At 45.2% G+C, this 226,811-nt stretch overlaps 1 protein-coding gene across 15 annotated transcripts; it reads left to right on the forward strand.

Annotated features, from left to right (window-relative positions):
* Positions 1 to 2,206: 2,206 nt before the first annotated feature.
* NRF1 (nuclear respiratory factor 1) lies at positions 2,207 to 154,392 on the forward strand. Of its 15 annotated transcripts, none has more exons than XM_063641621.1 (14): positions 2,484 to 2,947; positions 15,196 to 18,082; positions 20,756 to 20,846; positions 48,868 to 49,099; positions 61,546 to 61,660; positions 67,786 to 67,912; positions 86,628 to 86,768; positions 106,029 to 106,187; positions 107,315 to 107,512; positions 108,428 to 108,529; positions 114,493 to 114,650; positions 124,519 to 124,643; positions 141,420 to 141,476; positions 152,695 to 154,392. In XM_063641621.1, exons 4-14 carry the CDS (start codon positions 48,877 to 48,879, stop codon positions 152,856 to 152,858), a joined length of 1,569 nt encoding a protein of 522 aa, XP_063497691.1. In that variant the 5' UTR covers positions 2,484 to 2,947; positions 15,196 to 18,082; positions 20,756 to 20,846; positions 48,868 to 48,876; the 3' UTR covers positions 152,859 to 154,392. The 15 variants fall into 15 exon arrangements, with proteins under 15 accessions (XP_055139964.1, XP_055139966.1, XP_055139969.1 ...); XM_063641622.1 differs by lacking the exon at positions 2,484 to 2,947 and having other exon boundaries at positions 10,868 to 15,318; positions 17,965 to 18,082; XM_063641623.1 differs by lacking the exons at positions 2,484 to 2,947; positions 15,196 to 18,082; positions 20,756 to 20,846 and adding exons at positions 2,250 to 2,348; positions 42,436 to 42,552.
* Positions 154,393 to 226,811: the final 72,419 nt, after the last annotated feature.

Consider the following 226,811-nt stretch of genomic DNA (forward strand, 5'->3'; position numbering starts at 1 on the left):
GTGGGCTCTACTTGATAATTAAATGAGAAAGAAGATAATGTGCATAAAGGCTTACACTAGGGCCTGACACATCGTGAACGCTCAATAAACGTGGGGAATAAGTACTGAGTGTGATGACAAAGAGTCTAATGCACCCAATCTTGGGAGATGAAAAAATGCTGCCTGGAGGCGATGGTATTAATGTTGGGATCTGAAAGAATAGTAGGAATTATTCAGGTGAGGATTCAAGTTAAGTGCATAGATGGAGTAGAGAGAAATGAAGTTATGGGCAAAGGGAACAGCCCTTGCAACAGTTGTGAGGTGGCACAACTTCCAGGCTTAAATGACCTGAGAGCTTCCCAGTTTTGAATGTAGCCTGAGAAATATCTGTGGCAGATGAGGTCAGAGATGGCAACATGGATGAGATCACCAATGGCCCTGTAGCCACCTCAAAGAATTTTAGACTTTAACCTACGTGTTAATCGGATCTTTTTAAGAGTCTTAAACAGGGAAACGACATGATTTTCTTTCTTGAAAGACCATTCAAGCTGTAGTGGATTTGGAGAGGGCAATTTCCGTTGCAGGAAGACCAAGAGGAGTCTACTGCAGTGTCTCTAGGAGAGATGACAGTAGCCTGAACCAGACTAAGAATTTACAGGGAACAATAGTTTTAAAAATCTAATTGGGGCTGGGTGCAGTGGCTCACGGCTGTAATCCCAGCACTTTGGGAGGTTAAGGCAGGCAGATCACTTGAGCCTAGGAGTTCGAGACCAGCCCAGGCCAACAAGACGAAACCGCATCTCTACTAAAAATACAAAAATTAGCCGGGCGTGGTCGTGGGCACCTGTAGTCCCAGCTACTGACTGGGGAGGCTGAGGTGGGAGGATCCTTGAGCCCAGAGAGGTCGAGGCTGCAGTGAACAATGATTGCACCACTGCCCTCCAGCCTAGGTAACAGAGTGAGAATCTGTCTCACAAACAAACACATCTAATTTAACATGGAGACTCCAGAGAGAGAGGAAGGAGCAATGGATCATTTCCAGGTTTCTGGCTTGAGCACCTGGGTGGCTGGTGTTGGCACTCTCCTAGAAAACACTGGAGAAAAAGACATCCAATTTTTGGATATGTTGAATTTTGAGGTTAATAGAATCTCGAAAATTAAAGCTTCCTGATTTTGTTAATCCGTTTTCTGACACCCTTTAGCAATTCTCTAATGCAATGCTTTTCACATTATTATGTGCATAAGAATCACCAGGGGTGTGGAGATGGGGATGTGAAAATGCAGGTTCCTAGGCTAACAAGCCAAGATTCTGGATACCAACTGGGTCCCAGGACTCAAAACAATCAGCCTGAGTAATTCTGATGGAGGGAGTCTCCTGACGACACTAAAAAAACCAACAAAAACGACCCCACTGCCGGGCATGGTGGCCTGTAATACCAGTACTTTGGGAGGCTGAGTCGGGAGGATCGCTTGGGCCCAGGAGTTCGAGACCAGCCTGGGCAACGTAGGGAGACCACCCACCCCCGTTTCTAAAAGTAAAACAAGACCTCTCGTGTGTCTCCACTGTTAGGTCGTTTTCCCACTGTCCACCCCTCCCTACTTCTCAGGCACCTGGTTGGGGGTCCCTATTGCTTCGAATAAGCTCCGTGGGAGCCAGGACTTTGTCTTGCTAACAGGTGCATCTTCAGCGCACTCAGAACAATATCTGGCACAGCACGAGACCCCTAGAAAGGTTCGCCGAACGATCGAATGGCTGAATACATTCATATGTTGCTTTGTACAAAAACTTTTGCTTTCAAATATCTGGGAAGAGTTAGAGATAGGAAAGCAGAGGTCACTTCAAAGAGAGAGAGTGAGGATACCACTGGGAAGGCAGCGCCGAAAAAACCAGAGGGGAACCACTTGCCGATCCCCCGGGCACAGTCTGGAGGTCCCAATTCCAGCGGTAGGGGGGCGAGAGATGCCACTCGTCTGATCAGCAACCATTTTGGGCCCGCTTGCGCCGCTTCTCCGGGGCGTCCGCGTTGTGCTAATCCAGTTGCTTTTGAGGTTCCGGCCCCCTCCAAACCTCTGAAGCGCTCCGTGCACGCGAGGCGGCGGCGGGAGAGGCCAGAGCCCTAGCCGCGAGCCCTCTCCGCGGCCTGCCGGCAGAACAGCCGAGCCGACCTCCTCATCATGGCGGCGGCCGGGCGGGGAAGCCGGGCCGTGCGTCGCGTGCGTGCCCTCTCCCTCCCCTCCCCCTCCTCGGCGGCGGCGGCGGCGGCAGAAGCGGCAGCGCTCGCCATTGCCGCTGGTGGCAGGAGGCTGCGAGGAGCCGGCGCGGTCGCAGTCTCCACGGCGCAGGCCCACGGTAGCGCAGCCGCTCTGAGGTGAGTGCCCTACCGCGCAATCTCCAGCTATTTCAGCCCCGGCGCAGCCGCAACACGCCGCCCGCCCGCCGGCCGGCCGGCCCGCCCCGCAGCCGGCACCCTGCCGCCCCCGGCTCCGGGCCTGGGCCCCCGCCGGATTCGGCCCGCCTCGGGCGGGGGGCCCCGGCCCGGCCCAGCCAAACCGCCACCCCGAGGATGAGCAGGCCGCACTAGGCCCCAGGCGTCCTGGCGGGCTCGGGAGGGAGGCGCTGCCCTCCCGGGAGCCCCAGGGTTCCGGCCTCCCCCGCCGCCTGGGGCTCTCGGGGCCGCGGCCTTCTCCCCGCTGTGGAACCCGGGCCCGGCCTTCCCGCAGCTCGGGAGCAGGAGGCGCGGGAGAGTGCGCCGGGCCCGGGTGCGGGAGGTGGGCGGGCTGCGCGGGACCGGAGCCGCGGCTCTCGGCTCGCCCCCTCGGCCTTTCCCGGCTCTCGTCCGCGGGCGGGCGGCGCAGTGGGGCCGGGCTGGGGCGCGGGAGCCGCTGTCTCCTGCGGGAGAGGAGGCTGGCTCTTTGGGCGACCTCCGAAGCTTCCCTCCTGCCGGGGTGGCGTGGGCTTCTTACCCAGGTAGACTGGGGGACGCTGGAATATGGCGCGTTGCCCACCTTCTTGCAAGTTAGGAGGTGGCCGGGGCGGCAGTTCGAGGAGGAGGGCGCAAATTCCTTTTGTACGCAGAAATAAGGAGCGACATTGTGTTTTCTTCCCCAGCTGAGATGTGCCCGCGGAGGGGCCGCAGTTCTTCCTGTGCCTGGGGTGGTGGTCCCCTGGGTGAGGGAGAGGGGGAGTGGCACGCCCCTCCGAAGGAACCGAACCTTTTGCCACTGGAAAGACAGGGGCTCTGAGATGGCCGTGTGCATGGTATTTTCCCATATCCTCAGACCTTTTCGGGTTTGTCATTGAATGTTGTGCACTCCATCGTGCAATGATGTCTGCTGCCTCTCTCACCTGTTGTGTCGTGGCTGCTGGTCCCAAAGTTTCTGCAGTGTATTTGGCTGTGCCCACCAGAACTTGAAGTTGTTTAAAAATCTTAATGCTTGGGGGGCTTCCAGTGATATCTGCTCCAACCGGTTGGAGGAGCTGTTGCCTGCTCTCCATTCTTAAGCATTAGATTAGAATATATTAATTGCCTATTTTAGAGCTGGTGTCAATCGTGCTGAATTCTTTATGTGGTCAGAGCAAAATTCACATTTTCTTAAATGTTCAGAGACCGCGTGTTGAGAGACGCATAAGGAGAAAGGTAGTGTGAGTGAGCCTGTCAGCTTGGGCAGTGTTGGGCAGAGCTTTGTCCCGGGACATTATCTGTGCTCACAGTGATCCTTTTTCCCATTCCATCTCAGCCCAGCCTTTTAAAAAATTATTTTTCCTTTGGGCTTGACCAGTAAGTAGTTGGGAAAGGGGGGTGCTGGAGTCTTGGAGATGCTGTTTGTGTGTGTGTGTGTGTTTGATTCATTAGTATCCCGAATCCCTAAAATTGTGTTTGACAGTACTTGACAGGTTACCCCGTAAGACAGTGAAAATATGGCTAGTTCTCTCCGTGCATCTGAGTGTAATTTCCTTATTTTATGAGTCCGAAAGCAGACATAATTATCACATGCAATGTAGAATATTTACTCTTAACTTGGATCCTTAATTGTGGGCAGAATTTTTTTGTGTCAAGAGGCTTTTTTTTCTTTTGATAGGACTTAGTGGCTTTCAACAGGGCCTATGACCAAAAAAACAACAATCAGATTAAGAAAACTCTTTACGGCCGGGCGCAGTGGCTCACACCTGTAATCCCAGCACTTTGGGAGGCCGAGGCGGGTGGATCACCTGAGGTCAGGAGTTCGAGACCAGCCTGGCTAACATGGTGAAAGCCCATCTCCATTAAAAATACAAAAATTAGCCGGGCGTGGTTGCAGGCGCCTGTAATCCCAGCTACTGGGAGGGGCGGGGGCTGCCGAGGCAAGAGAATCGCTTGAACCTGGGAGGCAGAAGTTGCAGTTAGCCGAGCTCGAGATTGCGCCATTGCACGGCAGCCTGGGGGACAAGAGTGAGACTTCGTCTAAAAAAAAAAAAAAAAAAAAACAAAGACTCTTTACCTAATCTTTTGGCCAATCCTTATTTGAAGTCCTTTAATTTCCTCACACAGTCTCAAACTCAACATGTGGGAGGGAAAATGACTTTTTGCTTAGTAGTCAGTGGTCATAGTCTCCTGTAACAAAGAAAATTTCTTATCCCCAAGTCGGGAATTTTTGTGGAAATAGTTCTCTTTTTCTTTTTCTTTTCTTAGACGGAATCTCACTCTGTCACCCAGGCTGGAGTGCAGTGGTGCGATCTCAGCTCACCGCAACATCCGCCTCCTGGGTTCACGCGATTTTCCTGCTTCAGCCTCCCGAGTAGCTGGGATTACAGGCGTGGGCCACCATGCCCGGCTAATTTTTGTATTTTTAGTAGAGACGGGGTTTTGCCATGTTGGCCAGGCAGGTCTGGAACTTCTGACCTAAGGTGATCTGCTAGCCTTGGCCTCCCAAAGTGCTGGGATTACAGGCGTGAGCCAATGCCCCCGGCCCAATAATTTTCTTATAAAAATATGTATTTATGTATATGTGTGTGTGTACATACATATATATAATTTTTTTTTTTTTTTTTTAAGTTAGAGATGGGGATCTTGCTATGTTGCCTAAGCTGGCCTTGAACTCCTGGGCTCGAGGAATGCACCCACCTCAGCCTCCCCAGTAGCTGAGACTATAGGCAAGTGCCACCATGCTGGCAGTGGCTTCATAACATGTTTCAAGGAAATTTAGCTCCTGTGTTAAGAGAAGGAACTATAGAAGTAGAAGATAATGAGGGCCCTTGTCCAGGTATAGAAGGGTTTAAAGGAGAAAGGATTTCAGGTTTCCTTCTGAATTCCTGTGTATGTCATTAGAACCCCAAATTGTAAGTTTTTTGTTTTATTAAACCATAATTAGGCACTTGTCTAATTTTGTTAGGGAACCGAAGGCCAACTTCCCATGATTTAAATACCTGAATTTGCATTGCCTGCACACCGTAGGTTCAACCACATCTCTGGGTTGTCTTTAGAAGCATTTTATGTGAAATAACAACGAATGAGTGACTTGTTTTAAGGGAAATTTAAGCTCCTGTGGTCTGGGATTAAATTTTTATGCCTTTTCTTGTATGGAATAAGGCATTCAGTAAAGTTGAGGAATAATAACGATGAACAGTAATTACTGAAATTGAAATTTTTCCATGAGTATTTGAAAAGGCGTGCTGAGTTTTTGGTTTCTGGAGGGACTATGAACTGTCAGTCTTTAGAAACAGTCTACAGTCCTACCTCAACAGGAAGTTAATGTATACATTCAGCTTCTGTCAGATGTCTTTAGACAAGCCCGTTGCTTCATGCCAAAGCAGGCTTATTCATTCACACAGTGCCACTGTGAAAAATTGGAGGGTGAGGGGGAAACTCCCTGGGCTGTTGAATTTCACAAATGTCTGCTTTAACCTCAAGAGTTTAGATGTGCCCTTTCTGGGCCGGTAATCATCCAGGAAATGGGATATCTGAATTTAGATGTTTGTGTGTGACTATGTGTGATACTCACTAATATGTATATAGAGAGTATTTGGAAAATCAATCTTAAAATGCCAATCTTTGATTTTGTAAAAAACATTTCAGAAAATGTTCTATACTAAAATGCATTTTCTTTATGTTTCATGTTTTCCTTGATAGCTAAAGCTAGTGTTTTCAGCCTGAGCTTACCCAAATATAATTTTCCATGAATGCTTAGTAAAACAGCAATGAAAAAGGAACCCACTTGTTAAGTTATTTTAGAAACATTTTATTTAGACCAAGTCCAATGTTTTTTGAGTCTCAAGATACATGTTAATTTTTGTGCCTTGTGTATCATATATTTCCTTCCTTATTAACTAGAGGGTGGATTACCCACTTTCTTGGGTTTTCAGTTAGTACTTTTATCCATCAGTTTTCTACTAAGGTAAACAGACTGGAAGATAAATAGTAAAAGGAGGTGAAACAAATCAATTTCAGGTGTTTCCAGAAGATTAAAACCATATTGAGCTATTGGAAACATTTAATCCTCGAGCAACAACAATGCTTTGTTTGAAGTTATTTTAATGCAATATGGACAAAACTTGGGAAATGAATTTTTGACTGCTCAAGAAAAATAAGTGGATTGCTTATACCTTAGAATATATATATATACACACATATATATATATATATATATTTTTTTTTTTTTTTCAAAAGTGCACTTCAGAATTAGGCTAATGTATTTTCAGCCCGACTTAATGCAGTGTAGTTAGCAAAACATCTAAGGCTTCATCATGTTGTGGTCTTTAGGCCTAAAATGTTTTAAAATGTGAACATTTATGTGATACCAAGTAAATTTTCTATGACCCAAAGAAGCGCTAGAAATAAAACTTTACAGAGATGTTCTAGTATATTAGAAAACAATGGCTGGTCATGGTGGTTCATGCCTATAATCCTAGCACTTTGGGAGGCCAAGGCAGGAGGATTGCTTGAGGCTAGGAATTCTAGACCAGCCTGGGCAATGTAGCGAGATCCTGTCTTTACAGAATATTAAAAAGAAACAAAAAAACGAAAAACTAGCTGGGTATGGTGGCATATGCCTATAGTTTGAGCTACTCAGGAGGCTGAGGCAGGAGGATCACTTGAACTTAGGAGTTTGAGGTTGCAGTGAGCATAATCATGCCATTGTGTTCCTGCCTGGGCGACAGTGCGACCCTGTTTCTTAACAAAAAAAAAACTAGTTGCTGTTAAGGTAGGCCTACCACATTTGTAATCTCTTGAGGCAAATCTGTGTTGTTTCTCTAAGAGTAGTCACTTAGAAGATAATCTGACAGTAAGGAATGGTCTGCTGAATCCCAGATCTGGTAGTCTGCCTTGCCCAATCACAACATAGTTTGTGTAAAACTCCAACTGCTACTGAACCATCAGATAATTTCTTGAGGAAGCCGTTTCTCTTAAGGAGAAGTGTGTGTGTGTGTGTGTGTGTGTGTTGGAGGGAGTGTTGGTGGGGAGAAGAGGGGGAAAGAGAAGATGATACTAGTAAAATAATCTAGTTTTATAGGTTAGAATGATCACTGGAATTTTTTAGAGGAAATATTCTCAAAAAAATTTGTAAGAGCTACTTTTGTATGGGTTATCAGTTTGGTGATTTAGACTATAGTAATCGCATTGTTTAGTATGCATAGTATTTCGATTAATTCATGCATGCTGATTTCTGTGGTTACAAATGTGAAAAGTTTGGCTGATAGCTTAAGTGGACATTTTCTTAAGAACTCTTTAAGTGGTGCCTGTTGGGATAAACTATGCCAAGCCATTTTCTGAATCTTCATGAAGAATGAGCTTTGTATGCATATATATTAAGACAGTTTTTTAAAAAAGAGCATGTATTTTACTGTTGGTAATTGTAAAGTTTTTGCTTTTTAGAACTTTAAGAGTCCGTTTTGTTGCTGCTACTGAATGCTAATGTGGTTAGGCTGGCAGCTAAACCTAAAAAGAACAAGGGGAAATGAGGAAATGTCCCCATGAAACATTGCTTAAAACTATTTGAGCAGTGGACTAGAAATGGGGAGTTGGGGACTAAGGGACCTGATTCTTGTTTTATGTTCAAAGGAGAGTGAAGCATTCTCTCCATTGAGAAATAACCTCCTTAAGTGTATTCTCACTTTGGAGTTTTGCCACTCATTCACCCGACGATGATTAAAGATATACCACATTCTGGGCATGTGCTAGGTGCTGGAGTAACAAATCTTGGGCCTTGTCTTGTAGAGCAGAAAGGTATGGGCTCAACCAGCTATGTTACAACTTCTAGAGAACCAAAATAGAGCAAACAAAGAGTGGTATGGGATTATAGGAGGAGGAAGAAATTCCTTCTAGGGAGAGGAGAATGATACACAGAGAAAAGTGAGGTTAGGGAAGACTTTTCATGTAGGGGAAGTTTGAGTAGGACTTGGAAGGGGGAGTAGCTGCATTACTGATGGAGAAGAGGGGCTGAGAGGAAGGGCATCAGTAGTCTGATTTGAGAACTAGCAAGTGGATTTTGCTCTACTTGGAGAATAGTGGAAAGTGAAACTGATAAGGTTGTGGTCGTATTGGGAAGAGTTTGTAATTCCATGCTCGTGAGTGTGAACTTTATTCTGTAGGCATTTAGGGACCATAAGAAGTTTGAGTAGGACATCCACTCTGGTTTTTAGAAAGATGACATGTAAAGATTGGACTAGAGACTGGTGAGAGTATTGAATTGTGGTGTAAAAGGACATAGATTCTGGGGATAACTTTTACTTCACAGTTGTCAGATTTGGGTGACAATTGAGTACAGGGGAGTTAAAGATTATAGTGTGGTTATTGGGTGATGATGATGCCTTTAAGATAGGGAATGTATAGGAAGAACAGAATCTGAGGAGGAAGGTAATAGAGTATGATTCCAGATGTGTTTAGATATCTGGGAATCAAGAAAGGTCAAGTAAATACCTGGGTATTTGGGCTGGAGCTCAAGGGGGCATTGGGATCAATTAGGGGATTTGCATTCATCAGTATAATGCCATATAGAAACTGCAGAAAGCCAGGCATGGTGCCTCACATCTGTAATCCTAACACTTTAGGAGGCCAAGGCAGAGGATCGCTTGAGGCCAGGAGTTCAAAACCAGTCTGGGCAATGTAGTGAGACCCTGTCTCTACAAAAATTTTAAAAATTTGTCAGGTATAGTGGTAGCCACCTGTGGTCTCAGCTACTCGGGAGGCTGAGGCTGGAGGATGACTTGAGCCCAGGAGTTTGAGGCTGTAGCAAGCTATGATAGGGCCACTGCACTCCAGCTTGGGTGTCAGAGTAAGACCCTGTCTATAAAAAAGAAAGAGAAAATAGTACAGATTGAGTATCCTTTATCCAAAATGCTTAGGACCAGAAGTGTTTTGGAGTTTTTTTTTTTTGACTTTGTAATGTTGGTATACACATAATGAGAGACCCTGGAGATAGGGCCCAAATCTAAACTTGAAATTCATTTGTGTTTCATACACATCTTACAACCTGGATGCAGTTTTGTACAATATTTTAAATAATTTTGTGCAGGAAACAAAGTTTTGATTCCGTTCTGACTGCAACATGTCACCTGAGGTCAGGTGTGGAATTTTCCACTTGTGGCATCATGTCAACACTCAGAAAGTTTCAGATTTTGGAGCATTTCAGATTTTAAATTTTGGGATTAGGAATGCTTAACCGTATCAGGAGTGAAGAAAAAAACTAAGGGCAAACTTGGAGAGCATCTACATCTGAGGGTCAAGTAGAAGAATAGAAATCTATGAAGTAAGTTGAGAAAGAATGGCTAAACAGATAAGATTATAGGGTTGAAGAAGCTGAAGAGAGGGATTAAGTGAATACTGACAGGGAAGTTAGCCATGTGAAATACCACAGAGTTCATTGGTTTAGAGGACAATGCCATAGGATTGCTTGAACCTGGCACTTCAAGACCAGCCTGAGCAACATAGCAAGACTTTGTATCTATTAAAAAAAAAAAAAGTTCATTGAGATAAAAACTGGACTTGGCATACGTATATATATATATATATATATATATATGTATTGTTTTGCTAGGAACCCTGATAGTTTAGACAGAATAGATTTCTAGAGCATTATTAAATTCAGGGGTAGGGCCTACAGAATCTAACTTAGTAGAAGACCCATGCTTAGAAATAGGTCCTGTTCCTGCATGTCTCTCTGCAACGGGAGTTGCAGCTTAAATGCTTTGGGAGATGAACCCCAATGGCAAGGCTGCCTAAAAATCTCCATATTGTTTGGGGTTTTTTTTTTGCCTTTTTTACATTGTCTTAAATTCTGAGAATTGGAGATTTCATTTGAGTTGGCAGTGACTTAAAATACAAATACCTCTTGCAGAGTTTTGAGGTTTTATGATATTAATATTTTAAGTATGGAGGTTTTTAACCTGGGGTTTTCTGGTTCTGGGGTTATATATTTTGGCTGCGTGACCCTGAATCCCTTAAAATTGTATGAAAAGGTATATGTGAGTGCATATGTGATTTTTCTGGGGAGAGGGTCCACAGCATCTATGAGATTTTCAAGGGGGCTGTTGACACACACTAAAGTCAAGGGCCTTTACTAAATGTTAATGATTAAATCAAGTGTTGGTTGTGTTAGTTGGCTGAAATCGGTTATCTCAACAAGTGAGATAGATCAAGGGAAAGAAATCTTGAGTAGGTATCTCAGGTGAAGAGCTTTGGAAAGATACGAGGAACTTCTTAGAAATGGGAGTAGGAGCACCAGAAGGAAGGTAGGAGGAATGCCAAAGCAAAGCTTAACCAATTTCAGAATTTTGTGAAGTCTCTGGATTGCTTGGTTTTTTTATACTCTAGGACTGACACTTCATATATGTTTATTCATGCACTGTAGATACAGTAGGCTTTGTGGGGTAGGGGAATCAAATCACTTTTTTTTTTTTTTTTTTTTTTGCTCTGTTGCCCAGACTGGAGTGCAGTGGCATGATCTTGGCTCACTGCAACCTCCACCTCCTGGGTTCAAGTGATTCTTCTGCCTCAGCCTCCCAAGTAGCTGGGATTACAGGTGCCTGCCACCATGTCCAGCTAATTTTTTATTTTTAGTAGAGATGGGATTTCACCATATTGGACAGGCTGGTCTTGAACTCCTGACCTTGTGATCTGCCCGCCTCGGCCTCCCAAAGTGCTGGGATTACAGGTGTGAGCCACCGCACTGGGCCCAAATTTCTGTTGTTTTAAAGGGAAAGTGTTTTGAAAGAAAACAAATTGATAGATTGTGCTTGTTAGAAATAAATTTTTCTACCAAGCTGGCTCATCTGTCAGAAAAAATTCATTTTTAAGTTAGGTGTTGCTTATACTTTGGAAAAAATTTTAAATGCACAAATATTTCAGTCTAGTGATATGGGGCAAGACATTTATTTTCTCCTTGCAAATTTTTTCTGACCATGATACCGTTGATGGTTTTTGTAGCATCTTTCTGAAATATGACGATTATGGAATACTTTGAGATCCAGGATGGTTTAATGCTAAGAAATTGCTGGCATTCACATTTCTTTTTTTTTTTTTTTTTTTTGAGACGGAGTCTCGCTCTGTCACCCAGGCTGGAGTGCAGTGGCGCAATCTCGGCTCACTGCAAGCTCTGCCTCCCGGGTTCACGCCATTCTCCTGCCTCAGCCTCTCCGAGTAGCTGGGACTACAGGCGCCCGCCACCACGCCCGTCTAATTTTTTGTATTTTTAGTAGAGACGGGGTTTCACCGTGGTCTCGATCTCCTGACCTCGTGATCTGCCCGCCTCAGCCTCCCAAAGTGCTGGGATTACAAGCGTGAGCCACTGCGCCCGGCCGGCATTCACATTTCTGAAGTCGTGAATAAAATTAAGAAATTCAAGCACATTATGTGTTCACTAGATCTTACTTGATTTCCAAAATATTTCTTTCTGAAATTTTAGATAATTGGTAATTTTTCCTTCCTTCTGCTAATCTTTGCATCTTTGAAATTAGATTAGGAGGCAGTTTTGTCAGCTAGGCCTTAGTTTCTGGGGCAGTGATATCCAAACTTTTGCTTGCCACCCTCAAAGTAAATTAATGCCACTTGGGATTAATTTGTGATTTTTCTGGGGAGAGGGTCTACAACTTTTATTTATTTTACCAGTAGTCTTGGTAAATACAAGAATGATATGAATAAATATGTTGGGTAATCTTAAACTTGTGTTATGTGATTTGTAATTAGCTTGTGTTTCTGGATGATCTTTACATTCAGTAAATCTCCAGAGGGCCCAGATAGAATGGAGTATTTTGTCTTTTCCTTTGGGAACTTTTTTTTGGTTCTTTCTTTCATTAAACAATTATGAAATAAAATTTTTGGTAACAGATTTTCCATGTAAAAATAGCCCACAAATCAAAGAACTATCCAAGATTTGCTAAGTAAGAACACATCATGGAATACCATCATAGAACTAGTCTCTTACCCCAAAACTAGCTGTAGGTGCTAAGTCTAAAGAAGAAGTAATTCTGATATGTTACCAGAATTATGTGGTAATGTGACTGTTAAAATTGTTGTCTTCTTTAATTTTTGGCTGTATTATTTTAAAAGTTTTTCTCCATAGAAAAAAAAATTTTTTTTTTTTTTGAGATACTGTCTCGCTCTGTCGCCCAGGCTGGAGTGCAGTGGCATGATCTTGGCTCACTGTAACTTCCGCCTCTCGGGTTCAAGTGATTATCCTGCCTCAGCCTCCTGAGTAGCTGGGATTACAGGCACCCGCCACCACACTGGGCTAATTTTTGTATTTTTAGTAGAGACAGGGTTTCACCATGTTGGTCAGGCTGGTCTCGAACTCATGACCTCGTGATCTGCCCGCCTCAGCCTCCCAAAGTGCTGGGATTACAGGTGTGAGCCACCGCGACCGGCCGAAATACATTTGTAGTGAAAAATTTAGAAGAAAAATACCCCCCATTAGTGGTTATCTTTGGTCTATAAGCTTATAGGTGATTTTCATTTTCTTTCTTGTACCTTCCATTGTTTTTCAAGTTATCCTTAATGAAAATGCATTAGCTTTTACGAGCAGAAAAAATAAACATAAATACAGATAACACAATTATGGCCCTAATGACTTCACTGTCAGATTTTGGATAGGCAAGTTACTTATCTTTACTGGGCTTTTTCCCCATTTGAAAAATGGGGACAGAAATAATATTTCAATTTTCTTCTAAATTAAAATTTCTTCCAAAATCGATTCTGAGTCCGTGTTACATGTTAAACAATAAATATATTTTTCTCTTAATGGAAAAAGCTATGTCGTATTCATTGTAGAAAAACAGAAGAAAATTAAAAATAATTCTACAATACAAAGATATTTTAATATGCATAGTTTAGATGTTTTTCTTTTTTTTTTGGAGACAGCATCTTGCTCTGTTGCCCAGACTGGAGTGCAGTGGCACAATCTTGGCTCACTGCAACCTCTGGCTCCCAGGTTCAAGCGATTCTCCCACCGCAGCCTCCTGAGTAGCTGGGATTACAGGTGCCCGCCACTCTGCCCAGCTGATTTTTGCATTTTTAGTTGAGACAGGATTTCACCATGTTAGCTAGGCTAGTTTCGAACTCCTGACCTCAGGTGATCTGCCCACCTTGGCCTCCCAAAGTGCTGGGATTACCAGCTTGAGCCACTGCGACCAGCTGGTTTAGATATTTGTCTAAGCACACATGGATATACACAATACATATTCACACTATCAATTTATTTTTACCTTGAAACATTCTTAATGAGACAGTTACAGATCCATTTGTTTTAATGAAACGTAAAAGATATTTTTAAATTTTCTCTCCTAATACATATTTGTTGAGGAAATGCTTACCATTTCATACTCTTTATGGTTTTGCTGAAGTAAGGGTAACTTGGAGTAAGGGTGTAAGGGCTTGCCCATGAAAGCTTACTTAGTGCAGAATGAAAGCTAAATCCTGGGTTAACCTCGATTTCGTTCACATATTAACTTGCTTTTTCTTGACTGCCATGATACTTCCTGAGCTAAGATTTCTATTTGCAGATTGGTTTCTGAAGTGTCTCAAGATAGCATTGGTCTTTTATTTTACCCTGGGACCTTCTGAGTTACTCCAGTTGTCAGCACATGAAGTATTAGTAGTAGCAATAGTATAATACAGTAGTGTTAAAAATACCTGGTTTTTTTTTTTTTTTTTTTTTTTTTGCATTATCTCTAGGGAATTCAGAAGATTTTATATACATAAAATATAAATACTCAAAATGCTATGTAATCCAACTCATACACTCGGTGAAATATGTGATATATATAATTCTAATTCTGTGTAAAGAATAACTGCAACTTTCTCAAAGGTATCTTTCTTAAAAATTTTATATGGTGGAATCCTATTTAGAGCTAGTAGTGTAACCCAATTTTCCTGCCTACTCATTTAATTCTGTTTTTAATCCGTCTGGTAACTGATTTGTTTTTGTTTTTATTTTTTATACAAAATGGAAAGCAAATCTAGAGTAAATAGTTTCTTAGTGACTGCATTTAGTATCTAAAGTAATGTCATTTTTTCTCTTAGTAAAGCCTGTAGAGGTGACGATGACAAAGTCCGACTTGTTTATTCTCTTCCTTTCTACTTTGAAAGATTAGGATCTTTTCCAAAAGAAGAACTTTTAGAATGTATGCTTCACAAGATTCTTCAATCACTATCTTCCAGACATAGCGGGAGGTAGAGAATCTGAGAATAAAAAGTACAAACTTTTTCTTTCTTAAACTTCTGTATCTGAAAGGTATGAAAGCAAGAGCTAATTCTCACTTGAGAATCCACCACAGTGATTGCTTTCATTCTGAAGAAATCCATTTTGTAGCCAAATGGTATGGTATTTTCCATCCGAGAATACAGAACCTGTGGATGTGGAGGCCCAGCTGAAACGGACATGAGCATCTGTGGGTTTTGATTCACCCCCAGATACCAAAGGATGACTAAATCCATCAGATCTCTGCTCAAACATCATTTCTTTAGGGAAGATTTACCTGATGTCCCTCTTTTTTGCGTTTTTCCTTCATCATAGGTGGTCATATATATAATTTTACATTTGTTTGCATATTGCTTGATATATGTCTGTTCCACCAGATTGTAAGCTTCGTGAGAGTAGATACTGTCTTGGTGTTCATTACCAAGCACAGTGCCTGACACATAACGAGCAGTATTTATTTGAATGATTGTAGAAACCTGGCAAAACTCATTTGTAATATTTTACTTTACTTAGGCTTTTGTGGTACTATCTAACATTTTATAATTTTAGGAACTCAGGATGGGAAGAGATTCTAAATCATCTAAGACAGCTCTGCTCTCCAAAGTTAAAAGTCTTCAGTCTCTCCTTGAACACATCCAGTGATAGGAAACATAACCACCTACCAAAAGTCTGGTTAGTCTTTAAGATATTTGGATGGTAGGAAAGTTTTTCCAACTGAAATTTCTCCCTGGACCTTTTTTTCTTTTCTTTTCTTTTCTTTTTTCTTTTTTTTTTTTTTTGGAGACAAGGTCTCTGTGTTGCCCAGGCTGCTGTCAGACTCCTGTGCTGAAGGGATCCTCCTGCCTCAGCCTCCCAAGTGGTATCCCTAAAATTTTTACCTACTGATTTTACTCTGTTCTCTAGGGCTTGCAAAAGCAAGTATAGTTTTCATTTTATTGTCCGAGTCATCCCTATTTTAGTTTACATATCCCTAGATCCTTCAACCTTGGGAAGGCAATAGGGAATGCTGGAGAGAGAGAGTTTGTGGACTGCATTCGTTTCCTGGGGCTGCCGTAAAACCACAAACTTAGTGGTTTCAAGAAACAGAAATGTATTCTCTCACAGTTCTGGCGGCCAGGAGTCTGGAATCAAAGTGTTCACAGGGCGGCGCTCCCTCAGGAGACTCTGGGGGAGAATCTGTTCTTTGCCTCTTCCAGCCTTTGGTGGCGTTCCTTGACTTGTGGCTACGTCACTCTAGTTTCTGCCTCCATGGTCTCATTGTCTCCTCTCCGTGTAATCTCTATCTGCTTCCCTCTTAAAAGGACACTTGTCACTGAATTTAGGACCCACCTAGATATTTCAGGATGATCTCAAGATCCTTAGTTACATCTCTAAGGATGCTTTCTTCAAATGAGGTAGTATTCACAGGTGCCAATGGTAAGCATGTGAACATATCTTTTTGAGAGCGAGCCACTGTTCAACCCACTATAGGAGCTCTGGGCTTAAATTCTGTTAGTGTCACTTACTAAATTTGCAACCTTGAGCATGTTACTTAACCTTTCTGAGTCTGAATCATCTTAATTTTATTTATTTTTAAATTTATTAGTTTTTTAGAAACAGTCTCTCTCTGTCTCCCCAACTGGAGTGCAGTGACTCAGTCATGGCTCACTGTTGCCTTAAACTCCTGGGCTCGGGCAATCTTCCTGTCTTAGCCTCCTGAGTAGCTGGGACTACAGGCATGTGCCACCATACCTACCTAATGTTTTAATTTTTTTTTTTTTTTTTTTTTTTTTTTTTTGAGACGGAGTCTCGCTCTTTTGCCCAGGCTGGAGTGCGGTGGTGCGATCTCGGCTCACTGCAAGCTCCGCCTCCCGGGTTCACGCCATTCTCCTGCCTCAGCCTCCCGAGTAGCTGGGACCTCGGGTGCTTGCCCACGCCTTGCTAATTTTTTGGTATTTTTAGTAGAGTTGGGGTTTCACCGTGTTAGCCAGGATGGTCTTGATCTTCTGACCTCGTGATCCGCCCGCCTCAGCCTCCCGGAGTGCTGGGATTACAGGCATGAGCCACCATGCCTGGCCCCAAGTTTTAATTTTTGTTTTAGAGACAGAGTCTTCCTGTGTTGGCCAGGCTGGTCTCAAACACCTGGCTTCAAGTGATCCTGCCACCTTGGCTTCCCACAGTGCTGGGATTACAGGCATGAGCCACCATCCCTGGCTGAATTGCCTTAATTTTAAGACAGGGACAATAATGCCTTTATTATTGATTTGTGAAGATATAAGGAAAATTCATATTAAATACTTGGCACATGGTAGCTAACTCATTCAATGTTGCCTTCAACATACACTACTACAGCACTACTGTCAGAGTACCTGAGTATCCTGTGTGGCCTAGAACCCAGCACGAGTTGTAGGGCTGGTCTGATAAGTACAGACTACAGTGGTTTCGATTTTTTTTGCATTCTGGACACGATTTAGCCAACTGTGAGGTAGTCTAAGTTTCAATTAGGTTTAGCTGTAGCCACATCATACGATTGGCTTATTAAACTTAGAATTGGTTAAAACCTCCAAATCTTTGTCATTGGTGATTGAACTTATATTGGATAAAGTGTTTGGATGCAAGGGCACCCTCTAACATATTACATTGTGTGTTACAAGTGTTACATTAAGTCATACTGCGTAGTGCATAGTAGGAGCTGAATGAATGCTGAATTTAATGTTACTGGGTGACTTAAAGGAGCATTTAAACTTACCTACTTTGGTGCTACCAGATTTCTTAAATGCTCTAATGAATACAAAAAGGGGAAGAAGTAGCAACTACACCAATTATGTTGGGCAGATGGATGCATCTTGATTCTCCTTCTGTAATCAGGAAATCAGGTACTCCTTCAGGTAATCAATGGCTGATCACCTTCAGGTTGATGGACAGCTTGCCTTTGATGCTTCTGTCAAGTGTGAGATGTGTATCCGTTGCTAAAGTAACAAATGTACATCTAATGATTTTCATATCTACTAGTATTTTGGAATTTGTATTTGATATAAAAGACTAGAGAAATAGGTGAAGTGGTATTTTTAAAATATTCAAACTAACTAGGTTAGTGTGGTTTCTAATAAGTATTACATGCACATGGTTAAAAGGAATACAGTGAAAAGTGGGTTTCCCAGTTTCCCTTTCTGGAAAGCACCACTGCTACCAGTTTCTTGCATATTCTTCCAGGTAGGCTAAGCAGAAATTGTGTGTTTGTGTCCTTCCCTTTTTAAAACACAAATGATAGCATATATGCATATGGTTCTCCAGAAAGTGCTTTTGTTAATTAATTAATTAATTAATTTTTTGAGACAGGATCTCCCTCTGTTGCTCAGGCTGGAGTGCAGTAGCACAGTCTCGGCTCACTGCAGCCTCAGCCTCCCCTGCTGAAGCAGTCCTCCCACCTTAGTTTCCCCAGCACCTGGGACTACAGGTACCTGTCATCATGCTTGGCCAATTGTTTTTTTTTTTTCTTTTTTTTTTTTTCGTAGATATAAGGTCTCACCATCTTGCCCAGGCTGGTCTCAAACTCCTGGACTCAAGCAGTCCTCCAAAGTGTTGGGATTACAGGCATGAACCACCTTGCCCAGCAAACGTGCTTTTTTAAAAAAGAATAACATTTTGTATCCTGATCCTCAAGACCATTGTAGGACTCCAAGTTTTTTGTCCTGTTGTTGATAGGGCACCAAATTCTATAGCTTTCCATTACAATTTGATTGTGTGGGGTGCATTTCCAAGAGAATTGACTATTATATAGTCTTTTGTGAAAGAATTGTCCTTATAGGCTGACTCAGTTTCTACCAGGGAAATAAAACTAATTTTAATTCAGGTCACTTATTTAGAAAGCAAGTAAAGAAAAACCCATCAATTGAAATTAGTTTAACACATTATCTTGGTATTGCTTGTACCCTTTTCATGGTTGCTAAATGAATGACTCATTTTGATTATATTGACAGCAGAGCTAAATAAATTATTTCAAGAGCCTGGTAAGTAGCATAGGTTTAGTTTAGGAAGAGCAGGAATGCCCAGGAATAGATGGACTCTGGCAATCATCACATTCTGCCTTGGATTATTATTTGTGTTTTTTTCTCTCTTATTATACTATAAGCCAATGGTTCTTTTTTTTTTTTTTTTGAGACGGAGTCTTGCTCTGTCGCCCAGGCAGGAGTGCAGTGTGCGATCTTGGCTCACTGCAAGCTCTGCCTCCCGGGTAGGAACCTCAGCCTCCCAAGTAGCTGGGACTACAGGTGCCCGCCACCACGTCCGGCTAATTTTTTTGTTTTTTTTTAGTAGAGACAGGGTTTCACTGTGTTAGCCAGGATGGTCTCGATCTCCTGACCTCGTGATCTGCCCGCCTCAGTGGTTCTTAATCTTTGCTCTTATGACCCTTTTACTCTCATAAAAATTATTGAGGACTCCAAATATAATAGCTTTTATTTATGTATGTTATAACTTTTGATACTATATTAGAAATTAAAACTGAGAAAATTTAAAAATGCTTAATTTAAAAAATAACCCTGTACATGTTAAAAAGTTAATATTTTAATTGTGTTACTATTTTATGAAAAATAACTTTTTCGAAACAAAGAACACTTTAGTGAAACATATTTTACAGTTTTTGCAAATCTCTTTAATGTCTGGCTTAAGAGAAGACAGCTGAAGTCTCATGTGCTTTTGCACTCAGTCTGCTGTAGTATGTTGCTTTGGTTAAAGTATAAAAAGAAGATCTGGTCTCATACCAAGTATGTGGTTGGAAGAGTATTTTAAGAGCCTTTTCAGATAATTGTGGATATTCTTTGATATATTAAAACTCAGCAGTGGTAGTTTCTTAAAGATGAGTTGCAATGTGAAATCTGAAATGGTAACTACTCTTACATTAAAACCTATTGGTTTATCATGCTCTATGAATGGATATTTTAACCGATGTGTGATTTCATAACATCATCTATTGGTAATTTGGAAAATATTCATCAAGTTTATGGAGATCTTTCAAATATTGACACAAAAATCACATTCTTTAACATCACCACCAATCTCATCAGAAAAGGCTTTTAAGTAATGGAAAACTATCAGACTCACTGTAGCAGATACAAGTTTTCCAAAATTCTAATTATCACTTCAAATATCAAATTTCCATCATTGGCAAAAAATATTGTCAGTTGTTTTCCTTGAAGTGACAGAAACACTTTTAATTTTTGAGAAAACGTCTGTCAAATACCGAGGTCTGAAGAACAGTATAGTTTGTCTGTCAGCCACTCTTTGGAGTAAAAATGGTATTCCTTGTGAAAAAAAGCAGCTAATTCAGCTTGCAACATAAAACATGGCACACACGCTTTTTTTTTTTTTTTTTTTTCCTGAGATGCAGTCTTGCTCTTGTCACCCAGGCTGGAGTACAGTGGCGCAATCTCAGCTCACTGCAACCTCTGCCTCCCGGGTTCAAGCGATTCTCTGCCTCAGCCTCCTGAGTAGCTGAGATTACAGATGCCTGCCACCACGCCTGGCTGAATTTTGTACTTTTAGTGAGACAGGGTTTCGCCATGTTGGCCAGGCTGGTCTCAAACTCCTGACCTCAGGTGATCTGCCCGCCTCAGCCTCCCAAAGTTCTGGGATTACAGGTGTGAGCCACTGCACCCGGCCTGCACACACGCTTTTTGAGACAGCCATTTCTGAATGCAACAGAAGCGCTTTATGCATACTTTCCATTTGTTACACAGAATAGTAAAAAGACATAACTGGGGAGAAGAGTTAATAAAATTAATAATATTTACTCTAATTAAGCACATTCTTAAATAAAATGGACTTTTTTCTCCTTTTTACCGTGAGCACATGAAGGTGAAGTATATAATGACTACTAGTATAGTTTTGTGCTGTTACTTTAAATTGTGCTAAGTGTCAGTAGTTTTACCCCACTATTGCTTTTGCATCGTAAGTGTAAATATAAATGCATTGAGAAAAGGCAAATAGCATCTTAGTTATTATGAAAATAATTTTGACCTCGTTGATCACTTGAGGAATCTCAAGGACCCCCAGGGTCCCATGGTTTACTTTGAGAACTGCTGTTAAGCTATTTGAGGGTCAAACTAATCATCCTAATATCCCCTTTCAGTTCCTGGTCCAGAACTTTACACAGAAAAGGTGCTCAAAGGATATTTGTTTAATGAATGTGGTATGCTGACATTTAAACAGGACAAAACTTGGTGAGTAAAATTAATATAGGCAGTCTCCCATCCATTCAGGCAGCTTTTCCGTAGACGTTTGTGAGAATAGAGTGAACAAATGGAATGTGGATGATGTACACTTGGTAAATGCAAATGATGAAATAAAAGAACAAAATATAAGGTGATAGTACTTACAGAGCTAACAGTCTGAACCTTGCCTGGCTCCTATTAATGAATCCTCTACTTTTTGTGTCTTTAAATTTGTAATGGTCTCTTAGAGAGAGGATCCTCAACTAGGATGGTTCTGATCTGAAAAGCAAACATTCAATTTAAATTTCAATAGGTCTCTGCTTGTGCTTGATCTAGTAATGTCTTTTCAAAAGGGATTATAGAAGGTGAATGTTAAAACAAATCATTTTGATTTTCCATAGTGAGTTAATAAATACATTTTGTTGTTCTCTTCTGCTTTGTAATATGTTGGGCTTCTTTCTTGTTTTGTTGTTGTGAGACATAGTCCGAGGAAACCTTTGTTTTCTATAAATCCTGATATTCTTTGGATTGGAAGAGGCGGTTTCCTGAATAAGAAAGAGTCTGACTACACTGGGTAAATTGTCAGTTTATTTTGTCCTCACGGAAGTTAGTGTAAAATTGGGTGAGGGCATTGCTTTGAAATAGAGTATTTTTATTTATTCTTTTAAAGAAAGTAGCTTAATAGAAAGATTGATCAGTTCAAATACCTGGAATATTTAAACCAGCTTTATGTTAATCTAAAAAAATTATTTTGTAGGCATTTTGAACTTTGACCTCCTTTTTGTCCTAAATTGATTTTAAATCAGTATCAAATGCTGAGGACCAGTAAATGAAACACTCATATGTTGTTTTGAGCAAAATTTTTTATATTATGAAAATATTATAACTTTGAAGTTGATACTTAAAATACTTGAGCCAAAGTTTCTGCCTTTATGTGGGACATTTTCATGAGCTTTCTTAAATCAGTTTGCTTACTTGCTTTTCATAAAGTTGAGCGAGACTATAGCAAGAGACCCAGGGACATCTTAACATCCTTGAATATTTCTGAATCTTTCTAAAGAACTTGATTTAATTTTTTTTTTTTTTTTTTTTTTGAGACAGGGTCTCGATTTGTTACCCTGATGTGATCACTGCTCACTGTAGCCTTGATCTCCCTGGCTCAAGCAGTCCTTCCACCTGAGCCTCCTGAATAGCTGGGATCACAAGCGTGCACCACCATGCCTGCCTTCTTTTTAATTTTTTTGTAGAGATGGGGTCTCCCTATGTTGCCCAGGCTGGTTTTAAGTGTTTTCTAGAAAGAAGGTCTCGCTATGTTGCCCAGGCTGGTCTTAAATTCCTAGCTCAATCAGTACTCCCACCTTGGCCTCCTAAAGTGTTGGGATTATAGGTGTGAGCCATGGAGGCTGGCCAGGAACTTGATTTTCAGGGAGAAGCCTATTCAGTGTTTCCTTGGACTTCCTCAGCCTGGTTTTACCATAGCATATCATAAGATGATAAACTGAAACCATCTGATTTGAAATCACCAACCTGGGAAATACCAGTCAGAAATTAATCCTATTTTTATGACATTCTTAAAAGACTGTTTAAAACTGACCAAAGTAAAAAATCTTCTTTTAGAGTTATAAGTGTGTAAAAAAAAGGCATATTCAAAATAATGTATATATTTAAGTTTACTGGACAGATTTAAATTTGAGTTCTTTGTGTAAGGCATAGATTGGAATGTTTGCTACAGATACTTTTTGGAACACAGATTTCAGATTGCTGTTTGCTTATAAATATACATGACTGCTGACCTTCAGAACTGCTTTAAATTTCTCAAAAAATTTTCTCATTATATGCCAGGCTCAGTGGCTTGTGTCTGTAATCCCAGCTACTTGGGAGGCTAAGGCAAGAGGACTGCTTGAGGCCAGTAGTTCGAGACCAGCCTGGGCAACATAGCAAGACTGCATCTATAAAAAAATTTAAAAAACTAGCTGAGTGTGGGTAATGTGCACGTAGTCCCAGCTACTTGGGAGGTTGAGGCTGAAGGATTGCTTGAGCCCAGGAGTTTGAGGCTACAGTGAGGTGTGATCATGTCACTGCACTCTAGCCTGGGTGAAAAAGCGAGATCCTGTCTCTTAAAAGAATTTTCTTATTTATAATAGATACATTTATCTCTGATTTACTCAGTACTATAACCCCATTTAAGTAGTTTGAAGAGATTAGGGTTAAGTCCTGCTGTTTTTAGTATGACTACAGTAGTTGACACTTTAAACAATTTTTTGAAATACTTTAGGCATAAAAAAGGATATAGAACAATATAAGAAATTCCATATACCTACTACCTAAAGTAATAAAAATCACAGTTATTGTTGAAGCTTATTGGGCACCCCTTCCCCATCCTAGTCCCCTCCCTTCCCAGCTGTGACCATTATTCTCAATTTGATATTTATTCTCTCCCTGCATTTTTACAAACTTTTTCTGTATGTGTATGTATCCACTAAAAAAAAAAAAACTGTTTGGATTGCAGGGAAAACTAAAAAGTGTAATATTGTTTTATATGTTTTTAAGCTTTGTATAAGAGGTTAAACTTTATTGGTACATGTAGTTATAGTTTACTCATTTTAAGTGCTGTAGATATTTGATATAATGGAGTGTGAAAGTAATACTTTTTTTGGGGGGAATTTTAAAAATAAAGGGAAGTATGAAGATGATAAAAATTTGTAGCCCTGCTATCCAGAGATACTAAAGTCAATATTTTGTTTTTTTCGTTTGCTTCTTCTCTTCCTACTTATGTATGTATTTTTTGGTACCCTTTAATATAAAAGGGACCCAGTTTTAAGGATTACATAAAATTGCAAAACAGCTACATAAAGCCTGTTATCCCATTTTAATTGATTCTTAGTTGAAAAGGGGGAAAGAAAATGAATGAGCATTATATATCAGACATACTTGGTAAATTTACTACCTGTAACAGATATTGATAGTCTATTTCTTAGTATGCAAACACCGTAGAAGTGGCATCTGGAAAGAGGCTGTATTACTGAACATGCTTTTAAATTTATATGAGATTTTTCTAGTAAACAGATTTGCCAGATAGGTGATGCTTATCTTTTTAAACGTTAAGTACTGTTTTGGTTTTAACCATTTTTTATGGGAAAAAGGAAAATAAAAAGAAGCCTACAAGTATTTCTGTGCTCATTAAGCCAGAATACTGTGGTGTGCTTATAATTTTATCTTTTCTTGGCAACTCGATGTCACTGTGGAAAGCACTGATTACTGAACTGTATTGTGACTCCTTTTGTTCTAGGTGCCTTTGAACTCTTGTGCACTTTTTAGTTAGATCTTTGTTAACATGCTACACCACTGCAGGGAGGGAGCAGGAAAAGCATGATACACAATTTAAGACAAGTGCCACCATAGGCTACTGTTGGCAAACAAGAGCTCCACCAAACTTTTTAAAGTGAAGAAGCAGCAGTCTGAGCCATTTTTCTCACCAGTGGGAGTAGGGGGAGACTTCCGCCAGCAACATGGAATCTTCAATGGATGCAGCTAACCAACCCTCCTGACTTCTCAGTCTTTTCCCACCACTGCTCACCCTTTATGTTCAGATGTATTCAGCACTAGATAACTATACTTATTAACTATAAGTGATGTGTGTGTGTGTATATGCATATAAAACTGTACTTTAAGAATAAATACATATAAACTATAATATATGTAACAAATCTATAATATATAAACTATAAATCTGTGAAAGCATTCAGCATTATATAATGGCAGGCTGTGGTGATTTACATTGGTGGAGCTCCTGACCATGCCTGAAAATCCCTGTACCCTCTTTGGCCGTGATTTTTTTTTTTTTTTTTTTTTTTTTTTTTGAGACGGAGTCTCGCTCTGTCGCCCAGGCTGGAGTGCAGTGGCGCGATCTCGGCTCACTGCAAGCTCCGCCTCCCGGGTTCTCGCCATTCTCCTGCCTCAGCCTCTCCGAGTAGCTGGGACTACAGGCGCCCGCCATCACGCCCGGCTAATTTTTTGTATTTTTAGTAGAGACGGGGTTTCACTTGGCCGTGATTTTTTAAGGGAATATTTTTTTTTTACATCGGTATTTAAATATATATATATATACACACACACTATTTTTTAGAGCAGTTTTAGCTTTATAGAAAAATTGTAGAGTATGGAGAGTTACCAGGTTCTCTCCTACCCATTTCCTTTATTAATATCTTGCTGTTGCATGGTAGATTTGTTACAGTTGATGAACCAGTATTAACCGAAGTCCATAGTTTACATTCAAGTTCATTCTGTGTGTTTGTGCAATCTGTGGATTTTGACAAATATGTAATCATACAGAATGGTTTCACTAATCCAAAAGTCTCCTGGTGCTCCTGTCTTCCCTCCTTTCTCTAACCCCTGACAACTATTTTTTTTACTGTCTCCATAGTTTTGCCTTTTCCAAAAATGTCATATGGTTGGAATCATACAAATGTAGCCTTTTCAGATTGGCTTCTGTCACTAAGCAATATGTATTTAATGGCTGGATAACTTTTCATGGCTTGATAACTCATTTCTTTTTAATGCTGAATAATATTTCACTGTATGGATGTACCACGAGTTGTTTATCATTCACATACTGAGTAACATCTTGGTTGTGTTCAAGTTTTAGCGATTGTGAATAAAACTGCTGTGAATATTTATTTGTGTGCTGGTTTTTGTGTGGACATAAGTTTCAGCATATTTGGGTAAATACCAAGGAGTTCAATTGTTGGATCCTATGGTAAGACTATGTTTAGTTTTGTAAGAAATCGCCCAATAGGCTTCCAAAGTGGCTGATGTATTAATTTTTAGGTTGCTCATGTGTTTTTCAAAAACACCTTACTCAGGTATATTGATAGAATGCTTGCCCTGTGATAGGATTACAAGTAATTGAGGTCTGTGGGGCTGGTTGTCCCTACATAAATAATACCAGCTGGTTGTACTTTGCTTGTTCTTGTTTGCTTTCTCTTTTCTTTATCTATTTTTTTCCTTTTCTTTGTGTTTTTACTCTCTTTGTCTTGCTTTACCACTTCGGCTTTGTCCTCAGAAATCAGAAGACTACATTTGTTGGAATAGTGTACAAATTTAAAAGGCAAAATAAAACAAGTCCAAGTCCTTTCTCAGGTTCTCTAGGCTGTTGGGGATGGTTGAGATTGTAGCATTAAGTAAGGTATTGTTGGAGCATTAATTTGACTATATAGAATATAATCTTCAGAGATGGGAAAAGGGGAACAATATGTTAATAAAACTTGCTTTCCTTTGTAATTTGTTAATTATAGGGCAACTGTATAAAATGTTTTAAGACTATGATAGCAGAAGAGTTTTGTTTTTTTCCTACCTTTCTCTGGGAGAGCTTTTCAGCTTCTACTGTTACAGTTTTTGTTTGTTTGTTTGTTTGTTTGTTTTTTAAACACACCACCTTTGGAAGTGTTACATTTCTTTAAAGAGGACTGAGCCTTTGCTTAAGGCTAGCTTCATACTATTTGTGTAATTCTGTTTGTATGTGCATTTGTACATACCCCCAACTGCAGCAGAATATCAACAGATTCTATTCTCCCAGGAGAAGGGCAAGGACTGTATCCAATATTATCTGGGGTATGTATCCAAATGACCTGAGACAGTCTTCCTAATAAACACTTTTGGACGGCAGGGTTCAGACTCTCCTGGGGTGGAATCTTTTTTTGTTACATTTCTTTCTGCCTGCTAGTTTGAGTCAGGATGCATGCAAGGCCCACGTCTCCAGTGCCCCCAAGTGGTTGTCTAGATTTTGCAAGAGGACATCTAGTGATGGGAGAACTCACTGCTTCCAGCCACTCTGACTATACACCCCTGTTAGAAAAATGATCTGTTGACCAGAATTTTGCCATAATTTCTTACCTTTTTTTTAAATTAGGGTCACAGACTTAATCTAATTCCTCTTCCTCATAATGGTCTTTTAATATAAAATATTAAAAGAAAGAGATTCCTAAAGTCCTTCTTTATATTTAAACACCCCTTATTTTCTAACTATTCATTAAGCATTTTCATAGTCCCAGTGAAATATAACGGGATTTTTCTCGTATCTTTAAAAGTGGAGTGCCCAGGGCTAAGTACAGGAGTGGTCATTGTTCACATTGTGCATATGTTGCTTGTCATGTGATACTTTTTTTCCAGACAAAATTTACTGTGAGCCAGTGTTTCTGAATCTTTTTACTTTCTCTGTGATGATGACACAAGTCTCCATCATCCTGTTTTTCTTCAATGTGTTTTTTTTTTTCTTTCTTTTTTTTTTTTGAAACAGAGTCTCACTGTGTTGCCCAGGCTGGAGTACAGTGGTGTGATCTCGGCTCACTGCAACTTCCATCTCCTGGGTTCAAGGGATTCTTGTGTCTCAGCCTCTCAAATAGCTGGGATTACAGGTGTGTGCCCCCACGCCTGACTAATTTTTGTATTTTTAGTAGAGATGGGGTCTCACCATGTTGGCCAGGCTGGTCTCAAACTCCTGACCTCAGGTAATCTGCCTACCTTGGCCTCCCAAAGTGCTGGGATTACAGGCATCAGCCACTGCACCTGGCCTTTCAATGGGTTTTTTTTAGAACAAAGTTTAGAATGATATGTTTATGCCTGTGAACATTTATCTTGTTAGATTATGCTCATTAAGCCATTGGGGTGTTTGGGGAATTTGATCAATGTATCTTTTCTGTCTCTTTTCAGTTTCGAAAACTATCCCTCTGCTGCTGCTTTTCTTCCACTTGTCTTTTCTCAATAGCTGATTCTAGTTTTTGTTGCTTCGATGGATACATATGGCTAAACATAAACCTCAGACAATAGAAAAACGTATTCATTTGCAAAGCTGCCAGGGTGTTTGGAGTGCTTGAATCATATTGAACTTCAAGAACCATTATGTTTCTTTGTCTTTTTGACAGTTATTGGAGCCAATTTGTGTGTTTTCAGTTTCTCTTAAACTTTCAGTATGTATCTGAAAAGCTTGCAGGCCCCAGTTACTGTGTCTATAATGCCTAGTAAGTAAAATGACCCACAGACCAGTCAATAAGACAGGGCTTAACAGGAGAGTAATCCTTGGGCCTCAGTTTCCCAACTGTACAATGAAATACTTAGATTAATCACAGTGTTTCCACTTGTGCTCTGGAGTTCTGAGTGGTGAGGAGGATGAATGGCTTTAACTCTCTGCATCCCCATCCCCTTCAATAGAAGAAATTCCACTGTTACCTTACATTTTGAGGTTCTGTACAGGATTCTGCTTAAAGAAAAGGCTCTGCTAAAAAAAAAAAAAAAAAAAAAAAAAAGAAGAAGATTCATTGGAAACCCCTGCAAAAAAGCAAGGAAGAAAATGGCTCCCAGAGGACGTTGGGCAGCTTGGAAAGTCTGTATGTGTCCCTGATTTCATGAGTTTGGAGGCCTCTGGTATTTCATTTGGTAAAAAGAAGAAGAGCTTATGCTGTTTGTCTTTTCTTTCTCAAACGTGGACATAACAATGGTTATAAAAGTAATCACATTCTTATTATTTTGAAGGGAGAAATCTGTAAAGCAGAAATAAAGTTTTTATAATCCATAATTCTATTTTGCATAGATAAAAAGTATTCTTAATAGTTTTAGTATGTCTTCCAAAATTATTTTGTTTGTCCACAACCATATTTATTTACACTTAAAAAAATGAGACTACACTCATTCTAGCAGATTTTATAACCTGTTGTTTTCAATTTCCATCATTTTATGGATTTTTTTGTGTGTCAATACGCATAAATCTATTTCATCCTTTAAGACAAGCTTGTCCAACCTGCAGCTCACAAGCTGCATGCGGCCCAGGATGGCTTTGAATGTGGCCCAACACAAATTCATAAACTTTCTTAAAACATTATGAGTTTTTTTGTGATTTTATTTTTTGTTTTTTTTTAAGCTCATCAGCTATCGTTACTGTTATTGTATTTTATGTGTGGCCCAAGACAATTCTTCCAACATGGCCCAGGGAAGCCAGAAGATTGGACACCTCTGCTTTAAGGCTTCTGTGATATTTCTCTGTACCAAGAGTTAATATTCCTTGTTGCACAGCACATGGAATCTGTTCTAAAGTATGACTCTAGTTTTATTTGTACATTGCTACTGGCACAGTTTTTTTTTTTTTTTTTTTTCAATAGTTCACTCTTTTTGGGGGTTGTGATATGTGTTGTTTTTTTCTGGTTGCTTCCTTTTCCTCTGGTTTGACTACAGATCAAGACCTGTGTTATCCCAGTCAAGCTATAGATACAGATTGCCCTTTTCTTTCAGACGATAGCTCTAATTTAATGTCCCCTTTCATAGTTACAAGTCTGTTGTTCAGAACAAAATCTTGGCAGCCAGAATTATACTTGACACTTTATTCCAGCATATTACTGCTGGTGAGAAAGGCGGTTGACTTGTTTTGACCCAAGTGAGCTTAGTTCTAAGAGACTAGGAAGGTGGATGATGAGCAGCTTTTGGTGGTTTGACAGCCAGCTGCAGGACATCCATTGTGGCCAGGACCAAGTAGCTGCCGATAAATGTGGGTATGGTAAATTACATTTGATGGTCTCTTTTCCCTTTCTGTTTTTGAGAATTTTATCAAAGATTACACTGAGAAAGTGGTATTGAGAAAAATATTTTTTATTCTTATAGGATACATATTCTTTTCTCTAGCCTATACTTGTTGTAAATGGCAACATTGGTAGTCATGGAAAAATTTTGGTGATTGGTTTTTTTAAACAGGAAATATAGTGTAAATGTTATTTAGGTAGTTTTGATTTCTTTAGGAATTTAGGTAGTATTTCTCCCCTCCTGTGAGTTTAGTGATATCTTTTATAGACTTAAACAAATTCTAAAATGGAGATGTTATACCTAGTTTTAGGTAAAGGCATTTTAATTTTATGTTCAATTACTTTCTAAATTTTGTTTGTTTTAGTCTTGAAATATAATATGCTTTTTTACTTTAACATCCTTGTGTAGGATTCTAATGTGATTTTTTTTCCTTCTTACTACTGTGCCTCTAATTTTGATTATATGGCGTTTTTAATTTTGTAAGTAATTCAAGATACAGTTTATCTCAATGAATTAACTCACAAAGTAAAGTGGGAATTTTTTTTGAGACAGGGTTTCACTCTGTCCTCCAGGCTGCAGTGCAGTGACATAATCTCTGCTCACTGCAGCCTTGACCTCCATGGCTTCAGCGATCCTCCCTTCTCAGCCTCCCGAGTAGCTGGGATTATAGGCATGCGCCACCATGCCTGGCTAATTATTGTGTTTTTAGTAGAGATGGGGTTTCGCCATTTTGGCCAAGCTGCTCTCAAAACTCCTGACAATTTATGGGGATTTTGGTTATTTGATCTTGACTCTTCCATATATACTTGATTTCCAGTAATTGGCGTGGTTCCAGTTTTACATTTTGTTATTTGCTTGTTCCTAAATTTATATAAATAATAATCTGTACAGATTTTCATACCTTTTAAAATTCAACTTAAAATAATTTTTATAAATTGGTTTAATACAAACATAAAAATGGTGTTCCCAACTCTCCATTTTCCTTAAAAAGTCAGCCCCGTATCCCCCCAACCCTTTTTTTTTTTTCTTTTGCGAGATGGAGTCTCGCTCTGTCACCCAGGCTGCAGTGCAGTGGCGTGATCTCGGGGCTCACTGCAACCTCCACCTCCTGGGTTCAAGCCATTCTCCTGCCTCAGCCTCCCGAGTAGCTGGAATTATAGGTGCACGCCACCACACCCGGCTAACTTTTGTGTTTTTAGTAGAAACGGGGTTTCACCATGCTGGCCAGGTGGTCTCGAACTCCTGGCCTCAGGTGATCTGCCTGCCTCAGCCTCCCAAAGTGCTGGGATTACAGGCATGAGCCACTGCGCTCTCCTGCCCCCCTTTTTTTAAAAAGGTAATTTTTTTCTCTTTCCATCTACTGAAAGTGGGAATGAATAGTTAGCTAAACAGTTTAATGTAGGTGAAGAAGAACATAAAGTCAGTTGAACACTCTGGTGCTCACAGAAGACTGTAGCTTCACAAGACTGCTTTGGCAACTTTATGAACTGCATTTATTCCTGTGGCTGAGAATCATGCTGTCAGGCCTCTCAGTTTGTGGGAATCAGCTCTCAAAGTAGCTATTGTATATTATCTAAGGCAATGATGGTGGGGTTGAGGGTTGAGGGAACAGGAGATGTATTAGAGGGACCAGGATGGGTGGCTGCAGGTACAGTTTGAAAAATCAATTCAACGTGCATACCGTTTTATAATACAAATTCAAGGCTGGGTGCTGTGTTTCACGCCTGTAATCCAAGTACTTTAGGAGGCCAAGGTAGGAGGATCGCATGAGCCCAGGAGTTTAAGACCAGCCTGGCAACATAGTGAGACCTGATCCCTACAAAAAAATTTTTTAATTAGCTAGGCATGGTGGCTCACGTCTGTAGTCCCAGCTACTCTGGAGGCTGAGGCAGGAGGGTCCCAGGAGGTGAAAGGTGCAGTCAGCCATGATTGCACCACTGCACTCCAGCCTAGGTGATTGAGTGAGACCCTGTCTCTTAAAAGACAAAACCCAAATTTACTGTACCCCCAGTAAAACCCAAATTTTGGCTTGCAGATTAATTAATTAAGAGCTTAATTATTAAGCTATTAATACATAATAGCTTGCATTAGCAGTTAAGGAGCCCAAGCAAGTAATGAGTGGAGACTGTGCTCGGGTACAAAGGGTGGGTCTCTGATGGAGCAGCTGGAACACCTGATTGAGAAGCAGGTGATAGGGGTTCAAGTTTCAGATTTGCCACCAATTAGAGATGTGACTTTGGGTAACTCACTGGGTCTTTCTTGGTCACAATTTGGAAAATGAGAAAATCAAACTAGATAGTCTCCAAAGTCTTAAGCATTTTAGGTTTGCCTCTGGTTAAAGGAATGTTCTGTGGACAGTTGGATTTGACCAGTTATCAAGGTAAGATTATATATTTGGAAAACCAAAGTAAACAGTTCCAGATTTTCCAGCCAGTCTTCATCAGGGTATTATTTGTACATCCTAACAAATCACAGAGCCATGGAGACCTTAAGATGAATAACCATAAGCCTCCTGGCTCTTCCCTTTTCTTGCCATCCCAGTCCTACTATCCAGAGACAGCCTTTAAAAACTATTTCACTATTTCTGTTTTTAGCTTCCCTTGTGGTTACTTCCATAAGGCTAAATAATATGTTTAGACTTCTGTTCCTTGATTTATCAACTTTAGACGATACCTGTGAAGTTTTTGATGTGAAAAATGAGAATTTAACCCACTTTTTTACCCCCGTCATTATTTGATATTTATATTACTTTGAAAGTAATTTATTAATTATCTTTATAATTTTAAATGATAAACTTTAATTTTTTGATCCATCAACTTCCTGTAGGGCCTCTTAACTTGCCATTTTGGAAAATGGGATTTTAAATACCCCCTTCATGTCCCTCTTTTTATATTCTACCTTCTGACACCTGTACTCAACTTACATATTGTCTAGGTTATAAAAGGTTAATATTTTTATTCTGTCTTCCATTCACCACCAAGTATCATGTGCTTTCCTTTATATTTAGATTGCTGTTTTTACTGCATTCCCTTTCTCTGCCTGCTGTGAACATATGCAGAATCATAAGTGTACGATTACTCAAAATGTTTATGTCTTTTTTTTTTTTTTTTTTTTTTTTTTTTTTTTTTTTTTTTGAGATGGAGTCTCGCTCTGTCGCCCAGGCTGGAGTGCAGTGGCGCTATCTCGGCTCACCGCAAGCTCCGCCTCCCGGGTTCACGCCATTCTCCTGCCTCAGCCTCTCCGAGTAGCTGGGACTACAGGTGCCTGCCACCACGCCCGGCTAATTTTTTGTATTTTTAGTAGAGATGGGGTTTCACCGTGGTCTCGATCTCCCGACCTCGTGATCCGCCCGCCTCGGCCTCCCAAAGTGCTGGGATTACAAGCGTGAGCCACCGCGCCAGGCCTGTCTTATGTCTTTTAAAAGCTAAAGAAGTAATTTGGTATGTGCTTAAAGACTCAGCTTATTTTATTTTATTTTTATTTATTTATTTTTTTGAAATGGAGTCTTGCTTTGTCACCCAGGCTGGAGTGCAGTGGCGTGATCTCGGCTCACTGCAACTTCCACCTCCCGGGTTCAAGCAATTCTACTGCCTGAGCCTCCCGAGTAGTTGGGACTACAGGTGCGTGCCACCACGCCCAGCTAATTTTTTGTATTTTTAGTAGAGATGGGGTTTCACCATATTAGCCAGGATAGTCTCGATCTCCTGACCTTGTGATCCACCCGCCTCGGCCTGCCAAAGTGCTGGGATTACAGGCATGAGCCACTGCGCCCAGCCTAGCTTATTTTATTTTTTGAGACAGAGCCTCATTCTGTTGCCTAGGCTGGAGTGCAGTGGCACAACCTCGGCTCACTGTAACCTCCGCCTCCCAGGTTCAAGCAATTCTCCTGCCTCACCCTCCCTAGTAGCTGAGATTGCAGGCACTCGCCACCATGCCCGGCTAATTTTTTGTATATATATTTTTTTTTTTAGTAGAGATGGGGTTTCACCCAGTTGGCCAGGCTGGTCTCGAACTCCTGACCTCAAGTGATATGCCCGCCTCAGCCTCCCAAAGTGCTGTGATTACAGACGTGAGCCACCGCGCCCAGCCAAGACTCAGCTTATTAAACCATTTGTTTACTCATTTATTCAAGAGATATTTATTGAATACTACAGTTATCATAACAGTGCTATTTATAATAGTGAGAAATTGGAAAGAACCTAAATGACTTCAGAGGATTGGTAAACTAAACTACTGTATGTTCTTATAGGGAATGCTCTGTAGACATTTAAAAAAGATACAAAAATGTTAATAACATGGAATATTTTAATCTATATTAAGTGAAAAAACATTTGTAATACAGTATATACAATATAGGCTCATTTTTGTTTAAAAACAATGAAACAAAGCCAACCATATAAGAAACTAGCAGGGGAAATGCTGGAAGCATATACATAAAATTGCTAACTTGGTAATGTAGCTGTCTCAGGTTACAGTGATTTGTGTTTATTTTTAATGCCCCTATATTTTCTCAGTTACCCCCAAAGGACACAAGTCACTTCTAAAAGAATACATTCTTTAAAAACTTTTTTTTTTTTTTTTAAATGAGATAGGGTCCCATTGTTTTCCAGGCTGGAGTACAGTGGTGCAATCTCAAGTCACTGCAACTTCTGCCTCCTGGGCTCACTCCATCCTCCCACCTCAGCCTCCCAAGTAGCTGGGACTACAGGCATGCACTACCACACGCAGCTGTTTTTTGTATTTTTAGTAGAGATGGGGTTTCACCATTTCACCCAGGCTGAGAATACACTTTTTAAACTTAGAGATACAAAATTAGAATTGCCAGTCATAGGTTTTCTTGGAATACACATGCTACAATAAGAGTACCTGATAAGAATTCAGTAATTATTTGTTGAAGGAGAGAGTGATTGAATGGCAGAGATTCCTAGGTCTGTGGTATTAGCACTTAAATACTTTCATAATTTTATCCAGAAACAAATCCTTAGTTCAGTTATTTCAGAAGAGAAATCATGAATTGAGCTGCCCTGCAGAAGCTAGGAAATAGCTTTAACTGGATGTTGGTTGTATAGTGACAGATCCAGCAGAATTGAGTCCGCCACTGAAGCAGCCAGACAACAATGCTGTTTCACAGTATGCAGGATCTGAATAAAAGTGTCCTTTGTGTTTATTTGAGACTGGGGGGGGCGGGACTTGTGGCAATTTACGTTATTTTTCCATAATGGAAATTGAGGCAGCCTCTAATCCTGCTATCACACATGGCAACTACTTATTTGATTTTTGGTAATTTGGGAGCAGCTGTGGACAAACAATTATTCTGCAAAAAGAGCCATGCCAGCTGCATTCTGACCCAGTTGCAAATGCTTGGGTAGACCAAACTTCCTATTCACCATCTTTCCAAACCAGGGATAGCTTCAACAACTCACCTGCTTTTTATTGATATTCGTAGCTGCTGGTAAGCGTCTACATATTTGAGAATGCACTCTCTAATGCTTTTTTATTGTTGTCACCAACCTTCACTAGGCACCTACTTCATTCAGGCACTGTGCCAGACACGGGGTTGTAAGCTGTAAGTTGTTATACAGTGTGGATAGACTGCTTTCATTTTGACAGGTGGGTCAGCATTAGCTTTATTTTTAGTAGACTAAATGGCAGTGTAAAGAAAGAATCTGGTGTGGAGGCAGTTGAGAGCTGTGTTCCTTTGGTCCCCAGACTCCCCCTGAATCTGCTGTCTGGGCGTTCATTGATGTCCCCTTGTTATGCCATGTGCTTTCACAAGCTGTTGCTGCTGCCTGCAGTGCCCTTTTTTTCATTCTGGAGCCTGACGAGCTTCTGACTGTAGACTCTGTCTTTTCCTTCAGGATGCCTGCCCCATGTCCTTGCAGTTTTGTCTTCTCTGCGCTCCCTTAACCCTTAGCAAATATCACCAGAATAGGATTTGTTTTTTAAATGGCGAAAGCCTACTTACTTAACTATATTAATTCAGTCTTTCAGTATACACTTATTTATTTTTTAAACTCTTATAACCGAGGGGCTTAGAAAGATGTTTCAGTAAAGAAACAGGAAATTAGGTAGGTAGGGTCATCTGTAAGGAGCAAAAAGATGGCTTACTTTTGACTGTGAACGTCTGTAGGGTAAGGACAAAACACTGACAAATCTTTATTTCTGTCTCTATAGTGCTGAATTATCACAAGGGACAAATTGGCCTGAATAATTGTATGAACCCACTCTATTAGAAATTACCTTCACACTGATAGATAATGGCCTGTGATAAGAAGCAAGTCAAAACTTTTTAGAATGTAGAACTGCACTGTTCAGTATAGTAGCCACAAGCCACATATGGCCATTTAATATTAATTAAAATTAAACATTTAATTCCTTATGATCTCATGAGGTCAGTAGTCCACATGTCCAGCTACAGTTTTGGACAGCACACATTTAGAATATTTCCATCATTGCAGAAAGTTCTACCGGACAGTGCTAATCCAGAACCTATAAGAGAGTTGACATATTTTAAAGCATTTGATGAAGTACATTCACTTAACTCTTCTCTATGGAAAGATGTTCCAGCAAGCCGAAATTCCCCATGCTTTCTTTACATTTTTTCCTTTGCCTGTGGCACCCTCTAGTGTTCTGGCAATACACAGTCTATTTGTGATTTGAATAGAAGAACATTGGAATATTTTGGGAAATTCTGTGTGTGTAACATTTTTCTAGGGAGGAGCTCTGTAGCTTTCACCCATCCCCAAGAAAGTTTATGATTTAAAAACGATTAAGAACTCTATGATAGAGGTATTTGTATGGCCAAAATTCCTAATATGATCTGTAAACATTATTTCACCCAGTGTAAAAAAAAATCATGTAACTGTCCCTTCGACATTTCTTTGCTGTCCTCGTCTTTGTACATGGAATAATAATAAGTTACACTTATATTAAGTGTAACTTATAGTGAGTTACATTATATACCATGTCCCTTTAAGCCCTTTTTCAAATAGTAATTCATTTTGTCCCCAGTAATTCTATGAAGTAGATTCTGTTATTTTCCTTCATTTGACAGATGTTACAACTAAGACATAGAAAAAGTCAAATGAAACTCCTCCAAGTTGCTAGTAAGTGGCAGAGCAAGAAATGGAACGCAGTATTCTGGTTCCAGAGTTTGCACCACCCCGCTGGAGAAGTGAGGATGTGTTTAAGTAGGCATGAGGTAGAATGGAGAGGAGACTCTCCAGACACTTGTACATGCTGAGTCCAGTTGTATAATAAAAAAAAGAATGGTAACTCTAAATCGCTCTTTCCCATGCTGGAAATGATAGCCATTACCCACCATTGATTTTCAGTAGGTCTATGCAGTCTGGTAGGGAATTAGAATGGTAGATAAAGGTCAAAGGTACCACTGCTACCACATTTTCTTTGGTTTCCAAAAACCTGATCTATTCATCAAGTAATATGACAAATCATTTTCTGTTTGTCAGTGTTGTTTCTATAAAGAGACAATATAGTACTATGATGTTGATTTTGAGGTTCGCAGGAATGTTAGACTTAAAGAGTAGGTCAGATAGACTCACAAACATAAGTTTGTGTTGATATCACCTACTTTCCTGTCTATGCTCCCTTCTCACTTCTAAGTGTCCCATTTCTGTCTGTGTGAAGCATTTTAATGTATTTATTTATTCTGAGATACAGTTTCACTTTGTCGCCCAGGCTGGAGTGCAGTGGCATCATCTCAACTCACTGCAGCCTCCGCCTCCCGGGTTCAAGCGATTCTTGTGCCTCAGCCTCCCGAGTAGCTGGGACTATAGGCGTGCACCACCACACCCGGCTGATTTTTGTATTTTTAGTAGAGACAGGGTTTCATCATGTTGGTCAGGCTGGTCTTGAACTTCTGACCTCAGCTGATCCACCTGCCTCCCAAGGTGTTAGGATTACAGGTGTGAGCCACTGTGCCAGGCCTGTGAGACATTTTATACTCTATAACTCAGCATCTTTTTAATGGTTCGTTAAATTTGAGATTCATCAGTGTCTGAAAACAGAAACTCTAATTGTAGTCTTGTAAAAATGGGCTTCATTTTTTACATCACTTCTTTATTGAGGGTATGAGAATCCCAGATTGCTGCTTACCAGCACTGTATGAGTAATTTTGGATGCAGATATGTATTTTCTTCTTTAAGTATTAATCGGGGCCTAGAAAACCATGTGTGACATTTCAGAGAATTTAATTCTGGGAATTGGGTACACAGGTGTTACAAGATGAAAGAGCACAAAAGACACTGAGGTAATCCAGATAGGAAGCACTACCACCCCCAGGTTTGGGGGAACAGAAGAGAAGAACCTGGAAGTTCAGAGAGGTCCTCCCGCAGCTGGTAATCTGATCTCCCAGTGGAATGCCATTCAGCTGGTACTCAACCACCAGGAGAGAAGGGGCACAGCTGGAGTTGGGAGGTGCAACACTCCTCTTGCTGGAGCAATGCTGATGTTACAGCAATGAAAACAGCAAAGAAATCCCTTCTCTCCCCTTCCAGTCTCCCTAGGCAAAACCTAACAGGATACTGGCAGTAAAGTCTGGAAAACATGGTTGGCAGGCTCAGCCCCAGAGCGAGGAATAGTGCAACTCGGGCAAGAATAGAAGACAGGGCTTGGAAGTGAGAGGAAGAGAGAGATAAACAGCCAGCACATCCTTATAGGAGAGTTACAGAAACTGTAACTGCCTGGGTGTAGCTTTAGTAATTAAAATGTGCAGCTGATTGCCCACAATCATTTATTAAAGAGCACATTATGATAGATCTATTCATAGAGACTTTATGGACCCAAGCCCTGACTTCAGTGAGCTTACAGTATTTCCTTTTTTTTTTTTTTTTTTGAGATGGAGTCGCACCCTGTCGCCCAGGCTGGAGAGTGCAATGGCGCGATCTTGGCTCACTGCAACCTCCGCCTCCCGGGTTCAAGCAATTCTCCTGCCTCAGTCTCCAGAGTAGCTGGGATTACAGTCATGTGCCACCATGTCCGGCTAATTTTTGTATCTTTAGTAGAGACGGGGTTTTACCATGTTGGCCCAGCTGACTCCAGACCTCGTGATCCGTCCGCCTCCGGCCTCTCGGGATTACGGGCATGAGCCACCACGCCCGGCGCTTACAGTATTTTCATAAAATCATCCACTCATCCCTAAGTCATTATGAAGTTGTGTGGTAAAGCTTTTTTTTTCTTTTCTTGCTTTTTTTTTTTTTTTTTTTGAGACGGAGTCTTTCTGTGTTGCCCAGGCTGGAGGGCAGTGGTGCGATCTTGGCTCACTGCAACCTCCGACTCCCAGGTTTAAGCGATTCTCCTGTCTCAGCCTCCCGACTAGCTGGAATTAAAGGCACACGCCACCACCCCTGGCTAATTTTTGTATTTTTAGTAGAGATAGGGTTTCACCATGTTGGTCAGGCTGGTCTCAAACTTCTGACCTCGTGATCCCCCAGCCTTGGCCTCCCAAAGTGCTGGGATTACAGGCGTGAGCCACCACGCCCAGCCTAAAGCTTGTTTTTCTTAAGCGTTATATAAAAGCATCATTGTTAACTGGATTATCGTGTTATTAGTATTAAGGAATATTTACAAAGTTAACCTATTGGTATTAAAAATATTTGATTAGTCATATAATTTTGTTAGTTTTAGATGCCGCAAATTAGGAAGTTAGTCTTACTCAAGGCAAGGCCACTTCTAAACTTGAACTGTGCTGTTCTCAGTTCTTAACGTAAGAAGGGAGCTTTATTTATCTAGTGACAGTTGGCTCTAGCATGTCATTTAATTTTAATTTTCAAAAGGATCAATTTGGAAGACTATATCATAGCTATTTGTTTTTAAAGCTCATTTTGTTAAAAGTCAAAGTAATACATTCATATAATAAAAGATCAAATAGAAGGACTTACAATAAAAATCAAGTCTTTTGCCACTCTTTCCCTATCCCGAGTCCCACTTTTCAGAGAAAATGAACTTTTTTGTTTATAGTTTGTTTTGTTTATAGTATCATCAAACAGTAATGCCTCCATAACTCTAAATAATATGTCTATACCACTATTTCTTGATTTATCAAATGGGCATTATTGACTTTTTTTGTTTGTTTGTTTTTTGTTTTGAGAAGGATTCTTGCTCTGTCGCCCAGGCTGGAGTGCAGTGACGCAATCTTGGCTCACTGCAAGCTCCACCTCCCGGGTTCACGCCATTCTCCTGCCTCCGCCTCCCACGTAGCTGGGACTACAGGCGCCCGCCACCACGCCCAGCTAATTTTTTGTATTTTTAGTAGAGACGGGGTTTCACCGTGTTAGCCAGGATGGTCTCTACCTCCTGACCTCGTGATCCGCCCGTCTCGGCCTCCCAAAATGCTGGGATTACAGGCGTGAGCCACCGCTCCCGGCTTGACTTTCTTTTATGGAATATAAGGTACTTATTTTTTTAGTACTTTTCCTTTCCCTTCTACTTTTGATAGTTACATTGTAATACTATTTCCATCTCCTGCTAATAATGTCTCCTGACTCCCTCACCATGTAAGGATAGGATATTAATACTCCTATACTCCTAGCCATTCTTCCACCTTTCTGCCCCTCTCCCGCCTCCAAATTTCTGTCAGCCTTATCTTTGCTTTTTCATTGTCGTGATTCATAACTTTTACCTTCTGTTTTGTATTATATTTCATTTTCTGTATTTTGGTCTGTAGTCGGAGTCTGGAGATGGAACTACATATACAACTATAGCTTCATTTTTTTTTTTCAACCGTAGAGTCCAGTGGTGTGGGAGGATATTTTTTTTCTCTCCATGTCTGATATCATCACTCATACACTCTTTGAAAGAGAATTATCCTAGGTCAAATGGATTCTTCTTTTCTTATGTTCCATTTTTACTCAGAATTAAGCCACATTTTACTTTGATTCTATTTTCACTCTGACTTGAGCTGTGGAATTGTTTTTAATTTTTACTGCTGTGGTGAGAGTTCCATCCATTACCCTAGTGTCCCCCTGAGAAGCAAACCCTATAGTTGACTTTAGGCTTCTTTAGGCTTTTTGAGAAAGGGTAAAATTTCTATCCTAGTTATGCAGTTTATATTCTGGATGTGTCCAAGAATGTAAGTTGAGCCTGCCTAGGTTCCCTCCCCCCCCAGTTTGGACTGTAGACTGAGGCTAGATGTCAGATTTTCCCTTAGGCAGTTCTTGCTGTTTTTCTTTTGATATGATAATGCTATTGATTAGACTAATGCTTTCTTTTACATTTAGTTACACTTTGATTAGATTTCCTGGCCTGCTTTTCTTTCTGCTTTGATTTTTAAAATACTCTATACTTAATCTCATCCATTATGTGTGGATTAGACTAAATTTAACTCCCTTGGACATTTCCTTCAAATTCCAGTAGCTCCTTAGGTATTATTGACTACAAGTACCAGGGTGCTCTGGGCCAAGACAATCTTTTTCTGTGTTTTCTTCCACTAACCCACCCATTACTGGCCTAGAGGAACAAAAGTAGGAGCTCTTCTGTACCAGATTACCCCTACCCCAACCTCTTGTAGTTTATATAATAAAGAAGGACTTTTTAATTTAATTTTTTTTTTTAAGAGAGAGGGTCTCACTCTGTCACACAGGAGTGCAGTGGCGCGATCTTGGCTCACTGAAGCCTTGTCCTCCCAGGCTCAAGCAATCCTCTTGCCTTAGCCTCCTGAGTAGCTGGGACTATAGGCATGTGCCATCGTGCCCAGCTAATTTTTCATTTTTTGTAGAGACGGGGTCTCCCTACGTTGCCCAGGCTTGTCTTGAACTCCTAGACGTAAGCGATCCTCCCACCTTGGCCTCCCAAAGTGCTGGGATTACGAGTGTGAGCCACTGTGTCCGGCCAAGAAGGACCTTTAGATGAAGAATATATTGCACCCCAGGTGATGATCCAGGGTAAGAAAGATTTTAGTGAAATTGTTACCATGTTAAGTTACTGTTGGGGGAATTGTTTTTTCTTTTTTCTTTTTTTTTTTTAAATGAAGTATTGACTAATCTGCTGAACACCACTGGCTCTGGGTGATAGGTATGCTGTTTTATTTGAATGTGGTGTTGAGTCACAGGTCATTATGTGTTGCCGGCGCTTTCATCTTACCTTTTGTATCAGTTCAGAGGAATCACTGTCAAGTCCATCTGCTGCCTCTTCATTTTGTGCACTGTTGTGAAATTATGCTAGGGGACTTGGTTTCCTATAGTTTCCTTATTTTATGTCTAGGAGAACAATATTTCAGTTGCTGGAGTTAATATAGGGCTTTTTAGATGCCTGATTCAGTCTCTTACACACAGTTAAGAAAACTATCCTCAGAGATGACTGTCTGATTTAGAAATGAAGAAATTGAGGCCCAGTGCTTGTGAGACTAGTCAAGTAATGAGTCAAGAAGGATAGAATCGGGAAGACATAGAGATTCTGGCATCATCATCATAATTAATGTCAGGCACTTATTGCTGGGCACTGTGTTCCTCACTTTATCTGGGTTATCTCATTTAATCCTCATATCATCCTTTTGAGAATAGGTAGTCATTTTTTTTTTCATTTAAAAAAAAATGATAGAATTGTAGCTTAGAGGTTAAGTAACTTGTCCAGGGGTTCTGTATATCTTGGTGATAGACTGTGCTGTTTTATAAAATAGAGAATATTTAATATGTTTTTACCTATTGACAGTTCGCATCACTTTAGCTATCCAGGGAATCTAACTCCTCATGGAGGAAAGCTAAAATGCTTCACTAAATTGACTTGGGAGAGTGAGGTCTGATGATGTCCAGCAATATGTCATATGTCATATGACATATCAGTCATATCTGGCATTAACCAGCCTGCTTCCTTTACGATTTTATGGAAACTTTTTTTTTTTTTTTTTTTTTGAGACGGAGTCTTGCTCTTTCGCCCAGGCTGGAGTGCAGTGGCACAATCTCGGCTCACTGCAAGCTCCGCGTCCCGGGTTCACGCCATTCTCCTGCCTCAGCCTCTCCGAGTAGCTGGGACTACAGGCGCCCGCCACCACGCCCGGCTAATTTTTTGTATTTTTTAGTAGAGACGGGGTTTCACCGTGGTCTCGATCTCCTGACCTTGTGATCCGCCCGCCTCGGCCTCCCAAAGTGCTGGGATTACAAGCGTGAGCCACCGCGCCCGGCCTTATGGAAACATTGTAAGTATCATTCATAAGTATCCCACTCTAGTTAAAAGAAGTCAGAAATACCTTTGCCTTTGCTTTTCACAGAGTGTGCTGAATAAAAATGGTTAGAGAGGCCAGGCGCGGTGGCTCAAGCCTGTAATCCCAGCACTTTGAGAAACCGAGGCAGGTGGATCACCTGAGGTCAGGAGTTTGAGACCAGCCTGGCCAATATGGTAAAACCCCGTCTCTGCTAAAAATACAAAAATCAGCTGGGCTTGGTGGTGCACTTGTAATCCTAGCTACTTGGGAGGCTGAGGCACGAGAATTGCCTGAACCCAGGAGGCAGAGGTTGCAGTGAGCCAAGATCACACCACTGCCCTCCAGCCTGGGCAACAGAGTGAGACTCTGTCTCAAAAAAAAAAAAAAAAATGGTCAGAGAGGCCAAAGAATGGGATAGGGAGAGAGGTGGAAAGAGATGAGGCTCTGGGCAGAAATGGCAAGCCTGTGAAGCAGACAGCCCTATTGATTCATGCTGTGAACTACATTCTGGAGCAAAGAATTGAAATCCATTATGCCAAGTGCATAGCCTACAAATCCCTTTGAAAAGCAGTTAGGTGCCATCTAATCCCAAATCATTTAAAAATAATTCTGAAGTACCCAGAATTCTAAAATGCCCTAAGCAGTTTGTCTCGAAGAACAGTGAAATGGATGGAAAAAATAGCATTTTAATGGCATCTTTCTCTCATATATTATATTCAATTGTGTGACTTAGTATGTTAAATTGTTTTAGATTAGTACAAATCTAGGGGCTAGGATATATTCCCTTGGATATTCTGAAACTCACTTAAAACAGGATATGGAAGGGTAGCTTATCAGGTAGCTTAAAAATTCTTTTCTAATTTTGCCATAATTTCAGACTTTGGGAAAAGTTGCAAGAATAGTACAAAGAATTCTCATGTACCCTTTACCCAGATTTTCCAAATGTTCACATTTTGCTGTGTTTTCAAAGACCTCAGAAAATTGAAAATTTGATTATCTACATAGAAACAAATCACCTAAAGAATAAAGACATTGCAGGATTAGTTTAAGAGAGCAGTTACTCAGGGAACAAAGGATTTTAGAATCAAAAGATCTCAAGATGGAGAAAGACTTCTATAGTAGAGTAGGACAAAATAAGAGAAAAATTTTACATAAATAAATAATTATGTTCTTTTTACATGCAGCCATAGAGGTCATATTTCTATATCTATATGGTTGACATTTTTTGGTAAACTCCAGATGTGTAGTGCTGTATACTGTTACATGATAGTCAGATTTTAAATGTGTGTATATGTTCGTGTGGGTTTGTATTAATAACAAGTAGAGATAGTGTTAGTGTACAACTGAAGTACTCAGCTTTTCAATATACATCAAAATTTAAAATATATATGCCTTTTGACCCAGCAATTTACCTTCAAGAGTTTATTATTTTAAAAGAATTTATTTTTTAAAATAAATAATATACAAGATTTTTAATAAAGATAATACAGGCTGGTTTTATTATTCTCCTGTAAGATTAGTCACTTCTTCCTTTTTTAAAATTTATTTTTATTTATTTATTTTTTTTGAGATGGAGTCTCGCTCTGTCACCCAGGCTGGAGTGCAGTGGCGCATCTCAGCTCACTGCAAGCTCCACCTTCCGGGTTCACGCCATTCTCCTCCCTCAGCCTCCCGAGTAGCTGGGACTGCAGGCGCCCGCCACCACTCCCGGCTAATTTTTTGTATTTTTTTAGTAGAGACAGGGTTTCACCATGTTAGCCAGGATGATCTCGATCTCCTGACCTTGTGATCTGCCTGCCTCGGCCTCCCAAAGTGCTGGGATTACAGGCGTGAGCCGCCGCGCCTGGCCAGATTAGTCACTTCTTTGCACAAAAATTATGCTGGTATATAGGGTAATTTAAAAAAGTTAGTTGTAAAATATACATAACAATAAATTTACCATCATAATCATTTTTAGGCATATAGTTCAGTAGTGTTAAGTACATTCACACTGTTGTGCAGCCAGTCTCCAGAACTCTTCATCTTGCAGAACTGAAACTCTATAGTCTACTTTCTGTCTCTATGAATTTGACTACTCTAGGTGCCTCACATAAGTAGAATCATACAGTATTTGTTCTTTTTTGTGGCTGGCTTATTTCACTGAGCAGAATATCCTCAAGGTTGATCCATGTTGTAGCATGAGTCAGAATTTCCTTTTTTAAAAAACTGGTTTTAAATAAAACTATTTTTTTATAGCAGTTTTAAGTTCACAGCAAAATTGAGTGGAAGATACAGATAATTCCCATATACTTCTCTCCCTTACACTTGCACAGCCTCCCCCACTATCAACATCCTGCACCAGAGTGGTACATTTTGTTCCAATTGATGAGCCCACATTGACACATCATTATTACCCAAAGTCCATAGTTTACATTAGGGTTCCCTCATGGTATTGTACATTCTATGGATTTGAACAAATGTGTAACCCATATCCACCATTATTGTATCATACAGAGTAGTTTCACCGCCCTGAAAATGCTCTGCCTGTTCATCCCTGCTTTCCCCCAATCCTTGGCAACCTCTAATCTTTTTACCATCCCCATAGTTTTGCTTTTCCGGAAGGCCATGTAATTGGAATCATAAGTGTGTAGCCTTTTCAGATTGGCTTTTTTCACTTAGCAATATGCATTTAAGCTTCTTCTACATTTTCTCATAGCTTGAAAGCTCATTTCTTTTTAGTGCTGAATGATATTCTGTTGTCTGGATGTACCACAGTTTATTTATCCATTCATCTATGGAAGGACATTTTGGTGCTTCCAAGTTTGGGCAATTATGAATAAAATTATAAACATCCATGTGCAGGTTTTTATGTGGATGTAAGTTTTCAGCTCCTTTGGGTAAATACAAAGGCATGTAATTGCTGGATTGTATGGTAAGAGTATGTTTAATTTTATAACAGACTGCCACACTGTCTTCCAAAGTGGCTGTACTATGTTGCATTCCCACCAGCAATGAATGAGAGTTACTGTTGCTCCACATCCTCAACAGCGTTTGGTGTTGGCAGTGTTGAGTTTTAGATATTTAAATAGATGCGTAGTGATATCTCACTGTTTTAATTTGTAATTATCCCATGACATATGATGTTCAGCATCTTTTCATATGCTTATTTACCATCTATATATCTTCTTTGGTGAGATTGCTTCAGGTGTTTTGCCCTTTTTTTAATTGGGTTCATTTTCTTACGATTGAGTTTTTAAGAATTCCTTATTTTGGGTAACAGTCCTTCTGATTCATCTTTTACAAATATTTCCTCCCTGTCTATGTCCTGTCTTCTCATTCTTTTGGCAGTGTCTTTCACAGGGCAGAAGTTTCTTGTTTTAATGAAGTCCAGCTTATCGATTTTTTGCTTTTATGGATTGTGCCTTTGGCATTGTATCTTAAAAGTCATTGCCATACCCAAGGTCAACTAGATTTTCTCCTGTTATCTTATAGGAGTTTTATGGTTTTGCATTTTACATTTAGGTTTATGATCCATTTTGTATCAGTTTTTGTGAAGGGCGTAAGGTCTGTGTCTAGATTTCATTTTTTTGATGTGTGACTGTTCACTTGTTCCAGCACCATTCATTGAAAAGACTGACTTTGCCAAACTAATTTTTGCCTTTGCTCCTTTCTCAGAGATGAGCTGGCTGTATTTATGTGGGTCTATTTCTGGACCTTCTCTTCCATTACATTGGTCTATTTCTCTGGTGTTTCACCAATACCATACTATCTTGATTACTGTGGGTTTATGGTAAGTCTTAAAGTTGTGTGGTATCAGTCTTCTGATTTTGTTCTTTCAGTATTTTTTTTGGCTGTTCTGGGTCTTTTGCCTCTCCATGTAAACTTTAGTGTGAGTTTGTTGATATCCACAAAATAACTTGCTGGGATTTTGATTGGGACAATGTTGAATCTAGAGATCAGGTTGAAAGAACCGACATCTTGACAGTATTGTGTCTTCCTATGCATGAACATGGAATATCTCTCTTTATTTAGTTTTTATTTGATTACTTTCATCAGAGTTTTGTTTTGTTTTTGTTTTTTCATATAGATCTTGTACATATTTTGTTAGATTTATACCTTACTCAGTATTTCACTTTTTGGTTGTGCAAATGTAAATGGTATTGTGTTTTTGATTTCAGATTCCACTTACTCATTTCTAGTATTTAGGAAAACAACCTTGTCCCTGCAACCTTGCTGTATTTACTTACTAGTTCCAGGAGTTTTTTTTATTGATTATTTTGGATTTTCTACATCAACAATCATGTCATCGATGAAGAAAGACAGTTCTATTTCTTCCTTCCCAATCAGGGTACCCTTTATTTCTTTTTAAAAATCTTATTGCATTAGTTAGGACTTCCAGTACAATGTTAAAAAGAAGTGGTGAGAGGAGATTTCCTTGTCTTCCTCCTGATCTTTTTTTTTTTTTTTTTTTTTTTGAGACAGAGTCCCGCCGTTGCTGGGTCACCTAGGCTGGGGTGTAGTGGCATTATCTCAGCTCACTGCAACCTCCACCTTCTGGGTTCAAGCGATTCTTCTGCCTCAGCCTCCTGAGTAGCTGGGATTACAGATGTGTACCACCACACCGGGCTAATTTTTATATTTTTAGTAGAGACAGCGTTTTTCCATGTTGGCCAGGCTGGTCCTGAACTCCTTACCTCAGGTGATACACCTGCCTCGGCCTCCCAAAGTGCTGGGATTATAGGCATGAGCCACCTCGCCCAGCCTTCTTCCTAATCTTAATGGGAAAGCTTCTAGTTTTTCACAATTAAGTATGATGTTAATAGTAGGTTTTTTGTAGCTGTTCTTTATCAGGTTGAGGAAATTCGCCTCTTTCTAATTAGCATTTTCTTCCTTTTTAAGACTGAATAATAGGTGGTATGTGTATACCACATTTTTTTACCCATGCATTCATCGATGGTCACTTGGGTTGCTTCCACATTTTGGCTGTTGCAAATAAAGCTGCTATGAACATGGGTGTACAGATGTCTATTCAAGATCCTACTTTCAGTTTCTTCTGGGCATATATATCCACAAGTGGAATAGCTGGATCATGTGGTACTTCTATTTTTGATTTTTTTTGAGGAACTAATATGTAAAATTTTATATTCAAGGACACATTTTATACTGCATTGATGTTTATTTTATAATAGCAAAAACTTGGCAGCATATTTGATCAGCAAGTGACTGGTTATATAAATTATGACACATGCATATAATGAAGTATTATGCAGCTGTTTGAAAAAGATATGGTAGATCTGTATGTTTTGACATGTAACAATGTCCAGATATATTGTAATATGAAAAAGACAAACAATATGTACAATATGAACGTGTTTTTATTTTACATCTATATATGTGTGCTCCAAATTTATTTTTCAAATATAATGAACTTCTGAGGTGGGGAGGAGTGGAGATTGTAAGTGTGATAGAAGAGCCAACTTTTAACCTTACTGCTTTATAAATTACTGTATCATTTTGGGGTTTACAAGAAGCACAGTTTTTTTTTTTTTTTTTTTTTGGCTGGGGGGAGTTTGTTTTTGAGACAGAGTCTTGCTCTGTCGCCCAGGCTGGAGTACAATGGCACAACCTTGGCTCACTGCAACCTCTGCCTCCCGGGTTCAAGCACTTCTCCTGCCTCAGCCTCCCAAGTAGCTGGGATTACAGGCACCCGCCACCATGCCCGGCTAATTTTTTTGTATTTTTAATAGAGACAGGGTTTTGCCATGTTGGCCAGGCTGGTCTCGAACTCCTGACCTCAGATGATCCACCTGCCTGGGCCTCCCAAAGTGCTGGGACTACAGGCACATGCCGCCATGCCCTCAAGAAGCAGTTTTATAAGCAGAAAGACCAATTTGAATTTTTGGGAAAAAAGTTATTTGACTCTCACTTGTCTTTGACATACAAAGAAAATGTTAAGTATTTCACTTATTTACTAAGTGTTTTTATGTCCACAAGGCCAAATGCTAGTCACTGAGGTGTCTTAAGTATCTTTTTATTGTTATATTTGAATGTCTTTTTATTATTAAGGGTATCTGTTGTTTTGTGATCTGAGGTATAAAATTAGTACAGTGAATTTCCATCAAAATGGTTTCATGTAAGGAACACCACTCTGTCATTTTTATGTCACATTTGAGTGGTGCTTCCCATTTCCTATGACTTGGTGTGGCACGGTAAGTAGTGAAATTGGAAGTTTGTCAAGGTTCCTCTGCTCTTGAAGAAAATATCTCTTAGTTTAAACATTGTGTTACATTTACACACTGAATCCTGTTCTTTTTCTTTTTTGTCTGACAGTAGAACTTCATGGAGGAACACGGAGTGACCCAAACTGAACATATGGCTACCATAGAAGCACATGCAGTGGCCCAGCAAGTGCAGCAGGTCCATGTGGCTACTTACACCGAGCACAGTATGCTGAGTGCTGATGAAGACTCACCTTCTTCTCCCGAAGACACCTCTTACGATGACTCAGATATACTCAACTCCACAGCAGCTGATGAGGTGACAGCTCATCTAGCAGCTGCAGGTAATGTTTGGATTAGAAACTCTTCTTTAATTTTTTTTTTTTTTTTTTTGGAGACAGTGTCTCACTCTGTTGCCCAGGCTGGGGTGCAGTGGCACAATCACGATTCACTGCAGCCTCGATCTTCCGGGTTCAAGTGATTCTCCCATCTCAGCCTCTGGAGTAGCTGGGACTGCTGATATGTACCACCACATCTGGCTAATTTTTGTATATTTTGTAGAGACAGAAATGTCACTGTGTTACCCAGGCTGGCCCCAAACTCCTGGGCTCAAGCAATCCTTCTGCCTTGGCCTCCTAAATTACTGGCATTACAGGTGTGAGTTACCATTCCTGGCCTTTATCACAATTTTTTAAGCCTTGCAGTTATAACTTGAGCCTGTATTATACTGAGACTTGAGGTCTGGAATCACTTACTATCAGTGTTATGGCTTTGGTTTTATTTTTTCGTCTATTCTGCCTGTATTTTGGCTTTAAACTGAAGCATTTATTCCAATTACATTAAACAGAATCACTGACACATATTTAGATTTAAATTTACCTTCTTTTCTATATGCTTTCTCTTTGCCCTACCTGTTCTGTTTACTTCTCTCTTTCTTGGCGTTTTCTTTTGTAGTGATTGAAAATTTTGTATTTTTTCATTTTTTTCTTGTTAGTTTGAAAGTTATAAGCTTCTACTATTATCAATACCTGTAGAAATTGTAACATACATCCTTTATTTATCAATGTCTTATGTTGACTAGGCTCAGTGGCTCACACCTGTAATCCCAGCACTTTGGGAGGCCAAGGTGGGAGGATCACTTAAGCCCAGGAGTTTGAGACCAGCCTGGGCAATGTAATGCGATCCCATCTCTACCAAAAAAAATTAGCTGGGTGTGGTGACATGCTCCCTAATCCCAACTACTTGGGAGGCTGTGGTGGGATGACTGATCGCTTGAGCCCAGGTGTTTGAGGGTGCAGTGAGCTATGATTACACTACTGCACTACAGCATGAGTGACAGAGTGAGAGCCTGTGTCCAGTTGAAAAAAAAAAAAAAAAAAAAGGAAAAGCAAAAGTTGTATGTACTTGGAACTTTTAACCTGTACAGGGTAATACAAATTTCATAGAACACTTGCATTTCATGTGCCCATCCTATATGCTATTGTTGTCCTTTGTATTCATTTTTGGTATACAGTTGGCTCTCTTTATCTGTGGGCTCCGCATCTGCACGTTCAACCAATTTGATCAAAAGTATTAGGAAAAAAAAAGTAACAATATAACAATTAAAAATAATACAAATAAAAGGCCAATACAATATAACAACTATTTATATAGTATTTACACTGTATTAGGTATTATAATACTAGTATTAGTAACCTACAGATGATACAGAAGGACGTGAATAGGTCGTGCAAATACTACACCATTTTTTATCAGGGACTTAAGCATCTGCACATCAAGATGCTAGAAACAATCTCACGAGGATTTGAAGAGACAACTGTATTTTAAACACCACAGGACTTTTTTTGTTTTTTGTTTTTTTTTTTTTTGAGATGGAGTCTCACTCCGTCGCCCAGGCTGGAGTGCAGTGGTACAATCTTGGCTCACTGCAGCTTCTGCCTCCTGCGTTGGAGCAACTCTTCTGTCTCAGCCTCCCGAGTAGCTGGGATTACAGGTGTGCCACCATGCCCAGCTAATTTTTGTGTTTTTAGTAGAGATGGGGTTTCACCCTGTTGGCCAGGCTGGTCTTGAACTCCTGACCTCAGGTGATCCACCCACCTCAGCCTCCCAGAGTGCTGGGATTATAGGCGTGAGCCACCGCATCCAGCGAACAATATTTTTATTTAAAAAATAATGCTCATTTATTTTCCTGCATCTCCAACTGGTCTCCTGAGATGGTTTTTCTTCCACCTAAAGACACCATTTAGTATTTGCTTTAGCATGAATCTGCTAGTAGCAAGTTCTATTTTTGCTTGTCCATGAATGTTTTTACTTAAACTTCAACCTTGAAGGATGTTTTCACAGAGTATGGAATTCTAGCTTGGTGGTTATTCTTTCCTCATGTTGAAGGTACTGTTCCACTGTCTTCTGGATTCCATTATTGCTATTGAGAATTCAGCTATTTCATTCTAACCACTACTCTTTCAAAGATTATCTCCCACATGGCCTGCCCCCTCTCCCCACCCAACTGATTTTTCTCTTTAGTTTTTGTGATATATTTGGCTCTGATTTTTATTTATTTATTCTGTTTAGGATTTTTTGTACATCTTGACTGTGTGGACTAATGTCATCAATTCTGGGAAATTTTAGCCACTAGATTTTGCTTCTGCTGCATTCCATCTCTTTTCATTCCATGGCTCCAGTTACCTTGTTAGTCTTCCTCACTTGTATGTCTCTTACCATCTGTTCTGTATGTATCATCTTTCTGTGTAGTTTCTTCTGTCTTTCAGCTTGTGATTTTCTTCTTCAGCTGTTGTATTAGTCTGTTTTCATGCTGCTGATAGGAGATACCCAAGACTGGGAAGAAAGAGGTTTTAATGGACTTACATTCCACCTGGCTGGGGAGGCCTCAAAATCATGGTGGAAGGCAAGGAAGAGCAAGTCACATCTTAAATGGATGACAGCAGGCAAAAAGAGAGAGAGCCTGTGCATTGAAACTCCTCCTTTTAAAACCATCAGATCTTGTGAGACTTATTCACTATCACAAGAACAGCATGGGAAAGATCTGCCCCCATGATTCAATTACCTCCCGCTGGGTCCTTCCCACAACCTGTGGGAATTATGAGAGTACAATTCAAGATGAGATTTGAGTGGGGACATAGAGCCAAACCATATCATTCTGCCCCTGGCCCCCCCAAATTTCATGTCCTCACATTTCAAAACCAATCATGCCTTTCTAACAGTCCCCCAAAGTCTTAACTCATTTCAGCATTAACTTAAAAGTCCACAGTCCAAAGTCTCATCTGAGACAAGGCAAGTCCCTTCTGCCTATGAGCCTGTAAAATCAAAAGGAAGTTAGTTACTTCCTAGATACAGTGGAGGTACAGGGATTGGGTAAATTCAGGCATTCCAAATGGGAGAAATTGGCCAAATAAAAGGGCTACAGGTCCCATGCAAGTCCAAAATCCAGCAGGGCAGTCAAATCCTAAAGCTCCAAAATGATCTCCTTTGACTCCATGTCTCACATCCAGGTCATTCTGATACAAGAGGTGGGGTCCCATGGTCTTGGACAGCTCTGCTCCCTGTGGCTTTGCAGGGTACAGCCTCCCAGTTGCTTCCATGGGCTGGTGTTGAGTGTCTGTGGCTTTTCCAGGCAAAAGATGCAAGCTGTCAGTGGATCTACCATTCTGGGGGCTGGAGGACAGTGGCCCTCTTCTCACAGCTCCACTAGGCAGTGCCCCTGAAGGGACTCTGTGTGGGGTCTCCGACCCAACCCCATGTTTCCCTTCCACACTGCCCTAGCAGAGGTTCTCCATGAGGGCCCCGCCCCTGCGGCAAACTTCTGCCTGGATATCCAGGCGTTTTCATACATCCTCTGAAATCCAGGCATAGGTTCCCAAACTTCAATCCTTGACTTCTGTACACTTGCAGGTTCAAAACCTTTGTGGAAGCTGCTAAGGCTTGGGGCTTGCAGCCCCTGAAGCCATGGCCCGAGCTCTGGGTTGGCCCCTTTCAGCCACAGCTGGAGCAGCTGGGATGCAGGGCACCAAGCCCCTAGGCTGCATACAGCACAGGGACCCTGGGCCCAGCCCTTGAAACCTCCTAGGTCTCCAGGCCTATGATGGGAGGGGCTACTGTGAAGACCTCTGACATGCCCTGGAGACATTTTTTCCATTGTCTTGGGGATTAACATTTGTCTCCTTTTTGCTTATGCAAATTTCTGCAACCAGCTTGAATTTTTCCTCAGAAAATGGGATTTTCTTTTCTATTGCATTATCAAGCTGCAAATTTTCCAAACTTTCATGTTTTCCTTCCCTTATAAAACAACGCCTTTAACAGCACCCAAGTCACCTCTTGAATGCTTTGCTGCTTAGAAATTTCTTCTGCCAGATACCCTAAATCATTTCTCTCAAGTTCAAAGTTCCACAAATCTCTAGGGCAGGGGCAAAATGCCACCAGTCTCTTTGCTGAAACATAACAAGAGTCACCTTTGCTCCAGTTCCCAACAAGTTTCTCATTTCCACTGAGACCACATCAACCTGGACTTTATTGTCCATATCACTATCAGCATTTTGGGCAAAGCCATTCGTCAAGTCTCTTGGAAGTTCCAAACTTTCCTACATTTTCCCGTCTTCTTTTGAGCCCTCCAAACTGTTCTATCCCCTGCCTATTACCCAGTTCCAATTTCACTTCCACATTTTAAGTATCTTTTCAGCAGCACCCCACTCCTGGTACCAATTTACTATATTAGTCCATTTTCACGCTGCTGATAAGGACATACTCAAGACTGGGAAGCAAAGAGGTTTCAGTGGACTTACAGATCTATGTGGCTAGGGAGGCCTCACAATCATGGCAGAAGGCAAGGAGGAGCAAGTCATGTCTTACATGGATAACAGCAGGCAAAGAGTGAGAGAGCTTGTGCAGGAGAATTCCTCTTTTTTAAACCCCCAGACCTAATGAGACTTATTCACTGTCACAAGAACAGCACCGGAAAGACCTGCCCCCATGATTCAGTTACCTCCCACTAGGTTCCTCCCACAACATGTGGGAGTTATGAGAGTGCAATTCAAGATAAGATTTGGGTGGGGACACAGCCAAACCATATCAGCCGTGTTTAAGGTGCCTTTTTTATGTTCTCTTTTCTTTGTTTTTTCTTCATTTATTAAGGTGCTTCTAACTCTGTTCATTGACTTATTAATTTTGGTAATTGTTAATAGTTTAACCAAAACTACTAACCAAGTGTTTTTTTTCCTCCAGTTTTAGAATTTCTAGTGTGTGTGTGTGTGTGTGTGTGTGTGTGTGTTTCCTCCCAGATTTGCACTGAACAGTTTCCAATAGTGGAAAAAAATTTCTTTTAAACAAATAATTTTATAATTTACCTGGTAATTCTCTCTCAAGTTTCTGTTACATGTTGTTAATGTCATTTCTTGTTCACGTTGGCCGTTTTCTTAGTGTACTATTATATTTCAATGAATACTGGATGCTGTGTTTGGAAAATTATTTCTAGAAATAATTTGGGGTCTAGTGTAATGTTATCATCCTCTAGAAAGGATTTTTGTTTGCTTCTGCCAGATGCCTGAGGGCACTAGCAATCCTGGATCATCTTAATCCAATTTAAGGTTTTAAAATTTTCTGGGCTACTAAATGACTTAAAGCTGGGCTACATTTTATATCATTCACTTTCCTATTTATATTGAACATTTAGCACCATGGTGAGAAGACTTCATATAAACCATGCCTGAATGGGTATGGTATTAGATACTGATCTTAGAAGGTATTTAGAAAAGCTAGACAAGAAATTAATGATGAGGAGTGGCCAAAATACTACGTTTTAAATATATGGTGTATTTAAGAAGAGGAAGACAGATGCAATGAAGAACAACTTTATTACTGTCAGTTATTGTCCACTGTGTACTTCCGGAGTGGTGAATTTAAAAATAAGTCTTAGTGGTAAAACACATGAAATGTTTGTAAAATATATTTTGTGAAATGCTTATGTGTCCCAGCAGAGGGCATCTTAACATAATGAATCCAGGCCCACTGCTTTTCTATGAAGGAAGATGGTTTTAAGACATGGCTTTGCTGTATTATTGTACTGTTTTATCATAGTGTTAAGACCAGGAAAAGACTTTAATTTGACTCCTTTGTGTGGCACATGTGGAAAGTGAGACACAGCTGGTAGAAATGACTTACCATTTGATCATTTAATATTCAATTATTGAGGAATTATAATATATAGTACATATATGTAACCTATGTAGATACTATGTACGAGGCAGGCAAGAGTTTGCTTCTTAGGAGTGCAAAAGGCTTATTGGGGGGAAAAAAGAGTTTGTTTCTGAAGGAGCTTTCATCCAGTGGTGGGGGAGAGCTACCAATAATAAAGTAAAATAATTTGAGAAAGCATTGGATGCTCTGAATAAAATAATGAGGGAAGGTAATGGAGAGAGGACAGCAGATTGCTGCTAGTTTGGGTGGTCTGAGAAGGCTTCTCTTAGGAGGCAGGTTGTGACTGACAGGCAGTTAGGTGTCAGCAAAGGGAAGTGCATTTCAGACTGAGAAACATTGAAAGCAAGGACTTGCAGATGGGAAATGGGAAGGAGGCCAGTGTGGTTGAAGCCTTGTGAGGCAGGCATGAGTCAGACCACCCAGGGCCTAGGGGCTGTGTGTGGTAAAGAATTTCGAGAGGCAGCAGAGCACAGTGCTTACCTGCCCAGGCTCTGGAATCAGGCTTCCTGGGTTGGAATCCCAACTCCACTTAACCAGCGTGGGGATTTTTCTGAGGAGCTGGTCTGTAGCATTCATCATATCTGAAAGGTGACCCAGAAAAGGTAACTGACCATTCACTATATTGTGTTGCCCGTCAGAAACACTTCTAATTCTCTGCAGCACAGACAGCCCCTGATTATTGTTGATTTTCAAGAAAAAAAAAAGTTTATAAGTAGTGCAACTAAATGAAATCTTCAAGTAATAAAAACAACAGTATCTCAAGTTGGTTGACCTCTTTTAGTATCAGTCACCAGTATGTTGTTTGTTGTTGTCATCGTTTTTGAGACAGGGTTTCACTCTGTTGCCCAGACTGGAGTACAGTGGTACAATCACAGCTTACTGCAGCCTCACCCTCCTTGGGCTCAGGTGATCCTCCCACCTCATCCTCCTGGACAGGTGCACGCCACCATGCCCAGCTAATTTTTTAAATTTTTGCAGACATTCCATTTTGCCATGTTGCCCAGGGCTGGTCTTGAACTCCAGGGCTCAAGCGATCCTCCTGCCTTGGCCTCCCAAAGTGTTGGGATTACAAGCGTGAGCCACTGGGCCTAGCCCTAGAGGACTTCTTTTTAAACAAAATTGGATTTATTATTTCATTTTCTTTGAAATGATAAAGGATAGGTTAATAAAGAAGTGGAGAAAGATTCACATGGTATATAGACATAATTAGTATCTTGAGAGTGATAGTTTTGGTAAATTGTCCAGCAAGTAGAAAATACTTGAATATTTGAATCATACAGAGAAGTATCAAGATTGACATAAGAAATGCACGTGCACCCACTGCCCAGCTTTGTCAGTTATTACTGCTTTCACATGTTTGCATCAAATGTTTTTTAAGAATAAAAAGTACAGATATGGTTGAAATTCTCAGTGGAACTCTTTCTAATCCTGCTCCCTTCCCTCCCTCCCTCCACTGGGGTAACCAGTATTCTAGATTTGGTCTTTGTCATTCTCTTTTATTTGTCTATATTTGCTATTATGTGTCTGTATGATTAAACAATATTTAGCATTGTTTTGCATGTGTTAAATTTTATATTAATGGTATCACTCTGACACTATGTTTCTGTAATATGTTTATCTCATTCAACATTTTTCTGAGATTCACCCATGTTGATAATGTGGCTGTTTTTATTTTAACTGTTATTTGGTATTCCATTCATTATCTGAGTATTTCTTTTTCTGTTGTTGTTGTTGTTGTTGTTGTTTGAGATGGAGTTTCACTTTGTTGCCCCGGCTGGAGTGAAGTGGCACAATCTCGGCTCACTGCAACCTCTGCCTCCTGTGTTCAAGCAATTCTCCTGCCTCAGCCTCCTGAGTAGCTGGGACTAGAAGCACACACCACCATGCCTGGCTAATTTTTGTATTTTTAGTAGAGGTGGGGTTTACCATGTTGGCCAGGCTGGTCTCGAACTCCTGACCTCAAGTGATCTGCCCACCCCAGCCTCCCAAAGTGTTGGGATTACAGGCGTGAGCCACCGCATCCAGCCTGAATATTTCACATATTGGTAGATACTCAGATTGTTTGTAATTTTTTCTGTTTTGACAATGTAGCACAGTAATACATTTTACATTGTGACCCAGAATAAATGAGTACACATATAGCCAAAACTACAATTTTAAATAAATAATACTTAACCCCTACTGCAAATTATATACTCTGTGATATGTTCTAGTCTGTTCTATTTTATTAGAAAACAATACACTCATGAGTCACTGAAAGGTCACACTAGCTGTAGCTTGAAAAGTACTACTGGAGGATATACCCAGGAGGGGAATTGGAGGGCCGAAGATGTCCATTTTCAACTTTACTAGATATTGCTAAATGTCTTTCCAAATCCTGTTCATTTATATCCCCACAAGCAGTGTGCTGTAGTGCCTGTTGCTTCTCATTCTCACCATCGGTGTTACCAGTCATTTTCATTTTTGCCGATCTGGTAGGTATAAAATGACATCTCAGTGTTGGTTTAATTTGTATTTTTGAGCTAGAGATTCCAGCCAGTGCAGTAAGACAAAATAGAGCACCATTTTGGATCTTTATTGATGTCTCAATTTTCTTTCTTTGCCTATTTCCTGTTTATACCTTTGCCCATTTCCCAACTCAGTTTTTTGGTCTTTTTTCATGTCAATTTGTAAAAATTATTGATATATATTTTGTATTCCTTTCCCAATAATATGTATTGTAATTATTTTCTCCCAGTTTGTTGCCCACCACATTTATTTTTTTCTTCATGAAGGTTTTTCTTTATATTATTGTGAAATTTATTAATCTTTTACCTTATAGTTTATCCTTTTGGGATCTTGTTTAAGGAATTCTTCTTAACTCTGACTTTATAAAATATTCTATAGTAGTTTATTGTAGAAATTATAATTTTTTTTAATTTTCAATTTTAAAGGTATTTATTTATTTTTTTTTTTTTTTAGAGATAGGATCTCACTCTGTCACCCAGGCTGGAGTGCAGTGATGCAATCATAGTTCTCTGCAGCCTCAAACTCTTAGTCTCAAGTGATCCTCCTGCCTCAGCCTCCCGAGTAGCTAGGACCTCAGGTGTGCAGCACCATGCCTGGTTTTAAATTTTTTTGTAGATATGGAGTTTTGCTATGGTGCCCAGGCTAGTCTTGAACTCCTGGCCTCAAGCAATACTCCTGCCTTGTCCTTTCAAAGTGCTAGATTACAGGCTTTCTTTTGTTTTTCATTGTTTTATTGAGGTTATTGTTTTATATTTAGGCCTTTAATCCACCTGTAATTTATTTTTGTATATAAAGATCTAATTTCATTATTTTTCCATATGGATAACCAGCATCATATATTTAATAGCCCATCCTTTTTTTGTCTTTCTGACACAGGAGGATGTTTATGAAATCTGCAATTCAGTTGCATTGATTTATCTATCCCTGAGTCAGTTCCACACTAGTTTAATGACTATAGTTATGCTCTTATTTATTTATTTCATCTCATCCTTCTAATCAGTGGAGATATAACCTTAATGAGTATAGCCTTATAATTATTAATATGTGGTAGGATGAATGCCTTCAAATTCTTAAAATCTTATGAATTGTTTTGGCTATTTTTGGCCATTTGTACTTCTATTTAAATACTGGGATCAGTTTATCAAATTCCACAAAATCCCATGTTGAGAGTTTTATTTGAACTGTATTAAATTTATAAATCAGTCAAATCAAGCAGCTTTATGCACAATAGCCTAAAACTGGAAATAGTCCAAGTATCCATCAGATAGAAGAATAGATAAACAAACTGGTTTATCCAAACAATGGAATATTACTTGGCAACAAAAAGGAACAAACAACTGATTCATGTGGCAGCACGGATGAATCTAGAAACATTATTCTAAGTGAAAGAAGTTTTAAGTGAAAGAGTATTTACTATATAATTCCATTTATTTAAAGCTCTAGAATAGGCAAAACTCTATAGTGAAAAAAAAAGAAGAATACTAGGTATTGCTGAGAAGTAAGGATGGGAATTGACTGAGAAGGGACATGAAAGGACTTTCTGGAGTGATATTATAGGTCTTGAGTTTCCTTTCCTTTCCCCTCCCCTCCCCTCCCCTCCCCTCTCCTTTTTTGAGATGGAGTCTTGCTCTTTCACCCAGGCTGGAGTGCAGTGGAGTGATCTTGGCTCACTGCAGCCTCCTCCTCCCAGATTCAAGCGATTTGCCTGCCTCAGCCTCCTGAGTAGCTGGGACTACAGACGTGCGCCACCATGCCCAGCTAATTTTGTATTTTTAGTAGAGATGGGGTTTCACCATGTTGGCCAGGCTGGTCTCAAACTCCTGACCTCAGGTGATCCTCCCACCTCAGCCTCCCAAAGTGCTGAGATTATAGGTGTGAGCCACTGTGCCTGGCCAGATCTTGAGTTTCATGAGTATATACATTTTTAAAATTTATTGAATGTATACTTGGATTTGTATATTTCATTATATGCAAATTTTAACCTCAAAAGAAAAAAATTATAAAATATTGAACTCTAGCTAATGCTATGCCTGCTGAAGTATTTAGGGGGATCATATTGATATTCGCAGTTTGCTTTGAAACACATTTTAAAAACCCCAATGTGAGTTGATGAATGGATAGAAAGATGGATAGATATGTATAATAAGATGTTAAAATTCAACCTTGCACATAAGTTTTTAAGTTTTCATAATAAAATATTGGACTCCTACAACTCAGCTGCAAGAAACCAAATAACTCAATATAAAAAATGGGCAAGGGACTCGAATAGATGTCTCTGTAAGGAAGACATGCAAATCACCAACAGGTTAGATGCTCAACTATTATCAAAAATATAAACTAGTGGCATTGAGGTCGAAGAGCAACTGGAACCCTTATATACTGTTGGTGGGAATGTACAGTGGTCCAGCCGCTATGGAAAACAGCATGGAGATTCCTTCAAAAAATTAAAAATAGAGCTACCATATATGATCCTGGTGTCTCACTTCTGGGCATTTATCCAACAGAATTGGAATCAGGACCCCAAAGAGATATCTGCACTCCCTTGTTCATTGTTGTATTATTCACAATAGCAAGATGTGAAAATAGCCTAAATGCCCATTAGTGAATGAATGGCTAAAGCAAATGTGATCTGTGTGTACAATGGAACATTATTCACCCTTAAAAACACAAGGAAATGCTGTCATATGTGACAACATGGTTCAACCTTGGGGGCATTATGATAAGTGAAACAAACCAGTCATAGAAAGACAAATACTGCATGATTCTACTTATAGAAGGTATCTAAAATAGTCATAGAAACAGAGGAGAATGGTGGTTGCCAGGGCCTGGGGTGAGGGACAGATGGGGAGTTGCTCTTCAGTGATGCAAGGGGAATAAGTTCTAGATAGCCGTACAACATTGGGTTTATAGTTGGCAATGATGTGTTGTACACTTTGCATTTTAAGAGAGTAGATAACAAACGTGTTAAGTGTTCTTACCACAATTTTGAAAAATAAGTAAAATGTTGGGAAATGCAGCAATAAAATTTTTTCTGTAACAGCTATTTATGATGGAAAGAAAGGTAAAAAGCAGTTGCTTATTTTTTATTTGCTTTGAGGTTCTTTAGGGGGGTTTATTTAAGTCAGGCTGATTATATTACTAACAACATGTAGAAAAGTTCATTTAGGTTTACAGGGAGGTTTATTTGAGCCACTTAGAATATATATGCCAATATACAGATGAGCAATTAAATTTAATTTTTATTTAAGCCTTTTACAAGATTCACGAGGATAAAGGTAAAATGTCGTTTAAAAAAGATTGTCTTTGATATGTTGAGGTCCCAGGAATCAGAGACTTCAGTAGTTCCTTTGAGTCTACCCTCCATCTACCGTTCAAAAGACAAAACAAGACATTATACATTAGTTTTAGGGCAAGCCAGACTAACTTTTATTAACATTTTCTCAGAGTGGCAAAGTTATCTCGTTTCTGCTAGAATGCCTTCATCAGCTTGACCTTGTGTTGAACATCTCCATTTTTGGCACAATTCCCAGATGTAGAAGAAAGTTTTTTCAATTAAGATGGTATTCATTCAGATACTCCTTTAGGTGTTGTTGGAGTTCCAAATGTGAGTGATTATCTCCAACTTCCTTAACTTGGCATTGTCTTGGAGTAATGGAAACAGGGGCACAGGGATAGAAGTAAATATTGAAATATGTACATTTTTTCAATTTTGGCAAGCTTCTCCTCTTAGTGCTGCAATTTTTCCTAGTCCCTCTAAGAATATTGCCTTAACAGTATGGACATGCTGGCAAAACAAAGCCAAACAAAAACAACATTATACAAAATTCAAACTAGTGTGTGGTGGGGAGGTGTAAGTCATTTGCTTTTTTAAAAGATTCATTGTATGTTTTGTTGGTAAATCACAATATGAATCATGATAAACAATAGTGAAGTATATTGATAATAACAGGATCATTCTACATTTACCGACAACATATTAGGAAAGCAGTGCTACCTTTTTTGTACCTTTAATTGTTTCTGTCTTGAACAGTTTACAGGCAGCTGCCTAATCTCAGTACATACGTTATTATTTCAGGTCCTGTGGGAATGGCTGCCGCTGCTGCTGTGGCAACAGGAAAGAAACGGAAACGGCCTCATGTATTTGAGTCTAATCCATCTATCCGGAAGAGGCAACAAACACGTTTGCTTCGGTGAGGGCTCCCTTATCCATATTGTTACTATTCCTCAAATACTTCCTGTGGATGACAGACTTAGAACATATGTGATAAGGTTTGTCAAGGATGCTTGGTTCGATTCCTTGATGACAGATGTAGACTTAAAAGTATTCTTACAAAATTAAATACATGAAAACAAAGAAATATGATTTAACTGATATGTAATATCACATTAATTCATTCAGAAAAGTTGTATGCCTGCTATGTGCAAGCCATTGTTGTAGACATTGGGCATGGAAGAGTGAACAAAATGAATTGCCTTAAAGGGCTTGTATCCTGCTAGAGGGGGAAAGAAGAAAAGCAATATGCAATATGTCAGGTGATGATAAGTGCAATGGGAAAAAAATACAGTGGAGTAAGGAAAATAGAAAAGTCAGGAGGTAGGGGGATATAGTCAGTTTTCTCTTTTACGGGGATAGTCTGGGAAATCCTTTTTGATAAGGCAGCCTTTGAACAGAGACTGGAAGACGCTGAAAGAGCACACATGTTGATGCTGGGGGGAAGAACATCTCAGGCAGGGTGAGTAGCAAGAGCAAAGGCCCCAAGGTGTGAACGTGGTAGTTGTGTTTGAGGAACAGGCAGGGAGATATGAGAGGATGTTCAGAGTAGTAGAGAAGAGCCACGCCAGGAGATCTTTTTTTTTTTTTGGATAGATGTGGTCTTGCTATGTTGTACAGGCTGGTGTGGGACTCCTGGCCTCAAGCGATCCTCGTGCCTCAGCCCCAAAATGCTGGGATTACAGGTGTGGGTCACTTCACCCGGCCTAGGAGATCTTATAGTCTAATATCAGGGGCTTGACTCTTACTCTGAGTGAGATGAGATGTCAGTGTAGGCTTTTGACCAGAGCAATAGTATCATCTGACTTGTATTTTTAAAGAATCATTCAGGCTACTATGTTGAGAATAGACTCTGGGGATACAAGAATGGAATCAGGGAGACCAATTAGGTGGTGATTATAGTAATCTAGGCCAGAAATCATAGTGTCTTAAAACCAACATGGCAGCAGCATGGGTAGTAAGAAGTGATCAGGTTCTAGATGTATTTCGAAAGTCAACTCATCATGATTCATTGATGTGGAGTGTGAGAGAAAAAAAGGAGTGATGGGTGATTTTTGGTCTGATTACTAGGATTGCGATGACATTTACTGGAGGAGGAATGAGCATGACAGTGAGGGTGAGGCAGAATCAGGAATTTGGTTTTGGGCATGGTAAGTTTGTGATGCCTCTAACCATTAAGCGGACATACAAAATAAGCAGTTGGATATATGAGTCTGGAATTCAAATGAGAGGCCTTAGCTGAAGATATTATAAGCATATAGGTAGTATTTAGAACTAGGAGACTGGATGAGGTCACTTAGGGAGTGAGTATGGACTGAGGCCTGAAGTGCTCCACCTTTTAGAGGTTAGAGAGATGAAAGGAAGCAGCAAGAGAGTCTAAGAAGCAACCAGTGAGTCAGGAAACAAACCAAGAGAGTGGTATCCTGGAAACCAGGTACAAAAAGTGTGTCAGGAAGGAGAGCGTGTGATCAGCTATCAAATGCTGCTGACGGGTTGAAAAAGATGCCAACTGACCATTAGATTTAGTAACATGGAGTTCACGATTGAACTTGACAAGAGTGTATTCAAAGGAGTGGTTAGGGTGAAAAGATTGGAATAGCTTTAAGAGAGAATTGGGAGAGAGGAATTGGAGACAGTGAGTATAAACCATTGTTTCAAGGAATTCCATCAGATTTCTTGTTTGATAAGTGGTCCTTTGCTCACCACTTTTCAGAATTCTGAAACGTAGAACTTTGAAATCATCTCCCATGATTTCAGAGGGAAGAGGCAGTGTTTCTGTTTCATCCATTGTTACTATATTTTAAAAAGCTGTTTTTGGATTGATGGGTGCAGCAGACCACCATGTCACATGTATACCTTTGTAACAAACCTGCACATTCTGCACATGTATCCCAGAACTTAAAGTAAAATTTTTAAAAAAAATTTTTTTAAAGCTGTTTTTGGCTGGGCATGGTGGCTCATGCCTATAATCCCAGCACTTTGGGAGGCCGAGGTGGGCAGATCACCTGAGGTCGGGAGTTCGAGACCAGCTCGGCCAACGTGGTGAAACCCCATCTCTACTAAAATTACAAAATATAAGCCAGGCATGGTGGCAGGTGCCTACAATCCCAGCTAGTCGGGAAGCTGAGGCAGGAGAATAGCTTTAACCCAGGAGGTGGAGGCTGCAGTGAGCCAAGATCGCACCACTGCACTCTAGCCTAGGCAACAGAGTGAAACTCCATCTAAAAAAAAAAAAAAAAAAGCTGTTTTCATTTCATCCTCACTTGTGAAATACTGTAGGACTAAGAATAATTGTTTATATCTCAATGAAAATATGAAGCTACAACATTTTAAAAGCATAGGTATACCTCGGAGATATTGCAGGTTTGGTTCCAGACCACTGTAATAAAGCAAGTATCACAATAAGTCACGGAAATTTTTTGGTTTCTCAGTGCATAAAAAAGTTGTGTTAACACTATACTCTGTTAAATGTTGCAGTGGTATTATATCTAAAAAAAAAAAAAAAAAAAAAAAAAGCAATGTACATACCGTAATTTTAAAATACCTTTTTTTTTGGACACAGAGTCTAGCTCTGTTGTCCAGGCTAGAGTGCAGTGGTGTGATCATGGTTCACTGCAGCCTCAATCTCCTGGGCTCAAGTGATCCTCTCACTTAGCCTCCCAAGTAGTTGGGACAATAGGTGCATGTTACCATACCTGGCAAATTTTTTCTTCTTTTTGTAAAGACGGGGTCTCACTATGTTGCCCAGGCTGGGCTTGAACTCCTGGGCTCAAGCAATCCTCCCGCCTCAACCTCCCAAAGTGCTGAGATTACAGGTGTGAGCCACTGGGCCTGACCACTAAAACACTGAATTGCTAAAAGATGCTAGTGCTCATCTGATCCTGCAGTGACTCGTAATCTTATTGCTGGTTGAAGGTCTTGCCTCGATGTTGATGACTGCTGACTGATCAGGGTGGTTGTTGCTGAAGGTTGGGGTAGCTGTGGCAATTTCATAAAAATAAGACAACAAATTTTGCCGTATTGATTGACTTCCTTTCGTGAACGATTTCTCTGTAACATGTGATGCTGTTTGATAGCTTTTACCCACAGTAAAACTTTCAAAATTAGAGTTAATCCCCTCCAACTCTGCTGCTGCTTCATCAGTTCAGTTTGTGTAATATTCTAAATCTTTTATTGTCATTTCAACAATATTCATAACATCTTCATCAGGAGTAGATTTCATCTCAGGAAACCACTTTCTTTGCTCATCAATAAGAAGCACCTCTCATCCATTCGAATTTTATCACGATATTTTAGCAATTCAGTCCCGTTTTCAGGGTCCACTTTTAATTCTGGTTCTTTTACTGTTTCTACTACATCCGCAGTTACTTCCTCCACTGAAGTGTTGAACTACTTAAAGTCATCCATGAAGCTTGGAATCAAGTTCTTCCAAATTTCCATTAATGTTGATAGTTAGACCTCCTCCCATGTACTTGTACATGAATTACAAGTACTCTTAATGGCATCTTGAATGGTGAATCCATTCTAGAAGGTTTTCAATGTATTTTACCCAGATCCATCAGAGGAATCACTATAGCAGCTATATCCTTTCAACATGTATTTCTTACATAATAAGACCTGAATGTTGAAATGACTCCTTGATCCATGGGCTGCAGAATGGATGTTATCTTAGCAGGCATGAAAACAGCATTAATCTCCTTGTACGTCTCCATTAGAGCTCTCGGGTGACTAGGTGCGTTGTCAGTATGCAACAATAGTTTGAAAGGAATTTTTTTTTCTGAGCAGTGGGTCTCAACAATGGGCTTAAAATATTCCATAAACCATGCTGTAAACAGATGTACTGCCATCCAGGTTTTATTGTTCTATTTATAGAGGACAGGCAGAGTAGATTTAGCATGAGTTTTAAAGGACCCTAAAGTCACTAGCTGCATTAGCCCCTAACAAGAGAGTCAGCCTGTCCTTTGAAGCTTCGAAACCTGGCATTGACTTCTCCTCTCTAGCTAGGGAAGTCCTAGATGGTATCTTCTTCCAGTAGAAGGCTGTTTTGTCTACACTGAAAATCTGTTGTTTAGTGTAGCCACTTAGCTAGATCTTCTGGATAACTTGCTCCAGCTTCTACATCAGCACTTGCAGCTTCACTTTGTACTTTTATGTAATAGAGATGGCTTCTTTTCCTTGAACCTCATGAACCAACCTCTGAAAGAGTCAGGGCTTTGCTCTGCATTAGGCTTTGGCCTATGGGAATGTTGTGGCTGGTTTGATCTTTTATCCAGACCACTAAAACTTTCTCCATATCAGCAATAAAACTGTTCTGCTTTCTTTTTTTTTTTTTTTTTTTTTTTGAGACGGAGTCTCGCTCTGTCGCCCAGGCTGGAGTGCAGTGGCACAGTCTCGGCTAACTGCAAGCTCCGCCTCCCGGGTTCACGCCATTCTCCTGCCTCAGCCTCTCCGAGTAGCTGGGACTACAGGCGCCCGCCACCACGCCCAACTAATTTTTTGTATTTTTTGGTAGAGACGGGGTTTCACCGTGGTCTTGATCTCCTGACCTCGTGATCCGCCCGCCTCAGCCTCCCAAAGTGCTGGGATTACAAGCGTGAGCCACCGCGCCCGGCTCTGCTTTCTTATCATTTGTGTGTTCATTGGAGTAGCACTTGTAATTTCCCTCAAGGACTTTTCTTCGCATTAACAACATGGCCAACTGTTTGGCACAAGCGGCCTTGCTGTCAGCCTGTCTTGGCTTTCGACATGCCTTCCTCACTAAGCTTAGTCATGACTAGCTTTTGACTAAAAGTGAGAGATGTGCGACTCTTCCTTAAACTTGAACACTTAGAGGCCATTGTAGGGTTATCAGTTGGCCTAATTTCAATACTGTGTCTCAGGGAACAGGAAGGCCTGAGGAGAGGGAGAGAGGCAGGAAACAGTTGGTCAGTGGGGCATTCAGAACACACACATTTATCAGTTAAGTTTGCCATCTTTTGTGGGCACCGTTTGTGGTGCCCCAAAACAATTAAAATAGTAACATCAAAGATCACTGATCACAGATCACTGTAACAGATTATAATAATGAAGAAGTTTGAAATATTACTAGAGTTACCAAAATGTGACACAGAGACACGAAGTGAGCACATGCTGTTGGAAAAAAATGGCACTGATCCACTTGCTTGACATAGGGTTGCCACAAACCTTTAATTTGTTTTAAAGAAAGATCCCGGACGGTGTCTGTGAAACACAAAATAACAAAGCACAATAAAACTAGGTATGCTTGTAGTATTTTTGGACAAAATTATCTCAATGAAATATAAACAATGAGATACAGACAATAATCAATAAAAGATGGTAAAAGCAAATCATTTGAGCCCCTTTTATTAAGCATGGAGATGATATAATAAATTCTGTAAGAGCACATCTTGGTTGTAATTTTTTTTTTTTTTTTTTTTGAGACAGGGTCTTGCTCTGTTGCCCAGGCTGGAGTGCAGTGGCACCATCTTGGTTCACTGCAACCTCCACCTCCTGAATTCAAGCAATTCTCATGCCTCAGCCTCCCAATAATCTAGGATTACAGGCGTGTGCCACCATGTCTGGCTAATGTTTTTGTATTTTTAGTAGAGACGGGCTTTGCACCATGTTGGCCAGGCTGGTCTCAATCTCCTGGCCTCAAGTGATCCGCCCGCCTTGGCCTCCCAAAGTGCTGGGATTACAACAGGCATGAGCCACCATGCCTGGCCAGTTGTAATCTTTATAGTTGTAATCTTTATAATTGTTAGTAGCAGTAAGTGATGTTGCTCAGATCAAGAAGAATGATACCATGTTCAAAATTGTGTCATGGCTATGTCCCAAGGCAAAACCTTCAGTTGAGCCTTCTATCAGTATTTAAGAAAAAGGTATGTACATATTTCTGCTGAATAGGATAGCAAACCTCACATTCCCACATTTTACGTGAAAGAGCATATCCGATCAGAATAAACTGTCTTAAGTCATTTGTGTCTATGTCACTATAATTTCTGTCTTTAAAACTTTTTATTCTTGTTTCCTTTTCTGATTCAGGAAACTTCGAGCCACATTAGATGAATATACTACTCGCGTGGGACAGCAAGCTATTGTCCTCTGTATCTCACCCTCCAAACCTAACCCTGTCTTTAAAGTGTTTGGTGCAGCACCTTTGGAGAATGTGGTAAGTCAGAACCAAGCTGTTCTCGTTTGCCCTTTGCTTTCTGTCGGCTGCTTCCATTCTTCTGATCCTCTGTCAAGTATAACAGTTGGCATTTCTGTTACCCCCTAATCCAGGCATGGGAGTGGGGACTAGTTTTCAGACTGCTTTATGCATATCAAAACAAAACGATCATTATTGTTTTTACTTCTATATCAAGATATTTTACCTCCCCAGATGCAATGGGTGGCTGGGGGAAGGGGGAAGGGGCGGGGAAACAAGGTGTTTTGTTTGTTAGGAAACCAGTGCAGGATTTTGTAAGAAAATTATTGATTTATATCAGAAACAAAATAGTAGATAATTCCAAGGTGTCAACTTCCTGAGGGAAACCTCGGGGCATTTTATTGATCAGTTATTTGAGTTACATATTTGAAATCTCTTACATTTATCAAAGAATTTATTTAATACTCTGCTCCAAATATAGGACTATATTTGAACATTTTGATTGTATAACTATCCAGAGCTAATTTTATAAAAATAGTCTTTTGCCCCTGCATACTTACACAATAGGAACTATTCTTTCTCAGGCCAAATTAACTGTGAATCATTAGTAAAGTAATGATATGTAAAGATTTAAATTGCATTTTATTTTTATTAGGATAAAATTTATTAGCTTAAAATGACATTTAGTAGATGTCTCCCGTATTGAATATAGGCATTTTTTGAGTTCAGAATTAGTAATCAATTGATCGAAATTCTGTTTGTTGTATTTTTTTCACACCATCTTCCTGTCCCTGAAATGTTGTGGGTGTTTCTTAACTTTTTTTTTTTTTTTTTTGAGTTTTTCCAAAAATTCCTGAAGCCCTACAATTAGGATGTGTTAGGACCTTTCCTTAGAAGAATACAGTAGAAGGCTCCTAGTTCAAAATGGTGCCTGAGAAATAGCCTTTACTGTCACACTGTTGACAAACATGAAATCTGGGCATTTCTTCTCTTCTTTAGTACTGAAAATCTAAAACAATACTGCTACTGATAGTAGTAAAGATGATGCAATCTATGAAAAAGATTCATCTAGAAGACTCAGAAAAATACTTCAGAAAATTACTCAGGGCAAAAAAATCTTTTTAAGTTTTGGGAAACTGTTGAAGTCCTCCATAGAATACAAGAAGATATAGACTCTGTTAAACAGCATACACTAGACTAAGATAAAAAGCATTTTACCTTTGACTGACATTGATAAATACAGGTTAGGGACTGCAAGTACCAGTAAAATTAGAAGCAGAATATATCTTCCAGAGCACTGAAGAAAAAAAAACAAAACCAAGTGTCTGTATAAAAGATAGAAAACAAGGAAGAAATGTTTAAAAACTAATTAAAACACATAGTCTAGAACATAATAATACAAGTGAGGCCAGTTAATTCTGTTATAAACCATACATATAAATGGATTAAACTGCCTTGTTAAAGGCATAGATGTTCTTTCAGGTTGGAACAGCAATCCAAATCAAGCCTGCCTCTATTCAATGTATGTGTCATACTCATAGCCACTCACAAATGTTAAAAGCAGCTGCAAGTAATAGAATCAAGAAAGTGAAAAGGCAACATGCAGAGTGGGAGAAATATTTACAAATCATATGTCTGATAAAAAAACTTATATATAGAGAATATATAAAGAATTCTGGTATGTCTGATAAAAAATATATATTGAGAATATATAAAGAATTCTTACAACTCAACAATAAAAAGCAGACAGATCATGAGGTTAGGAGTTCAAGACCAGCCTGGCCAATATGGTGAAACCCCATCTCTACTAAAAATACGAAAAACTTAGCCGGGCGTGGTGGCGCATGCCTGTAGTCCCAGCTACTCGGGAGGCTGAGGCAGAAGAATCTCTTGAACCCAGGAGGCAGAGGTTGCAGTGAGCCAAGATCATGCCACTGCACTCCAGCCCGGGCAACACAGCAAGACTCCATCTCAAAAAAAAAAAAAAAAAGAAAGAAAACCCAATTTAAAAATAGGCAAAAGGGCCATGCACAGTGGCTCACGCCTGTAATCCTAGCACTTTGGGAGGCCAATACGGGTGGATCACTTGAAGTCAGGAGTTCAAGACCAGCCTGGCCAATATGGTGAAACCCCATCTCTACTGAAAATACAAAAATTAGCCAGACGTGATGGCAGGCGCCTGTAATCCCAGCTACCTGGGAGGCTGAGGCAGGAAAATCTCTTGAACCCAGGAGGCAGGGGTTGCAGTGAGCCGAGATCACATGCCACTGCACTCCAGCCTGGGCAACAAAGCGAGACTCTGTCTCAAAAAAATAATAATAATAAAAATAAAAATAGGCAAAAGATCTGAATAGATATTTCTTCAAAGAAGATATAGAAATGGCCAAGAAGCACATGAGAACTAATGATAATTATTTATCATTAATCATTATTATAATCATTTATCATTAATAATCACATTTTGATTTTCATTTCTGTTATTAATCATTAGCATTAGGGAAATGAAAATAAAAACTACAGTGAGATACCTCTTCATACCCACAGGGATGACTATAATCAAAAAGACAACAATAAGTGTTGGTGAAGATTTGGAGAAAGAAAAAGCAAAATGATACAGATGCTTTGGAAAACAATTTGTCAATCTCTCAAAATGTTAAAAGTAGAGTTGCCATGTGTCCTAGCAGTTCCATTCCTAAGTTATACCCAAGAGAACTGAAAACATATGTTCACACACAAACTTATATACAGTGTTTATAGCAGCATTATTTATAATTTCCAAAAAGTGGAAACAACTCAAATGTTCATCGCTGATGAATGGATAAATAAAATGTGGTATATCCATAGGATGGAATATTATTCAGCAGGAAAAAGGGAAGAAGTACTGATATTATACTACAGCATGGATGAGCCTTTAAAACATTGTGCTAAGCAAAAGAACCCAGTCACAAAAAATCACATATTGTATGATTCCATTTATATGCAATGTCCAGGATAGATAAATCTTATTTATAGAGAGAGAGTGGATTAGTGATTGCCAGAAACTGGGGAAGGGGAAGAGAGTGACGGCCAGTGGGCAGGGGTTTCTTTTAGGGGGAATGAAATGGCCTAAAATTAGATTTTGGTGATAACTTTAGGACCCTATGAGTATAAAGTCTTACCCTTTAAATGGGTGAATTGTATGGTATGGCAAACTGAACAATGACCCCCAGAGATGTGCCCGTCCCCATCCCTGGAACCTGTGACTGTTACCTTATACAGCAAAAGTGCAGTTGTAATTAAGTTAAGGGTCTTGAGATGGGGAGATTATTCTCGATTATCCAGGTGGGCCCTAAATGTAATCACAAGTATCTTTATAAGAGGGAAACAAAGGGAGATTGGCATAGAAGTAGATGTGTTGGTGGAAGCAAGAGGTTGGATGCAAGGAGGGGGTCCAGAGACAGTGATACAGGCTAGACAGAAGCTAGACAAGGCAAAGAAACAATTCTCTCTTAGAGATGCTCCCTTAGAGCCTGCAGAAGGACCCGGCCCTGCCAACACCTTGACTTCAGCCAAGTGAAACCAAGAAAATAAATTTGTATGGGTTTAAACCACCCAGTTTGTGGTGATTTGTGGGGATTTGTGGGAGCCATAGGAAACAAATACATATGGTGTGTGAACTATGTATCAGTAAAGCTGTTACAAATGTTAAATGTGAAATAACAGGCAAAAGTTTGTCAGAAAAATGCCTACAAAAATAAATCATGGATCACAGCATTAATATCAGACAAAGCCTAATTGTCAAGGCAGAAAAGTATTAACTGACAACCAGGGGTCATTTAGTATTGATAATAAGTATTTATTTATTTATTTAGAGACAGGGTCTCACTCTGTTGCCCAGGTTATAGTGGCGCAATCTCAGCTCACTGCAATCTCCTCCTCTTGGGTTCAAGCGATCCTCCCGCCTCAGCCTCCTGAATAGCTGGGACTACAGGCAGGTGCCACCATGCCCAGCTAAGATAAGAAGTACATATTTATCATGAACCTTTATATTCTTCAAATAACTTTAAAGCAAAACATGGGGCCAGGTGCAGTGGCTCATGCCTGTAATCCCAGCACTTTGGAAGGCTGAGGTGGGAGGATTGCTTGAGGCCAAGAGTTCAAGACAAGCCTGGGCAGCATAGTAGGACCTCATCTCTACAAAAAAAAAAAAAAAAGCCAGGCATACTGGCCCACATCTGTACTCCCAGCTGCTTGGGAGGCTGAGGCAGGAGGATTGCTTGAGCCCAGGAGATCAAGGCTGCAGTGAGCCATAATGATGCCACTGCACTCCAGCCTGGGTGACAGAGTGAGACCCTGTCTCAATCAGTTAGTCAATCAGTCAATCAGACATGTATACATACCAAAGCATGTAGATCAAAAAGTTAGAAATGTAGGGAAAAAAGATAGTTAAAACCCACAATGGGGCTGGGCACGGTGGCACATATGTATAATCCCAGCACTTTGGGAGCTGAGGCAGGAGGATTGGTTGAGGCCAGGAGTTTGAGACTAGCCCAGGCAACATAATGAGACTTCATCTCTACAAAAAATTTAAAAATTAGCTAGATGTGGTAGCACATGCTTATAATCTTAGCTTCTTGGGAGGCTGAGATGGGAAGATTGCTTGAGCCCAGAGGTCAAGTCTGCAGTGAGCTGTGATTGCACCACTGCACTCTAGCCTGGATGACAGAGCAAGACCCTGTCCCAAAGGAAAAAAAAAAAAAAAACCGGCAATGATAGTAAGAGGATTTACTATCCTTGCTAGATCAACAAAGCAAAATATAAACAAGAATATAGAGATCTGAATAACAGATTTAATAAGGTTGACAGTCTAGGCAACATAGCAAGACCCCCCTCTACAAAAAAATGTTAAAAAAAAAGGATCTGGGTGTGGTGGTGTGCACTTGTAATCCCAGCTATTTGGGATGCTGAGGCAGGAGGATTACTTGAGCCTAGGAGTTCAAGGATGCAGTGAACTATGATTATTCCACTGGGCTCCAGCCTGGGTGACAGAGTGAGACAATGGCTCAAAAAACAAACAAAAGAAGCTGATACAATAGCTACAGGAGCATTGACACCTTACAAGGGGATAATATATCATATTTGAGAAATTACATAAATGGATTATAAGAATTGACCATTTATTATTACCAGGCCCCAAAGAATTTTCTTTTTTTGAAACAAGATCTTGTTCTGTTGCCCAGGCTGGTGTGCAGTGGTGCAGTCTCAGCTCACTGCAACCTCCGCCTCACCAGTTCAAACAGTTCTCCTGCCTCAGCCTCCTGAGTAGCTGGCTAATTTTTATATTTTTAGTAGAGACAGAGTTTCACCATGTTGGCCGGGCTGGTCTTGAACTCCTGACCTCAAGTGATTCACCTGCCTTGGCCTCCCAAAGTGTTGGGATTATAGGTGTGAGCCACCAGCCCTGGCCCCAGAGAATATTTTCTGATCATAGTGCAGAAAATTCAGAATTTTAGAATTTCAAAAGACAAGAAAAAAATTTCAATCATGTGGAGTGTGTGTGTGTGTGTGTGTGTGACTTGCTCTGTTACCCAGGCTAGAGTGCAATGGTGCGATCTTGGCTAACTGCAACCTCTGCTTCCCGGGTTCAAGTGATTCTCCCTGCTTCAGTCTCCTGAGTAGATGGGATTACAGGTGTGTGCCACCATGCCCGGCTATTTTCTATGTTTTTACTAGAGACGGGGTTTCACCATGTTGGCCAGGCTGGTCTCAAACTCCTGACCTCAGGTGATCCACCTGCCTCGGCTTCCCAAAGTGCTGGGATTACAGGCATGAGCCACCACAACTGGCCGGATTCTTTTTTTTTTTTTTTTTTTTTTGAAATGGAGTCTCCTCACTCTGTCACCCAGCCTAGAGTGCAGTGGTGCGATCTCGGCTCACTGCAGCCTTTGCCTCCCAGGTTCAAGCAATTCTCTGCCTCAGCCTCCTGAGTAGTTGGGATTACAGGCTCCCGCCACCAGGCCCGGCTAATTTTTGTATTTTTACTAGAGAGGGTGCTTCACCATGTTGGCCAGGCTGGTCTCGAACTCCTAACCTCAGGTGATCCTCCTGCCTCAGCCTCCCAAAGTGCTAGGATTACAGGCGTGAGCCACCCCTCCTGGCCCGAAATTTTTAAAAGAAAATCTTAATTTACAGGTTATTTAGAAACAAAAATGATAACCAAAAATAAAAACTTAGAACTTATTATCTAAACTGATACTCAAAGGAATATTCATTGTCTTATTTTCAAAAAAAGGTATATGAGAAAGTTGGAAAAGAAACTTCATCTAGCTAAAGAAGGTGGAAAGAGAATAATAAAATAAGTCTAAGAAAAAATAGAATAAATAAACATGTGGAAGAAATGAATGAGCAAACAGGAAAAGTAGACTTGTTAAATTCAAGAACTGGTTCTATAAAAAGTCTAATAAAACAGAAAAATTGCTACATGCTAATGAGGAAAAGGGAGAAGAAAACAAATATGTAGCTTTAGAAACAAGATAGCTATAATTGCAGGCAAGAAGAGATTGAAAATTGTTAGAAAAGTCTATGTATTAATTCTGTTCTTGCAAGTTAAAAACTCAGCCATGTGGATTAACTTAGTAAGAAAATAAAATAACCAGAACACATCCAAACCTCAGTAGAATAAACATTAACCGAAAACCTCAATAGAGTAATAAACATATACAAAATTGGAAAAGTGATTAAAGAACTACATCCCTCAAAGAGACTCTAGGCCCCAATTATTTTGGTTGACTTCTGTTAAACATTTAAGGTACAAATAATTCCCTAATCTTATACCCTAGTCTTATTATAGTCATTTATCATTAATAATCAAATTTTGATTTTCATTTCTCTAATGATTAATGATAAATAATCATAGTCTTTAGGGCAATGAAGAACCGTGGGAGTTGCATGCAATGTGGAAGATACATGGAAAGTAGTATAGTGAAAGCCCCGTTGCTCATGTATTTACTTAGTCAACATATAACTATTTAACACTCTTGGATACAAGGTATGAGATAAGGATTCCATCTGAATCCTTTGGGGTTTCAGAGTTCAAAACTGGGAATCCCAAAGGACTCGGGAAATAAGAGCCCTGAACCTGAGACAAGAGAAGAAAGGAGGCAGACACTGGGGCTGGAGAGACAATAGGATGAAGTCAACATAACTTCAGGGGCCACAGCCTTCGGTCTGGCTGGAAGCCAGATGTGCTTCACAGTCACAGGTCTGAGGGCAGCTCTTTATTACATACTTCAGATGACAATATGTTTTTAGTCTCGTAGGAACTTGTAGAAAATTAAAAAAAAAAATTTTATGAGACCTTCCCAAAGACTCTTCCTTTATCCAGTTAAGCTTCAGGAATACAAAAAAATTATGGTATCTTGTCTGGGACTATTTTTGCAACCCAACTAAAGGCCCAGTGACCTTATAGCAAACATTTTGAAAATTAGCCAAGTGTGGTGGCACACACCTGTGATCCCAGATACTTAGGAGGCTGAGGTGGGAGGATCACGAGCTCAGGAATTCGAGGCTGCAGTGAACAAACCTGTGTGACAGAGCAAGACCCTGTTTCAAAAAACAAAACAAAATAAAACTCTAGTGGCTCCTGCAAATACCCTAAACACCCTCCATCTCTGGTAATTATAAAATGTTTGTTAATGTGTTACCTGTATATGTATATTTAAAATATTTTATAATATTTCAGCCTGAGCAACATGTAAGACCCTGTCTCATTCAAGTGTGTGTGTGTATGAAAAATAAGCAAAAGACCTGGTCCCTATGCTCAGCAGTGTCGTGCACTGGTTGTGTATAGTGTATTCTGGGAATAACGGTATAAGTGACACATGTTTATTTGTGTCAGTAGGAATTTAAAGGAGGAAGAGAATTATGGCAAGGATACTTAGGAAGTTTTTTCAGAGCAAGTGGGAATTGAATTGGGCCTAGAAAAATGGAAAATATTTGGATAAGAAGCAGATTTATGTGGTGGCTCATGTCTGTAATCCCAGCACTTTGGGAGGCCTAGGTGGGCAGATCACTTGAGGTCAGGAGTTTGAGACCAGCCTGGCTAACACGTTGAAACCCCGTCTGTACTAAAAATACAAAAAAATAGCTGGACATGGTGGTGGACACCTGTAATCCCAGCTACTCAGGAGGCTGAGGCAGGAGAATCTCTTGAACCCAGGAGATGGAGGTGGCAGTGAGCCGAGATCACACCACTGCACTCCAGCCTAGGTAACAGAGCGGGACTCCATCTCAAAGAAAAAAAAAAAAAATCTCTAGAAGTTTCAAAGAAAAGAACTTGCTAGATGCCAAAGTGAGTGATGAGGTTAGGCAGCTAAAAAAGGAAGAAGGTGAGCAAAGTTGCTCAGTATAGGACTGCATGGAGGTTGTATGCTGGGAGCTCAAGAGGTGTCATTCACATAGTCTCCAGGGTTAGGCAGGTACAGCTGTATCTGGTGGCTCTGGCAGAGGAGTATTGGAAAAATAAATAATTGGAAAGATTGAAATGCTGGCCAGAGAAACTTGGACTTCGTCCTATAAGAAGTGGGGAACTATAGCAGTTTCTTGAGAAAAAAAAAGATAAATGATAGTGATGTGGCTAAACATACCAGCTTTGGAGCCAGATAAAAATTTGTTTGATTTTTGGCTATACTTCTTACTAGTTAACATGATTTAGGGAAAGTTACTTAAGTTTATTAAGCCTCAGTTTTCTTATTTGCAAAATGAGTATAATAATATTTTCCTTATAGAATTATGGTAAGGATTATTTGAGAAAATGCATGGAGTGCTTGGCACAAAGTAAGTGCTCAATAAACAGTGTTTGATGCTAATAAGTGTTTCCAAAATTTCAAATGGCAGTGGTATGCAAGATGAATTGGAGGAAGAGAGTGGCAACTGATTTTGATTTTAAGTGGTTGATTACCTTAGTTGTGAAACCAGTTGACATACTGGTATGAAGTGACAAAGGCGTAAGCTATGGTTTTTGGAATAGAAGGCTTAAGTTGGAACACAAACCTGTATTTTATCTCATCTGTGACACCATTGATTATAAGATGTGCTATTATTTGTATACTATGAAGAAAGAAAAAAACATTGATGCATGTTGACACAATGCTATCACTTAGAATTTTTATTTTCTACTTATTGAAAGCTCTTTCAAGGCTTAGGTAGACATAGCTTTTAATCATATATCATTTTTGTATATATATATTAAAAGGAAAATATAAGTGAAATAAGGTATTCCTAAAACTTCTTCACATTCAGAGTCCAACCCTTTTGAATTACTTCTTGTTTCAGTCATCATTGTCTGTGTTTTTTCATGTAATATTGTCCTCTGTGCCATCATGATAATGGGCAATGCTGTATTTCTTTAAAAAGTGCTCTGTTATTGTCTGATTTTTTCCCCCAAGCAGCAACAGGTTTGATGCAAGTGTTTTGTTTTTTTAATTTGAGACGGAGTCTTGCCCTGTTGCCCAAGCTGGAGTGCAGCAGTGGTGCAATCTCAGCTCACTGCAACCTCTGCCTCCCAGATTCAAGCAATTCTCCTACCTCAGCCTCCCAAGTAGCTGGGATTACAGGTGCTCACCACCATGCCCAGCTAATTTTTGTATTTTTAGTATAGACAGTGTTTCGCCATGTTGCTCAGGCTGGTCTCGCACTCGTAACCTCAAGTGATCTGCCCGCCTCGGCCTCCCAAAGTGCTGGGATTACAGGCGTGAGCCACTGCGTCTGGCAGTGCTTCTTGATCTTACCAGAAATTGTCATTGGGAAGGTTATAGACAACAGCCAAGATTCACATTCTCTTCTCAAATGGTGCTAAATGATTTGTTGAGTAAAAAGGCCAGGGATAGCAAACATGTTCACATGGCTGCATGATAGCTACGCCCTGTTGTTGCCTTGTCCATAGCAATTTTAAGATGTATCCCAATTTCAGAAGACTGATAAATATGAAAGAAAAATGCATCTCAGAATTGATAGATCAGATAGAATTAAAACATGAGGTCAGTAATTCTGAGAAAGTTACTTAACTTTAGTAAGCAAGCGTAGATAGAAATGCTTTGGTTATACCTGAAGTTGTTTTGTTGCAAATTACTTAGGGATGCTCTGCTAGCACTAAAAAACAAAGAAACAAACAAAACAAGATGTTTTAAAAGAATTACGTAGCACTGATAAGCTGACCCATAAAAATGGCTGAAATTGTTTGAAACTGGCTAATAAAGAAGTCATAACCTAATGATTTTCCATTTTTGAATGCCAGGTGTTTCTAAAAGCCAGATTAAATTTGTTTGTATTTTAAAATTATTATTTATTTTGAGACAAAATCTGGCTCTGTCACCCAGGCTGGAGTGGCATTATCTCGGATCACTGCAACCTCCACCTCTTGGGCTTAAGTCATCCTCCTACCTCAGCCTCCCGAGTAGATGGGACCACAGGTGCACACTACCATGCCCAGCTAATTTTTGTATTTTTAGTAGACACAGGGTCTCACCATGTTGCCTAGGCTGGTCTCAAACTCCTGGGCTCAAGGGATCTGCCTGCATCAACCTGTGCTGGGATTACAGGTGTGAGCCACTGCACACAGCCTGTTTTTCTAATATGATCATTGTTCCTATTGGCTTATACCTAATAGAAGGATTTAACCTTATAAACCTTAAAGTTCTAAGACCAGAAGCTAGGTGTATTAGTCCGTTTTCACACTGCTATAAAGAACTAACTGTGATTGGGTAATTTATAAATAAAAGAGGTTTAATTGACTTATAGTTCCACATGGTAGGGAGTCTTCAGGAAACTTAACAACCATGGCAGAAGGGGAAGTAAGGCACGTCTTACATAGCGGCAGGAGAGAGAGAGAGACAAAGAGAGACAGGTGCGGGGAGGGAATGCTGGGGGAACTGCCAAACACTTAAACCATCAGCTCTTGTGAGAACTCACTATCACGAGAACAACATGGGAGAAACTGCCCCCATGATCCAGTCACCTCCCACCAGATCCCTCCCTCAACATGTAGGGATTACAACTGAGATGAAATTTGGGTGGGGACATAGAGCCAAACCATATCACTAGGCTTGTAAGATTCATTTGTGTGTGTGTGCGTGTGAGTAGGCAGCATAAATACTGACTAGAATACAGAAACATAGCAGAAAATATCCTGTAAAGTTGCTGTGGCAACATCAGCTGCTTATGTTGCAATAAATATAATGGCAATTTTTGAAACTTTATTTTTTCTTAGAGACCAGGATACAACTGAATCTCTGGAAAGATATTGAGTCTACCAGTTTGTGCTATTTTTCTGTCATCCCCTTAGTTATTGACCTATTTGGAGGATTCTTCAACTGCAGAAATTGCACCATGTGGCCAGTAATATTGTTTATTTTTCCAGATGCTTGGGGTAGAGTATGGGAATTTTTCTTTTTTTTTTTTTTTTATTATACTTTAGGGTTTTAGGGTACATGTGCACAATGTGCAGGTTTGTTACATATGTATCCATGTGCCATGTTGATTTCCTGCACGCATTAACTCGTCATTTAGCATTAGATGTATCTCCTAATGCTGTCCTTCCCCCCTCCCCCCACCCCACAACAGTCCCCGGAGTGTGATGTTCCCCTTCCTGTGTCCATGAGTTCTCATTGTTCAATTCTCACCTATGAGTGAGAACATGCGGTGTTTGGTTTTTTGTCCTTGCGATAGTTTACTGAGAATGATGTTTTCCAGTTTCATCCATGTCCCTACAAAGGACACGAACTCATCATTTTTTATGGCTGCATAGTATTCCATGGTGTATATGTGCCACATTTTCTTAATCCAGTCTATTGTTGTTGGATATTTGGGTTGGTTCCAACTCTTTGCTATTGTGAATAGTGCCGCAATAAACATACGTGTGCATGTGTCTTTATAGCAGCATGATTTATAGTCCTTTGGGTATATACCCAGTAATGGGATGGCTGGGTCAAATGGTATTTCTAGTTCTAGATCCCTGAGGAATCGCCACACTGACTTCCACAATGGTTGAACTAGTTTACAGTCCCACCAACAGTGTAAAAGTGTTCCTATTTCTCCACATCCTCTCCAGCACCTGTTGTTTCCTGATTTTTTAATGATGGCCATTCTAACTGGTGTGAGATGGTATCTCACTGTGGTTTTGATTTGCATTTCTCTGATGGCCAGTGATGATGAGCATTTCTTCATGTGTTTTTTGGCTGCATAAATGTCTTCTTTTGAGAAGTGTCTGTTCATGTCCTTTGCCCACTTTTTGATGGGGCTGTTTGTTTTTTTCTTGTAAATTTGTTTGAGTTCATTGTAGATTCTGGATATTAGCCCTTTGTCAGATGAGTAGGTTGCAAAAATTTTCTCCCATTCTGTAGGTTGCCTGTTCACTCTGATGGTAGTTTCTTTTGCTGTGCAGAAGCTCTTTAGTTTAATGAGATCCCATTTGTCGATTTTGGCTTTTGTTGCCATTGCTTTTGGTGTTTTAGACATGAAGTCCTTGCCCACGCCTATGTCCTGAATGGTATTGCCTAGGTTTTCTTGTAGGATTTTAATGGTTTTAGGTCTAACATTTAAGTCTTTAATCCATCTGGAATTAATTTTTGTATAAGGGGTAAGGAAGGGATCCAGTTTCAGCTTTCTACAGATGGCTAGCCAGTTTTCCCAGCACCATTTATTAAATAGGGAATCCTTTCCCCATTTCTTGTTTTTGTCAGGTTTGTCAAAGATCAGATAGTTGTAGCTATGCGGCATCATTTCTGAGGGCTCTGTTCTGTTCCATTGATCTATGTCTCTGTTGTGGTACCAGTACCATGCTGTTTTGGTTACTGTAGCCTTGTAATATAGTTTAAAGTCAGGTAGCGTGATGCCTCCAGCTTTGTTGTTTTGGCTTAGGATTGACTTGGCGATGCGGGCTCTTTTTTGGTTCCATATGAACTTTAAAGTAGTTTTTTCCAATTCTGTGAAGAAAGTCATTGGTAGCTTGATGGGGATGGCATTGAATCTATAAATTACCTTGGGCAGTATGGCCATTTTCACGATATTGATTCTTCCAACCCATGAGCATGGAATGTTCTTCCATTTGTTTGTATCCTCTTTTATTTCATTGAGCAGTGGTTTGTAGTTCTCCTTGAAGAGGTCCTTCACATCCCTTGTAAGTTGGATTCCTAGGTATTTTATTCTCTTTGAAGCAATTGTGAATGGGAGTTCACTCATGATTTGGCTCTCTGTTTGTCTGTTATTGGTGTACAAGAATGCTTGTGATTTTTGTACATTAATTTTGTATCCTGAGACTTTGCTGAAGTTGCTAATCAGCTTAAGGAGATTTTGGGCTGAGACAATGGGGTTTTCTAGATATACAATCATGTCATCTGCAAACAGGGACAATTTGACTTCCTCTTTCCCTAATTGAATACCCTTTATTTCCTTCTCCTGCCTGATTGCTCTGGCCAGAACTTCCAGCACTATGTTGAATAGGAGCGGTGAGAGAGGGCATCCCTGTCTTGTGCCAGTTTTCAGAGGGAATGCTTCCAGTTTTTGCCCATTCAGTATGATATTGGCTGTGGGTTTGTCATAGATAGCTCTTATTATTTTGAGATACGTCCCATCAATACCTAATTTATTGAGAGTTTTTAGCATGAAGGGTTGTTGAATTTTGTCAAAGGCCTTTTCTGCATCTATTGAGATAATCATGTGGTTTTTGTCTTTGGTTCTGTTTATATGCTGGATTACATTTATTGATTTGCGTATGTTGAACCAGCCTTGCATCCCAGGGATGAAGCCCACTTGATTATGGTGGATAAGCTTTTTGATGTGCTGCTGGATTCGGTTTGCCAGTATTTTATTGAGGATTTTTGCATCAATGTTCATCAAGGATATTGGTCTGAAATTCTCTTTTTTGGTTGTGTCTCTGCCAGGCTTTGGTATCAGGATGATGCTGGCCTCATAAAATGAGTTAGGGAGGATTCCCTCTTTTTCTATTGATTGGAATAGTTTCAGAAGGAATGGTACCAGCTCCTCCTTGTACCTCTGGTAGAATTCAGCTGTGAATCCATCAGGTCCTGGACTCTTTTTGGTTGGTAAGCTATTGATTATTGCCACAATTTCAGAACCTGTTATTGGTCTATTCAGAGATTCAACTTCTTCCTGGTTTAGTCTTGGGAGGGTGTATTTGTCGAGGAATTTATCCATTTCTTCTAGATTTTCTAGTTTATTTGCATAGAGGTGTTTGTAGTATTCTCTGATGGTAGATTTTATTTCTGTGGGATCGGTGGTGATATCCCCTTTTTCGTTTTTTATTGCATCTATTTGATTCTTCTCTCTTTTCTTCTTTATTAGTCTTGCTAGCGGTCTATCAATTTTGTTGATCTTTTCAAAAAACCAGCTCCTGGATTCATTAATTTTTTGAAGGGTTTTTTGTGTCTCTATTTCCTTCAGTTCTGCTCTGATTTTAGTTATTTCTAGCCTTCTGCTAGCTTTTGAATGTGTTTGCTCCTGCTTTTCTAGTTCTTTTAATTGTGATGTTAGGGTGTCAATTTTGGATCTTTCCTGCTTTCTCTTGTGGGCATATAGTGCTATAAATTTCCCTCTACACACTGCTTTGAATGTGTCCCAGAGATTCTGGTATGTTGTGTCTTTGTTCTCGTTGGTTTCAAAGAACATCTTTATTTCTGCCTTCATTTCATTATGTACCCAATAGTCATTCAGGAGCAGGTTGTTCAGTTTCCATGTAGTTGAGCGGTTTTGAGTGAGTTTCTTAATCCTGAGTTCTAGTTTGATTGCACTGTGGTCTGAGAGACAGTTTGTTATAATTTCTGTTCTTTTACATTTGCTGAGGAGAGCTTTACTTCCAACTATGTGGTCAATTTTGGAATAGGTGTGGTGTGGTGCTGAAAAAAATGTATATTCTGTTGACTTGGGGTGGAGAGTTCTGTAGATGTCTATTAGGTCCACTTTATGTAGAGCTGAGTTCAATTCCTGGATATCCTTGTTAACTTTCTGTCTCGTTGATCTGTCTAATGTTGACAGTGGGGTGTTAAAATCTCCCATTATTATTGTGTGGGAGTTTAAGTCCCTTTGTAGGTCACTGAGGACTTGCTTTATGAATCTGGGTGCTCCTGTGTTGGGTGCATAAATATTTAGGATAGTTAGCTCTTCTTGTTGGATTGATCCCTTTACCATTATGTAATGGCCTTCTTTGTCTCTTTTGATCTTTGTTGGTTTAAAGTCTATTTTATCAGAGACTAGGATTGCAACCCCTGCCTTTTTTTGTTTTCCATTTGCTTGATAGATCTTCCTCCATCCCTTTATTTTGAGTCTATGTGTGTCTCTGCACGTGAGATGGGTTTCCTGAATACAGCACACTGATGGGTCCTGACTCCTTATCCAGTTTGCCAGTCTGTGTCTTTTGATTGGAGCATTTAGCCCATTTACATTTAACGTTAATATTGTTATGTGTGAATCTGATCCTGTCATTATGATGTTAGTTGGTTATTTTGCTCGTTAGTTGATGCAGTTTCTTCCTAGCCTCGATGGTCTTTACAATTTGGCATGTTTTTGCAGTGGCTGATACTGGTTGTTCCTTTCCATGTTTAGTGCTTCCTTCAGGAGCTCTTTTAGGGCAGGCCTGGTGGTGACAAAATCACTCAGCGTTTGCTTGTCTGTAAAGTATTTTATTTCTCCTTCACTTATGAAGCTTAGTTTGGCGGGATAGGAAATTCTGGGTTGAAAATTCTTTTCTTTAAGAATGTTGAATATCGGCCCCCAGTCTCTTCTGGCTTGTAGAGTTTCTGCTGAGAGATCAGCTGTTAGTCTGATGGGCTTCCCTTTGTGGGTAACCCGACCTTTCTCTCTGGCTGCCCTTAACATTTTTTCCTTCATTTCAACTTTGGTGAATCTGACAATTATATGTCTTGGAGTTGCTCTTCTCGAGGAGTATCTTTGTGGTGTTCTCTGTATTTCCTGAATCTGAATGCTGGCCTGCCTTGCTAGATTGGGGAAGTTCTCGTGGATAATATCTTGCAGAGTGTTTTCCAACTTGGTTCCATTCTCCCCATCATTTTCAGGTACACCAATCAGATGTAGGTTTGGTCTTTTCACATAGTCCCAAATTTCTTGGAGGCTTTGTTCATTTCTTTTTATTCTTTTTTCTCTAAACTTCCCTTCTCTCTTCATTTCATTCATTTCATCTTCCATCAGTGATACCCTTTCTTCTAGTTGATTGCATCTGCTACTGAGGCTTCTGCAATCTTCGTGTAGTTCTCGAAACTTGGCTTTCAGCTCCATCAGCTCCTTTAAGCCCATCTCTCCATTGGTTATTCTAGTTATCCATACTTCTAATTTTTTTTCAAAGTTTTTAACTTCTTTGCTATTGTTTTGAATTTCCTCTCGTAGCTCAGAGTAGTTTGATCGTCTGAAGCCTTCTTCTCTCAACTCATCAAAGTCATCCTCCATCCAGCTTTGTTTCGTTGCTGGTGAGGAACTGCGTTCCTTTGGAGGAGGAGAGGTGCTCTGTTTTTTAGAGTTTCCAGTTTTTTTGCTCTGTTTTTTCCCCATCTTTGTGGTTTTATCTACTTTTTGTCTTTGATGATGCTAATGTACAGATGGGTTTTTGGTGTGGATGTCCTTTCTGTTTGTTAGTTTTCCTTCTACCAGACAGGACCCTCAGCTGCAGGTCTGTTGGAGTTTGCTAGAGGTCCGCTCCAGACCCTGTTTGGCTGGGTGTCAGCAGCGGTGGCTGCAGAACAGCGGATTTTCGTGACACCACAAATTCAGCTGTCTGATAGTTCCTCTGAAAGTTTTGTCTCAGAGGAGTACGCGGCTGAATGAGGTGTCAGTCTGTCCCTACTGGGGGGGTGCCTCCCAGTTAGGCTGCTCAGGGGTGAGGGACCCACTTTAGGAGGCAGTCTGTCCGTTCTCAGATCTCCAGCTGCGTGCTGGGAGAACCACTACTCTCTTCAAAGCTGTCAGTCAGACAGGGACATTTAAGTCTGTGGAGGTTCTTACTGAGTTTTTGTTTGTCTGTGCCCTGCCCCCAGAGGTGGAGCCTACAGAGGCAGGCAGGCCTCCTTGAGCTGTGGTGGGCTCCACCCAGTTCGAGCTTCCTGGCTGCTTTGTTTACCTAAACAAGCCTGGGCAATGGCGGGCGCCCCTCCCCCAGCCTCGTTGCCGCCTTGCAGCTTGATCTCAGACTGCTGTGCTAGCAATCAGCGAGACTCCGTGGGCATAGGACCCTCCGAGCCAGGTGCGGGACACAATCTCCTAGTGTGCCGTTTTCCAGGCCCGTTGGAAAAGCGCAGTATTAGGATGGGACTGACCCGATATTCCAGGTGCCGTCTGTTTCCCCTTTCTTTGACTAGGAAAGGGAACTCCCTGACCCCTTGCGCTTCCCGAGTGAGGCAATGCCTCGCCCTGCTTCGGCTCGCGCACAGTGCGCTTCACCGACTGTCCTGCACCCACTGTTAGGCACTCCCTAGTGAGATGAAACCGGTACCTCAAGCAGAAATGCAGAAATCACCCGTCTTCTGTGTCGCTGGGGCTGGGAGCTGGAGACCGGAGCTGTTCCTATTCGGCCATCTTGAGTATGGGAATTTTTCTTTTTTAATCCACATAATGAGATATTTATAAGGAAGTGTGTAGAGTCCAGCCCACTCAGCAGACAACACAGGATTCAAACATTGTTGGGACTTCTAGACAAACCTCATTTTCTCTTCCATTTTTTTCCCTAAAATAGTGCCTTGAGCCCAGAAAGCAAATTAATTTCCTATCCCACTTGTCACATTTCCATAATTCCATGGCTTGTTTGTTATTCCCAGAGGTATCCTCATCCCCCTTGTGTATTCTCCTAAGTGAACGAACCCATTTTTTCCCCTCCCAAGTTCCAGGCATTCAGATGAACCCATTATATTGGTGGTTGGAGGACCCAGCGTCTGTCCACCCTTTCTGTTCACGCTAGAAGAATGTGTGCATGTCCAGTGTGTTACTGTTAAGTTGAGACATTTCACTGGCAGTAGTGGGAATGCAGACAACGAACAACAATATCTGGTTCTGACCTGGGCTAGAGCTAAAGGCGTCATGGGTTGGAGGTTCACTTCTGTCACCAAGCCCTACCAGAAGCAAGGGAGATTTGACCTATGGGGCTCCCTTTGGCCCGGGCCTTATCGGTAGTGGCACTTAGCTACAACATACAACCTGTCAGTTTTTTTCTCTGATTCTTTTCAGTCCAGTCTCCTGTATGCTTGAATCTCCTATCTGTTTGGTAGTCTGGCTTTGCAGGAATGTAGCAGCAGTTTTGAATGAATTGGTTACTTTAAGTTTTAGAAATGTAAGTCCTTGAAGATCTTGAAAATCATTTTGCTGATGAGCTGCCACAGCTAATTGTTCATGCAATGGCCTGGGAAATGCAGAACCATGAATACCATGCCTGTTAGACCTGGAACAGGCGATGGCACCCTCATTGAGAAAATGTGATTTTAACTGAGAAGCAGTATTTCTGGAAAATTTTTCCACTGGCTCTCTTCTGTTGCTGTTACCTGTAATTTCATCATCTTTTCATTTAATTCTGTTCAGTATGATGTCTTTGGGACCAGTGGGTATTTTTATTTGCTTGTAGAAGTGTTTGTTTTTAAGGCTATGCAATGGCTCAGGAAGGCCAGCCCCACCCACTCTCTTGTTGCTTGGCACCAATCCTCCCTGGTTGTTGGGTATCTTGTTTACGTCTGCCCTTAATTCCCTGCAGGTGCGTAAGTACAAGAGCATGATCCTGGAAGACCTGGAGTCTGCTTTGGCAGAACACGCCCCTGCGCCACAGGAGGTTAACTCAGAACTGCCACCTCTCACCATCGACGGAATTCCAGTCTCTGTGGACAAAATGACCCAGGTAAGGGGTGGTAGGTGAGGAGGAGACTCAAAGACAAGTGGCACAGGTGTGGGCGGGCCTCTGATCACTTTTCTGCATTTTGTCCTCAGTGATCTGACCAGGGAGTGAGATGCAGACTGGAGTCTTGTAGTCAAACAGTAGCAGCCTTGGAAAAGACATTGTAGTGCCAGAAGAGTGCTCCCAACCAAGGTCATGGCTGTGGTTTCCTCTTTCTTCTGGCAGTTTTTTTTCCCTTTCACTTGGGCCTTTGGGTTGGATTAAAAAAAAAAAAAAAAAAAAGCAAACTTTTAGCTTGGGGTTGGTCTGAACAAAAGAACATTAGGAGTTTAATGAATCACAGTCAAGGTGGCCAAGTAAACTTTTAGCCCCCGGGCTGCTCTGCTCCTCTTTCAATGTAAATTCTAAATACCTCCATAATTATTACTAAGTACAGCTCCCTTCCACAGGGAATAAGAATGTAAAACTCAGAATGATAGTCTTCTGAGTCATTGATTTCTTCTTCCTTTTTAAAATTTTTATTTAAATTTTTTAATGTAATGATTTCTAAAGATGAAGGTCTCACTGTGTTGCCCAGGCTGATCTCAAACTCCTAGGCTCAAGCGATCCTCCTGCCTCAGCCTCCCAAAGTGCTGGGATTATAGGCATGAGCCGCTGTGCCAGCCTGATTTCCTCTTCCTTTAAGAAGGGAAGTAAAAAATGTACTTAGCCTGATAAATCAACATACCTTAGTAATTTTTATGAAATTATCCCTTTTATGTATTTTTAGTTTAGCTTGATTAAAATCAAACACCTTTTTAACATATTTTCCCACCCTATTTCTTTTTTTTTTTTTTTTTTTTTGAGACGGGGGTCTCGATCTGTGGGACAGGCTGGAGTGCAGTGGTGCAATCTTGGCTCACACTGCACTTGGCTCACTGCAACGTCCGCCTCCCAGGTTCAAGCACTTCTTGTGCCTCCGAATAGCTGTGATTATAGGTGTGGGCTACTACACCTGGCTAATTTTTGTTTTTTTAGTAGAGATGGGGTTTTGCCATGTTGGCCAGGATGGTCTCAAACTCCTGACCTCATGTGATCCGCCTGCCTCGGCCTCCTAAAGTGCTGGGATTACAGGCATGAGCCACCACACCCAGCCCACCCTGTTTCTTTATTAATTTACTTCTATCTTGCTAAATCCACTTGTCAGGTTTTTTTCCTTATCTTATTCAGTCTTCAGCAGCATTTGACACAGTTGATTACTCCTTAAAGCATCTTCTCTCTGTCTCTTGACCACACCCTCTTCTGAAGATCCTCATCCCTCACTAGGTGCTCCCCTCATCCCTTCTGGGGCCCCTCTTCCTCTTCTCACCTGATCATCGATATGCTGTTTTCACCCAGCTTACCCTCACTGTTAGATGTCTGGTCCTCACATGCCCCAAACAGAACCTTTGGTTGTTCCTACTCTCCACTCCACATCTGTTCCTCTCCAAGCGTTCCCCATATCAGTTAATGGAAGTACTGTCCATCTGGTTGCTCAAGTCCCAGCAGAGAAGTAATCCTGATTTCCCTGTTTTGCCCTCTCCCTCCACAGTCCCCTGCCACCCTCCACATCTAATTCAGCAGCAGGTCATGTCAGTTCACCTCTGAAATGTACCCTGACTCTGGCCATTCTTCTCACTTCCCATCAGCACCCAAGTCCAAGCCTTTAGCATCTCTCATATAGCCTATCCACTGTGGTCTGCTGCAGTCCATCCTCCACGTAGCTATCGTAGTAGTTTTTTAAAAAACTTAAATCATGCTGGACGTTGTAGCTCACGCCTGTAATCAAGAGGAAGATCCCTTGAGTCCAGGAGTTCGAGATCAGCCTGGACAGCAGGCTGGTATTTTTGTTGTCTCTACAAAAAATACAAAAATTAGCCGGGGCCATGGTGGTATATGCCTGTAGTCTCAAATACTTGGAAGGCTGAGGTGGGAGGATCGTTTGAACCCGGGAGGTTGAGGCTGCAGTGAGCCGAGATTGTGCCACTGCACTCCAGCCTGGGTGACAGAGCGAGATCCTGCCTCAAATATATGAGTGAATGAATGAATGAATGAATGAATTCATTTAATTGAATGAATGAATGAATGAATTTATTTATTTAATTCAGGCCATATCACTTCCTTGTTTAAGCCCTGTAATGGTTTTCCACTGTTCCTAGAATCAAATTCAGACTCTGCCGTGGCCTTGAAGGCCCTATGTAATCTGACCTCTTCCTGCCTCGTCTTCTTCCCCCCAGTCACTGGGCTCCAGCCACTCTAGCCCTCTTTTCCTCAAACACCCTGCATCCATTCTTTTGCTTTTGCTATTCCCTTTGCCTGAATATTGTTCTCCCAGATGATTGCATGATGGACTTTATCTTATTCAAAGTCTAGCTCAAATATCACCTCCTGAGACGAGCCTTTCTTGATTATCCCACCTAAATGAAGCTTTCTTCTCCCTACCAAGCCACTAATACATCCTCTGTGTTCTTGTCTGTGTAACACTTGTTACTACCTGGAATTATCTCATTTATTAACTTCTATACTTACTTGTGGTCTCCCCAGCTAGAATTTGAGGAATTTAGTTTCTATCCTTTACTTCTGTTCAGTGTAGCTGCTCAGCCTCTGAAATAACATGTTATCTAAATAATAGTATCTGTTCAGTAAATGACTTCAGGGTTAGAGCAAAAATGAATTAAGCGTAGTGGTGGGGAACAGGATCCTAAGTCCCCTGGGCAGGTGTTTACTCAGTGCGGACGCTGATGCTGCTGCTCAGGGGTGGCACTTTTATTTTTTATTCCATCTGAACCAGCAACTTGGTCTGAAGTAATACTATATTTTGTAAATATAAACCTAAATAGTGATCTTTTGATTGCTGGATTCATAGCCCTTTCTGTGGACACTGGAAGGATCTCTAAATAATGGTTCAGAAAGGAAAGCATTATCTAAACCAAGCTTGTCCAACCCACATCCCACAAGACGCATGCGACCCAGGATGGCTTTGAGTGTGGCCCAACACAGATTCGTAAACTTTCTTAAAACATTATGAGATTTTTTGGCGTTTTTTTTTTTCTTTAGCTCATCGGCTATTATTAATGTTAGTGTATTTTATACGTGGCCCAAGATAATTCTTCCTCTAATGTGGCCCAGGGAAGCCAAAAGATTTAATTTCTATTATTCTCTTTCTAGAGGCATTCTGACTAGTTCAAGTAAAGAAAACATAAAGTGAATTATTTTTGTCTGGTTGATGTAAAGAATCTACTCTATCTCAGATGTAAAGTACATCTAAAGCTGCCTAAGCCTTTGGTTTCTAATACTGTGTTAGGTAAACTCCTCCCCTGTGATGGGTATTTTTTGTTCTTTGTCACATTTGGCGTGTTAGGGTAAAGCAGTCTGTGGTTTTGATTATATTATATCATCATGGATTGGCCACAGAAGTCAGCAAAACAGTTTAGTTACTATCATTTTGGAGGTAAGACATTTGAAAGTGTTGTTTTCCATGTTTGTCAAAACCATACTCAGTAGAGCTTGGTGTGCTGGTGAATGAGGAGCTGGATCTCAGTTGTCAAACGCATAGATACTTTGTTGGAGGTGCACATTTTCTCTATCATATGCTCCCTCCTTCCCCTTCTTACCAAAGATGATGACTAAAAAGTCAAACATAACAAATAAAATAAACAAATGAGGGAGCAGGATGATAAAAAACCCAGCTCCCAAATGAATGGGAATCTCCAAGTATTTGGATCCTGCATTTTCCCCCCTCAACATTTTGTTGTTGTTTGTTTTCATCGAATACTTTTTTCTTAACCTGAGCTAAATAGCTCTCTCTCTCTCTCTCTGTCTCTCTCTCTTTTTTGGGGGACGGAGTCTCGCTCTGTTGCCCAGGCTGGAGTGCAATGGCACGATCTCGGCCCACTGCAACCTCCGCCTTCCGGGTTGAAGCAATTCTCCCACCTCAGCCTCCTGAGTAGCTGGGACTACAGGCATGCGCCACCATGCCTGGCTAATTTTTTTTTGTATTTTTAGTAGAGACGGGGTTTCACCACGTTGGCCAGACTGCTCTTGAACTCCTGACCTCAAGTGATCCTCCCATCTTGGCCTACCAAAGTGCTGGGATTGCAGGCACGAGCCACTGCGCCCAGCCAATAGCTCTCTTTTATAATTGATCCTAAAGACTTTCACTATTAATGGGAGTAAAAGGAGGGTTTTATTTCCACCTAAACCTGGATAGGCAAGGGTATGGGACTACAAGCAGTTTAATACACTGTTAGTGGGAATGCAGATTGGTACACTTTCTCTAGAGGGCAGGTTGGCAATGCATATCAAAGTCTAAAAGGTATATATCATGCCCTCCAATTAAACACAGAGGTACATTGTTTATTACAGCATGTTTACAATAGGAAAATTGGGAACAATGTGATTGGTTAAATTACGATAGTGTTTAGAATTTATATAGGAAGACGACCAGCATAGCCCAAAAGAGATGATTCAGTGAACTGTTAGATACTAAAAATGATGATTTGCTCTTTATTGCAGTGAATAATATTTGTGGTATGTTAAATTAAAAAACTGATTGTAAAGTAGCATTTTTTATATACTGTAATTTGAGGGGTTTAGGGCTTTATTTTTCTGTTTCTTTTGGGAGATTTAAAAAAAATTCTGGGAACACAGTATTGAGCTGATTTATCTCATTTTCTATAACATTAACGTAAAACATGCCCACCTCTGTGTGTATAGAACTTTGGAGGGATGCACATTAAAATATTAACACTGCTGGGCATGGTGGCTCATGCCTGTAATCCCAGCACTTTGGGAGGCTGAGGTGGGTGGATCACCTGAGGTCAGGAGTTTGAGAACAGCCTGGCCAACATGGCAAAACCCTGTCTCTACTAAAAATACAAAAATCAACCAGGTGTAGTGGCACGCCCTAGTAATCCAGCTACTTGGGAGGCTGAGGCAGGAGAATCGCTTGAACCTGGGAGGCGGAGGTTACAGTGAGCCGAGATCATGCCACTGCACTCCAGCCTGGGTGACAGAGCAAGACTCTGTCTCAAAAAAAAAAAAAAAAAACAAAAAACGGATTGTAAAGTAGCATTTCTTATATACCATAATTTGAGGGGTTTAGGGCTTTATTTTTCTCTTTCTTTTGGGAGTTTTTTTTTTTAATCTGGGAACATAGAATTGATCTGATTTATCTTGTTTTCTAAAACATTAACATAAAATATGCCCACCTCTGTGTGTATAGAACTTGGAGGGATGTACATTAAAATATTAACACTAATTATCTACGCATGGTGGCATTATAGGTGATTTTCATTTTCTTTATCTAAATAAGCATGAATTGCTTTTATAATAGAAATACAAAAAACTATTTTCCTATTTTATATTAAACTTGAATATTTTAAAGTGCAAAGTTAGGCCGGGCGCAGTGGCTCACACCTGTAATCCCAGCACTTTGGGAGGCCGAGGCAGGTGGATCACCTGAGGTCAGGAGTTCGAGATCAGCCTGACCAACATGGATAAACCCCGTCTCTACTGAAAACAAACAAACAAACAAAAAAACAAATTAGCCAGGCTTAGCGGTACATGCCTGTAATCCTAGCTACTCGGGAGGCTGAGGCAGGAGAATCGCTTAAACCCAGGAGGCAGAGGTTGCAGTGAGCCGAGATCACACCATTGCACTCCAGCCTGGGGCAACAAGAGCGAAACTCCGTCTCTAAATAAATAAATAAATAAATAGATAAATAAATAAATAAAGTGCAAAGTTTGATAATGTTTCCGCTTTGTTTTACCCAAAGATTACTTTTATTTATGTTAACATGAAGATGTCAACAACTCTCTTTTTCCCCCCTTATTTTCCTCTTAAATAGATACTGTGTGTTGGAAGGCACACTACTAAGTTCTTTACAGGAGCATCTCATTTAATCCACCTTTTTGTCTGTGTGTATGTGTGTCTTAAAAAATTCTTATTTTATAGTCAAGGAAGCAGAGCTCAGATACAGTTTATAGCCATAAAGAACAAGTACATTTTACTGGACATTAATTCTAGATTTCAGAACATATGGGTAATTTATGGCTTCCTTGAAGTGATAAAATTCTAGAACTATCAAATAGGACTGTAATAGGGATAGACTTGGGTTAACCAGACAGCTCTATTAATCATCATATCTGCACTTAATGGTATAGAGATGACTTGATATTGATGACCCTAACTTACAAATCTATATAGGATCCTAAGATACATTCTGAATCATCTAAAGAGAGTAAATTATATTCAATATTATTCTAATACTATGTGTTGCATTATTTTATATCTTTATAAATGAGAAAATTAGCATGATTTATTGGAAAGAATACTAACTGAGAGTGAGAAGATCTATTCTCTAGTCTCAATTCTACTACATATAACCAAGGTTCTCACTTTCATCATCTGATGAAATATATGCCCTCCTACCTTAAGGAGTCAGAGGAAGAAAAATAAAATTTGGTGTAGGAAAATGTTTTGAAAACTAAAGCATCACACCAAGGTATTATTACTAATTATTAATGTTAATTATATGTATTGCCTATATTCATTTTTGAATAACCTGAACATACCATCACTCAGCCATGCTTTATTAGAGAAAATTCATGAACCAAGAATTTTAATTTTTCTCAACAATTAAGTGGGACAACACAGGTGGCATTTTTTTTTTCTTTTCCCTAGTGTCTACGAAAACACAATATTTTTCAGATTGAAAATTGAGGCATAAATAGCTGGGCGTGATGGCTCACGCCTGTAATCCCAGCACTTTGGGAGGCCAAGGTGGGCAGATCATGAGGTCAGGAGATCGAGACCATCCTGGCTAACATGGTGAAACCCCGTCTCTACTAAAAATTAAAAAAAAAAAAAATCAGCCGGGTGTGGTGGCACGTGCCTGTAGTCCCAGCTACTTGGGAGAGCAAGACAGGATAATCGCTTGAACCCAGGTGGCAGAGGTTGCAGTGTGCCGAGATCACACCACTGCACTCCAGCTTGGGTGACAGAGCGAGACGCAGTCTCAAAAAAAAAAAGGAAAATTGAGGCATAAATAGAAAATGAAATTTATGAAGCAAGCTAATGACAAATAGAACTTAGGGCTGCATTCATATTGCCAGTGCTTTTTAAAAAATCTTTTTTGTATAAAACCGTATTGTGTTCATTATTCAGATTGACTCTTTGAGCTGGTCTGCACTAAACATTTACTTTTTTTTTTTTTTTTTTTTTGAGACAGTCTCACTCTGTCGCCCAGGCTGGAGTGAAATGGTGTGATCTCGGCTCACTGCAACCTCCACCTCCTGAGTTCAAGCGATTCTCCTATCTCAGCCTCCCCAGTAGCTTGGATTACAGGCGCACGCCACCACGCTAGGTTAATTTTTTGTATTTTTAGTAGAGACGGGGTTTCACCATGTCAGGCTGGTCTCGAACTGCTGAGCTCAGGCAATCTGCCGGTCTTGGCCTTCCAAAGTTTTAGGATTACAGGTGTGAGCCACCGCACCCAGCCAACATTTACTTTTTAAAAGAATTTTCTACTTGCCCCAAAATTCTCAAACTTGTCTCCTACACAGATAAAAATTGCACATAACAATGTCTGAAGTTTTGTGAGAACTAAATGCTGTTCTTTTAGGAAGTAGCTCTCTTGGTTTTTGTCTTTTGTCTTTTTTGTTTTGTTGAAAGTATGATTCTTTATTAGTAAATAGGATGTTTTACCTGAAATGTTTCTGTTTTTACTATTATAACTATATTAAAGTTTTTAGTCTCTTCTTTTGGTGCCATGACTTGGATTATAGTCCTTATTTTGGCAGGGGGGTGGGGGGTGGGTCTGTGCATTAGAAAACTACATAGCTCTATGGTATTTTTAGTTATTAAAATGAAAATTTGGATTTCTAGGCACCTTGAAGAATAGTGGCTGGAACTTATTCTATACTTATTCCATATCTGTTTTGGAATTGGAGGAGGTTGAGATAAAGCTTAGCAAAAGGGATCCTTAGTTTGGGGTAGGTTCTGCAACCCCAGAATTCATTTACAGTGAAGTCTCCTTTTTCAGATTTTGAAAGTCAGGTTAGCAAATTTGTTTTAGTATACTACAGACCAGGGCCTAGTGGGTGGGCTAAGTCAGTGCCTGTCAAACTTCAGAGTGTGCAGCAGTCACCTGAGAAGTGGTGTTCAAATGCAGATTAGGAATCAGTAGGTCTGGAATGGGCCTGAGGTTCTGCCTTGCTAGTGAGCCCCCAGGTGATGTCAATGCTGCTGTTTCTCAGACTATGCTTTGAATTCAAGGAATTGCATAGCTTCTTGCAGAGTCTTTAAGCAATAATTATGATTTTGCTAGTGGAAAGTCAGTTCTGCTCTTTACCAGACTTGGGTCCTATAGGCTTCTCTTGTTCTTGGGAGGTTGTAAATCTCTTTGGAATCTGTATTAGAAGACATCCAGGCAAAAATTATAATTATAGAAGAATCATCATTGGAAAGACCTGGGCAGTATTATGGATTAAAATCCACTCTTCTTTCCCTTCTCCCTTCCCTTCTCCCATCCCTCACCTTCCTTGAACTTACTGCCCTCCTCTTACTGTCACTGGGGCAATCTTTGTTGCTTTAATATTCCCGTGGCATGATGATGCAACAGGATAGTAATTTACAGCAGTTTCAGGTAAACCTTCTGAAATGTTCAGCACAGTGCTTGCTTCATTAGGAAGGAGTTATTCACAAGGCTTTTGAGATGTTTTACTTAGAAAACAGTCAGTTACCTGCTTAGGTTTTTTGAGAGTTTTGTTCTGTTTTGAAAAAACATAGGTCTCACCTCTTCTACCCAAAGAGTAGAAAACATTATGCTAAGTGAAATAAGCCAGACACAGAAGGAAAATATTGGGTGATTCTATTTATATGAGGTTTCTAGAGTTGGCAAAATGATAAAGATAGAAAATAGAAGTGGCTGGACATGATGGCTCACGCCTGTAATACCAACACTTTAGAAGGCCAAGGCAAGCGGATCACTTGAGGTCTGGAGTTTGAGACCAGCCTCGTCAACGTGGTGAAACCCTGTCTCTACTAAAAATTTTTTTGTATTATTTACAAAAAAATTAGCCAGGTATGGCCGGGTGCGGTGGCTCACGCTTGTAATCCCAGCACTTTGGGAGGCCGAGGCGGGCGGATCATGAGGTCAGAAGATCGAGACCAAGGTGAAACCCCGTCTCTACTAAAAATACAAAAAATTAGCCGGGTGTGGTGGCGGGCGCCTGTAGTCCCAGCTACTCGGAGAGGCTGAGGCAGGAGAATGGCGTGAATCCAGGAGGCGGAGCTTGCAGATCGCGCCACTACACTCCAACCTGGGTGATAAAGCGAGACTCCGTCTCAAAAAAAAAAAAAAAAAAAGAAAAATTAGCCAGGTATGGTGGCAGGTGCCTGCAATCCTAGGTACTGGGGACGCTGAGGCAGGAGAATCACTTGAACCCGGGAGGTAAAGATTGTAGTGAGCCGAGATCACGCCACTGTACTCCAGCCTGGGTGACAGAGAGAGACTCCATCTCCAAAAAAAAAGAAATAAAATATAAGTTACCAGGGACTATGAGGAGGTAGAAGTCAGGAGTTATTGTTTTAATGGGCACAGAATTTGTTTGAGATGATAATTTAAAAGTTCTAGAAATAGGCTGGGCGCAGTGGCTCATGCCTGTAATCCCAGCACTTTGGGAGGCCGAGGCGGGCAGATCACAAGGTCAGGAGTTTGAAACCAGCCTGACCAACATAGTGAAACCCAGTCTCCACTAAAAATAAAAATAAAAAAAATTAGCCGGGCATGGTGGCAGGTGTCTGTAATCCCAGCTACTTGGGAGGCTGAGGCAGGAGAATCGCTTGAACCCAGGAAGCGGAGGTTGCAGTGAGCTGAGATTGCACCATTGCACTCCAGCCTGGGAGACAGTGTGAGACTCCATCTCTAAAAAAAAAAAAAGTTCTAGAAATAATTATGATGGTTATACAACATTGTGAACATATTTAGTGCCACTAAATGGTACATGTTAAAATGATAAATGTTATGTGTATTTTGCCATTATTTTACCAATTTTTTTTGAAAAGAAGAGCTGGATAAGAAGTATTTTAGTTTGGTGGTTCTCAAAATTGGCTGCATAGTAGAGTCACCTAGGGAACTTAAAATCCTAGTACCCAGGCCACACTCCAGACCAATTAAGTCACAGTCTTCAGGGATGGGTCTAGGCATCTGCAGTGTTTAAACTCTCCAAGTGATTCCAGCGTGCAGGCAACTTTGAGAACTACTATGATGGATCACAATTCCAAACTGCTTCTCCATACTGTAGTGTCAGAATTTACTGGCAAAGCAGGCTCTTCTTACTGTCTGAAATTATCAAAAAATGTTTACGTATATGATGTCTTTCCATGCATGATGAAATTAAGAGAATATATATGGGCCAGATGTGGTGGCCCATGCCTGTAATCCCAGCACTTTGGGAGGTCGAGGCAGGAGGATGGTTTGAGGCCAGGAGCTTTGAGATAACCTGGGCAACACAGCAAGACCTCATCTCTACTAAAAATTAGCCAGGTATGGTGGTGCAGCCATAGTCCCACCTACTCAGGAGGCTGAGGTGGTAGGATCACTTGAGCCCAGGAGTTCAAGGCTGCAGTGAGCCATGATCATGCCACTGCACTTCAGCCTGAGCAAAAGAGCGAGACCCTGTCTCAAAAAAGAAAGGAAAAGAAAGAGAGAATATATACGTAACAAATAAAAACACTGGATGTGTTCTTAAATAGAACATAGCATATTTTGAGTAAAGAATAAGGGTATATTCAGAAATACTAAAGAGAAGAAAATAGCCATATAAATTACTTACATAGGATACAACTTGACTAAGGAAATATTTGCAATTTACATGACAATTAATATCCAGAGCAGATTAATATTTTCTTCATATGCATAAGAAAAAGATAATTAGAAAAATAAGCAAACATTATAAGCTGTTCACAGAAAGGAAAAATAACCAATAAATATATAAAAAGATTGTCAACTCACTAGTAATGGAAATTAAAATAAGAAAACATTTCCCCCATGTCAGATGAGCCAAAATAAGAAAACTTGATAATAAGGCTGGGTGCAGTGGCCCATGCCTGTATCCCAGCACTTTGGGAGGCTGAGGTGGGTGGATCACTTGAGGTCAGGAGTTCAAGACCAGCCTCGCCAGCATGGTGAAACCCCATCTCTACTAAAAATACAAAACAATTAGCTAGCCATGGTAACGCATGTGTGTAGTCCCAGCTACAGGTTGAGGCAGGAGGATCACTTGAACCCGGGAGGTGGAGGTTGCAGTGAGCCGATATCACACCACTGCACTCCAGCCTGTGTGATAGAGTGAGACTGTCTCAAAAAGAAAAAAGAAAAAGAAAAAAAAAGAGAGAGAGAGAAAACTTGGTAATAAAATGTGGAAGAGGATGAATGGGTATTGTCTGGTACTCTTAGTGACAGTGGGATTGGCAAAGTCTTTCTGGAGGACAATTTGGCAGTGTGTTAAAATGTTAAATCCATATACCCTTTAACCAGCAATTCCACTTTTCTGAATTTAAGAAAATTTTTCAGAAAAGTGGAATTGCTGGTTAAAGGGTATATGGATTTAACATTTTCTGCTGAGTTTTCTGTGCACAAAGAAGCATGTACAAGCACTGTTTGTACAGCAAGATAAACTGTAAGCAATCTAAATGTTTATCAATAGGGGAGTGGCTAAATAAAATGGAAATTCTATACCATGGATACTAGGCAACTGTTTTTAAAAATTAAATTATTCTAGTTGCACTACCATGAGAAGATCTCTATGACAAAATGTCGAATGGAAAAAACAAGTTATAAAATAGTGTACAATATGGTACCATTTGTGTTTTTCTTTAATCACATAAAACTGCCTTTCTAGCATGTATTTATGTAAATGTATAGAATTTGACCTAGAAGGAAGGCTGTTCATCAAGCTCATGCCTCTGGACAGGAGATTGGATTGAGGGAGGATAGATGGCAAAGAGGACTTTGACTTTATCTATATTATTTACATTTTTGTACAGAAGAGTACAACAAGCATAAGGTAACAGAAACTAACCAAACTGTCTCCTTCAAAGAGAAGGTAGGACTTTAAGAGCATTTTGATTAAAAAGAGAGAGAAAGTTTGATAGGTTGGGGGTGCCGAGATACAGAAGCAGAAGTCTTGGCTTGAGAGAGGAGTCTAAATGGGTGTCTCCATTGACTGGCCTTCAAATTCACTAATTCTGAAGTTACGTTGATCTTTTCTCCAAACTTGCTCTTGTATTTTCTATGGGAATGTGTTTTTAGGGAAAATGAGATTAAGAGAAGCCAGTGTTTTGCTTGGCACTACTAGGGAGTGGTGTTTCTGATAATAACCACCATAGTCATCTCTCTGAACAGAGATCAGTACTACAAATAATTTCCAATATTGGGCAAATGAATCACTTTGCTTTAGCTCTTTAATGCCCTTTAAATATCCATTCAAATATAATTGGGTCTGTCAGCCTGGATGGTAATAATTTTAAGTTAAAGTAATGTTGCCACAGTCTGAAAAATCTCCATTTTTCCTTCCCTGCTACATTCCTGTTTTCTGTAGGCTATACAAACATAGCCTTTCAACATGGTTTGCTTTCAACTGCCTTGTCTTAAAATTTATTATGTATTCTCTGACCTCTTCAGTAGAGGTGGAGTTGGCAGATATGTTGGTCTGAAAGACCTTTTCTTGATAATTGAGCCTAAATGGACATCAGGAGCCTCAAAATCCCTAGACTCAGATAAATGCAGAGCAAAGATAGAGAGGGAACAAGAGGAGAGGGTATTTGGAGGATGTGTAAGGATAATGCATTGTTGGATAGCAAAGAACTAGCTGAATTTACAAAGGAAATTTCCAGCATAGCAAGAATTTTTTTTTTTAATTGGATAAGACATTTTAGAGTTTTAGAGAACCTTTTATTTTAAACCTATCTGTGGTTTCCACATAATCTTTACTTTTCACTGACACGGGCATGAATTTGATATCCTTATCTTTGCTGATTGTCCCGGAAAGTGGTAGTATTTTCTTTTCTTTGCTGATTTGGTGTGGCTGTACTGACCAAGCTAGAGTACCTTAGGCCCACCTAGAGCCCTAAATCAGAATGAGAGTCCAGGAAAGCTTGTTCCAGCCCAATTAAAGGACCGTCTGAGAGGTTAGGCTTTAGCTTTGCTGATCCTGTTGATTGTCTCCCTGTGGATTAAAGACAAACCTTCCTTAACAAGCACATCAAGAAGCTTTGGTTTCCAAAACTCTCCAGGACCAGTAATTAATTCAACTGGTAATGAGAGCACAGTTCCGAATTCTGGAAAGGAATCATTTGACTCTTCCTGTACTGGACTGCTAGTGTCCCTTTATTAATAGTCTCTTTAGCCTTAGCACTCTTTATTTGGGACCGTATAAAAAGAACCTGTAGGAAGATTGCCTTTTTCAATGAAGTCAAATTATCTCTTAAGCATTTAGAAGTAAAAAATACCCTTCATTCCCAAAATGTACACACCTGAAAAACAAACTCTTATAGTAGAAAATACCTTTTACATCTTTTGGTATAGGGGCAAATTTTATATGCTTGATAATTAGCATTTTTAAAAGCTATGATCTGCTCCTGAATTAGAACTTGTATGCCAGCAGCTGATTTCACTCTGGTTCCATTGTTTGACTTGATGGAGTTTCTGCCTGTGGAAGTAACCTTCTTTTTGTACTGTTTCTGTTTCTCCTGCCTCTCATATTAGCCTCTAGGATCATCTTCCTAGGAATTTGAAACATTTCTCATCCAGAGATTGCTAGCAAATAAATCATCTTTGAAAAGTTTCCCAGTTCTGTCTTTCCTCTAATTATGGTTACACTTTTTTCTGACAATTTCCATTAGTAATCTGCTTGTACATCCCCCCCTGCCCCCGCACTTTTTTTTAATTGAGGGGAGAGAAACAGTGCATGTGCGAGAGGGAGCTGCTTGTATTAATACATATTTTTAATGCTCAAGGACTGAACAGAACAAGGCACCTAAACTTCCTGTACATTGTGGGTGGGTTGGTAATAGCTTGCTTGCTTCAAAGCAAATAATTGGTCCAAATGGTCAATTTGTTCCTTCTTGGTTCTAGCACCCTTTATTTCTCATCCTCAACCTTGTTTCAGATACATATAAACTCATTCTTCTGCCGCCTTCTGCATTTTTCCACTTTACCCATCCTTGAAAAACTAACGATGAATGTCTTTATGTACATTACAGTGTGTTCAGTATTAGTAAACCATTTCAGGAAGCTAGCTATTTGTTTGCAATGGGAGAATAAATTCCCTATTTTCCCTGATTTAAAAGTAAAATCTCATTTATCTTTGAAATATTTCTTTTTGGCAAATGATCACATTTAGACTTTGATAGAAACTTAATATAGATTGAGTACCCCGTGCCCGAAATGTTTGGGACCAGAAGTACGTCGGGTTTCATATGTTTTTGGATTTTTTTTAACATTTGCATATACCTAGTGAGATATCTTGGGGATAGGACCACGATCTAAACACAAAATTTATTTGTGTTTTATATACACCTTATGCACTATAGCCTGATGGTAATTTCTTATGGTATTTTTAATAATTTTATGCATGAAATAAAGTTTTCACAGCGACTTGAGGTCATGGGTGGAATTTTCCACATGTGACACTTGAAACATTCCAGATTTCAGATCTTCAGATTAGGGATGCTCAACCTCTAGCAGATTAAGGATTAAAACTGCTGGATTAAAGCCATGAAGTTTCTGAGTCCTTAATTGTTTTACATTTAGAGTAGTTTTATTTAATAGATTTTGAGAGTGGATGCTTAAAGCATCTACTTTTTTTTAAAAAAAGAACAGTTTTTTCTTATTATAAAATCAGAATTACCAATCAGTTGCCAAAGAGCTATGGTGCATCTAAATTTTATAACAAATTAAGCTTTTAGAACAAAAGTTATGAATACTGGAGAAATTGCTGAAAAAAGATGGCTTGATGACTGAGGTAATAATAATAAAACTTCTATTAATTAATATACCTGCTCTCTCAGCCCCTTAATTGACCTTGTATATTTGCTATTATTACTATTTTGCAGATGAGAACATTAAGATTCAGAGCCAACTCTGAGTCTTGTTTTTTTTTTTTTTGTTGGTTGGTTTGTTTTTTGTTTTTTTGTTTTTGAGATGGAGTCTTGCTCTGTTGCCCAGGCTGGAGTGTAGTTGAGCGATCATAGCTCACTGCAACCTCCGCCTCCCAGGATTAAGCGATTCTCCTGCCTCAGCCTCCTGAGTAGCTGGCATTACAGGTATGTGCACCATGCCTGGCTAATTTTTGTATTTTTAGTGAAGATGGTGTTTCACCATGTTGGCCAGGTGGATCTCAAATTCCTGACCTCAGGCAGTCTGCTCTCCTTGACCTCCCAGAGTGCTGGGATTACAGGCGTGAGCCACCAAGCCTGGCCCTCATGTTCTTTTTGGTAGAAAGAGCTAACTTAAGAGAAATGAGGCTGAGTGCAGTGACTCATACCTGAAATCCCAGCTCTTTGGGAGGTCGAGACAGGAGGATTGCTTCAGTCCAGGAGTTTGAGATCAGCCTGGGCAACGTAGGGAGACCCTTTCTCTACAAAAAAAAAAAAAAAAAAAAACTAAAAAAAAAAGCTGGGCATGGTGGCACGCACCTTTAGGCCCAACTACTGAAGGCTGAAACGGGAGGATCCCTTGAGCCCTGGAGGTTGAGGCTGCATTGAACTGTAATCATGCCACTGCACTCCAGCCTGGGCCACAGAGCAAGATCTGAGAGAGAGACAGACAGACAGACAGAGAGAATGAATGAACGAATAGTATATGTTCCACAAAGAATGTAGGGCACTAAACAATGAGTGGTGGCATTAGAATAGTAGCATGGAAAGTAATCCAGCAAGGGGACAGAACAAAGGCAAAGAAGCGGAAATGGGCTTAGCAGCTCATAAGACAGTGCAGAGATTTGTCTGATGGAGGACCAAGGCTGAGTGGTGGGAATTAATGGGAACTGACTGTAGTGTGAGGCCAGATTGTGGTGGGTCTGAAAAGCTGGGCAGAAGGATCTAGTTTAGTTGCCATAGTTAAAAGACATTTGAGGCCGGGCGCGGTGGCTCATGCTTGTAATCCCAGCACTTTGGGAGGCCGAGGCGGGTGGATCACGAGGTCAGGAGATCGAGACCACGGTGAAACCCCGTCTCTACTAAAAAATACAAAATATTAGCCGGGTGTGGTGGCGGACGCCTGTAGTCCCAGCTACTCGGAGAGGCTGAGGCAGGAGAATGGCGTGAACCCGGGAGGCGGAGCTTGCAGTGAGCCGAGATCGCGCCACTGCACTCCAGCCTGGGTGACAGAGCGAGACTCCGTCTCAAAAAAAAAAAAAAAAAGACATTTGAAGGTGTTTTGAGCATTGGAGCCATGTAGGTAACATTTAGGAAAACCTCTCCGGCAAGGATATGTGGGAAGAGGGAATGAAGGGAGAACTTGGAGTTTCCCAAGAAAGCCAACTAGAAGGATACACTAGCTTTGGGCCAAAAAGTTAGAATAAAGGTGGGGCCAGAGAAGAAGGGATAGACACCAGAGACATTTCAAAGAAAACAAAAGAACTGGACTTGCAATGTGTGACTAGGTAAGTGTTGAAGGAGAAGAGTAAAGATAACTTTGACATTTTTAGTTTGAGTGGCTGGGGAAAGGGTGGTTTTCTACTTGCTAAGATAAAAAAGTTGAGAAGATTAGTAGATTGGAGAGAGAGTAGGGTAGGAGTTTAAGTGAAGAGGCTGATGCTGAGCCCACCTTTCAAGTAACATTGAGTTATTGGAACTCAGTTGGAAGGCCTGGTGGGAGAGCCGAAGCAAGACTTGAGGATGAAAGGTATCCACGTCCAGGTGCCAACGTGACCCAGAACTGAGGAGCATGAGGAACTATTGGTGTAAATAGGGTGAGGTGTCAGAAGTGAAGCGAACACCAGAATTAGGGAATATAGAGTTCCAGGTGGATCTGAGCAGACTCTGTCAGTCTAGTATTCTCCACAGTGAGTGCTTTCTGATCACTTTAGGATTTCTGTTTTGTTTGTTTGGCTTAAGACAGGGTCTTGCTCTGTCACCCACTTTAGGATTTTCGTTTTGTTTTGTTTTGTTTTGAGACAAGGTCTCACTCTCACCCAGGCTGGAGTGAAGTGGCACCATCATGGCTCACTGCAGCCTTGACCTTCTGAGCTCAAGCGATCCTCCTGCCTCAGCCTCTCTAGTAGCTGGGACTACAGGCACGTGCCACTGTAGCCGACTGAGTTTTGTATTTTTGGTAGAGACAGAGTCCCACTGTGTTTCCCAACCTGGTCTCAAACTCCTGGTCTCAAGCAATCTGCCTGCCTGAGCCTCCCAAGGTGCAGGGATTACAGGCATGAGCCACTGCACCCAACCCACTTTAGGATTTTGTTAACTTAGAATTATTTAGCCTTCTCATTTCATTTTCTCCAGACTCTCCTAGGTATGAATATAAAGAAGTCTCCTTTTTGGAAACTGTTAATGGTATTCAAAGAAAAGGGAGTTTATAAAAGTCTATATCAGTTTATTTAATCTATACCTCTGAGAAAGCCATTTTTTTAACATGAAGAAGTATAAAATATTGTGTGTGAAGATTAAGCCCTTTCCTGCTCTATGTATTTCAGCCTAGAAAAAGACACACTCCCAAGAAATTAGAATAAAGGGAAAAATGACTTTGAGATGTACTTTCCTAAAATAACTGAAGTAATGACCGCATGAGCCAGCTGATGGGTTTTTAAATGGATACGTTTCTATCAGCCTGCTGCTTGATGCCAGAGCCAAATATATATGAAGTGTATTATATCATATCCTGTAGGCAGGAGACTGTCGGGGCATTGGGGGACTTAGAAAGAGAGGTGAAGTGGCAGACTTGGCACAGGAATTAACAGCGTGACTACCGTCAACCAGAACTTTATTAGGTAAACATTACTGATTGGGTTCATGGTTCCCTATTATGTAACAATTTGTATCATCTTCTCGTAAAATAGTATCTAATATTTATTATAAGAATGATAAGAACACCTGATATTTATAGAAATCTTTAATATTAAAGTGTTGCTGTACTCATTCTGTCATTGATACTTAAGTATTCTCATTTCTGTTTCTTTCTTGTTTTACTTTGTAACTACAAATCCATGCCCCTGAGTCTGATTCATTGCTAAAAGTGGCCTCTTTTTAATTTTCAGCTGCGGGGGCAGTATGGGTGCATCCTTAGTTGCAGGATGCTACTTATCTCTGGAGTGCTATAGACCACCAGGTTAAAAGGAAAACAGTAGGTCTGGGAAGGAGGAATAGATCATAACTTGATAAACTGCTTTTCTTGCCAGAAATCATTATCAGCGATTAAGAATATTCACAAAGTAGACCTTCCCTCAACACACACAGAGTGTGGTTACTATGCCAGGAAATAAGAATGGCAGTTGTCTTTGTGGTTTAAAACCTATTTGGTCTGGATTTGATTTGTAAAATAAATCTGGATGAGGTCCATAATGCATTTAAATTCGCACATGCTTTACTATGTCTATATGTCAGACTCATGGACAGTGGCCTAGCTTACTGGAAAATTTCTAGAAGAGTTTTAGGGTTATTTTCCCTTTTTATTAAGTTAAAGGCCTGTTTGTTTTCATATATTTTATAATCAGCCACCTTATTGAATTCTCATTGTTTGTAGTAGTTTTTCATTTGATCTCTTTGGAATTCTCTAGCTATAAGGTGACTTCATCTATAAATAATAATGATTTTATCAGCTCACCTCTTATTTCTCTCTTATCTAATTGCATGGATTCCTACTTCCAGAACAGTGTTGAAAACACCCCGAGTTTGTTACCTTACATGCATGAAAACTGTAGAAGGGAAATAAGCTATAGTACCAGTAATATCTTGGGAGGCAGAAATTAAACTTAGGGGTAGATATTCTTACTCTTAGAGGAACAAGTCTACAAAATGCAGCCTAAGTTGCACTTTACCAACATATTTATAATTCTCAACCACCCATGGAGATATAGGAACCTATGGAAAACAGTGGGTTTTCATCAGTCACATCTTAGAATTCTGAGATCTTCCTGGAAACCTCTCTGTTTTATAAGATTAGAATTTCAGGAGTCATAAACACACCCCAGATGTCTTTCATGAGTACTGATGACCACACTGTTCTCTTCCAGGCCCAGCTTCGGGCATTTATCCCAGAGATGCTCAAGTACTCCACAGGTCGGGGAAAACCAGGCTGGGGGAAAGAAAGCTGCAAGCCCATCTGGTGGCCTGAAGATATCCCCTGGGCAAATGTCCGGAGTGACGTCCGCACAGAAGAGCAAAAGCAGAGGGTGAGAGTTCCTCTGACTGAGTTGCCTGGTTGCTTTTCCATCCTAAATTAACCACCTCAGTTTTTGTCATTTCTACATCTTGTGCTAGAAAGTCTTTGTGTAATAGTTAAGCCTGTCCCTCCGAAGACTGATGTTCTTTGATTTATAGCCTTTTCCATTTGTCGCTCCATCACTATACTATAAAGAGAAGACTGGGGTGAGTTCATGAATTTAAAATGTGTCTTTGGGGTTGCCTTTTGGAGCAGTTTCAATTTTATGAAGTGCTTGGGAAAGTCAAAGAAACTTGAAGTAAAAGTATTAATCACTTTGAACACTTAGAAATGCTTTTATTCCTGGTTACTAAAAATCATTGTTGCAAAATGTAAATATGGAATTAGAGGGATATGAAGTCTGCCAGCTGAGCCTGCTAACAACAAAACTTTTAGAAGAAAGACTAAACTACATACCATTCCTTACTTTTTTTGCGTATTTCTTTTTCTTTTTCTTTTTTTTTTTTTTTTTTGAGACAGAGTCTCACTCTTGTTGCCCAGGCTGGAGTGCAATGGCGTGATCTCGGCTCGCCGCAACCTCTGCCTCCCGGGTTCAAGCGATTCTCTTGTCTCAGCCTCCCGAGTGGTTGGGATTACAGGCATGCACCACCATGCCTGGCTAATTTTGTATTTTCAGTAGAGACGGGGTTTCTCCATGTTGGTCAGGCTGGTCTCGAACTCCCGACCTCAGACCATCCGCCCTCCTCAGCCTCTCAAAGTGCTGGGATTACAGGCATGAGCCACCATGCCTGGCCGCGTATTTATTTTTCATTTAGCTTGGAAGTTTACTGAGAATCTTAATATGCCATTCTTGATCAGAATAATCTTTCTTTGCAAGAAGTTTAAGAGTTTGGCCTCAGGTTGGAATAGGGTGTAAACTAGACTTTGATCAAGAAGAAACCAATGAGAAGCCCTCTTTGATACTTTGTACTCAGCTTCTTTCTGCCAGAACCAGTCTGTGGGAGGTAATCCTAGGAGAGTTTATAAGAGGTTTGGTTTGGTTTGATTTGATAAAGAAGTAGCTGCTTATTGCATATTGGGACTAAATAACCAAAGTTCTTTGTGGCTTAATGTGCTTTTCCGGTCATTTGGTGACAGGTTTCATGGACCCAGGCACTACGGACCATAGTTAAAAACTGTTATAAACAGCATGGGCGGGAAGACCTTTTGTATGCCTTTGAAGACCAGCAAACGCAAACACAGGCCACAGCCACACATAGTATAGCTCATCTTGTACCATCACAGACTGTAGTCCAGACCTTTAGTAACCCTGATGGCACTGTCTCGCTTATCCAGGTGAGTAAACCTGAGGGCTACCAGACTGTGGCTTCTGAGATGGATCAGTGGGCACCTCACCTCAGACTGGGGAAAGTTTCCTTTGTGTGAACTCTTGTATGAACTTTATATAGCTCCCCAAGATCTTCCTACCTGAAATTGATTTCTGAAGAATAGTTTAAATTCTTTGCATTTGCTAAATACAGAGCTGTGAGTAGCTTCCTGGACATTTCCAAAACAAAGCACTTTTAAAGGGCCCTTTTTTTTTTGAGACAAGATCTCTCTCTGTCATCACAGCTCACTGCAGCCTCAACCTCCCGGGCTCAAGTGATTCTCCCACCTCAGCCTCCCGAGTAGCTGGGACTACAGGTGTATGCCACCAGGCCTGGCTGAAATTTTTTTTTTTTTTTTTTTTTTTTTTTTAAGTAGAGATGAGGTCTTGCTATGTTGCCCAGGCTGATCTCAAACTCCTGAGCTCAAGCAATCCTCCTGCCTTGGCCTCCTAAAATGCTGGGATTACAGATGTGAGCCACCATGCCTGGCCTTAAAATGACTTCTGTTTTACAGTTTCACTGTCAGTGATCAGGGAATATTCCTTCTGAATGACCTCTTCTGAGGTAAAACACAATTTGTTGATTGGGAACCTCTGAAGTTCAGATTGAGGTGAGAATAGAAAGTTGGTTGACCGGCACTGGGAATGGATGTGGCGATGTGGTAGCTCTTCTCATATTGACTTATTTGGTTGAAGTAAAATTCTGAAACTCGTGATAGTCTCTGAACTATGATTTTAGTGAGCTACGATTTTAGATTTCACATCATAAGGCATATTCGTTGTTATCTGTGCTGAATTTGGGATTAAATGAGTCTTAGCTTCTGAGTAAAGAAGTGGAAGGATCCATCCACTGACACTTAACCACTTTCCATGTTTTTCTTTAGGTTGGTACGGGGGCAACAGTAGCCACATTGGCTGATGCTTCAGAATTGCCAACCACGGTCACCGTTGCCCAAGTGAATTATTCTGCCGTGGCTGATGGAGAGGTAAGAAAGAGATTCCATCTGCATCTTCTTAAATACTTGAATGTATAATGAGGGAAAAGCGAGGGTCCAGAAGATGGAGTAGCCTGCCATGTCTGCGGCACTCTTTCATTTAAACCTTTTGAACATGAGACCACGAAAGTTTTAGAAAGTGTCTTATGCTATGTGTATTAATTGTAACAATTAAGATTCATGGATTAGTATGACTCAAACCCAACTGTCAGGAACTTAGAATTTTACATTTGAATGTATAGCATTTGGTATTATACACAATACAAAGGGATTATCCCTTTACTATTTTTATGCTGTGAATCCCAAAGAATTTCATCTTTGGTCTTTATGAAAAAAAAATGACACATTAAAACTGGAACTAAGGGAAGCCTTCTTTGAAGGGATAAATATGTTTGCAAGTCAGTAACATGATTTATTACATTTTAAATATGCCTTTGAAAAGATTTCTTAGGAGAATTCTTCCTTACCAAAATTGGGATAATTATGGGACATTAACCTAAAGACAGCCAACCTTTATTGATCACTTGGTGGGCTAAACACTCGACCCCATGAAGTATAAAGTTCTGTTATCATCTTCGCTTTAGAGATGAGAAAACCGAGACATAACAGAGCTTAGATGATTTGCCCAAAGTCCCCTAGCAGTGTTGAAGCTGGATAATGCATTGAGGAAAACATTACCTAGGCTCTGAGCCATTGGTGAAGATGCAACAAGTGAAGGAAGGGGTTTGTTACGTCACCATGAGTGTTTCCCTTGAAGATACTGATGTGGCGTGCTGAAGTTTGAAAAATAGCCAACAGATGTCAAAGAGCAGTATCAGAAATAAAGCTAAGAATATTATCTCACCCTTGTTGAGAGCCAAGGAACATTTCCCCTTAGAACACCACAAAGTCACTTTCATTTGTGCCCCTCAGGAGAGGGGGAGAACTGGCAAAGGCCGCATGGCTGGGAGATGGAGGGAGAGTGCACCGCAGGCTCCTCGGCCAGCCTGCATGTGCCAAACCCCTGTGTAGCTGAAGCTGTGTGGAGTTGATTCGCACAGGATCCTTGCTGTCATGGGAGTCCAGTCCAGTGGGGAAGAGAGATGTCTACGTGAATGAACTCTAGCCTTGCTGTAAGGGATGCTGCAAAGCATATGTGCCTCCTTTCCACCTAAGGAGCCTGGGAAAGTTTGGGACACTGAAAAACTTGGTTATTGGGTGAGGAAAGGTGAAGGTTGACAGGACCCTTACTTTCTAAGTATATAAACATCATTAAAGGATATGGATTAGCAAAGCAAATAATTTGTCCGTCCCAGAACACTAGAACGAGATGACACTCCTTAAAAGTCTGAAAGAGGTGGAAAAGACAACGAGGGGTACAGTTAGGAGATGTGTTAGTTTTTGGCTTAGACAAAGTTATCAACCATATCTCTCTACTGAATGTTTCTTGGTACTATTTAAAGAAAGTAACTTTGTTTCCTCCTTCTCTATGAAAAAAAATTGTTTTTGACACATAATATTTATAACATTAATGGAGTTGCATTTCTTTTTTTTAATTTTTTATTTTATTATTTTTGAGACAGAATCTCACTCTGTGGCCCAGGCTGGAGTGTAGTGGCACGATCTCGGCTCACTGCAACCTCTGCCTCCCGGGTTCAAGCGATTCTTCTGCCTCAGCCTCCCGAGTAGCACCAGGCACACACCACCATGCCCAGCTCATTTTTGTATTTTCAATAGAAACGGGGTTTCACTATGTTGGCCAGGATGGTCTCGATCTCTTGACCTCATGATCTGCCTGCCTCGGCCTCCCAAAGTGCTAGGATTGTATATAATTCTGTTAGAAGAAGAGAAAGCCAAAGTACAAAAACATTAGAGACATGAATTTTAAACTGAACCATCAATATATGTAACAGTTTTGAATTGCATAACTCATTTTAGGTGCATTTTTATGAATGTCAGTTTACCTTAAATACGGGCAGGCTGAATAACAAGTAGGAAAATATCAATAGTATTTTTCCATCCATCCCTTCAGTAAATACTTTTTGAGCCCTGTGCCAGGCACTGTAGAGACTATAGATAAAAGATAATAAAGACTCCCCTTTCCCTTAAGGAGCACATAGGTAGGTGGTAGAGAAAAGCAAAGAACAATTGCAGTGAGATAAGGGTCTAGTAGCAGCATGCCCAGGGTGCTGTGGAAAGCAGAGGAGAGGCCCTCATCTGGACTTCAGGGGAGTGGAATCGTCTCAGGAAACACTTCCCAGAGGTAGGCCCTGACCTTAGACTAGAGTGGTAACTAGCCAAACAAAGGAGAGGGATGGGAGTTCTCTCCTGTCAAAGGGAGCAACCCATTCAGTGCATTGACTTGTGAAAGTGTGGAACAGCCACAGCTGAAGGGCCTTGTGGTAGTGGGCCTCTCTCAGAAATGCATAGTAGCTAATGAAATATCTTCTGAATATCTTCCCCTCCCAGGGCTTGTGGCCCTTTCTTTGCGGAAGGGGGTGCAACAAGAGCTCAAGTAAACACAGTTTAAGAAAGCACTGAGACTCAGGAATAGGAAATTCCGAAGAGATGATGGCACTTGAGCTGATTTCTTGATCACCTGCCATGTTTCTGATAGAAATCTCTTCTGTTTCTCCTCCTATTTTCTCTTCACCGTTTACTGTCATTCCATGCCATATAATTTAACTTTCTTAAATTATACTGTATATGGCAGCATTCTAATGCTATTTTCACTACAAATATAGTTGTAACTAAATGTGTCTGTATTGACTTGCTGCCTTTGGAGTTTGAGGACTTGAGAGAGCCGCACTGGGCCAAGCTCAGGTGAGAGCGGCAGCATGGGCCAGACTAAAATAGAGGGGCAGATCAGGAAACAGGAAGACCATTCCCTAGCAGTAGGCAACAGCGCTGCCTGGCTTCAGTGGATGTTTTGAGTGGACTCATCAGCCACCTAAGAATTGATAGTGCAGTTTGCCTCTTAGGGTGGCAGTGTTGGCAGTGATGTTCATTGGAGCAATGAGATCAAAGCAAGAGCTTTGGAGTTCCTGAGGGGCAGCTTTGCAGCTCTAGGATATCTCTGCCTCAGGAGTGATGGGCCCTGAAGGCTTGCTGGCACAATCCACTGCCCATGAGAACTCAGGGCAAACATGAAGGTAGCTCAAAGGAATGTCTCTTTCTCTGGGAAGCTTTTGGCAAACATTCTGAAAAGCATTATCATAATCTAAGTATGGTAATAGAACTAAAGCAGGAAGCATTTAAAATATCTACGTTAGAGCTTGGAGCACTTTCTTTGGGACACAGTAACAAGCAGGCACAAGATAACTACTCACTAGGCCCCAGCAATGTGAAGCAGGAATAGCAAGAGCTGCAGTAAGCACTGCTGAGGTCCTGAGACCCAGGAGTCCAAAGACATATACACCTGAGCTGATGGATCACCTGCTGTACTTCCGAATAGAAATTGCTTTTAGTGCCCCTGCTGCTTTTCAGTTTTGAGGGTGGATAATTAATCAACCAGTATTTATTGAGCAAAACGGACTGAAGTAACTAGATACAGGTATTCAGAACTAAGTCTCTAAACACAGAGAATTGTACTAAAATCAGTAGTTCTGTACCCCGGACCAGAGGGGACATTTGGCAATACCTGGAGACATTTTTTGCTGTCCTGACTGGGGAGGGTCCTATTGGCATCTAGTGGGTACAAGCCAGGATGCTGCTAACCATCTTGCAATGCACAGGACAGCCCCACAACCAAGGATACCTGGGCCAAAATGTTAGCATGCCAAGACTGAGAGACTCTGTGTAGGCCTAGCAAACCTGGATTCTCATGTATCCTGTCACCAGAAAGTATGATTTTTATTTTTGGGTTTTTTGATGTGGGCAGTGGGAGAGTCTTCATAACTTCTCCCCTAATAAAAAGAAAGCAGTTTTTGCTACACTTTAAAAAATTAGTTTCTGGCCGGGCGCGGTGGCTCACGCCTGTAATCCCAGCACTTTGGGAGGCTGAGACGGGCGGATCACGAAGTCAGGAGATCGAGACCATCTTGGCTAACACGGTGAAACCCCATTTCTACTAAAAATACAAAAAATTAGCCGGGCTTGTTGGCGGGCACCTGTAGACCCAGCTACTCAGGAGGCTGAGGCAGGAGAATGGCGTGAACCCAGGAGGCGGAGCTTGCAGTGAGCTGAGATCGTGCCACTGCACTCCAACCTGGGGGAAACAGTGAGACTCTGTCTCAAAAAAATAAAAAAATAAAAAATTAGTTTCTGAGTCTAGCAGTTTCTATCAAAAATAAACATGCCAAATAAGTTTGATCTATAATTCTACCTCTAGGCATTTACCCTATAGACTCACATGTAATATACAAAGTATAATAGTATATAAGGATATTCATCACAGCACTGTTTGTTAATAGCAAAAGACTGTAAACCACTTAAATGTGCATTAAAAGATGACTTGTTAAATAAATCATGATGTTTCTATATAATGCAATGCTTCCCAGCACTTTGGGAGGCGGAGGCAGGTGGATCACCTGAGGTCGGGAGTTCAAGACCAGCCTAACCAACATGGAGAAACCCCATTTCTACTAAAAATACAAAATTAGCTGGGTGTGGTGGTGGGGCACCTGTAATCCCAGCTACTTAGGAGGCTGAGGCAGGAGAATCGCTTGAGCCTGGGAGGTGGAGGTTGCGGTGAGCCGAGATTGCACCACTGCACTCCAGCCTGGGCAACAAGAGCAAAACTCTGTCTCCAACAACAACAACAAAAAAATGCAATCATATGCAGCCATTCTTAAGAATCATGAATGAGTAAAGTAGTTTTATATGTTCCAAAATGGAATCATTTCAGAGATGTACTGTTTGTGAAAAAAGCAAGATACAAAAGATATGTAGAATATACTGCCATTTTTATTTTAAAGGAGGGAGTAGAAAGGGGAAATAGGGTGAATGTGTGTGTGTGTCTGTGTAAATATACTTCCATATAGCAGGAATAGCTCTACAAAGGTACACGAGAAAATAGGTATATTACATGGAAATATTGTATAATGATAAAAAAAAATAAAAGAGAAAGAAAATAGGCACAGTAGTAGACCCTTTGGACAAAGGGTCTAGAGTACTGGTATCATATTCCCTTTGATACAGTTTGAATTTTTGGTATAGTTTGAATTTTTTTTTCCTCTCATGGCCCATTTCTAACAATCCAGCCTATATATTTTTAAACTTTATTATGTATTTATTTAAATTGACAAAAAATTGTATATATTTATCTGGCACAACATGTTGTTTTGAAGTATGTATACATCGGGAAGTAAATTGAGAAACGTATTTAAAAGTGTAGAGTGGGCCAGGCGTGGTGACTCATGCCTGTAATCCCAGCACTTTGGGAGACTGAGGCAGGTGGATCATGTAAAGTCAGGAGTTTGAGACCAGCCTAGCCAACATGGTGAAACTCCATATCTACTAAAAATACAAAAACTAGCCAGGGGTGGTGGTACACACCTATAGTCCCAACTACTTGGGAGCCTGAGGCAGGAGAATCGCTCAACCTGGGAAGTGGAGGTTGCAGTGAGCCAAGATTGTGCCATTGCACTCCAGCTTGGGCGACAGAGGGAGCCTCCCTCTCAAAAAAAAAAAAGGTACAGTGGAATGTCTTGCTTTCTGTCTCCCATCCAATTTGTTTCCAACTCCTCTCAACCCCACACATACAATCCAGAGAATATATTCAGTGGCTTTTGTGTGTCCTTCCAGAATTTCTTTATGCAAATGCAAGCAAATTCAGGTATATATTCTAATACCCCCTTTTTATGCAAAAGGTAGCTTACTTAAAACTCTGTTCTGTCAGAGTCAGACACTGCAGGTCATGTTAATTTTAAAGAGTATGTGTATTTAGCCAAAAAGTAGCAATTATTAGAAAAATTACTTTTAAAATTGTACTTTTGTGGCTTTGTTTTCTTACTATCTTGTCCTTTCTGCTTCAGGTGGAACAAAATTGGGCCACGTTACAGGGAGGTGAGATGACCATCCAGACGACGCAAGCATCAGAGGCCACCCAGGCGGTGGCATCATTGGCAGAGGCCGCAGTGGCAGCTTCTCAGGAGATGCAGCAGGGAGCTACAGTCACTATGGCGCTTAACAGGTGGTGGCAAGAGTGCGGGAATAAATGAGGATCGCAAATCTGTCCCTGCAGATATGGGTGGAGGCCTCCTAAACAGAAATGTGTCTCTGTTTGCCACAGTTGGCAGTTGGAACTTAACACTCTTGGCCCATACAATATTGTAGTTTGGGCTATAATAGGTCAGCCCTTACCAAGAAAAATTAAAACTTCTTTCCTTCAGGTGTGCTTAGGAAAGGTGATGTGAAATGGAATCCTCCAGTAAAAGGTAGTTTCCAAAACTCAATGTACTGTTTCCTGCTTAGTTCCTTCTACTGGCTGTTGATGTGAAGATCATCTCCGCATCATTCTTCGCTCCTGCCGCCACCCAGCCCCAACAACCAGTGCAGCCTTTCTGACTTCCAGCCTAAGCCTTCTCGTCAAGCCTTCCCATTTATCCTATTCTGTGTCCAGTAAGCAATAGCAGCAAGGCTTGAGTGCTTCATGTTTTCAAGGGATACAGAACAAATTAAGAGGCTTCGGATTAATTGTCCTTTTGCCCTACAAAAGAAACTGCATTTTGTTGGGGGTATTAATCCATGTTTAAGCAGCAAGTGGCTGATTTTACTTGCTTTTGAGAAAAATGTGTTGCCCTTGCTTATCAGTGAGCTCAAGAAAAATAAGTTTTGGATTATTGGGGAAAATAATGAACTTTTTTCTTCAGGTATGTTAGGAAGGGTGCTGCCAAATGGGATGCTCCAAGAGGTGGTTTCTGAAACTCGATTGTATTGTTCCCTGCCTGGTTCCTTCTACTGGTTGTTGACAGGAAAGATCAGCTTCATATCATTCTCCCTCTTCTTCATTCCTGATGCAATTTTATTTTTAATGGACTCAGGCATTTAAATTAATGGTCAAGAGTGTGAGCCTTGACACCAGACTACTTGGGTTTGAAGCCCAGCTCTGTCACTTACAAGCTGTTTGGCATCGAACAGTTCATTTGAACTCTCAGTAGCCAGGCTCTCCTATTCTGTAAAATGGGAGTGATAACAGTACATTCTTCTAGGGGTGTTATGAGAACTGAGTTACTCCATGTGAAATCCTTAGGTCAGTGTCTTGTATGCAGGTAAGGGCTGAACTCTTGCGGCATGCCAGCTCTACTAGGTAAGGCTGTAAATAGAGAATAGAGTGCTCTAGCATATACTCTGCGCTCAAAGAAATCATGCTCTTATTGGGGAGACTGATTTAAGTAAAACACTTAGCAAACAGTATTACTTAGAGTGTAACTCACTATTGAATTGTATGGTAAAGACTATGAACATTGTAGAAATTCAGAGGAGGGTGATCACCTCTGCTAAATATAAAATCAGTGAAAGTTTAGATTGATTATGATAGATACTAGAGAGCTGTGATGGATTTGTGTACGGTTCACTGTATGAGGCTGTATAGTATGGTGGCTGAGAGCAGGGTTCCAACGTCACATAGATTCAGGTTTGAATCCTGGCTCCACCACACACTAGCCATTTGATCCTGAGAAACATAACCTCTGAGCCTTGTTTTCCTCATTGTTATAATGAGGATAAGACTCATCACACAGAATCATGTATATGAGATAATATAGATAAAATTCTCATCGCAGTGTCCAACCCATAGTTAGCACTTCAAGAATTATAGTTATTATCATTTAAGTTATATTTTAAGAGTTGTCTATTCTGAATTGATTATAGTGAGAGGAGATTAGAAGATCAGTTAGGAAGAGGCACTCCAGGCATGCCTTGTTAAGGTCTTGGAAACTAAAGTAGTAAGAATGGAGGTAAAGTGATTTTTTTTTTTTTTTTGAAACGGAGTTTCACTCTTGTTGCCCAGGCTGAAGTGCAATGGCATGTTCTTGGCTCACCGCAACCTCCGCCTGCCAGGTTCAAGCGATTCTCCTGCCTCAGCCTCCCAAGTAGCTGGGATTACAGGCATGCGCCACCACACACAGCTAAGTTTGTATTTTTAGTACAGACAGGGTTTCTCCATGTTGGTCAGGCTGGTCTCAAACTCCTAACCTCAGGTGATCCACCCGCCTCAGCCTCCCAAAGTGCTGGGATTACAGGCGTGAGCCACCACGCCCAGCCTAAATGATTCATTTTAAAAGAAGTATGGCCAGAGATTGGTGGTTGATTAGGAATAGGAAACTGAAACACACACACACACACACACACACACACACAGACACACACACACACACAAAAAAACACATCTTCTCAGAGTTACCTAGTTAGTCCCTAGTGATCAGAACATTTTTTTTCAGCTCATTGAGCCATGTTGCTCGTGTTGCTCTTCATTACTTTTTTTCCCCCACTCACTTATATACTCATCATGTTGCTTTTCAGTAACATGAAAGTCTTACTTGGTTCCTTACACTTGGCTCAATTCTACCCCTCTCTTTGAGAGAAACACCCAGATAAACTTCCTGAAAGGCGTGGCCAAGTGAGACCCTCCGTCCCTTCAGTCCAGTAACACCCCCCATTCCCCGCCCAACTGTAGCTTGGGGTCTAACAGGCCCTCATTAAAGACCAGCAAAACTTGGTTTCATTGAGACTTGCAGCCAACACCTTGGATATTCCAGTGAAGTGTGTGTGTCCTGGGAACTCTGTACATAGTGGAAAATATGAGGCACATTTGGGCTCCCTTTGTTGTAAGGACCAGGGCTTATTTCTAAAGGCAAGCGGGTAATGGTATCCCCCGAGGGCTTGTTAGCAAACTCAGATGCAGCTGAGGTGGCTACAGTGTTTACTCCAAAGGAAGGAGAATGTGTTCACTGTGGCATAGAGGAGGAATAAAGAGATGTTGAAATCTCTTTGCAATCAGGTAGTTCGATGCCCCAGTGAGTGTTAGGGGTTGGTGTATTGCAGCTTCTGCTGGGGATGAAGAAATCAAGCCTGGCAGCAGAGACTAGACTATAGCAGACTATTAGGGGAACATCAGGGCTTTCTGAACCCAACAGAGGTAACCCATGGTCTAATGTCTTAGTCAGGAGGGTTGGATGTAAGAAACAAGCCCTTAACACTCGCTTCTTTGTGGATGAGATGCAGTAGAATCATTTAGTCCCTGCACTCTGAGCCTCTCCACAGAATTTGCTGTTGGAAGTCACCTCAGTGAGAAATACACAGAGAAATCTGGTCTTTGTTCCTATGATGACAAAGCAGGTTCATAATCTGCCCTCTTGCAGCTTGCTCTGTTTCGGGTGCAGATAAAACAAGCATGGTTCTCTAATAACCACCTGCACCTCTGCTGCAATGTAAACAGCAGATGTGGGCGCAGGGTGAGAAGGGAGAGGAAGCTACATACAATGGCAGGTTGGGGAATAAGGAGGCAGAGGGGCTCCTTCATCTTTTACAGGGTAAAATGGGATCAGGACAGTTGCAGGACAGACTTGTTTCTCAACCACGCTGTTAAGAGAATTTCATACTACAAGTCACAAGGGCCCAGGGCTCCACAGCCTTTAGCCCACCCTGGCTTTCTAACAACCCAAAGTGGGTATGGAGAAATTGTCCTTTAAAAACCTAAAAACTGTGTTAATTTTCATTTTCAAAATAAAGAATAAATCAGCACTTTTGGAAAGGAGGTGGGAAGGGAATCAAAGTGAACAAATGAGCAGAACATCACAGCTTTAAAAAAATGTGTGTGTATATACATACATACCTACATATATATAATACCATATATATGTATATATAAAATAGCTTATATATAAGCTATTTGGCCTGAACAACCAGAGAGGAAAGGAAGTAATATCATCATTTACTTGTGTTACAGTGATTAATTTGAATTTTCAGTTCTTTGGTTAAGCTGTCCTGGACTTGTAGTTCCTTTTAAACATGTCCTACAAACCCTCTTCCTGAATATGGCCAGTATAGTCCTTGCATGTAGAGATCATGATTTGGCTTTGTAGACTGACTCTACGTTTCTAAAGTAGTGGAAACTTACTTGATAGTATATTGTTAACACTGAGACAGTATTTATTGTGTGTCTACTGTGTGCAGGGCTATGACTCAGTGCTATGGGGAAATACTTAGATTAATTCCTCTTCTCAAGGAATTTTAGAATTTGTCTTTTTTTTGTTGTGAAGATTTTGCTTTTAAAAAGTCATATTTTGAAAGAAAAATTTCCTCTTAGTCTTTTTTTTGAGACAGAGTCTTGCTCTGTCGCCCAGGCTGGAGTGCAGTGGCGCCATCTCGGCTCACTGCAAGGTCCGCCTCCTGGGTTCACACCGTTCTCCTGCCTCAGTCTCTCGAGTAGCTGGGACTACAGGCACCCACCACCACGCCCAGCTAATTTTTTATATTTTTAGTAGAGACGGGGGTTTCACTGTGTTAGCCAGGATGGTCTCGATCTTCTGACCTCGTGATCCACCCACCTCAGCCTCCGAAAGTGCTGAGATTACAGGCATGAGCCACCACGCCCAGCTGCTCTTAGTCTTTAAGATGAAATATTGACTTAAAATTAGACATATTATTAAAATAAAATGGGGCTTTTATATACGGAGTGATATTTGTCCAATAAAAGGGGATGGAAAACTTAGATCAGAAATCTTCTCTGGAATAGAGGTCAGGGATGGTACAACTGCGTTTCTTTCCTACAGGTAAAGATAAGACACTTAACAGATAAAAGGTTGATGGAAACCTCTTATTTATAGCTTTGGTTTTGAAATGACTTTTGTCTAAAAATTGTGGTCTAGCTCAGGGCCTTTTTAATCCCTATTCACGTTTTTAAGTGAACATAATATTTTTCTAGGCTGGGCACGGAGGCTCACGCCTGTAATCCCAGCACTTTGGGAGGCCGAGGTGGGCGAATCACCTGTGGTCTGGAGTTCGAGACCAGCCTCAACATGGAGAAACCCTGTCTCTACTAAAAATACAAAATTAGCCGGGCATGGTGGTGCATGCCTGTAATCCCAGCTAGTCGGGAGGCTGAGGCAGGAGAATTGCTTGAACCTGGGAGGTGGAGATTGCGGTGAGCCAAGATTGCACCAGTGCACTCCAGCCTGGGCCACGAGAGCGAAACTCCATCTCAGAACAAAAAAAAAATCTTTTTCTAGCAGTTTAGTTTGGTCGTTTCCCATAAAGTTGAGTGTAAAAGGTCAAAGGTGAGAATCGCTCTGGAAGTGATAGCCCCGCTTACCATAGGCATCATCGTTGTCTTCATGCCCCACGTGAAGACCCTAACTGGGGATTGAATAATTAATCGTACTGACCTGTCAACCTGTCGCCCCCATTGCATTGGACCCCTCATCCCTGGCATTCCAGATTGATTTAGGTTGTTGCTGGTTTTCAGCTTTTCTTCTACCATACCATATTTTAGAAGGAAGTTAAAGAAGGTAACTTCAAGTTTTTAGGGCTTTAAGTCGAATGAAATGAGTGTGATCAGTTGCAGGTACACTTTCATGTCAAGGCTTGGGGAGCTGCCCTCTCCCTTCACTGCCTATGAAACTCATTCTGCCAGAGTGTGTTCAGGATGTACAGGAGTGGCAGGATGTCATCTTTGATTGTCATAAAGATGAGATTATTGTAAATCGTAAGAATAATTATAGGAAATAAGCAGTCACTGAGGTGACCTATAAACAAAGATCCTAATTCCATATAAACAATTCTCATTTACATTTTTCTTCTTCAGACTATCACACAGCTTTTTCCAAAGAGTATACTTTTCTACTTTCCATAAAGTCTCAGGTCACGGTGTAAATATTTGTATCATTAATCATTGACAGGTGGATGCTGTAAAATTGGCTGGTCATATATTTATGTATTCTTTTTCTTTTTTTTCTCCGACATAGGTAATTAATAAAATTTCCAGGCCGGGTGCGGTGGCTCATGCCTGTAATCCCAGCACTTTGGGAGGCCGAGGCGGGTGGATCACCTGAGGTCGGGAGTTCAAGACCAGCCTGGCCAACATGGAGAAACCCCGTCTCTACTAAAAATACAAAATTAGCCGGGCGTGGTGGTGCATGCCTGTAATCCCAGCTAGTCGGGAGGCTGAGGCAGGAGAATCGCTTGAACCTGGGAGGCAGAGGTTGCGGTGAGCCAAGATCGTGCCATTGCACTCCAGCCTGGGCAACAAGAGCGAAACTCTATCTCAAAAAAAAAAAAAAAAAAAAAAATTCCCAGTGGTTGGTAGTAGTGTTTATTAACATAAATTTCTTAGCAAAATATTAAAAATTAAGGGCCTAGGTACTAAAAAATATTCATTAAAGTCTCCTAATAAATACTTAAAAGCACTTTAAAATTAAATTCTATCATGAAAAATGTAAAGAACAGCCTTAGTAGTAATTCCAGATCAAGTGTCTCCTATTGAAAAGACAGTCCTTTCCCTATTGAATGATGTTGGCACCCTTGTCAAAAACCATGTGACCATATAGGTGAAGGTTTATTTCTAAGCTCTCAATTTTATTCCACTGGTCTATATGTTTGTCTTTATGTCAGTACTATACTGTTTTGATTACTACAGCTTTGTGTTAAGTTTTGAAATCAGAAGTGTGAGTGGTGGTGCTGGGAAAACTGGATATCTACATGCAAAAGAATGAAGTTGGACCTTTACCTAACACCATGTATAAAAATTAACTCAAAGTGGTTCCATGACCTACAACTATAAAACTCTTTGAAGACAACATGGGGCAAAACTTCATGACATTGGATTTGCCAGTAATTTCTTGGATATGGCAAAGGAAAAATAGACAAATTGGACTTTATGAAAATTATTAAAATGTGTGCATCAAAAGACTATCAGTAGAGGAAAAAGGCAAGCCACAGAATGGGAGAAAATATTTGCAAATCGTATCTGATAAGGGATTGATATCCAGAATATATAGGGAATGTCTAAAACTCAACAACAAAAACTGTATTCAAAAATGGGCAAAGGTCTTGAATAGACATTTCTCCAAAGAAGATATGCAGATGGCCAATAAGCACAGGAAAAGATGTGCAACATCACTAATCCAAACTACAATGAGCTATCACCTCACACCCATTAAGATGGCCACAATCCAAAAAAACAAAATAGCAAGTGTTGGTGAGGATGTGGAGAAATTGGAACCCTTGTGCACTGTTGGTGGGAATGTAAAATGACATAGCCACTGTGGAAAACAATATGATAATTCATCAAAAAATTTAAAATGGGACTACCATATGTTGCAGCAAATCCACTTCTGGGTGTATATACCAAAGAATTGAAAGCAGGATCTCAGAGAAATATTTGTATGCCCATGTTCACAGCAGCATTATTCACAATAGCTAAAACATGGGAGCAACCAAGTGTTCATCAACAGATGAATGGATAAACAAAATGTGGTATATACACACAATGGAATATTATTTGGCCTTTAAAAGGAAGGAAATTCTGACAACTGCTACGATGTGGATGAATCTTGAGCGCATTCTGCCAAGTGAAATAAGCCAGACACAAAAGGACAAATACTGTGTGGTTGTATTTCTGTGAGATAGAGTAGTAAAAATCATAGAGACAAAAAATAACTCAAAATGGATCTAAGACCTAAAACTATCAAACTCTTAGAAGAAAACATGGGGGCAAAATGTAATGACATTGGATTTGCCCATGATTTCTTAGATATGACAACAAAGATATGACACACCTATAGTTCCAGCTATTTGCATCAGGAGGCTGAAGCAGGATTGCATGAGCCTGGGAATTTAAGACCAGCCTGGGCAGCATAGCAAGATCCCGTCTCTAAAAAATAAAAACAAAAACGAAAAAATCATTGAGGCAGAAAGTAGAATGGTGGTTGCCAGGGGCTAGGGAGATGGTAGAATAGGAAGTTTAATGGTCCAGATTTCCAGTTTTACAAGATGAAGAGAGTTGTGGAGATGAATGGTGGTGATGGCTGCACAGCATTCTGAGTGTATTTAACTCACTGAACTGCACACTTAAGTGTTAAGAATGTAAATTTTATGTTCTGTGCATTTTACCACAACAAAATAATTTTTAAAACTACAGTACAATCCTAATTATTATCTTTTTTTTTTTTTTTTTTTTTTGAGACAGTTTCACTCTTGTTGCCCAGGCTGGAGTGCAATGGCATGATATCGGCTGACCGCAATCTCTGCCTCCCAGGTTCAAGCAATTCTCCTGCGTCAGCCTCCTGAGTAGCTGGGATTACAGGCATGCACCACCACACCTGGCTAATTTTGTATTTTCACTAGAGACGGGGTTTCTCCATGTTGGTCAGGCTGGTCTCGAACTCCCGACCTCAGGTGATCCGCCCTCCTCGGCTTCCCAAAGAGCTAGGATTACAGGCGTGAGCCACCCTGCCTGGCCTTATCTTATCTTTTTGAAGTTGTATTTAAGATTAGAAGGAAATAATTATGATATTTAAAATTTTCTTTTATACTTAATAGAGTTTGCTCAAACTTTCTATAAAAGCACGTATATTGCTTTTATTATCAGAAAAAGATAACTGTTAAAAAGCAAGGCAAATTAGTAAGAAGAGGAAATTTTTCTATTTGATGACACTTTTCTCTCCATTCGGTTTCTTTTCCTGCTTCCTAAAATCCTTACAGTGACCAAGAAGTCTTTTGCAGGGGAATTACTGTATCTGTTGTTTTACTTGTGTGCTGACTGTCTTAGGTAAAGGAGACTGTATTGAGTTTGGTACATGTTGCTTTGCCCACAGTCCTAACATGTTTACTCCAATTAGTCCCTGTCCCCTTACCCACCTCCACTTACGGCTTGTGCTTACAAGACCACTGCCATGTTACAGCAAAGCCTGCAGCTCCAGAGCAAAGCTGACTCAACTGGCTTATTTGTCCACTTCTGCTAAACTAAATGGCACCACCATCTCCATTCTGTGCCTACTGGAATTTGATAGCCCCTCAGTAACTGCAAATTGACACCTGATACTTTACCAGAAGGGATAATGAATTTGCCTGTTTTTTCACATTTTTACATCTCTGAAATTTGGAGGGCAAATTATAATCTTACAATTGTCAAGAATTTTTCTTCCTTACTGGCCCATGAAATAATAGTATGTCTTACAGTTTGTAGCATCATAGAATCAAGAAAAATGGGTATTTATGCACATAGTAAAAGCATATAGCAAGGAAAAAAAAGAAAAATGGGACACACTGCTAAAATAGTACTTGATATAAACAAATGGTTAATGTCTTCCTATTCTACAGACATTTGTGCTATGTAGGGAGGTTTATTATTTTGTTGTAATTATAGAGGCAAACTGTATTTATACAGTTTGGACTTGTAGTGATAATTTTAAACTTTAAGTCTTTGTTTTAGCCCTGCCTGGATATACAGTGAGTCAAAGGGAAGAGTTGGACTTTTCAGGATATTAATCAGCCATTACCCTGTATTTGAAAAGCATGACTATAAATCAAATTAATATTTAGTATTAATTGAAGAGCGAGTCCAGGTTGCTGCTGACTCCTCATATTATCATTCATCCTTGGCTATAAAAGGACAGTCTCAGATGGTCTGCCTTGTGTTACTGTAAGGAGAAAAGAGAAAAGGAAAACCTTGTGATTGACAACCAAAATGGCTTTTGCATTGTGAATATGGATCAGAGCTTCCACTATGGCTTGCAAGCACTCAACTGATATTGATAAGGAAGAAACTGATAATGAGTGCCTTTTGTCCTCAAACACTCATTACTGAGGTTCAAAGAAACTCTCACCGTTAGCTTTATAGCTGTGTAAGACTTGAGATTTTTCTAGCCATTAATATTATTTCAAAATTACTCTTGGCTTTATCTGTTAGCACTGTTATCACGTATTTGCTGGTAAGATCACAACCATGGAGTCAGTAGAAAGACCCAAGGAAGGCGTTGAAAGGATGGTTTGTCTTGGCTGCAGTGCTGTTCCTCTATTCATCTTACACATCCCCCTCTCTCCTGTTCCTGTGCCCGCAGCGAAGCTGCCGCCCATGCTGTCGCCACCCTGGCTGAGGCCACCTTACAAGGTGGAGGACAGATCGTCTTGTCTGGGGAAACCGCAGCAGCCGTTGGAGCACTTACTGGAGTCCAAGATGCTAATGGTAAGAGAGCATAAATATTTTATTAAATTTCTTCCCTGTTTCCACTTAAACCTTCCTGACATGACTGGCAACAAAGCCTTCAGAAAGAGTTTGAGCTTCGATTTTTTTTTCTTCATTGGTAGACATTTCATGCCTAGGAATATTCTAGGAGCCTGTGATTCCTTTCACTAGTAGGAGACATGGGGGTTCCTGAAGGAAAATGCCATGATAATGGCTACCTAATTGAATTGTTACTTAAAAAGTGATTATCTTGTTGTGGCAGACTTGCTGAGAGGCACCTTAAAATTTGCTGTGAGCCACATTTTGTCTTTACTCTCTCATCGGATAGGGTAGATCAATGTCCTTTACTGTAGCAGAGACTCTCTCATGGGCAGGACCATCGTGCAAAGTTCTGACTACATCAAGAAAGGCGCCATGTCTCACCTGTGCTCGGGGTCAGGCAGCAGGCTGTGATGCCGGTGCCTCTCTGATTGGTACTGTGGTTCTGCTTCCTGTTATATGTAGCCTCACGAAGGACCTCTGGATTTAGCCAATTACATGCCCCTACCCTGTGCTTCTTCCCCAGCTCTTTGACTTCCTGGACATTGGTGAATATCCTGAATAAGCAAAAGGGATAAAATTCATAGAAATATGGTGGCAAAAATATACAACTTCAGCCCAGTTCTTTGGGTCCACATTGGTAAGGAGTCAGTTGGCAAGACAAGCTGCCCAAGGAAGTGCCTCAGAAGTCTGGGTGAAAGAGGAGGGCTAGATCTGTTCTGTGAGACCCTATGTGATTGTTATATTTTTAAATAATATATAATTAAGCAGGACAAATTAAATACTCCATGGCTTTGGGGAAATTGTTGCTTTAAGGTACTGGAATGGGGCTGGGCATGGTGGCTCATGCCTATTAATCCCAGCACTTTGAGAAGCCAAAGTGGGTGGATCACCTGAGGTCAGGAGTTCAAGACCAGCCTGGCCAACATGGCAAAACCCAGTCCATGGTGGTGTGCGAGGCTGAGGCAAGAAAATCGCTTGAACCTGTGAGGCGGAGGTTGCAGTGACCTGAGATTGCGCCACTGCACTCCAGCCTGGGTGACAGAATGAGACTCCGTCTCAAAAAAAAAAAAAAAAAAAAAAAAAACCAATCCTGGAATGAGGATAGATAAATAACATACTTTCATCATGTAGGCAGAAGGTTCCTTAATGGCATTAGTGGCAGGAAGAAAAGTACCTGGCACTTTGTTTATGGTAGGCCCCTAAGAACCGAATGCTCTGTTAGTTGGAAAAGTCTTTGAAGAGAGACATAGTGCTGCGTACTCCTTTGGAATAGGAGGAAACAAAGTACCTCTGTCCCCCCAGAGAAGAATAACATAGGAAATGCAAAGAGCCATCATGGCTTCTGAGAATCATTTCCCAAAGATGCCAAACAAATTCAATTCTAAAACTATAGCCTACTTTTTCTGTAGGGAAAGAGGCTTTCGTGAACTTATCTAAATCTAGACAGAATTGATCTCAACCAGAATGCTGCAGGACAAAGGACATCTTATAGCCACACATGTTCAGGATGAAATGGACCATGGTTGGAATTAAGGAAAACCTCTCTCTCCAGCTAGAATCCTACTTCTATTTTTTTACCTTTTTCTGTTCCTCATCAGAGCCCTAAGGCACCCTGAGCAAAGGGTAGGATATCTGGCTTATGTGGCATTCATGTGAAGTGTGATTGCTCTTATTCACTATGGAACTGCTAAAAATAACTTCCCATGTGGGTTCAGTAGGAAACTTTATTATCCATTCCAATTGACTTGACCTGTCTGGGAGAGAACAGACTGCTTTATAGTTCTGGCTCCTCCCCAGCATCACCTTTTCAGATGGATGAATTTATAGGTAAATCCAAGGACCCTCTGGCTCTCGGCCAAGTAGAACCGTTCAGCCGTACAATAAAGTTGAACCACACCCGCTACTATTGATTACTGGAAGCTGCCTCTTTTCAGTAGCATTGGGTTGTGTGAATCATTTGGTGTGATTTCATGTTGTTGGCTACATTTGTGATCTGGGAAAATTCTGGTTCACATCCTAAAAGCCAGTAGTTCCCCCAAAGCAGGCCATCCTCAGTCTGTAGCTGCCAGTACTTGCTGAACTCAGGCCTTGAGAGTTGGAAGTTATCTCTTTCTGAATGCAGCATTTCTGTATCAAATCAGACCCTTGAGTTGTGCCGTATCCCAGCAGTTTTAGGCAAAGGCCAATCATTTCATCTGTCCTTGGGAATCCAAAGAATGAATCTCATATTGGATATGATCCAAGTAACTTTGATAATCCTCTTGTCTTCTAACATTTTTGCCCACATTGCTATAGTATTTACTTTGGGATTGGAACCAGATTTTTCCCTCTTAATCAGCAATTTTGATATCTGGCTAGACTTTTAGAGGTTCTCTTTTTCATCATTCTTTTGGATTCTGTCCTGTTGCCAGAGTTTGTCGCTTCTTTTTGTTCTTTTTTTTTTCTTTTTTTTGAGACAGAGTCTTGCTCTGTCACCCAGGCTGGAGTGCAGTGGCACAATCTCAGCTCATTGCAACTTCTGCTTCCCGGAAGTTCCAATGATTCTCCTGCCTCAGCCTCCCGAGTAGCTGGGATTACAGACGTGCCACACCATGCCCAGATAACTTTTGTGTTTTTAATAGAGATAGGCCATGACTGGTCTTGAACTCTGGCCTCAGGTGATCCACCCACCTCAGCCTCCCAAAGTACTGGGAATACAGGCGTGAGCCACCGTGCCCAGCCTATGTTTGTCACTTCTGGGCAGACAAGCTTATGGTATCTGCCAGTAGGTCACATTTTTTTTAATCTTTTTTCTTTTTTTAATAGAAATGAGGCCTCTCCATATTGCTCTGGCTGGTCTCAAACTCTTGGGCTCGAGTGATCCTCCCACTTCGGCCTCTCAAAGTGCTGGGATTAGAGGCATGAGCCACCACACCCTGGCCAGGCCAAGTTTTTTTAATCAGAAAGAGTTTATTATCAGGAAGAACCAGATGATAGCAGAACAAGGTGCTGTTTGTTGACATAGAATTAACTTGGAAACAGATACTACTTAGGGGAAAACATGTATCCCATATTTCAGAGTATGGTTTAAATCAAAATTGGAATAGCAGATGACTCTTCTGAGAGCAATTTGGATATTGTTCAGTCCTGAAGTAGAAAGAGTTTGTGGGATGGAACTAGCAGGGATAGAGGACCACTGCATGTGGAGCCTGATGAATTCCATAACCATTGGGAAGTGGCGGGGGCAGGTGAGGTTATGAAGCAATATCCTAGGGGATGGTGTTTTTCAAGTTAAGAGATAATGACCCATAGGCCAGGCACAGTAGCTCATGCCTGTAATCCCAGCGCTTTGGGAGGCCGAGGTGGGAGGATTGCTTGTGTCCAGGAGTCCAAGACCAACCTGAACAACATAGTAAGACCCCATCTCTACAAAAAATTTTAAAAATTAGCCAGGAGTGGTGGTGCACACCTGTAGTCCCAGCTACTTGGGAGCCTGAGATGGGAGGACTGCTAGAGCCCAGGAAGTCAAAGCTGCAGTGAGCCATGATCACACCACTGCACTCCAGTCTGGGTGAGAGATCGAGACCCTGTCTCAAAAAAAAAGAGCCAGGCTCAGTGGGTCACACCTGTAATCTCACTACTTTGGGAGGCCAAGGTGGGTGGATGACCTGAGGTCAGGAGTTTGAGACCAGCCTGACCAACATGGTGAAACCCCGTTTCTACTAAAACACAAAAAATTAGACAGGCGTGGTGGCAACACCTGTAATCCCAGCTAATCGGGAGTTTGAGGCACGAGAATCACTTGAACCCAGGAGATGGAGGTTGCAGTGAGCCGAGATCATGCCACTGTGCTCCAGCCTGGGTGACAGAGCAAGACTCTGTCTTGAAAAAAAAAAAAAAAAAGATAATGACCCATGCAAGCCAGAAATTTAAATTCTGGATCACCAAAGCAGACCTGATGAAGACATTGCACCGAGCACCTGTACACCCTGAAGACTTCTTCTTTCTGGACATCTACCCCACACTACCCCGACACTAAAGGAACTACCCAAGCACTCACATTACTTTATTTCTATGTTCTCTGTCTTTTTCAATAGAGTCTTTGGTCTCTTAGGATGGAGTTTCATGGTTCGGTTCAATATAAAGATTTTCACAGATGCCTTTTCATTTAGATGTAGGTAGAATTGCCTAAGGCTGGTGAAGTCTACCAGATTAATTTCTTCCTTTACTTGTTTGTTTGTTTTGAGACAGGGTCTCACTCTGTCACTTAGGCTGGTTCACTGCAGCCTTGACCTCAGGCTAAAGCTATCCTCCCACCTCAGCCTACTGAGACGCTGGGACCACAGGTGCGCACTGCCACACCAGGCTAATTTTTTTAATTATATTTTTTGTAGATATGGAATCTCCCTTTGTTACCCAGGCTGGTCCCAAACTCCTGGGCTCAAAATGATCCTCCCACCTTAGTCTCCCAAAGTGTTAGGATTATAGGCGTGAGCCACTACACCCAGCCCTTCATTTTTTGAACACAGTTATCTCAATACTCTTTTCATCTTATACACCTTAATGTAAGAAGTGATACAGTTCAGCCCATTTGTTTTTCTTCACTCTGCCTTCCTCTCTGCTGGTCCCCAGAACCCCCTGTGTTCCAGGACTCCTGACCTCCAGGACTGACAGATACAGGCATTCACTCAGACTTGAGGAGCTCTTTGCTGAGTGCCTCTCACCTCTCACCCAGACCTTAACACCCATTGTTGGCAAGCCTCAGAAAACCAGGCCTATAGACCTTTCTCTTCCTTCCTATTGCAGCAAACGTAATGAAAGAGAAGGATTATATTGGCACTTGGCCACCTCAGAAACACTCTTCTGTCTGAGATCTTATCGCAGATTCATACAGCTATCTTTCATTCCTGAAAAGTAGATGGGGGAAAACAAAATAGATTAACAAGTTCGTAAGTATTGGTTGGTGCAAAAGTAATTGTGGAGTTTTTTTGCCATTAGAAGTAATAGCAAATTTGAAGTTGGTGCAGTTACTTTCACACCAACCTAATAAGCCTCTTAGCAGAAGTGCTAAGAAAGCATCAGCATTTTTTAATATAGCTGACACTTTTCCTAATGATGCCACAAGAAAAAGAGGATGTAGCATTTGCTGGTTTGGAGTGAGGTTTTTTGGGGTTTTGTCCTTTGGGGTTTTTTTGTTTGTTTGTTTGTTTTTGAGACGGAGTTTCACTCTTGTTGTCCAGGCTGGAGTGCAGTGGCTCAATCTCAGCTCACCGCAACCTCTGCCTCCTAGGTTCAAGTGATTCTCCTGCCTCAGCCTCCCGAGTAGCTGGGATTACAGGCATGTGCCACCACACCCAGCTAATTTTGTATTTTCGGTAGAGACAGGGTTTCTCCATGTTGGTCAGGCTGGTCTCGAACTCCCGACCTCAGATGATCTGCCCGCCTCAGCCTCCCAGAGTTCCAGACCAGCCTGGGCAACATGGTGAAACCCCGTCTCTACTAAAAATACAAAAATTAGCCAGGCATGGTGGTGGGCATCTGTAATCCCAGCTACTCAGGAGGCTGAGTCAGGAGAATTGCTTGAATCCAGGAGGCAGAGGTTGCAGTGAGCTGAGATTGCACCATTGCACTCCAGCCTGGGCAACAAAGCGAGACTCTGTCTCAAACAAACAAAAGGTTCATCTTTTAAATTTGAAAAAACTTTCATTCAAAATTCCAAAGAGTGTTTTGGGAATATGAACTTTATACTGATTTTAAAGTTCATTTGAAAGAATAAAACCTGCCGTGCGTGGTGGCTCACGCCTGTAATCCCAGCACTTTGGGAGGCTGAGGCGGGTGGATCATGAGGTCAGGAGATCGAGACCATCCTGGCTAACACAGTGAAACCCCGTCTCTACTCAAAACACAAAAAATTAGCAGGGCGCGGTGGCGGGCACCTGTAGTCCCAGCTACTCGGGAGGCTGAGGCAGGAGAATGGCTTGAACCCGGGAAGCGGAGTTTGCAGTGATCCGAGATTGCGCCACTGCACTCCAGCCTGGGTATAGAGCAAGACTCCGTCTCAAGAAAAAAAAAAGAAAAGAAAACCTTATCTTAGCCATTTTTTATCCTACCAAGCCTTTCAACAGAACCACTAATAAACTGTAAAATTGACTCAAGTTTTCTCCTCTGCTTCTACCCCAGCTTTCCCCAGGTTCAGGGTTATAGGGAGTTTTCATCACAGAGATGGACCAGGTGAGGGAAGCAAGTGTTCTTGCACTTTGAAATTTCACTTTTTCCTGTATTTTCTTTTGATTTTTTTTCAATTTCATTTTTTGTAATAAAGATGTTAGTGGAGGCCCGACATAGTAGTTCACGCCTATAATCCTAACACTTTGGAAGGTTGAGGCAGGTGGATTGCTTGAGCTTAGGAGTTCAAGACCAGCCTGGGCAACATGGTGAAACCCTGTTTCTACAAAAAATATAAAAATTAGCCCAGCACGGTGGCTCATGCCTATAGTCACAGCTACTCAAGAGGCTAAGGCGAAAGGATTCCTTGAGCCCAGGAGGTCGAGGCTGCAGTGAGCCAAGATCGTGCCACTGCACTCCAGCCGGGATGACAGAGTGAGACTCCATTTCAAAAAAGAAAAAAAAAAAAAGCTGTTAGCAGGGCATACTCCACTTATGGAGCTCTCTGACCTAGAACATCAACATACTTCTCAGCTGTTGACCTTGCATTCTGTCTCTCAATCCTGTTGTATCATTATTTTATTCATTTAACAAAATTTATATAATGCTTACTATGTATAAGCATTCTAAGTGTTTTACATGCATTATATTTAAAACGCATGATAACTTTATGAGTAAACACTGTTAAACTGATTTAACACGTAGGGAAGCTGAGACACAGAAAGTTTCAGTAACTTAAACCAAGTTCACATAGAGAGTGGCAGACAATTCAGGCAATTTGTTTCCAAACCACTATACTACACTGTCTCCCTTTGATGTGAGCTCTGGGTTCCTGCCTAGACTTCACAAATACATACAGGGTGATAACCATTGTTGAACAAATAAATTTGGAAATGTCAAACCTTTCCCCACCCCTGCGAGAGGCTGCTTGCCTTAGTCTAGTTTAGCCACAGCACCCATCTGCCCAGCTGTTCTGAGGGCTGTAGGGGTGCCCTGGAGGTTCATGCTGCTGAGTGCCCCAGGCTCAGCAGCCCTCCCTCTGCACACACACAGGCTTGCCTTTGCTGGCCAGAGGAGCCGACAGGTCTGTATGCTTCTCTGGTTGCAGAACTCATCATTGGCTGGCTGTCAGCCTTAAACATTTTCAGTAAGCAGAGTACTTTGCAATTAGTGAATGTGTCATCTTGATTGGAGTTGAGTGGTGGGCTACAGGTGCTATTTAGAACCAGGGAAACTAAGGGGAAGTAGATGATGTTCAGAAGGAAGGAACCCCAGCAGACGAGTTGTTTCCTCAGCTCCTAGAAGCCTCTGCTCAAGCCTTCCTGCTGCCCTTCAGTTTAGGCCAGGACTCTTTCAGCCTTCCCACCTGTCTCTAACAAAGTTGAGACCAAGGTGGTAGGGCTGTGGAGCCTGGGGAAAGGGTCAGGGGCGTGTTCATTTTTGCCTGGAGCGAGTTTATTGGCTTATTTGTTTCCCCAGCTCCTCACCGGGTCTTCCACCTGGCTCTGCCTACAGCCCTTGCTTGGGGTCCCCCAGAGATTTTGAAGAGCACATCTGTCTCCGCTGGTCAGCACTGAAGACTCAGAAACCACCCACTACCTATGCTGCCCTGGTTAAGACTAGGGGTCTCAACCCTCCCTCCTCATGTTCTGAATGAAGAGAAATGGACTGGAGGGCTGTTTAAAAATTAAAGCTGCTGGGTGCGGTGGCTCACGCCTGTAATCCCAGCACTTTGGGATGCCGACGCAGGCGGATCACAAGGTCAGGAGTTTGAGACCAGCCTGGCCAATATGGTGAAACCCCATCTCTACTAAAAATACAAAATTTAGCCGGGCGTGGTGGCACACGCCTGTAGTCCCAGCTACTTGGGAGGCTGAGGCAAGAGAATCGCTTGAACCCGGGAGGCAGAGGTTGCGGTGAGCCAAGATTGCGCCACTGCACTCCAGCCAGGCTGACAGAGTGAGACTCCCTAGTAAATAAAAAATAAAAATAAAATAAAATAAAAATGAAAATTAAAGCTGATGACAAGGCATTGTCATTACACTTAGAGAAGGAGCAGCCCTTTGCATGTATCTTCAGGGTAGCGTGTCCCACATTCTGGGCTGGTCCTGGCAACACTCTTGCTGCTGAGGTTCCAGCTTAAGACTTCAACGTCATATTTTCTGAAACTATAAGACCACTGGGTGCGGTGGCTCACGCCTGTAATCCCAGCACTTTGGGAGGCCGAGGCAGACGGATCACGAGGTCAGGAGATCGAGACCATCCTGGCTAATACGGTGAAACCCCGTCTCTACTAAAAAAATACAAATATTAGCCATGCATGGTGGTGGGCACCTATAGTCCCAGCTACTTGGGAGGCTGAGGCAGGAGAATGGCGTGAACCCGGGAGGCGGAGCTTGCAGTGAGCCAAGATGGCGCCACTGCACTCCAGCCTGGGCGACAGAGCGAGACTCTGTCTCAAAAAAAAAATAAAATACAATAAAAAATAAAAAAATAAAATTATAAGACCCCACTCTGCCTTACTGTGCTGTAAAACAAATGTACATTTTATTATGCATTCCAACTGCCAAGTTAAATTAATGTAGACATTTCTTTAGGGAAAAACGTTCTATCTTTTTACACTAAACAATCTTCACCTTTTCACATCCCTGTTTTCTTTGACCTTATTAAAAACTTTTTAAAATATGTATGTTTTCCCGGCAGAATTTAGTCTCAACTATGCTCATTAGAATTTTTTTTTTTTTTGAGACAGAGTCTTATTCTGTCTCACCCAGGCTGGAGTGCAGTGGCACAATCTCGGCTCACTGCAACCTCCACCTCCTGGGTTCAAGCGATTCTCCTGCCTCAGCCTCCTGAGAGAGCCCAGCTAATTTTTTATATTTTTGGTAGAGATGGGGTTTCACCATGTTGGCCAGGCTGGTCTCGAACTCCTGACCTCAAATGATCCTGCCTCCCAAAGTGCTGGGATTTCAGGCATGAGCCATCATGCCCAGCCCAATAGGATATTCTTAACCTGGGGTCTATGGACCCTGAGAAATTCTGTACAAAGATATTTGTATTTTTTTGGTATCTATAGCTTTTTTTTTTCTTTGCCTCCGCTAGCAGCAGGGAGGATATCTATAGCTTTGATTGAATGTGTAACTAGACCAGAGGCATTTCCCACCCCCACCCCTGTTCATCTCCAGCCCACAAAAAAAGGTTAAGAACCTCTACTATAGAAGGTGGTGATGAGGATCGTTTAACTTTGTAGATACCTGGTATAGCACTGAGAGTAAAAGGAGGAGCAATGGAGAGGGAAGGTCCCGCAGAGCTGGATACCCTAAAAGCTGAACCTCTAACAAGCTCTGTAATCTTAGGCAAGCAAATTAACCCCTGTAAGCCTTAGCTATAAAAATTAGGATAATGTTAGTTCCATACTCCAAGGAAGTTGTGAGCATTAAACAAGATGATTCCTGTCAAGTTCTTAGCATAGTGCCTGGCACAGGGATGCATCATAAATATAAAATTCTTTAGCTGTCGGCATCAATTTCTTCTCCATCATTCCTCGCATATGTTGGAGTGCACAGTACTATGTAGACGCTGCTTTCCTGTCTTTAAGACGGATCCGAATGCTTGCCTTATGCAGTTGAAGATGTATGTTGCAGAGGTGGACCCTGTAAAAATGGGAATAGAGCAGAAGCCTTTCTATAACCTTGACTGAAGAAAATACAAGGTGACATTGTTTAAAAAGGCTCTATCACTTGCCTTTGTCTAGGGCTGCTGTTCTCTTCTGCACATAGTTTGCAGTCATGAGTGTGGCCTTTTTACTCCTAAAATGGCACTATCTGTCTTCAAATCTCAGCAGATGCGTTGTATTTCAACTCTATCACGAAAGGTAGCTTTTGCCATTTTTTCCTTTTTGTCACCACCATCATCCATTTTTACTTAGTGCATGTCCCACTGTTCCAACTCTTTAAAAATGAGAGGGACGATGCCAGTCCTCCACGTTAGACTGTAAAACACATCTCCTTCCACCTTTTTCTGTGCTCCTCGTTCCCTGGACACATCAGCATATGGGCTTGTTCTCACCAGAGTCCATTGAGATGTAAATGTTAATTTAGGAACTGTATTATTGTTTCTCCCCAAAAAGGTTGCTGATGTGCTATTCCAGTGTGTACTAAATCACTTTTTGCCTCATTATTTTAATTAAAGTTTAAATAAATGAATGTATTAAATAGTCTTAGTGTAAGAGTGCGTTTTCAGTCACCATAAGCATAATAGCCTTAAAAGTGCTGTGTTCTATGACACTGTGATACTATTTGTAGCTTTCATCCAAAGATGGTAAGCTCAGTGCCTCAGGACTTGAAGCAGGCAGCCCCTAAGCAACTGTTTTTTGTGTGAGCTGTGAGTCCCAGGATACAAGCCTCTCATCTTCAAGGTCCCCAAAGAGCAGCACAGCTGGTAGCTGTAGATTTTTAGGCTGCCCTCCTTTAAGGTTAATGGTCTTTTCCACCCACTCCCTTGTTGATAGAATGACTTGAGAGAAAATGAAGACACTAGAGTGCTGGTCTCAGACTGCGCTGAGGCATCGCCTATTCTGTAAGAAAAAGCAAATGAAGATTCATGTGTATTACAGCTGTTTCTCCTTTGGAATCATAGGTCTTTTTTAAATAGAGGGGGAAGAGGGGATAGTCCTAGACCTGAAAAGATTCCTTCTTGTAATATAAGGAGAGCTGTGAGCTGTGGATCAAAATGAAGAGGAGTAAGGGGAGTATGCAGCGTTGCCTGTGGCTCCAGCTGAGCTGGGAGCTGGCGGCTGTTCCTGGGAACTGAACAGTGTGTGGTGCAGCACCTTGGGACAGCAGTGTCTCTTAGTGTCTTCCACACGCCCCCCTGGGAAATAGACTTTCTTTGCAGACAGGGACTTTCCCATTTAAGTCAGCTAACTTTTCTCTAAGATGAATCGTTTTCATTCTGGGAAGCATGTTGGTAGATGTCATACCAGGAAAATAACCATTTCAGTTGGCTATAATTTTGCCTTTTGGCTATACACATTGAGCGTAATTATTTAGGGTCTTCATCTTTTTCCTTTCATTGTCCATTCTTTCATTTTGTTTTTTTACTACTGCTACAACCACCACCACTGCCACCATCATCTCCTTGCAAATGGCTAAGCAGTGTCTGCATTATTCTACCTTCACCCAGTAAACTGAGTAGAACAGATCTTCTGAGCCCTGTTCAGAAGCAGCTAAAACCGGGACTTGCCCAGGATCTGTCAGCTCTTAAATAGTAAGACTAGAAATCATACCAGATCTCCAGTACTCTTTCTACTGCCCAATGAAACTCCCTTCTTCCCCTTCACTCCCTCTTGCCAGCTTAGCCTACTTAGGAAGTAAAGAAGGCATAATACAAATGAAAATCATGGCCTTTATTATTCATCTGGTTATGCTAGTACTTGGTGTGGTGACTCCTTTGCAGGATTGTTTTAAGGAATGGTGGCAGCTGTGTTTTACTTACTTTAGAAGTCAAAGACTCATGGTAAATCTTAGCAGAGGCAAATAAAAACATGATACTAAAACCTAACATCTAAATCAGTGTACTGTCCAATATGATAGCTGTTAGCTACATGTGGCTATTTGAATTTAAATGCAAGTTGATTAAAATGAAATAAAATGTAAAAGGTAGTTATTAGTCACAATCATATTTCAAGTGCTGAATAGCCACATATGCCCTGAGATACTGAATTTTTAATTTAATTATAATTTATTCACATTTAAATGTAAACAGGCATATGTACCTAGTAGCCACTTTAATGGACTGTAGATACAGAACATGTCCATCACTGAAGACAGTTCTATTGGGTAGTGCTGATCTAAGGGCTATATCAATAACACTGTGGTCTCCTGGCAAGTTGTACCCTCTCTGCACAGGGGAGGACAACACAAATACTTCATGAGCTTTGTCTTCCAGTGACCTTCTCAGCTCATAAACAGCATGGCTTTGCTTTAAAAAAAAAAAAGAAAAAAAATCTACCCATGTGACTGCAGTAATCCGCAGCCAGTAAACAGCAGGGTGGGAGGGTTGCGAGGAGAACTGATCTATTTTTATGCACTGCAGAGTCCAAGCAGGAAAACCTGAGACCGGAGACAGTGGCGACACCGAGACTCACTTCCTAGTGAGTTTATTCATGACTCAGGCCACGTGCATATTTCCACTTGGATTCCTCACAAGTGCAAGTTTCTCTTCTAGGCTACAGGTATCTGCAGCCAGGTGCTCTAATGGATTTATAGTAGCCCGCCAAAAGATCAAATATCCAAAGCCTGACAGGTCACAAGGCTGACAGGAGCCATGACTATTGCATGAATTCCAGATTTCACAGTGAAACAGAGCTGCTACTGAAAAATGGGAGCACAGAGATGTTCACTGGGGCTCTTGATTCTAGACACTCAAAGAGCGGTACAGTTCTCTGCCCCATGTGTGTTTCTCACCCAACCTTTTCATGGTGTTGAGGAGGGGAAGGGACAGCTCAGTGGTGATTCTTCACTTCTCAAACATGTCCTCCTTCCTTGTCTTCATAATGACCTCCTGAAGTCCAAAGTGCCTTCCAAAATAGCTCTTGGAAAGAGGTGGCAGTTTTCCTGACTCCCCAATCTTCCCCCGTCCTGGAAGATGTGTTGATGGCACTAATTTGAGGGGTAGCAGAGACTACAGTCCTACTCTCTTTACCAGCTGGGGCATCGGAGGCATGCAGTAACTGTTGACTACTACTGCTACAACTGCTGTTATGATTATTACCATTATAATGATTAATCACTCACACTGAATGGGAAGGGAAGTAACCTTCAGAGGTTCACTCTTAGTACTTCTGGCACACATGCTTAGGGCCGGGGCCAGTGAGTCTTCATCCACAGAGAGGTGATAGTGAATCTCCCACAAGGATCCCTACTTCAGGAAGCCTGTGTTCCTGGTGGAAGTCCATCATATCCCTCAGGCATACTGAGATTCTGTTCTCTAGAATTACCAGGCCTTTCCTGTCCCTCCTCAGGCATACCCCCCATAGCTGGAGGGATTTCCAGTTGCCAGGGTTCTTTGGTGCTTTTCTTTGCCTCCTGCAGAGATGCTGAGCTGTGGACACCTTCAGAAAGACCTGCACTGCCTCATGAGAGTATCTCCTGTCCCTCTTTGTGGGTTTAGGTCTGCACATCCAAAGGGGATGTGTCATTCTCTCTCTACCATTATAACCTGGGGTGGCCTCAGGCATTCATCATTTGTATGCCAGGAATTGCTAACCTAAGCTCTGCTATTTGAAGGCTTAAAGACTGCAGATCAAAAGTGGACATAGAGGGCCTTTACAATGAGATGATAGACCAGTAGCTGTCAGTCTTTATTCTTAGTGCTCATCTAAGCCATTACCATGTCCTTCAGATATAGCTTTTAGATACTTTTCATGTGAAAGACTGGATACCTCTAGTCGACATGTCAGGGCCCCAAAGGGAATCAAGCCCCGTTGGCATACCTTCATGTACTCTTTTTTTGTTTTTCTATACTTCAATAGATGCAAATTCATTTACTCTTTGGTCTGCCTGTGTTGGGTATCCTCAGCTTGGGGAAACTCGATGAGCCAGCACACCATCCTATGAACAGAACACCAATCTGAGCCAGGGACATTCCAAGCAGACAACTCAGGTCAGGGCTTCCGGACAGATTCCCAAGAAGGTCCCTGCCATCTGGCAGATGGACACCACTGACTGTGGTCTCCTCTCCATCCACGGTGTCCTCAAGGCCAAGTTACATGCTTCTTTGTCTCATTCTCCTTCCCTTTAGGTCCGCAGATCTTTCTGAGTCTTTGTATGTAAAGGCAGATTTTGGTCTTAGATCATTCCAGCTCTTTATAAACCAAGACTGAATCTTGTGCCTGTCATTGTGAGCGCTGTTCTGTAAAGGGATTTTTTTTTTCTGGCATACCAAATCCAGAGCCGTAATTGGACAAGTTTAATTGGAGTCATTTCTATTCAATACATGGATGGAAAAGTGGGTTTTAATTGAGCATGTAAAAAGGGCATTAATCACTGTTCACACAGGAATCAATATTAGAACAGGAAAAATTCTTATAAAGTTTTTCAGGTTCTTGGGTAAAGGGGACTTTCCTCTTTTTGTTTATGCTTCCATTAGGATTTTGAAGGAATGCCAGTGCACTGTTATTAACTCTAATAGCTTGTCCCTCACAGCCAGGATGGTTTGGGGCCCTCTGGCTCTCAGGTTACCTGTGTAAATACAGGGATTCACTTGCCAGCACCCAGCTCTAACATTTGCTTAATAAAGAGCAAATGTGCAGAATCCAACAGCAGCAGCAGCCTGGCAGAAGCAGTAATCTGAACAGGATAAACATGCTTCCTCTTTGTGCGATGCTCTTTCTCCATCCTCCTGCCAAGAGCAGGATATCAAATGAAGGGGAGGTTGTGGTTGGAGTCAGTGAAGTGAATGTCTAAGTGGCACCTGCTTCATTCAACAGATCTGCTTTCCTGGGGCCTCCCAGTGCACATCTGCTCCTGACAAAGCCTCTTTTCTCCTCCTGTTGGTCAGACTGAGAGCAAAGGCCTGGCAAGGAGACATACTGGTTTTGCTTTGTCAGCACAATTGCCTGTGACATTATAATTACACCAAATCTTCATTATTAGAAAGGCCCCAATTTAGAGATTTTCAGAGCCTAAATGGGATTTTCTAAGTGAAATTGATTAAAAAAAAAAAAAAAAACTTTGCCATCATAAAGCCTAGCAATTGGATCTGAGAATCATTGAAGGGGTCTACATATGGAAACCGAGACACTGCTGTGAGTGAGACTACAAAGACCATGCTATCAGATTGGCTCGCTAGAGAGGCATCCAGCAGTCTTCTGACTCCGCCCAGCCCATCCTCTCCTTATTCCTGTAGCACTGTAACGTGCATCTACACTACATTGCTCTCACATGCTGATAGTTTCTTATGCAGAGGCCTGGCGGGGGGGCTGGAGGGTGTTAAAATAAGTTGATGAGGTACGGCAGTAAAGGAAAGAACCTGTGATTTAAATAAGGGAAATGCCAGAAAACTATATTTTAGGTGAATACAAAGCATCCAATTTAGATTGAGTTTCCATTTAAACAAAGGCTACTCTTAAGAGTGTTACACAGTGTGAGTGTATGTGTCTGTCTGTCGGAGGCACATTTATGATATGGAGTTGGCACACTGGAAGCTCTGGGAAGTTTTAGAGCTGTGCTTTGGCTATTTAAACTTAATTAAAACAGAATAAAATTTAAAAATCAGTTCCTCAGTCACGCTGGCCACATTTCAAGCACTCTGTAGCCACTGTGTTGGACAGCACTCAAACAGAACGTGCCCATCATCACAGGAAGCTCTAGTGGACTGCACTGTTTGAGGTTGGTCTGAACCTCTTGAAATGCCTCGACTGCTTAAGGAAGCCTGGGAGTTTCTATTGCAGTCTTGGAGGGAAAAAATGAAATTTGCCTCAATGTTTCTGGAACAACTCCTTCCAGCCATGATACCTAGACTGTGTTCTTTTTCACCTTTTTGTATTTTTTTCCCCAAGGATTTCATGTCCTTTTCCTACTCCTACCCCTTGTTTAAAAAAAAAAAAAACTTGAATTATAACAATAAGAAGGAAATTTAATTTTAGGAATGTCCACTTTCAGCTGACCTTCTCCTTGGCCTTCTCCTAAATAAGCTTTCACAGCCCTGCTGTTGGACCAGACAGTCCTTTTCTCATTAAACCGAGCACCTTAGTAAAACAAGAGGGCATGTGAACACTCGGGCCAAGAGTGTGTAAACAAGTTGTGCATTGTGTGGACAATGCTGCTGGGCGTGGAACGCTGGGCTGCCAACACTTTCCATTTCCAGCAACTCTTGGGACCAAGGACAGGGCCTTTAATCTTGCTTCTTCCATTTGTCTGTGTCTAGTAGCTACTACACAGTTGCTTTGACTCCTGGAGAAAGCTCACGTAAACTAACAATACCACTTCAAATTTAGACAGTGTCTTTTTCTCTCAAGAACTTAAATCATGTAAGCATGATGTTATTTATCCTCATAGTGGTCCTAAGACACAGAAGTGGCCTGTTGGTTTTACAAATGTGAATATAGTCAACTCTTACTTGTTACCTACAGATTATCTGTCACACAGATTACTCGTGACACATTTTAAATCCTTGGGCAATTTCTCTGAGCGAGCCAGTGTAAGCCTGGACCATCTCCTCCGCCCCCCGACCCAGCTGCTGGGTACTTAGGGAATACAAATTAGTTTTCATATTAGCTTAAAGAAGACATAATTAGGAAGGTAAGTCTGCTACAAGAAAATCACATCACAAATTCCAACGGCGATGGGGAAATATGAGGGAAATGACCTCCTCTCACTTCAACTGAACTAAGATCTGGTGGTCTAAGTGCACATTAGCACTTGGTGCTGGCATGCTTGCCAAAGGCTTTCCTCACGGGTGGAAGGAGCGAGGCTGTGCACCCTGCACCGGATGTGCATGGGAGGCTGCAGCGCCGCAGCGGGGCTGGTGGCCCATCTTGCCCGGTGCTTTTTTTTTTTTTTTTTAACAGTTCTGTGTTATTGTCAGGCCTCTTTATGGCAGATCGTGCAGGTCGCAAGTGGATCCTGACTGACAAAGCCACAGGTGGGTTCATCTTTGGGGAAAGAAGGAAGCAGCTGGAGGATAGAGTCACTGTGAGGCTGTCATTCCAGGCGCTGCTTCCTGCATGGATGGTGGGATTCCTCTACTGTGCAGTCCCCCTCACTCGGTCACCTGATAGTAGTTTTAGTAACCATTGATTATCTGATTTTTCTAGTGTTAAATGTTTCCTTTTCATTTATTAGCTGGAATTCTTTTTTTTTTTTTTTTTTTAAGAGACAGGGTCTTACTACATTACCCAGGCTGGAGTGCAGTGGCTATTCCCAGACTACAGCTTCGAACTGCTGGCCTCAAGTGATCCTCCCACCTCTAGTTGGGATTCTTTTATAAAGAACTTGTCCCCATTAACAGTTTGGCTATGCTAAGTACAGTTCAGATAGGAAAAGCAGGAGAAAAACCTGATGAAGATGAAGTTTATTGGGATAGATTTCTTTCCATCTGACTCTAAAGCCCTATTACTGTCTATTTCCACTTACTGATCTGCTTTTTTCAGGTGTCTCACTGCCTAGAGCAAATTTAATTCTGCCCTTTATATGCTGTTAAAAAGTTTTAGTTTTTTTTGTGTTTTCTTTCCTAAATGGTGCTCTACAGATTATGCTGAGTGAGGGGATGAAAAGTCACGAGTACATCTTTGGAAGCTTCCTTGCCTCAGTGTATCCCTGCTCAGATAGAAGAGGTAGGGGCTGGATGACAGGCACGTGGGAGTTCGTTGTTCTCCTCCCTCTCCTGATGCCTATTTGACATTTTCCATCATAAAGTTTGAAGAAAAAACAAACGTTTGAAAATAATAATAACAGAAAGATAAATCTCCCTCCCTAACTCTGAGTAACTCCTGAGTGGGCCTGCTGTTCATTTCTGCACCTGACTGTTGCAGGCTCCTGGTGACTTTCTTCTTCTGAGGTTTGTCATCTGGGCTCCACTTTCCATTTTAAAATATTGGTGCACTCTGCATATTGCCATACTCTATCCTCTGGGACACAGACTTCAACCTGAGTGTTGTTCCCACCCTTCTTCCTAGTGATTTCTTCTGGGAATTTACTGGGTACCCCTTGCCCTGCTCTGTACAGTCAGATCAGATGTCCTCCAGAGCAGGGGTCCCCAACCCCTGGCATTACAGGAGGTGGGTGGCAGGTGAGCGAGCATCACCGCCCGAGCTCCACCTACTGTCAGATCATCAGCGGCGTCAGATTTTCATAGGAGCATGAACCCTATTGTGAACTGATGATCTGAGGTGGAATAGTTTCATCCCCAAACCATCCCCCACAACCCCCTCATCCATGGAAGTATTGTCTTCCACGAAACTAGTCCCTGGTGCCAAAAATGCTTGGGACCGCTGCTCCAGAGCACATGCATATTCCACAAGCTTTAGCAGAACGCTTTCTGTCCTGCCATTTTCAGTTTAAAGCCGCCTTGGCAGGGTCAACAGGTCTTGCAGTTAGCTTGTTCATCCCCACATTGGGAGCTCAATTTTCAGGATAATAAACCATGGTGGTTCTGAATACTGAAACACAGAACGCTGATTTCATAATGCTCCTGGGCATCTCCAGTGATTTCAAGAGGAAATCATGACATTGTATCTCCAAAATAGGTTTTGAGATACATTTACTAACAAAGTAAAAATGAATTCAGTTTTAATATTTGGCTTATGGGATGAGGGGCATGAAAAGCTTCCTGGTGGTCTGCAAAATCAGGCAAAAGATAGAGTGACCCTGTCTCAACCAGAGTCACTCCTTTGAATGTTATTCCAGAAAGCAGTTTTTCTTAGTCTTGAGATGGTCCAGCAAGAAAGAAGAAAACTCTTTGAGTGCTGAAGAGCACCCTGTGCACCAAGGCACCTGTGAGGCTGCTCTTGGCTTCATGAGAATATTCAGTACTTGCCAGATGTAAGACATATTTTAATCCATAAATCCCCCAAATGTACCCAAAAGCTTGGACTTAAGAAACACGGAAAAGGGAGATTAAATGTCCCAAAAGCAGCTCAAAAGCAGCTAATAGAACAGAAACAGAACCACTGGGAAAGAAACGCTTTTTCTCTTCCCCGCTTGCCCTACTATCATGAGGTTACTTGGACCTCCTTTTTGTTTGATATTGACATTCTCTTCATGACCTTCCTCTTCTTGCTCTACATATGTCCTCTTTCCATCTAGTCCTTGGTATTCTCAGCCTGTCTAACTGCTGTCTGCCTGCTAGACTAGCTTCTTTACTGATTTCCTGTTACCTTCTTCCACTTCTATACTGGCACATACCATGCCTGTTTTTCTTCATATAGTGGCCTTCCTTAGACGTCAGCCACTGATGTAAATATTTTTCCAGGCCTGTAAATGGAAGATTTTTAAAGGACTTCCTTCCTGCCTGTCACCCCTAGAAACACCTATAGATAACCCTTGCTGGCTCCTTAAAAACTCAAGCAATATAATCCGTAATTTAATTTTTTACTCATGTATTCCTCTCCTTTCTAATCATGGTCCCGGTTCCCATTTGGGCCAGTATTTCCTTGATATACATGGTTAGCGTTCATGTTCATAAACTAAAGGAGGCATTACATAATGTAAATTTCCCTTTGGGTTTTAAGAATTATTTCTCTTCCACCTACTGTCATGTTTATTATTTGTTTAGCTCTCTCCTTTTCTCTCAACAGCCGTCAATATTTTTCTCCCAACTAAAGATATTTCCATGACCAACTTGGAAGGCCTTCAGGCTGAAAGATTCAGTTACAGCAAACAACAATTCCCAAAGGTTTCCCAGACTGTGAGGGCAAATGAAAGGCCCATTCTTCCTCAGGCTGTCCTGCTCTATCTTGTCGTGGGGTGAGGGGAAGAGGGCCAGCTATGGTGCTGGATAACTTCAACAGCCCTGCAGCCCTGTGCTCTGCCTGGCTTAAGCCTGTTAGTTTCCGGAGGACTTCAGAAATGTATCAGGGTGATGACATCACATCATACTGCCCTGATTGTATTTTTCACATTCTTAATATTGAGGAGTGGTTTTGCCTGGTTGCTTATTGACCAGTGCACTCAATTAGCAACCACTTCATCTACGTCATGTGCAGTGCCAGTTCTGACCATCACTGTGTTTCAGAAGGGAAGCTGCCTGCCAGTCCATCTGCCCTGATTTCATGGCTGTTATCTTAATCTTTACATCTTTGAAGGCCTTTGGTGAATGATGTGCTTCCTGGCAGGAGAAAATCACTGCTGAAAGGAGATCTGTGTTGTCTCTGCTTTTCTTTCTGTTTCTCGAGAGCTTTAGTCTAACATCTGTGACCCCAGCCAGACTCCATCAAACTTCGTACTCAAAGTCATCTTTGAAAAGCAGTGGCGTTTATTATATACCTACTATGTGCCAAGCACTGTAATAGATTTTAATGTGTCATCCCATCTATCTAGTTCAGCAGCCCTGTGAGATGAGTGATCACCATTTTATATTTATGAGGAAACAGGCTCACAAGCCATTAAACAGCAGAACCAAGATTCACATGTAGGTCTTTCTGACTGGGAAGCCTTTAATGGAAATAAACAGCCTACTTTTTCTCACATAAAATGCACCCGATCTACAGCACCATGAGAATGTGGTTGTGGAGAAAATTCGACTTCATTCTGAATCAGAGTAAAAGGTGTTAAGGCTGTTCAGTCTGTGGAGGGCAAGACTAAAGGGAGTACCATCAAGTTTCTGAAATTCATGAAGAGTATGATCAATGATACATTTTCATATCATATTCAATTATTGAGCACCTACTGTGTTCAAGTTGCTCAACATTAAAAGACAGTCCTCGGCCGGGTGCAGTGGCTCATGCCTATAATCCCAGCACTTTGGGAGGCCGAGGCAGGTGAATCACGAGGTCAGGAGTTCAAGACCAGCCTGACCAACATGGTGAAACCCCACCTCTACTAAAAATAAAAAAATTAGCCGGGCATGGTGGTGCGTGCCTGTAATCCCAGCTACTCAGGAGGCTGAGGCAGGAGAATCACTTGAACCTGGGAGGCAGAGGTTGCAGTGAGCCGAGATCACGCCACTGCACTCCAGCCTGAGCAACAAAGCAAGACTCCGTCTCAAAAAAAAAAAAAAAAAAAAAAAAAAAAAAGTCCTGCCAACAATGCAAGCATGCAGATTTATAGAGAGAAAAGCAGCAACTCCTTGGGAACAGGTCAGCACATACCTGGAGCCAAATGAATGGTGGCGGCAGTAAAGTCACAGGAGGGAGAAACCAGGTGGGCTGTCCCCTCAGAGCCAACCCCATGAACCATGTGGAAACTGCCAGAAGAACTGGCCTGAGACTGGCAGGGCCTAATTCCAGACAGAGAGACCTGAGGAAGTTCACATGGCATCCAAGGGACACGTGATTGTAATGAGGGTATAGTGTAGGGTGTTTGCAGGAAAGGATACATAAACTTCAACTATTAGCTATTTGGACTTTATTTTCCTGATAGAAGAAAGCAAAGTAATTTTCTTGGTGGGATGGGATGGCTTTTGCCAAACAATATTTTAAGATGTTAACCATGATATACATACTTATTCATCCAATAATACTGAATACTGAAAGAAGTTAGCCTTGGGAAAAATAAATTCCCTCAAATAAAATAAATAAATTCCATTTCCACGGATACGTGCACATATGTTTATGTGTGTAAATTTCATTACACAATAGCCAGGTGATGAAACTCATTGCCGCAGGAGAGATCTGGAATAGAGTAGATTGGCTCATGAATGATAAATCCAGAATGTGCAAGGCTGTGACCCTAACCTTTAAAGCAACTCTCATTGGCGCCCATGGTCTACCACAGTGCTCCCCTGGTGCCACCATCAGAGGCAGACCACTGTAAAACCTCATGGCCTCTTGTTTTGCAGCGTGCAAGGCCAGGCTTATGAGTAGATACCATAATCTGCCACCCATGTAATGTGATTTGAGAGGCATCACTTTGTATGGAAGTTTTAAAAGATCCCTCTGGCAAGTGCTAAAGTAGGGTGATTACAAAGGAAGGCAAGAGATGGTAGTGTCTGTCCAGGGAGGCAGGGGGAAAAGTGTTGAATTTGGGGTCTGTATTTGAAGGGAGAGAATCAGCTGGTGCGTTGGATGTGAAGTCAAGGATGACTTCAGAGCTTTTGGCCTGAGCAACTAGAAGAATGTTATTGCCATTTATTTGGGAAGAGAGGAGACTTGGGAAAAGCATGTTTCAGCATTTTGGCTCAAGAATGATAACATAAAAAAAGAGAGCCACGTCAGGCCTCATTGTCCTTGACAGGGAAACGTGGTCCTGCAGCCAGTTCTTCCAGAGATTTGGGTCCGACTGCTGCTTGATGAGGAAATCTTTATGTTGGTACCTGAAGTTTCTGAGTCACCTTTGACCTTTTCTCCATTTTGACCAATTCTATAAACCTTACCATGAAGCTTGAGAAGAAAAGCAGCAGGGGGCCCAAAGAGGACAGTCCTCTCCCTTCTGATCCTTCTTGGCCCTGGTGTTAAGTGTTTAAGGACATTCTAATATATGGAAAGACTCCCAAATCAAAGGCCTGGGCCCCTGACTTTACCATAAACTCAGTCCTTTGGGGAATAAAATCAGTCCTCCTTTGATCTGTGTTGAGGTTTGTTTTTTTTTTTTAATAAATTTTTTTTTTTTTTTTTTTTTTTTTTTTTTTTTTTAGTGGTTTTGACAGCAAAAGCCAGCTCCTTCCAAGTGATAGCTAATGATCTTTCCTCTAACTTAGGGCTTGTTGGAGTCTGGGACTTCAGATTTACTTGAATTGTCAGATTTATTGTTTTGCACTCAACACAGCAATCATGAAGCATGATCCTCACCTAATATATGGTAATTAGGCCAATGGTGATATAGTATCCATTAATTTTACCTTCCGTTTAATTCCTTGGATGAATAGCTCAGAAATATATACTTGGTTTTCTAATTATACAGAGAGCAGAAATAAATACTCTAGTCCAGTCTAATTCATATGAGACTTTCCAGTTGCTGGGGTTCTGAATGAAATTCGTCAAGTCTTCCTTGACAGTGTTCTGGTAGCATAACAGTGGGAATCCCCTTGCCCCCAATAAAATTTTTATGTTTACCTTTGAGTTCAAATAAAAAGACGGGTTGTATTTACTAAACTGAGTTAACTCTAAGGTTGTGTGTAGCTCTGAAATACTAAAGTCTTCAGGACATTAGAAGTATGTGCCTTTATGATGAGCCCGTGGTTCTGGCTCTGACTTGTGAAAGGGAAGGAGCCCCGCCCTGTGGACTTCTCTAGGGTCTCAGCAGAAGTCAAGTGACATGCAGCGGGGGTGAGAGGGCTCGGAAAGGGGCTTTACTGAGGCCAAGGGTCTCATTACCAGGACTCTACAAGGGCCCTGTAAGAAAAAGGAGCACTTCCACCCCTTAAAGTAGAACACGAAGGGCTTCCTGTTGCTTAATCAATCAAAATGACCCAGAATACAAGCTTGGATTAACATGCGCCTCTAGATTAGGGCTAATCAGGGGCAGGCTGAGCAGATGCGGGGACAGTCCCAGCCTGATTACTGTACCTCAGCATTTAATCATCTCTCTTCCAAGGGCAGCCGCCCGACTTAGTGCACGCTGGGTTTCCAGGCCTCCAGCCCCTCCCCCTTTCCCTTGCCAGGGACATGAAGGCTGTTAGGTCAGAGACACTGAGGCGATTTAATCTAATCCCATGTCAAAATGGCTGTGTGTGAGAGGGAGACAGGTCTTAAAATCCCTACAGTGGGATGGTCGTGCATTTATTTAAGGTGGCAGTAGACAGAAACTCTATGTAGAAAATAGCGGAATTGGAGTTCCAAGGCACGCGAGGTTATGAAATGACTCCCATCATGGCCTCCCTCTCCCGTGCTTCTAAGGTGTGTGGCTGTCCTCACCAGTTACTCATCCCTGGGAGCTTTGGGTGGGGACCATTTCCTCACCCAGGTGTGGCCAAATATGCTGCTTCCCTGTCTGGGGTGGAGTACAGAAGATGGAATCTTTCAAAAACAGCTTTATTTGGGTGAGTCTTGAATGTAGTATTTTTTAAGGTGCTTTTTTTCTGGGCTGGAAGCTCTTGTTCCAAAACAGCCTCATCACCCTAAGGCTCACCAACCTTAATCACGCAGTCCCTAGAAGGGACACAAGTTAAATCTTAGTAAGCAGGTTTCATTCATGGTAGTAAAAAACATTCCAGCACCTGCTGACTGCTGGCCACTCAAAGATGGAGACTTAATTCCTCCCTTAAGGAATCTACGGTCTCCTTGGGGACAAGACACGCAAGCAGTGAGGATGAATGAGGCCGCTGTCTCCAAGGAGCCTGTACAGGGAGCCGAGGAGGAGCATCGGAGAAGAGGACCCAAGATGGGGAGGAGAGAGGCTGGGGAGGAGCCCCCTGCAGGCAGAAGGCATGAAGGTGTGTGCTTGGAGAACCTCAGTCAAGTAGTTCATGTGGCTGGCGTGTGAAATGAGTGGGGATTAGTGGATCACCAGGCTTAACTGAACGACAGTGGCCGACGTGAAGAGTTTAAATACCTGCAAAGGGGTTTGGACTTTATATCCCGTGGGCCACTAGAAACCACTGAAGAACTGTGAAGGAGAACAGCAAGATCAGGTCAGATGTTCAGAAGATCATTCTGACGATGGCAGTATCAGCCAATAGATAGATAGATTTTTGCATTAGAAGCTTGGTTCACTTTATTCTGGGGAAAATCTTCCGTGATACTATGAAAACTATTTTAACAATTGGGCATGGGCCCACATCATAGGAAACCCAAACACATCACAGCCAGGGTGAAAGAAATTTAACTTTGACAATTTTTAGTTTCTATTCACACCAGCCCTAACCCAGATGGTTGCTCACAGTTAGAAAAGATGTCCCTGCACACTGTAGTCACTGTATTTGTACAGCAGGGGACTTGTTCCCCAAGCCTAGAGCTTTTGGAACTGAATGGAGCCCAGAGGCAAGAGCAGTGAAATGAGGCTGACCTTTGCTTCTGGTTTTGCTTGCTACTTGCCAGTATGTGGGTTCCCTGGAGGAACACACAGGTGTCTTGGCTTTACCACTGGGCATTTTGGGTGAGTTCGTTAACTTTGCCTGTTTTGACCAGAGGAGAGCATGATCGTGATAGGAGGAGGCGGGGAACTGACGGGGTTATACAATCTTCACATATATATATATACTCAGGCCCATGCCTTGAGTCTAGAGGCTGGGGAGAGGGCCCAGCTTCACGTTGGTTGAGGCCAGCAGTACATGGCCCTTGAGGCTATGCTGATAGCAACTTGTGGCACGCTTTGTACTTCATACTGTGAGGAACATGAAATAAGCCAGAGCCAGGCCTGATCTTGAAAGAACGCTCTTGTCAAGTGGCAAGGCCTGTTGCAGACATGCATCAACTGGCCCAGCTGGCTTATCCATGGCTGTCCCTGGGCCTCCTGTGAATCCAGAGGAAGCTGCTCCAGCATTGATAAGGCTGGGATGGGACAGATTCCACAAGGTGAGAAAGCTCACCCCAGTGTGAAAGGAAGGAGTGGGGGATAAGTCTGTCTCATGAATAACCTGAGCAAAGGCCCAAAAGAGTGTGGCTGATAGATTGGGGGAACTGAGAGTAGTCTGGGGGTGGGGGGCACCTAGAGCACAGGGCACCTGTGAGAGAGTGAGGGAGATGAGACTGGAAAGATGGACCGGGGCAAATCATGAGAGGCCTTGAAGACCATGCTAAATCATTTGAACTTTGTTGTAAGCTTTGGAAACCTTTTAAAAACCATGGAATTTAAATGTTTGAGATGAGGGGTGTAACACATTATGGAAAGATAATTTGGCTGGGTGTGGTGGCTCATGCCTGTAATCCTGGCACTTTGGAAAGCCGAGGCAGGAGGATCACTAGAGCTCAGGAGTTCGAGACCAACCTGGGCAACATAGTGAGACCTCGTCACTATTTAAAAAAATAAAAAATAAATAATAATAAAGAAAGATAATTTGAGTGACTGGGAAGGGGTGAACTGAAAGAGAGATTAATTAAAGACAATTAAGAGCAATTTGCAAAGGTGTAGTTGAAAGAAATTGAAGCCCACAGTTTTGTAGGCCAAGGCCTGGCCCTTCCACCTGCTTCCCCCATGCCCACATGCACATGGAGGCTGGCCTCTCTCCTCCTCCTTTCAGGCCTGCATTGCAAGTGTGGGGGTGACTGGCCACGTCTTCCATTTGTGTGAGGGCACACCAGAGGAGCCAGGGTTTCTAGTGATGTGTCACCAGAGCAGCAAGTCTCATTTCATGAAGTCTCACTGCATCATCAAATGCTTACCCCTTATCCCTAAACTGGCAAAACTTCCTCCTAGAAAAAAGTTACATACAATTTAACATTGGAAAAGAAAATCTTATATTTGATTTTTTTGCATTAGAAAATATTTTGACAACCCTTTTTGTCTTCATCAAAGTAGCCTATGGTTTAAATGTCTAAAAGAACTAAAAGGGGCCTCTCTGGGTCAGTTTCTCAATACAGTGGGTGACCCTCAGAGGCCCAGTCAGCAAAGGTCTTTGGGTCTGGATGTTGGAGTTGGTCTAATCAATTAAATTCAAACTTTCCCCTCATTCTCATTTTTAGCCTCATCTCCCTCTTTCTGCAGTAGCTAGGCCTCTACGTGCTGAGCCCTGTGTGAGCACAGGAGTTGCCCCTTCCACTTCTCTGTTCAATCAGAACCATTTCACATTTGCTTTGCATCTTCCAGAAAAATGTTGACATCCCTCGGGTATATCCTTTTTTCCTCATTCACTGTAATTCTAGTTTCAGAAGGAAGACAGATTGATGTATGTATTAGTTACTGCCTCACTGGGAATCCTTTTTTTTTAATATATTATCAGCTTTCCCTTTTTAGACAGGACTACCTTTATGGAGGTTATGTGGTTCTTCCTTTAAGCCATCCTTTCTACTCTGAAATAATAGTGATATTAGGGAGTAGCTGGGGTCTTTTTTTTTAAGTTGACCCCAAAATGTGTTTTTACATTTTACTGGTGTGTGAAATCTAGAAATCAGGAAACAAGTGACCTAGGCTTTAAAAATAAATAAATAGATAAGCTTGACTATGAAGGAAGGCACATAGATGGAGCAGTGGCCAGAAGACAGGATAGGAGAGGGACAAGTTTTTTCTTTTCAGGCTGAGAGAGACAAGCATAGGCAGAAAGAGGGTTGAAGAAGGCAGTGTAGCCAAATATCAAAGAAAAGTAATAGTGGTCTGTTCTGAGAGGGAGAAGACAGGCCAGGGACATTCACACCTGACGGGCCTGTGCTTCCTAGATGCGGAGGCAGGCAGGGCCCTCTCACGGCAAGCTGGGAAGGCCCTACCCTAAGGCATGTTTCCACAATTTCTCCAAACTTTTCTTTCCTGATAGTCTGTTTTAAAAAAATTAAAATGGCCAGGGTTGGTGGTTGACGCCTGTAATCCCAGCTATTCAGGAGGCCAAGGTGGGAGGATCACTTGAGGCCACAAGTTCAAGACCAGCCTGGGCAACATAGCAAGACTCCATCTCAAAAAAAAAAAAAAAAATTCTATTAGCCAGGCATGGTGGCACACGCCTGTGGTTCCAGCTACTCAGGAGACCGAGGTGAGAGGATCACTTGAATCCAGGAGTTCGAGGCTGCAGTGAGCTGTGGTCACGCCACTGCACTCCAGCCTAGGCTACAGAGCCAGACCCTGTCTCTTAAAAAAAAAAAAAAGTTAAAATGGAAAAAAGTTGATTTCCTAGAAGTAGAGAGTAGAATAATAGTTACCAGAGTCTGGGGAAGGGTTGGGGAGGGGGGCAGGAGAGGTTGGCCAGCAGGTGCAAAGGAAGAATAAGTTCCGGTGTTCAGTTACACAGTAGGGTGACTGTAGCGAATAACAATGTAGTCTATGTTTCAAGATAGCTAGATTTTGAATGTTGTCACCACAATGAATGATAAATCTTTAAAGAGATTAATATGATAATTTTCTTGATTTGATCATTCTACAATGTATACATGCATTGAAACATCACATTGTACCCCACAAACATGAACAGTTACTATATATCAATTATAAATTTTAAAAATTAATGAAAAAAATTTTAATGGGGTGGGAAAGAGATGTCTTTGTGCGTGGGCCATGGGTATGTGATCACCTGAGGCTGGTGACCACGATACCTCAAAGGCAAGACCTGGGTGCCCCCGTCCAGCCAGCATCCGGGAACTTGGGCCTGAGCCCCACCAATGGTCTTCTCTTTGTCTCTCCAGGCCTGGTCCAGATCCCTGTGAGCATGTACCAGACTGTGGTGACCAGCCTCGCCCAGGGCAACGGACCAGTGCAGGTGGCCATGGCCCCTGTGACCACCAGGATATCAGACAGCGCAGTCACCATGGACGGCCAAGCTGTGGAGGTGGTGACATTGGAACAGTGACATACAGCCATATTATGGCATCGTTTTCTAGTCTACTTCAACATTTTTTACACGTTTGCAGAGGTGCAATCAAATGGAATTAAGTCTCTCGACTTTGGAAGAAAAGTTTTGTTAACCTTTTTTTTTTTAAAAGGAAGAAAGACAGCGGATTTTGGAATTGCATTTTTTAAAGCACCACTCTTGATTTTCTGGGATTGGTGAAGAAACTGCATTGTCAATTTCACTGTCCCAAAAAAGCCAAATTGTGGCAGGACTTCTTTCTGCGGAAATGTGTGTGTATACTTATGTGTGTGTATGTGTGAGTGTGAATATATGTATATGTGTACATATGAACATACACATTTACATATATATAAAGTATATATATACATATATATATATATGTATGAAACCCGCATGGAATTATCTGTATGAAATCAAGGTGAGCTGTGGAAACAATAATTCACCCAGTTTAGTGGGTGGTAGGGTACGTGGCCAGACACAGTCACCCAGTTTTTGTTCATACTAGGGTCATGCGTTGAGCTACTGACAAACTCAGGCGGAGGTGACCATGCCCTTCACCAAAGCTGCCTCCCAGTGGCCACACAGAACTCTCCCTCCTGGACTCACCTGAGGAAAGAGGCTCCAGCATGGGGTGGGTCAGAGATGTGCTTACAAGGTCCAGGGGCTGCGTGGTCTGCCAGCTGAGATGCTCCTCGGGCTGGCCCAGGTGCTGACCTTGCCACAGGCAGATGAATGTCTTGAAAGGTCCCGGGTCTCAGCCTCCCATCTCCTCTCCTTCCGAGGATTCCTTCTTGATCTCATGACTATTAAAATGTTGCTCTGGTTTTAAGGTCAGTCCTGAATTGCTCGTATATATGAACTGAAGGTAACAGAAGTATTAGGGGTTTGAGGAGTGCGTGCGTGTAAGTGTGCTTGTGTGTGTGCGTGCATGGTGAGGGAGAGGATGGGAAGGGGGTGGGGGGGGGGGTTTGAAGGGAAAGGAAGGAAAGGAAAATCTTCCTAGACCAGGATACACCCGTGGGAGCAATTTTCTCTGCTGTCTGTAGCTTCACAGAGGAGGCGCTGGAACGAACAGGAAGGGACATCTGGTCTGTGGCCACAGCACCCGAACGCCCCTGATCTTGTGTGATCTTGGAAGCTAAGCTTGGTTGGGGCTGGTCAGTACGTGGAAGGGAAGAAGGGACACCTGGCCATAGAAAACAGCTGAGGGTGTTTGCTGTGTTCCTGGATCAGGCCCTGCTTCAGAAGGGACTCCTGGAGGCCCATGTTCCTTGATGCATTCTCATGGCCCAGGCCGGGAGCAGCTTGCCTCCTCAGAGGTGATGACTGTCTGGGTGTTCTGTCTTTCTCAGCTGCAAGCCTTGAGTCTCCAGTGGCTGAATTTCACCTGACTTTTCAACAGGCCAAATCTCTGAACCTTGAGTACAGGGACAGCTCCTCCTCCCTCCTCCCAGCTCTCCCCATGTGTGTGATAGTATATTTAATGTGTTTTTTTAATGCGACATTAAAAGATTCTCCACGTCTTGCTCAACCTTTGAGAGAAGTTTCAGATTCTTGTATTTGCTTGTTTTATATAAAACTATCTAATGTTCTTTATATGTTCTTTTCTGTACGTAATGGGGGGAGGGGAGGGAAATTTACATATAAATAGTCCTAGTTCTACAATTTGTTATTTTTTTAATTATTATTTTTTATCGTCATTGTGAAGTTGTCCAGGGACTTTAAAGTCCATGTTCCTTTGTGGTGAAATAACCTCCAAATAGTTTGAGAAGTTGCCAAGACGAAGAAAAAAGCAAAACCCCAGTAGCAGAGCATGGATTCTGTGTAGTTTCCCATTCTGTCTTTGACTGCCTCATTCAATAAATAGTTAAAAATGTGGCAACAGGAAGTGGAATTGTTCATCTCTATAGGAGCTCTTGGCTTCTTAGGCAAAAGGAACTCTATCTTGGGGCAGCTTGTTCTGCGTTTAAAATGCAGTCCTACTCGAGATCGGTGGTCGCTGACCTGTGCCGCTCCGACGCTGGGGACGTCCGTAAAGAAGACACTGAAGATTGCCCAGAGCCCCCTGCGAGCCCCATCATCAGACCTGCTCCATTTCATACATTTCATATATAACTTGTTTTCTTATACTGATGTTCTGGGGAAAAAATCGAATTTAAAAAATCCTAGGCCGGGCACGGTGGCTCACACCTGTAATCCCAGCACTTTGGGAGGCCAAGGTGAGTGGATCACGAGGTCAGGAGTTCCAGACCAGCCTGGCCAACATGGTGAAACCTTGTCTCTACTAAAAATTAGCTGGGCATGGTGGCGGGCGCCTGTAATCCCAGCTACTCAGGAGGCTGAGGCAGGAGAATTGCTTGAACCCAGGAGGCAGGAGTTGCAGTGAGCCGAGATCACACCACTGCACTCCAATCTGGGCAACAGAGCAAGACTCCATCACAAAAAAAAAAATAAAAATAAAAAATGAGGGTGAGTGATGGTGCCTCTCCATCTTGGGAATTACTACTAAAGTGAATTGTCTTTCTCCAAGCAGAAGCCTCAAGCCATGACTTGTTCCCCTGCATCCTCACTCCCTGGTTTCTCACATAGCTTACTCTCTTAACATGGCATATGCCATCTCTCCAGCTGTTCCTCCTGCCCCATCCTTAGGCCCTTCCTAGACCCCAGTGGCCTGCACCTCCATGCTTGTACATGCCCTGGCCTCAGCCTGGAATGACCTGCTGCCACCCCCACCACCCCTTTCTTTATATTGTTGGGTGTCTTGGCCACTTTCCTAGTAATCATAATCAGAAAGCTTGGATGGGAAGGCCAAGAAGCCTTTTCCTTGATGCCTGTTGATGGTTCAGTGAAGCCAAGTGCCTACCTTTCCTGCTTCTTGCACAAATGGCATACCCTCCCCTATTTTTCACCAGAGAGAATGGACTAGAAAAAGGATTGAATGCAGCCAAATCAACCACACATCCGTGCTGCTGACTACCATGAAATAGCTGGGTTGTCTAGAATACCTGCTGACCAAGGGTCTCTCCAGAGGCTCCTTCTAGCTGCTGTTTGCCTGGCAAGCCTCAGATGCTGCCTTTGCCACAGGCATGTATTGACAACTGGTTTTGGTGGGGCCGATGGAGACCTTCCCTTCCATCCCTGCCTAAGTCACCAACAGGAGCTGCTAACTCTGCTGTCTATAGGAACCAGGGAGGTCAAATCAATGAGGGAAACTGAGGCAATTCCCATGTGACAGGAGGGAGTGATGGGGACAGGCAGAGTGGACAGTATCCATCTAAATGGGGCAGCCTGTCCTAGGTGCTGATTGTCACCATGCAGGAAGATGGACACTAATGCCCCATCTTCAAAATTGTCCAGAGAATCTGGGGAATCCAGATTTTTGTAAGAGATGTGATTGCAACAAATAAAAAATTTACATACTCTGCAAGCAAAATAAAACCCATCTGTAGACCAGACCTGACCTGATGGTCAGTTGCGCTTAACTACGTGAATGCCTGTCATGTGCCAGGTGAATGAAGCACAGTAGTTGCCTGTGAGAAACAAGGAGTGAGGAGGAGACCTTTATATAAACCAACCGCTGCAGTCCAAGGTGATGAAGCACCATCTGGACAGAGCACTAGTGCAGAATGAGCTGTTAGCGCGTTTGAGCCCTCAAAGGTCCTCTGTTAAGTAGTTTATCATCTAGGCTCCACACAAGGATCTGGTGCTCACAGAAACCAGGAGACTGGTCTAAAAGTTACTGGCTTTAAGTCTTGCATCTGAGAAGGCCCACTGGTGATACAGGTGACTACTGGCATTATCCAAACTTGAACAAATTAGCTGAGAAGAACCAGAAGGGCAGAGCAGAGGAGGGGTTCCTTGCCCTGGGCCTCACTCATGCCCAAGCAAGGCTCTCTCCCCATCTAAGTAATGCCTCCGAAACTTAAGCTCTGGGCATGGCAGAGTTGTATCAGGCTCATGGTGTTTCGTTTTGGTGTCAGCACCAAAACTCATCAGGGAGGAAACTGGAGCTTAATTATTTGGAGCAGAAGCTACGTGGGGTGAGGGAGTAGAGTCTGTGTTTTCCCTCTCACTCCACCTCAGCGGGCTGGTGGCACCTAGGTCATCACAACTGGGGCTTCAGATGCCCCATCCCTGCACTCCCACCTGGCCTCTGCTGTTTACTCCAGGAGGCAGCTCTTGGAGATCACTCAGGATGCTGGCGGCAGCATGGAGGAAGAGGTACAATAGAGAGGGGAGGCAGGGCTCCGGGACTGAACTCCGACTGAAATCTCTGAAGAGCGTGGGTTTCCTCTTAGTCCCCAAGCCCCTCTGAATTTGAATTTCTCCATCCTGAAAACCACTGGGCTGCTACCAAACATTTGTTGAGTATTGGTGGCCTGGAATATATAGTGGGGAAAGGAGGAAGAAGGGATAACCGTCATCTGCAGAGGGGAACCAAGGTCCCCTGAGAACCTAGAGCCTCCTTAGGAGGCAGGAATAGGCCTGGACCCTGACCCCATCCAGGGCTCAAGCTTCGCTAGCTTGCTTACGAGAACTATGGTTTGTCTACACAGAGTGTATGGTAGCAATGATAACAGTGAACACTTAGCCCTTACAATATGCCTTGTACTGTATTAAAAGATTTACCTATAAACTTATTTAACCTTTACAAAATACTATTATCCCCGTTTTATAGATGAGCAAACTGAAATACAGAGAGGTTAAGTTAAATAACTCAGCCAAGTTCACACTGCTGGTAAGAGGCAGAGCTAAGATACAAACTTGGGCGGGCAGGCTGGCTGGTCCCAGAATCTGTGCCTAGAAAAACATGACCTGAACCTCATCATCACTCTGTCACCCAGGCTGGAGTGCTGTGGCGTGATCTCGGCTCACTGCAACCTCCGCCTCCTGAGTTCAAGCAATTCTCCTGCCTCAGCCTCCCTAGTAGCTGGGATTACAGGTGCCTACCACACCCAGATAATTTTTTTGTATTTTTAGTAGAGATGGGGTTTCACCCTGTTGGCCAAGCTGGTCTTGAACTCCTGACCTCAAGTGATCCACCCGCCTCAGCCTCTCTTAAGTGCTGGGATTACAGGTGTGAGCCACCGCGCCAGGCCCCAATGATACACTTTTCTTGTGGCCTGGAATGGATGAAAGTGGAGGGTATAAGAGCATTCAGTTGGGGCCAGGTGCGGTGACTCACGCCTGTAATCCCAGCACTTTGGGAGGCCGAGGTGGGCGGATGATGAGGTCAGGAGATCGAGACCATCCTGGCTAACACGGTGAAACCCCGTCTCTGCTAAAAACAGAAAAAATTAGCCGGGCGTGGTGGCGGGAGCCTGTAGTCCCAGCTACTCGGGAGGCTAAGGCGGGAGAATGGAGTGAACCTGGGAGGTGGAGCTTGCAGTGAGCCGAGATCGTGCCACTGCACTCTCCAGCTTGGGCGCAAGACTCCGTCTCAAAAAAAAAAAAAAGCATTCAGTTATTTTTTACGTAGCTTAATTAATATTTGGGAGGTTCTCCCCAAATTGAACGCACTTGGCAAATAAAATTGTTAGTGGAATTTAAGTTTACTGGGTCTCAACTGAAACTCCTGAATTTATCTACCCTTTAAGGAACTTAATACACTTTAGGAGGCCAAGGCAGGTGTATTGCTTGAACCCAGAAGTTTGAGATCAGCCTGGGCAACATGGTGAAACCCCATCTCTACGAAAAATATAAAAATCAGCCTGGCGTGGTGGTCCATGCCTATAGTCCCAGCTACTCAGGAGGCTGAGGTGGGAGGTTCGCTGGGGCCCAAGAGGTTGAGACTGCCATGATCATGCCACTGCACTCCAGCCTGGGTGACAGGGCAAGACTCTCTCCAAAAAATAGTAAGTTACAGCTATCAATTACTAAATGGCTACTAGCATTTTACTATGCAAAACACCTTACACCCTTATTTCTTTCTAATCCTCTTCACAGTCCGGTAAGGAGAGACTCCATTTTATGGGGGTGGAAACTGAGACTTGGCATCTTCCCCAAGAACTAAAAACTGGAGGGCTGGAATAAGGCCTGATGTGTCTGTCTGTTACAGCTCTGCTCTCTATGCCAACCACTCAGAGGACAAAACTGCACATCAGGGTTATAAAGTAACCTCCACGTGTGCCCTGAGCTTGCTAGACCTGGAACAGCCTCCCGTGGCTGGACCTTTTTACCGCTCCCCCCCAACACACACACGTGCGTGCTTACATGCAGCAGGGCCTCAATACAACTCATAGGATGAGTGAACCTAGTTTTCCAGTGGTTGTTTAATCAGAAAATTCAGAGAACCCAAAACATCTATTCCCACACATTTTCATTACTCAAAAAAGTCTGACCAGCATGGTGGCTCACGCCTGTAATCCCAGGACTTTGGGAGACCAGGGCAGGAGGATAGCTTTAGGGCCAGGAGTTCGAGACCAGCCTGGGTGACAGAGCGACACCAGTCTCTACAAAAAAATATATATATATAAAAATACATATATAATATATATATAAAATATATATAATATATTATATATATTATATATTATATAATATATATATTATATATATTATATATTATATAAAATATATATATTATATAATATATAAAATGTATATATTATATATTATATTATATTTTATATATTATACAATATATATATTATATAATATATATAATATAAAAAATATATGATATATCATATATAAAATATATATGATATATAATATATAATATATATTATATAATACATATATATTAATTTCTGCAAAAATCCAATGTTAAATAATTTTATGTAAAAATAACATTGATTTTATTCTTAAGAAAAATCTGGCTATGTGATATCCCCCCAGGGGTGACGGATAGTGAAATGTTGATGCTGAACACATTCTTGGTCACTAACAGTTGCATTGTGTTGTCTTCTTTAAAGACCCCAGGGCCCAATGAGACTGGGAGAACTTAAAAACCCCTGGGTGATCAGGAAACCAAGCCAAAGCTTGGCTCTCCCGTAGTGGACTTGAATCTGCGAGGGAAGTTAGCCACCACTCCTCATTTGGGCTATGAAAGTTGAAGCCCCGGGCCACACGGCTGGCTCATCCCCCAAATCACTCTGTTCCCTTTTCTACTCAGCTCCTCCTGCCCGGGTTACCATCCAGATTCTCAAAATCTGAAATTTTTAATTTAGAAGTTAGGTATTTCCTTTACCAGAGCTATTTTTATAGAAAGCAAGAGCAAGGTTTACACCAAATAAATTAATGTGTAATTCTGGAATTTACCAAAATGGTTGCAGAAAACAACCATGAAGATAGACCTTTTTTTTTTTTTTTTTTTTTTTTAAAGAGAATAATGTTTTTTAAGTTAGCCAAAGTTAAAAAACTTTGGCTTTTTAGTTAATTCATCACATATTAGGATTCTCTACCCTGGGCCTCTGGGTACTCATCTGTCCAAAACAGCGGTCAAACGACAAGGACGACGAAGACTTCGTGGGCCCGGCTGAGGTCCTTGGGAGCAGGGCGTTGGCGCGGGGCTGTGGGCCAGGGCCGAGCTGGGGTCCCTGGCCTAGGGTCCTCCTGTCCATGCCGACGCCCACACCTCCCGCAGGACCCAGCCAGTGCGGGCCCTGTCCTCCAGCCCAGCCTGAACACCACGATGCAGGGAAGCGCCTGGGGCCTGCCGGGGCTCACCCGACTGTGAGCGCGGAAGCCCGCAGATGGCCTGGGCGAAGGCGGGCCCGGGTGCCGGCGAGCGCGACGCGGGGTCACTGAGAGCCCGAGCGCATCCCGAACCCAGAGCCGCCGTCGGGGGGCGCACCCGATTGGCCGGCCGAGACCACGTGTCCACCTGCGGCCCAATCAGCGATGGCAGGACATGGCACGGCCTGGTCCAGACCGCAGGGTACGGGCCGCTCTCGGGGAAGCGAGCTGGGAAATGCAACCCCCGAATGCCAGTGGCCGCCTTCATGGCCCAGGGTGCTGCAGCCGGGGAATGACGGCACGGGCATCCCCGGCTTCCCCACGGGCCACACTGCCTGTCTACGTCTGTGGAGGCCTGCCTTAGTAAATTAGGGGTCATTTGGGTAGCTGTGTGCCGTCCGCGCCCCCCACCATCCCCAGTAGCCTCAAGAATTTTTTCAAATCGTTTTATTGAGATAATTTGCATACCATTAAGTTCATCCGTTTAAAGTGTACCATTGAACGATCTTTAGTGTATTTACAAAGTTGGACAACCATCAGCATAATCTAACTGTGAAATATTTTCATGATCCCAAAAAGCAGGGGTTTTTTACACATTTCCCTACAAAATAACTTGAAGTAAGTTACGTAAAAGATATATACATTACAGTTGAAAGGCAAATAGAAATGAGGATTCAAAGACCAACGGAAGCAGGTCACATTTGTCAGCCTGGGGTCAACGTCGGTGGTGTGATGAAGGTGCCCGTTTAGCTCTGGTCTTGGCTAAGAGGTTCGAATTACTAGAAAGGGAACAAGACACAGTTACTCGAAGAAACAAAGCGCTAAGTACTTTTTTTTTTTAAGTTTAAGAGAACGCCAAGTTATTTTACATTCAGCATCTTTCACAACATTTTTATAGCCAAATAAATAGCTTTATTTCCTTAGACCTTAACACCTCAATTTTGAAAGTTTTCTGGGAGGGGCCAAACTAATGTGGCATTTCAGTGTTTATTTACAGAGCATTAAGGAAAGGATGGAGGGGAGACGGGTATGGTGAACTGGCCATCTGAAATGGCTGCTTGAGCAAGGAATGGCGTGCGACTTTTTCCATTTCCTGGGATGGGTGATCAGAGCCACAACTGTGGACACAGAGTTCTCCCCCATATTGGAACCCCACATTCTCAAGAGAACCGCCAACCACGGGAGCACAAGGATACAACAGGCTCAGCTGCCCCTGGCCACCACCCCAATGGTCCCGCCATTGGCCATCTAAGATCTGCAAAGATGGGTGGAGCTATTAGAGTCGCAGGTCTGGGGGAAAGTGCTTAAGGATTTCTGCCTTCCCTTTCCCATCCTCCCTCCTTGCCCACCCCTCTATCCCCCACCCAAACCCCCACCCCCTGCTTCTGGAGGATCTGGACCATGAGCAGAGAAGGGAAGTGTCTACCAGGCAGACCACGTTCCCAGCACCAAGGTCCTGCCTCCCCTCAGGAAAAGGGCAGCAAATGTACTTGAACTCAAGTTTGACACTGAAGCTTGAAAGTGATGGGTTAAATGATGGTACATGCTTACACAGATACAGAATTCACCCAAAATGTCATTAAGGAGCTAGAAGGGGCCGGGCACAGTGGCTCACGCCTGTAACCCCAGCACTTTGGGAGGCCGAGGCAGGTGGATCACTACTCAGGGGGCTGAGGCAGGAGAATCATTTGAACCTGGGAGGCAGAGGTTGCAGTGAGCTGAGATACCGCCACTGCACTCCAGCCTGGGCAACAGAGCGAGACTCCATCTCAAAAAAAAAAAAAAAAAAAGGAGCTAGAAGGGAAAGTCAACAGAACAAGGTCAGACAAGGTCAAGGCAGTGACCATAGAAAATAAAACCATGTTGTGTCCAGATCCACCAAATCAAGATGCCTGATGCCTTTGGTTCTATGAACAGAAGACACCTCAGACTTGTGGGTTAGTCAGTGGCAATGAAAGGTTCCATTTCCACCCAACCCTAAGAGACACAAATCCGTTTTCATAAAAGCGTGAGCCCCACCCTGCCCCAAGGATATGGGGGGATGGGAACCTCTGCCTGTGGCTCACCTTCCCTGACAAGCTCCAGTGGGCGCTATGCTTCCTCTTCACTGGGAGGCTTGTTCAGGAAATCCAGTTCACTCCATTATTGAAAACAACTCCTCCATCTCCAGGAAAAGTTGAAACTGGCAGTTTTAGCATCTGATGATGGAGCCTTCTCTGCCACTCCAAGGCCTGCTGCCTCCTTTTCCAAACGGCCTCTCACCCCAGGAAACACCAGCGAAGCCAGTGCAAGGAGAGGCCTCAGTCCCTGGAAGGTTGAGGTCATGCCTGGGCCAACACGTGTAGCAGAGCTTGGAGAACCCTACTACAGGACTTGCCCACCTCCCACTACAGGGGCTGACTTTTCAGCTTCTGCTCTTTGAGAAAAGACACATCCACTGTGAATGCAAAACTCATCGTGTTCAGTTTTCTCATCACAGCATTTATACTTGTTTTTTTTGAGATGGAGTCTCGCTTTGTTACCCAGGCTGGAGTGCAGTGGTGCGATCTTGGCTCACTGCAACCTCCACCTCCCAGGTTCAAGTGATTCTCCTGCCTCAGCCTCCGGAGTAGCTGGGATCACAGGTGCCCACCACCACACCTAGGTAATTTTTGTCTTTTTAGTAGAGATGGGGTTTCACCATATTGCCCAGGCTGGTCTCGAGCTCCTGACCTTGTGATCTGCCTGCCTCAGCCTCCCAATTATATACATTTTTAAATGCCTAGATTATGGCTGGGGAATTTAGGGAGTTGTGAGAGGTCCCAACTTGGGTGAGGAACCAGCCTCGACATAAACTTAGGATTGTCATGCTGACAGGGCATCTGATCTGGTCCCCACCTGAGGTTGGCATCCCACTCCAGCATCTTTGCTTGGCCATCTCCAGAGATGGAGGGTTCAGGCCCGAGGCCCTCAGTGGTGCAGTCAGGAAGCTCTGTGTGATGTACAGAACGTGCCTGTCTGGGGTCGGCTACTGCCCCTGCTTCTGCTCTCTTAAGTCATAGAGAACTAGAATTCCTTCAACTGCTTGAAAATAGCCTCACATTCCCACCCAAATCTTTCATAGCTAAAATCTCCAGTTTCCATTTTTCCTGGAGATGGGTGAGTTGTTTCCAGAAATTGAGTGAACTGGGATTTCCTGAGTGGCCCCCAATGAAAACCAAAAATCCTGGGTTTTACATGTTTTGAAATGTCTTTCAATGCACAGCAATACAGCGAGTAAGCCGCAGAAGGGACCTGGATAGCCAGACCATCTCTGGTCTGGTCCAGCTCACACCACAGCACCAGTGCCCTCCAAACTGAGCCCAGACTGAGGGGTAACGTCAAGGGCTTCACAACCTTCATCTCCCACGATCCCCCTCCGGGAATCTGCTGCCATAACTTGGCTGCAGCCTGTCCTTCCAAGCACCACACTTTGCCCCCGTATTCCTCCCCGTGGGACCTGCTCTTTCCGCCTTCTCTCTCACTCAGGCTCAATGTAGGTGGCTCCCTCCACTCAGAGCCCATGCACCACCCCAGCCCTGGAGGCCACGCCTTTCTCCAGCCCCAGCACCTCTCTTCCTGTCTGTACTACATGCACCTGCCCCATCCACACTGCCCAGTGGGGCTTGTAACCGTGCCCGGCCCAGCTCCCCCATTGAGCTGTATGTACCACGAGGGCAGGCCCATTGGCATTGGGTGCCATGCCTCCTGCACAAGCCCAGCCCTTTGCTCTTAGTATTTAACAAGAATATTGATGGGGGCCGAGCGCGGCGGCTCACACCTGTAATGCCAGCACTTTGGGAGGCCGAGGTGGGCAGATCACTTGAGGCCAGGAGTTCGAGACCAGCCTGGCCAACATGGTGAAACCCCGTCTCTACTGAAAATACAAAAATTAGCCAGGCCTGGTGACAGGCACCTGTAATCCCAGCTACTTGGGAGGCCAAGGCAGGAGAATTGCTTGAACCCAGGAGGTAGAGGTTGCAGCGAACCAAGATTGTGCCAGCACACTCCAGCCTGGGAAACAGGGCAACACTCTGTCTCAAAAAGAAAAAGAAAAAAAAGAACAGATGAGTTCATCCCTAACAGCCTCTTCCCCTGCAGGAATGTTGGATGCCTCTTAAAAAAAAAAAAAAAGAATATTGGTGGACTTAATGCAGCCATCTTCTTTCTGCTAGAAAGCTGGTCTTTGTGGGAGCCTCTCACACATGGTTTTGATGGTACTTTGTGCACACTTACTCTGTGCTCCAAAAGGTGCCCAGGCTCCAGCTGCCTGACCTGGAAGAGCTGCCTTGTGGAGCCATCTGTACGCCCTAGGCCCTGACACCAAGGCAGCCCCTGCCTTTTGGAGGTCAGAGCCAGGCAGGCCTTCCTATGACCTCAGGGGGCCCATGGGCTACCCATGCACGAGGGTCCCTTCCACTGCGGGAACTGAGACTCTTGGCGGGGTGACAAGACTTTCGGAGATGATTGAGGTCAGAGGTTACACAGAGTGTGGAAGTCAGAATGCATAACCCAGGTCTGGAATTCCACAGCCTCCCTGCCACATGCCAGGCACCATACCAGGCCGAGGCCAGCCCTGGGCATGAAAGTGTGAGTGAGATGCAGCCTGGACCCAAAGAGCCTCCAGTTGATGGGTGAAGCTGACCCACTAACCTCAACCCTCACCCCTAGCCCTGTGGTTTTGGCACCGGCAGGCTGGGAAGGTGTGCGCAGGGCATTTGAGACATGCTGCCTGACCAGCTTCGAAGGGAGGAGGAGCTGGCGGGGAGGGCAGGCCACATGAGGAAGGCGAAATAATTTCTTCCTGGCGAGCAGGAAGACAGGTGTGGGGGGGCAGGAGGGTAGTTTGCATGGCAGGGCTGGGTCATACCAGGCCCCATAAACCAGGTAAGGCGCTTGGGCTTATCCCAAGGGAGAGGGTGGGGATACTGTGGTCAGATTAGCTCAGAGGACGGTCAGTGGAGCAGGGCAGGACAGAGACGGGGAGGCGACAGTGGTGATGGCAGCTGGGACATTCCATTCTGTGGGGACCATCCCGCTGATCAGTCCTGCCTTCCCACCACCCTGGTTCTAGCTCTGCCACCCCCAGCAACCATGTATCCTAGGGAAAGGCAGAAGTCTCTGCAGGGGCTAAAGGGGCACCAGGGAGAAGGTCAGGGTCCACTGGCCACAGTGCAGCCCCCCTCCCCTGGCTGTGTGACACGGGGCCTGCAGCCTCCGGGAGCAGTTGCCAGGGCCCGGGTTCCCTGCTCCACCACTCACCTTGGCTAAACACTTCATTGTCCTGATCCTGTTTGCTCATCTGTGCTCTGCCCGTGGTTGTGAGGATTCACTGAAATCATGAAAATGTAGCACAGTCCGCGCTCAAAGATCAATAGCTTTACTATGACTCAATCTGCCCAAAGCCCCCAGTTTCTTCTTCAGTGCCCACCCTGCTGAGGCCCCATAATAATTCCATTCCTGCCAGCAGCTGTACCAGCCAAATGAGGCTATGTGGGTCGGGGGACAAAGATGACGCAGGGCTCCTCCACGCCAGCTTGGACTATTAAATGCATTCTAATCACTGACCTTACCTCCATGCTTAGCACTTAGCAGTACTTGGGCACCGCGATTATGCTGCTGCTGTTGATCAGTACACTAAACCGTTCCGCCCACATCTCCTGGTTTTGTTATTTACAAGCTCAAGAACAGAGAGCAGGCTGGGCGCGGTGGCTCACGCCTGTAATCCCAGCACTTTGGGAGACCAAAGCAGGCAGATCACGAGGTCAGGAGATCGAGACCATCCTGGCTAACACGGTGAAACCCTGTCTCTACTAAAAATACAAAAAATTAGCCGGGCGTGGTGGTGGGCGCCTGTAGTCCCAGCTACTTAGGAGGCTGAAGCAGGAGAATGGCATGAACCCGGGAGGTGGGGTTTGCAGTGAGCTGAGATCACGCCACTGCCCTGGTCTCCAGCAGACCCCCACTTACCTTCCTGGGCATGTATCCAAGATCCTTCTCCCATGGCACCTGCTGCCTCTGCCATTGTGGACCTAATGGCCAAGTCCAACTCCTTCTTTCATTCTGCACACAGCCACAAGAGCCATCCTGCCAGAACACACATCTGATCACACCTCCTCTGCCTGCGTGGCTCCCGTGGTCCTTAGGTTCGGGAACAAATGCAGCCTTAAGATGGCCAGCCTTCCAGCCCGGCCGGCATGGACCCCAGGAAATCTGTGTGCTCTCCGACAGGCGTCTCCTCCTCTCCCTGAAGGTCACTCATCTTCCAGGACTCCCCACCCCTCCCCATGTCCCAGCAGGTGCCATGTGGCCCTCAGAGCAGCCTTCTTCATGCCCCACAGAGCCAGACTGTTTACACAGCGTCCGCTTGTGCCCACGGCATGTAACATGCATAGTGCAGCCTGTGGGAGGACAGTTCTCCTCTCTTTCTGTCTCAAGAGCTGCCGGCTCAGACCTTCCCTACTCGGCCTGTGTCTTCCCAAAAGAGCGCAGTGAGCCGCATGGAGCCAGTCGAGCCTGGAGCCACCAGACAGACGTCTGCCCCGCCCTGCCCAACCACAGGGGTTGGTGGGTCATGGAACCACACATGACCCTCTGAGGGCAGGTGAGGAGAAAGGAGGGCTGATGGGGGCTGACAGGAGGGGTTTGGGGCATAGGGAGCACCAGAGAAGGAAGGCTGGCAGGCCGAGGGCTGGGGAGCAGGGGACAGGCCTTCACATTTGCATTTGCACTTGCACCGTTCACTGCGGGCCAGGCCACACTCACACACACACTTACACCTGCACCCACACCCTCTCAACCACACGCGCAGCTCCCACTCTGGCTCCTTAGCCATCTGCAGGCCAGGAGACTCCAGGGCCGGGCTTCCCCAGCAGGTCTGCCCACCAAGCCCAAGTCTCTGGGAAGTGCCACTCACTCTGACCCCAGAGCCGCGTCCCATGACCCCGTGGCCCGGCTCAGGGGAGCTCCCACTGCAAACACAAGCTCTGGGAAGGTGAGTGGAGGCTTTGTCTCAGGTTCTGAGGCGTCAGGAGGAGCAAATCCATGAAGCGGAATGCTGGAGGCACAGAGATCCAGCCCATGGGCCATCTGCACCCCAGGAGGCCAGTCCCGCATTTACACAAGTGACCTGTACACTCTCCTCCTGCACATCTCTGGAGGCTCATCCCATCTGGCCCTCCACGGCCTCAGCAGGATCACTGGATGTCCGTGATGCACGGCGTGCCCTCCCTGCCCTTATCCTCCCAGCCAGCAGCCCAGGAAGGAACCACTCTTGGTGACCTGTGGAAGGTTAGGAGACCCTCCCTCGGGGCCCCAGAGCCCACCCTGAACAGGGCCTTTCAGGGGAGGGGATGAGAAGATTCACCACCCAGAGGAGCCAGGCCAAAGCCCTGAAACCAAACATCCTCCAGCTCCCTCACTCCTCGATTCAGACTCAAGGGCCACAGCCTGGAGCACAGCTGGACCCCAGCTCCTCTTGGCAGCACCCCCTGAGGGCCAGAGAATGGCTTCCCAGCTGACTTGAGGACTTGTGACCTCAGGGGGATGCAGGGAAACACCGAGTGTCACTTCCAGCTGCATCTGCCCTCTGCCACTACCCAGCAGTCCCGGGACCTGAGTCCCCTCCTTCCTCGTGGAGCAGCAGGTCCAGCATGGCCGCCCCTTCCCTCGCTGGCTGTGCATAGTGTGCCGGCTGAGTCCTCGCCCCATAGTTGGCAAGTCTAGAACCACCGGATCCTGTTACCTCACCAGTGTGAGTTCTACCATTGCCAAAAACGGGGGGGAGGCAAGCAGCTGTGGGACCAGGGAGCTGGGGAGGCCTCGGTCTGTGCTGAGGAAGAGACAGAGACAGTTAGGATGGTCCAGGCAGGGCCAAGACAGAGGCGCCCATCCCCACAACTGCGACAAGTTCCTTCCTGCAGGGTCGCCCTGGTGTGGAGGCCCAACCCCACAGTCCCCCTTCCTGCTGGTCCCGGTCCCTCCTCAGCCCCCTCCTCTCCTCCCTTCCCCTCATATCTCTAACCTGCAGTTCCTGTGGGCAGGCATGGAGCAGACACCATCCCTAGGGCAGCCACCAGGATCCAACCCAGGCCCCCAGCTGTGGTCACCACTCCCAAGGGAACCCAAGGGCACCTCCACTCCCAGCACCTGACAGCAGGGACTCTGGGAACCAGCACAAGCCAGGCCAGAGAGCCCTGCCCCCGGGCGCTGGGGAAGAGATGGCTAATGTGGGCTGGGTTTTGCTATTTACTAAGCCCACGTCACTGCTCCATTTAATCCAGGGAGATGCTCCCAAGCCATTCCCCAGAGCCTAAAGCTCCCAGGCTGCCCACCCCAAACAGAGAGAGGGAAGTTGCTGCACAAAACATTCCTCCTCCCCATCAAGTCCAAGGGAGGAAGAGCATTCCACTTGCCAAGGCCTCTTCCCTAAAAGCAGTGGACAAACAATGGGGCTGAGACCTTCTACCCAGGAATGGGAAGAGGCAGCCTCTGGGGCCATCAGTCAATGGCAGGAATGGGCCAAGCTAAAACCAACCAAATATCTCCCATCCAGACGGCATTCTCCTGACCACAGAACCCACTGCACACACCCAGCAGCCCCGCACACACCCAGACCCATTGAGGGCTGGCTGCGATCTGATTCTCAGAGTGGCATTTCCCCAGACCGCCAGTCACTTACCCAAGGACAGCACACTTCCGCGTTCCCACTTCCCCTGATGAGGCCAGGTCCTTTCCCAAGAGGTGCTGAAGTGCCCTGAAGGCATCTCAAGCCATTAGCAAGGGTGCTGGCTGCCTGCCCCTCACCCTGCACCCCCATGCCTCCCCTGCAGCCTGGAAGGGACTCTTTGCCCTCAAGCCTCCTGGGCAGTATGAGCCCACCATAAGCAGGCTCATTTTCCAAACAAGCCCCAGCTGGGGGAGCAGCTGACTTGGCAGGGCCCCTGAGATGACACCACTGCCACCACCACCGCCACCACCCCTTCCATCCTCCCTGCCCTTTAGGGTGGAGTGAGATGGGATGATGGCTTAAGATACAAACAGATCCAGGCCATCCCCAGGGCCAAGTCCAGGACCTCGGTGGCACCCAAACCAGACCGGCAGCCTAGGCTTAGGTGCTGGGGAGGACACCTCTGCCTGAAAGGAGAGGCTTGGTGGGGAAGGTTTGGCCTCTGAACAGAGGCACGACTCTGGAAGCCTCTCCGAGGGTGGGCGGGCCTGCTTTGGGACATCAGCAGCACTGGGCTCTCTTGGTCCCATAGAGCCCCCAAGCCTGGGACTTGATGAGGAGGCCACTCCCACCCTCCTCCAGTGTGTATGTGGGGGGTCCTGTCCTCCTCCCCACCCAGCTGTGGCCGCACCAGTCGGGCTCCATCAGCAGCCTGGGGCTGCAGGCGATCAATGGGGCCGGATCACATTTCGACCCGCCTGAGGCTGGGCAGAGACTAGGATAATGGCCTGGATTGAATAAGCAAATGGAGTGGTGGGGGAGGGCGGGGAGTCTGGAAAACCCACTCACACAGCCCTCCAGGGAGCTGCCCCTCCTGCCGCTCCACACACCCAGACAGGCCAAGCAAGGTGCCCGACATGGGGGACGCCCTAAACCCGGGCATCTGGGAGCCGCTGCTTTTGACAAACAGAAAAACAAAGCAAAAAGTGCTACTCAGTGACCCTCCCACTCCAGCAAGAAAGGCTTTCGCTGCAGTGGAACAGCGTTCCTGCCTGTCACTGGACACCATTGGACAGATCATGGGCAGAACCTTTTGCCCATCTCACAGACCTTCTGGCAGCCACACAAGGGAGGATCCAGGACCTGTTCTGCAGGGTGGGGAGGTGAAGAGGGGCCCTCTCCTATCCTAAGTGCCCCCAGCCTGGGTGGTGGGAAATTGTGTCTTTGCGGAGGGCCAGCTGCGGTGGCCCCCACTCTCTGGGACAGTCACTGTTGTGGGTGAACTCACCATCCAGGCCTGGCCCGGAACTAGGTAAATTAGGAGATCTAGAAACTAGCTTTGGCCTGAGGTCCTCCCCTGGAGCGCTGAAGCAGGGCCCCAGAGCAGCCGGGCCTGAAGCCTGGTGGAGGCACACCCCCACACCAGTGCCTGCACTTGGGGCTCAGCAAAGGCGCCCACCTGGGCAGGTGTGAGGAGGTAGAGCCCAGCTGCAGACCACCCAGGGGCGGAGGACAGCTTCTGTCATCCGGCCTTCCCTGCTAGGTAGGAAGGAGCAGAACCCTGGCCAGACACTTCAGAGGCTCCAGGGAAAAGCTCTAGAACCGGTCACTGCCAGGGGCCTCCCACCCCCCTTGCTGGGTCTCTGTGCCCACCCCACCTCCAGGGCTCATTCTCACTCAGGCCGGGAAATCCCTTCTTTCCTATCCCATGGGACCTGAAGCAGGACACCCTAAGGAAGCACCCGGGGCGGAGGACTGGAGCACAAGAGACAGGGTGGGGCACAGGCCAGCCAGGTTCCGAGGGGCAGAGGGAGAGCTAGGGCCATCAGAAGGGAGACCTAGCTACAGGGACACCTCACCAGGGCAGAAGTCCCCTTCTATCCTGAAATAAACAAGCCCCTCCTTTTTTCTGCAGGGGCTTGGAGAGTTTCTGCAGAGAAACACGGGCACTACACCTCAGAGGGAACTTACTGGGGGCTCCTTGCTGTTTGGCGATAGCAAACTGGCAAGAAAAAAAAAGGCCCAACCCACCCAAGGCAGTCCCCAGGGCACCCAGGCAGGCAGCATTGGTCACCATGTTCCTGCTACGCAGTCAACTGGACCCGTCATCCTCCAGCTGCCAGCTTCAACCACACACATCCCCCACCCTGGCACTCCCTGGCTCAGACCCCTAAAATGACTCGTACTGATCTGGGCTAAGTCCACCAGCCCTTGCCTGAGGCTCCCCGGGGAGAAGCAGCCCCATCAGGGGCTGGCCCAGTGACCTGGGGCATGATAGCTCCCAGCTGGTCCCAAGTCGGCCACTGGCCTCCTGCTTGATTGCTGACCACCAGATTTCACATGGGTCCAGCCTGGCTGGCCAGGCTCTCCCCAGCTTTGACAGACTAGGTCCCGGCCTCCCAGCCTCAGTCTCTGCCATCTGGGGCATCCTTGGGAGCCCAGGCCTGTAGATTCAGAGCTGAGACACCTCCAGGCCCTGGGTGCCTCCATGGAAGGTGTGGCTGGTGGCAGAAGAGCCACAGTGACCCAGCTCTACTACTCACCAACCTCTTCAGCCAAGCCTCTCCTCTCAAAGCCTCAGGTTCCCCATCTATGAGATAACTATTTTAAAAAATTACAAGCCCCACAGGGCTGAGGTGGGAACTGTTGGGATTACGTATGTAATGTCACCTGACACCCAGATGGAGTGCACAGGCCAGTTAGTCATAGCCGAGATCCAGGGACCCAGGAAGCTACATTACCAGTGTGTGGTGTGTGAAGGGGAACATTGGCCTCTGCTCCAGAACCTTCCAGGGGCAGGCCTGAAAATGCCCTCCAACTCCAAGCCCCACTAAGTATCCTCCTCTCGGAGCGGTTCGGAGATGACCCACTCCACAGCAGGCTCCAGCTCCAGGGACGGTAGCCCCCCTGGAAACACCCAGGCTGACCTCAAGGGCAGCCCACCTGCCTGGAGCTGCCCCCTTCAGAACCTGCAGCAGAAGGCCAGGCCCTGTGCTGCCACCCAAGGTCTCACCCCAAGCGTGTGCTGGGAGCCTGGCTGGGCCTTTCCAACCCACAGCACCATTCAGGGTGGTCCTACAGATGGTTTCAGACTCCCCCACCTCTGCCCTGGGCGGCCCCATCTGCTGGCCCAGCTCAGATTGCTGGGCTCCCAGCTCCACCGTGGCCCCAGGCAGTGTAAGGCGATCTGGCTGCCCACCAGCGCTGGACCCTCACACAGCAGCTGAGCCAGATGGGCTGGGGAGGCGGTGAGGAGGCCTTGAGGAGGAGCAGGCTGGGGCCCTGACACAAGGATGCAGGGGAGGCGGACGCAGCTGCGGGTCCTGCTTTTCCCATATTGGCACTGCACATGATTGCTCAGAGCGGAGAGACACAAGCAAAAATGTGCTAGTGCCAAAATCGGCCAAGCAGATGGCACTGGTGCGGGCTCTCTGGGGACACACTGGACGAGGGGCCTTGCATCCCTGCACCCTTGGAAGCAGCCTGTTTCCGACGTCTAGGAGCACTCAAGGCAGAAGTGGGTAAGGTGCTCCGGAAGCCCTCGTGGATCTGTCTCTGCTCTGTTTATGGCCCTTCGGTAATTCACTGACTGAGACTGTTCACAGTGAATTCTACCAGTGCCATACACAGAACAGGAGTCACACTCTACAGCCTGCCGACCCTGCGGAGAGACCAGCGGCCCACGATGCCCGTTCCCTGCTCCCAGCCTGCCCACTCCCTTGGGGGCTCCCCAGCAGGCCCTCAGCAGCTGCTGCTACAGTCTCCACCCCCCACCCCATCCCACCTCTTCACAAGATCCACACGCCCCATCAGCCCAAGATGACCTTCAAGGAGACAGGGACAGTGGGGGAGAGGGGCTGACCTTCTGGCCTTGCAGAGGGTAGAGGGAGAAGACCACACCAAGGTGTCTCCTGTGTCCACCTGAAGGCCCACATCCCTCCACATCACCCAGGCTGCCCCTCCAGGCTGGGGAGGAAGTGGGTCAGGACCGTCCATCTCCTTGCCAGAGTAACTCTGGCTCAGAGAGGCAAGCAGCTGGCCAGAGCCTCCTCTCTACCCAACCTGCCACAGGGGCAGTGACCAGTGGGACATCCAAGATGCCTCTCGTAGCCTCTGAGCCCAGACACCAGCAGCCCAGGCTCCTAGGCGCTTTGGTCTCCATTATCCCCCACCCCCAGCCTGCCCTGTGGCAGAAACAGAGCCCCAGGAACAAACCAAATCTGCTACTCACCCCCACTCCCATCCCAAACCAGACCAGACTGGGCCAGACTGTGAACCACCCAGGCTGGGCATCTCTGCTGCCGGCCTAGGATCAAGGCAGGAAAAGGCCAGGAAAGGAGGGCAGAAGAGAAGTCTTGCAGCCACCGAGGTGGCTCGGAGGGAGCCAGAGGCACGGATGCACTCTAGCAAGGGAGTGGCTCCTGGCTGGCTCTGGAGTGACTGCGGAGGAAAGCGGAGGCTCAGGAGCGAGGGAGGGGCTGGGAAGGTTGCATCAGTGGTTGCCAGAGCAGCTGCCTAGAGAGAAGTCGCTGTGGAGGCCCTGCCTCTGGTGCCACAGGCCCTGGGGAAGGACGGGAAGAAGAGAGAGGGTGGGAGGGAGGGTCTCTGGCGAGCTGGCACCCAGGGCAAGCAAGCTGGGGCCTCCGCAGAGTGGCCACTGGAGTCTCAGCCTACTCCAGGTCAGCGGTGGCCCAGAAGGCAGGGTGGCTAGAAAACATCCTGGAAGGGTCAGAGCAAGTGCCCTGGCCCAGAAACTATGCAGACCTCTTGGCGATGTTACCCCTAGCAACTACCTTCCATGGACCTCAGAGCTCCATCTGGGTACCTTGGCCAAAGCCATCCGCTCTCCCCTAGACACTGCTTAATGCTCCACCCTTCCTGTTCCCAAGGACTCTTTGTCCTGCTTCCACACACCCCCACTACAGGGCTCTGCTCTTCTAGCTGGTCTATCTCCCCAGAGGACAATCCAGCTTGATGAGGTGGTGATCTCAGGAAGTCACTCCTCAGCCTTCTGCCTCAGTTTCCCCTACCACAATTTTCTGAACTCTATTAAGGAAGAGAGACCAGACTTCCCAGCCTTGGGGTGGGGAGGGGAAGGGGTGATGGCAGGGTGTTAGCAAACAGTATGGGGTGGGTAGTTATCAACATTGCTTAGGGTGTAGCCATAAGCATCACCCAAGGAGCCTGTTGAAATTTAGATTCTTGAGCCTGCCTGGAAATCTGCATTTTAATAGCACCCTGACAGCTCAGCATGGGCTGGGGGTGGAAAGGATCTACTTTGAGAAAGTAGATCCTCACCCCAGGATAATTAAACAGAATGCAGAATTCTTTTCTTCTGGCTGGGCGCGGTGGCTCACACCTGTAATCCCAGCGCACTTTGGGAGATGGGTGGATCCCCTGAGGTTGGAAGTTCGAGACCAGCCTGGCTAGCATGGTGAAACCCGGTCTCTACTAAAAATACAAAAATTAGCCAGGTGTGGTAGCAGGCGCCCAAAGCTGAGGCAGGAAAATCGCTTGAACCCGGGAGACGGAGGTTGCAGTGAGCAGAGATCGCGCCATTGCACTCCAGCCTGGGCAAAAACAGAGCAAGATTCTGTCTCAAAAAAAAAAATAATAATAATTCTTCATTCTTCTTTTGGGGACAGCCAAGGATGGGGAGAGGCAGGTGTTAGACAAGGGGAACACGCAGCACCTTGCAACCAAGGAGCCACAGAGGCCTTAGAGCTGGAGAACAGAGGATGAAGCCAGGGATTCTGCTCTCCCCAGCCCAGGAAGGCATACAAGGGACCCTAGGTAGAGGAGAGAGCCCTGTAACAAAGCAGCCAAACACGCAGGCTCCTTCTAATTGTGGCATCTCTGTCGAGCTCCTTGGTCTGTTTTCCTCACCTTTGGAACTGACATAGGATGGACTACAGGGAGCAGCTCACAAAGCCAAATCCCTCTCCAGCTTCCAGTTCTAGTCGGCTGGGCCAGGCTCCTCCCCTGCGCCTGCCTCGCCCCTCCTAACCCAAATGCGACAGGAAGCCCAAGTGCCGCAGTGCCTGGGGGGTGCCACGCCCGCTGGGGCCTCTCCATCCCGGTGGAGGCAGGCTGGGGCCTGGGCCCTAGAGAAGCAAGGTCTCCCAGCTCTCTCCAAAAGGGGGTAAGAGGAGCTCTCCGACATCAGCAGCAGAATCCCCACTTGGAATCTCAAAAGGAAAACAGAGGCCTATGGCTTGGGGCAAGTCAGGATAGCAGCCTCTTCTACCCTCCCTGCAGGACACAGCCCTGACCTTGAGATCAAAGGCACAGAAATCCGCTTCTGGAGTGGGAAGATGAAGACAAGGTCTCCCACACCCGCTGGGGGTCAGAGCCTGGCAATGGAAGAGGACCAACAGAGACGCAACTTGCAGGCCAGGCTGGGCAGCCAGGGACTCACAGGGTGTGTGGGGGTCCTACACATCCTAGGAGGTCTCTACTAAGCGCCCCCTCCCACCTTCGGTTGCTCTCAGCCCCACCCTCCTGAACTCTACCTGGGCCTTCTGAAAACTCAAGAGTCCCCTTTCCCCTAGGGGTGTCCCTCCCTGGGCACTGGTGCCCAGTGCAAAGAGCAGGCCCCCAATCCCTTCCAGTGTTAGAGGTAAGTGTTGCAGGACTCTGGGCTATGGGTACTCCGGGGTCCTTAGACATCACATAGCCCACCCCTCGACTCCCGGCTCTCCTCTCGACCTCCACACAACGAATCTGGAGTCCAGGGTCCCAGCCGCGCCACCCACAACCGGTCTGGTCCTGATCCCTCCAGTCTCTATCAAATGCCCCTGAGGTCCCAGGGGCTAGAGGCTGCTGGGGCCCTTGAATGGGCATGCCCTGGACGCTGGGCCTGTCGTCCTGTGTCCCCATGAGGTGCTGGGAGAGGGGCCCAGAGCTGCTTTTCCCGAAGCCCAGGCCGCCACCGACCCATTAAATACTCAGGTGTCTGGGGTGCGGAGCTCACTCCAAGAGCCACTGGGCCCTGGTAGGAGAAAAAGAATAAACGAAATCCTCACAAGTGAGGCCGGCATCCTAGAATTTTCTCTTCTTTGCGTAAGGCCGACTCCAGAGGTCCCGCTAACTCCCCCGCAGGAGCATGAAGGAGCGGCCGTGAGCGGTAAAGAAACGAGCAGTGGTGGAGGCTGTCGCTCCGGGTCCAGGTCCGAACCCAGAGCCGCGCGGGGAATGCGGGGGTCGAGGCTGCGAGCTGGGCTTGGGGCAGGTTCCTTTGCGTTCGCTCAGGCCACGATGAGGCCACTAGGACAGATTTCTCCGAAGGCTCGGCCTCGGATCAGAGATCCGCCGACTCGGTGCCCATCGGTCGGGCTCACTGGGTGACAGGTGGAGGGTGATGCGCACCCGTAGAGCTGAGTGACCCGGCCCGAGAATCCGCCACCTGGCTCGCAGGATTTTCGCCCTCAGGAGCTTTGCGAAGACGGGCGCAAACCTGGGAGGCGCCGCCGCATCTCGCCTGTGGGGGTGGGGAGGTCGATTAGGGCACCGCCCGCCCTCGGCCCTAATCGCTCTGAGCCGGCCTCTGTGCCCCTGCCCCCGGCGGGTATTACTGTACACGGTGTCCAGGAGCCGGGGCTGGAAGAGCAAACGAATGGCTCAGCCTGGAGGGCTCCGCGGAATCGGGCGACCCCTAATCCCGGGTGGCACCCTCACTGCCCATAGTCCTAGGATGCGCTGACCGGTGAGGCGCCAGAGGCACGCCGTCCACCCGCCGATCTTGGAGAAGGGCTGGGAACCTGGGTGTCGCTAGCGCTATTAACAGGAATGGGGCAAGCGCAGGCGGGGGACGGTGTCTCATTCGCTTGCGCCGGGGTTAACGGGATGAGTGGCCGCGAACTGGAGGCGCACGGGAGGTCTGAGAGCCGCTTTCCCCCAGAGACTGGGCGGGGCGGCTCCGGGCCACGGAAGCAGCCTCGAACCAGCCGCACAGCCCTGACAAGGAGCTGGAGGAGCCAGCTCTGGGGCCCCGACGCTCCCCGCAGCCCCCTCCCAGCCTGGCGCTTCCGCCAGGGCCCACCAGGGCGGCGAAACGCCAGCCCGACCCCAGCCAATTCCTCGCGGGTAGGCACCTCGCAAGCACCGGCCGCACTCGGACCGCGGCCGCCCCCGCCCCCGCCCGGGAACAGCGCTAGGCGCTGGGCAGACGCCACTGGGGGACCCGGGACCCAGACGCCCCGTGGGCGCCTCCGCCTGAAGGCGCGGAAGAACGAGTCGGCACTGCCGCGTCATCCCCGAAGGCCAGCTGCGCCGGGACGCCCGCCCTGCACCCGGGTTCTAGTGCAGCCGGCCCCGGGCGCCCGTCTCCGCCTCCTCTACTGAGCCCGGCTCCGGCTCCGCCCGGCCCGCCCCCCCGCTCCCGGCCCCAGACACTCACCTGCGCCGGCTCCGGGCTGGGCGCACCGCCGCCTCCCAGCTCCGCGCGTAGTCCACACCAGAAAAGCCAGGCAAAAAGGGCCCCGATTCGGAAGGAGCCGCATGGACGGAACTTGAAGGGCGCTCGGCCCGGGCCCAAACCTCCGCTGCCCCGCGAGAGGGGGCGGCGCCCGAGCGCCGAGCTCAGCGGGGGAACAAAGGGGAGCTGGGACCCGGCCGCGCGCTTCCTGGGTGTCGGGTGACAGGTCTGCCGGGGAAGGCCCCGGCCCGGCCACCTGAAGAGAAGCCGCCTCCGCGCGGCAGGCGGGGGAGGTCCGGAGGGGTACCGGGGCCCGAAGGCCGGAAGAACAGGGGGCGCGGGCTGCCCCGGACCGCGCGGCTGGACGGAAGCCCTGCGGCTCCGTCGTAGCGGCGCGAGGGCTCGACGGAGTGCAGAGAGAATGACTCCAGGAGGGTTTTACCGCCCCCCCCCGACCCCGGGCCCCGCCCGCCCCTCGCGCCGCGCCATTGGCTCAGGTGCCGCGAGGCGGGGAGGGGCAGGGGGCGGGCCGGGGATGATTCACCTTGAATGTGGCTCCGGTTGGTGCGCGGCGCAGGGCACGCCCGTCCGGGACTGCGGAGACGCCGGGAGCCCCGCCTGCTTGCCCAACCCGGCCGGGTCTGGCCCCAAGGGGTCCCGCCGCCCGCCTTCTATTCCCGCCTCCTGCCCTCGGGCTAGGGTGCCGCTAGCCGAGGTGCGCCCGGACGCCCTGCCACCCCAGCGCCCTCTGAGCCCGGAGCTAGCCGAGGTGTGTGTGGCGTGGCGTGCTTGGAAATCCGACCCTGGGAGGGGGGAGGGAGGAGGGGAAGTGAGTTGGGAGTTGGGACGCACCGTGGGGCCACTGGACGATCTCCGCAGTCTCCCCGCAGAAAGGTGCTCAAGGCTGACCTGTCTCAGGGGGCGCACCCGGACCCAGGGGCTCAGGGCTGGAATGGGGACAAGGGGCCTCACGTCCTCACACGCCCACCCTCGGCCAGTTCTGCGGCCTCACAGGTGTCTGGCCACCGCTGCCGCCGCCGCCAGGAACAAAGGCTGTCTGTCCCGAGAGAGGGAGGGGGAGGGGAGCCGCCCCCAGACCCGTTCCCATCTCCCCCTCCCCCCACTGCGACAGTGGCTCCCTCGGGAGGGGGCGGGGCCGGCCGGGGCTGGGGCGCAGACGCGGATTAGATCCTTCTCAACCGTCCTTTGGTCGGACACCCTCGGAGCATTCAGAGGGAACCGGGGCGCAGGGGCTAGGTCCTCCAAGCTGTCAGCGTTGGGGTGGCCTCTTCCTTCTTCCCCAGCATCCTGAGCACCGGAGCACCCCCTCCCTCCCTGCTGCTTTGGCTGCCCTTGCCAGTTCCAGCTCCGCCCCGCCCGGCCGCCCCAGACGGCAACGGCAGCTCAAAACCAGATTAAAATAAAACGTTAATCCGCCCTTCTCCTTTTTAGCTCCTAGTTCTTCCCAATCGACCCCCGCAGATCTGGCACCCTAGAAGCCCCCATAAAATGAGGGTGGTGCTTAGCCGATGCTCCCACCAAACCTAACCCTTGCACTTGAAGACCGTGAACACCTTGTCTTGGGCTCGAGCAAAAGAAGGGGGTGAGGCAGTGGAAGCGGGGCCCGGGAAATCTATAGTTTCCCCACCCCCAGCTCCTGCCGAGCCGGGAGGGGCCAAGGGTGACGGCAAGGATACGAACCCTTCAATATGCCCGACTCCCGGGCAGGGCCTGCTGAAGCCGTGGATGTCGCAGCCACATGGATCCGGAAGCAAGATTCCCACCCCAGGTGGATAATTGGACGAGTCTCAGGGCCTTGGGGCCCCTCTCCCCATGCAGCCAGGGATGGACACGGTGAGCGAGAACCCCGGACAGCGGAGATAATCAGCACGTCACAGGGCCCAACGGGCAAAAAGGGGGTGATAGCTCAACATTAACCCCTCCCCGTCCTACTAGCATTCCCCCGCCCATCTAGGTCGCCTTGAGCCTCCCTGGCTGTCTCTGCACCCGCGCCCTACCTGGTCCTCAGACCCATGGGATGCTGGGCAGCCTGGGCCGGGTGTTCCCAGGACCGCAAAGCGGGAAGCGCAGGCCTTGCGGACTGCGAGTGGCCCCCGCGGCCTGCTGCTCCCCTTTATAGCGCGCGCCCCGCCCCCCGCGCTCCGGGCGCCCCGCCCTGGCCCATTCACCTGCTGTCGAGAACCAGACACCGCGCAGCAGAAAGCTAGCCGCTGGGCCGCGCGGTCCGGCCGTCGGAGCGGGCGGGGCTGGGGCGCCGCCGAGACAGATCCGATTTCCACCTTTTCTTAAATGCGCTGCTGAAAGTCGAGAAGGCCCCGGCCGGGGAGCTCGCGTCGCTTCCTCCCCCCGCAGCTCCCCTCGCACCCCGAGTCCCCCAGCCCCACTCCGGGAGGGGCCGCGAAACTGCACCCGCAAGGGCCTCATACATATTTTAAGGAGCAGGCCCGGCAGGTAACCGGAGCTGGACTCGGACGGTGAGGGGGCGGCCCCCGGGGACCTGATACCCTGGATCCCTTACGGCTCGGGGCTCAGGCGGGGGAAGAGGTGGCTCGGGCCGACCTCGGGTCCTCTCTTTGCTGGCCTGTCCAGCGCATCCTAAGCCCGCGTGTATCCTACCCTCCTTCTGCAGATCCGACGCCCGTCTGGCAGTTGCGGCATTCCCTCTCGCTGGAGAGATCCCTTCCCCCTCGCCACCGGCGTCCCACGCTGCCCGGAGTCGTGCGCCCCAGAACGGGTAGTTTTGGGTTCCTCGACGCTTGGCCAGGTTTAGGAAAGACCCGCTGTCTTCCTTGCTGCCCTCACCTAGGAGACTCGGCGCCTTGCGCTCCGTCCTTTTTTCTGGTGTCGCGGCTTGTCCCTCTGGCTTGCTCCCTCCTAGTCCCTACCCCACACGGCTCCCTTCGCCAGCTCCATGGCAATCCCACTCGTGCTGAAGACCTTGGGCAAAGAAGTAACCATCGGTCTTCCCCTCCCCGTTCGTCCGGCGGCAGGACTGGGGCGAAGGGTGCCCGGGATACAAGCCCCTCACGCGGACCCACGATGCGGCGGTGGTTCTGCCACTGGCCCCTCTCCGAATGGTGAGGTTCTCCTGCTAACCCTGGCCCCATGGCATAACTAGTATAACCCCAGTGAGAGGAACCCAGAATTCCAGTCCTCGCCTGCTCCAGTCCCTCTATGTGTGATCTCGATCTCGAGGGATTCACTTCACCTCTGTAAGCCTCAGTTTCCCATTTGCAAAATGGGCAGAATGACTCGCACCTCTGGAGATGAAGAAAATGCACGTGTGAGCACGCGGGCACTTGGCGACCCGGAGATCTCTGCAAACTGCAGGCCCAGCGAGATGGCCGCAGCACGCCCTGCACCCTCTCCCGCGCGACTGCCGCCGGGTGCTCACCCCAGCCGCTGTGTCCCTGGTGCTTCCTCCGCCAGGGCCACGTGCCGGGGAAGCCAAAGCGGGAGTCTTTCGATCTTGGCCCAGCCCTTAGCCCTCGGTCCTTTGCTCTAGCATCTAGATTCTCGTGGGTCAACAAAGCCACTGGAAACCCAACGAACTATCCGACATTTTTCGAAAAACCGTATGCGTGTGCTTCTGTGCGTCTTTCCTCTGATCGAGGCAGGGCCCTGTAGGGTTCTGTTTGGACGGGAGGCTGGAGTGGTTCTGTCCCGGCTGCGGGGTCGGAGGATGCAGTGGGAGTTTCGAAAGAAGGAGAAACACAGAGACTGTCAAATGAAAGGAGATCCTGTCTTCGGAATCGACCCAGCTCTTTAAAAGAATGAGGAAAACATGGGGTCGTTATATATCCTGGAAAGTCGCCTAGGCGTTCAGTGAAAAACGCAAAAGTCACGTGGATTCCTATTTGTGTAAAAATATAAATGGGGTAGGGGGTTAAACATCAGGTTTTTTCTGAACGAAAGGTCTCAGCGCAGAGGGTTGGAGATTTTTCTTTTCATTGTATATCTTTCTGGACTGTTCGAAGCCAATGTGTGTTGCTTACCATATTCTTGCATTAAATTTTCAATTAAAAAAAGAAACTGCAGGAATTTTTTGTTTGTTTGTTTTGAGACGGAGTCTCGCTCTGTAGCCCAGACTGGAGTGCAGTGGCGCGATTTAGGCTCACTGCAACCTCCGCCTCCCGGGCTCAAGCGATTCTCCTGCCTCAGTCTCCCGAGTAGCTGGGATTACAGGCGCGTGCCACCACGCCCGGCTAATTTTTTTTTCCTTTTTTCTTTTCTTCTTTTTTTTAGTAGAGGCGGAGTTTCACCGTGTTAGTCAGGATGGTCTCAGTCTCCTGACCTCGTGATCCGCCGGCCTCGGCCTCCCAAAGTGTTGGGATTACAGGCGTGAGCCACCGAGCCCGGCCAATAAATTGATTTTTTAAAAAGCAACCTGGGCCGGGCGCAGTGGCTCACGCCTGTAATCTCAGCTCTTTGGGAGGCCGAGGCGGGTGGATCACCTGAGATCAGAAGTTCGAGACCAACCAGCGTGACCAACACGGACAAAGCCCATCTCTACTAAAAGTACAAAATTAGCTGAGTGTGGTGGCACTCGCCTGTAATGCCAGCTACTCGGGAGGCCGAGGCAGGAGAATCGCTTGAACCCGGAAAGAGGAGGTTGCGGTGAGCCGAGATCGCGCCATTGCACTCCAGTCTGGGCAACAAGAACGAAACTCTGTCTCAATAAATGAAATGAAATGAAATGAAATAAAATAAAATAAAATAAAACAAAATAAGCATTCGGGATGCTGAAGCCTGCAGGAGTTGAATCAGAGGGCGAGCTGCAGAGCGGAGGCGCTGGGGCGGCGGGCCTCGCCCGGGCTCTTGGCTCCCATGAATCCTCCATGAGTAGAGAATCCTCGCTCCGAGCAAAGGCGAGAGGAGAGGGAAGCGTGCGGGCGCGGCCCTTGCTGCTTTTTACCAGGCGACACCCCAGTCGAGTTTGACCCCCGCGCAGGTGAAACATGAGCGTCCACCCCAGAGGGGTCCCCTACCCAAGTCAGCGGAGAAGGTGGCCTGCCAGGTTAGAGGACCGAGTCCAGCCTCGGTTTCCTCATCTGTAAAATAAGCCGAGAACATCCGCGCCTCTTTCTGGAGAAGGCTGGGAGGCTGCCAGAGAGAAACTGTGCGCGGGCCCTGGCGAGAAGCCCCTCCAGCCCCTGCGGAACTCTGCACCGGCTGGGTCCCTCCAGGGTTAGAAACCCAGCTTCCCCACCCCCCCACCCCAGCAGGGACCCGCGCTGCATCCCCTAACGCCCCCCCAACCCTCTGCACCCAGACCCAAGAGCCGGCCTTCGACGCACCACATGCATGGAGCCCGGGTCCCAGCCCTAAGGACCAGGTTTCAGGGCTCAGAAGACTCCAGCGAGGTTCACTCGCAGATTGTGTCTGCGGTCGTTGGGGGAGGGGCCCCGCAGCCTTCAGCAGATTATCCAAAGGTCAGTGACCCAGATATGGCTTTGGCCACGGGCCATGTTTCACTTCCTGTGCCCCAAGCAGAATTTAGCTGAATAATTCAGACCCCAAACCAAGCAAAACGCTCTTATTTCCGTTTGGGGATTCTTCGGAGTTGGGATTTTTCTGTCTCAAATTAGAATAACCTGCATCATTGACCACTTAACATTGATTTGTTGGTTGGCTGCCTGACCTTTCTGAACCTCAGTTTCTTCGTCTGTAAATTGGAAGCTTGCCCAGGTCGGAGGACTGTTGGAATTGGAAATATTCGAATAAGGAAATGTTTTTGCGAGTGCTTTGTAAGCAGCAAAGCGCTTCTTCAGGGGTCCATTTTTTTTTAGCCTGCAGTCACCACCCAAATTCGGAAGATCGTTGTGCCTTTCTTGGATGAGGATCCCCGGCTCCAGCCCGGGGATGGGACGGTCTTTTCCTTGCTGGGAGTCCTCTGTGGAGGGGGCGATGCGCTCTGTCCAGGACCTAGGAGTCCCTTTCTGCCTCCACCCTCGGCTCACAGCGGGCAGCTTCCCCAACGCGCACGGTCTCTTTGCCCCCAGCCTGCGGTGCGCTCTTCCCCAGGACGCCTCCTTTGTCCTCCGCAAGCCGCCGGCCCTGCTGGGGTTGCTTTTTGCTGCGGCGTTTTCGCGAATATCCCCTCTTGCTGTCTGCCTTGGCGTCCCTCCGGGTTACCCCACACGGCCTACGACCCTCATAGGGCGCGGGAGGAGGGGCAGGGCATCCGCGTTCACGTCTGGGCCCTGGCGGGGAGTTGCGTGGTCCAACCACTCATTTTTAAGAGGAGGGATCTGAAGCCCAGCTAGGCTCCTAATTCCAGACAGAGCCCTACGGAGGTCAGTTCTCTGGATGCTTTCCTGGGGCTTTTTTCACTGGGCCAGGTTGGGTGGGTCTGGAGAGAACTCCCGCAGCCGGAAATTAAAGAAATGCAGAGAGAAACCTGGGGGGTGGGGCCACCCTGGTCCCCTGGGCAGGCTCCAGTCTCTGGACCAGTGGGGCAGCAGAGGTCTCGGGAGCTGCAGAGATTTTCCTGGGGACACTCCTGAGGGGTAGGTGCGAAGCTCCTGCTGGGATGCCTAGAAAGAGGGTTATCATGGGGTCCCTGGCTGCCGGCTCACAGCCGCTCCTGCTTGGAGAAAAGGCAGGGCAGAGGGTAGGGCATGCATGGGTGTGGAAGGAGGGGACGGAGGAGAAAGACCATAGGCAGTTTGGGTTGTTGGGAGGGGAGGGAGTGTGTGGGTTGCCGGTGGGGCGGGGGGGGGCGGGGTGATCAAGAATGATCAAGAATCCCCGAAGCTCTTTGGTCGTTCTTTGATCTGCTCTTTTTTTTTTTTCTCTTTGCTGTTTGTTTGTTTTTTGAGACGGAGTTTCGCTCTTGTTACCCAGGATGGAGTGCAGTGGCACAATCTCAGCTCACCACAACCTCCGCCTCCTGGGTTCAAGAGATTCTCCTGCCTCAGCCTCCTCAGTAGCTGGGATTACAGGCATGTGCCACCATGCCCAGTTAATTTTGTATTTTTAGTAGAGACTGGGTTTCTCAATGTTGGTCAGGCTGGTCTTGAACTTCCGACTTGAAGTGGTCCGCCCGCTTCGGCCTCTCAAAATGCTGGGACTACAGGCATGAGCCACCGTGCCCAGCCCTTTGGTCTGCTCTTTAGGAACCTCCACCAATAAGCAGAATCCTTTGATCTGCTCTTTAGGAACCTCCCCCAATAACCAGAATCCAGCAGTCTCTCCACAGTACCTGCTGTGGGAAATTGCTGAGCCCCCAGTAGAGGGGAGGGTCTGGCCAAGGCAGCAGGAATGGAGCTCCCACAGCAACAGCAGGCCCTGCCCTAAGGGAAGCAGCCTGTGGCCTGTGTCAAGGACTTGGAGCTGCTGTGAGCTCCCTGCAGATGCTGGGTCGGAACCTGGCCTCAGCCTCCAGATGGGCTAGCTTGGGGGAATTCCTGCCCAGCCTTTAGCATGAGTCCCCACTAATGGAAAATGCAAGCCCCACTAGGGCAAGGGCCACATCTGCCTTGTACACTGCGGTATCCCCTGCCTGACTTTCTCGGAAGGTGCTCCATGAATATGTGTTTGAATTAATGAGCAAGGGCTGTACAGGGTTCAGTCACAACCAGGGGCCAGTGGGATTCTCCCTGCAGGACAGTGAGCGGAGAAACTAAGACTCAGGCAGGCCAGGCAGCACATGCTGGCCTGGACTTCTTTCTGTCCATCACAGCCGCCTGCTCTGTGCTACTCCTTTTAGCTAGCAATGGCCATGCCTGGGCTTCCTCTTGGGAGGTCATTTCAAGGGAGGCAGAAACTCCTCAGTATGACTTTAGGGGTACTCTCCTCTTCCCTTTCTCCTGTCTCATGGATATGGTCTTTGAGTGAGCCAATTCCCCCTCTAGGCTTCAGTTTCCTCATTTGTAAAGTGAGGGCTGGAAGGAAAAGCCTTTCCTGTCTTCCTTCATCCCTTTATTTTTCCTTTCCAAGACATGGTGAGGCAGAAACAGAGGCAGACAAGCTGGGCTGCACTTGGACCAACGGAGTCCACTGTGCTAGATATGCATGGGACAACAGACGTCCCAGGCCGCTTCTGGATGTCACATGCTCTTCTAACTGGTTAAACCAGCACATGTGGCAGGGCTTGGTGGCTCACGCCTGTAATCCCAGCACTTTGGGAGGCCGAGGCATGCGGATCACGAGGTCATGAGATCGAGACCATCCTGGCTAACACGGTGAAACCCCATCTCTACTAAAAAATACAAATATTAGCCATGCGTGGTGGCGGGCATCTGTAGTCCCAGCTACTCGGGAGGCTGAGGCAGGAGAATGACGTGAACCCTGGAGGCAGAGCTTGCAGTGAGCCAAGATGGCACCACTGCACTCCAGTATGGGCAACAGAGCGAGACTCTGTCTCAAAACAAAAAAACAAAACAAACAAAAAAAAAACTAGCACATGCTACCCCAAGAAGTTAATCATCAAGTCCCACAGGTCTGGGTTTTTGTTTTTGTTTGTTTGTTTTTTTTTAGACAGAGTCTTCTCTGTGTCGCCCAAGCTGGAGTACAGTGGCACAATCTCGGCTCATTGCAACCTCCGTTCAAGTGACTCTCGTGCCTCAGCCTCCAAAGTAGCTGGAATTACAGGCACATGCCCCCACACCCCAGCTAGTTTTTACATTTTTAGTAGAGACAGGGTTTTGCCATGTTGGCCAGGCTAGCCTTGAACTCCTGGCCTCAAGTGAGCTGCCCGCCTCAGCCTCCCAAAGTGCTGGGATTATAGGCCTGAGCCACTGCACCCAGCTGGTCTGGATCTTAAAGCAGAGACCATGTGGGCCTTCGAGGAGCTCACATTCTCCTTGAGATGAAAAGGAAGCATGCTGGATAATGCTCCCAGCCTCCGCTGCGGAGAAACCAAAGCTGGCCTGCTCCCCTGCCAGCAGAGACTAAGGGGTGGTCCGAGATTGAGGAGCCAACAGACTCAGCAAACACATGCTGACAATCCTCCTCATTCGGTCTTATTCACCAGCAGAGCCCCCATGGGTATAAGTCCAGCCATCAGGTGACGGGAGGAGCGGCTGAGCCAGGGCTGGATTCTGGGAACCCTCCTTTTCCTCTTCCTCCCACCTCCCCCAGCTAGGGTGTCAGGAATCTATCCTAACCTTGGGCCTAGCCTTGGGCTCTCTTCCATCCTTGGTTTTGGAGTTAGGGAGCTGCTCCCCTCCAACCCTACTTCACTGGGTCCCCAACACAAACCCAAGCCTCAGCCCTAGGCCACCTGCCAGCTGATGGGGTCTCTTTAAGGAATTGATTTCCACAAGTCCCTAAAGTGTTTCTTCGACAGTAAATATCCTGCCACCCAGGCTTTCTGGCCCATGAATGATTTAGTGCCTCAGAGGGGTTGGAACCGTCTTCCTGTGCAGTGGAGGCCTGCAGTGGTGACATCACAGCTGCAATGGTGATGGATGGACTCTTCTGCCCTAATGGGGAGGAGAATGCACAGGCCGTCTGGGAGGGGTCAGGCCATGAAAGTAAGTACCCATCTGGCTCCACAGATTTCTGGTTTGGGGGTCTTACTGATGGACCAGCTAGCTAATTGCCCTCGGAGGTACCTAGAGACAGGGCTCGAGTCCATCTCTCTGTCCCCAGCCCAGAGGGACCCAGGCTCATGTCACTTCGAGGTTTGCCTTTCCAATTCCTAAAGTGCTCTGGAGAATTATACCGAGTGCTGTCTTCCCTTGCTCCAGTGACAGCACACATACACCCCAACACACACATGCACCTGCATGGGCGTGCACACACACATCCACTGTTCTCAAGAACCCTCTCAGGAAGTTCATCATTATGTCCCACCTAAATGTTTCTTGCTACTGGGGAAGGCCATTTTTCTCTGATTCCATCTGGAATTGACAGAGAACAGCTGGTCATTATCAGCCATATGCTCCCCCTCCAAGCACACATGGTGAATGGCGGCATGTTCTTGGTCCCTCCTGCACTCAGAGCCCCCTCCCCCATCATAGTTCCTCTAAGCGTCAATGACCCTAGTTATCTCTGTTCCACCAGCCTTTGGGGGAAATGATAAGGCTTTAGTCAGTCAGCATCCACAGGGTGCCAATTTCTTCAAGGGAGGGTAGGAAGTGGAGGGGGTGGTCTCTGAGTCAGGGAGTAGCCTCTGCCCACTCTTGCCATCCCTGACACCAGCTGGCCCTGGCCTATCTTGGAGTAAGTGTAACTTGGAGGAGGAGGTAAATTTCCTGCTTCAAAATAGCTTCCCGCATTGCCTATCCTATAGAGACAGCCGTTGGGTTGATTTTTCTCTAAGATTGAAACTGGGGTATGCACCATGCAAATTCACTGCTATGGTGCACATCCCGGATTGGTACTGGGATGTGCAACATGTGAATTCACTGGTATCACATACATATTAGCATGTCTTAGTTTGGGCATTCCAGTGCGTGTGTAGTAGTATCTCATCATGGTTTTAATTTACATTTCCTTGATGACAAATGATGTGAGCATCTTTTCATGGGCTTACGTGCCTGTGTGACTGAGTGTGAGGGAGACAGAAGAAAGGCCTGGCTCTGGAGTGTTAGGGGAATGTTGCAGAGTGAGATGCCACAACGAAGGGCTCCAGGCACTCCTGAGCTCACTGTGGAAACTGGGCACAGGTGAGCCAAGAGAGAGCCAAGGAAGCAAGCAGCTTCAGCTGAGGCCAGATGGATCGTGGTTCACAAAATTCTTCCCTGAACACTTTTTTTTTTTTTTTTTTGAGACGTTTGTCGCCCAGGCTGAAGTGCAGGGGGGTGATCTCAGCTCGCTGCAACCTCCGCCTCCTGAGTTCAAGCGATTCTCCTACCTGAGCCTCCCAAGTAGCTGGGATTACAGGCGCCCACCACCACCTGGGCTAATTTTTGTATTTTGGTAGAGACAGTTTCACCATGTTGGCCAGGCTGGTCTTGAACTCCTGAGCTCAAGTGATCTGCACATCTCAGCCTCCCAAAGTCCTGGGATTACAGGCATGAGCCACTGTGCCCGGCCCCAAACACTTTTTCATTTTTCCCCTCAGATCTCTGAAGGGTGGGAAGATCTGAGGCTTCCTGTGAGTGTGCATTTTCCAAGTTCACTCAGAGGGCACTTGGCAGATGAAGGCTCAGACCCCAGCGCTCTCGCTCCCGGCCTCCATAGTGCCACCTTGCTGTTTACAAAGCGCTTTCATGAACATCATCTCATCTGATTCTCAGGATAACCCCATTTTACAAGTGAGGAAACTGAGGCTCGGAGAGATTGAGTGGCTTGCTCAAGTCATCCAGCTAGTGAGCTGCAGAGCGGAGGAGACTCCTCTGGCTCCACCATTTGTCCCTAGAGGGGCTCATCTGACCTTCACCTCTCTTGTGGGGATTGATGGAGTCCGCTCTGCCCTGCTTGACTCTACTGGGGGCAACTGCAGGAACTTAACTCAGACCACCTGTCCTAGGTGCTGAGCCAGTCCCGACTTAGTTTAAGCTGAGCCACATTTAGAGAACTGTTCACATGGCGGTGTTGACCTTACGTGTGAGACCCCTGGCCACCTCACTCAGGTTGCTGTCAGTCATGAGATTAGAAAACCAACATATTCCTCCCAAAGACTCTTCTCACGTTTGTTGTATCTTCTGTTTTAATCATGAAAATCCAGATATGGCCTGGTGCGGTGGCTCACACCTGTAATCCCAGCACTTTGGGAGGCCGAGGCGGGTGAATCACGAGGTCAAGAGATCGAGACTATCCTGGCCAATATGGTGAAATGTCATCTTTACTAAAAACACAAAAATTAGCTGGGCACGGTGGTGCATGCCTGTAGTCCCAGCTATCCGGGAGGCTGAGGCAGGAGAATAGCTTGAACCTGGGAGGCGGAGGTTGCAGTGAGCCGAGATCGCACCACTCTACTCCAGCCTGGGCGAAAGAGCGAGACTCTGTCTGAAAAAAAAAAAAAAAATCCAGGTACAAAATGCCTTATTACCACACAGGGTGAGATCTTGCCCTGACTTTATTTACTACCTGCAAGCTCAGACCCCCATCTCCGATGGTCCCAAAGCCCACGAGTTGACAGTACCTGTCTGACACATAGTAGTCATTCATTAAATGTTCGTTGAATGAATGAATGACGGGATTTCTTAATGAACACAGCTTCCTTTTCCTGAACTGTGATTAACTTTAAAACCCAAGAGGAGGGAAGTGACATTTATTGGGTAGGTCTTTCCACTCCTCACCTCTGCCGTGTGAGGTTAGCATTATTATGCCCTTTTATGGATGAGAAAATGGAAGCTAAGCCTGGGTGCGGTGGCTCACGCCTGTAATCCCAGCACTTTGGGAGGCCGAGGCAGGCAAATTACCTGAGCTCAGGAGTTCAAGACCAGCCTGACCAACATAGCAAAACCCCGTCTCTACTAAAATACAAAAAAATTAGCCAGATGTGGTGGCACACGCCTGTAGTCCCAGCTACTTGGGACGCTGAGGCAGGAGAATTGCTTGAATCCAGGAGGCAGAGGTTGCAGTGAGCCGAGATCACATCACTGCACTCCAGCCTGGGTGACAGAGCGAGACTCCATCTCAAAAAATAAAAAAAAAGAAAGAAAGAAAATGGAGGCTTGAGGGGTTCAATAATTTGGTTACTCAGCTAGGATGGGGTAGAGCTAGCATTTGAACTGGATCTGAGTGCCACACTGACCCTCTGTCCATTGTACGTGAGGAGAGAAATTCTGGGTGTCCCTGGATAAGCCCAGTGGCTTCCAGTGGGCAGGGAGCCAGCCTGAGATCCTGGGCTCTACAGGTGCCTTGGCCTCGTCGGGCTGACTGTGTCAGTCACAGATCCTGGTCAAAAACTGTGAATTTCAAACTTTACTCTAGAGCTGTATTCCAATACAGCATCAGCTGAACAACAGAGAAAGCCGCTCTGCTCCAAAGTAGCAGTCTCTAGTCCAGGGGACTTTCCAACCATTTGGAAATCAGCAGTCCAGCCCCTGCCGTCCCAGCCTGTGCCTGTCTCAGGCCACACTCAGCAGCCATTTGCAGCCTGTGGTTGCTACTGGCCAAGGTCACCAGAGGCCCGGATACCAGCATGATGGTTCCCAGCCACCCCTGGGGAGGAGGAGAGGGGGTCATTGTGGAGATGATAATGCTGCTCCATGAATGTCTAACTTCCTGAAAACCACCGGGACACATTTCGTTTATGTGCTTTTTTATCTCAGGCCTGCTTCCAGAAGGGCTCCAAGGAGCAGACAATGAAAGACCACTGACAGAATTGCTGTTCACGGGCCAGGCGCAGTGGCTCACGCCTGTAATCCCAGCACTTTGGGAGGCCAGGTGGGTAGATCACCTGAGGTCAGGAGTTTGAGACCAGCCTGGCCAACATGGTGAAACCCCGTCTCTACTAAAAATACAAAAAAATGAATCACTTGAACCCGGAAGGCGGAGGTTGTAGTGAGTCGACGTTGCGCCACTGCATTCCAGCCTGGGCGACAGAGCGAGACTCTGTCTCAAAAACAAACAAACAACACATACAAAAAAGATTAGCCAGGCGTGGCGGCAGGCACCTGTAATCCCAGCTACTTGGGAGGCTGAGGCAGGAGAATCGCTTGAACCTGGGAGGCGGAGGTTGCAGTGGGCCAAGATTGTGACATTGCACTCTCCAGGCTGGGTGACAGAGCGAGACTCCATCTCAAAAAAAAAAAAAAAATGGAGAAACTGTGTCAAAAAAAAAAAAAAAAGAGCTGTTCATGGAAAAAGAATAACAAAAGCCCCACAGAAGGAGGGGACAGAGTTACACGGAACCTGCAGCCAATGGTGGTGATTAAATGCTCACCTACATATGTGCTGACCTCAGGGGTCCCAGCAGCCCCCTGCAATACATGTGGCAAGGAACAGTCTTCAGGTGGCCTTTGTAGCAGCGTGGCTGCTTCCCCTGGATTGACTCACACTTTTCCTCCACCTGATAGTCCAGGGGACATGAGGGGACCAGGTCTTGGCCAGATGCCAGATCTGAGCACGTTTCACTCAGGATTCTCTCACATTGAGAGACACAGGCTCTGGCAATGGTGCCCAGTGTGAGTGGAATTTGGGAACACTGTGGCCAGGTGGTTGGCACCCAAGCGTTTCCCTGTGTCCTGCAGGCACCCTGCCCTCTGGCCTGCAGCCCTTTTGCCAGGGCCACCATGGCCTTTCCCACAGAGACCAGCTCCCAGAGTGGGCAGGAGCAGGGCATGATCAGGGCCCAGCCTGGAAGCCCTTGCCCAGCCGGGAACCCACAGTAGGAGCGCATGCCCGCAGCGATATGTCCGGGCCTCCAGGAGCAGCTTATCGCCTTTCTGTCTCTCTCCCTCACTGCCCATTCTGCAGAGGCTTGAGCAGGGGACAGGGAGGCCGGTGAAAGGCCACCCGAGGCTGCTTTTCAGCGAAACTATCTGTGTGCAGGATAGAATTACTTGTATCAAGTACACCAAGACTTTTAATCCATTTTGTAATCAAACAGGGCATCTCTCTGGGCCCCTATGAGCCTGAGATGACAGCATAGTTCCACCCACTTCACAGGTGGGGAAACTGAGGTGATGGAGAGGGTCAGAAGTAATCCATTTCAGCCCAGCAGGCACTGGGGAATGCTGAGCTCTGGGCTCCCAGGCCACCCCAGACTGGCTAAAGAATGAGCAACACGTCGCCCTGGGTTCCTCCTTCTGCCCCCAGCCAAGATGGGTTCTGCTTCTGGTTGGAGCTCCTCCACCATCTCTCTGTACAACTTTGGGCTAGACGTGTGTGCCTTGGTTTCCAGCTGTGCACCAGGGCAGTGCTGGCCAGTCCATCTGTTGTCTGGAGTGGCTATGCACCTCAAATGGGACAGAGGAGGGGAGAGAACTTTGCTAAGTAAAAAATGCTAGACCCAGCCAGTCATGGTGGCTCACGCCCTGCAATCCCAGCACTTTGGGAGGCCGAGGCGGGTGGATCACGAGGTCAGGAGTTCAAGACCAGCCTGGCCAACATGGTGAAACCCCTTCTGTACTAAAAATACAAAAATTAGCCAGGCGTGGTGGCAGGTGCCTGTAATCCCAGCTACTCAGGAGGCTGAGGCAGGAGAATTGCTTGAACCCGGGAGGCAGAGGTTGCAGTGAGCTGAGAGCACGCCACTGCACTCCAGCCTGGGCGACAGAGCAAGACTGTGTCTCAAAAAAAGAAAGAAAATGCTAGACCCCTATGAGGGGCAGTCACATGTCATGGCCAGAGGCCACCGAGGTAAGGGAGCACTCCACACCACAGCAGACAGCACTGCCCTGAGGGCCCCAGGGCCTGGGCTCTAGACCCTGAGCGGCCTCTGGAGGCCTTCGGATGCTCATCTATTGAAGCAAAGGGCTGGAGCTCCCTTCCGGCCAGGCACTCTGTGCTGTTCCAAGCTGCCTATGGGTGGTGAAGTGATGGTATTTCCCTGGTCACTCCCCACCAGGCCTGGGCCCCTGGACACCCTTAGCAGAGGCTGTGTCTCCTCTGGGCACTTGTCCCACCCCTTGAGGAACCCACAGGCTTAGTCCCTCAGCCCACCCGAGCTCCTTGACACGTTTCCAGGACCATAGGACAGTGCGGCACGGGTCGTGCAGAGTGGCTTCTAGGTCTGAGCCAGCACTCGAGGGTGGGGTCCTGGTGGGGGGAATGGGGGCTCAGCGTTTCCCCACACTGGGGCAAGGCCTGGCCTCCACTGTGCGTGCACAGGACTGGAGGCCCCTTCCCAGCCGCATGGAGATGGACATCCCTGGCCCAAAGGAGCAATGAGACGCCCTCCAAGTGCCCTCTGCAGCTGAAGAAAAAGGCCCTGGGTCTTGGGTGCCCAGTTGAATACAGGACACCATTCAGATTGGAACTTCAGATAAACAATGAATAACTTTTTAGTATAAGTATGTCCCAAATATTGCACAGAATATACTTATACTGGAAGTATTTGTTATTTGTCTGAAGTTCAAATTTGACTGGAAATCTTGTACTTTTATTTCTTTTTCTTGGTTTGTTTTTGAGACGGAGTCTCGCTCTGTTGCCCAGGCTGGAGTGCAGTGGTGCAATGTTGGCCACTGCAACCTCCGCCTCCCGGGTTCAAGCGATTCTCCTGCCTCAGCCTCTCAAGTATCTAGGATTACAGGCATGTGCCACCATGCCCGGCTAATTTTTGTATTTTTAGTAGAGATGGGGTTTTGCCATGATGGCCAGGTTGGCCTTGAACTCCTGACCTCATGTGATCCGCCCACCTCGGCCTCCCAAAGTGCTGCGATTACAGGCATGAGCCATTGTGTCTGGCCTTGTATTTTTATTTCTAAGTCTAGTGACTGTACCTTGGTCCTATCCCCTGGCCCACCCCTCAGTCCCTGCTGCTAAAATGTCCCACAGAGGCTGCCAGTGCCCAATGGGCACCCTCCCAAGCTTTGAGTGTCTCTGTGAATCTGTGTGCTCCTGATCTTGCAGGCTCTGTTTCTCTCACTTCTGTCTGCTCGAGTCTCACCCTCCTGTCCCCTGCTGTCTACCTCAGACAGTCCCTCCTCAGCCTCCTGCTGCGTTCCCCTGCTGTCCTGCAAGGTGACGCTGAGCAACATGACTAGTACACCTGGTACTGAGGACTCAGGCCCCCTCAAGGGGTCAGCCTGCACAGCCAAAGGGGGTCCCCTGAGGGTGAGAGGAGCGTGGGACATTGGTCCCTGCTCCCCTGGATATGGGGAAAACCCGGGACTCCAAACTCCAGCCCCTCCCACTCCAGCCGCTTGGGAGAGCCCGCTTCACCTGGGAACAGGTTCTACCATCCAGAGGGCAATCAGGCACGTGCCCTAAAGGGGTAAGCCCTGTCCCTTCTGTCCTGGGAGAGGGGCAAGCAGCAGGAACAGCCAGTCCATGGCTGGGCTCCCAGGTCCCACCTGCCTGTGGCAGAGCTGACGAGGGCTGGGAACAGAGGGCTTCACCAGACCTGTCCCACCCACAGCCCTCAGCTAAGCAGCAGAAGTGATCTCCCTCTTCCCTGATGACCCAGGAAAGGGGCTAGGACCTGGCACCACTGGGACAAGCCTGGGAGACCAGCACTGTGCTGGCTTCCTGGCTCGTGTGACTTTATTTTTATTTTATTTTATTATTATTTTTCTTGAGACGGAGTCTTGCTCTGTCGCCCAGGCTAGAGTGCAGTGGTGTGATCTCAACTCACTGCAACCTCTGCCTCCCGGGTTCAAGTGATTCTCCTGCCTCAGCCTCCAGAGTAGCTGGGATTACAGGCTTGTGCCACCACGCCTGGCTAGTTTTTTGTATTTTTAGTAGAGACGGGGTTTCACCATATTGGCCAGGCTGGTCTTGAACTCCTGACTTCAGGCGATCTGCCCACCTCAGCCTCCCAAAGTGCTGGGATTACAGGCATGAGCCACCACACCCAGCCTTGTGTGACTTTAAACAAGTTACCTAAGCTCTGTGAGCCTCAGTTTCCTCACCTGCAAGATGGGACTGGAAACATACCTACCTCATGAGCATGATGGGCTTCAATTCAATCATCTAGGTCAAGCTCAGCACAGTGCACAGAAATGGGACACCCTTGAGGCATATTTCTGCTCTTTGTCTCTGCTGGCCAGGAGCCAACTCTGTATCTTATTACATAATAATTAACCAATGGGGAGGCAGGGAGCGCCCCCGCCGACCCAATCTCTGAGGGTCCTGCAGACCCACTGCAACTCCTGGAAGTACCATGTGTGGGAAGCAGAGAGAATTTTGCTCTCAGACGAGGCCTGAGGAGGCCTTTCCCTTTCTGGGCCTGAGCCCAGGAAACATGGCTGGCCTTATGGAGAGGAGTCTGGGGAAGGAGACCCTCCGGGGGGGTGGATCACATTACCTGAGTGAGAGAAGCTGGGGAAAAAGCTGGGGGCAGGGGTGGGAGGGTGTTGGGGGTGGTGCCAGGCCACGCATGCCTGTGTGCCTTGGATGTGTGGCCCAGCAGAATTTGTTGGATGCTTTGGGATTTTATTTTTCTTTTTTCTCTAATTTCCTTTGAAAACGTATGTTTGGCCTCCATTACAGAAGTCCTGCCTATCGCAGAGAAGCTTACGGCAGACAACACAAGCCCCGGAAAAGCGCTGGCTGCCGTTGGCTGCAGGTTCCTGCATCTTTTTTCCAATGTGCACTTCGTTTTAATAAAAATGAGACCATTTTGTATATACTGTTTTTGTATCTTCTCACTGCGTAACCTTTTTTTTTTTTTTTTTTTTTTTTTTTGAGACGGAGTCTCGCTCTGTCGCCCAGGCTGGAGTGCAGTGGCGCGATCTCGGCTCACTGCAAGCTCCGCCTCCCGGGTTCACGCCATTCTCCTGCCTCAGCCTCTCCGAGTAGCTGGGACTACAGGCGCCCGCCACCACGCCCGGCTAATTTTTTTATATTTTTAGTAGCGACAGGGTATCACCGTGGTCTCGATCTCCTGACCTCGTGATCCGCCCGCCTCGGCCTCCCAAAGTGCTGGGATTACAAGCGTGAGCCACTGCGCCCGGCCTCTCACTGCGTAACATTTTCCCATTTGGGAAAATTCTATTCTGTGGCAATGACCAGCTGCATAGTGTTTCATCTTCTGGCTTTGACTGATTGATTCAAAGCCCATCCTAAGGACAGCTGAGCAGTTTCCAATTTCCGGCTGTTGCAAAACAGCGAATTTCTTTAGGATACATTCTGATGAGTGGTGTCTTCAGGTCAAAGGTGTGCGAATTGAAAACATTTATTGGTTCATATTACAGAAGCTGCGTGCACACACACACACACACACACAAAACACACTGTCATAATTCCAGCAGGCACTGGGCCCTGGCTGCAGGCAGAGGCTTGAGGAGGGCTGACTTGGGCTGAGCTGATCTGGGTCTACTGCCTAGGGAGCCTAGAAGGTTCTTCATGGGGAGGAGAGGTGGGATCTGCCCTGCTTGTCTGTCCTCAGGTTCGAGGTCGGCCATCCCCACACCTCAGGCTGCAGGAGTCCTGCACCCGCAGAAACATGGACGATTCGATATTGATACCTGGGGACCTGGGGCCAGCTGGGCTGGGTGGCAGAAGAGAGCCAGCCTTCCTACCTCAGCTTTGCCCTGACTCACCCAATCCACCCCCAGCCCACCTTCAGGCCCACCTGAAAAGCTGCTTCTTACTGAAGGCTTCTCTGACCCTCAGCCAGAAATGCTTCTTCCCTCCTGCAGTATCTGGGACAGACCCCCCAGTGAGGATGGGGGAGACCCCTCCCTCCTGGGGGATGGGCCCGGGTCTTGAGGTGGGAGAGAGGCGGCCTGGGTTGGCAAGACCCTTCCTTCTCTGGGCAGGAGGCCCAGAAAGTCATGTTATAGTGGGTCTTGGAGGGTAAGAACTTTCCATGTGATCCCACAGGCAGTGGGGGGACGGCAGTGGCAGGCGGTGAGGATGGACAGGAGCTGAGGGCAGGAGGAGAGGAGACAGCTGGAAATCCCAGGAAGGACGCTGGGTGTGAGCATGGGAGAAAGAGTGTGTGGGGCTTCACAGAGGCGGCTTCTAGAATTGACTGTTTTGCTGACTGTGGGGTCAGGGCTGAGAGAAGCGTCAAAGGCCCAAAGTCCAGGTGTCCCTAGCCGGAGAGGTGGGGTTCAAATCAGCCTCCTTCAAGTCTATGCAGTGTGGCACCATGGTGGCTGCCATGCCCTGGCTGGCTGACCTTGTGCAAGGCACCGCATTTCCTGACCTATGCACAGGGCATAACAAGCGTGCCCACCTTAAGGGGCTGCGTGGGGTCAAACAAAGCAATGGGTGGAAAGTTCAGGGAACCCCTCAGTGCCCTGGGCTCGCACCACCAGTCTCTGAGTCTATTTCCTTACCTGGTTACCTGGAGTAGATGAGGCTAATGTGCCTGCCTGGCAGGCCCAGGTATGGAAAGCATTCAGCACATTTGGGGTAAGAGTTCAAAAGCCTAGTAACTAGGGGGCTTACTAGTTACTTACGCCCATGGGAACTGCTGTGGGACCCCTGTGGTCAGCTTGGGGTTGACATCTGGGATGTTGCAGGGGCACCCCCTGAGGGGCTGTGCACTGTCAGCCAGGGAGGGCCTGCCAAGTTATGATGTCCTGCCCTCAGAGACATGGGTAGGGAGGAGGCTGGGAGGGGAGGGACCCCGCCCCTAGCAGCCTCAGGAGACTGAACACAGACCCAGGTGCCCACCCAGCAGAGAGCTGCCCCCAGCTTCCAGCCCTGGGTCCAGCGGGACGCAGAAGCAGCCCCTGGCCACTGGATGGGGGGGACAGGTGGTAGGGGTGCCCAGGTGCCCCTGTGCCCTTCTGCCAGCCAGGCCTGGAGGCCCCAGGATTTACAAGATAATCACAGCAATTGCAGCAACATAGGACTCCCTGCTTGTGAAGCACTGAGATGCTGGAGCAGGCGGGGGCCGGAGAGTGGCAGGAAGGTTCCTCAGGCAGAGCCGCTTGTCCCACCAGCCGGGGTGCCAGGACCCTCATCCTGGAACCCTGCACTCCCACCCAGCCCAAGTCCTGGTGTCCAGGAAGGGCTCTGAGGCCTTTTGCTCAAATGAGCCCATCATCTAATGAGGGAGAGGAGTGTGGGTGGGGAGCTCTGCGGGCCACCTGGAACTGACTGTTTCGAGTTCAGGTTATCTTTGTTTACCACTGAGAAAACATAAAGCTGAACACAGGTATTAACTGTGCCCACCTGCTCCTGCCATTGATTCGCTCATCCAGAGTTGCAGCCCATGGCGCCAGCAATAAAGGAAATTGCTTTCGAAGTTGACAGAGGCTGGGAATGAAGCTCCAAGACCAACTGGCCCATCTCTTCCGGGTGGCAGCTGGGTCCCTCCCCACTCACCTGTCCCCCAAAGCCAAAGATATGTAGTTGTCACCAGGGAGCTGGGCAGCAGCCTCCAATCCTGACGTGTGTTTTTTTCCAAGAGACCCTCTGCTGCCCAGGTGTGGTGGCTCACATCTATAATCCCAGTACTTTGGGAGGTTGAGGCAGGAGGATCATTCGAGCCCAGGAATTCAAGGCCAGCCTGGGCAACATAGGGAGACCCCCATCTCTACAAAAAATAAAAAGTTAGCTGGGCATGGTTACACGCATCTGTGGTCCCAGCTACTCGGGAGACTGAGGTGGGGGGATCGCTTGAGCCCAGGTTGAGGCTGCAGTGAGCTGAGATTTCACCGCTGCACCACAGCCTGGATGACAGAGCAAGACCCTATCCCCAAAATAAAAATAAAACAAAAGACCTTGTGCCTATGTCTCCCAGCCCAACACGGGGCCATCTGCCAGGGCTGCAGCATGAGGGCATGAGGAGAGATGCTAAGCAGGACTTCCTGATGACCAGCATCTGCAGCATGAGGTGGGGTGTGCACTCTCTTCCTGACAGTTCTCTGGGAAAGCAGTGTCAGGCCTGGGGAATCAGAACTGGACAAGGGGCCTTCCTGCCCCAGGCACATGCTCATCTGCACACCATCCAGTGACCTGAGGAGGGGAACCTGCTAAGATGTTCCTCCACCAAGGGGCTTCTCTGCTTTCAGCACTCAGACTCCCATTTCCCCAGGTCGAGGGACCTCAGAGAGGCAGATCATTACCCCAATGCCCCCCCGCTCCGTCTCCCATACCCTTGCCCTTGTCACACCGGGCCACAGCATCCCTGTGCCTGCAGACTCTTTCCCTACTGGGAAGCCAGGGTCCTTGCCTGGGTTCTTCTTCTTCAAGGTTGGTGTAGTGGAGTGAATGGTGTCCCCCAAAAGATACATCCACATCTGGATCCCCAGAATCTGTGAATGGGACCTTATTTGGAAAAAGGGCCTTTTGCAGATGTAATTAAATGAAGGATTTTGAGATGAGGAGGTCATCCTGGATTATCAGGTGGTCCCTAAGTGCGATGACAAGTGTCCTTATAAGAGACACATGGGGAGATGGACACAGCAGAGCAGGAGGCAAGGTGATGGTGCAGGCAGAGCCTGGAGTGACACGTCTACCAGGAGCGCCAGGGACTGCATAGTTCCCACGAGCCAGGAGAGACCCCTGGAACAGACGCTCTCAGCAGGTGGGGAAGGTCCTGCCCATGCCTCGATTTTGAACTTCTGGCCTCCAGAACTGTGAGAACCAATTTCTGTTGTTTGAAGCCCCTCACTGTGGTCATGTGTCATAGCAGCCTCGGGAAACGAATGTCGCTGGTGTTCTGGGATGTCACCCACACCCCCAACGTCCACGACCGCCATAAACTCTTAATGGCAAGTCTGTCCCTCCAGGATGGTGTCCATCCAGATTTCAGATCTCTATTCCCAGTGGCCCTGTGGGCAGTGTGGTATAATATTAAAAATATCTGGTCTTTATACCTGGGTCCTGGCACAGAGTTCCCAAACCCTTGGAATTTTCTGAGTGATGGAAGCCTCTTTTGTTATTGATAAGAAGCCCTTTCTATACGACTTGAGTTTATGCTAATGAGGTGACTTATGGTCAAAAGCAGTTCTGCACTCCTACCGATGTTCCCTTTAAGTACATGCAAATTAAGGGGCAGATTATGCAGACATTTCTAGAAAAGGGGTGGTAACTTCCAGGTCATCAGGTCATTGCCATGGGAAGGGGCGGTAACTTGGGGATCTTGCCATGAAAGGGGTGGTAACTTCCGGTTGTTGCCATGGCAACAGTAAACTGCCGTGGCATCTGTGGGTGTGTCACATGGGAAGGTGCTTTCTCCCCATTTCTATTGTAGCTAGAGTCGTCAAGTCAATTCAGTGTGGTGTCCCAGCCCAGCCTCTGGAGTCAAGTTTCACCTCCTGAGTGGAGTCCTGCCTCCTACCTCAGGAGGATTGAGCCCAGGGGTTCAAGACCAGCCTGGACAAAACAGCCAGACCTCATCATGAATTACAGTAGGCTCCACCACCAAGGTTTGTGTAAGGACACCCTGTGATGCTCACACAATGACGAAATCACCTAAGCATGCGCTTCTCAGGGAGTATCCCTATGACTACTCCCTTTTGTGGACATATGGGTTGTCAGGTCTATTTCTGAAGCACCTGGAAACAGTGAATTTTGGCATTTTAGAGAGGTTCTGTACCTGCAGCCTTGTACTGTGCAAGCCTCCTGGGTGTCTCTTTCAGAACATGCCCCGATTTCAGAGCAATCCCGCCACCATCCTGTCCATGATCGAGGGCACCAAGAATTGATGCTTGAGCCAGACATTCAACCACAAACTGCACTTCAGGGAGGCCCACAGCCTTTGAGGAGGTTTGGAGTCCTGCTGCCTAATTAGGGCTCTTCATCTTGGAAGATGACACAGGAGGGAGTGGAGCCTGGGATTTAGGAAATGTGACTCTGTTAGCACACACAGAGGAAGCTCATAAGTGCTCTGCAGGAGCCCAAATGGTGCTGAGGTCTGTTTCATACCAAGAGTCTCAGAGGCCAGGATTCAGCTGAGACAGATTCCTGTCCTCGGGTCTCCCTGCCATAACTCTGGAAGACAACCTTGAACCCAGTGGATATGATTCTTGTAGGATATTAAATACGTCTCTTTTCGCAGTCATGCTATTTATTTACTCAACACTTTTTTTTTTTTTTTTTTTGAGACAGAGTATTGTTCTGTGGCCCAGGCTGGAGGGCAGTGGCACAATCTTGGCTTACTGCAACCTCCGCCTCCCAGTTCAAGCAATTATCATGCCTCAGCCTCCCGAGTATCTAGGATTACGGGCCTCTGCCACCTTGCCCGGATAATTTTTTGTACTTTTAGTAGAGACGGGGTTTCACCATGTTGGCCAGGCTGGTCTCAACCTCCTGACCTCAGGTGAGAATCTGCTCGCCTCGGGCTCCCAAAGTGCTGGGATTACAGGTGTGAGCCACCGCACCCAGCCTTTTTTTTTTTTTTTCATGTAGGGTGCAAAGGTACATTTTCTCCTGCTCTTGTTATCACAAATGTCAAATTATGAATTAAAGATGTTTTATTGTAGCTGCTCTTGCAATGTGAGTGTGTGTGTGTGTGTGTGTGTGTGTGTGTGTGTGAATGTCTCATATTTGCATTTGGGCCAGACCTGAATGAATGACTTTAGAATGAGACTCTAATGAGGATGACACAGGCAGCTTTCGAGGGATGAGACCTCCCCGGAGAAGGACAGAGACATTATTTGGCTGTCTTCTTTCCGGAGCGTAAGGATTTGGCTAAGAATTTTAAACACTCAGGTCCTCCAGCTCACAGGAGTGGGTAGAGAGCAGCTAGAGGGAGTGCAGAAAGGCCGGTGTCGATGTTCCAGAAAAGTGAGACGAGGGATGTGGTCGATGACTGCCCTGCCAGCCGGGTGCAAATAATTCATGGGAAGGTATACAAGTCCGGTGGAAAGAACCCTGGGCTGGCGATAAGGAGATCGGCCTGTGACCTTGGGTGAGTTCTGTTTGGCTTTGAGCAAGTCGCTTAAGCTGTCTGTGCTGAAGCTGTGACCGCACATGGAAAACAGGCCAGAGATCGGCCTCTGTACCTCACGAGACTGAGTGGGTTGCTAGGTGCAAAATGCCTGAAGTCCTTTCCACAGCAAGGCAGGGCATACACAGACCTATCAATAAAACTGAAGGCATCAGGAATCCTGGTGGGGAAACTGAGGCCCAGCCCGGGAAAGCCCTGTGCCCAAGGATCCGGGGATTGTCTCCATCCTGCCTCTAGGGAAAAGCAAGCTACCCATCTAGGGTCTGCGTAGAGCACCCTGGGAAGAACAAGGAGACATCCCAGGTGGAGGCCCTGCCAGGAACACAGGCCATTTCCCTTGCAAAGATGAAATTCAAATCTGAGGTGGCATCAGTGCCAGGGGAGGCAGCTGGGCACAGATGTGTCTTGGGAGGATCTGGGGGCAGCGGATCATGTCACATGAGAGCACCAGACCAGGATTCGGCCTGACCCCTCCCTCCTGTGACTCTGAGCCCTCAGGCTGTGGGGGCTGACTGTCCCGCCGCCCAGGTCATTCTCGGCTTTGCCCCAGGGCCATAGCTGGAGCCAGGGCTGGCACAAAGGGGGCCCTGGGCCGACCCCAGGCCCTAAGGCCTCCAGGCCCCTCCGGGCCGCCCAGCTGGGGAGGCTGAGATGGCCGCTCGGCCCCCGCCAGCATATGCATTAGTAATGGCCACCGATCCTGCTGGCCCCGCGCCCTGTTTCCAGAGTGGGGCAGTAATCTGAGCCCGGGTGCCCACTGCTTCCAGGCTCCACCCTACGTTGCTGGGGCCATTGAATGCCTCTACTTTTCCTTGTTCTCAGCTCTGCGTCGAAATGAAGAGAAACACAAACCAGCGATGTCTTCTCAATGTCCTGGGCGTTAGCTGTTCCCACCGTCACTTCATAGAGAGGTTTCCAGATGGGAAGCATTAGGAAAGACTCAGGGAGGCCTCTGAGGACACCTTGCGCAGATGTGAGACCTTCCTGGGCTGGGCCTCAGTTTCCTCACTGGGGGTGGACAGGTCTGTTCTGAGGCCATCACTAGCACTGATGTTCTGGGGCCCTGGGGCCCATTCCTTGCCCTAATGCGGGGGGTCACTCTGGTGGAGGGGACCCGGTCAGACCATAGCAGGCGAGACGGTATGTGGTGACAGCAACACGGCCCAGTGGCAGAGGCTCCTGGGGGTGGGGGTATTAGGGATGAAGCAGGCCTGGAGGATGGGTGGATGCAGAGAGCACTGGTGAGTTGGGGGCGGGGGGCTCAGCTCAGGGGGCAGGCCTGCGGGATGGGGGGACCCCTGGGACATTTGTCCAGCCTGGGACTGGAGACAGCTCTTCTTCCCTTCCTGGGAAGGGCCTTCAGCCCTGCCTCTCCCCCTGCACCCACCTGACAAACCTTTCACTCCCAGCAGCTCTGGGATGTCCCTCGAGGGACCCAGGCTCTGTCCTGGGCCTGTGGCCTGTCTCCAGCAGCTGTCCTTGGGTGGGAAAGTCCTGGCTGGCCCCAGATGTTTTTCCTAAGAGCCTGTAATTCTCCCTAGAGAGATAAGGCATGGGTATATGAACTCATATCACACTGGCAGAGAAAGCACCTCCAGGAATTAGGCCACCAGCCAGGTGATGGGCAGGCCTGTGTAGGAAGGGCAGCCTCTCAGTTGGAGGAAGTAGGGGTGTGGGACAGCCGAGGGCACTGAGAAAGTGGGGAAGACCACATCTTCATGGGAGGGTGGGACCAGCCCAGGCTGTGGGGGTGGCCTGCTGTGTGACCTCAGAGAGGCCACCATCCCCGGGAAGGGGGACAGCACAAGCCACTTCCTGCTCACCCACATGTGACCTGAGTGTGGCCCAAGATGGCTCTGAACAGGGCTGCCTCCCACTGTGGGCATGGGGTTTGTACGAGGGTGGTGATGGGTGATGGCCAGGAGGCAGGGCCAGTGTCTGAGGGACAGGGGGACTGGAGTGGTCTTCTCTGGCTGAAGTTTTCACATGGGCCTTGAGTTTTGATGGACTGACTGATGCCAGGTCCCTAGGTGTGACCTGCTGCACCTGGCAGCCTTGCCCCCTGTACCCCACACTGCCCAGTCCCTGGAGCTGCCTAGGATCACCTCTGAGCCTTGGGACCCTGGTGGCAGGACTGGGACTCAGATGGGCAGACGGAGGGTGGGAGCTGAGCCCTGGACCAGAGTGAGGGCACAACCTGCCCTCAGAGCTTTGGAAGTGGGCATGAGGGGAGGGTGTTGAGGAGGGCATGGTGCATCTCAGCCCAGCTCAGAGGCCCTGCGGGATGCCACGGGTGACTCTCCATGGAAGGTCAGGGCCCCCTGTCTTCTGCGTCCCTGGCAGCCAGCAAGAGCAGCTCAAGTCCCCAGCACCTGCCCAATGGCAGTCACAGCTGAGAGGCAGTGGCTGAAAATTCAGCAGGGTTGAGTCGCTTCACACCTCGTGGGAGGCCCACTGGCAGCCTGTAGCCTCCACCTGGGCAGCAAGGTAGATCTCCGGCCTCCCCCCGGTTGTCACACCCCACAGGCTCCACCCCGGACCATGTCCAAATCTGCTCCCCCCACCTCTGCATTCCCTGCAGCTGTGACGCTGCCACCGTTGTCGTCTGCCTCTCCCGCTTCCTGCACCACCGGGCCTTTCTAGTTCCACCAGTAAGCCCTTTGATCCTCTGCACCTCTCCATCCTGGCCTCTACCTTGGTCCAAGCCTACAATCTCCTCTCCTGGACCGTGAGACAGCCCCAGCTGGATTCCCTGCCTGCAGAGTCGCCCGCCATCTGCTCTGCACATGATGGCTTAGGACCTGGTCCGGCCATCTCCTTCCTGCCTCAGGCCCATTCCTGGCTCCTGGGCCTCAGGATTCATTCCCCACTTCCCACCCTGGCTCTGCAGCCCCCGCCTGGCCCCTGGCCCTGCCTGTCCTCCACCACTTTTTTTTTTATTATTTTTTAAAATTTATTTTATTTTATTTTATTTTTTGAGATGGAGTCTTGCTCTGTTGCCCAGGCTGGAATGCAGTGGTGCAATCTCGGCTCACTGCAACCTCCGCCTCCTGGGTTCAAGCGATTGTCATCCTCAGCCTCCTGAGTAGCTAGGACTACAGGTGTGCACCACCATGCCTGGCTAATTTTTGTATTTTTAGTAGAGATGGGGTTTTGCCATGTTGACCAGGCTGGTCTGGAACTCCTAACCTCAGGTGATCCACCCATCTTGGCCTCCCAAAGTGCTGGGATTACAAGTGTGAGTCACCGTACCCGGCCCCTCCACCTCCTTTTACTGCCTCCCACTGCAGGAGCTGGGAACAACTCCCTGTTCCCTGGATCTTCTGGGATACTCACCCCCCACTCCCCCAACCCCTGCCCTCTGCCTGTCCAACTGCTGCTTAGAGTTAAGGCCTCCCTCCTTCAAGGAGCCCTCCCGGGATGCTAGCGCTCCCCCTTGCCCTACTCGCAACTCTATTCCAGCCCTTACCTATCCCACTGGCGTTTATAAATATCTGGTGTCTGTCTTGCCCACCAGGGTATGTGCTTTTTATTTTATTTTTTAACTTTTCGAACTTATTCTTATATTATGAATTTATCCGATGTTCTACCTTTTTTTTACATTTATAACTTTTTTGGTAAAATATACATAACCCAAAATAAACCATTTTCATGATTTTTAAGTGTACAATTCATTGGCATGAAGTACAACCGTCACCACATCCATTTCCAGAGTTTATCATCCCACACAGAAATGCTTTACTCATTAGGCAGTAACTCCCCATTCCTCCCTCCCCCAGCCCCTGGTAACAACTATTCTACTTTCTGTCTCTATGAGTTTGCCTACCTAAGTACCTCGTATAAGTGGAATCAGACAGTATTCGTCTTTTTGTGTTTGGCTGTTTCACTTTGCATAATGATTTCAAGGCTCATCCACGTTGCAGCAGGTATCAGAATTTTATTCCTTTTTTTTTTTTTTTTTTTTTCTTTTTGAGACAGATTCTCTGTCGCCAGACTAGAGTGCAGTGGCACGATCATGGCTCACTGCAACCTCCACTTCTGGGGTCAAGCGATTCTCCTACCATAGCCTCCCAAGTAGCTGGAATTACAAGCGCCTGCCACCAGGCCCGGCTAATTTTTGTATTTTTAGTAGAGATGTTGGGCAGGCTTGTCTTGAACTCCTGACCTCAGGTGATCCACCCGCCTTGGCCTCCCAAAGTGCTGGGATTACAGGTGTGAGCCACCGTGCCCGGCCCCATTCCTTTTTTTTTTGAGACCAAGTCTCATTCTGTCATCCAGGCTGGAGTGCAGTGGGGCAATCTTGGCTCACTGCAACCTCCACCTCCCAGGTACAAGCGATTCTCTTGCCTCAGCCTCCCCAGTAGCTGGAACTACACGCATGTGCCTCCACACCCAGCTAATTTTTTTATTTTTGGTAGAGATGGGGTTTCACCATATTGGTCAGGCTGATCTCAAACTCCTGACCTCAGGTGATCCACCAGCCTCAGCCTCCCAAAGTACTGGGATTATAGGTGTAAGCCACTGTGCCCAGCATCATCCCTTTTTAAGGTTAAATAATAACTGTGTATGTATATTTATCACATTGCATGTATATAAATATTCTGTTTATCCATTCATCTGTTGATGGACACTTGGGTTGTTTCCACCTTTTGGCTCTTGTGAATAAGGCTGTTATGTAAATTGGTGTACAATATTTGAGTCCACAAGAGATTGGTTAGTCTTAATGTGGTGCATCAAGACATTAAGAGTTGGTTAAACATATCTAACACAATGGAATATTATACAGCTGTTAAAAAGAACAAGGCAGCTCTATATGTGCTGATATAAAAGTATTACTATGTAAAACAAAGCAAGATGCAATGCAGTATGTGTGATTTGTTTTCATTTGCACATAAAGAATATGTTACTGGCTGGGTGCAGTGGTTCACACCTGTAATCCTAGCACTTTGGGAGGCTGAAGGAGGTGGATTGCCTGAGGTCGGGAATTCGAGACCAGCCTGGCCAGCATGGTGAAACCCCATCTCTACTAAAAATACAAAAATTACCAGGCCTGGCCGGGTGCGGTGGCTCACGCCTATAATCCCAGCACTTTGGGAGGCCGAGGCAGGCAGATCACGAGGTCAGGAGATCGAGACCATCCTGGCTAACACCGTGAAACCCTGTCTCTACTAAAAATACAAAAAAAAATGAGCCAGGTGTGGTGGCCGGCGCCTGTAATCCCAGCTACTCGGGAGGCTGAGGCGGGAGAATGGCGTGAACCCGGGAGGCGGAGCTTGCAGTGAGCCAAGATCATGCCACTGCACTCCAGCATGGGGGACAGAGCAAGACTCCGTCTCAAAAAAAAAAAAAAAAAAAAATTAGCCGGGCGTGGCAGTAGGCGCCTGTAGTCCCAGCTACATGGGAGACTGAGGCAGGAGAATGGCATGAACCTGGGAGGCAGAGGTTGCAGTGAGCCGACATTGTGCCACTGCACTCCAGCCTGGGCGACAGAGGAAGACTCCATCTCAAAAAAAAAATCTGCTACTATATGCTTCTATACACAAGGCTCATCTGTAGGAGGGTATCTATGAAGCTGTAAATACTGGCTGCCTCTAGGAAAGGAATCTGAGCATGAAGGAGTAGTGGGGACAGGGGGCTTTGCTTTTCACTGTATAATTTTTTGCAACTTTTTGAAAAAAGTACATTTTTTTTTTAGAGTCTTGCTCTGTCGCCCAGGCTGGTGAGCAGTGGCATGATCTCAGCTCACTGCAACCTCCACCTCCCATGTTCAAGCAATTATCCTGCCTCAGCCTCCCAGGTAGCTGTGATTACAGGCATGAACCATCACGCCCAGCTAATTTTTTTTTTTTTTTTTGAGACAGAGTCTTGCTCTGTCACCCAGTCTGGAGTGCAGTGGCACCATCTCGGCTCACTTCAAGCTCCGCCTCCCTGGCTCAAATGATTCACCTGCCTCAGCCTCCCAAGTAGCTGGGATTACAGGTGCACGCCACCATGCCTGGCTAATTTTTGTATTTTTAGTAGAAACGGGGTTTCGTCATATTAGCCAGGCTGGTCTTGAACTCCTGGCCTCAAGTGATTCTTCCACCTAGGCCTCCCAAAGTGCTGAGATTACAGGCATGAGCCACGGAATCTGGCCAGCTGATTTTTTGTTGTTGTTGTGTTTGTTTGGTAGAGATGGGGTCTCCCTATGTTACCCAGGCTGGTCTTGAACTCCTGGGCTCAAGCAATCCACTCACCTCAGCCTCCCAAAGTGCTGGGATTACAGGCATAAGCCACTAAGCCTGGCCTCTTTGTGAAATTTTGTACTGTGTTTATGTATTACCTATTTAAAAATAGTATTTAAAAATAATGGCTGGGCAGGGTGGCTCATGCCTGTAATCCAAGTGCTTTGGGATGCCAAGGTGGAAGAATCACTTGAGCCCAGGAGTTCAAGAACAGCCTGGGCAACAAAGCTAGACTAATCTCTCCAAAAATTTTAAAAATTAGCAGGGCATGGTGGCATGTGCTTGAGGTCCCAGCTACTCAGGAGGCTGAGGCAGGAGGATTGCTTGAGCCCAGGAGGTCAGAGGCTGCAGTGAGCTGTGATCACGCCACTGCAGTCCAGCCTGGGCAACAGAGTGAGACCCTGTCTCAACAACAACAAAAGAAATCTAAACAGGCAATCATTTCAGATATTATGACAAAATGATGGTCTAGGCACACACCATCAGGATGTACCATCCGGATGTATGAGAAAGCAACAGTATTTGTCTTAGTCTATTTTGTAAGAGAATACCTGAGACCAGGTAATTTATAAAGAACAGAGATTCATTTCCTTTTTTTTTTTTTTTTTTTTTTTGAGATAGAGTCTTACTCTGTTGCCTAGGCTGGAGTGCCATGGCACAATCTCAGCTCATTGCAACCTCCGCTTCCCTGGTTCAAGTGATTCTTCTGCCTCAGCCTCCCAAGTAGCTGAGATCACAGGTGCCCACCACCTCACCCGGCTAATTTTTTGTATTTTTAGCAGAGACGGGGTTTCACCATGTTGGCCAGGCTGGTCTTGAACTCATGACCTCAGGTGATCCACACGCCTTGGCTTCCCAAAGTGCTGGGATTACAGGCGTGAGCCACCACGCCCAGCTAGGAACAGAGATTCATTTCTTACATTTCTGGAGGCTGGAAAATCCAAGGCTGAGAGGCCTGCATCTGGGCTTCTGGCTGTGTCTGTCATCCCATAACAAGAGGTAGAAGAGCAAAAAAGCATGAGAGAGAAAGAGAGAGAGAGAGACAGAAAGCAAGAGAGTACCAAACTCGCTTTTATAATAAACGCACTCCGCTGATAAGGACATTAATCCACATGCAAAGTCAGAGCCCTTGCAAAAGATCCCACTCTCAACATTGCTGCACTGGGGATTAAGTTTCTGACACATGATCATTGAGGGACACTTTCAAACCATAGCAGTATTTTAAACAATATGGTGTCCAGCAAAACAAAAGCTTCAATAATTGAAACAAAATTAAGAGTTTGGAAGTAGAGCTAATGAACATAAATATTTGATGTGAGAGAAGGCACGTTTGAAAGCAAGGAGGTAGGAAAAGTGAATCTCCATCCGTCTCTCTCCCTAGGTCCCTAGGTAACCTCATTCAATTCCACAGGCTTTCAATATTACCTGTGTGCGAATGACTCCCAAATTGGATATATCCACAAGGCCTTGCCCCTGAACGCAGGACGCATTTCTATAATTTCCTGCCTGACATTTTCACCTGCTGAGCGATCCTCTTAAACCTCACCATATCCTTCCCTCCCCAGATCCCTCCTCTGCCTCCTTTCTCATCTCAGTAGGTGGAATTCTCACTACCTGGTTGCTCAAATAGAAGTCCAGGCTTCATCATCAATTCTTCTTTCTCTCCCCAGCACATCCACTCCAAAGCAAGCCGGCCCCCTCCATTGGCCCATCCTTGCCCAGGCCACCATCTCTCCAGCCTGGATTGTGACACTGCCCTCTGGCTTCCATGCATGCCCTCTATCTCCTTTCCTCTCCTCTCCTCTCCTCTCCTCCCCTCCCCTCCCCTCCCCTTCCCTCTTCTCTATTCTTTTCTTTTCTTTGACGGAGTCTTGCTCTGTCACCCAGGCTGGAGTACACTGGCACTAACTCAGCTCACTGCAACCTCCACCTCCTGGGTTCAAGTGATTCTCCTGTCTCAGCCTCCCAAGTAGCTGGGATTACAGGCCTACGCCACGACACCTGGCTAATTTTTATATTTTTAGTAGAGACGGGGTTTCACCATGTTGGCCAGGCTGGTCTCGAGCTCCTGACCTCAGGTGATCCACCTGTCTCAGCCTCCCAAAGTGCTGGGATTACAGGCGTGAGCCACCGCACCCAGCCAATATATTTTCCATATGGCAGCTGGAGATAACATTAAAACATTTTCAGTCAGGCAAGGTACCTCATGCCTGTAATCCCAGCACTTGGGGAAGCCAAGGCAGGAGGATCCTTGAGCCCAGACGTTCAAGAGCAGCCTGGACAACGTAGAGACCCTGTCTCTATTAAAACAAACTAGCCAGCTGCGGTGGTGCGTGCCTGTAGTCCCAGCTACCTGGGAGGCTGAGGTAAGAGGATCACTTGGGCCCAGGAGGTTGAGGCTGCAGTGAGCCATGATCACGCCACTGCACTCCAGCCTGGGTGACAGAGCGAGACACTGTCTCAAAATAAATTTTAAAAATAAAATAAAATAAAATGTTTTTCACATCCACGTTCACCTGGCCTGTCTCCCCCCGGCCCTTCTGAACGCCGCTCCCATCTATGGCATTCTGAAGGTTCATTGCCTCTGGGTACAAAAACCTTCAGAGATGCAAACAAACGCATAATTTGAAAATCTGCTTTGGGGATGCCTCCCAAATGCTTAATCAGGCCTATAAGGCTCTGGGCCTTTCCTTGCCATTTCTGTGTATCTGTTAAGGGTGAAGCAGGGGTTAAAAACTGTACTTTCGGCTGGGCATGGTGGCTCACATCTATAATCCCAGCACTTTGGGAGGCCAAGCAGGCAGATCACCTGAGGTCAGGAGTTCAAGACCAGCCTGGCCAACATGATGAAACCCTGTCTCTACCAAAAATACAAAAATTAGCCAGGCATGGTGGCAGTGCCTGTAATCCCAGCTACTTGGAGGGCTGAGGCACAAGAATTGCTTGAACCCAGGAGGCGAGGGCTGCGGTGAGCCAAGATAATGCTATTGTACTCCAGCCTGAGCGACAGAGTGAGACTCTGTCTCAAAAACAAAAAACAACATCAAAAACCTGTAGTCTGTGGCTCACGCCTGTAATCCCAACACTTTGAGAGGTCGAGAGGGAAGGATGGCTTGAGACCAGGAGTTTGAGACCAGCCTGAGCAACATAGCGAGACCCTGTCTCTAAAAAAATAAAACCTGTTCTTTGGTCCTTGTTGGGGCTTCAGAATTCAGGTACATTGTAGAATGGGGGTGGGAGGTGTGGGGATGATGACATTTCGCCTCTTTCATACTCTAGTGTTATTGCTTTTGAGAAAAAGTCCGGCGGGGCACAGTGGCTCACGCCTGTAATCCTAACACTTTGGGAGGCTGAGGCGGGCAGATTACAAGGTCAGGAGATCAAGACTATTCTGGCCAAAATAAGCGAAACCCCGTCTCTACTAAAAATACAAAAATTACCTGGGCTTGGTGGCATGTGCCTGTAGTCCCAGCTACTCAGGAGGCTGAGGCAGGAGAATTGCTTGAATCCGGGAGGCAGAGGTTGCAGTGAGCTGAGATCACGCCACTGCATTCCAGCCTAGTGACAGTGAGACCCCATCTCAAAAAAAAGAAAGAAAGAAAGAAAAGGAAAAGTCCTGTGAGGCCAGGGCAAAGCTGGCATCAGTAACAAAGACTGAATGTTAAAAATAGCTTCATCTCCACACCACCCCACTCCACTGCCCAGCCATGTTTAAATGTAAGAAATTCTTTTTAGGTTAGTCTCAGTATCCATTCTTAACATAGACCATTGTCTGAGAAGAACTTTTCCTAAAAGAATTGAAACAATATACGTTAGACGCTGATTTTTCTAAACGTAATTGCAATGTTTTGGGAGGCTACCACATTTTTTGAAGATAGATTGGTCAAAACTCAGTTTCATAAATTCTATATGATTGGGTTTTCTTTCTTTCTTTTTTTTTTGAAACGGAATCTCACTCTGTTGCCCAGGCTGGAGTGCAGTGGTGCAATCTCGGCTCACTGCAAACTCCGCCTTCCGGGTTCAAGCAATTCTCCTGCCTCAGCCTCCCCAGTAGCTGGGATTACAGGTGCCCGCCATCATGCCCAGCTAATTTTTGTATTTTTAGTAGAGACGGGGTTTCACCATGTTGGTCAGGCTGGTCTCGAACTCCTGAACTTGTGATCTGCCCACGTGGGCCTTCCAAAGTTTTGGGATTACAGTCATGAGCCACTGTGCCCAGCTGGGTTTTCTTTTTTAAATGAACATGTGCTTTAATGAGTGACACATTTTAAAATCTGTCTTCTCATGTCATGAAATATGACTTGAAAATACTGTTCCAATTATAATTAACCTTCATTTTATTTTGTCTAATAAAGTGTTTAATATTTTCTCCCATAAGGAAAAGTAAAATTATTTGCCAGCTGACAAACTAATTAGTTCTATGTTTCTTTTTTATTAAAGTTATTATAAAAGTTAGATCATGATGTCTAACACAATTAATCGCAGTATTTCTGACTTTCTTTTTTCTTTTTTTTTTTTGTTTGAGACAGGGTCTTGCTCTGTTGCCCAGGCTGGAGTGCAGTGGTGTGATCTCAGCTTACTGCAACCTCTGCCTCCCAGGTTCAAGCGACTCTCCCGCCTCAGCCTCCTGAGTAGCTGGGACTACAGAGGTGCACCATCATGCCCGTCTAATTTTGTTTTGTATTTTTAGTAGAGATGGGTTTTCACCTCATTGCCCAGGCTGGCCTGTCTCAAACTCCTGGACTCTAGTTATCCTCCCATCTCGGCCTCCCAAAGTTCTGGGATTACAGGCATGAGCCACCACACCTGGTCTTGCTTTTTTGAGATAGGATCTTGCTCCCAGGCTGGAGTACAGTGGCACAATCACGGCTTACTGCAGCCTCGACCTCCCTGGCTCAAGCTATCCTCCCACCTCAGCCCCTTGACCACAGGTGCACCACACCTAGCTAATTTTTAATTGTTTTATAGAGTTGGGGGTCTTACTAGGTTGCCCACACTAGCCTCAAACTCCTGGGCCAAAGTGATCCTCCTGCCTCAGCCTCCCAAAGTGTTGGGATTATAGGCATGAGCCACCAGCCTGGCCCCCTGATTTTCTAATACAAGATTTTTGTTAATTATTCCCCAAAGGGAAACCCAGAGTATGAAACACACTTGAGCACACATTTATTGAAGGAATACTATACCTTCTTCCCATAATCTTCAAGTCATAAATTATTTATCATCTTAGTAACACATTAAATTGCATAGATACACAATAAATAATGAGTGTAAGGACAAATTATCCAAAACATGGAAATAAGGCAACAGCATGACTGTCTTTTCACCCCTGCCACCTTGAAAAAAATTTTTAAGTAGAAATGGGATCCCACTTTATTGCCCAGACTGGTCTGAAACTCCTGGGCTCAAGCGATCCTCCTACCTCCGCCTCCCAAAGTGCTGGGATTGCTGGTGTGAGCCATCGTGTCCGCCGTGGGATTGCTCAGTTCTCTAGGAAAAGGTATCTGTGTTTGACTGCTTGACTGTTGCTTAGGGACCACACTCTGTGAAGGTACTTGTGAACTTGCATATTTTTGCTCAGGAGATATGCAAACTATTTCTGTTGTATAGAGAAGGTAACCTCAAAGATTACAGTTGTGTGTGTGTGTGTGTGTGTTTGAGATGGAGTCTTCCTCTGTTGTCCAGGCTGGAGTGCGGTGCCATGATCTTGACTCACTGCAACGTCCACCTCCCAGGCTCAAGCAATTCTCCTGCCTCAGCCTCCCGAGTAGCTGAGGCTACAGGTATGCACCATCACACTCGGCTAATTTTTGTATTTTTAGTAGAGAAGAGGTTTAACTATGTTGGCCAGGCTGGTCTTGAACTCCTGACTTCAAGTGATCTACCTGCCTCAGCCTTCCAAAGTGCTGGGATTACAGGTGTGAGTCACTGCACACACCTTAGTTTCCTAACCCTTTGGAATATGCTAGGTTAAGCAAGGTTCCTGTAAGTGAAAAAGTAACATGTATAATTTACAGCTACTCGATAAGTCTTAGTTAAGCTTTCTTGGTATACTTGCCGGAAGTTGATGAAGGGAATTAACTTTAGTGATTGAGTAAAAAAAAAATTGTTTTGCAAGTCAGGTGAGTTCTACTTCTTAGCTTTCAGCAAATTAGAAGAGAACTGAATAGATTTGTCAGCAGGTAGATCATTAAAAATAATTTGTGATGATAGATTATGCTATGATTTTGGCTATAATTCACAAAAAATTCAGGGAATTGATTGAAATTGCTGTATTCAAAGGGGAACACCACACACCGGGGACTGTTGTGGGGTGGGGGGAGGGGGGAGGGATAGCATTAGGAGATATACCTAATGCTAAATGGAGAGTTAATGGGTGCAGCACACCAACATGGCACATGTATACATATGTAACAAACCTGCACGTTGTGCACATGTACCCTAAAACTTAAAGTATAATAATAATAAAATAAAATAAAGAAATTGCTGTATTCGAATGCTTTGCATTCCTATCTCCTTATTTATATGAACAAAGTTTCTCAATGCACACATCTTTAAAAATAAAAAAATAGGCCAGGCGCGGTGGCTCACGCCTGTAATCCCAGCACTTTGGGAGGCTGAGGCGGTCAGGATATCAAGACTATTCTGGCTAACACGGTGAAACCCCGTCTCTACTAAAAATAGAAAAAATTAGCTGGGTGTGGTGGCGGGCGCATGTAGTCCCAGCTACTCAGGAGGCTGAGGCAGGAGAATGGCGTGAACCCGGGAGGTGGAGTTTGCAGTGAGCCAAGATCGCACCACTGCACTCCAGCCTGGGCAACAGAGCAAGACTCCATCTCAAAAAATAATAATAATAAAATTAATTAATTAATTAATTAAAAATAAAGCTGACTAGAAGCTGCGTGCATGGGTGAGCTTGTCAACTGGTGACCTTCACCAATTGTAATCTGATTGGGCCATTTCATTGGGACACTCCTAATGTTAGTATCTTTGGGTCCTTCCTCTTGGGTCTGAGTACTTATAGAGGAGCCCTTCCATTTCCTGCCTGAATGGAATAAGCCTTGCTCCCAGGCTTGTGGGAGCTGAGTTAGGGAGGGAGACTGTGATACCATTCTGCACGTTCACTGTCACTTTAAACCTAGATTTTTGGTATGGTAATTTCCCCTCAGCTGTGTTCATATCCCCTCCTAGCAGAATCCTCTAGTCTTCTGCTCAGCTGGGAATGGGTCAGTAGCCTGGGTACACAGAAGTAGGGAGGACCTCTAGACCCCTAAAATGTCTTAAGCTGTCTTTTTTTTTTAAGGCGGGGTCTCACTCTGTCACCCATGCTGGTATGCAGTGGTGTCATCACAGCTCACTGCAGCCTCAACCTCTCCGGGCTCAGATGATTCTCCCACCTCAGGCTCCCAAGTAGCTGGGACTACAGGCCGTCTGCCACCATACCTGGCTAATTTTTTTGTAGAGATGGGGTTTCACCATGTTGCCCAGGCTGGTCTCCAACTCCTGGCCTCAAGTGATCTGCTCACCTCAGCTTCCTAAAGTGCTAGGATGACAGTCATGAGCCACCGCACCTGCTGTCTTAAGCTTTCAACTTGACCTCCTGTTACAGTCCTTCGTTTACCCCTCACTGATCAGAGGAACCTGGAACCACCGATCTTTGGGGTGGCCGTTTGCAGTGTTTTGTTTTTAATCTATTAAGTTAGTTACTACAAGTACACTTGTTTTCCAGTTTTCAATGGGTTGTTTGTTTGTTTGTTTGTTTTAGAGACAAGGTCTCACTGTCCCCCAGGCTGGAGTGCAGTGGCACAATCATAGCTCATGGTGACCTGGAACTCCTGGGCTCAAACAACAAGAATCTTTTTGTTGTTGTGCTATTGTTGGTTTGCCAATGTCTGCTCTTCCTTACTTTCTGTGTCTGTGGGTTATGTGCCTTGCCCACTTTTGTCACCCTCTACTGTCATTTTAGTGGGGTTTTGGTGTTGGAGGAGTGAGATTAACCTGTATGGTCAATTGGCCATCTTTTTTTTTTTTTTTTGAGACACAGTTTTACTCTGTCAGCAGGCTGGAGTGCAGAGGCGCGATCTTGACTCACTGCAACCTCACCTCCTGGGTTCAAGCGATTCTCCTGCCTCAGTCTCCTGAGTAGCTGGGATTACAGGCGAATGCCACCATGCCCGGCTAATTTTTGTATTATTACTAGAGACAGGGTTTTGCCATGTTGGCCAGGTTGGTCTCAAACTCCTGGCCTCAAGTGATCCACCTCTCCTGGCCTTCCAAAGTTCTGGGATTACAGGCATGAGCCACCACAACTGGCCACTGGCCATCTTTAATTGAAGGCCACCTTCTTCTATGTAAAGCTTTGGTTTAGATTTATTCTTTTATCTGCACTTTTGGAAGCCTCTCTTCCTAAGGCTCAAGATACCACTTTTCCCATTTTGGCTACTGCAGACTCTAAGACGACATGGTAAACTTGGGCTCATAACTGCACCTTTCTGTTCCTCACCTTAATACTAAAGATGTGTATTAGTCAGGATTATTGATAGCAAATGACAGGAAGGAGCTTGATGTTTTCCCCTAAAGGAGAAGTCCAGGGAAGTTCTCAGGCAGGCTCTCCGCAACCTGGCTCTAGTCTCACCAGCTCTGAGCTTTGCAGCCCCAGAGGGAAAAGGCCCTTCACTTTCCCAATGGTTTCAACAGAAGACCCAGTCATGTGCCCCTCTCTGAACTGAGTAGGGGACCTGACTGGCTGGCTGGGTCACAGGGCCCCACCACTGCGGGGAGAGGGAGTTTTGGAGTTAGCTTCCAAAAACCACTTGGATGAGGTGAGGGAGGCAGAGTTGTTCCCTCAAATAGCATTGCAGTACTGATACCAGATGAACGGGGAACAGATGCTGGGTAGGCAGAAATAACAGGTGTCCACTGCAGGGTGATCATACCAGCCTCATGGCCTTGCTGTAAGTTAAACCCTTAGCTGGGTGCCTGAAACATTAAAACACTAGCTGCTGTTGCTGTTGTTATGACTGTCACTGTTAACAGGGAGACTTTGTGGCTCGCCTTTTTATCCTGAACAACACATTCCTTTGCTAGGGCCAGAAACAGGCACAGAGCCTGTTTTCCTCAGCCCTCTGGCCATGCAGTTGGCAGCGAGGTTCAGCAAAGCCTCCTGATCCCATGCTCTTCTCTCAGATGGGTCTCCTCTCCTTATCATTCCCCAGTTCATCCCTGCCTCCTCCTCCAGGTGTCACACCTTGGCCTCACCCTTCTCACTGAAAGAACACACATGTACTTTGCCACATACTTAGCTGCTATCTTGGAGTGACTACTTGGAGTGCGGGTGTTGTTGCTTTGTGATGGTTGCTCAAATAAATTATAAACTGCTTGGGACTGGGGCCAGGGTCTTATATGCCTCCAGCTAAACCCCTTTCTCCGAGGCCTAGAATGCAAATCTGGCCACACACAGGATCCAGTAAGTCCCGGGCAATTGAGGGGTCTAGCTTGTGGCAAGGCCTGCAGGGAGGACATCAGATCATGGAGCATTTGTCCCATCTCTGCCAGTTAAGGACTGGGGTCCGCTGCTAGTCACTGTGACAGAGCCTGTTCTATATGTTGGTAAAGCCAACCTCTCCTATTCCTTAGTAATATTAATAGAATCCTGATTTTTAGAAGTGAGGAGCGCCTCTGCCCGGCTGCCCCGTCTGGGAAGTGAGGAGCGCTTCTGCCCGGCCGCCCCGTCCGGGAAGAAGTGAGGAGCGCCTCTGCCTGGGCGCCCCGTCCGGGAAGAAGTGAGGAGCGCCTCTGCCCGGCCGCCCCGTCCGGGAAGAAGTGAGGAGCGCCTCTGCCCGGCCGACCCATCTGGGAAGTGAGGAGAGCCTCTGCCCGGCCACCCATCGTCTGGGAGGTGAGGAGCGCCTCTGCCCGGCCACCCATCGTCTGGGAAGTGAGTAGTGCCTCGGCCCGGCCGCCCTGTCTGGGAAGTGAGGAGCGCCTCTGCCCGGCCGCCCCATCTGGGAAGTGAGGAGCGCCTCTGCCCGACCACCCACCGTCTGGGAAGTGAGGAGCGCCTCTGCCTGGCCGCCCCGTCTGGGAAGTGAGGAGCGCCTCTGCCTGGCCACCCATCGTCTGGGAAGTGAGGAGCGCCTCTGCCCGGCCACCCATCGTCTGGGAAGTGAGGATCGCCTCTGCCCGGCCACCTATCGTCTGGGAGGTGAGGAGCGCCTCTGCCCGGCCGCCCCATCTGGGAAGTGAGGAGCGCCTCTGCCCGGCCGCCCCGTCCGGGAAGAAGTGAGGAGCGCCTCTGCCCGGCCACCCATCATCTGGGAAGTGAGGAGCGCCTCTGCCCGGCCACCCCGTCCGGGAAGAAGTGAGGAGCGCCTCTGCCCAGCCACCTATCGTCTGGGAAGAAGTGAGGAGCGTCTCTTGCCTGGCCGCCCCGTCTGGGAGGTCTACCACGGAGGCCAGGGGCAATGTGGGGGCTGGACGTGGTGGCTCACGCCTGTGGTCCCAGCACTCTGGGGGGCGAGGCGGGTTGATCACTTCGGGCTAGGAGTTCGAGACCAGTCTGGCCAACTTGGCGAAGCATGAAAAATACAGCAGACAAACCAACCAACCAACTCAGTGACAACAAAACCGGTCTACCCTGGAGTCATACTCTAATTTTTTCTATTTTCCTCCCTTTCTCATCCTTTATCCCACTTTCTTTTTCTTCCTCTTCCTTCTCCCTCTTCTTTGTCAAACAGAGGATTGAGTTATTATCACTGATCCATATAAAGTCCCTCTCTCATTTATTTTAACTCCCACCCCCCATTTTTATTCCCCGACTTCCCATGTGCAACCTTCCTAATATGTTTGATACGCATCTTTTTGTTTGTATGTATTTTTAGAAAATGTTTATTGTTTATGTGTGCAAAAAAAATTAAAAAAAAAAAACTAAAAAAAAAAAAATAGAATCCTGATTTTTTAGAATTGCAAAATTTCAAATATAGACCTTAAGACTTTTACTAAAAACAGATTAAAGGCCGGGTGCAATGGCTCATGCCTATAATCTCAGCACTTTGGGAAGCTGAGGCGGGTGGATCACTTGAGGTCAGGAGTTTGAGACCAGCCTGGCCAACGTGGTGAAACCCTTCTCTACTAAACCATTCTCTACTAAAAATACAAAAAAAAAAAAAAAAAAAAAATAGCTGGGTAGGGTGGTACGCACCTGTACTCCCAGCTACTCGGGAGGCTGAGGCAGGAGAATCGCTTGAACCCAGGAGGTGGAAGTTGCAGTGAGCCAAGATTGTGCCATTGCACTCCAGCCTGGGCAACAGAGCGAGACTTCATCTCAAAACCCAACAAACAAAAAAACAGACTAAAAAAACTTTTATTATGAAAAATGTATAACCTATGTAAAAGAGAGAATCATATAAAGAATGGCCACATAGCCGTCATTCAGCTTTAACACATGGCTAACCTTGTTTCTTCTATTACATTCCCACCCCATTATTGGATTATTCTGAAACAAGTCTAGACATATAATTTCATCCATAAATTCAGTAAGTATTTCCAACAGGTAATTTTTGAACATATACACTAGTAAATATATACATATGCACAATGTCATATAAAACACAATACCTTTATCACAAAACACAACACCTTTATCACCTATAAAAAAAAATCACCAGGTGCGGCGGCTCACGCCTGTAATCCCAACACTTTGGGAGGCCAAGGCAGGAGGATGGCTTGAGCTCAGGAGTTTGAGACCAGCCTGGGCAACAGGGTGAGACCTCACATCTAAAAAAACACCAAATAATTACCTGGGCATGGTGGCGTGCGCCTGTGGTCCCAGTTACTTGGGAGGCTGAGGTGGGACGATCACTTGAGCCCCGGAGATTGAGGCTGCAGTGAGCTATGATTGTGCCACTGCACTCCAGTCTGGGCAATGGAGTGAGATCCTTTCTAAAAAAAAAAATCATTATTTTTATCATAACATACTACTTATTGTTTAAATTTCCCCAATTGTCTCACAATTTTTTAAAGAGCTGACTTGTTCCAATAGGTTCCAAAAATGCAAGGTCCACGTTACACTAGAACCCCAATTTTATTCAAGGGCGCAGTGTGCCCAGGAGAAGAAGTATATTTCCCAACTTCCCCGAAGCCGGATGTGGGCCTGTGGCTCAGTTTGGCCCAAGAGGTTTAAGTGGAAGCGTGGAGGAGGCTTCCAAGACTCCTTAAAAGGAACTGTCAGGCCGGGTGTAGTGGCTCACGCCTGTAATCCCAGCACTTTTGGAGGCCGAGGTGGGTGGATCACTTGAGATCAGGAGTTCAAGACCAGCCTGGCCAACATGGTGAAACCCCGTCTCTACTAAACATACAAAAATTAGCTGAGCATGGTGGCGGGTGCCTGTAATCCCAGCTACTCCAGAGGCTGAGGCTGGAGAATCGCTTGAACTTGGGAGGTGGAGGTTGCAGTGAGCCAAGATCGCACCACTGCACTCCAGCTTGGATGACAGAGTGAGAACCTGTCTCAAAAAAAAAAAAAAAAAAAAAAAAAAAAAAAAAGGAGCTGTCGGCTGAGAGATGAGCACCTTTTCTCTGGAGCTCCAGCCACTTTATTGAACCATGAGGTGGCCTTCCAAACAGAAGTCAAAGCTAGAATGACAGATAGAAAGAATAGGAAACGAATTTCCCATTCCATTCTTATTTCGTCTTTATTATAGAATCATTTAAGATTAGATTTAGTTGTAATAAGTAGAAAATTTAAACATTTATAGCAGTGCCTTAAATATGCTACAAATTATTATTTTTTGAGACAGGGTCACGTTCTGCAGCCCAGACTGGAGTGCAATGTCACAATCTTGGCTCACTGCAGCCTTAATCTCCTGGGCTCAAGTGGCCCTCACACCTTAGCCTCTCTTGTGGTTGGGACCACAGACGTGTGCCATCACGCTGGGCTAATTTTTACATTTTTTGTAGAGACGGGTCTCCCTATGTTGCTCAAGCTGGTCTGGAACTCCTGGGCTCAAGTGATCCTCCTGCCTTGGCCTCCTAAAGTGTTGGGATTACAGGCGTGAGCCACTGTGCCCGCCCTATTTTTCTATCTCACATAAAACTAGTTAAGAGATAAGCAGTATGGGGAAAATACAGTGGTTCCAAAAAACCACAGACTATTAGGTATCTATTGCTGCATAATGGATTACACCCAAAACTTAGAAGCTTAAAGCAGCAAACTCGCATTCCCATCTATTTCCCAGTTTCCGAGGGTCAGGAGCCCGGGAAGCTGCTCCCAGGCTGCTGCGGCTCAGGATCGCTGATGAGGCCTGCCGCAGCCATTCTCAGCTGCACTGGGTCCGGGCATCCATAGCCGGCTCACGCGCTGGTGGTCGCCAAGCCTCAGCTCTTGCTGGCTGTTGGTTCAGGGCTTCGGTTCCCAGCCAGGTGGGGCTCTCCAAAGGAGAGGGCAGCTCAAAACAACCCGCTGGCTTCCCCCAGAGCAAGTGACAGGAGACAGGAAGAGGGAGCTAGAGGGAGCCCTGAAGGTGGACGTCGCAGTCTTCATTCAATCAATCTCCGCAGGGAACGCCCTGCAGGCCCAGGTATCCTTCCTGTCCCTTCCTCCTGCCCCTGTGCTCCAGGCCCCCCAGGCTCCAGCCCTGCAGCCCGAGCCCCACCCGCTATCCTCGCCTCCCGCCCTGCCGCTCGGCCCTCCTGCTTCAGGTCTCTGTCTCTCCCTTTCTCCCTTTCCCTCTCTCTGTATGCTTTACTTTGTGCCTCTGATGCCTGACCTGGCCCCAAGCCAGCACTCCACCATCCCACCCCCTTGCCGCCGTGCCCCCCGGCCACGTGCCCCCGGGCCAGCCAGAACGCTGACCCCTCCCCCTGAGTCCACTCCCCGCTCCCCGCACAGCCCGGGCCACGCCCTACCCGGGTGCCCTCCCTTTACCCAGCTCCTTCCCATCTAGCCGGGTCCTGATCCAGCCCCCTGCTCCAGGATGCGCCCTCCTAGCGGTGTGTGAGGCTTTCATGACCCTTCTTCCTCCTTTCCCGACAGATCAGCGGGGGAGGTGGGCTGAACCGCCCCTCTAGTCGTCACCCCTGCCTTGGCCGCCCCGCCCTGCTGGGAGGGTTTGGTGGCCGTGGCTGGCACTGCGGCAGTGCCCATGTCAGCTCTGGCGCCTCTACCGAACTCCCTGTTTGGGGGGCTCTTTCCCTACAAGGGTCACGTTGATGAGAAATCTACGTCCCTCCCTGCCCGGTTCCCACCTCTCAGGTGGGGCAGATGCCAGAGGCCTCCCGAGTCTACGCCCGCGGGCCACTTGGACCGCCCCGCCCCGGCCAACCCCGCCCCACCCAGACTCCCGCCCGCGAGCGGGTGCCGAAGCACGCAGCACGTACGCCACCTGGTGGCCATGGCGGGGACTGCCGCGAGGACTCCGCAGCCCCGCCCAATCCCATCCGCTCAGCCCTTCTCGCCCCTGCCTGCTCACCTGCTGGGCTGCGCTGTCCACGCCTCGAGCCCGGGCAGCTCCAGTTCCGCGGAGGACAGGTGTAACCCACAGAGTGATTCCCTTACCGGGGCCTGCTAGGCTCCGGCCCACGAGGCAGGGCTGACGGCGTTCTCACGTCCTGGAAGTCACGGCCCCAAGGCTCCCCTGACTGCCAGCTCCGGCCTGGCCACCCAGTCCGCCCCCAGGGACCGGACTGGGTGCGCCGTCCACCCTTCCAGTCCCTGGAACATTCTCTGCGGATTGGGAGGTTCTGGGTTCTGCCGTAGATTCCCAAGCAAAGTTGCTCCTTTGCTCTTGTCACTTGCCTGCTTCGTGGTTTTTGTTTTTGGTTTTGATTTTTGTTTTTGTTTTTGAGACGGAGTCTCGCTTTGTCGCCCAGCCTGGAGTGCAGTGGCGCGATCTCGGCTCACTGCAACCTCTACCTCCCCAGGTTCAGGCGATTCTCCTGACTCAGCCTCCGGACTAGCTGGGATTACAGATATGTGCAATCATGCCCGCATAATTTTTCTATTTTTAGTAGAGACGGGGTTTCACCATGTTGGCCAGGCTGGTCTCGAACTCCTGACCTCAAGTGATCCACCCGCCTTGGCCTCCCAAAGTGCTGGGATTATAGGCGTGAGCCACCGCGCCAGGACTGCTTCTCTAAAGATCCCTGCAGCACGGAAAGGCTGCTAGGGCCCGTGCTTCTGAATAGGTAGCCAGCTGTGGCTACTGATTATCACATTTTTCGTGGTATATAATTTTAATTAATTTTTAATTTTAAAACGAGTGTAAATTGTTCTGCAAAATAACTTTGTTTTGTAGGACTATGTGGCACTTTAAATATTGAAAGTGTTGTGTCCAAATTGAGATGTGCCCTCCTCCAGAGAGGACCACCATGGGCAGGGCTGAAGAGGGCTTCCCCTCGCTAGCCTCACTCACTGCAGTGAGCCCTTTGGTAAGTAGACCAGGACATTAACTGCTTGTGCTGTGCCAAGTGGCTTAGTCACACAGTGGCATAACCATGCTAGAACCTGGGTCTTCAGGCCATCCATACGTGTTCTTTCCAAGAATCATGCTGTGCCAAGCTCAGTGCCTGCCCCCAATGCCCACTGGGGCTGTGGGTACCTATGTCTGTGAACCTCATGCCGCCTGGGCCCTATGCGATGCTCCCTGACTGACCTGCCCAGGGCTCACTCTATGGGCGTGGTCTCAGGATCAGGACCTTTCCCCATACACATCCCCATTTCCACTGACAATGGTGTCGCCAACCTCCGGTGCCTGCAGTAGGGTCAGAAAATAAAACTCTCGATTTACCTCAAACCCACTTCCTAGTGCGGAAATACAGAAATAGAATGTGATCTACATTTATCATTAAAAACATTCTAGTAGCCACGTTTTGTTAAAAAGATTAAATGTTTCATTTAACTCAATATATCAAAAATATTTCAGCGTGAGGCCGGGCGCCGTGGCTCACTCCTGAATCCCAGCGCTTTGGGAGGCCGAGGCGGGTGGATCACCTGAGGTCAGGAGATCGAGACCATCCTGGTCAATATGGTGAAACCCCGACTCTACTAAAAATACAAAAATTAGCTGGGCATGGTGGCAGGCACCTGTAATTTCAGCTACTTGGGGGCTGAGGCAGGAGAACCAGTTGAACCTGGGAGGCAGAAGTTGCAGTGAGCCAAGATGACGCCACTGCACTCCAGCCTGGGCAATAGAGTGAGACTCTGTCTCAAAGAACAAAAATTTCAGCATGTAATTCACAGTAAAGGAATGAGATAGCTTGAATTCTTTATTTTTGTGCTAACTCTGAAATCCAGGGGGTATTTCACAAAGCACATCTCAATTTGGATGCCACATTTTCAACATTTAAAGTGACAAGTAGTCCTACAAAACAAAGTTGTTCTGCAGAACAATTTACACTCGTTTTAAAATTTAATCCCAGTACTTTGGGAGGCCAGGGTGGGCGGATTGCTTGAGCCTAGAAGTTCAAGACTTAGGCAACATGGCAAAACCCCATCTGTATAAAAAATACAAACATTAGCTGGACGTGGTGGCTTGTGACTGTAGTCCCAGCTACTAAAGAGGCTGAGGTGGGAGGATCAGTTGAGACTGCAGTGAGCCATGATTATGCCACTGCACTGCAGCCTGGGCAACAGAGGGCGATCCTATTTCAAAAAAAAAGAAAAAAAGAAACGCAGCTTTAAAAGCCTTGTCCTACGCGTGTGAACACACGAGTGGCGTGCAGCAGGCCCTGATGCGCTTACAGAACTGAGGAAAGTGGAGGCGAGGCTGCCCACGAGGAGGCCAAAGCTTCTCCAAAGAGCCTCTTGCTGTGTGCTGGCTGGCCTTGGCGGCCAGGACCCCAGGAGAGGAAGCTGAGGGAGGCCTGAATGCCAGCCGCACCCGGCATCCAGCACCCCCTTCTAGGTTCATTGTCAAGTACGGGCAGCCAGAAGGGTGTTTTCTCTTAGAGAGTCCAAGTCCGTTGTTGCCACCTCTGACCCCTCGACACCAGGTCCTGGGAGCCAAGTCTTGAGCCCCAAAGAGCTCTGAGGAGCCCAGGTCCACAGAAGTGCCCTTTTTTCGAAAATAAACACCCTTCACTACATAGGTACACACGCACACACACACACACACACACACATACACACAGCCAGAGGGAAATGCTCCTATCTTTTATCTTCTAACATTAAATCCCTGGTCAAGATAACTATTCAGTTCCAAGACGTTGGGGGGCACACACACAGTACACCCTGAGGCCCGAGAGAGCAGGCTTGGGCCCAAGTTGCACTGTCTGGGACTTAGGGGGGGATGAGTCCCTGAGATGCTACTTACAAATAGGGCTGCTCAGCCTGCCAGAGGGCTGCAAGGCCTCTACAGCTCCAGGGATTGTGGGAGCCACAAAAATCCTTTGTCTTGGTTCTGGGTGGGAAGCGTGACACCCCCAGATCCAGTGTCACAGCCACTCATTCCCAGGGGGACAGAGCAGCCTTCAGAGCCAGCAAGAAAGCTGTGGGGCTCAGAGCCCACTAGCTTTCTTTTCCAGGACAATGTGCCTCAGAAACCCCAGTCCCCTTCCCAGGAAAGGAACAATGACTCGGGCAGGTAGTGACAAGCCACCTGCCACTTGGGAAACAGCTAGACTGTGGCTGAGAGGGTGAGTGGTGCTGGGTGAGATTACTGGGGTTGGTGGAGGGGGCAGGTCAGGGGACCCAAGTGCCAGCGACTACACTGAGACTTCTCCTGGGAGGGGTTTAAAAGCAGCTGCCTTATTGAGATCAATGGAATGACTGTTCACGTGACCCATGTACCTCTTAAGTCCCCTTCAGGCTGGAAAGTGCTCTACACCCCCAACGCTCTTTGAGTCTAAAAACTCTAAACCTGTGTTGAAACCTTGGTGTTTCGTGGTTAATATACAGCACCTTCTCTTAGTTACTCTATCCTATGACGGGCCACTGTTTCGCAGCCTGGGTAGAGTCACAAGGTGGCAGAGTCAGAACCTACTAGTCTAGGGATGTCGGTTTACAGCTCAGTACCCAAGGTCCATGAAAGCCCAGTGAGGAGCCTGAAGTTGCACAGCTAAAGGAAGGGCTGGGACTCGAACTCATGGCTGTGTGGTTCAGTCCTTCGGCTAAAGGGTCCATGAGCGCCACCCACAAAGAATGTGTTGAACGTTTTGCTTCTGGGCTCTGGAGGCATCCAGGGTAGCTGGGGGGTTCCCTGCCAGTGGGGAGGGAGCAGGCACTGGCACACCATTCCTCAGTAGCCCCACCTCATTCAATCTGGCAGGTAGGTATGAAGCCGGGTCAACTGGCGCGAATGCATCAGGATGTAGGGAAGGAGAAAAATGAGTTTAGGGGAACAAGGAGAAAACAGTGGAAAAGAGCTGGAATGAGAACACGCGAACAAAGCAACACTATTTCCTTTGTCTTAAGGTCCTGCTAACAAAACCGTCTCCATTAGACTGAGCGGCATCGCCATCTGGTGGTAACCAAGGGCAAACGCTTTAGAAAGGAATCGAAATGCTGCTCTAATCCAGCGATTAGCGTTTTACCATGCAAAACCCACCGTTCCTCATCTCCCAGGAGGCT

Source organism: Symphalangus syndactylus, chromosome 6 (genome assembly GCF_028878055.3).
Source record: "Symphalangus syndactylus isolate Jambi chromosome 6, NHGRI_mSymSyn1-v2.1_pri, whole genome shotgun sequence".
Taxonomy (NCBI): Eukaryota; Metazoa; Chordata; class Mammalia; order Primates; family Hylobatidae; genus Symphalangus; species Symphalangus syndactylus.

What these genes read in the sequence shown, in the direction of transcription:
- NRF1 (XM_055283989.1), top strand. Translation starts at nt 48,877, where the DNA reads ATGGAGGAACACGGAGTGACCCAAACTGAACATATGGCTACCATAGAA. An exon ending in GTCACTATGGCGCTTAACAG is followed by an intron (nt 114,651 to 124,518) that starts GTGGTGGCAAGA and finishes CTGTGCCCGCAG; the next exon opens with CGAAGCTGCCGCCCATGCTG. An exon ending in TGGAGTCCAAGATGCTAATG is followed by an intron (nt 124,644 to 141,419) that starts GTAAGAGAGCAT and finishes TGTTATTGTCAG; the next exon opens with GCCTCTTTATGGCAGATCGT.